This window comes from Talpa europaea (assembly GCF_964194135.1).
Source record: "Talpa europaea genome assembly, chromosome: 8".
Taxonomy (NCBI): domain Eukaryota; kingdom Metazoa; phylum Chordata; class Mammalia; order Eulipotyphla; family Talpidae; genus Talpa; species Talpa europaea.
In genome coordinates this window covers 87,738,765-88,027,122 of record NC_140075.1, presented here as the reverse complement: position 1 = coordinate 88,027,122, position 288,358 = coordinate 87,738,765, and the positions used below count along the sequence as shown (strand labels likewise).

General features: G+C 37.5%; 5 protein-coding genes and 1 pseudogene across 10 annotated transcripts in view; 1 reads left to right on the top strand and 5 right to left on the bottom strand.

Moving 5' to 3' along the window:
- Positions 1-60,872: 60,872 nt before the first annotated feature.
- Positions 60,873-151,075, bottom strand: KIAA0586 (the record flags this gene model as incomplete). 4 transcript variants are annotated; one of them, XM_084241100.1, is made up of 27 exons in its annotated part: positions 150,901-151,075; positions 149,939-150,160; positions 148,053-148,206; positions 146,249-146,416; positions 143,704-143,827; positions 141,964-142,072; positions 140,540-140,757; positions 139,751-139,823; positions 139,003-139,230; positions 137,589-137,763; positions 136,166-136,357; positions 134,361-134,548; positions 133,890-133,997; positions 132,399-132,482; positions 130,625-130,818; positions 129,090-129,208; positions 127,538-127,737; positions 117,074-117,233; positions 116,482-116,701; positions 115,171-115,424; positions 113,655-113,731; positions 111,391-111,525; positions 107,249-107,426; positions 99,640-99,791; positions 96,920-97,028; positions 70,688-70,753; positions 60,873-61,024 (listed from the first exon to the last, which is right to left on the bottom strand). In XM_084241100.1, the coding sequence occupies exons 1-27, from the start codon at positions 151,063-151,065 to the stop codon at positions 60,873-60,875; spliced, it is 4,224 nt and encodes a 1,407-aa protein (XP_084097226.1). In that variant the 5' UTR covers positions 151,066-151,075. The 4 variants fall into 4 exon arrangements, with proteins under 4 accessions (XP_084097226.1, XP_084097227.1, XP_084097228.1 ...); XM_084241101.1 differs by lacking the exon at positions 70,688-70,753; XM_084241102.1 differs by lacking the exon at positions 111,391-111,525.
- Positions 95,720-96,095, bottom strand: LOC311175906 (10 kDa heat shock protein, mitochondrial-like; annotated as a pseudogene). Its single transcript has one exon. The product of its transcript is annotated as a 10 kDa heat shock protein, mitochondrial-like (transcript).
- Positions 151,076-172,612: 21,537 nt separating the features above from the next.
- Positions 172,613-174,587, top strand: TIMM9 (translocase of inner mitochondrial membrane 9). The gene is made up of 3 exons (XM_084240952.1): positions 172,613-172,657; positions 172,986-173,081; positions 174,297-174,587. The coding sequence occupies exons 1-3, from the start codon at positions 172,619-172,621 to the stop codon at positions 174,429-174,431; spliced, it is 270 nt and encodes an 89-aa protein (XP_084097078.1). The 5' UTR covers positions 172,613-172,618; the 3' UTR covers positions 174,432-174,587.
- A 288-nt stretch (positions 174,588-174,875) lies between these two features.
- On the bottom strand, positions 174,876-186,511 carry TOMM20L (translocase of outer mitochondrial membrane 20 like; the record flags this gene model as incomplete). The annotated part of the gene is made up of 5 exons (XM_084239606.1): positions 186,274-186,511; positions 186,071-186,114; positions 180,220-180,301; positions 176,003-176,145; positions 174,876-174,929 (listed from the first exon to the last, which is right to left on the bottom strand). The coding sequence occupies exons 1-5, from the start codon at positions 186,407-186,409 to the stop codon at positions 174,876-174,878; spliced, it is 459 nt and encodes a 152-aa protein (XP_084095732.1). The 5' UTR covers positions 186,410-186,511.
- Positions 186,512-193,967: 7,456 nt separating this feature from the next.
- Positions 193,968-254,735, bottom strand: ARID4A (AT-rich interaction domain 4A; the record flags this gene model as incomplete). The annotated part of the gene is made up of 23 exons (XM_084240279.1): positions 193,968-194,071; positions 199,025-199,171; positions 199,778-199,984; positions 203,721-203,825; positions 204,033-205,169; positions 208,205-208,406; positions 208,846-208,930; positions 212,461-212,658; positions 215,066-215,316; positions 219,319-219,550; positions 220,057-220,154; positions 220,303-220,397; positions 221,275-221,347; positions 232,799-232,965; positions 233,293-233,369; positions 234,919-234,998; positions 239,817-239,949; positions 241,097-241,191; positions 241,293-241,372; positions 250,021-250,111; positions 251,339-251,404; positions 253,357-253,467; positions 254,706-254,735. 23 exons carry the CDS (start codon positions 254,733-254,735, stop codon positions 193,968-193,970), a joined length of 3,864 nt encoding a protein of 1,287 aa, XP_084096405.1.
- Positions 254,736-270,719: 15,984 nt separating this feature from the next.
- The window catches only part of PSMA3 (proteasome 20S subunit alpha 3), a gene marked incomplete at both ends in the record, with an annotated part of 22,469 nt that continues 4,830 nt past the window's right edge, over positions 270,720-288,358 (bottom strand). The window contains 9 exons of one of the 2 annotated variants that reach the window (XM_084240654.1): positions 270,720-270,764; positions 271,159-271,223; positions 272,763-272,830; positions 275,092-275,138; positions 277,978-278,043; positions 279,160-279,232; positions 282,135-282,208; positions 282,293-282,394; positions 285,076-285,199. In XM_084240654.1, coding sequence (XP_084096780.1) covers positions 270,720-270,764; positions 271,159-271,223; positions 272,763-272,830; positions 275,092-275,138; positions 277,978-278,043; positions 279,160-279,232; positions 282,135-282,208; positions 282,293-282,394; positions 285,076-285,199 — 664 coding nt within the window. The remainder of the gene's footprint in view (positions 270,765-271,158; positions 271,224-272,762; positions 272,831-275,091; positions 275,139-277,977; positions 278,044-279,159; positions 279,233-282,134; positions 282,209-282,292; positions 282,395-285,075; positions 285,200-288,358) is intronic. The other variant, XM_084240655.1, reaches the window with a different exon arrangement.

Here is a 288,358-nt window from a genome sequence, read left to right as displayed (position 1 = left end):
CCAACACTCGGCCTTCATGGCCACCCATGGGACTCGCAGACCCCTGCACTCAAGCCAACCCACTGCACAAGCACATGGGTCGGGGATCAAAAATCTACATGCGGCTTGGGCTCCACCCCAAGCCACGTTCCCCACCCGTCCCCCAAGGACAGGTTCCTCAGCTCCTCACCCTCACTCAAGAATGAGCAGGGCATCACCCACAGGTGATTTTACGAGACTCACAGTTCTTCAGCATACTAAGGCTGCTTAACAGCCGCTCAGGGCTTCTCAACTTAGCATCAGTACCAGCTTTTGCCTTCTCAGTTGGCTTTTCTCCTCCACCTGGCTGCTGGGCATGCACAGGCTGCTTTTGGCCATCTACGCCCACTGGCCACCCCCAGATTCTCAAAAAAAAAACATAACCTGCCAAATCCTCCGCCTTCTGGCGGGATTGTCAGTCCAAGTTTATCAGTCCATGTCCATTGGCCTCTCCCTGCGTCAGCAGCGGCCTGCTGTCTCAGGGGTCATTGGCTGGTCCTTTCCGGTGTCGTTGACTGGTCCTTTCCGGTGTCGTTGGCTGGTCCTTTCCGGTGTCGTTGGCTGGTCCTTTCCGGTGTCGTTGGCTGGTCCTCTCGGGTGTCTCCTCCATGCGAGGTCTCATCCCACAGCTCCGGACCGTATCCAACTTCTGTGCCGCCATGGCACCTCCAGCGTCGTCACAGGCAAAGTCTGTTCTCCTTAGTCCCTCCAGGTCTTCGGAGGGCTCCAATACCCGTCTACATGGATCTTGCCGACTTACGCCAATTGTAAGGGCAGGACAGGACACAGTGCAGGTTTTCTGATCCCATGCAGATCGGGTAAGGAGGAGTCAGAGTCCTCAGTAGTTTTGCAGGTTTTTTATTTGGGGTTCACCAGGCATATGGCAGGCAGGGGTGCTGGCTGGGGGGCTGGGAGGCTGGCAGACCTCCCAGCCCCCAGCAAGTCTTCACTCTATCTGGGCTCTCTGGTGTTCTCTGCTGCTGCTGCTGCTGCTGCTGCTGGCGTCGCCCCCGTGACAGCGCCCTTAAAAAGCACAGTCTTAGCTCAGCCGAATCCCATCTACCTATGCCCACACCCTATTCCAGGTGCCCGCCATCAGGCATGCATTCAGGACAAGGATCCATCATCTATCCTGATGGCGGAAGGGCAGAAAAGCCTGACATTTTCTTTACCCTACAGGCAGGTATAGGTTCTTTGTCTGAGAGGAGACTCGTAGGGGGAGGGGGGAGGCTCATTGCCTGAGTCCTCCAGGCAGGTATCCCCATTCCTGCCCCCCAGGTGGGTTTCCTGGTTGGCTCCTGCATTCCTGCCTCCTGCATGGACTTTTCACACTGGGAACTCCAAATCCCAGCCACCTCCCCTTTGGTGGTGATGGGATTTGGAGTACCCAGTGTCTTTGACTTTGACCTAGGGTGGGGGTGGAGTCCACAAAGCCTATATGGAATTATCTTTGGGACATCCTTTTCCCCCTAACAACTACAAACAAATTACACACAAACACACAGAATCTTTACAAAGGCCAAGCCAGTTTTTCAACAGTAAATCGACATATGAAACAAACACACTGGAGAAACCAAAAATCACATTTGTGCTTATGGTAGCCAGTGCCATAGGGAAGCCCAATTTCCCCATGGGGCTGACTAACCACGGATGGCTCTGTCCTAAATCAACCTCAGATGTAAGGATGTTTTCTTTGTAAGGAGAAAGGAATGTTGGGAAAAGAATCAGGAGAAAGGTAGCACAGAAATATATAGAGACAAAGACTTTTGGAGCTCTGAAAACTGGAATAGAACCCCAACATTACAACAAAACTTGGGGTTTCAGGAAAACAAACTACAGTTTCCTAGCACTTAAAATGAGAAGCAATCAGAGAGCCTGGGTTCATATTCCAACTCTGCCACTTACGACCTTTGTAATTTTGAGCAAGTTTCTTATTATCTCTGAGCTTTAGTCTTTTTAGCTGTTTTTCAGAGAGATAATAAAAATGAAACCTTCCTTGAGGATTAAATGAGATCAGATAAGCACTCCACAACTGTTAGCAATCATTATTACTATTATTTTTTACTTCCAAGGAGTATCCTTGAGACGATATTGGGTGGCGAGGAGGGGGGGAAAGGAATCTTTTTTTATTTCGGGGATTGAAAACAGAAAGGAGTTGTTCTGTTTTTACATTCCTGCTTGAAAGGTTCGAAAGGAGAGCCAGGCTACATTTCTCAAAGGGAGGGAAAGTTTATTGCGCCCCGGCGGACCTCAGGCACCCAAGGTGGGGGTCAGTGGAGTCGCGCACGTTGTTAGGGTGAAGCAGGGTTTTACAGGGCGAGGAGAGGTCAGGTGGGTAGTTGGGCTCGTAGGGCGGGAAAAGTTTGTAGGGCAGGTAGAGGTTCTTTGTCTGAGATGAGACTCTTAGGAGGAGTAGGAGGATCATTGTCTGAGTCCTCCAGGCAGGTATCCGCATTCCTGCCCCCAGGTGGGCTTCCTGGTTGGCTTCTGCATTCCGGCCTGCTGCTCTTCTTAAACATTTTTCACACAACTCCAGGAAGTTGAAGTCACCTTGTAAACCAGTCATTGCTTTTTCAGATGATTGCCTTTAAGTGGCTTTCAAATTCTGAAGATTATCATGCATAATGTATTATGCTTATGTCAGGATTAAATTTTTTCCATTGATTTTCCTCTTGCCTCCATCAAGGGATTTGTTGGACAGGATTTGTCTCATGAGGGGGCTGCATTTGCTTTTTCCCAATTGTGAGCACAAAGACTTTCTTTTAGACGTAGTGTCTTTAAACCAACTAATGTGATTTTTGTCTCCAATTACAACCAAGTTAAAACTCTCCAAAGCACACAAGAGCTCCCTTCCCAAGCTAGACACAACAATGTCCCAGTCCACCCAACACCTTCAGTAGGAAACTGGGGACTGCACACTGGGGGCTCCTCTCAGAGCACCTCCTCCTCCCAACTGTTGGTGCCAGGACCGAGGAGAGGAAGTAGATTCAAGACCTTCAAGAATCTTCCTCTCTAGGGCACTGTGACCATGGTTTAATTATAATTAAAACTACCCTTCCAAAGCACAAAAATCAATATGTATTATCTTATACAATGAACTATCTTTTACAATGTATTTGCATACACTATCTTTCCACTACATACCACGGTGGCTCAAGGGGTTAAGACACAGAACTATGAAGCTGTCCGCAGCCACTGAAGCATGAGTTCTTTCGCTGGCCTGGGAGGTGACCCACATGGCTCAGCAGACCTCTCCAGTCTTGCCCGATGCTCACCTCAGCAGTGTATTTCAGTCAGTCTGCCTATTCTGCTCCCCCCTCTGTCTCTGGTGAATCCTCTCCTCCCTCCCAACTCCCCACATCTCTGGCCTGTACCCCAACTCTTGTATGCATAAATAAATAAATTTTTTTAAAAAAGAATAATATCACTTCAAAGTACATGAAAACAAAGCTGGCCTTATTTGAGTGAGAATCTCTAGGACTGCCTTTGTCATCTGTTGTTCCTTATTAAAATGCACTTCAGGGCCTCTCTGGTGGCGCAAGGGGTTAAGACGCAACTTATGAAACTGTCCGTAGCCACTGCAGCATGAGTTTGATCTCCGGCCAGGGAGCAACCCTCATGTCACAGCAGACCTCTCCTATCTCACCCACTACTCCCTTCAGCAGGGTACTTCAATCTGCCTGTTCTGTCCCCCACTCTGTCTCTGGTGAATCCTCTCACCCCCACACCTCTGGCCTGTGCCCCAGCTCTGGCATGCACAAATTAATAAAATCTTTGGGAAAAAAATAAAATGCACTTCAAAAAAAAAATAAATAAGTAAAATAAAATGCACTTCAGAAATCTTCTGGATACTCTCATACAAAGCCACCGTTCCCTTTTGATCCTTTCATCACTACTAAGCACAAAGGCCTTCTTTCCTACTCTAAGTGGAGGGCTGCATTTCAGGTTGCCTAAGACAAACCAAGCCACTACACCCTTCATCCTCTTTGTTAGAAGTAATCAACCACAAGGGCAAAGGCGGTAAACAGTAATTAATATGCAAATTGCAAGTATCCTGCCTCTTGGTGTTGAGGCATTTGTTTGTTTGCACAGTCTTGGACAAACTAGGGTTTGTCTTAGCTGTAATTAGGAGGATAAATATAAAATTATGACATTAATTGTTAGCTGGCTTTTTTAAAATGGTAGTATACCCCTGCTGTGCCTGAGATACTGCAGGTCGGTAGGGGGTCCCTTCAAAAATGAATCTTAAAATGCTGAAATACCCATTTTAATTAAAAGGCAAACACTGAAATGAGTTTGTCACTTCAAAAATCATAGTTACCGGGCAACAAATCATCGATGCATATATTAACAATTAGTATTTGTACATCAGTTGACCTTATCCCAAAGCAGAAAAAAGAGGTTCATTCTTATAACAAACTAGTATTTATTAGATGCTCTGCACCAGACACTGTGCTAAGGATTCTCCTTGCATTATTTCCATGAATCCTCAAAGCAACCCAGACTGGTGGTGCTATTAACATCCACATGCAAATGTAGAAGCCAAAGCTTTACATAATTTTTTTTTAAAGATAGTAATTCTCCTTTCTTTTCTTTTCTGGTTCTCTCTGGTCCCAGAAGTCTACCTTCAAGTGTTTTCAACTACATGCTTCATGCACAAGCTGGTGAGAGCCTAAACTATTTCTCTAGCTTTGACTCCTAAATTCTAGTCTAAAATAGATTCTCACTCCTACTACCAACTAAAGCCCACATTCCTTTGCCTGGTATTGGAAACTCTAGATCATTTTGACCAGTTGCTTTCCAATATTTATTTCCCATTTTACTCTTTCATTATTTAATTTACCTCTCATTATTTAGCTAGTTGGCAAAGGCACCATATTTGTCACTAGAGATGAGGTGACATGGAAAAGAAAACTTCAAGATGACATATTCTCAGGGAGGCTTTCGTGAGAATTCCAAGGAAGCAATGACCAACTTCTAAAGCTCTGAATCCTTTGAGAAAAGATAAGTAGGAATAAGAAACTAGTGTCTCTTAGAAACAAAGTTCAATGTCTTAACTATAGCACGATGCCACAAAGCTTTTAGTAAAGCCCTTGGGAATGGTTTTCTTCCAATGTGAGCTTTGGATCCCTGGAAGCTTTTTCTTTCCTTCCCATCCTCAGCTTTAGGTTGCCTCTCCTGGAAAGGCTTCCCTGCTTCTCCGGGCAGATGAGATATCCTGCTCCACTCCCCTTTCAACCTCCATGAACAATTACAATAAGGTGTCATACTGTGGTGTAACTAACTACGTTTCTGCTGGCTGTCTCTCCACTAAACTGTGGGCACCTTGAGGTTAGAAGAAGGATCCTTTCCACTCTGTCTCTCTTGCCTACATCAGTGCCGCACCTTGTTGGCATTAGTGGCTCTTTGCAAGCCATAAGACAGTGTCAGACCTGCTAACAAAGTTAGACTGCACCTTCAGAGAGGAAATTAACAATTCAAAGCAGAGCCCAGTGAAAAGGAATCTGAGGGGGTCATTGGGGGAAAACTACCTCCAGGCTGGCCTGGCCAAGTGATCTCCAAATCTCAACCGATGGCTGAGGTTGGGAGTAGAAATAGTTGTAAGGGGAAGGCTTAGGGAGAAGACTTCATAAAAGGCTTCACTCCAGGACTTTCTGAAACAAAACACCCAAGAGAACTGCCCTGTGGGCCTACTCTTTGAATAGCAATTTGGGACAGTTTGGGGGAAGAGGAAGATTAGTATTTACTCCACTCTTTTAGGGGATGTTGAGATAATGGCACCACTAAAAAAAGCAAATTCCCCAATACTGCCATAGAAGTCTGTGAGACCTTGACCTCAGCGGATGTTCAAATGGATACACACCACCTGCCTGAGAGCTCGAAACCTCCCCATAGTACAGGGCCAAAGAGGGCCAAGCAGAAGACAGAAGAAAGAAATGTGAGAGGAAGACAAGCATCCCCATGTTTTCAGTATGCCTTTAACTGCCTCTCTGGCCCGCTTAAGTCATCCTCTCCCAGCTTCCACAGAAGACCATCATGGCATCAGTTGTCCTCAAAGGATAGGCAAGTGCCCCCAAAACACACATTCTGGGGGAATAGGCTGAAAAAGTCCTAGGTGATCTAGGAGAATGTGTCCAACCCAGTTCCCTGGGAGCTTAAATGGGTCATCTCCATTGGATTTTTTTTTACAGATTTATTTTTATTTATGAATACAAGAACTGGAGTGTAGGCCAGAGGTGTGGGGGCAGGGTGTGTGTGTGAGAGAGGATTCACCAGAGACAGAGTGGGGAGAAGAACAGGTGGACTTGTTATAGGACAGGGAGAGGGGCAGCCCAAACCCTGCAAACCTGCCTATTTATTCTAAATGGGTTCTGCCATCCGCCGCATCAACACAAAAACATATGAGACTTTAATGGGAAAGAACTTTAATAAAACTAGGAAACAATACAGGAAAGGCAAAGAGTCTAGTTTCTAAATGAAGCACCCAAAGTTACCCGTCCCCTCGTGGGTAAAACTCCATCCATACGGGATCGGCCCAGAGCAAGGCCCCAAAGCCTGCCACAAGTCCAAAGCATCTTCCAGTGGGGACCCACAGAAAAGGGTCAGAAATAGCCAGAAAAGCCCGGAAGGAAAAGAGCAAAATTAACATCAAGATAAAAGCTGCCATTGTCACCTCCCCACGGGTCTCACCCACATCTGTGTCACCCAGTCCACGACCAAAAGGCAAGCGCAGTTTCTTCACACGTCTCTCGGCTCCATGTGCCTCCTCCAGGTCTCCTCCTGGCTCCATCCTGCTTTCTTCCTTCCTCAGTCTCCTCTGCAGTCTCTTCTCTTCCTGCTCAGCTCCACCCTCCATTTGGGTGGGGCAGGGAACCTGGAACCTCCCCCTTTCCTGGGGACCACCCTGTTACAGACTGACTGAAATACACTGCTGAGGGGAGCAGCAGGCGAGACAGGAGAGTCTGTGGGTCAGCTCCCTGGCTGGGGATCGAACTCATGCTACAGTGGCTGCAGATAGCTTGATAGCACTAACTTTAACCCCTGCGCCACCAGGGAGGCGCCCTCATCCCCATTGTGGAATGAGTGAGTCCAGGAACTTTGGCCCCGAGTCCAGCTCCCACCCTGCCCTGCTCCAGTAGCTGCATGTCACCAGTCAGGCTCATAGGCCACAGGGCTGGCCCTGGAGAGACTGAGTCTCCTGCAACCTCCAGGCACTGAGCTGCAGCCTCTAAGAAGAAAGGAGGGTATACCTTGATTGCATCTTTGCCAGGCTTAGATATTTGGTCTTCGGATCCCCATTACCATTTGCTTGGTCACGGAAATGGTAGAGACAGCCGTCTCTAGTTCCTTGTCTAAAAATAAGAGAACGCAATTAAATTGCTTTACACTATGGGAAAAAAGAAAAAGATTCATTATTGTCAGTTCAGTTGAAATTACATGTATTAGCTCTCCCAGATTAGATTGTTTACATAATAACAATGACTGTTAGAGGGGAAACAGGCATTGAAACGTGCCCATGTAGTTGTCATACATGAATAATGGAAATGTCCATACCGCATGATGAGCCTTTCATCTGAATAACCACGAAGATACCAGGAAAAACAAACACTATCATTGGTGGGAGGGCAAACAGTGAATACAACATGGATGGAACTGTTGTTGGACAATTTCATGTTAGTTAGGCCCAGCAAAGAATTCAATCTCCACTCTTCCCTTGTTACAAGCTAGACTCGACCTTGGGAGTAAGGTCATTTACTCCAGGACACTCTCAAATCACTTTTAGAACTCACACAGATGTTCTGAGAGAGATATGGAACTTTCCTCTGTAGGTTGGCATCTTGGCCTTTCCTCTGAGTTATGGTCCCTGTGCCTAGTGGGAATTGAGCCGATTATACACTGGCCAGCTCTTTTTTTTTTTTTTTTTAAGATTTATTTATTTATTTATACAAGCACTGGGTACAGTTAGAAGCACAGAAGGGCGAGAGAATTCACCAGAGCCAGAGCGGGGAGCAGAGCAGTCAGAAGGACCAAAGTACACTGCTGAGGGGAGCAGCGGGCGGCAGGAGAGGTCTGCGCGCCATGTGGGACCCTCCTCTGGTGGCCGGGGAGCAGCCGGGGATCGAACCGGCGCTGCAGAGGCTGCGGGCAGCTTCGCAACCCAGCGCTCAACCGCTGCGCCACCAGGGAGGCCCTGGCCAGCTCTTTTTTTTTTAAAATATATTTTTTTAAGATTTATTTATTTATGCATACAAGAATTGGGCTACAGGCCAGAGGTATGGGGTGAGAGGATTCACCAGAGAGAGTCGGAAACAGAACAGGTGGATTGACTGAAATACACTGCTGAGGGGAGCAGCGGGCAAGTCAGGAGAGGTCTGCTGTGCCATGTGGGTAGCTCTCTGGCTGCAGTGGCTGCAGATAGTTCATAAGTTGCATCTTAACCCCTTGTGCCACCAAGGAGGCCCTATACTAGTTAGCTCTTTATAATATAAAGCTACCTTCTTACTTGGCCTGCCAAGTCCATGGAAGTGGGTGTATTAGTGGCCCAAGGTTTATTCTACAAACTCTTTGAGGTTTGTTTGGCATTTCTGACTGAGGTTTTCTTCCACATTTGTAAATTATCAGTTCTTTCTTTACAGATTACAGTTAGGTGCTCTGGCTTAAGAGGGAGCTACATCATTTTAGCTGTTACTTTCCAATCTCTTTCAGAATCTCTTTCAATCTGCTGTGAATCTGTAGCAGGGTGGTCCCCAGGAAAGGGGGAGGTTCCAGGTTTCCTGCTCCACACAAATGGAGGGTGGAGCTGAGCAGGGAGAGAAGAAGCTGCAGAGGAGACTGAGGAAGGAGGGAAGTAGGATGGAGAGCCAGAAGGAGACCTGGAGGAGGCACATGGCGCCAAGAGACACGTGAAGAAACTGCGCTTGCCTTTTGGTCATGGACTGGTTGACACAGATGTGGGTGAGAGACCAGTGGGGAGGTGACAATGGTGGTTTTTGTCTTGATTTTGATTTTGCTCTTTTCCTTCTGGGCTTGTCTGGTTGTTTCTGATCCTTTTCTGTGGGTCTCCACTGGAAGATGCTTTAGACTTGTGACAGGCTTTGGGGCCTTGTTCTGGGCCAATCCTGCTTGGGTGGACTTTTACCCACGAGGGGACGGGTAACTTTGGGTGCTTGATTTAGAAACTAGACTCTTTGCCTTTCCTGTATTGTTTCCTAATTGTTTTAAAGTTCCTTTCCATTAAAGTCTCATATGTTTTGTGTTGATGTGGCAGACGGCAGAACCTATTTAGAGAAGGCAGGTTTGCAGGGTCTGGGCTGCCCCTCTCCCTGCCCTGTAACAAAACCTATATAGCATGTTTTTTAGAAGTTTATTTTTACTTATTTATACATAGAAGAGCTGGGGTGTAGGCCAGAGGTGTAGGGGTTGAGAACATTCACCAGAGACAGAGTGGGGAGCAGAACAGGCTGATCTACTGCAATACACTGCTGAGGGGAGCAGCGGGTGAGACAGGAGAGGTCTGCTGTGCCATATGGGTCAGCTCCCTGGCTGTGGATTGAATTCATACCACAGTGGCTGTTGATAGCTTGATAGCACTGAGACTTTAACCCCTAGGCCACCAGAGAGGCCCTATATAGGGCCATCTTTTGAACATTTTTTTCTGTTAGTAAATAATCATTTAGTAAATAATCAAATAATCATTGAGTACCTACTGGGGGTCATGTGTTAACGTGACTGAAAAATCTAGCCCTGTGGGTCTGCTACTTCTAAGCGGCCTATTCGGCCACCATTTTGTTACCTACAGTTCTAAATCCTAAGCAAGGTCAAAATGACCTGGTCAGTTAGGTACAGGAGCCCAACCCTGCATGTGCCTTTCAAATCAATCAAGAGCACAAAACTGGATCATGCTGGGAAGGCTATGCATCACGAGTTATGACCAGGAACACCTGGGGGGGCTGATGACCGATGCATAAAATGTACTCCCGATTTATACATCTGAATAAATGGCAGGCCAAGTAAGAAGGTAGCTTTATATTATAAAGAGCTAACTAGTATAGGGCCTCCTTGGTGGCACAAGGGGTTAAGATGCAACTTATGAACTATCTGCAGCCACTGCAGCCAGAGAGCTACCCACATGGCACAGCAGACCTCTCCTGACTTGCCCGCTGCTCCCCTCAGCAGTGTATTTCAGTCAATCCACCTGTTCTGTTTCCGACTCTCTCTGGTGAATCCTCTCACCCCATACCTCTGGCCTGTAGCCCAATTCTTGTATGCATAAATAAATAAATCTTAAAAAAAATATTTTTTAAAAAAAGGAGCTGGCCAGGAATGCCCAGGGGGCCAAGGACTGGCGTATAACAAGGGACCCCAGAAGCTGACCAGTGGAATGTCTTGTTGATAAAATTGAAACTGTGGCTGGGAAACTAGAGCTTTATCTCAATTACAATACCAAGTCAACAAGCAGAGAAGAGCCGGGAGGGCAGACTCACAACCCCTGATGCTATAGATGATGGAGCACCTTTTCTAGTTTCACCCCTCCCTTTTCTCTTTGTCCTTCTTCCTCTCAACTGATGCTGTATAATTCTTCTTCTTTTTTTTTTTGTCTTTTTTTTTTTTTTTTTTAAAGATTTATTTTTCATACAAGCACTGGGTACAGTCAGAAGCTCGGGATGGTAAGAGAATTCACCAGAGCCAGAGCGGGGAACAGAACAGACAGACTGACGAAGTACACTGCTGAGGGGAGCAGCGGGCGGCAGGAGAGGTCTGTTGCACCATGTGGGACCCTTGCCTGCGGCCGGGGATCGAACCAGCGCTGCAGAGGCTGTGGGCAGCTTTGCAGCCCAGCGCTCAACCACTGCGCCACCAGGGGAGGCCCTGTATAAATTTTCTATCAATAAAAAGGCCAGGATCTTGCTCTTAGTGGCATGCTGCATTATGTAGCCTGCTCCATGACTCCCATTTCTTTATCAGTGTGGTGTTGCCCCATGCAACATAGCCCCAATGTCTTTTCGGTAACCACGGTCTCTGCTGCTTCTTCCTCCCTTTCCCCATCAACCTTGACTTTAGTAGTCCAAACTTCACTTTATCTCCTCATTACTTTTATTTTTAAAACGATAATCTTTATTAAAAGGAACATACACAGCAATGCAGAGCTGGAATGTGGTGGGGGTGGAAGATATGGAAAAACTTAATTACTATATGAGTTACGCAAACATGGCTTCCTGCTGTGGAGTAGAGTGGCTTGGCCCTTTCCTCCTCTGCCTTTCCTGATTCAAAAAACCTGTTTTCAGCAGGGCTGGACCCAGGGAGCCCCCTTTTACAATTCATTCTCTTCCCTGTAATCGGCATGTTCAGGGCCTCCCTGGTGGCTCAGGGGTTAAAGACAGCACTATCAAGTTATTGCCAGTCACTGTAGCATGAGTTGGATTCCCAGGCTGGCCAGGAAGGTGACCCACATCGTGCAGCAGACCTTTCCTGTCTCGCCCGCTGCTCTCTTTGGCAGTGTATTTCAGTGGATCTACCTGTTCTGCTCCCTACTCTGTCTCTGGTGAATCCTCTCACACCCGCCCCCCACCACACACACACCTCTGGCCTACACCCCAGCTCTTGTATGCATAAATAAATAATTTTTTTTTTTTAAAAAAAGGTGGCATTTTCATATTGACATTTATCCCAAAAAGTGGACTGCAACACATTCAAGCATGCCCAGATTAAATAAACAGGTGGTTTGATGATGGGTCACTTATTTTTTAATTAGATTATCCTTAGTCTGGCTTAAGGACTGACTATAATACGCCAACTATGATCACGCCAACAATGGACAAAATGTCTCCAAGGATATCTGCCAAGTATTGGAGGATTCATCCTCTCTTGGGAGACAGGGGAAGATTCACTAAAAACAGTGGTTCTGGGGCCTCCCTGGTGGCACAAGGGGTTAAGCTCAGCACTATGAAGCAATCCACAGCCTCTGCAGCACAAGTTTGATCCCTGGCCGGCCAGAGAGCAACCCACATGGCGCAGCAGACCTCTCCTGACTCGCCCACTGCTCCGCTCAGCAGTATATTTCGGCCATTCTGCCTGCTCTGTTCCCCACTCTGTCTCTGGTGGATCCTCCCACCTCCCACACCTCTGGCCTGTACCCCAGTTTTTGTATGCATAAATAAGTAAATCTTTAAAAAAAAAAAAAAAAAACAGTGGTTCTGGTAGTCCCAGAGGACAGCTATATTTTTCACTGTACACTCAGCATAAAGGTTATCAATGATAGTCCTTAGCACTATAAAGAGTTAAAGTATCTTAAACAACCCATAAATCCCAGGCTGCTCAGAGGAGAGAGGGACTTCCCAACCTTCTTCCATGATGCCATCTCGCTGATCCTGTTTCACACAATAAACTGATGCAACAGTTCAAACTGTTGGGTTCTGATGGAGCCACTGAAAGATTTCTATCAGGCTGCACTCCACAGAGATAGTCTTGGCATATTCTGGGACTGATTTGTAATTTCACATAAACCTTTCCAGATTTAGAGCCGCAAGCATAGTGGAAAAAATGTAAATGCTGAAGCTAGATACCATTTCACCATCTATGTTTTCTTGAACACCAGAACTCTTATCTGTAGCATGATAAGAATAATAATAATACCTTATACAAAAGAGAATAATTTGCAGCAGAGAGAATCATTTCTACTTAAAATATGACTTTTCTTATCTCTAGCGTTTAGGAAGGAAACAATTTCTCTTAGGAGTAGTTCAAATACTTTCATGTGCACTTCAAAGTACCCTGGGCATAGGGCATGGTTTGGAAAGATATCAAGAAAAATGAAGATAAGCTATTGGATAAGCTAAATTTCAGAAAATATCAGCAGAAATTTGAATGGACAATTTAATCTGAAATTCTCTGCAATGAGCTATAATCCCTAGACCCATGCCTCCACTGCTATTACTACAGGTACATTAGTGAAAATGTAGGCCATCTGATAGTTTTGTATGAGTGAATTTTGGGAAACTCCAGGACTGGGGACCTCATGGTTGTGTGACCTGACAGGATTCCAAGTTTAGAAAGTCCTCATGCTTGGTTTAATGCTCTCCTATTACTATCTTGGCACCCTTATAATTTTTGACCATGAGGCTTGTTGTTTTCCTCTTGCACTGGAACCTGCAGATGATGTAGAATGCTCCAGGAACAGGACCTGTGTTCTCTGTTGGGGTCATTGGGCCAGATAGGGAAAGAGTGCCAAAGGACCAGCTCAATGAGAATAAGAATTCAGTAGGAACATGAAACCAAAGAAGGCATGGACCACAAGGAATCTATATTAATCTTGGTAGCAGCATTGGATTTCCACATAATATTAGAAGATTCAAACTAACTATGTAAATTTCCGAGTATGGAGTAAGCCCAATGCTATCTGTAGTACATTAGCTCTTTCTTCCTACTCACCTTCAACTTACATACAAAGATTATATCAATATTGTATGCAGCTTGTGTGACAGAAACATAGTTGTGTTCAATAAATGGGCAATATTTTCATGTTAGGATCATGACATGTCATGTTAGATTAGCAAAGGGAAAATGTGCAAAGTGTGCACATGGAGGCATGCATATACACATATGTGCTTTAGGTGTGCCTCTAATTCTTTCTTCCAAATAGTATTTCTCAAGAATTCTGGAATCTCAAGAGCTGCGAGATCTTACTTACACACATCATTTGTTCTGTTAATGATCTTGATTGTTCATCTACTTGTAGCTTTGCCAGGATTTCCAGGGCCTTTTGCTACAATGAAAAGAGTGTTAATGGGAAAATCGAAGGGTACAGGCAATGAAAGCAATATGACTAAAGTGTTTATGGAGAAACATTTTTTTTAAGATTAATCTTTTTTTATTTTTTTAAATTTTATTTTATATATTTTTTACATCATTTTTCATTTTTGCACAATGTAAGCATTTTCATCTTGGTTATATTACCCATACAATTCCCAGCCCCACCTTGTTTTGATCCTACTCCCTTCTTTCCCCATCCCCCACTGTAATGTGTCTCTGTTTTATAGTTGCTTGTTGATTTTGATTTTTGCTTGATTATAATTAGTCCTTTTACTGATCCCTTATTTAGGTTTTCTAAATTCCTGCTATGAATGAGACCATCCGGTATTTTTCTTTTTCTTTCTGTCTTATTTCACTGAGCATGATCCCTTCTAGCTCCATCCATGTTGCTGCAAATTGCATGAGTTTATCGTTTTTGATTGCTGAGTAATATTCCATTGTTTATATGTACCACATTTTCTTGATCCAGACATCTATTTTTGGGCATTTGTGTTGTTTCCATTGCTTATGTATTATAAATGGTGCTGCTATAAACATAAGGGTGCAGGGGCCCTTTTGAATTAATGTTTCTGTGTCCTTTGGGTAAATACCTAGGAGTGGAATTGCTGGATCATATGGAAGCTCCATCTTTAGCAGATTGAGGAACCTCTACACAGCTCTCCATAATGGTTGGACCATTCTGCACTCCCACCAGCAGTGCAAGAGAGTTCCTTTATGGAGAAACACTTTTAACACAAATAATAGAGCTGTCACCCAGCTTTACTGGGTATATGATTGGACCATTTTCCCGCTGAGGACATTAGGAAAAAGGGAAAACTCACTTTATTCCAAACACAGAGGAGACTGAATGCTTCCCTTGGACCTCTGGCCCATGTCAATCTTCCTATACTGAAACACATTTACTTCTCTATCTGAGGTTGAAGAAAAATCCTATAATAGATTTCTCTTTCTCTTCTCTCTAATATACTCTGAAAAGGAACAATTTAATATCCAAAGTGGTAACAGGCATATTTTACCTCCATATGTAAAGTCACACAAATGTCATTTGTGTGTCATTTCTGATATGGGAACACCCTTAAGCACTTAAAATAGGGATCTTTGCTTTAAAATCCGATTCAATGATAAAGGTAAATGAAGCAGGACATATTCTTGGCCATCAGTCTACATTGCATGAGAGAGTGGCAAGTGGGTGCTCAGTAGCCTCATCCAGAAAGAGGATGTGGAATTCTAAGAAGACCCCTAGTAACCCACACCCTCAAGTGTCAGTGGGACCTGTGGTGGTGGGACATCATTCCCATGATTATGTTATATTATACAGTAAAGATGAAAGTGTTTTTATGATGTAATTAAGGTCTATAATCTCTTGATTTTAATCAAAAGAGGCTCTCCTGGTGGGCCTGACTGAATCAGGTGAGTTCTTTAAGGGACAGCAGAGTTTTTAAGTGAGAGATGTTGACCTAAAAAGAAACAAGCTGCAGTGAATTCTACAGCTTCAAGAAAACGAATCCTAGTAACAGTTGCATGAACTTGGAGAGGACCCAGTCCTCAGGTAGGACCCTAGCCCCAGATGACACCTTAATTTCAATCTCAAAGGACTCTGAGCAGAGAAGCCAGCTAAATCAGTGCCCAGCTTCCTGACCAATGGAATTGTGAGATCATAAATTATGCTGTTGTAACTCACTAAGTTTCTGGTAATTTGCTACACATCAATAGAAAGCAATAGATAGGGGTAGAAAATTAGGGGTGAGGAACAAATAGGGAACCCAACCTCCCAAGGAAGTTATGAGCTAGATGATAATTAAAGGTAACTGAAATACTCAGCTGCTAAGAGCCTCAGCATGGAACTGCCACTTGACAGGGAAACAGAAGTGAGAAAGGCAGTATAGATTCGTTTTCAGAGCTGAAATAAAAGTTGCAGTCCATTGGATTATCATCTGAAGCAAATCCATAATCATAGCTAGTTTGCTATTTAAGTTAGATTTTTTTTTGCAGGGATAAGAGAAAACAGAAACATAATCTCAAGTTTATTGATTATCTTTCAATGTGTTTATATGATTTAGTCAGCAACTCTTGGCTCCTTTGCAATGTCTTTTAAAGATAATAGTAGTTAGATGCAACTGCATGCCCATCCAATTTCTCCAATCAACTAGAAAATTTTGAAGATATTCTTTTTAAGTAGTCAAAGAAAACCATGTGTGAGTGTTGGGATCAGAAAAACATTATCCACTCACTGATTTTCTACCAATCTGATACCCATTTAGAAATGGAATGAAAGAGATGAGGGATGGAAGTAGCTCCCCAGTGTATGGAAGCTCTGAAAAGCCTTTAGTCATATTTAGCATTGGCGTTTCCAAGTTACAGAAAATATGAAAGAATTTACTTAAAGCAAGTTGATTTCATTATGCTTTGATTCTTGAAACGCTATGGATCAATTTTGCATCAATTATATCTCATTTTAAATGCATGGAACTCAGTATTTGAAGAAATTCTAGTAAATCAAAGTAAAGTAAATTTGCTTTGTATAGTACTTATAATTAGGCAATCTAAAGACTTATGCTCAGGTGCCTCCCTGGTGGCACACGGGTTAAGTATCAAAGCTATGAAGCTATCCACAGCCACTGAAGCACTAGTTCTATCCCTGGCCAGGCAGCTCACTACACCCCCACCTCTGGCCTGTACCCCAGCTCTTGTATGCATAAATAAATAAATCTTTAAAAAATATATAGACTTATGGTCCATTAATATATCAAGACTTTTTTATGGTAAAGCAACAATGATGGGGGTACTAATTAATTTTTTAAAGATTTATTTATTTATGCATACAAGAGCTGGGGTACAGGCCAGAGGTACAGGGTCTGGGGGTGGGTGAGAGGATTCGGGGGTGGGGAAGAGAACAGGCAGGCTGACTGAAATATACTGCTCAGGGGAGCAGCAGGCGCAACAAGAGAGGTTAGCTCCCTGGCCGGGGATCAGACTTGTGCTGCAGAGGCTGTGGCTAGCTTCATAGTGCTGTGCTTAATCCCTTGCACCACCAGGAAAGTCCCGAATTAATTTTCAATTGAGTAATATTTGGATACTCCCATTAGGTATTACCACCAAAGTGTAATCACCACCAAATCACCCATAGTCAACCACCATAAGCCATTGTGCTTCCTTCCCTCTTTATATAAAGACATTTTTTAAAAAGATTTATTTATTCATGCATGCAAGAGCTTGGGTGCAGGCCAGAGATGTGGGGGGTGAGAGGATTCATAAGAGACAGAATGGGGAGCAGAACAGGCAGATTGACTAAAATACACTGCTGAGGGGAGCAGCGGGCAAGACAGGAGAGGTCTCCTGCACCATGTGGGTCACCTCCCTGGTCGGGGATGGAACTCATGCTGCAGTGACTGTGGATAGCTTCATAGTGCTGAGACTTAATCCCTTGTACCACCAGAGAGGCCCTATATCAAGACTTTTTATAGTAGAGAATTGGTTACTAAAAACTACACTCAATTCATTTTTGTGAAGTGCAGTACCCATAAAAACCTGGGCTGATGTGAGTGATTCCAAATGGGTCTTGTTGGAAGACAGCAAGGTGAAAACCAAAAAAGGGAAGAATCACAGGCCATTTAAAAGCTATGTCCACCAGCAGGGATAGTGACCCAGAGACTTCTCAGTAGGATATGGACAGCCCTTCAAGCCAGGATGTTATGGAGAGAAAAGTCAAGACTTTAGGATATGATGGTTTACATTTTGCAATTTGACTCCATCAGTTCAAGTAGTGGAAGCTCCGCGTCCTAGCAGTGTCACCAGGGGAAGCACCGAGCCATTCTGTGCCATCTTATAAGTATAAAATGGGAATGATAGATAAATTCCTAATTTCATAGAGTGACTGTAAGGATGAAATGCAAGAACACAATAAAGTAACCTGGTGTTTTAATCATTGTCAGCTGATTCGATTTGGCCCACTGGAGTCGCAAAGGCTCCAATTATTGGAATGACAGACAAAACCTAGGAGAAAACAAGATAACAGTGAAGGCAAGAACATGCCACAGGAAAAAAAGTGCTAGTTTCTCCAGCAGGAGAATGCCTCTGGCATTTTCAGTTCAATGACTAGCTCTCATCATTATCTCATTTGGAATCATAATGAACAAGTTGGGAATAATTAACCCTGTTCTACAGTCCCTGGAGCCTGTCATTGCAGGTAGGAAGGATTAGATACCAGCTCTGTCAGTCCTGGCATGTTCCCCCCACTGCCACTATGTCATCTGGCCTCTATTTTTTGGGCAGGAGCAGAAAATTCCCCACCCACTACATCGTGGCAAGGATGATGGCTTGTATTTGTCTCATGCTTGATAACACTTTCGCAGTCATCGAATAGCAATAGCTCCTGAAAACACACAGCCCTTTCAAAAGCTTAAAAACAACAACAGCAATGAGTGAGCATCCCTTTAGAACTCAGTGTGGTAAATCCTCTCTCTGCTGAGCTGCCAACCTTGAAGCTTGCTCCCTCCTTTGTTAGGAATTCTAGTCACAAAAACCTACAATAAAATGCTGCAGGCACATCAATAAAGGATATAATGAAATCAAAAGAGTCTTGTTCCTTACATTTACATGCAAAGTATATCAAAGGAGCATCCAGTTTGTTCCTGAGACCCACACAATGGATCCTTTTGTGTGAGAGGAGAGAAGATATATGAAGCTGAATTAGGAAGCAATTCCAATTAAAAGGGCTGTGTTTAAGGCTCCAAAGACAATGCAGCCTTTGCTAGACAGTTAGCTATTAGAAGTGTCTGGCTGCCAAGGTGGTTTTATGGTAATTGGGCAAGAGCTGGGTGGAAGGGAACATGGCAATTCCAGAGCTGGGCCCCAGGCTCCAGGTCAGATGGCCTCCCTTCCAACGTACTCCTGCATGACCTCGGGACAATAATATCTGCCTAATAGGGTTGTTGTCAGAAGTAAAAGAATTAAGCATATAAACACTTCGGGCAGTGCCAGGCACATGCTAAGCACTCTACAAATATTAGCTATCATTGTTATGATTTCCTCTAACTGGGCTCCACAAGAGAGCTGGCACCAGCCAGAATTACCCAGATGATAAGTGAATGGGACCCTGGAAGAGTCCGCCCTTGGAGGCCACCTGCTATGTGGTGAAGGAAGAGTTGTGCTTTGGCACAAAGGCCTCTTAAAGTCACTACAACTTTCTTTCCTAGAGAAATGGACTTCCTTTTGTCAATATTGGGTACCTGGGACGTGTGCCATTTGAATGCGCTCCCAGTTCCTACACACTTTTCACATTTTGTAGCTTTAGAATCAGAGAGTTGTTCGACAGCCCCTTAGAGAAGGGTTATTTCCTGTGGCAGTTTGCCTGCCTTTTTCCTCCAGATTCTTCGTTTATCTTCAATGGGGCGCACACTCTTGGAAGTGAGCAACAGCTGCCTTGTGCCAGTTTGGATCTGCAACCTCTTTGCCTACGTGGAAATCCTGTTTCTAAGGGAATCAGGATATAGCAGCATTCAGCTCTTTTCCCCTCACTGGTTCAACCAAAGTGCCTCATGCAGAAGTCCCCCAAATTCTTGCTTTTTACATAGCTTAATAAATGGGTAATAATTTTCAGTTGGGAATGTGGGCTGGGGTAATTTGAAGTATAAGCTGAACACTAGTGAAATTATGGAATATGAGAGAAATTCAAAATCAAAAGCCAGCACTGAGGGTTCTGTCAAGCCCGAGGTGCCTGAAGCCCTCCACACACACTAGAAAGAGCAGAGAACAGCACGGTCCCTACCACCTAAAAGCATGGTTTCCCTCCCTCTGGAAGCATGGTTACAGTTGTCAATTTGAACATAGCTTTATTATTGTGAAGCTGTAAATGGGCCTAAATCACAGTGTCTGTGTGTGAGAAAGCCCCAAGGAATAAAGACATGAGGCTGTCACTCTTGCAGTGACATTTTAAAACCGGTCTTGAGGAAGGAAGAGGAAGAGGCCAAGGGGAAGCTAGGCAGGGGCTTCATTTCCATTTCTAATACTGGATTTCCTCAAGAAAAAGGACCTAAAGCAAAGATAGCAAAATATAAATATTTGTGACATCTAAGTGGCGAGTCACAGGTATTTGTTGCCTCTCTCTCCACTTGGTGGTATGTATTAAAGTATCTTAAAACACTTTGGAATAATTGTGCCAATTTCAAAGGAAAAGCATCTGACATTTTGACAACAAAAAGGGTCTTGGCTAAGAAAAGCACAATGAAAAGCAAATAAGAATAAGAGAGGAGGCACTCAGAGCTTTCTTCGAGGTAGGTTTAGAATGACTCTGGAAGGTGCAGCTCTTGTAAAGGAAAAATCGTTCTCTTTGATGCGGCCAGATCTGTTTCAAATTCAAGAAGCCGAAGTGCTGGCTGGTGGCACTGCCCCAGAACTCACACAGCATGTGCTCTCCCCCACCCAGACTTCAGTGAGGCAGTGAAATATAATTTTAAATAATCTAACAAATATGCAACAACAACAAAACAATGACTTGAAGACTAATCAGTTTGGACAAATGGTGATGAAATAGGAAGTAACTTTGAAAACCCACTCTTTCTTAAAACATAGACTCATATAACCAAAAAAAGGTGCAGGCAGAATTGAATTGTTATGTTTCTTCAGAAAAAGAGGGGGAAAAACTCAAAACAAAGAGCAAAGCCTGGCGAGAGTGAATGAATTCAATGTTCAACCTCATGGTGAACATGCCTCCGGAAGCAGGCTGACTTAGCAGAGGTTGTGGGGTTGATTGAGCTCCATCGTCAGGTATGAGGCCAGATGATCAACAGTTCCCGACACGGAAGGCAGCCACGAGAAAAATGAAACCTGAAAAGTCCTGGAGTGTTGATTGTGGGACTGAAAATCTTTGGGGACCTTTATTTTTTTTATTTTATTTTAAAGATTTATTTATTTATACATACAAGAACTGGGATACAGACTAGGGGTGCGGGGGTAAGAGGATTAACCAGAGACAGAGTGGGGAGCAGAACAGGCAGACTGACTGAAGTACACTGCTGAGGGGAGCAGCAGGTGAGACAGGAGAGGTCTGCACCATGTGGGTAGCTCCCTGGCCGGCTAGGGATTGAACTCGTGCTTCAGCGGCTTGGATAGCTTCACAGTGCTGTACTTAACCACTTGTGCCACCAGGGAGGCCCTTTGGGGACCTTTAGTTGACTTCCTTGTGATTAAAAATTTCAGGGTAAGTGGCAAAGTAAAGAATACCGTGAATTGTGGCGCAGCGGTTGAGCGCTGGGTTGCGAAACTGCGCACGGCCTCTGTGGCGCCGGTTCGATCCCCGGCTGCTCCCCGGCCACCGGAGGAGGGTCCCACATGGCGCGCAGACCTCTCCTGCCGCCCACTGCTCCCCTCAGCAGTGTCCTTCGGTCCTTCTACCTGCTCTGCTCCCCGCTCTGGCTCTGGTGAATTCTCTCACCCTCCCGCGCTTCTGACTGTACCCAGTGCATGTATAAACAAAACAAACAAACCAGCAAACAAATAAATAAAGCATGCCTCTATTAAAAAAAAAAAAATTAAAAAAAAAAAAAAAAAAAAGAATACCGTGAATCATCTTTGTTCATGAGAAAGTCCTTTGATGGATATTTCTTGGACCCAGCAGGAGAGACTGTCTCCCAAAGGACTATGGTGGAGAATGACAGGTGCTTTGGTGGTGGGTGTGGTGTGGTAATAGACATCTGAAAAGGTGTGAACCCATTCCCTTAATTCATATACAATTTCGTAAACCAATGTTATTTCATTTAAAACAAAAAACAAAAACAGGGCCTCCCTGGTGGTGCAAGGGGTTAAAACACAGCACAATGAAACTATCCGCAGTTACTGCAGCACAAGTTCGATCCCCAGCCAGGGAGGTGACCCAGATGGTGCAGCAGACCTCTCCTGACTTGCCTGCTGCTCCCCTCAGCAGTGTATTTTAGGTAATCTATCTGTTCTGTTCCCCGCTCTGTCTCTGGTGAATCCTCTCACCCTCCCCCACACACACATCTGGCCTATGCATAAATAAAAGGTCTTGCATGCATAAATAAAAATAAATCTTTCAAAGAAAACAAAACAGGAGACAAAAAGGGACTGTCTGACATCAGACTCTCCCTCTCCCCCAAATTGACCGTATAATAAGAGGACATTGTGCTGTAAATTTTCCTTCGATATGGAATTGCACACTGTGTCAGTTCTTAGAGTCTTTTCCACAGACATGTCCCTAATACGGATTACAAACTGGCAAAAAGGAAAACAGTTGCTACTTGAACCCACGATTATATTTTTACCTAATTTTCTATTTTAAAAATAATACGCCTTTTTATTCACTTACATAATTTTTAGTTTGAGCTTTACAAAAATAGTTGCTCTTTGTTATATTACACAAAGTTAGCTTCGTGTAGTTAGGGAACTTCTCATGATAGCGATAGTTGAGACTGAACACAAACAATATCCTTAAATAGTTCTAGGCTATGGAAAGTCATGACATTTATATCATTGGATACTTGAGTCTAATGCTAGGCAAACAAGGCTGAGAAAAAGAAATGGGGGTGAGCAGTGTGAACTCCCAGTCACCCTCCCCTTCCTGAGGCTCTGTATTCCTTTCCTCTCACGGCCCCACCCAAGTCTCCCATCCAAGCTCTTGCCTGACTTTCACCTTCCCATTCAAACCACCTTTTAATTAATTAATTTGACGTAGCATTGGTTTATGTCACAGTACCAGAGTAACTTTAGGAAAAGAAGACAAATTGCTGGGAGTCAAACCTGATATATATGTTTTCAGAAGTAGATAGAATGAATTTGAGCCTTCTACAATTATGAGACTCCCATAGAAACATTTTATCATTGTTTATTCTTGGGCAGTATCTGATTTCTACCCTCGGGGTAGTCTCCATAGCTCTCCCACTACCATGGTTCCGTGATCCACCTCTCCCATCCCTTATGCTCTTCCCCCCCTTGTTTTGACCCTTGTCTCCTCCTCTCCCCTGCTGTATACTTCGGACCTATGGTCAGTTTGCAAGTTTTGTCCCATAGAAAACATTTTTGCTAATTTGTTCTGATAAGTAATTTAAAAGACGGTATTGAAATAAACGTGAAGGTTGTGTTTGTTCGGATGCTACAAATTGCAAGTAACAGACTTACACCTAAATTAGAGAAAATGCACAAGGAGAAAGTGTTAACACGACACAGAGCATCTTCAGACACAAAGGACAGGAATACATGAGAGCTCAGGAGGAACCGATGTCAGAGAAATGGTTCCCTTCCTCTCTCTGAGAAATGGCTTCATTGGAAGAAAGGCTTTCCTTGTTACTCATTCCTCATGGTGAATAGAAATGAGCTTCAAGACCTTGGAAGTTCACAAGTTTTAAATTCCCAGTCACCCCAATTGCTGGGGTGCACTCTCAAGCGCTCTTTCTTACACACCCATTTTTGTCTTAGGATTTCACTTGATTCCAAATGTGTCGTTTAGGGGCGCTCAGTGGTCCAGTTTGAATCAGGGGTTTATGGCCAGTATAATCACTCAGTTAATGAGAATGAAGCCAGCAGTCTCGAGAGAAGAGGGATGTGGCAGACAACATAGGTATTTCACTACATGTTAGGTATGGGGCAGAATGCTTTCATGGGAAAACATCTATTCAACACCTCCTTTGTGCCTGACACTCTTCTAGGTTGTGGAAAGGTAAGAGTGAAAAAATAGACAGGGCCTCCCTGGTGGCCTAGGGATTAAGTCTCAGAACTATCATGCTATCACCCATCACTACGCCTGCGTTGATCCCCAGCCAGGAAGATGACCCACATATGGCACAGCAGACCATTTCTGTCTCACCCACTGCTCCCTGTATCTCAGTATATCCACCTGTTCTGCTCCCCACTCTGTCTCTGGTGCATCCTCTCACCCCCCGCACCTCTGGCCTACACCCCAGTTCTTCTACATGTGCACACACACACACACACACAGAGAAAAAAAATAGATAAAGCTCCCCGCTTCAGGAAGCGTATCTTCCATGGAGGAGGGGAGGGAGATAGGGGTGGAGATGGGTCAATAAGCAAATCATCAATAAATATCTAATGAATCAGATGGATTTAGGTGTTGCGAACAGCGATAGCAGCATACTGGTAAATTGTCAACAAGCAGCTTCTTGAAAGGCATTTGACAATTTCCATGGTAAAAGTGCTAACACCACGGTCAGTTTCATGGGACATCTCTGAACTTTGGTACACGGTTGCACGTAGCTCTACACCACAGTCACAAGAGGCAGAACAACCCCAAAAGCATAGGTGAGAGTATAATGTAGCAACATAACTATGAAATGATGAGTTTTGAGGATCTATTACCTTTGTTTTTAATGTAATTCACTTAATTGCAAGTTGAATTGTTTAATTTTTAATGATGGCTTTGTTTAATAGCTAACTGAAATATTCCAGAAAATCTACAATCAGCTCTCACAAGCTGGTGTAAGACACAAGTGGTGGTAAAGAAAATAAACAGTTTGAGGGTTACTGTTCCAGTTTTCTATAGGTGTATGACAACTACCAAGACTTAGTGGTTTGCAATAAGAATTGTTCTACCGTATCTCATAATTCTGTGGGCCAAGCCTTCCAGCAGAGCTCAGTTGGGCAATCCTACTCGGTGACATCTACTGATAAGTGGCCCATACTTAGGGTCAAGATGCCTTACTTCACATGTCTGGTTCCTTGGTGGAAGTGACGAGAAGCTTGGCTTCAGCTAGAACTTTTGACTGGAACAGCCACACATGGCCACTTACTTCCATGCAATGGTCTCAAGGAACCAAATCTGTGACCCCCCTGAGAAACTCAGGGCAGGAAGAGGAAGCTGCCAGTATCTTAAGGCCTGGGCCTGGAAAGTGTTCGAGCACCACATCTGCCATATTCTATTGCTCAAGGAACCATAGAACCTTTCAAGATGATTGGACAGAGACCAGCCTCTCAGCAGGAGGAGTTTCAAAGAATTTGTGGCCATCTTTCATCAACCACAGAGAAAGAATAGTGGTGGTGAAGGAACTTTGTTATTTTAAATGTAGTGGTTGGGGAAGACTTTTCCACGAAGGTGATTTTTTTCCCCCTGAAAACTGAAGCCAGTGAGGAGTGAGTTATTTGAATAAACAAAATGTGCATGCCGTTTTTGGCATGAAATTTGTTGCAGAAAATTCATGTGGCAGAAAACGCTGCTTTGCCCTAAGGATAACTCAACGGAAAAGTTTGAGAAGCACTAATTAGACAAAGTTCTTCATTCCCCAAGCGAAGGACACTGAAATCCAAAGAACTGTAGTGCCTGTTCCCAGGTACCAAGTACGGCCACACTAGTTGGTAGCAGATGTGACTTGAACTTTTTTCCTCTACACAGACCTCCTCTTTAAATGCCCAGTGCTTTATTAATATTCCAAGTTCTTCCTTATTTTTACAAAACTCTTTCTAAAGCCAATGTTACCACATGATTTAGCACTGGCAACCTTCTATCACAAACTACACCTATTTTGCATCATCAGAGAGTGTAAATTTCTCAAGGAGAGACTTTTATACTTCTTCAGAGCACCTTGTACTGTAGTGCAGTTTGCACACTGCACAAGCCATCTGGCTGACTTGGGGAGGGCATCGAACGGGAATCTGCACTTAGCCTGCCAGGCTGTCCACGGTTAGGCAGGGCTGCATCGACCCAGAGAAACAGCATCTTTGTCCAGTTCCTGCAAAGAAGAAGTAAGTGGTCGCCCTGTCCTTCTCTTACAGAGTGTGTGTTATGTGATGCAGCGCTGGGCACACAGGTAAGGATATTTGGAGGGGTGGGGATAGGAGGAGAGGGAGTGGGAATGCTAATTAATAGCATTCAGATTCCTCCAAAAATTTCTTTTATGGGCATGTTTTGATTGTCAATTGCTTTCCAACAAACCACCCAAGCTGAGCAGAATGAACCATCATTGTGTTGGGCTCATTGGTTCTGTGGGTCAGGAATTTGAATAGGGGGCTACAGGGGTGAATTGTTCTAGTCCAGGATATCTAAGGCCTCCACTTAAAAAACCCCTCTGTGGCTGGAATCATCTGGAGCCTTCTTTACTCACATATCCTGACTCAAAGATCACCTCTGCTGAGACCGTTAGCAGCAGCAATGTATGTGGTCACTCTGAATGACTCAGGTTGCCCACGGCATGCACGCTGGCTCTGAGAGAGACCACTTTGAGGGGCTGTCCAGAGAGCCTCCTGAGAGCCAGGCAGAAACTGTAATGACTGCTTGGCCTAACCTCAGAAAGCAGCTGGCATCACCTCCACCCCAGGTTATTGACTGCAAAGGAGTCACTGTGACCATCTTATAATCAAGGGCAGGGACGTGAGCTCTGCCTCTTGAAGAGAGCATCCCAGACAAGTATATGCAGATAAGATGTGGTCATCTTTGGAAAATGCAAGATGTCACAGAGCACGTCTCTTCCATTACCAGTACCAGGAAAGAGATGGGGCATTTACTGAAAGATTAAGGCTCCAGGATGTCCCCCTCCATGCTCACGGTGAAGGGTCAATGGGACAGAGTGCAGATGAACTGCTTCTGAAGTCAGCACCTGAGTCATCAAAAGTCCATGTCCTTTAATTCTCCCTCGAGGGAGTGAGCTCAGGGCAGGCCATGTGGCAGCTACACAAATGTACCAGCTGCTTTCCCCTCGGACTTGGTGGTTATGCCACCAGGAAATTCTCCAGACAAGCCTAACAACTTGAGGGTTTGCTTCTTTTTCAATTTTTGGGCCACCAACTGACTGTCAAAGTTACCAGGGCTCACACCACAGCCAGATGTTCTTAACAGATGTGCAAAGAAAGCAGTTCCCTTACTACATCTTTTCAAGTTGTCTGATGCTATAAGATGCCTTTTTTTAGTCTACAACAAGGTTGGACACCCCTGGCAAAGCAATTGTAGTCATTTCCTCTATTTTAGTACACACGAAATAACCAGCTATGATCTCCAAACCCTTTTCTTCTTAACTAATTGGGTGGCCTTTTGCAGCTGGGCTATGGAAACCCAGGGAAGTTTCAAATTGAAGATACACATATAATTTTTTAAAGCTCTGACATGCATTCCTCCCGTCCCACCTCATTCACTTATTCCTCTCCATTAATATGACTTACTTGTTTGGTATAAGTGAAAAAGCAAGTAGGAGAAGAAATCACCACATATCATTGCAAGATCACTATACAGTGACCTCTTTCTATTTCTACCCCATCAGTTCTACCCGGACTTTATACCTGGAGGAATTGGAAGAAGCGTAGTAAAATTATCATTGCACCAAAGAGTATCAGCAAACAATACACACTATGTCCCTCCTTCCCCTCTTTTCCTGGCACCTCATTTTTCTCCAGTTGTGTTGTTTCTGAAGAGACTTGTCAGCACATCAGATGTAAATTGTGGGGAGCTGCAAACATGTCCCAAAGAAACATTCCCAGGGCAGATAGGAGTCCTATCCTCTAGGTGAGTGTTATTTAAGTGCATATCAACAAAACAACCTTTGGTATTCAATTTAAACATGAAATGTTTCTGCTTAAAGTCTGCATTTAGTCATAATGCCCAGCCTACCTCCTACCAAAATAACAGAGCTGAGATTAAAGTCAGGTATGCTTAGAAGAAATGTTTCAGAAAGGACATGATAGAAACAAAATGGTGTAAGGAATGAGATCGTTGCCATATAGCTTTGTAGAGTTCCTGGCCATGTCGATTGCTATACTTGGAAATTCTGTGTGAGACTGATGGAATCCACATGCAGCTCTGTGGGACCCGATGGGGCCTGTATCACTGAAAGTGTGCTCAGGAATTCGGAATCGATAAGAAATAAAAAGTGGGAGTAACTAGGCTTTGTGAGTGACACAGATTTGCTTTCCAGCAATGTGATGGCACACTGTCCCAGCCCCCAGACTCCCTCAGAGTGAAAAGAGGCAAGAGGCAACAAACCAAGGCTCTAGGCCCTTCAAACCTGATGAATTCTCCCAGGGCTGATGAATCCACTGAACGGAATCCATTAGAAACAGAGGCACTAAGTCAAATCAGTTTGTATCTGTCACCACATGGATAAGTTAATTTTATGTGTCAATTTGACTAGGCCATGGTACCCTGTCAAACACTGGTCAAGATGGTGCAGTGAAGGTATTTTTTAGATGTTGATTGACATTTAAATCAGTGGAATTCTGAGTAAGCAGATTTCTTTCTATAATGTGGGTGGGCCTTGTCCAATCAGTTGAAGGCCTTAAGAGGAAAAAAATTGAGGTCCCCTAAGGAAGAATTCTGCCTCCAGACAGCCTTGAGCCTTGAACTGGCACATCCCTGGATTTCCTTCTGCCAACTTTCCTGCAGATTTCAGACTTGCCAGGCCCCGTATCATATTGGCTATTTTCCTAAGATGAACCTCTTTATATTCACCTATAGGTTCTATTGGTTCTACTTCTCTGGAGAAGGCTGACTCTGTACTATGACTGTGAATACTGCATTGCCTACTTGCTGAGTCAGTCACATGGCAGGAACTTCAAGTGGCCGGCCCAACAGTCATCATCTCCTTTCTTGGTTTCAAAATTCTTGTCTTGGGCCTTCCTGGTGGCGCAAGGGGTTAAGCACCGCACTAATAAGCAATCCATAGCCTCTGAAGCACGAGTTCGATCCCCAGCTGGCCAGGGAGAAACACACATGGCAAGGCAGACCTCTCCTGTCTTGCCCGCTGCTCCCCTCAGCAGTGTATTTCAGTAGATCTGCCTGTTCTGTTCCCCACTCTGTCTCTGGTGGATCCTCTCACCTCCCCCCACATCTCTGGTCTGTACCCCAGCTCTTGTATGCACAAATAAATAAATAAAACTTAAAAAAAAATTCTTGTCTTATGTGGGGTGGTAATGTACTAGCTACAAGACTACATTTCGCAGTCTGCCTTACAGTCAAGGATGACACATGGCTCAGCTCTGTTCAAGGACTAGTAAATAAGCATTCCTGACAGAGATTTATAGAAAAGCTACTTAACAGGAAGCAAAATTGCTGGTATGCACCTTCTCCCTTTCTTTGTTTCCTGTCTAGAGCTCTGAAATGGGGTTGGAGCTTTATGTTGATCTTGGACTCTGAAACCATGTGCCAAAAATGGCAGCATAGAAAAATACCAGATCTGGCCTATTTCCCTTTTGCTTGAAAGAAAACCAAAGCTCTATCTTTTAAGTCATTGTAATATCCCATTTCTGTAAACAACAATGTACTATAATTCCTAATTCATCAGACAAAACACAAGAACTACAGTGATTAAAACCAAACCAAGTTTTCATTCCCACCAGTTCTTAAGCCTAGACCAGCAGTTGTGGTCTCACCTAGCCTACTCTACAGAATGCATACTAACTTTTTCCATTTTACGGAATATGAAACCAAGGTACAAAGAAGCTAAGAAACTTGCCAAGGTCATAAAAAAGGGACTGAGCTGAGATTTTTTTACTCAGATATATTCAATGCCAGAATTTGCATTCTTAACTGTAGTGCCTCCCAAGGGCAGAGATAAGGCTAATGAATGGAAGTTATGGGACATAGATTTCAGTTCAATATAAGGAAGACTCTTCTAACCGCGTATGGTTTTTTTTACAGTCTATTTCATGTCACCCAATTCTCTCTCTGTATATATATGTTTGTATATGTATAAAACTAAATATACAGGGCCTCCCCTGGTGGCGCAGCAGTTGAGCACTGGGCTGCAAAGCTGCCCGCAGCCTCTGCAGCACTGGTTCAATCCCCAGCCACTGGCGAGGGCCCCACATGTCGCGCAGACCTCTCCTGTTGCGCCCGCTGCTCCCCTCAGCAGTGTACTTCGTCAGTCTGTCTGTTCTGCTCCCCGCTCTGGCTCTGGTGAATTCTCTCACCCTCCCGTGCTTCTCACTGTACCCAGTGTTTGTATAAATAAATAAATCTTAAAAAAAAATTAATATATATCTCTTAATGTGTATATATATGTGTGTGTGTCTACTGTACATATATGTATATATGTACATAAAGATATATATAAATATATAGTGAATTAAGTAATTCACACAAGGGATGATTTTTAATTTTAATTTTTTTAAATAACGGCATTTATTTTTAATTTTTAAAATTTTTTTGTAGAAGAACTGGGGTGTAGGCCAGAGGTGTGGGGTGGGTGAGAGGATTCACCAGCCACATAGTGGGGAGCAGAACAGATGGATCTACTGAAATACACTGCTGAGGGGAACAGCGGGTGAGACAGGAGAGGTCTACTGCACCATGTGGGTCAGCTTCCTGGCTGGAGATTAAACTCATTGTGTAGTGGCTGCCATTAGCTCCATAGTGCTGCAACTTAACCCCTTGCGCCACCAGGGAGGCCCACCTGGGATTTTTTTTTTTAAAGGATAGGTTTAATGATAGCAGTGTTGTTTAATGATATTATTACTCTAATTCTTGATTTTGGGAGTGGGATTGCCCATGTCCTTTCTATCACTGTGCTTCATCACTTACATGTATGTCTTACAGGTCATTCATTCACTATATATGAAATACTGCACAGTAACTTTTGTGTCAGTGAAATGTTAAGGCAGCACATTTGTTTGGGTGTTGTAAATAGAGAAAGCAGTAGCTAGTGCTCATTTGTTATTCTCCCACCTCTGCGTCCAGGGCAGAGATGTGTGGTCTGGGGCTGCTCCCCCGGGTGGACACAATGGCAGTGTATTCATTCTAACTTGGGACAGAGACCCGCCCAGCTAGGCAGCTGCCACTCACTTGCTTCTGGGAGCAGAGGAGTCCTGGTGGTGGGTCTCAGCGTTACCTGCCTGGGGTGAATGTGGGGATCAAAGAGATAGTTTGGATCTGCATCCAGAGCTCATAATTTTTTTTGTTAAGATTTATTTTATTTATACAAGGACTGGGGTACAGGACAGAGGTGCGAGAGGGTGAGAGAATTCACCAGAGACAGAGCGGGGAACAGAACAGGAAGACTAGCTGAAATACACTGCTGAAGGGAGCAGTGGGCAAGAGAGGAGAGGTCTCTGTGCTATGTGAGTATCTCTCTGGCCGGGAATAAACCTGCATTGCAGAAGCTGCGGACAGCTTCACAGAGCTGCGCTCAACCCACTGTGCCACCGGGGAGGCCCAGATTTCATAATTTTTATAGTGCCCTCAAATTCTCTCCACCCTGTCATGATTCCCTCTTCCAGCTTTTCATTCATTCTTCTCTGAGACTTCATGTTTAAAGCAAGAGACTTATCTCTCATTATGTCTTTAAAATTCAGAGTTGTGAACTGATGTTCAATTCGGTAAGACTGCCTCTTACTCTAAGAACATGAAACAAAATAAGTAAGGAAAGACAATTTCTAGCAGGATGGATTTGAACAAAATGAGGTTATTTGTACACATTCAGCAACAAAATATACCTTCTGCTGGAATACCAAAGACATTGAAGGACTTTTTCTTTTCTAAGGAGAGCAAAACTCAACAATTCTAAATGGAGAATAGAGGCTGTTACCTGGGACGACTAGAAATACAGGCTGTTACCTGGGACGACTTTTGCATTCCAGCCCTTGGATAGATTAGACGAGGAGAAGACTAAGAAAGTGCCTATAAAAAGGCAGATTGCTGAGCTGGGAAGGAAATTGCATATGTGATCTCCCACTGATTTTCCAGGAAGGCTTTTCTGTTGAATTAGTAAGAGTTCCTGCTTACAAATGACAGAAACTGACTTCAGAAAAGGAACTTATCAGAAAGGTATCAGGTGACTCACAGAATAATCTGGAAATCTAGAGAATCAGTCTGGGAAGATGGCCAGAACTCAAGATAGCCAGCAGTAGCCTTAGTCAAAGCCACATATCACTAAGCAGATGGTGAGGACACCCTACTGGCATCCCAGCTTCGGTCACTGCCACCTCTAGACTCTGACATCATCACCATGAACACATTCTAAATGGTTCTTTATGTTTCCATCACCAGCTCAGGGCTCAAATACTTTAAAAGACACATCTGATGGCTAATTTTTAACCAGGTGTCTGCATTAGTCTCCAGGGGTGCTGGTGGAGAGAAATCTGGCCCCTTTTCAACTTTTATAGTAGAAACAGAAATCCACACTGCACAAGGGGGTAATCTGTGGAATGGTAAGGAGTTTTACATGCTGGACAAAAGAATGTCAACTGTTGATTCCTATCTTGATGCTCTGCACCAAAGAACAAAAATTAGAAAAAAGGACCTCCCAACCACTGTGGAAAGCTGTGTGGAGATTTCTGGACCTACTAAACATAGAGCTTCCATATGATCCAGCAATTCCACTCCTAGGTATTTACCCAAAGGACACAGAAACATCAATTCCAAAGAACACCTGCACCCCTATGTTTATAGCAGCACTGTTTACAATAGCTAAGCTTTGGAAACAACCCAAATGCCCAAAAATAGATGACTGGATCAAGAAGATGTGGTACATATATACCATGGAATATTACTCAGCATTCAAAAAAGATAAACACATGCAATTTGCAGCAACATGGATGGCGCTGGAAGGGATCATGCTCAGCGAAATAAGCCAAAAAGAAAAAGAAAAATACCGGATGGTCTCACTCATAGCAGGAATCTAGAAAACTTAAATAAGGGACCAGGAAAATGAATAACTATAAGATAGTGAAAATCAAAATCAACAAAAAACTATGAACCAGAGACACTTTTAGGGGGGCGGGAGGGGAGGGATTGGGGTCAGAATGGGGGGGCTGCAATTGTATGGGGAATATAACAATAAAATTTATTTAAAAAAAATAAAATAAAATAAAATCAATGAATAATTTCCCTCAAAAAAAAAAAAAAAAAAAAAAAAAAGAAAAAGGGGACCTCCCTGATGGCAAAAGGGGTTAAGCATAGCACTATGAAGCAAGCCATAGCCTCTGCATCATGAGTTCAATCCCCCGGCCAGCCAGGGAGCAACCCACATGGTGCAGCAGACCTCTCCTGTTGCGCCCGCCTCCCCCCTCAGCAGTGTGTTTCAGTCAGTCTGCCTGTTCTGTTCCCCCCTCTGTCTCTGGTGAATCCTCTCACCTTACACCCTTGCCTGTACCCCAGCTCTTATATGCATAAATAGTACCCAGCTCTTATATGCATAAATAATTTTTTTTATAAAAAAGGAATTCCTTGGAAGAGAGTCATGCCCAATTCTAGGTTGCTTCCCCACCAAATTCTTTTCTACCATTTAAAAATATTTCCATTTTATATTATCCATAGTCTTGCTACCGTTAGCTTATCTCCATTCCACTTCCCTCTGTGACCGCCCTCAAGCATATACATCTATGAGACATATCTAAATATGACTATGGCAGGGGAATTTGGAGGGTGGAGCATCTAGGTTATAACATCTTCATCAGTATAGTTTCAGGATTTCATTTTGCTCTGCCTAGATTTAAAATTTTAAAGCTGATCACATCCCTCATTTTGCCATATACATCCTCTTCTGTTCCTCAAGAACCGCACCCTCCTGTTACTACTGATAGAACTCCAGGCTCTTCTCAGCCTTGTCAGCCACTCCTTCCTTATCTCTGGGCTGACCTAGTATGAGCCTCTGGATTTGGATTCCTGCTCCTGCCCACTGTTCTTATATCACATCCTCTCTATAAAGAAAGTGTAGCCACATTGTAGCCTGGAGAGAAGGCAGCCAGCAGAAAGAGCCACACATGTGGCTGTCGAGGAAGCAGGCACATTATAAAAAAGGTCTTCTCCTTCATATAAGCCATAGTTTCAGCACTAGCAACCCAAAAGTAAATGTGGTGTTGATGCCTCTAACATCTTTCTATCATTGTCTTCACAAGTGCACTATCAACCCATACAAATATTATTAAAAAACCACCAATTTAGAAAATGTATTCCATTCACCTTTATACTTCCTTTTCATTTTCTGGGTTCCTTCTTTCCTGTCTCCCTGGCCTTTGTCTTTCTCACTCATTCCAAGTTTCTCAAACCTATTGCCCTGGGTGACATGTCCTAGAAATTCTATCTAAATTTTACCTCCCATGACCTAGTATAGTATTGTTTTAGGTAAAATTTTATTGCTACATAACTGAAACACAATGATCTGCACATATTTCAAGTATATAACATGGTCATTTTTTGACATATGCATTGTGTTCATTTTCTGTTGTTGCATAAACAATTTAACACAAACTTAGTGACTTAAAACAGTACACATCGATCATCTCCAGCTTCTGTGAGTCAGGAATTCAGGTACAGCTTGCCTGTGGTCTCTGCTCCATTTCACAGACTGCATTCTCATCCTATGGCTTGCTTGATTGAAGAATACACATCCAAGTTGGCAAGTTGTTGGCAGATTCATTGCCTTATAAATATACGATTGAAGCCCCCCCCATTTCTTGTTGGCTGTTGGTTGGAGGACAACCTTAGGTCCTAGAGGTCCCACAAAGTTCTAAGAGATCATCCTTAGTTCCATGCCACCTGGGTTTCTCCTACATGCCACTTCCTCAAGAACACAAGCAAAGTCTTGCAATTCTGTCTGCTAAATGGAGTTTCAAATAACGTAATGACAGGAGTGATAGCCTATCACTTCTGCCATATTGTATTGATGGATAAGAAGCAAGTTACAGTTGTTGCCCATATTCAAGGGAAGGGTTTTACACAAAGGGGTGAGCAACAGGAGGTACAGTTCATTAGAGTTACCTTAGATTTTTTTTCACCACATGTTTACACAATCATCATAATCAAAACAAAAAATACCTCATTCACCCCCAAAAGATTCCTTGTGCCAACTGGTGATCCTTCTCGCCCTCCTCTCTGTCCTCAAGCAATCACAGACCTATTTTCTATCACTGTAGATTAGTTTGCATTCTCTATAATTATATATAAATAAATTCATACTGTATATATATACTCTTTTGTCTGGTTTCTTTCACTTGGGATAATTATTCTGAGATTCAACCATGCTGTTATGTATATCAATAGTTCATTCCTTTCCATTGCTGAGTGGCACTCCATTGTGTGGATAAACCACAGTTTGTTTATCCATTCATCCGTTGATGGACATTTGTTTTCCCCCCTAGTTTTTGGCTATTACAAATAAAGCTATGGACATCCATGTGCAAGTGTTTGTGTGACATATGTTTTCATTTCTCTTGAATAAACACCTAGGAGTGGAATGGCTATTTCCTATGGTATGTGCATGTTTAACTTTTTAAGAAATTGTCAAAGTGATCATGTTATTTTACATTGCCACTAGTAGGTTATGGGAGTCTTGTCTTCACCAGCATTTGTATAATCACTCTTTACAATTTTAACTGATCAAATGGGTTTGAAGTAGTACATCATTGTAGCTTTAATTTGCTTTTCTCTGATTACTAATGATGTTGAGCAGTTTTAAATGTGTTAATTGGCCATTCATATATATTTTTTTATTCATATATATTTTTATCTGTTCAATTATATCTTACTACTATTAAATTCGCAGACTTTCTTATACATATTGGGCATAAGCATTAAAATTTATGTGGTAGGGCCTCCCCGGTGGCGCAGCAGTTGAGCGCTGGGTTGCGAAGCTGCCCCAGGCCTCTGCAATGCCGGTTCGATCTCCGGCTGCTCCCCGGCCACCGGAGGAGGGTTCCACATGGCGCGCAGACCTCTCCTGCCGCCCGCTGCTCCCCTCAGCAGTGTGCTTCGGTCCTTCTGCCTGCTCTGCTCCCCGCTCTGGCTCTGGTGAATTCTCTCACCCTCCCGCGCTTCTGACTGTACCCAGTGCATGTATAAACAAAACAAACAAACAAACAAACAAATAAATAAAACATGCCTCTATTAAAAAAAATTAAAAATAAAATAAAATTTATGTGGTTATAACATCTGAGATGGTGCTCTGTCATGTCATGACAGCTAAAACTAGAATACCAAAGAAGACTTCTTTATTCATACGACTGGAACCCAAGCTGAAAAGGCTGCATATGTTCGGTCTGGACATCTCTCTGTTCATGCCCTCTCCGCTGTGGCTAACTTAGGCATGGTGATTGCAGAGTCCCTAGTCCTTCCACATGGTGCTTGGATTCATCTCCTTGCTTCATTAGACCAAGACAGAAACCACAAGACTACTAACTTAACCGTAAAAGTCCAAGAACGTTACCTTTGCTGTGTTTTGTTGGTCAAAACACAAAGGGATTAGACATTATGTCTCAATAGGAGATATAGCAAGGAATTTGTAGTCGCTAAATCTCTCACACCTTGTCTAACTTGTCTCTCACACCTTGAAACTTCGACTTAGTGCAATCTGCCACCTTACACTCAATTGCTCAATCAAACTCACTGGATTCATTAAATACCACTAATTCACAACCCTGATAGCTTTCAAGGTACTTGCAGAAATCTGATCTATGGAGGTAGGCAGGTAGATAGTAATATTCCCACTTGAAGAAGTTTCTGAGGTACAGCAACTGTATCTCAGAATCAGAATCAGAACCAGAACCTAAGATCTTTGGCTTTCAGTGCTGTGTTTCCTCTGCTGTGTCACATTGTTTCTGCTTAGGCACACAGTCTTTCTAATTCAATAAGCTCTTTCTTTTCTAGGAATGCCAGGTTTGTAGTAGCGCCTCGTTACCAATGAATTATTTATTAATAAATTTCAGGCAGGAAGAGCTGTCTATTTACATAATTAAGTACTATTCAGTTAAATATTATAAAAACCAGAAGTTCTATATTTGGAAGGAATGAGAATGAATGAGTTGACTTAAAATTGCCCCTCTGTTTAATGGCATTATTAAATAGATGATTAAAAATAAAGAAATCAACATTTTATTTACTGACACAGAAAGAAATGGCAGTTCACTCTAAGTGTGAAAAACAAGGTGCAGAGCAGTGTGTGAATATATAAATTTTTTTTCTTCTTATATATTTCTTAGTATATGCAAAAAAATCAACTGCTAATAATGTTGTATCTTAAAGATTCTGAATTGCTTGGATTTATGTATACATTATTCTTAAAATTATAATTTGAAAAGTTTTTAACTGTTTAACCCTTTCAGAAATACATGATAATTATGACTTGAAGCAAACTTCACAACTTTTCTATTGCTGACTAGTGTGTAAGTATAAATAAATAAGACTTCAAGTGGTATCATATTAAGGGCAGAAATTCTATGCTTATTGATTTATCCCCCCCAACAGAAGTCACTTTGAAAGAGTTATTTCAATACCCAATGCTGGAAAATGTGGTTTTAAATAAAACAAAAATATTCTTTGAACTTAATGTGCCTTCCAGAAACTCACTGTTCTAGAACTCAAAGAAATAGTAATTCTTCCCAAACCAAGAAGTGATCATTATTTTGCAAATCACAAAAGGCAAATAAACAATCAAGTAACAAGGGATCTGGCTTGAACACATATGCATACATGCATATAAATCTCACCTACAAAGAAAGCATTCCAGATTGACATTAAATTACTTAGACATTGCACCTAAAACTTGACCCCACTATATCTCTAACCAGTGAAAGGAGGATCTGGAGGACTGGCAAAGATAAGAGGCTAAAACAGGGTAAAAAGTTATTTCCTAAATGTCTTCAATTTGGAAATAGAGTAGAGGTCAAAGAGCAGAAGGCTAGGGTCTGCATAGGAATGCCATCTGTGGGACAGGTGCTCCCTAGAGGAGCATCCCAGATCAGTCTGGAGGGGAAAGCGAATGGCTGAATTGAAAACTAAGGTTACTGTGGGGCGAAACCTAACAGCCTGGTAAGGAGGACAAAGACGCATGACTTGCCATTTGTTGAGTGACAGCCCTGCTAAATCCTTTCATATATTATCTCCTTGACCATCCAGAGTCTTCTGCATACAGGTTATCGTAACTTCCACAGGTGGTAAGACAGATTTAGATGAGTTACAGGGCAGGCCTAAAGTCACAATGCTCCAAGTGACAGAAACAGAATTCAAGCCCAGATCCTTCTGAACACAAAGTCTATGCTCTTTCCAGCAGACCAAACTGGAAATCTAAAAGATTCAAAAGAAATGTATGCTAATACTAAAGTCAGGGAGCAGGAGACACAAAAAGGGTCAGCCAAGATACCAGGTCAGTGAGATCTACCTGATCTGGACTTCTATCGAGAGAGGCCACTCCTTATGTGTCCCTTTCACACACGATCTGTTACGTGCAGCAAGAGGTAGGGGGTAGGGAGGAGGGTGCAGTCTTCTCAGAGTAATGGGACAGGTAAATTGAAATCAACACTAATGGTGTTCCAAAGGCAGATGGGTCAGCTCTGCCAAATGTCACGATTGATGTGAACAGCAGAGAGAAGTGGAAAGGAGAAGAGATTTCCAGCTAACCTGGAAGGGGAAAGATCTGTGCATCCTGCAAGGAGTGTAAATGTTATGTGCCTGGCTCCCTAGCAACCTTCGGGAGGCACAGGGTCTCAGGAAATAGCTGAAGAGTGGATCCAGGTGGGTTTCTTAGATTTAACTAAATAAATAGTTGCACAAGACCATAATCGATTGTTTCAGAAGCAGCTCCATAAAAGGGGGAGGTACCGTGTTACCTGCCCCCACTTAACTAAGGGCAGAACAGAGTGGCCAGTTGATATTATATAATACAGAAGGCAGGTGGGATCTGGGGAGACACATTGAGAAGGGCTCACTAACTTCTCAGCTTTGAACTTGCATAGGGACTTGAGGGACTTGGAGGCACACATGCAGAGGACAGATGTGTAGAGACACTTGGAAGAGACCTGTGGGGAGGCTGGCAATGATGGCCATTACTCTGATTTGTACTTTGATTTTGTTACTTTCATTCTAGACTTGTCTGGCCCCTTTCAACACCTTTCCTATTAAGGTTCCCCACCAGAAGTTGCCTTAGATTTGTGGCAAGCTTTGGGCCAACCCTGTTTGGTTGAACATTTATCACAATGGGTAACTTTGGATGTTTTATTGGGAAACTATTATCCTTTCTTTTCCTCTCTCTCTCTCTCACTCTCACTCTCTCTCTCTCTCTCTCACTCGCTCTTTCTCGCTCTCTGTTCATTAATCCTATTAAAGTTCTTCTACACCAAGAGTCTGCTTTGTCTTTGTGTGCATGGATGGCCAGAGTCCTTTAGAGCATGCGAGTTTGGGGGTCTGAGAGCTTCCCTCGGTCACAAACCACACTTGGGGTCAGGATAAAAGCTGGGGAATTCTGCATTGGTATTCTTTTTCATAGGGGCAGTCCAAGCCACAGCCCATGCCCATCCACCATCTCTTCTTTTTGGTTTCCCAGGTTGTGGTGCAAGAAAATAAGCCCACAGGAGGTGTGCGCTGCATCCTTCCTGCTCACGAGCCTCCTACCCTGCCAGAGTCAATACCTCTTGTAACAACTCCACAGGCATAGCTGCCAGGTTCCCCTTGAGGGACTCGCCTAGTTTCAGAAGTCACTGTTCTCTGACCAACCCCAATGGCTGTCTCTCAGGCATTTAATTCTCTCAGTCCAGGTACAACTTGCCGGTAAGGAGATAAGATGTTCTAAGTTAGCATACCTGGTAACAGCAGTTGACATCGCACCTTTGTCAGGTTTCCAGGGGAAGCAAAGAGAAAAAGGTGATAGAGGATAAAATTCCCAAGGAGAAGTAGAAAGGGATTTAGATGTAAAAAAAAAAAAAAAAAAAATTGAAAAAAAACAACCCTTTACTCACCACAGGCCTAAGGAAGCGGGACCCCAGACTCAGGTCTCACACCCTCACCAAAGATGGGTGTGCCCTAGTGCTAGTGTGTCCCAGAAGCAGAATTTCCAGACACAAAACATAAAGGGCATCTTATAAGTAATTAAACAGAATTCTTGGCTCCCAGTTCCTGACTATCCCATCGACTGCTAAATCATCCCATACAAAAATTGTAATGAAAAAAAAAAAAAAATCCCCCTAAGCTGTCTATATAACTCAGGTTACAACTGCAGTAAGAATTTATTCCTATATCACTCTGGAGAGCAAACCAGTTAACATTTGCAGAGCAGGCAAAAGATGAAAGGTCTATTACTACAAGTACCAGGCACACCAGGGGCCTCTCAGCCTTGGGGCACTCAGCAATCACAACCATTCACCCACTGTTTGCAAAGTATTATCTGTCCATTCCCAGTGCAAACAACTGCCACATTACAAGGGAATTCTAATCTCAAACTATCTTTGTCATTAAAACATTACTTTTCAAGACATGGCATTATGCTGAGTTCTTCTTTTAAAGGATTAATGAGAACCTCAGAGTTTGAAAATAACTGAATGCAAGAACCACTTTTTTTTTTTTTTTTTTTTTTAAGAAAGGGAGAGGCAGGGTAAGAGGGAGGACATGCAGTTTTTTGTTTTTTGTTTTTTTTTTAAAGATTTATTTATACAAGCACTGGGCACAGTCAGAAGCACGGGAGGGTGAGAGAATTCACCAGAGCCAGAGCAGGGAGCAGAACAGGCAGACTGACGAAGTACACTGCTGAGGGGAGCAGCGGGCTGCAGGAGAGGTCTGTGCACCATGTGGGACCCTCCCCACCACGGCCAGGGAGGGTCAACTGCTGCGCCAACGGGGTGGCCCAATGCAAGAACAACTTTTAAGATGTATTATGCAAAAGATTTTTTTGTTTTAGAAAAAAGTATTTAAGTATAGAAGTAACACATTAGTATAGACTCATCATAAGGAAAAATTCAAACAGTCCATTCAAAGTAAAAGTCTTTCAATGTAGAGAAACTGAACAAAGGCACAGGAAAAAGACAAAACTTGCAAGCTGACTATAGATCTGGGGCACGCTGCCGGGGAGGGTGTGGGAGGGCGTCAGAACAGGGGAGGGAAGAGCACAGGGACAGAGACGGAGGTGGTGGATCACGGGTGCTGTGGTGGTGGGAGAACCATGGGGATGACACCTAAGGGGAGAAATCACATACTGTGCAAAAAATAACAACGATGTAAGGAAAGTGAATGAATGAATGAGTAAACAAAGTCTTCTTGGCCCCTTGTCACTTAGTTTCCCTCTTTGGAGGTGACCAGGGCATGAGTGTGGTACTTTTCAACTAGCCTTTTGTCTAGATTTATAGTGAATGTTTTGAAGTACTTTAAGCTCCCAGTATAATCCTTATGTCAGTGGCGTACATGTTCATCAGTTCGGGCTGCTATAATAGGATACCAAAGACTGGGTGACATAAATGGAGATTTATTTCCCACAGTTCTGGAGGCTGGAAGTCCAAGATCAAGTGCTAGCAGCCTGGGTTCCCTTGAAATCCTCACATGGCCTTCCCTGCTGAGAGCACTCACCGTGCTCCCAGTCCACTCCTCTTTCTATAAAGGCTCTAATCTCACCCCAAGGGCTCCACTCTCTTGTTCTAACCCAATTCTATTGACTCCTCAAAACTCCCGTCTTTTCCAAATACCATCCTCTTGGTATTTTACTTAATGAATTTTGAGGGGACACAGACCTTCCATCCTTAACAATGCAGATCCCATCTTTCCTTGGATATCCAGAAAGACTTCAGGAAGTTAGCAACCCCTTCTACCATGTGAGGGCACAAGGGGAAATCTGCAACCGGAATAGAGTCCCACCCAGTCATGCTGGCACCCTGATTTCGGCCATCCAATCTGAAGAGATACAAGAAATGAATTTCCAGGGCCTCCCTGGTGGCGCAGCGGTTGAGTGCTGGGTTGCGAAGCTGCCCGCAGCCTCTGCAGCACCAGTTCAATCCCCGGCTGCTCGGCTGCTCCCCGGCTACCGGAGGAGGGTCCCACATGGCGCGCAGACCTCTCCTGCCGCCCGCTGCTCCCCTCAGCAGTGTACTTCGGTCCTTCTGCCTGCTCTGCTCCCCACTCTGGCTCTGGTGAATTCTCTCACCCTCCCGCGCTTCTGACTGTGCCCAGTGCTTGTATAAATAAATAAATAAATCTTAAAAAAAAGAAAGAAAGAAATGAATTTCCACTGTTTAAAAAAAAAAAAGGAAGGAAGGAGGAAAAAGGAAAGAAAAGGAGGAAAGAAGGAAAGGGAGTCAGTTTATCATCAGGAAATGTTAATACTTTCAAAACTATCTACACACGTTAGGGGAACCAAGAACTTGTTCGTTTTCCCTTAAGAAATGGGAAATGTCTGCAGCATCGGAGAGGAACACGATCCAGTAGCTTTGCTCTATAAACATTCTTAGAATCCCTGGGCAGTTCCAGCAGCCCCACTACCCTCCTGTGACAACTCTGAAGAGAGTTGGCATTTCAAAGTGGTGCAGTTCCAGCTCCAGAATATACAGAATAATGCATTCAGCTAAGTAGCTGCTGCCGGCACCCTCCCCGGTACCGCCCCTCCCCTCTGAAGTTTCCATTACCCACGGGCTTTGATCTGGTAAACAAATCTGCCTCCAATCTTGTGGCAAAGGTTGCCCTTCTCTCACTCTCTTCTCTGTGCTTGGGAGAATGGAACAATTAACAAATAGAAAGTGTTCTGTGACAGTTCATTATTTTGTACCTGATCTGGGGAGACTGAAAAACAGCCCTTTCAAACAGTCTCTTGCCAATTTCCTCCCTTCCCTTCCCCCAGAACCTAAACCCTGGGATTCCCCCTAGGGATTTTATAGAAACCAACCCATCTGGAATATTCTGCTGACAGAAAGTCAGTAATTGATGCCAGCCGGAGAAAGCACAACTTCTGCAACTGCTTTAATTCCAGAAAAGTCTTGCCTCCCTCCTTTGCAGCCTTCGCTATACAGACCTACCCTCACTCAGTCATGTAGCCTCGGGCTCTTAACAGAGACTCCAGAACCCAGTGCTCAATCCATGTTTGTCAAGCAGAATCACTTGCACTGCAGCCACTTGACTTCTCAGACTCTCATGTAGAATTGGAAATAATCACACATACTTTACAGTGTAGTTGCAAACATTATCCTTTGATCACACTGTTTGGCTTCTCAAAAAAGAAATCTGTGGGTTCCTATTCCCTAAAAGGTAACTGGGGTGCAGTTTTCTTGTAGCTAAGTGTCAGAGAGGCTCTGAAGATTACTGAATTAAGTGCTGTTGAGTGAGTACTTCATCTCTGAACTTCAATTTCTTCTCTGTAAAATTAGGAAAACAGTATGAAGACATTTAAAGCTGATGGCACAGGCATTGTAATTAGTGTCCCACAATTGCTGTTATTATTGTGTGCGTAATTTGTGCATTATCCGTACATGCCCTGCACTCAATAAATGTCCAGTAAGTGGATAAATGAGTAAGTAAAGTCCAGATATAAGCAACCCAGAGCTGACAGGACAGCTCAAGGAAGCCTTCTTAGCCAGTGGTCCTCACCCTCAGTTCTGCAAGATGCTCTACTTCCTGTGTTCCATTCAGGAAGAAGTGGGTAAGACTTCAGATGACTTCTCTGTAAAATGGGAATGTATATGCTCCCTTCCCATTAGTTGGTGATTCTCCAAACAACTCAAAATCAAATACATACTGCTCTAACGGGATAATGTTTCATGTCCCAAGAAGAGCCACCTGGGTCTCAATTCCACACATACTGTTCAAAATGATAATCCTAAAAATATTTGGCAACATGCAGACATGTCTATATAAAAGCTAAGTGGAAAAAAAGGCAGACTGTAACATTTGGTCCAGGTACTGACATGGTAAGTTTTCTCAAAGATACATTACGTGAATAAAAGGAAGTCACAGACAACACATATGGGTGATGTCAGTTTTGAAAAAAATTATGACAAAACAAAAACTGGTTGGGTTGAAGTAATGGACCTTTCACTTTCAGCTCTATAGATTTCTATTGTTTTGAATTTTTATAGCACATGCATATTCATATATTACTTATAATATAACTTAATGATCATACCTATGCAATTATGTAATATAAAATTATGTATTCATTGGGTAAAGCTTAGAGAGGAGTCTAGGCTGGTGAAATTACAGAGAAATTCTTTGCATTATTATTTTAAAGGCATAAATATATTTCCTACGACAAGTTATTCACATGCAGTGAAGGCTGATTTCTAAACTAACATAAGTGATTTCTACATCAATATTTCTAAGCCAACATACTTTTTAAAAAGGTAACCATGGGTTTTGCTGATTGAGAGATCAGCAAAGTGCAGCCTCAGTTGGGACCAAAGTTTGTCAGAGATTGTCTGGGATGTTTGAAACCGAATTATTTTAGCTGAACTTGGTTAAAAAAAAAAAAAGTCTAATTTAACTTTTTTCTTCATCTCTAGCACCAAGAGACCAAGAGCCAAAAACACTAGGATGCTCAGTTCTTCCTCTCTTCCTGAGATCCTGTCCACATGGAGCCATAGGGGGTTCTGTGCTCCACTACACAGCTACACTGGTCATTCCTGGAGGCTGACGTAAAGCTGACAGCCTGGCTGGCCAGCCACTTAGCACTGCCCTGCCATGTGCTTGCAAATGGGAAGGCATTACCTGGATCATTGACCTTGATTCCTATAGTAAACCTAGTCACCCAAAGCAGTTCAAAATAAACAATTATCATGGGCAGATCCCAAGTTAGGCATAGAAATCCTACCCAACTGATGGCAGTCATGAACCGCTTTTTATTTTCTCAAATGTACCAATCAGTCCTGCCACCAAGTCAGGCCATGCCTGTTAAACATTCATACGACCTGTCACTGTCTCATTAGATGCCAAGCACTGGACTATCTACTCCACATACATGACCTTACTTTACATGCAAACCTTTCTGTGACCTTGTAAGGTAAAAATCACATTCCACACACATACATACTATTTTACAGAAAGTCTAACTTGCTTACTTACTTGCTCAAGAATGTATAGCCCATCAAATAAGAAAGCTGAAATTTCAACACCAGTGATTCTAAAATCCACGCTTTTTACCTCTTTCAACATTTTCCACATGCATTTGTAGTTTCATGTAGATGCAGAGTTTTGGTCCATTGGAACAAAAGAACCACATAAATTTGGGGAGAATTTTGTTGGTGTTGGAGGAGGAAACAAGAGTTCTATGAACCCTCTTCAATGCTGCACACAGAGTCCAAGTAGCGGGACCTAATCCTACCCAAGTGTGCATGACATGGACTTTAGGCAATTGGGTGTGCTTCCCCCAGGCAATATATCACCTGAGCCACAGTAGCCTGTAATGTATGACTTCAATATATTACCAAAGGGAAAATGTTCTAATGATTTACTGGGGCACACATCACTGGTGTTATGAGGCAGCATTAATCAAAGCTATGGAGTTGGCTTCTGAAAACCATTAGGTAAATGCCAAGCTCTATAGTTAATGTATTCACACTGGACCACAGTCTGGAAGGAACGAAAATGTCTCATTGCCTTTGCTTTAAACCGCCTTCCTTACAGTAAAATCAATGTGTATGTGTCTGTGTGCACAAGCTACTTGAAACTTTTTAAAAGTGCATTATTAGATAAGCATTTGTTACAAGGCCTCTTCAGCAGGTGTCTCCCAGAAGAGGAAAGGCCTGTGTCCTAATTGTATATCCTGAAGAGAAAGCCTCGCCCTGGGATTCTGGTTTAGCTGCCAATCATGAAAATCAAAATATGAAACCCAAAGTCATTCATGTTTGGGATCACTTATTGGAGAGATGAAAGTCAACTGTGATGAAGGAAGTAGAATGGGACTCTATGGAGGCAGATTAAGACACAGGCCCCAGAGGTACATGCTCTGTTCCTCCCCACGAGTACTGGTTCCTTGTCATCGTCAGTGACAACAAAAACGAGAAAGGACCCAGGACAATGACCAGATGGCAGCAGTCATGAACCACCTTTTATTTTCTCAAATGTACCAACCAGTCCTGCCATCAAGTTAGAACACTTACGTTTCCTTGTCATTTGAAATATGTTCTTCCCAGTTAAAACTGATCAAATAAAAGGTCTGTTCGCTTGAGCTCATTTCTGGATTTGCTCAGGGGACCTACAGTTCCCTGGGCTTGAGACCAGCCAAAGTACCTCCTAAACTCACAGGGCCAGTATTTCCTGACCTTTCAGGCTGCCTCCACGTCTACGCCCTGAGACAGATGTGGTGACAGGGGCATGTGGGTGGCCAAGTGGGGGCAGTTGTGGGTGAGAGAGACAACAGACAATAGACTTCCAGGGAACTGCCTTTGATAATGAAAGAAAAGAAAGTGAAGAAGTCAGATGATTGTAGGCCTGGACAGCATTTTAAATCTGATAGACAGGGGCTCCCTGCTCTCCTAAAGCTAAGCGATGAGCAGGCGTTAGACAAATAGAAGCACAAATAGCGTGTTAATTATCAGACATCCTGCAGCCTTTGTACTGAGGCTTTCCTTTAGTACATTCCTAACAGGAACTCCCTAGACTGCACTGGGAAATGACGCTTCAAGAACTTGTGGAGTTTTGTTAAATCTCCTTCTTCCTCCTGCATGTACAACCTTATCTTTATTGACAATTTATTTCACCAGTTTACATTCTTCAAGAGCAGATGTCCCACCTGACCTCAGATAACTCCACTCTCCCTAGAGTGTCGCTATTCTGAACTGATTACTTTGTCGTGCTCTAAAGAAACCTACTTCAGAAACAGGTTACTAACTGGATATTTTAGAACTTAACACATCATTAAAAAAAAAAAAAACTACAAGTGATCTCAGTGTGTTGGTGGATGTTTAAAATGAGACTTTATATTAAAGTGGCAGTATACCTGCCACATATGACTATACACATATGTCTCTTCTATTGCATCATCGTCTCTTTAGTTTTTCCTTCCAGATTCTTACCCACAGGATGGATGACCACGAAGCAACCTACTTCCATCCTGGACAAAGCAACAATTAACTTAGGGTCTGTGAACCCCAAAGAGCCTGTATATTTTTCCCTTCATTTTCATATACCCTAAATTCTCTAATTACATTTTCAGCTGCTGCAGAAAGAATTTGTTTACTTATCCAAATGCATTCCAGGAGCAGACTATATCTATGTCAGCGGGTGGAAAAAGTGTTAGAGAATGTTAAACTTCTTGAACAAAAGTTTCCCAATTTTCCCTGGTACACTGAGCAGAACTAACTTAAAGAAATCAGAAACTAACTCAAAGTAAACCAGAAAAACACTTTATTCTTAGTCAAGCCCTGGTCACACCCACTGTCTGACACTAATTGTTCCTAGATCCTGGATGAAGTCTCAAGTGAGCCCACAGCCCACAGATTATCCACTTACTCGTAGATGATCAGTAATATCATAATCACATCAGTATTAATTCTTACATAATATCTGCAGGCTCCACAGTATGTCTCATTTCTAGAATGTACTCTGATCACTTATAATTACACACACACACAAAATGATGAAAATCAAAGTGTCGTGTCTTAGGGTGAGATTCTGAGAGGCATTTAGCATTGAACAAATCTCCTCCTGTCTCACAGATCAGGGATCTGAGCAGAAAGACCTACCATGTGGAAGATTCTTTTGTTTCTTTGCCTATTCTTCCTAGGCTCCTGAAGGTTGTAAGGAGGTACCTGGGAGGAAAGGGGCATGAAAGATTTTACTTGACTGACACCAAAATCCTGTGGGGTTGATTTCCTCTGGCTGGATAGCTATTTTAAGCCAGTGGTCCCTTATATTGAGTGAAAGGCTAAAGCTGACCTTTTTTTTTTGTGGTCTGCTTTTGGGTTCTTCATTAGACTATCATTAGACTACATGTACTTCTTTTTTTTTTTTTTTTAAAGATTTAGTTATTTTTATACAAGAATTGGGGTACGGGCCAGAGATGTGGGGGTGAGAGGATTCACCAGAGACAGAGTGGGGAACAGAACAATCAGACTGACTGAAATACACTGCTGAGGGGAGCAGCAGGCGAGACAGGAGAGGTCTGTCCCACCATGTGGGTTTCTCCCTCGCTGGCCAGAATTGAACTTGTGCTGCAGTGGCCGCGAAATGCTTCATAGGTTGCGTCTTAACCCCTGCGCCACCAGGGAGGCCCGACTACATATACTTATATTTTTACATTCTGGTTCTCTTAATTTCATCCCTCAGTCCCAGGGAATTTAGGAGTCCCAGGCCTGGTTGGGTTCATGCCATCCTTTCAGGTAATCCTCCTGGGAAGATTTAAAATGTTTCCAGCAGGGTTGTTACCCTCCTTGCCCACTTCTCGTCCAAGAAGGAAGGAAAGCTCCCCCAGCCTTGTACTTCCTGTCCCTTGGTGGGATGTGTGCCCAATTCCCAACATGCACACTCTCTGCTCTCACCCTCCCCACTGCTGCCTCAGGGTAGCAGTCATGGCTGCGCATCTTTAGATTCCTGAGACAACAGACCAGCAGATTCCCCAGACTCCTGGGGTATGACAGACTGCCCAAGTGTTCTCCTTGCAGCTTCTTCCCTAGGCTCCACCAAATTCACCACCCCCAAAACTATCTCCTTCTAAGAAATTCTCTCCATTATCAAGCCTCAGCCTTTTATATCTTTGAGTGGGTGTTGGGCTTCAGTTTTCCACCACCGCTTTGTAGGTCTTCTGTGAGTGGCTTGGCACCTCACTTAGAATGGAGACATATTTACCACCCATTATCTAGCCTTGGGGACGGGAAAGGAATTCATTATATATACCTGTTAAAGAAGGATTCGCTTCTTCCACAAGTCACTATCAGTGTAGCTGCCTCAAAGCTGAGTCCCAAAATGCCTGCTCACTGCCTGCATCCCTTGGGTTGAAAGTTAGAATCACTTGGACCAAAGGAAACAAGATAAAATTGCAACACAACCCATTTTCTTTGGGAACAAGATTCCCTTTCTTGGACTTCTCTCAGACTCAAAAAGACAATCCTGGAATGTCCCAAGAGACTCACTGGTCATGAGACTCACAAACCCAACATGTCCACAAGCAGACCCCTATCCACAGGGCTTGCTCCAGAAATGGACAAGAGAGGCTCCCCAGTCGCTCCTCTCTGAGGCTCCTCCAAGAGGTTTAATGACTTTTATTTTGGTAGAACTATTCTGTACCAATTAAAAGGTCCAGCCAATAGCCTGGGCCAATCTTGGCCACCAAGTGCTTGGGATTAGAGTTTAACTTTATGGCAAGAAGACCTCTGAGGCCAGGTGAGCTTTAATTGCACCTCCTTTGTTGGTTCAGAGCTTCATGTTATGCCAAGAAAACATTAGCCTCATACCTTGTTTATATTAGAGAAGAATGGATGGAGCAAAATTGCTCCTTTCCCTCATTTCCAAATCACCCCTTTCTTAATAGGTTAAAGCTAACTTCTTATAAAACCTTAACAATGAAACATCATGCTTGAAAGAAAGTCTCAGGTTCTTGGCACTGAGTATTGCCAGCACTTCATGGTTCGATTTTTGCCCCTCAGCTAGCTGTTCTTTTCCTTTCAGCAGGAATGCTTTCTGGTTTTTATAGTCAAATGGGATGAGAGAAGGAAAACAGCAAGAGGTATTCACATAGTCATATTACATTAAATTTTTCTAACATAAGTTCCATTAGTTTTCTTTCTTACTTACAGAATACCATTGTATATACATTAGGATTTCAGTCCTCTAAAGTAGGCCTGCTCACAAGAACTAGGAGATTAAAGAACTGATGTCTCATAGAAAGAGAAATAACACGTCAATTGTGTTTATTTGTTGGGTTACATGATTTATGCACTCTCATGTGAAGATGGAACAGAGAAAAGTGGACACGTGACATTGTTTAGATAATCCCCAAAGAAAGTTGGAGTTCCTCCTTCAGGAAAAGGGTTGTCTTTCATTTAAAATATAAATGGTACTGACAGCTTACGGGGAAGAGAAAGATTTCTTATGTTCTAAGAAATGAATTCAAGATGCACCTAATTTAGTTTCCAGAGGAGGAGGATATTTCACATTCTAAGAGAGAAAGAAATGGGGGATGTGGAGGTTTAAGGAAGAATCTCATTAAAAACTAGGGAATCTAGGGGTTCTGCTCTTTTATGATACTTCATGTTCATAGATGTGAAAGGATCAATGCAATTTTTTTAAAGGGAAGATTTTTTTAAAAAAAGATTTATTTATTTATGCATACAAGAGCTGGGGTACAGGCCAGGTGTGGGGGGCAAGAGGATTCACTAGAGACAGAGTGGGGAGCAGAACAGGCAGATCCACTGAAATACACTGCTGAGGGGAGCAGCAGGTGAGTCAGGAGAGGTCTGATGCACTATGTGGGGTGCTCCCTGGCCAGCCGGGGATGGAACAAGCACTGCAGAGGCTGCAGACAGCTTCATAGGTTGCATCTTAACCCCTTGCGCCACCAGGGAGGCCCAGGATCAATGCAATTTGAGTTTCAAGTGCATACTGAAAATTCTTTAGTTGCCCAAAACCCATTTCAACCCTACTCCACTTCTCCTCTTACATCTCCATTTTAAATGTATGATTAAAACAAATAAAACAATAATGCTGCTTGAAAATTCTAACATGAAAAAGAAAATATGTTGACAAGGTTTCTAAATATTCTTTCACTTAGTTGTTCTATTAAAAAAGTGGGAGACAAGAAATGACATTTTGACTGCTTATATAACCCATGATTTCACAAAGCTCCAAACTGGCACATTATATTATCATTAATAAGTATCAAAAATGTGTATTAAAGGACTATGTTCTTATGCTAGATACTATATTCATTTTTTTTTTAAAGTCATCATCCTTACTTCACAGGAAGTTACATTCAAAAAGAGAAAACCCAGATGTGAATGTATAGTAAGAAAAAGGAAAACCAACTAAAAACAAAACTGATTTATTGATTGTGTTTCAATAGAGAAATATCACCACACACACACACACACACACACAAACACACATTCTCGTTATTGATTAATATTACTGCAATAAACATGCTGTGAAAGTGAATATAAAAAAATAGTTTCTGGAATTCTATTAGGGTCGATCTATGCCATCTTTAACACTTGGAGAATGGGACCCTTATCTTGTCATCCCCATGTAAATCTTTCTGTGTAGAGTTTCCCTGTCCTAAACCAAAGTCCTCTGTTGTGATCAAAGAATGAAGCTATCAATTTATTGAGTATAGGTTCCTTTTCTTAACGGGAAGCCTATAGTCCCTGAAACTTAATGTATGTTCGTCTTACAAGCAAGAGCTTTGTTTACGGCATTTGATAGCAAAGGGACCTAGGTTAATGCCGAGAACCAGATTATTACCTCTTAAAAAATTATCCTCCCAAAGGAGAAAAATTCTTATTAGAAGGGGAGGATTTCAAAGTCACTTTAGAACTGTACCTCTGGGTGTTATTTTTCAGGCATCATAAAGCATTTGTATTCAGCTGCTTTTTGATCCAAGTAAAACACTTCTAAAGATAAGTGAGGTTTTTTCCTGAGTTAAGGATATCTTTAAGTGACAGATGCAAGGCAATAAAAGGTCTTTTCAGAAGCATATAAACTGGAATACGGACAAATAAATTTCAAGACTGTTGAGAGATTGAAAGACCTAACAGGACTCCTCACATTTAACACATTCTCAATGGACTTTAGACTTCCTGGCTGTTGTTGAACTATTTCCCATGAAGCAAGGAATCATATATCAGTGTCAAACGCACTCTGGCTGATAATTTCCACAGCACCCAGATAAGTCCACAATTCAGTGTACAGGAGAACCAGCCTCTGGAAGAGGAGGCGATTTTAACTAGTGTGAATGACCTTACCAATATCTTTTTGCATATGCAATCATTCATTTGTCCATTCAAGAAACATTTGAGGCCTCCATCCTCTAGCTAAGGGTCCCAATCCTGGACAATCATAAGCATCACCTGGGCCCTTCGACCAGCTGTGATTTTGGAGGGTGTGGAGTAGAGTCTAAGTAACTTAGGATTTGAATGATCACAGACAGATTTGGAACCCCTCCTTTAATATTTCAGGATACCACTGATGAGAGGAGGCTTACAAGTAGTGAGCTATCCCTTCATCTCAACATTGTGCTTTGTCCTTTTCTTCTTACTAAGTTCCAGGGCCTTTCTAGGCTATACCAGACAGGAAAGAGGAAGCAAAAGTAAAGGTATGGCTAACTCCCCTCACCACTTTACTGCTGCTCATTTTCCAGCTTCCAGTAACAGTAAAGTATATTAAAACAGATTAACTCTGCAGCAAGTAACAATTATAAACTCTGGACAAAATATAAAAGCCAGCTTATGGAAGGCACTAGAGAGGAACCCACAGCAGACTGGAATCAGAGACTATTCATACCTTGTAAGTAATGGGGGTTGGGTGGAGAGAAGAAGGAAAACACACTTGTTTAGATCCACATTTATCAGGGCACTCCTTTTGCCCATGTCCATGAAGGATACACTCAAGCAAAGAGGGTGGTCTTGCTAAATTTGCTAGTCAGAATCAGAGTTCCATACTCCTAGAAAGTACAGAAATTTAGCAGAGAAATTCCACAAAGAAGGGAGTGACACAAGGGGAGAGAGCCTCAATATATGCCCACAGGAAGACTTCAAGTATCTCCTAAAAATAGCACAAAAGGGACATAAAGTGTCTGTAGAAAAGTTGTAACTGTACATAATTCTGGTCTACATAATTGAAAATATGTGTAATATGAACGTGAAATATTAAAATGATACAAATACAAAATAATTACAAAATTTGAAACTACATGAACTGGCTACAGGCATATATCCTCTGTTCTCCTCCAAAATAAAAACAATTCCAGTATAGTCAAAGCCCCATCTTCGAATCACCCAAAGCTAGATAAAGAAGAAATAGAACACCTAAACAGACCAATTACAAGCAGCGAAATTGAAATGGTAATCAAAAACCTCCCCAAAAACAAAAGCCCAGGACCTGATGGATTTACAAATGAATTCTACCAAACATTCAGAAACAAATTAGAGCCTATCCTTCACAAACTCTTCCAAAAAATTGAGAAGGAAGGGACAATACCAAAAACGTTCTATGAAGCCAACATTACACTATTACCAAAACCGAACAAGGACAACACAAAAAAGGAAAACTACAGGCCAATCTCCCTAATGAACACTAATGCAAAAATCCTCAATAAAATTTTAGCTATCAGAATCCAACAATGTATCCATAAGATAATTCACCACGACCAAGTAGGATTCATTCCAGGGACACAAGGATGGTTAACATCCGAAAATCAATCAACGTTATCCATCATATCAACAAAAAGAAATATAAAAACCATATGATAATATCAATAGATGCTGAGAAAGCTTTCGACAAAGTGCAACTCCCATTCATGATAAAAGCCCTTGACATTCTTGGGATACAAGGAACATACCTCAACATCATAAAGGCCATATATGACAAGCCCACAGCCAGTATCATTCTCAATGGCGAAAAGCTGAAAGCATTTCCATTAAGATCTGGAACAAGCCAAGGATGTCCACTCTCACCATTTCTTTTCAATATAATACTGGAAGTCCTAGCCAGAGCAATAAGACAAGAGAAAGACAGACAAGGAATCCAAATAGGAAAAGAAGAAGTCAAACTATCACTATTTGCAGATGATATAATATACATAGAGAACCCCAAAAACTCCACAGAAAAACTAATTCAACTCATCAATCAATTCAGTAAAGTGGCAGGATACAAAATCAACACGCAAAAGTCAGTAGCCTTCCTATGCACAAACAATAAATCTGAAGAAGAAATCAAAAAAACCATCCCTTTTATTATTGAAACAAAAAAAAAATCAAATACTTGGGAATAAATTTAACAAAAGAGATAAAGGACCTATAGAAAGAAAACTTTAAAACACTGTTAAAAGAAATAGAAGAAGACACAAAGAAATGGAAAGACATTCCCTGCTCATGGATTGGAAGAATAAACATAATTAAAATGGCCATCCTCCCAAAAGCAATCTACAGATTCAATGCTATTCCAATCAAAATTTCAATGACATTCTTCAAAGAAATAGAACAATTATTGATGAAATTCATATGGAATCACCAAAAACCCCGAATAGCCAAAGCTCTCCTGAAAAAAAAAAGGAGGGAATGGAGGCATCACACTCCCAGACTTCAAACTATACTACAAAGCCATAATCATCAAAACTGCATGGTATTGGAACAAGAACAGACACACAGACCAATGGAATCAAATAGAAAATCCAGAAATAAACCCACAGATTTATGGTCAACTAATCTTAGACAAAGGAGCAAAGAATATGCGCTGGAGCAAAGAAAGTTTGTTCAATAAATGGTGCTGGGAAAACTGGGTCGCTACATGCAAAAGAATGAAGCTTGACTACTACCTAACACCATGTACAAAAAACCAACTCAAAATGGATTAAAGAACTAGACATAAGACCTGAAACCATAAAATACTAGAAGAAAATATAGGCGAAACACTACATGACATGCACCTCAAAGACATCTTTACAGATGCATCACCCAAAGCAGTGATAGTGAAGGCAAAGATAAACAGCTGGGACTACATCAAATTAAAGAGCTTCTGCACAGCAAAAGAGACAATAACAAAAACAAAGAGAAACCCCACCGACTGGGAGAACATTTTTGCACACAACACTAATGATAAAGGACTGATCACAAAAATCTGCGAAGAGATTCTGATGAGACTCAATCTGATGAGACTCAACAACAACAAAGAAAATAATCCAGTCAAAAAAAGGGCAGAAGAGCTAAAAAGAAACTTTTCTGAAGAGGAAATGCGAATGGCCAACAGGCATATGAAAAAATGTTCAACATCACTTGCCACTGGAGGATGGTCCCACATGGCGTGCAGACCTCTCCTGCCGCCCGCTGCTCCCCTCAGCAGTGTACTTCGGTCCTTCTGCCTGCTCTGCTCCCCGCTCTGGCTCTGGTGAATTCTCTCACCCTCCCGCGCTTCTGACTGTACCCAGTGCTTGCATAAATAAAAATAAATAAATCTTTAAAAAACAAAGAGTAATATTTCCTTTAAAAAAAAGAATTATATAAAATAAAACATTAAAAATAAATAAATAAATAAAATAAGAAATAAAAAAAAATCACTGGCTCTCCATGATTAGTATTTCTCATTATCATTACATACACTAGCAAAAAGAATTAACAGCACACACAAGACTGTGTGGGTCAAATCTCAGTTAATCTTGGTTTAATATTCTCTGTAGATAGATTTCAAAATTGTCAAAGCCATTTCCAGTATAGGACACACTTCACCACTGAACATGCAGCTACCAATGCTACTCTATAGCCTAATGTTCAAACTGCCCAGCCAGATGAATTCATCAGTCTTGACTCACTCTTGCACACTAGCAAAAGAAGAAATGGCAAACACTAAACATATGGATTTGGAGGAACACAGGGGAATGAAATATGGGATCAGGAAAAAAAATAACAACAACAATAATAATAATAAAACTAGTAGGCAGCCATAAAGAGACATTCTGTGAGGGAGGGAGAGGAAAAGGGATCAAAACAGGGGAGAGAAGTGGTGCAGTGGAAATAGAGGGTGATAACCTCAGTAAATGATAAAGATATTAATGATTCATTAAAAGCCAGTCATGTTAAAAAACATTTTAAAAAAGTGTCTACTCATGGACAGTACATCACCCCAGAAACCAACAAATGCTTGCTAACGCACATGCTTTTAAATAAGCAGCTTTTATAACCCCAACTCTGAGTTCCACCCCGTTGACACCAACCCCACCAAAACCTGGAAGGAAAACAGGTTGAATGTACACTGATTTTAATTGGCTCATAATGATTGTCATTATGAAAAACTACATTGGCAATACAGGGACCTTTTTTTTCCATAAAGATGGCTCCTGAGAATTTCAGACAACTGTTGAGGAGTATCATGATCCATCCAATTCATGTTAATTAAATTGCCCCATAATTTCTTCTGCATTGTAAAAGGATCAAATTATGTTCTACAGTAAGTAAATACTGGGGAAATTTTAAAAATTTAACAAGGAAGCAGTTGAATCATATCTTACCTATAATTATCATAACTCAAGTAAACTTGAGAACACAAGATGAAAAATAGAAGCTTCTTGTCAAGACCCTTTGAACACCGATAAATGGATTTTATACAACTACCCAGGTATTTAGGCAATAAATATATGTTAATCAATACTCTAAAAGATTCCAGGGTTTTTCATTCATGATGAAAAATTACAGATAGAAGGAAAATATTGTTAGACTTTGTGTTTCTAGCACAGGGAATTGCTACTTTCCTATCTAGTGACTATGGAACTCATCTCACCCTAACAGTCAAAGTTACTCTGCAGCATTTCTCTCCTGACACAAAACTTTACTCTCCATTTAGGAAAGGTAGAAAGAACAAATGAGACACTGAAGCTAAGCCTGTTCCAAACAAGGGCTGGCAAACTGTAGCCCATGGGACAAATATGGCCTGCACAGTTTTCATATGACCCATGAGCTAAAAAAGAAAATATGCTTCTAACATATTTTAAGTTTGTAAAAACAAAACCAAACCAAAAAACAAAGAATGTAGACTATGCAATAGAGACTATATAGGCTGCAAAGCCTATATAATATATACTACCTGGCCTTCAAAATTTGCTGACTCCAGTTCTAAACTAAAAAATACTTAGCTTAATCATTTGTCACTAATGTTAATGGCCAAATGATCACTTTCTCAGAACTCGCAGAGATTTTCTCTCTAGGATAGAATGCCCTATTGGTATATGTATTGCCAACCATTTATGGGCAATAAATATACCAATCATTACATTTTATTGCATGCAGAGCTAACTAAATACTGTCAGAAGTTAATCTAGCATACTTTTTTATGCCTAGCATATACAAGACACTTTTCCAAAAGAGCTATCGTCAAACCTTTGCAACTTCTAGCTCAAGTGACCAGATCTACTAAAAGATAAAAGGATGTGCTAAATTCCAAATGGGGCCACAAATCATTCCCATCTTGGAAATGTGACAATAAGGCATTAACAGTACATAAGCAGAGACTTGAAACTGCTTGAACTTTGGAGTTTGCCCTTTCTTGTCACTTTTAGAAGCCCTCAGACCAGTATCATGTGAATAAGCGCAGGTTAACCTGCTAGACAATGGGACACGGGGTCCTCCATTGCCTTTCCTTCAGCAAGCAATCACCAGACATGTAAACCAGGCTGCCAACTATCAACTGACTATAAATGTATGTGTAAAGCCAGACATCACAAGAAGCAGAGCAAAGCTGTCCCAGCTGAACCCCGTCAAATTATTCATCCACAGAAACATGAATATATAGTTTCTTAAAGCCACCTCATTTTGGGTTTTATTTTGCAGAAAATGCACATACAGATGAAAAAATTCTTTCAACATCATTGGTAGGAACCATTTCAGCTCCTCTTGACAACATCTACAACAGTATACCCAGGGTTTAATATTGTCATAAATGAAAGTGAACTTCTAACTCAGACCAACAAGACTTCTACTCCCATCAGTGAATACAAGTTGAAGCCAACCAAAGAAGCCTTTAGAAGCCACTGGCTTCAACAGCTTAACTGAGATCTTCAGATCTAGCAGACAACTTCAGAAGTGTCCACCCAAGACAATGAAACAAAAGCAGAACTTTTATTATGCCCAATCAAACTGAATGACTTCCTTGTAAGATGGTTAATATTTAACTATGGGTTGTTGCTTTCCTTCTCTGGGTTCTCTATGACAATTATTCATTTTTTCCCTTTTCTGAAATAAAACATTTCCTTTACCTTGTTCCTAAGAATGATTCAAACAATGAATCTGCTATCCTGACCTCTTGTTGAACCTGTCACCCATTTCCAATTCTAGGAATTACTCAAATTATGCTTCCTATCTGCACAGTGCTGGTAGACAAATCCATGAAGGATAGATTTGAATATTTCCTCTATACTTTTGAATATACAACAAATATCCAGGCCCAGACACTCCAACTCGTTGTTATAATTATATAGAATAACACGCAGCCAATATTTGACCAGAGATGAAAATCAACCTAATCATCTTCCAAAATAATCATGGGTACCTATGCTAATTTAATAATCTATCCAACTATTGAGGAATAAGACCAAAGGAAATAAAAATATTTACCAAACTTACCAAGAAATCTCATACAACTACTATCCCAAGGACAGAAATATCTCCTATACTACAACTTAAATATTTATTCCTAATGTAACACCTTGTGAAAAACAGAAAAATGTCCTTGTTTTGGAAAAGCAGACTACAAAATATTGGATGAAATAATTATCACTGTCTGTCATTAAAATTCAGGGAAAAAGATGCATGCTCTCTCTACATAGATTCTATTAGCTGTATGGCACACGGCCTGTTCTTTATCTGTGACCTCTGTGTATACCAAGAACAGTTCCTGGGACTCCTTAACAGTTCCTTTGAAGATTTTAAATCCTGTTCAGTCTCTTACCATCTGGGTCTTTTCAGGGTTTTCATGAGAGTAAATTTCCAGAAGTTAGGACTCTATTGATTTGCTTGAAGGTTTTTACCTTGAGTACTTGAATTCAAAAGATGTATCTGTTACTTATCTTTCCCTATGGCTGAAATTATAAATTAGACCATTCACACTACAAAGACCCAGCAAAAAGCTTTGCTTCGCTTACTCTCTTGGTAATTAATGGACCATCACATAGCTTTACAGTATTTATTAGTCTTGCAGGGGGGCATATGCACTCTGGCTATTATTTCCTATTGTTTCTAGGTAAACATTTCTGAACAAGAAGAAAAAATATCAAAAAAAAAATATATATATATAGCCACAGACTGATTACTCTCAAAGATTTGACAATCTGAGAATTACAATCTATTCTCTTGGCAGGGCTAGGTAAAATAAAGTACTGGCTTCCTGAAATGTTGGAATTTCTCACAATAATTCTGCTTGCTTTTCTTAAATGAATTTTACAGTGATTCTTTAAAACTACCGTGCAACTGATGTTTGATGACCAAACAATCATTATATAGGAAAGACAGAATTCCTTGTGGTCAACCCTTGTCCTCCAGGAGAGGCTGTTGACTGAAAACAGGGGAATCACAAATCTTGGTATTGCTGCCCAGTCTGGCCTGTAAGTATCCATACCACACTGTATGCCCGCCATCCTTAATAGTTAATATTTGTTAAATCGAAACATGGATGGACAGTAGAAAAGAATATTTAAGTGGATTTCTTTTTGGTAACATCACAGATATACTAAGGATTTTACTCTCCATTACTATTAAGTTATTCATCTAAGTATAATAGTATACTTATATAATAAGTATAATAGTATGTGTTAAAAGATATAATGTTTCAAACTATAGAATTTTATTCTTGGATTGGGGGTAGAAATCCATCATGAAATGCTATTGTGTTTATTTTATAGAAAATGTTTTGAGTTTTTAATAGTAAAACAATAAAATTGATGTAAATATATGGTTAGCATTTAAAAAGAAAAAATAAGAGACCAGAAATATGCTAGTGGTAAGAAATACACTGAACTAATCATCTTCTGAAAATAAAAAACATTCATTTGAGATTCTATTAGTGTGCACAAAAAACAAATTTACCTTAGGATTTATGCCAACGCAACACTTTATCTTGCTACCCTGGTGTTAAGATATGTAAACCCATCAGTATTAACAGCTTTGTTCTTTACAGAGCCTATTCTTAGCAGCACCTTATAAATACTTCATTTCAGAAGTTAAAATGATAAAACTAAATATGAAATTTTTTAAAGCTCGTAACATCAAAAATGCCATTTAATTTACTTTTACACACAGTTTTATTTCAAAAGGATATAAGGTGGTTGGCAGATTACACACACACACACACACACACACACACACACATAGGAGTAACCTTCACCAGAAATAATCCTATAACACAAAATACTGGAAAATACTGAGCAGACAACAAACCTTTTTTTAAAGAAAAGTTCAAATGCACCAGAAGTAGAATAAATCAAAGATTATACTTCTACTTTAAAATTAGATAATGAACATTTTCCATGGTTAGAGGAAAAAACTGTCCACACCAATAAATAATAAATGCTTTTGCTAAAATTAAGCAACAACACGGTCCTCCCTGGTGGTGCAAGGGGTTAAGCACAACACTGTGAAGCTATCCTTAGTCTCTGCAACACAAATTTGAGCCCTGCCCGGCCAGGGAGGTACCCACATGGTGCAGTAGACCTCTCCTGTCTCACCTACTGCTCCCCTTAGCAGTGTATTTCAGTCAATCTGCCTGTTCTACTCCCCACCCTGTCTCTGGTGAATCCTCTCACCCTCACCCTCCACACATCTCTGGCCTGTATCCCAACTCTTGTATGCATAAATATATCAATCTTTAAAAAAAAGTAAAATTAAACAACATCTTTTCCAAACAGAAGTTGCTTTGAAAACCAGAGAAACCAAAGGATAATGTTTAAAATGAAGCAGCACTTAGAAATCTCCCCTTAGCTTCATCCTACTCAGAGGCTTGTAGATGAACATCAAAAACAATTTACAATCCAGAGAGCAGCATTTTTCATCTACTTGTTGAATAGGAATTATTATAAGCAGAACTGATCAAAAAATCATAGCAAAGAAAAAGATTGTATAGTGGAACCTAAAAAATTTTTATATTTAAAAATTAAAAAAAGTGAAACCTAAAGTATTTCAGCAAATATATGTATATAAGCATTATATGTATGCACACTTCATATATTTGGATTCATCCTTGCCACATTTTAAAAAATGGTAGCATAATTCACATGCCTTTTTTGCACATGCCTTTTTTCATTTCAACAACACATCTCAGAGATAATTCCCTATCAATACACAATTATAAATTCTTTTTCGTACTACATAGTATTCCAAGGCACAGATAGAGCAACACTTTTAAAATCAGTCCCTTATAGATAGGATTTCAATTGCTTTCAATTAATTGCTGTTATAAAATATTGGAATGAATAACCTTGAGCAACATAACTTCATAACCATAAAAAGATAATTATATCTGTGGAATACATTCTTAGATGTCAAAAGACATGCCCTTTCCACTATTCCATGCTGTCTCAGGATTTGAAGAAATAATTCATGGCCAGACTCATGGTGATTTATAGTTAATCATTTTATTTAAAAATCTTACTTAAATACCCAAATTAAACTTTTATTATAATAAAATTCACTTTTCAGAGTATGCTCAAAGACCAGACAGTCTGAGAGATGATTTTACACCAGAGAAATATGACTTCACAGCCTGTGGTACCAATGCTGTGGAGGTTCTCACTTCCCATTCAGAAGGTATCTGCTGCTGAGGACTCCACGTCCCCCTGGACGGTGCTGATGCTCAGAGACTGAGAGCAGTCCTCTAAGTTCGCCGAGGGCAGTGTCACAGACATCTTGGCGGGAGACGTCTGAGAAGTGAACAGTGGTACGGCTTTACCACCTGCGAAAGGAGAAAATCATTCAGCCAAACAAGCACATCCTGAATATCTATGTGCTTTAAACTTTTCTAAATAACGTAGGGGACCAAAACCAAGATTGCATATGAGGTAACTCCCTTTCTCAAGATGTTCAGAACTGGTCTTCCTTTCCATTTCCAACCTCCGGATAATTAAAGACAACATTTTAAAAGAGTATGTTTTGATCTGAATGTTTACACCTCCTCCCCGCCCAAAAAAAAAAAAACAACCCATGTTGAAATTCTAATGCCTGATGTGATGGTTTTAGAAGGGGTGGGGGGGCTTTAGAAGGTAGTTAGGTTATCAGAAGTGCAGCCATCATGAATGGAATAGAGCCTTTATAAACGAGGTCTCAGGGAGCTTGCTAGCCCTTTGTACCACGTAAGGATGCAATGAGAAGGCACTGGCTATGGAACCAGGAAAAGGTGCTCTGACTTTAGACTTCTAAATTCCAGAATTATGAATATATTTCTGTTGTTTATAAGATACCCAGTGTGAAGTATTTTGTTATAGCAGCCTGAATGGACCAAGATAATTTGCAAATCCAAATGATAAATACTAGGTAAGACTGAGTAGAGGTAAGAGCCTAGCCTATGAAATTCACTCTTACCCTCTTCCTACTAGCTCTGTGACTTTGGGCAAGTTATTTTATTACTTCAAATTGCAGCCCTCCTGTATTAATGGGCTAATACTTCTTACCTTGCAGAGTGTAATGAGGATATAATAGTACCAGTACAGAGTTCAACATCAGAACTTAGAATTTTAAATGCTCAAAAAGCTACCATTACCACTAAAAAATCACTACTATTACTATCACCATCAAGTAAATAGCCAAAGTCCAATAAAAAACACACAGGAATAGTCTTAAAACAAATGTTTCCTGTTAAAGTTATAGGAAGAACATGGTTTGTTTTTTATAAGCAGTAAGATATGAGCCAGGTAAAAAACATTTGAAAGCAAAAGTTGTCAAGATACTTCATTCTTCCTCCTACTCCTAAAACATGAGCCTTCAATTCAGATCATGTCACTGATGCTTGTTTACAAGTGTCTAAAGGTGCTGTTAACAGAACTGACATAAAGTAAGCAATGTCAAATGAAAAAATATTGAAGTGGTCATCAAATAATTGATATTTGACTTTGGAAAAGTACTTTTCTCTGTAAAAATAGACTTTTCTTCTAACATTATCTCTAGATTTAACCAAATATGGGGGAGGGAGGAAATTCTATTCCATGGATTGAGAGCAGTGGGAGGTAACTTAGAAGCTGGTTGGTGGCAGAGGGAAGACTTTGGGATGAAGAATTTCTTAGCATGCTAAAAACAAAACAAAACAAAACCCAGAGTTGACAATGTATCTATTTGAATATGCCCTAACTCACTCTGCTAAATTTAAAGCACATGCCTAAGAATATGGGAGGTGTAATCCCATGCCTCCAAATCACATACAGCATTATAAATTAGTTACCTCAATTTAAAATAGAATATAAATTACTACCTTACACCATACACAAAAACCAACTCAAAACGGATAAAAGACCTGAATGTAAAATCTGAAACCATAAAATACATAGAGGAAAACATCGTCATAATACTCCATGACATATTTCTCAGAAACATATTCAAGGACTCACCCCAGAAGCAAAGAAAATGAAAGAAAAGAAACATCTGAGATTATATCAGACTGAAAAGTTTCTGTACAGCAAGAGAGACAATAACCAAAATGAAGAGACAACCCACACAATTTAAAAAAAAACAAAGCAAACAACCCAGTTAAAAAATAGGCAGAAGAACTAAAGACATTTCTCCAAAGAGGAAATGTAAATGGCCAAGAGGTATATGAACAAATGCTCAACATCACTTATAATCCAGAGAAATGAAAATCAAAATCACAATAAGGTACCCCCCCCCACACACTGGTGAGAATAGCCCATATTAATAAAACTGGCAGAAACAAATGCTGGTGAGGATGTGGAGAAAAAGGAACCCTCTTACACTGCTGGTGGGAATGAAAACTAGTCCAACCACTATGAAAAGCTGTGTGGATGTTCCTCAAATTACTAAAAATGGATCTACCATATGACCCAGCAATTCCACTCCTAGAAATCAAACCAAAGAACAGAAAACATTAATTCAAAAGGAAACTTGCACTCCTGTTACTGTAGCACTATTTACAATAGCTTAGATATGGAAACAACCTAAATGCCCCAAAATAGATGAATGGATCAAGATGATGTGGTATATATACACAAAGGAATACTATTCAGCAATCAAAAAGATAAACTTATGCCATTCACAGCAACATGGATGGAGCTACTGATGGAAGGGATTATGCCCAGTTAAGTCAGAAGTAAAAAGAAAAATATTGAATGGTTTCACTTATAGGAAGAATATGGAGAAACCAAACAAAGGGTCAAAAAGCCACAAAACTTTCAGGCAAGCTATAGATCTGAGGAATACTGCAGTGGCAGGGGAGACAGGAGGTCTAAACAGGGGAGGGAAGAGCACAACGGACTATGGTGACAGTTCATGGATGATGTGGTAGTAGGGAGATTTATGGGGACTACACCTGAGGGGAGAAATCAAATATTGTACAAAAATGAACAACAATGTAAGAAAATTAAGTTCAATCAAAAAATTAAACAAAAAAGAATATAATGAATGTCAACTTGGTATCAAGACCACAGAAATGTTCACTTCAAATTTCATGGATTTACCATATATACACAAAGATAATAAGCATCTTAAAAACAAATTATCTTAAAGCTATTTCTTGTCAAGAGTGATTTTTCTGAAATTCCCTTATATTTTTCAAGTTGTTTCCATAGTACTAAGGCAAGATTTTCCATTCAATTTTATGAGGACCACGATAAAAGTAGACAGCTCTGAAGAGTTTAATGATGACTCTATCACAGCTGTCCAAGATGAGCAGAACACTTGGAAAAAGGCAAATTCCTTTCATATCAGGACATTTCAAAAGACTATTTTAGTGTGATAGCGTCTTTAAAAAAAAAAAAAAAGATTTATTTATTTTTGCATAGAAGAATTGGGCATAGGCCAGAGATGGGGGTGGGAGAGAGGCAGTGAGATGACTCACCAGAGACAGAGTGGGGAGCAGAACAGGTGGATCTACTGAAATACACTGCTGAGGGGAGCAGCGGGTGAGACAGGAAAAGTCTGCTGCACCATGTGGGTCAGCTCCCTGGCTGTGGATTGAACTAACACACAGCAGTAATAGTGCTGAGACTTAACTCCTACACCATCAGGAAGGGCTGCTTTTGTAATTTGAATAAACAAACAAAAAAAATTATATTTTCTTATAAAAGAGGGAAAGTAAATATAATTTAGTATCAATATAGCACACAACATACTGTAATACACCAGTATGTTTTACAGAAGAAAGTAATTCTATGTCAATTTAAGTAGAATTAATATTTCAAATAGGAAAACCCTTTGAAATTTAGTTCTATCAGGATGTGATTAAAACCTAAAATTAAGAAACAATAAGAATTACCATTTAAAAAATCTTTACAGGACATAAATATTACTCAAATATCCTCACATTTGACAAAGCCATGATACAGAGCACACAAAATAACCAAGAATATAGCCAAGATTAAAGTTTACTTTGTGAATAAAGTAAAAACTAACATATGGTATAACTAAAGCCAGCAGTAAAATTACTTTTTCAATTCACATAGCAAATTAAATGCTACCTTCCCCCAAGAAGGAAAACAAAGAAAAAAATTCCTTTCTTGAATTATTTGCAAATCTGCCAAATACTACACTGATACTAGCCTTCTTTTCTCAGTTAATTTCACAAAACTGCTTTATATGTGCCTTCATTTTCTATGTGCATTATTGCTTAAATTGCTCAATGATGCAGAAAGAATTATAATTTTTTTTTTTTGGATCTCAAAGTTTTCGAATCTCAAGGAACATTTTAATGCAGTTATTATAGTTACACTTTTATTTTTTTGTTATTGTAAAGTTACATTACATTTATGTTTTAATACAAAATTTCAGAAAAAATTCAGAATTTTGCAAAGACCTTTCCCCCATTATCTTATCCCATTCTAACAATAATTCGTGGAGAAAGTCAAGGCAACTGAAGTACAAACACATGAAGGTGGGCCTATCCAAAAGCAGATGTCCACTAAGTCTGTTCTTTCTTATTTAAAAAAGATTTATTTATTTATTTATTTATACAAGAACCAGGGTACAGGCCAGATTCGCAGGAGGGTGAGAGGATTCACCAGAGATAGAGCGGGGAACAGAACAGGCAGACTGACGAAATACACTGCTGAGGGGAGCAGTGGGTGAGACAGGAGAGGTCTGCCACACCATGTGGGACCCTCGCAGGCCAGCCGGGATTGAACCTTTGCTGCAGAGGCTGCGGACAGCTTCACAGCGCCGCGCTCAACCGCTTGCACCACCAGGAGAGGCCCAAGTCTGCTCTTAATGCATGGATAAGATGGGACCAAGAGGACACACAGATGAAAAACAATTGGTCCTTATCTTCAAGAAGCTCATAACCTAGCAGTGAAGATGGACATGTACAGGAATATTTAAATTATATGGAAGTAGCAGTTAAGCTGGGACTTAAAAATGTGGAAAGCAATGAAGAAAAGAGAAAAACAAAATGAATGAAAAGAGAAAACAAAATAAAGTTAGAATGTTAAGGGAACTCTGAGTATTCTGATACCCAAATATGGAAAGGTAAGAGAGAAGCTGTAAAGGAAGGTCAGATTCTTCTGTAAACAATGATAAGTCCACAAAAGATTTTTTAAAATTTTATTTTCTTACACCATTGTTCATTTTTGTACAATATTTGATTTCTCCCTTCAGGTGTAGATTTTTGAATAGAGGAGTAATACGAGCAAATGTGTTTTGGAAAGGAGAATTCTAATAGCTGTGGGGAAAGTAAGAAGAGACCAGAGGGATATATGGAAAGAGTTCATGCAAGAATGGATAATGCTTGACAGTGGAACTAGAGTCAAAATATTTTTGAAGGAAACAGTACTTTTTTAAAAATTTTATATATTTTTTACATCATTTTTCATTTTTGTACAATGTATGCATTTTCATCTTGGTTACAGTCCCCGTAAAATTCCCACCACCCTTGTTTTGATCCTACTCCCTTCTCCTCTCCCCCCAGCCTTGCCACAGTGTGTCTCTGGTTTATAGTTGCTTGTTGATTTTACTTTATTATAATTAGTCTTTTTCCTGATCCCTTATTTAGATTTTCTAAATTCCCGCTATGAGTGAGACCATCCGGTATTTTCCTTTTTCTTTCTGGCTTATTTCGCTGAGCATGATTCCTTCCAGCTCCATCTATGTTGCTGCAAATTGCATGAGTTTATCTTTTTTGATTGCAGAGTAATATTCCACTGTGTGTATGTACCACATCTTCTTGATCCAGTCATCTATTTTTGGGCATTTTGGGGAAACAGTACTTCCAAAGAATTGTGTGTGGCTCTCATGATAGGTTTTGTAACTGAGTAGGCAGTATAAGAACACAAACAAATTTGAGGTATAGAAAGCAGGGGAGATGCTGGGATCAGTTACATACTTGATAAATTGACTATCTGCAAGGTGGACTTTCCAGCAGGCAACTGGAATCAAAGATGTCAGAGACAGTAAGGCAGTTTTAGAGATACACAGATCTGCACAGATATAATGAGAGCAAGAGAATAGTGATCACCTTCAGAGGGGAAACAGACTAAGAAATAATGACAAAAATGTGGGGAAATACAAATGTAGGGGAAAAAACACTAAGTATCAGAGAAATAAGTAGGAAAAGACCTAAAAGTGAAGTCACAGAAGAAATGGTTTTCAAAATCAGGAAGTCTGTATAATTTGTCATATTCATAATTCATGAACCTAAGACTATAACTTGCTGCTCTTTACACTATACCAATTACCTTAATTACCCAATATTAAGATTTATTAATTTTAAAGATGGTTGAGAGAAAGCAATGGTATGTAATGGTAGGGGCAACTGAAGAACAGAGATGTTTCAAGCTGAAGTCCCTTTATGATAGGTTAAGTCTCGGGTGTCCAAATGAGTCCTACTGTCCAGACCTGTGGGAATGGTCCCATCCAGTCTGCTGGTGTGAGGTTTCTATGTGGGAAATAATATAGTGCTGGGGAGACGGAAAGGGGAGGGGGGTGTCTCATCCATCTGTCCATTCAACAAATACCAACATAGTATGCACCAGGCACTGTATTAGATTCTGGAGATTCTAGCAGTGAAAAAAAAAAAAAAACAAAAACAAAGATTTGATCACTCACAGTCTGGTTGGGTGTAGGGGGCAGATGATAAGGAAATAAATCAGGAGGCAGTAGTGCTATAAAGGAAAATATATAAGGTGTAGAGGGACAGGAGTGGTAAGAGACTTTGGGGAAATTATACTTCTTTAATCGTTATTTTCCTCACAGCTTTGTGAACATTAAATGAGATAGTACATATAAAGAGCCATGTATAGTGATGGCACATAAAAAGCACTCAAACAGATGAGCTCTTACTTTTATGTAACTGGAAAGGAATTATCCCAAGGCAATGGCCCATAGGATGAACTGCAAAAGACAGTTGGCTTTACAGAAGGCTAAGAATGTTTCACTGAAATGCACCAAGAAAAAATGCTCTAGAAGGTCTTCAAATAGTTATGTTACTTCTCTCTTTCACTGTTACTTAAACAGAGTTATATCAATAAAAGATACCATCTTGTGTAAAGGTGGTTGTTAATGTATATTTGGGGGAAACTTTTTGAAGTATTCATTTACACAAGCTAAAGAGTCAGTTTTAGGACTTTAAAATAAAACTTTTTAGACTCGGAACTTTTTTTTAAAAAAAACATCGCTTTAGTTACTGTTAACAGGCAAAGAATGTATACACATTCATACCAGTTATGGTCCTCACAGAGTTTAACTTCTTCTAAAGAAAAAATATAATATCCTAGTAAATCACCATTAAAACAAATACACCTATGTCAAATGCAGTTTGATGCTTTTACAGTTTGACTTTTTAAATTTCCGCAGTCATGTCATTACTCTATGATGTAACTGTTTCAACAGCTGTTTTCAGGTTTGTTTTCAAATAAGAGGTTATTCCTTGTTTCCATGGGTTTGCAGTACGTCATTTAATCTGGCACACATTTAAGCTGGAATGCCAATGAGTAGGAAGAACCACGTGTTTGAATCTTCCAAAGACATAATTTGAGATATTTTTTAAAAATTCAATTTTTTTGTTTTAAAAATATTTAAATTTTATAAATAAATTTTGTTTTCTGTTCTTAGATGTTAGATTTATAAGAATAAGAAAGAGAAAAACTAAATTTATTTTAAATAATACATGGCATAATATTTTCATGTGCCTTTAAGATTTTGTCTGTATATTTACTTATTTTTTTAAATACACATAACTTTCTAAAAGCTTTTCAAGTTTAGAGAATCCATTTCATCAGCAGCTTTAGATTCTGACTCTAATCCTCAAACACTTGGTAACCCACTATTATATCTCTGTTATTTGCAAACTGAGAAGAATCCAAACAAAGCATTCTCTCCTAAACCAACCTGGGACAAGCAGAGAAAAGAAAGAAAAATTTCCTTGGTAGCTCCATTAGAGTAGTACAGCATCTCAAGTTCCTCATTCTGCTTTAACTACACATGCCAGAAGCAATCCATATGAATTTATGGTTTTCTCATAGAAGATGATGAATAGACAGTAAAACAATAATTGCCTGCTTTAGGTTTTCCTACATGCAGATAGATTGGTTTCTCACAGACTGCTATTTAAAAATAAAATTATAAGGAAACAAAAATAATAATCTTGAATCCACGTACAGGAAGGATCTTAACTCAGAATCCATGGAGAGGTGAATATTCTGAGAATCTGTGAATACTCTGAAATGTTATGCAAATTATCGTCAGTTAAGTATAGTTTGGGAGGGAGACAAGTGGCCATTGTTATCAGGGTCTCAAAGGAGTCTGTGGCCCCAAAGACATAATTTGAGATATTTTTTAAAAATTCAATTTTTTTGTTTTAAAAAAATTTAAATTTTATAAACAAATTTTGTTTTCTGTTCTTAGATGTTAGATTTGTAAGAATAAGGAATCCTCATTGACTTAAAGGATACCTCAGTCCCATGGACGAATGACAGACAGTCTCTGAGCTATTTTCCAGCAGTAGTGGTAAAATAAGAGGAGTTTCTCTCTCACTAATGTTAGTTAATACCTTATTCTCCTAAGGAACTCTACTGTGTCACTTACCAAACTGCACTGATTTGTTTATGTGTCTGTCGCTTCCACTAGACAGTATATTCCTTAAGAGATGGACTGGGACTTACAGTCTTTGTAATTATAAGTGACAAGTACTTACAGGTTATCTTATCATCTTGTATCATCATCATTTCCTGTGAGTCTCTTGTTCCTGCTAAGAATGTGCTCCACGAGGCCAGTCATTGTCTAACTTACTCCTACTTTCTACAAAGTTGTAGCATGAGCCTACAAACCTTATATGATTCCACTGAACTTTGAAATGATTGCTGAACCAAAGGATTTGTTTCTACAGAGAGAATCTGTGGTTCCTCATGGCTAACATCTTGCTTAGATTCATGCTGACCAGATCTTGTCTTTAAAACCAGCCCTGAGTTCCAGCAATGCAGTTGCTTCCCAGCTGTCTATGAAAATATTACAGTATTTCAGCTGTGTTTTATTGAGTTCTTGAGGCATTTTTTCCTGCTTACCCTGGATTCATCTACTCAATTCCTTGTTTAAGCAGCTGCTCCACTATCCTTCTGTATTTGATTCTCCCCACGTAATTAACCCAGCCCTGCAGATTTTGCAACATCACAGCTTCAGTGCTTGAGAACAAGTACAACTGTAAGTCTTGATGAAGAAGATATCTGGTCATTTGATGTTAAGTACAGTCTACATTTTACTTGCCTCTGCTTTCCAGAATTAGTCATTATTAAACATTTTCCCTTACTTTCATGTTTAAAAGGGTGATTTAAAATGTTACTACAATCTCTTCTCTAAATATGTTTTAGACATATAACTCCTAGTACACTTTTTAAGTTTACTATTGCTACTATTTTTTAAATGAGCTGACAAATGCTTACTTTAAAATTTATAATTTGAGATAAAAATAAAGCAGTTCCTATAGGAAGAATAAATGTATCGGCACCTGTAAAAACAACTCCAATTCTTTTTCCTCTCAAAAGCAATAGTTAATGTGAAAGATCTGTTTCTTCTTATGCCAGGTTCCAGCTGCTTCACTTTGTTTAAAACTGACTTCAAAGTTTAAACACTGTCCTGTCCCAACAAATAACCTCCCCCAGATGGAATTATCTTGAGTACTATCCTCAGTGCTCTCAATACCACACCTGCAGTCTTTTTATTCAACATTTCATAAACTTTGCAAAGGGAATGATAGACCTTTTTTGTCTCCTAACAAGCCTTTTGGAGAACTGAGTTTAGTGCATGAGGGAATTTTATACCTGGAGTCAGTTTATAGGTATTTTAGAAAAATATAAAATTGGAATTTAGTATCTTTACTGTACTGATTGTTATGAGAGAGAATTCACAAGGAAATGAGAAAGTCAGAACAGCTCCAAGTTCAACAACTTTTAAAGCGAAAAAAAAATCTTACCTGTAAATACAGATGCAAGGTATAGATTGGGCTCTATTTGTGTCCGATCCATATCACCTGGTGAAGCTACGCCAAAAAAATTTTTTGTCATAAGGGAATAAGTTAAGCATAGAAATAATGATTCATTTCTATTCACTAGAAAGAACACAAGCCAAGTGTACTCCCACAGTTAACGCTCATAAAACCGGGTAAACAGAAGCCTGATCCAGTGGCCCTAATATAAAGAAGGAAGTTAAACGGCTAAATTTTAATGACTATCAATAGAAAAATACTTTACCTAATGGATTACTATCTTTATGCATCAAAGATGGCGGGGGGAGGGGTAGCAAGGGATCATGAGAGAGTCTGCAATTTTTATTTAAAAAGAAGAAACTTATGGTCTATGTTTTTCCATGGTTAAAAGTTTTCACAGATTCTTATACTTAAGGATCTCATCATTACAAAAGGAAGCTTAAAATCTCCCTTCTCCCTAGGCTAGCCTGTGGCATCTTGCCCAGTACAGTCTATGTGAAACAACACATAAAGTTGTCACAGAGTACATAAGAGCATTGCACTCTTAAACCAAAGCCAAACTTTAACATGAAAATGAAATTGTATGGAGAGAGAATTAGGAAAAAGAGAAAAATCAACTCAAAGTTAATAACAATTCTCAGGCCAACAAAAAACCTGAACACCAAAGGCATAAGGCCCTGTTGACGGCATGTTGTTAACCTGTGCTCTGAAATAGTGGTTATTGTTTGAACATTCTTAGGACAAAATGTTTGGGAAAAAAATTACAATATAGTACAATCAGTATTTTCTAAGTTTTCTATAAGATAAAAATGAATCATTTCTCAATCTTCCTTCATTTCACAAAAATTTCCTGTAGATTCAGAAGCTATCTAAATGAACATGATTTCACACAGTTCATTAAACTGAGTAATACATTCTCACTAATGACAAACATTCATATTATACTATTGTTACTTCCACTGTAGGAAAAAAAATCTCTGTAATTAAATGCAATACAGATCAATGAAGAAAGAAATTAAGTTTAAAAAGAATAGTTTTAAAAGAAAACGTTTTATAAGAATAAGACAGTTGGTCAAGTACAAATTATTTATAACATTGATAATCTGCAAGTAGACCAAAATGGAACATATGACTTCAATATTATTTTTTAAAAATCTTTTAAATGCTTTAAAAGTGCTTGCTAGTATGAAAAAATATTCACCATCACTCGTAATCAGGGAAATGCAAATCAAAACTACCATGAGATACCATCTTACACCAGTGAGAATGGCACATACTAAAAAAACTAGCAACAACAAATGTTGGCGAGGTTGTGGAGAAAAAGGAACCCTTCTGCACTGTTGGTGGGAGTGCAAACTGGTCCAACCACTATGGAGAGCTGTGTGGAGATTTTTTGACCTACTAAAGATAGAGCTTCCATATGATCCAGCAATTCCACTCCTAGGTATTTACCCAAATGACACAGAAACATCAACTCCAAAGAGCACCTGCACCCCTATGTTTATAGCAGCACTGTTTACAATAGCTAAGCTTTGGAAACAACCCAAATGCCCAAAAATAGATGACTGATCAAGAAGATGTGGTACATATACACCATGGAATATTACTCAGCATTCAAAAAAGATGAACACATGCAATTTGCAGCAACATGGATGGCGCTGGAAGGGATCATGCTCAGCGAAATAAGCCAGAAAGAAAAAGAAAAATATCGGATGGTCTCACTCATAGCAGAAATCTAGAAAACTTAAATAAGGGACCAGGAAAATGAATATATATAAGAAAGTGAAAATCATAATCAACAAACAACTACGAACCAGAGACTCTCTATGAGGGGTGGGGGGTGGGGGGGAAGGGATTGGGGTCAAAATAAGGGGGTTGCAATTGTATGGGGAATATAAAAATAAAATTAAAAAAAAGAGAGAGAAAAAATAAATTAAAAAAAAAAAAAAGAAAAGAAAACAGTCACTCAACTGACCAAAAAAAAAAAAAAAGTGCTTGCTAGGATAATACAGTTTGATGCTATCTATATTCACTTCCCACTCAGCCTCTAAGTTGCTAAGAGTTAGAGAATTTATTGCTCAGCCCTCTAGCTGATTAGAGCTAGCTTTCAGAGTCTACAGAGCATCTATATAGTACAAAGTGTGGAAAGAAAAGGTATCAGCACCACCTCATAGGTCCCGTCCTTGAAAAACCGTCTGTTTGCAGAAGAAAATTTAAGTGGCAGTCTCACTGAAAGCAGCTGGCTTGAAACCCAGAATTCAAACTTATCTACTGTGTTATAGTAAGAAATACACAGCATCATCCCCTTTTGTACTAAACGAAACTGGATAGAAAGAAAACGAAAACCTACCTTAATTTAAGCTAAGGTCATTAAAATTTTTTTTTTTAATATCTTGTATGTGTCCATCACCACTAGGTGCAGTAGTATAGTAGTACAAATAGCAAGCCATTGTCTCAATCTTCTTTAATTGGAAAGGCAAAACTACGCACAGAGACTAGCAGTAGTGTGTAAATCTTCCAATTAGTGCTCCTGCTCCTACCTAAAATATAAGGGATTTCAAAGGCCAATACCTAATCGAACTCTCTTAATATTATATGACTTCCATCTACTAGTGTCTTAATGCTAAATGCAAAGTCTTCTATTCATGGTAATTTTTATTTTCCTCTTCTTGCTGTAATGCCTTTTTTAATTCTCTTTCAGAAGATGCCATGTAGTATACTTGGATGACTTTGGAGAAAGGAGCTGGAAATATTTCCTAAACCAGTGATTTTCAACAGTGAACTGTGGTGGAGATGAGGAAATATTTGGATCACTTTTGGGGCTTTTTTCAAATTAACAAGGGTTCCCTTCTACTCTGATAGGTCCACGCACAAAAGAGGGTGTATTGTTCCTAAGGGAGTTGCTGCTACATGAAACACTCTTCTAAATTCATGCCTAATCCAAGTGTGAACACTATACACTCCATTTTCAGGACAACAACCACCAAAAATAGAGCATATTTCCTAATATTCAGGTTTTTTCCTCAATACAGTTTATTTCTACCTTACAAAAAATTAAATTTAACTTAAAAGTGACAATGGTTTCATTACTCTAAATCAAAGCTTGCTTTAGTCATTTCTTTATACCCATCAGTTACATTATTAGTAAAATAAATTATAAATAGCAATAACACATAAAATCTATTACTATATTAAAGATGTAACTTCAATAAATCACTTCAAGGCTGAAGTAAATGACTGCAATAATGGCTCTTCATAAAGATCAAGAAAATAAACTAAATAAACTAGTTCTTTCTATAAAGTTGCTCAAGAAATGTCCACCTAATCCATTTTTCTAAAACCTGTATATTGGGCCTCCCTGGTGGCGCAAGGGGTTAAGCACTGCGCTATGAAGCAATCCGCAGCCTCTGCAGCACAAGTTTGATCCCCGGCCAGCCAGAGAGAAACCCACTTGGCGAAGCAGACCTCTCCTGTTTTGCCCGCTGCTCCCCTCAGCAGTCTATTTCAGTCCATCTGCCTGTTCTGCTCCCCGCTTTGTCTCTGGTGAATTCTCTTACCCACCCCCCCAAACCCCCTCCCTGCTTCTCTGGCCTGTGCCCCAGCTCTTGTATGCAATAATAAATAAATCTTGAATTTAAAAAAATGTATATCAAATAAATATACTCTGATCTTTCATAATATCTAGAAAAACACTCATTTTTCCTATTCATTCTAACTATTGTAAGATAAAAAAAATTTCAAGTAAATTTTAATTGGACACTATATTAGAGAGGTGGTTGTTAAGTGGCTCAGATACCTGAATGCAAATCACAGAGCCAACAGGAACCAGCTATAAGACCTGGGAGAAATACCGCTACTTTGTGAAATATTACCGCTTGTGACACCACCACTTTGTGCTTCAATTTCCTCTTTTACCTCACAGGTTTCTTACAATTATTGAGATGATATATATATATATATATATATATATATATATATATATATACACACACACATATATATAAATAACTTAGAGCAGTACCTACGGAGTAGTCACGAATATATGGTAGTTTTATTATTGGTTAGCCTGTGATTATTTTCTATCTTTTCCCATTTGGCAAAAATAAATCATTCTCTAATGGAAAACTTTAAGAAAAAAATACCCACTCCATATTACAGCAGTAGAGCTACAAAGGATCTGAGATCACCTTCCCCTTACAAATAAGGAAATCATGATTCTGAGAAGTTAACTGACAAAGAAATCACTGTCAAATTAGCTGTAGGGACTAAAACACATAGCACAGCGTTCTTTACCACCTCCCAACTTTTTTATATTCTTCTACTAGGATGTGTCTTCAGATACCGAGACCTGTAAGGACAACCAGAAATTATCTAGAACAGATAACACTTTTTAAAGAATTAGTAAGGAAATAAAGTATAATATTTAAGACCATAGCCTTTGCTTCTAGAACCAGACTTGGTTTCACTTCCAATACTCATTTATTAATGTGATCCTGGGCAAAATATATGACCTTTATGAGCCTCAGGTTTCTCACATGTAAAATGAGAATCATATTTCTTTGCTAATTGATTTAAGGTCTTAGCAGAATGAGCCACATATAGGAAAAACACACAGATGGAAGTTATTACATGTTGTTTTTGCTGTTATAAACATAAACAAAAGTCTCCTAGACCAAAACTGGGGGAGAATCTTGATTTCTCCTAACAGTGAAAAAATTACTATGTCAGTATCATATGTCATTTATTCCCTTAACAAGCAGCCGCTTCATAAGTCTCACTTGCTGGATGATGGGGTTTACTGGCAGGGTGCATATTGTGCTCTGCAGGTGAGGATTAAAGTAGCAAACACAACCTACAACACCATTTGAAAAGTGCTTATCAAGTTTGATTATTACACTTCCTCATCCGGCTGCTCAAAATTGAAAAGATAATACTCATTGGTATTTCAGTCAAATGATCAGAAGAGAAAGTTTCTAAATAGTTGAACTATAATTTTTTTATGGAAATTCTTAACAATAATGCTAATTAAAAGTTGAATCAAATATTACTTATGGATGTAATTTATCCTTTACCAGAACAAATGTATTACCATCTAGATGTTTTAAAATACCACCAAATAAAAAACAAGTAATCTTAGATTTGGAAGTAGAATCCAAAGTTGGAAAAGCAGGGATACTGCTGAAAGAGCTTTAAATGAGGGCACACAGTGAGTACCGGGATTATACCACTCTATGCTATGCTTCTTCCAAACACAAGGCTTATTTCAAAACTTTTGCTTTGTATTTTAATCACCATTCAAAATCGTTACAGCTGATTAGTGTCAATTTGAAAGTAAGCACGTTGCTGTATCAAAGGTGGTATTTTTTGAAATTTTTATTGAAGAAACATTTGTTTATAACATTATATAGGTTTTAGGTATATAACCTAAATTGTAGAACACTGGTATATAATACATTATGTTTGCTACTAAAAGTCTATTTGCTATCTTGCACCATGTATTTGACCCCTTTCACCAGATTTACCTACCCTCTTCCCCCTTCTTCTGGTAAATAACTGTAAGTTCTGTTCTAAGAGTTTATTTTATTTGTTTGCCAGTATTTTTTCTTTATCTTCCACATATGAATAAATCATAGTGCTTGTCTTTCTTCTTCAGATCTGTTTCACTTAGCATAACACCCTCTAGGTCCACCCATGGTGTTGCAAACGATAGGATTTCATCTTGTTTTATAACTGAATAGGATTTTGTTGTGTGTGTATGTGTGTGTGTGTATATATATATATATATACACACACACACCCACATCTTTATCTAATCAACTAACAATAGGCTTAGGTTCCTTCCAACATTACTGTGAATAATGCTGCCATAAAAATGGGGGAGGAGTGTATTTCTTCAAATTAGTGTTTTCATATTCTTTGGGTAAATGCGCAAAAGTGGGATAACTGGATAGTATGGAATTTCCAATTTTAATTTTTGGAGGACTTGCCATACTATTTTCCATAATGGCTATACCAATTTACATTCTGGGTTTTATAATGATTGTATTTTTAAAAAAATTATTTTTGGTTTGAAAGTTTATCTTCTGTTCTCTAATGCTACCTCTAGTAAGAGTCACTAGTATAGTAATACTTAAATCTTAAATCTTTATATTTCTTTGTGTATTGTTTAAGAAAACTGTTTAGTATGGAGATGCAAACTGCAAAACAAGGCTTATAAAGACAAAGGTCCCCACAACATGAACTTTTCAACCTGCAAAACAAGAATTTTTAAATGGGTGATGTCCAGAATTTTAAACAAAACTGAGTAAGGAGAAATCCAAAATTAATAACTATGATAACACCTGAATCTTTTCAATTAACTTGAATTCACTAGATTGGGGGGAAGAAGAATATTATCAGAATAGTTAAAAAACTAACACTTTTTAGACAAATAATTTGGTCAGATCCTCCAAATTAAGTTACTTGTTAACTGCATATCTAATAGGTACACTAATCTCTAATAATGGCATAACATACAATTAAAGTTCATTAAAAAGCATTTAAGTGCTTGAATGTATAGTTGTGTGGTATTTTGACAAAGAGCATTCCTGCCTTTTAGGGGCAGGAATTCTAGAGGGACAGTTCAATATTAAAATGTGGTTGAGAACTGAGAGACTCAATGTTTTAGTAGACAACTTTATCTACAATGCACTTCCTGTTGAACAGCCTGTGAAACAGCTACCAAAACAAATTCCTCTCAGATAATTCTTCTATTATGACATATGATAATGGCTTGAAAACTAAAAAACCTTTAAAATTATAATAGACTTGCCTTGTGAAAGAAGTCATACATTTTGTATGATTACATTTATTTAAAGTACAAAAGTATAAAAACAAGGAACTACTTCATGCTGTTAGAAGTCATACTAGTGGTTATCCTAGCCAGGTGACAGTCAGACTGAAAGGGAACCTAAGCAGGCTTTAGGGGTCCTGGCAGTATTTTGTTTCTTGAGCTGGATATAGTTAATACAAGTGTGCTCAGTTTTTGAAAATTCTTTCAGCTATATACTTTTGTTATGTGTATTTTTCTTAATGGCTCTTATTCTTCATTAAAAAATTAAAATTGGAAAAAAATCATTAGTTTCGTTTGAACAATTACAAGATCACACCTTTGTAGTTTTGAACTGCTTTCCAATGATCAAAACAGCCAAATTACTAACCTTACTAGGTGGCCTTTAACATAAAGTGAATAGTTCCTGGTAAGACAAAGGCCTTACTGCTGTCTACAAAGACAAATTCCCTTGTATTTCTTTTCTCAAAATCTGAGCTACCAGTAAGCTAAAATTACTTAGAAACAGGAGATGAGTTTTTGTTGTTGCTTTAGTTTGAGTCTCATAGGCCTTAACTGCTTCGAATACTTGATGCTCTGAGACATTTAGCCACTCAATTTAATTGAAAACATAAACTCATCTCATTTTAAGTAATCTTGAAAGTATTTCTAAAATATTAATACATTCTTTAAAAGACATTTACTTATTTATTTTTGGTGCAGAAAAAAGTCTGCTGTTTCAACTATTGTCTATAAAGCAATGACATCATAATATCTACACTTAACCTCAACTACAACACTTAACAATCACACCCATAACTTTCATTACACCGGGTCAGAATGTTAGAGAAGGTCACCATTATAATATTCTTATAAGTGAGGTCTGATAGCTAGTAAAGCTGAAGGCAAAGGTACTCAACCTAAGAACCTCTCTAATTTACACACAGAAGATCTAGTTTCTGAAATGGCAATCCTTCCTAAATATGAGAACTCTCAAATTATGGTTATGACTATCACTAAAACTACACTATATTAGTGCAGCCTTGACAATGGGCTTTTCCATACCTAGCCATTCCTAACTAAATTTAGAAACAAAAATTAAAAGTGACATAGTGACCAGTTCTTTTCCCCCAAGGCCAGTCTTGGTAACTTCTGAAAAAGAGTGAAAGAATGAAAAATGAGCTTTCAAACACAGGAAGCCACTAGAAAATAAGAACAACACTCTTTCATATCCTAAAATTAGACCTCTAAAGATTTTCTGTTGAATAGTATGTTTTGGGGTGAGGGAGCAGGGAGGGGAGGGTGAATTTCTGCTCACTGTATACATGACACCAATGGGAATAAGGGCCAGTCCAAGTTCTACGTTACCATTACTCTGTGTAATAGTTCCAAGCTGTGAGGCACAGCTGTATAGGCCCTGCCAGCAAGGCCATCGCAGCAGTGCTTTGATAGCGTGGGGCCCTGAAGTGTCAGGATATAGAGAAGGCAGCAGTTGTTGGCTGTGAAAACAGTCTGATACAAACCAGATGGGAACTTACTAGATGGGCAACACAAAGGAAAACAATTGGCTCATTCAACAAAGTCAGGCCCCTGCCCCAGAGAATTCACAGAAGACAATAACAGTCACCCAGAGTTGATGCAAACAAGAAACAGCCGTGTGGTTACAGTTTAAAGAATTGTTTTTCCTCAGTCTAAACAAAGTTTTGATTTCTAATTCTGTGTTCATTAATTGTAGTTTGTTGTACAGGCCTTTTTGCCAAGTACAAATATTTCATTTATACAATATATACTTTTGTGACACCAAAAGAAATATATGGGGGCATAGAATCTAATTTTGTGCTGCTTCCTGTAAAATGCTATGAACACAGGCTAAGCTGCTTCAGGAAATTAGCAAATTTATAAAATGATTGATCATGCTGACACAGTAATTAGAAAACATTCAACATAATATTTCCAGGACTTCCTAAGTCTGATTGTTCCAATGTAGAGAATGACATGAGAGGCAGTAATTGTACGACTCTCAGAACTACATTTCTACCTAAGATTTTTTCTGACTATGAGATGGAACAGTATTATTACAATTATATTCACATGAAAAAAGTGCCAGTGTTCTCTATAACCTTCACTGTGTGAGGCTCGTCATACAAAAAAAGTGCCTGTCCTTTCTGAGTTGATGAAATTTAGCATAGATTTTGAGGTACTTTTAAACATTTCACTTGAAGATTCTTGTTGGTATGCATTCCACAATAGAGTAATTTGTTTTAATATTTTAAAGACAGTAAGCAGCATTCTAGCTTAAAATAATTCACAGGTAATTGCATTTCTGGAAACCTGTAATTACTACAAATTTAAAACTATACCCAAGAATATCTTAGGTTTGTAATTGCAATTTTTAGGTGATAGAAAAAGGGCCCATCAAGGAAACTGAAAATAGCTTTTTTTTTTTTTTTAGATTTATTTATTTATTTATACAAGCACTAGGTACAGTCAGAAGCAAGGGAGGGTGAGAGAATTCACCAGAGTCAGAGCAGGGAGCAGAACAGGCAGAAGGACCTACGTACACTGCTGAGGGGAGCAGCAGGCAGCAGGAGAGGTTTGCGCGCCATGTGGGACCCTCGCCCGGCGGCCAGGGATGTAACCGGCGCTGCAGAGGCTGCGGGCAGCTTTGCAACCCAGCGCTCAACTGCTGCGCCACAGGGGAGGCCCCAGTAGCATTTTTCTTGAACATATTTTATAACCAAGTGATTCAATTTTATTTCATGCTGTATAATAATAAAAACTAATAATTAGGTTTCATTAAAAAGATGTGTATCTGTAGAATTGTGAAAATTATTGTGGCACATGAAACACAAAATTTAAGTTTCCTAATTTGCATTTGCTACATGACTCTATTCAACAGAAACAGAACAACTTGGTGGGTTGGCTGAGGCAGTCATAAGCATTTTCAGTCACAGGCATTTTCCTGCTGCGCTCTGTTGCACGTGTGTCCATGCAAGTGTAAACATGTGTGCATACACCCATTTTTAAAAAGTCAAAATTAGTTTACAGTAACAGTGCTAAATAACTGAACATTTTGACTAAACTTAATCATTAAATCTGAGAAAAAGTTTGTACTTATATTATAAACTGAATTCCCATGTAATAAGGTAAGAAAAGTTTTTCAAAGTGTTACTGAAATCTTAATTAAGAAAAATTAAGAATGATCACTTATCAATGAATCAATTCTATTAAAAGTTTCTTAGACATTTTTCTTAATATATGGAATGAATTCTTTTACAAAGGGTCATAAAAATATTTTGTCTTGAATTTTTTAGTAAGTTTATTTCCTACACCTTGGGCTAATGCATCACAAAAAGATGGAGTTAGTATTATTTCTATTATTAAGTGCATCAAAAATTATTTATACATTTATTCAGAAATTACCCGTTTCTACTTTCCTGGGGTGCTTACATAGAAACCTAATAGACTAGTATAAATTTTAAAAGAAAAAAAGTACTTGCATTTAACAAGATTTACCTCATAAATAGATCTTGATTTAATTTCAGAGAAGGTGGTAAGGGTCAGATCAAGCAAAACCTCTTAGGTCATAGTCAGGAGGTTGGAGTTTATTACAGTACAAAAAAAAAAGTCTCTGGAGGGTTTTGGGTAGGGAGTCATATGATCTGATGCATATTTTAAAAAGACATTTGCTGTGGGTGAATAACAGACAACATGGGAGCAAAAATGAATACAGGATGAGGAGTTGAGGAACTTAAATCAACTGCCTCACTACAGAAGATAAAAAACTTAGCTTGATATTAAGTTGTTGAAAAAAAATTTTAGTTTTACAAGAACACTGAAACCAGAGCATTAAGCAGTAGTTTTTAATAACTTCTGGAAACACTAATGAGTAGTGGTTACTTCGTCTCTCTGAGCCTTGATTTTCTTATCTGTTCAGTAAAACAACAAACATATCCTTACATACTCACAAGTTTGCTGTGAGAGTGAAAGCTACACTAGTTAAAAGTTGGCAGCTGAATGCCCGCAGCCTCTGCAGCGCAGGTTCGATCCCCGGCCTCCAGGTGAGGGTCCCACATGGTGCGCAGACCTTTCCTGCCGTGTCCACTGCTCCCCTCAGCAGTGTATTTCGTCAGTCTGCCTGTTCTGTTCCCCACTTTGACTCTGGTGAATTCTCTCACCCTCCCGCACTTCTGACTGTACCCAGTGCTTGTATAAATAAAAAAATAAATCTTTAAAAAAAAAAAGTTGGCAGCTGAAGAGCATTTAACAAATGTCACTTTTGCCATTTTAGGTTTGAGGGAAGAAACAGATCTACCATGTAAATACATTGTACTATGTAAATAGTTCTGACCAGAGTATGACCAAACCAGTAAAGTTCTTGGACACAACATCATGTAAGGAATGGTAATAAATAAAAGTAACATTTTTGGGTTATGATTGCTGTCATCAAATATTTGAAAGTTGTCCCATTGGAAGACCTGTTTCTATACCAATAACTGAGAAGTTACGGAGAGGCACGTTAACCTAGAAAGGATAATTAGTGCTTTCTATCCATAAAATGTACAGCAAACTGGTGAGTTCCTTAATATTATAAGATTATCATTTGTTAGATCTAATGTCCCTCTCCTCTTTCATCTTGGAGGTGTCTAAGTTCTTAAACCTAGGATGCTTCTCTTTCCCATCTGTACCCAACACTTAGGAGATCTCATTCATCCCCACAGCTTTATATAGCATCTATACTGTCAACTCTCCTGTTTATATCTCCACTTCCAATTTCTTCCCTGAGCCCCAATAACAAACTGCCTATTTGGTTTCTTCACTTGGACATGTATTAGGCTTCTCAAATTTACATGCCTTATACAGAATAACTAAATTTCTCCCCAGTCCTCCTCTTAACTCCTGATGGCACCATCATTCACCCAGTGACTTTCAGACTAGAAACTCTGAAGTACTTTGTCTTTGACTGTTTTCTTTACACTCTACTTAACAAGAAACTTAATCAGATGCATCATCAATATGGAGCCTGAACCTGACCATTATGACACCTACATCAGGACCCAAGCTTCATAATCTCTCACCGTGGAATCCTACAAGTCTTCTAACCATCTACTTGCTTCCACCATTGTGTTCTTATAGTCTATCTTCACCTAGCAGTCAGTGGGAGCTTTCAAAAAATGTAAATCAGAGCTCATCATTCCGCTGCTCATACCCTCTCTAGGATTTTCAACATACTCAGAGTAAAATCCAAATTCTTTCCCAGAACCTGTAGGGTTCTATGTGATCTGGCTGCTGCCTACATCTCATATCACACTTTCTACCACCACCTTCTCTGCACACTCTCCTGCAGCCTCTTTGGCCTTTTTGCTGTCCCCTGGGCACAGCCAAGTTCATTCCCAACTTACAATCTTCATTCTCCCTACTTCCTTTTAAATGAAACACTTTTCCCCAGATGTGTACAAGATTTCCTCCTCCATTTCCTTCTCTGTACAAATGCCACCTCTTCAGAGAAGACTTTCTAACCACAAGTTCTAAAGTAGCAAACCATTCACCTACCTTCCTTCACTACTCACCACACTACTTTATGTTTTTTAATTGCATGACCAGAAATTCAAGCCGATATAGACACTATTTTTGAAATAAATAAAATACCTTTAAAAATATTTTGCTTTTTATTTGGAAATAATTTCAAAGGTGGAGAAAAGTTGCAAGAATAAAGAACCCCCATGTACTACTTACTCAGTTTACAAATAATAACATTTTCCCCAAGTTTTAGGTTTGTGTGACATTTCCTCATGACCACACTCAGGTTATACATTCTTTAGTATATATAGGAGATGTTGTATCCTGCTCAGAAATCTGGGGATACACAATATTCATCTGCTTCTCTAAGATAACAGTAATTTTCATCACCTGAGCAAGGTACACTGTCTTGTTTTCCTTTTTTAAATGGTGAACCAATCTGTAAGGTAATACTTTAAGACCAAATCAAAATTTCCCTTTTCAGCATTCACTGATGATTCTTGCCTGATTTAGTCTTTTCTAGATTATTGCAATACTGACTTTCCAACATTACTCCACATTTGCTGCTGACACCTGGCATTCTCTGTAAACCCTTTATTTTTTTTTGCAGAGCATTCATTATCTTAAGTTGTTGCAAATTCATTTTTTTTAATTTAATATACCCACACAGCAGATTTCACATAGTATGTTTTTAAGCAAAGATTTCTCTTGTTATATTGAGCACAGTATATCCGAGATTTTGAGCAGTGCCTGCCATGTAGCAATGACAAGTGTGAATCAGTGAATGCATGAATGAATGAAGGAACAGAATGAAAAAACTGTCAGCAAGATCCTGGCAATAAATAGGTGGGAGAACAGTGCTACCTAATTCATTTGATCCAATAAACATTTATGAGAACCCACTATTTAAGATGTTGTGCTAGAGAGCAGATGGTATAGTCATGAATGAAACCAGGCCAATATCTTAAAGAAATTTTCTTTCCAGAGAGCAAGAAAGGCTCTAAGAAAATAATCATACAAGATATGCTACAAGGGCTAATAGTGAAGTATATACCAAATGGTATGGACCCTTTGATAACAGAATTGACCAAGAATGTTTGTTTCTGGATTGGGAAGGGGAGTAGAGCCTGAACCCAGGGAAGGGGACAGTTCCAAGTGGGCTGAGAAAGGTATGGTGGGGGGTGGGACAGGAGCTTAGAGGAAACTGGCAAGTGTAGTGTACACAGAATTTAAGCTGTGTAGGGAAATCCCTGGTAGCGCAAGGGGTTGAGCGCAGCGCTGTGAAGCTGTCTGCAGCCTCTGCCGCGCGAGTTCAATCCCCAGTCAGTGAGCAACCCACATTGTGCAGTGGACCTCTCCTGACTCACCCGCTGCTCCCCTCAGCAGTGTATTTCAGGGGATCTGCCTGTTCTGTTCCCCACTCTCTCTCTGTTGAATCCTCTCACCTCCCACACCTCTGGCCTGTACCCCAGTTCTTGTATGCATAAATAAATAAATCTTAAAAAAAAAAAAGAATTTAAACTGTGTACGGTTACAAGTGACTTTAAGTCCCATCCCCCATTCTGTAGATGAGATTAAGTGATCTGTTTTTAACATACTCACTCCCTTGCCGGTCTTCACCTTTTCCCATCTGAGCGCCATCCCTAATTTTCTGTCTTTCCTCTCCTTCCCTTTTCTCTTTCATTTTTACAGTCCCATTTACCCCCACTTTTCCCCTCTTTCTATTTCTTTCCTTTCTCTGAACTCTTTTCTTCTGTCAGGACATTCTCTCTCTTTCCCATTGTCAAGAATAGAAATGAGATGGGGTCCAAAGTATAGGTAGAAGAGTTACCTTTATAAAGAAAAAGCACAACTTTTACTTTGACCCAAAAGGAAAAAAAGTGAAGATTAATGTAGAACTACAAAAAGTTGAGGCAAGTATAGCTATAAATGTCCACATTTGAAAAAGCAGACCTTACAAAAGCAAAAGCAGAATTAAAGGGATAAAGCTGGGATCAGGAGTTTGAGGAGAAAGGTTAAAATAGGTACTTTCTGGGAGCTAACTAGGACCAATATGAAATTTAATTACTGGGGTTTGGCAAAAGTCCAGTTTAAGTTCTACACTACAGTTTGCTGGCAGGCTATAATTGCACCATCTTCCAGCAGGACTTCGTGACCAGGGAACAAAATCAGGGACCCTTGAAAATAGGAGTAATTTAGAATGTGGATTAGTGTAGATCAAAGAGACACGGAAGGCTTGGATGGTAATAAGTTGGTATGTGAGTGGGTAACCATACGTGTCAGGCCCCAGGAAAAGCTAGTCAAGAGAAGAATTGAATAAAGGGATGTCCCAGTAGAGGTGAAAGAAAGAATATGTGATGTAAGTGTCTCCAGCTAACTGATGTACTAGCCACCTCACATATATGCTCCCCTGTCTTACTACCCCTGGCAGGACATGTCTTCTAAGAGCTGGTATCAGGCCTGAAATATGAATGAATCACATGGGAAAAAATAAAGCATTTACTTTACCAATGTTGTTTTCTGTAGCAAAAGACAATCTTGAGAAATTTTCCCACTTAAAAAATTTTTTGAATGATTTTTATAAAGCTGCCAGTTTGTTAAGTCTACCTACATGATATTGGGTCTTTGTTTAGAGTAAAGATGGTAGAAAAAGCTGGACCCAAAGTCAAAAATTTGGGGACATCTTACATAAATAAAATTTTATTTATATAACGTGAACAATGGTAATGATAATGGTGGGGGAAAGCAAAAGTGTTAGTGATTAAAAAATTAAATATTAACTTTTCTACATAATAAAATTTATAAGTACAATGAAAAAATGAAAATAATGTTTGCCAACAAGATATGGAGACAGGTACTAGGGATGATAGTGGAACTGTGTAGCCTTTTGCCACTAAAGTTAAATTTAATTAAGTTTAAAACCTTCATGGGTACCCATACTACTCATCTAAATCCTTACCTTGAGTGAGGACGACACAGTTCATATATGATTGTTGAACTCTTGAACTATCAATTTCTCTCTTGAATTTAAACATCACCTAACACAGCTTACTAAAACTCACTTATAGATAGGATTATAGTTTGAGCACCCTGAATAACATTTACTGTATTTAGTGCTCAAATCAATGGAAATTTTTGAAGAATCATCCAAGGTTTTAAAATAAATGTTTTATATACGTACTACACACACACAGACACTGAATGTCAATTTATCCCCTAACACTTTATAGAATATATACCCTCTAGTGCTTTCTCATCAATATCTTCAAGCTCAGAACAATACAGGTCCAATTTCTATCTGTTATAGAACTGACTGGGACATGAGTATTCAAAAAGGAGAGGTTTTGTAGAGACAGTCATGCAATAATAGGTATTTTCATATGAATAAATATTCATATTTATTATGTGTCAGGCCCTATTTTAATGATATGCCCTTAGTCACTCTATCAACTGTATAGAATGGGCACATTACAGTTGACAAAAGCACAAAGAGGGTAAGTATCTTGCACCTGTTCACCAGCTAGTGAACAGCAGAGCTAGGATTTGAACCCAGGTAGACTGACTCTAGAGTTCAGTCTATGATGTAGTGTTTCTAATTCTACACTAGAATGGAAGTTACCAAGGAATATCTGGAGTCTTTAACCAAAGCCTCACAAAGAGTAGTCCTCTCCTCCTGCATTGTATACTAATTTAACATTTAGATTCCCTGCTTCTACCTCAGGCAGACAAACAAAATGTTAGGGTGCAGCCCAAGACATGTATTAAAAATTAGTATTCTAAGAGATTCTTTTGTCTGTCATAGTTTGAGTTACACTTTATTAAAAACTAATTAACAGTCCACCAGGAGTTTATCCACAAGTGTAAGTCTACATTACATCTTGGTTCTAATTCATTTTGAATTGAAATAATTATTTTTTATTTCTAGTATAAGAATAAAATGGCGAGAACTGGGTTAGTTATTTTTCTTTTATCTATGTGAATTTTATCTTATATTCAATAAGAATCACTAAAATTTTAAATGAGTTTTATATTGATTAGAAGAACAGTACTTGTAATACATTAGCTTATAATTGTAGTTAAATTTTATTTGGAGGGAATGCAGAGTTACTGTAGAAATATCAGTAGAAATATTATTGAACTAGGTAAGACCAGATGCTACCATTAATCAGAATGATGACATTTGGTTCTAATGAACTGGGAATGGTTCCTCCACTCCCAAGACTTAAGTACCTATCTCATTGATATTAAGATACAAAGACATTATCAAAGAAAATGTATACTTATACATATATATGTATATAAATGTGTGTGATGTACAGTACGGTGACTGTAGTTAATAATATATTTTGTATGGTATACTTGAAAATTGTTAGGAGTGATTTTTTAAAAGTTCTTTTGAAAGTTCACAAGAAAAAAAATTTTACCTATGTATGGCAATGAATGTTAACTAGACTTATTGAGGTAATGTGATTCACAACATATATAAATATCAAATCATTATGTTGTAAACCTGAAGTAAACATGTTATATGTCAGTTATGTATCAATAAAAAATGAAAAGATACTATCAAATCTACATTTAACTGTGATTATTTTGGAAATTATTTTTTAATGAATGTTGATAAAAACTACATTTATTTAAGAGCTTAAATTCTATTTTACATCAATTTAGTTTCTATAAAAAAAATCATAAAAGTTTTAAAGCCAGGTTTCAGGAAATCTGGCTAAGAACAATGAAAGGATTGCAGAAGTTTTCAGAATGTTGGCAATTTTTCAAAAAAACAATTCTGGTATGTACACTTTTGGTAAGATGTGTTTAATGTCAAATAGACTTGAGAAAATTCTAAGCCCTCCATACATAATATATAATTAATTCTATAGCAATAAGAAAATTAAACAGTCTCCCCAATTAAAATACTACTCTATAGAAAAGGAAATTACTTATAGTGCCAACAAATTAAAATGTTATGAAAATCCTTGAATAATTTTCAGTGTCTTTATAGAGTTTCATATCAATCCTTAATATATTTTGCTCATTCTTAAGGAATATCCTTATTTATGCACAATTAAGTCCTTCATTATATATATACATATATATATGTATATATCTATCCCCTTAATTCAAAGGTGTAAATTCTTTCATGTAGGAAAAAATGCTTGATACAATTATGTTAAAAATTCATTCACAAGCCAGGAGAATATTTTTTCTTACATGGATTATGTCTACACTTTCAAGCAAACATCCTCACACACAAAAATAAATACATAAGAAATGTATATATACAAAGAAAATCAGCAAGTTGACCTAACACTTGCTGCCACGTGATCATTTTTCAGCATTGAAAAAAAAAGCAACAACTTGACAATATGATTAAAGATGTTTATATTTTTGCATTTAATAGTACACTAACAAATTATTTCTGAGATAGAATGTTTCAAAGAAATTATACTTCTCAACTACCCTTTTCTTCTTTTTATCCCTTAAGAGCTGATGTTTAATCTTACTACTCCTTCTCTAGGTTTTAATTACTTTCTACAGTCATTTATACTAAATGAATACTAAGAAAGGCTGACCTGAAGAGGAATGAAGTGAAGATATTTCTTACATAAATGAAACTTTAAAACATGTTAAGTTTAAGAATCCATAGGTCAATTTTGGGAGAAATGACTTCAAAGAAAAAAAGTCATGATTTTTCCGACAATCCAATATTATCATTGATCTATCTGTTCAAGTCTTCACTTTCTCTCATCAGGTATTTTTAATAGCTTAAAACACATACATCTTGTATTTTATAAGATTTATACCTAAGTATAAATTCCTGGATTTTTTTGTTGCTATGATAAACTATAGTTTTTAATATGCATTTACAATTTTTCATTGTTTGAACAGAGAAATACCAATTTTTGCACACTGACATTATGGACTGTGAACCAATTTATATATTAGTTCTTTCATGTTTTTTGTAGGCTTTGAGATTTTCTACAATTGTGATTCCATAAGTAGAAAAAAAAATATTTCTTCTTTCTATCTGTATGTACTTTATTTTTCTCGCATTATTGTCTTGGCTAGGACTGTCAGTATGATTTTGTATAGGAATGGAAGGTGGGGGCCAGGCTTTATTACTTTGTTTCCAATTTTATGGGGAAAGCACTTAGTCTTTCAACATTAAGTATAACTTTGATTGTAGATTTAAGTCATTTTCCTTGTATCATTTTTCATGTTGAAAGATTTCTTTCATTCCTAGTTTTGTGGAAATTCTAACTATGAATAGATTTATATTTTGTTGAATGCTGAATACTGTCAGAATCTTTTCTCCATTTATTGACATGACTTGTGGTGTTTTCTTCCTTTTGGTCTCTTCACCTGGTGCATTAGATGTTAAATACTAAATAGATGAATTGGTATTGTATACTGTCAAAATTTTTTCTGCAGTTATTGAGATGATACATGGTGGTTTCTTTCCTCTTTATTCATATGGTGAATTACACTGATCTTTCAATGTTAAAGCAACCTTGCTTTCCAGGGATAAACTTATTTCGTCACTTGTCTTTTTATATATTATTGGATTCAATTTGCTAATGTTTTGTAAAGAAATTATGTTCATGAGGGATACTGGTCCATAATTTACTTTTCCAGCAAATTCCTGTCCGGAATTTGAGAGCTTCTGTTATAATAAAGTTTTCAATGTCATTCATTTTGTTCTTTATAATTTCTATCCCTCTGCTTATTAGAGGCTTGATTTGCTTTTCTTTTTCTGATTCTTCAAGGTAGAGGGGTAGGGTACTTATTTCAGATTTTTCTACTCCATTCTAAGCATCTAATGCCATAATTTCCCTTTACTGCTTTATCTATATCCCACAAGTTTTGATATGTAGTATTTACATTTTAATTCATTTCAAATATTTTCTGATTTCCTTTGTAATTTCCTCTTTGACCCAATGTTTACTTAAAAGTGTGCCTCCCTGGTGGCGCAAGAGGTTGAGCACCTTTAGGGCCTCCCTGGTGGCGCAAGAGTTGAGCACCGCACTATGAAGCAATCCGCAGCCTCTGCAGCACAATTGGATCCCCGGCCTCCCAGGGATCAAACAGCCCACATGGTGCAGCAGACCTCTCCTGTCTGGTCTGCTGCTCCCCTCAGCAGTGTGTTTCAGTCATTCTGCCTATTCTGTTCCCCACTCTGTCTCTGGTGAATCCTGTCACCCCCCGCATCTCTGGCCTGTACCCCAGCTCTTGTATGCATAAACAAATAAATCTTTTTTTTTAAAGTATGCACTTTAATTTCCAAATATTTAAAAATGTTCCAGGAATCTTTCTATTATTCACATTCATTTAAATCCCACGGAGATAGAGAGTAGTATATTTTGTACGATTTCAATTCTTAAATTTATTAACAAGTTTGCTTCATGGCACAAGATACAGTCTAGTTTGGTGACTATTCCATGTGCATTTATTAAGAAAGTATAATCAATTTTTTTAATCTATTAGTTCAAGTTGGCTCATATTGTTGCTTAGCTGTTCTATACTCTAATTTTCTATATTTTTCTAGTGATTACTGAGGAATGTTCAAGTCTCCAATTATAAGTGTCAATTTCTTCATGTATTTCTATTTTTTCCTTGTATTTTAAAGAGTTAAGTACATACATATTTAAGACTTACATCTTCTTACTGAATTAATTCCTTAAATGTTATTTAAAGTCCCCCCATATCTTTGGTAATATCCACTGCTTTGAAGTCTACTTTGTCTGATATTCATATTCTCAGATTTCTTTTGCATTGTTTATCTCCTATCCCTTTACATTTTATCATCTTTAGTTTTCTTCAATATTTTCTCTTTCTTTTTGGTTTTTAGCAGTTTAAATGTATATAGCACTTTTTTTAAATCTTATTTAGAGCTTTCTAAGAATCTTGGATCTGTGGTTTGATGCTCTTCATTGTTCTTATAAAATTATTGATCATTAGCTCTCCAAGCATTCTTTCTGTCCTGTTTGCTTTTTCTTCCTGATGGGATTCCAATTACATGTGTTAGGATATTTGACATTGCTTTTTGATGCTGAGATTTTTTTTCACTTTTTCTATTTGTGTTTCAATTTTATTGACTGTCATCATGTTTACTGATTACTTGGCCTTGTTTTCCACTGATGTGATTAGCTACTAAAGACTTTCTTCCTCTTTTCTACTGTTCTGCCCCCTTAACATTTCTATTTGACTCTCACAATTCTCATCTCTCTGCTCTAATTCTCATCTGTTCATGCATGTTTTGTGTATGCATTCTACTAGGGTCTTTAACACATTAATCACAGTTATTTTAAATTTTCTGTCTGACAGTTCCAACACCTGAGTCATCTGTGAGCTTTGTTTTCTTGATTGCTTTATCTCATAAGAGCGGATTGATGTTTTCTTCCCTTTTTTGTGTCTTTAAATTTGACTAAATGCCAGATGTGTGTAACACAATAGAAAATAAGCTAAGTACTATTTAACCTTGGAAATGGGAACATCTCTTTCTCAGCTGTGCTATTAATGTGAGGAGTTGAGTCAATCAAGTCAGAAATTAAACTGGATTTGAGTTTTGTTGCTGCAGTTAACTTTGGCGTACCACCAGCTTCAAAACCCTATTGTGTTACTTTGTGTTTAGGGTGGGTCCTGGGATGGTGGAAGGTGTATCTCAATGTTTCTGGTTCACCTTCAGCTTTCAGTCTCTAATGTATACCTACTGAACATAGGGGGTTCTTTTACACCCTTGTGTCTTGCTCATTAGTAGAGTGCATCAGCTTAATATTCAGTACTTGTTTATTTCAAAGACTTAAGGAGTAGTTCTCTTTTATCATGGATCAATCTCAGTACCAGACAAATCCTATATGCCAAGGCCTTGTGGTGGGGCTTTCTCAGTGACCCTGTCTTTCCTCCCTGTGGCAGCCAAACCCTGCCTTGTTCCTTTAGCAAGTTTTATGCAGCAGAGCTGCCTATCCTCCTGCCATCACGAAGAGACTGCCACTGTTATCAGCATAAGATTGTGGCCCCAAAACTATTTCCTTCCTCTCCCCTAAGTGTAGATGGTTTCTTTTCTTTACTCCAGCCACAATGTACTTTCACCTATACTCTGTGGTGATGGATGTGTTCTCACTAACCCAGCACTCAAGGTTTTTATTCCTATAGGACAAGGGCCAAATGGGGCACCCAGCCTTTTGGAAGGGGAAGCCACTCTCTTCTTCAGGCATGTAGCATGGAGATTCTTTCCATTCCCCTGCCCTACCTCCCAATCTTTCTTTTTCTAAAAGTCTGTGGAAAAGAGCTTGCAAGCTGGCATGAACTCCACTTTTACGAGTAGAATTGTTCTGTTTGGCCTTTAACAACCCATTAAAAACCTTATGTATTTAAATTAGCATTTATCATTTTACTATAATAATTACTTAAATATAATTCACTAATTTAAATTAAGCAAACTCTTTAATATTCAGAATACAAATTAATGACTGAGGGCAAAAAAGTATTGATTTTTGTTGATGACTTGAATTACATGAATTAAATGAAAATTCTAAACTGAAAAAAAAAAGAACTTAACCAAATACATCTTATGTGCATATACTATTCCTGGTGCTTCTTCCTTTGACTGTTCTGGCACAATGAGATGATGCTTGTGTCCCATCTCTTTGAAAGAGTGTTTTTTTTCTTAAATCTTAGGCTATTTAGTTGTTCTGCATCAAAAAGCTCTCTAATGAGTTCAAGAAATGTTATGATTTTGTAGTTTATGTTATTTTGTTATAGCTAGGGTGGAAGTGACATTCTCCCCTTCTTCACATTTCACTTCCCTCATAGATAGAAATAGAATTCCCAAATTCAAATACATTTTAAGATACATCACTACCGTGAAATTACTAAGATCAATTAAAATTCTGACAGCTGTTGTAATCTAGTTATATTTAAAACACATGGACAAAAAACTACCATTTCATTAAATAATGAAAATTATTTTATTTGCATGTCATCAGAAATAGCTTCTAAACAGTCATAAGATTTGAACTTCCTAAATCTAACATATTTAAAGTCACAATCACTGTGTGTGAGGTATAAAAGGTCTTAAGATGACTAGAAATGAAATGTAGGACACAAATGTCAAAAACCAAATCTGTGATTCTGTTTGGTCTCCACAAAAATGTATAATGTTTTTAATAAATTGTTTTATTTACATCCATTATTTTTAGCACTTTGAAGCTTATTTCTTGGGCAACATATATATCCTACAAATAAGAAAACCAACGAAGACTGATTTTCAAGTGACTCTGACAACTAATCTGTTCTATCATTGAACTTTTATAAAGCATGATCTAATATTCCCCCCGCGATTATAGTCTAGTATATATGACTTGCCAATTAATATTTATTATGATGATGTTAAAATTTTTAAGAGATAAGCTAAAGAAGGAAAATTTTCTTAAAGTGAGCCATTTTAATATATCACTTTAGAATTTAATTGTTCCTGGATTCATAACAAATAAATTAATTTAAAACTAGCCCTCATTTTTATTAGAGAAAGTTAACTTGCATAGTAAAAGTGAACTTGCACTGTAAAAGGGGAAAAATTATTAAATGATTCATTAAAATTGCTTTAAAAAGTACTTTCAACTATAAAACTGTTAGATATATTAATTAGGACACAGAAATCAGATAAAGATACCATGTGACTAAAAATATACCCAATGAAATCATTAACACACAAAATTGTTTTATTCTTAGACATTCCAGGTTCTTTTTTAAAATATTAATTTTGAAAATAATAATCAAAGGAAGATGGGGGACAGGAATTTTTAGATTTCCCAGAAGCCTACACTGGAACCTATGTTCTATCATATGCTCAGTAAATTTTTAATAGTTGATCATTGAAAGAGCTCCTACTGCTAGTAAATTAATTTGGCTTAATACACCTATAAACTACTATACATTTCAAAATGAAGTGCATGATACGTCTCCCTATAATAGCATAATTTGGGGTTCAAGTATCCCTAGAAGCATTTATCTGCCAGAATAGATATGGTTTTGATTCCCTTGTGATAAGGTGAATTTCCTTCATTATCTTCAAGGTCCTCTGTATGTGATAGGATTACATTCCTTTAAGGTCACCCAAAGTCCTGAGAGCCCTAGAGGACTATTTTGGCATTCTGACTTTCCTATTCTTTGAAATATTTGGCAGTGTCTCAGAGTTTCACTAGAGAAAAAATAAAACCCACAAAATTTATGGGAAAAAATTATAACTGACTTACTTAATAAGGCAGTCATTTTCATTCAAGAAATATTCAGCATGAAGATGGATATCAATTACAGAGTCAAACACTTGGCTTCCATTTAAATTCTCTATTTATAGCTCACTGGATATTTATTTGTCTTAGACAAAGCTCTCCTAACTTAGTTCTGCTCTCCAAACATCTGTATTATATGTAAAATTGGGTGAAAAAAAATTTTACACATATTAAGTCCAACTGTTCTGTACTTTCTAAATAAAACTTCCTCTTACTAGCTAACACCTTCATTCTCTTATTCCTATGATTTTATTAGATTGCTAAATTTTAATTGGATATTATTTAATGACAATATTGTAAGTCAACAAAAATTTAACTATTGCCATCTTGTGGTCAGACATTCATATAGGTGAAACTGAAAACAATGTTACTTTCCTAGAGAGCGAGCTACCCTTAAAATCTTACCAGAGGTATTTTCCCATCAGCTGGAGAAAAAAATGATCATTTTATCATACAGCATTCCTCTCAAGAAAACAAAATTCATTTACAATTTTAAGAAATTATGATTTTTTTTTTTTAAAAACACAATATATGGCATTGAGAGCAAATGGTTACAGTGCTCAACTGGACATCACATTAGCCCTAATATCTTAAGAACTTCATAGCTATACAATATATGGACTTTTTTAAAAACAACATGAGTTTTACAGGTGATTTTCCATAGAATTCTAAAATACTAGCACTGTTGTATCATAGGAAGGTTACAAAAAGGGATTGGCAGGTCAACGTCCTGAAGAATTTAAACAAAAGATGAGAAAACATATAGAAAAGTGAAAATCAAAAGCACATATATAGCACAGTCTTAATATTGTAAGCACTTCCTCATTTAGGTCTTTCCCAAAATGCCAAATGCATACTATATACAAAAATGAAGTAAAAATAACAAGCAAAGAAAAACATCTCACTATGTAAAACATTCCTAACACTTTTTCAGAAAATTTTTAAATAGAAGACATCTTAATTTCCATTGTCAAATTTCAGTTATATAAAAAGTTAAATAAGAAACAAGAAGGTAGGGCTTGGCCTCCTTGGTGGTGCAAGGGGTCAAGCACAGAACTGTAAAGCTATCAGCAGCCTCTACAGCAGGAGTTTGATCCCCTGCCAGCCAGGAAGCTACCCACATGGCACAGCAGACCTCTCCTGTCTCACCTGCTACTCCCCTCAGCAGTGTATTAGTCAGTCTGCCTGTTCTGCTCCCCACTTTGTCTCTGGTGAATCCTCTCACCCCTCATACCTCTGGCCTGTACCCCAGCTCTGGTATGCATAAAAAATATTAATAAAAGAAACAAGAAGGTAAACAAAGCACAAGGCCAACAACCTTGAAGAACCAAAAGGATATCAAAAACTGTGGTGCTGACTGCGGAATTAAAGTTCAACCATACATTTTTTTTTTTTTGGATAGTATTAGTTTATTAAAAAAGATACAAAAATTACGTACATTATGAAAGATTTCAGAACTTCAATGATGCCATTTCAATCTACACTTTTCAAGAATGTCACCATCTCTAAATAAGAAATAATTCTTGTTGTCTAGAACTACTTTGATGCCTCTGTATTCTGGAAGAAGAAATTTATCTATAACTTTCACACTAATTGGTTGATTCTTCCCACCTTTTCCTTTAGAACTCCATCAAAGAGTCAGTACTGTTGCTTGCAATACTTTTCCTTGAGATTTTTCTAGAAACATAATGCTTCCTTTGGTTATAGCTTCAGCTGCACTCCTTTCAACTAATACTCAGTCAAAAAGGAGAAGCTTTCTAAATACCTTTCCTGCCATGATTCTGGCTGCCATCAGTTACCACACAATTCTGATAAACAACACCAAAAAATTTATTCATAGAGTACACTTAACATGAGAATCACTTGTTCTTTAGATTGTACTTGATTATCCTCACTACACAACACTAAATTGCCTTTACAAAGCACCTTAATAGCCACATCAAACGCTTTATAACTGTCATCATGTGCCTTACAACTATGTTATTTAGACCTATTTAGAAATACAAAGACCTTGACATTCAACTGTACCAGAACCAAAAGATATTATTAAAGTAAAAAAACCTCAGATTTTCAAAATCCATTAGAAATAGGGTTTATTGACAAAAATAACTAACAAATACACAAATATGATATCAGATTCTGTATCCTAATGAACTAAATGAGAGAATATAAACAACAACAAAAAAAAACCTACACAAAAGCAAAACATATATAAAAGTCAAGAATTCAGAAAATTGGGCCTCCCTCATGGTGCAAGGGGTTAAGAGGCAACTTATGAAGCTATCCACAGCCACTGCAGCACCAGTTCAACCCCTGGCCAGGAGCACTTCTAACCACATGGTGCAGCAGACCTCTCCTGACTCACCTGCTGCTCCCCTCAGCAGTGTACTTCAGTCAACAGAACTGCCTGTTCTGTTCCTCACTCCGTCTCTGGTGAATCCTCTCACCCCCCCCACACCTCTGGTCTGTACCCCAGTACTTGTATGCATAAATAAATATATCTTTAAAAAAAAAAAGAATTCACAAAAATGAATTCTCATCATATATTTGTTCAATATCAGGTCACGTATCAAACTAGTATTACAAGGAAACTTATCTTACCTTGTGACTGTGTCAGTGAAATATCAGATTTACTTCTTACACGTATTAGATGACTTTGTACAGGCTTGTGTTCTACTTGTTTAACATCTTGATCTTGCTTTTGTTGGTACTAAAGAATTTAAGCATGACATCATAATATTTTTTTATTATTTTAAAAATGTGAGAAGTTCAATTATTTAGGTGCTTATTTTATATAAAATTCAATATAATGCATGCCTTCTAATTACCTTTTTATCATTTAGTTATTTATGAGCACTCATAACAGTAAATGGGCAATGAAGTATGTATTATTAAGGAAAAACATATTGCAAATAAAATATTTTAAAAGATTTAGATACTACACACAGATTTCAAATATTCAAATAATTTCTATTTTTACTAAAGAATTCAGTACTACTTATAAATCAAATACATGATGGATTGAGACAGGATAAAGACTTAATTTGTCTGTAAGGTTTCCCATATAACCATTTTTGCATAAAATAAAAATTTGCATAATGCACTGCAATTTTCTAAGGGCTTTTATATATAGTAACATCATTTAATTCTCATAAGTGTGAATAGGTATTGTAAACCTTGCTTTTGTCATTCAAGAAACATATACTCTACTATAAGCCTCATCAACTGTCTCCCTTTTCTATAACATAACCAAATTTGAAACTTACAGAAGTCACAAATTCCTTCAAATTCACACATCACAAACTGGGATAACTTTAGCCATTTTCTCTTTCCTTTTCATTTTTTTTCTCATTTTTATTTTATTATTTTTTTAATTTTATTTTAATTATATAATTCTTACATATAATTCTTACATCATTTATATAATTCTTACATCATTTTTCATTTTTGCACAATGTATGCATTTTCATTTTGGTTATATTCCCTGTACAATACCCACCCCCCTTATTTTGCCCCTAATCCCTTCTCTTCCCCCCACTCCCCATTAGTGTGTCTCTGGTTTATGGCTGCTAGTTGATTTTGATTTTTTCTTTATTATAATATGTGCTATTATTATTAGCCATACTTCTGTTACCTAAAAAAAATCTAACAAAATTGTTGCGGCCCATTCTTTGGGCAATCTTTTCTTCATTTCTTAAACAGTTTTAAAAGGTACAACTGATAAACAATAATCTATACATAGTTAATATGTACAATATGCTTTTGACATATGTAAGTCCTCATGAAACCATCACCGCAATTAAGAAAACATAATGTTGTTTTCTCATACTCTTTCGCATTTCCTCCTGTTACTAGTTTGCATTTCTCGAATTTCATATAATCATAGATTATACACTTTCTAAAAAAATCTGGTTTCTTTTCCTCAACGTATTTGTGAGAATCACCCAAGTTACTTCATGAATCAGAAATCCATGGATTTTTTTTTTTTTATTGTTCAATAGTATTCCCTTATATAACTATACCACAATTTGCACATTTGATGGACATTTGTATTGTTTCCAGTTTGGGGCCACTACTAAAAAGCTACCATGTATAATCACGTACAAGTGTTTGTATAGACCAATGTTTTGGTTTCTCTTGGGTAAATACTTAGGAGTGAAATTCCTGGGTCATATGGTAATGTATGTTTTACTTTTTAAATAAATTGCCAGACTGTTTTCCAAAGTGGTTAAATCATTTTACATTCCCAACCAGCAGCACTTGAGACTTCAGTGGCTCCACATCCTTGCCAACACTTGGCTGTCTTTTTAATTTTAGATATGCTAACGGGTGTGTAGTGATTTTAATTTGCATTTTCCTAAGGACTAACAACGCTGAAAATCTCTATTTGCTTACTTGTCACAGGGTATCTTCCTTGGGTAAGGTATCAGTTCAAAATCTATTTTTTAATTGGATTGTTTTCTTAATATTGAAGTTTGTGACTTCTTTATATTTTATTGAACCAAGACTTCTATCAGATATGTAATTTGCAACCTTTTCTCCCAGTCTTCACTTGTCTTTTCATTTTTTTAACAGTGTGTCTTAACAGCAGTTTTTGTTTTTGGTAAGACCAATTCATTAACTTTTTCTTTTATGAATAGTGCTTTGGATATCATAGCTAAGAAATTTTTGCCTGACAAGGGCCACAAATAAATTTCCTTTTATACATACATTATTAAAAGATATTCTTCGCTAACTAGTTTTTCCTGATCTATGCTGGGTCATACTTACTGGGTAAACTTGGACCCTGCATATTGGTGTGTATCATAAACAATCTTATTTTTATACTTTTGCTCTCATTGTCAACAGTATGCAATAACTGCACAACACTTTGCAATATTTATTGAATAAATTCACATTAAAAATGCACTGCTGTTACATGATACAAAACTAATAACCTGAGCATTGTTTAGATTACATCTTAGAGAGCAATCACCCTATTTTTCTAATACCCACTATGTGCAAAGTACTGAGTTAGATATTGCATGGGGATAGAGAGGTATGACAATAGCTACCAAGCTAGATAATAGGCATTTCATAGATATTTTTTTCATCTTTTAAGAATGAAGAAATCAAGCCTTAGAAAAAGACTAAGTAATATGTTCAAGGTCACAGCTAAAAACTGGAGAAGATAAGATTTGTATCCAGGCCTGAATTACTAAGAGAAAGAGGCATGAGTTGAGACTGTCTGATTCCAAAGACTATATTCTTGATAGCTTACCATACACTAAGGCAATATTGTTACTACTCTCATTTTAAATAAAGTGCTATTAACTTAGTACCTGAGGAAAATCTTCAGCAGCTACTGATTTCTTATCATTTTCTTGTGCCACTGGAAATGTTGTAGGGAGGGCAGAGTTAGCATTCGGCTGCAACTCCAATTCTCCCAAACTCATTGGACCATGACTAGTACATGAATCTTCATAACCACCACCTGTTATCAAATATGTAAACAGCAAGTTAAAATAAATTGCTTATTTATCTTAGAAAGTAAATAATTGCCTAAAACTATCAATATTTCTCACCTGCTAAATTATAAGCAGCAGTATATTTTAGTCAGTAACACCTGGTACCAAGTGTTCATTGCAATTAAAATCAAAAACCCTGTTTTTTCTAATTAATGGCTACCTTTTAAATATAGCACAACATAGTATCTCTTACCTTAATCAGCACAGACATGAAGCATTAAATATAAATCAAATTTTCCTAACTGAACTAATAGTTTAAAGATTCCATAGACCTTCCCATTTAAGAAGAGTCTACTGCTGACAATTAGGTATGGTAAATAATAACTCTTTTGTCTTTCATGTTAATTTATATTTTTAAGTGGATTTTGCATAAACCAAAATAGTTTTAACTTTTATCTTCCTAGTATTAAATCCATACAAAATAATTTGTCAAAATTATTACCCACTTTATCCTCATTTAATTATCCAGCATCATATGATTAATTCAAATATTGACAATAATATCCATCACTTAGAGTAACAATTGCTCCAATCTGATATAAACTTCTGCTCTATAATCCCTTCCCAAACATTTTATGACTGGCAAATAAATTGAGATAAAAGAATTACCATTTATAATGTTAGAGATTAAAACTCATTATGCTAATTATATAGCTATATAACTAAAAGATCCAAGATACTACTGAGGAAACAGAAATCTATTAAAGTTAATGAAAGAATTTGGTAAAAGACTAGATACTAGATAAGCATATAAAAATCATTCATGTTTCTCTGTATTATAGCAGTATACACCTAAAAGTAGAAAAATAATCCTTTACTATAATGACCAATACTAAAAAATAACTAAGGATAAAATTAAAAATCCATATCAAGAAAGTTGTGAAACCTTACTGATGAACACAAAACAAGATCTGAATAAACAGTAGATATAAAAATGCCTAGTCTTTAAATATTAATAAAGAAAATCAGTATAAATAGGGAGATTTTTAATAAAAAATGATTTTAGAATTTATATTTAAGAATAACTGCTTGAGAATTAACCAAGAAGCCATCAAAACCTTTTTTCTATTTTATTTTTTAAAGGATTTTATAATTTTTGCATAGAAGAAATGAGGTATAGGCCAGAGGTTGGGGTGGTGGGAGAGGTGGTGAAAGGATTCACCAGAGACAGAGTGGGGAGCAGAATAGGCAGATTTTACTGAAATACACAACTAAAGGGAGCAGGGGGCAAGACAGAAGAGGTCTGCTGCACCATATGTGGGTTAGCAACCTGGCCAGGGATTGAACTCAAGCCATCAAAGTAGTAGTGCTGAGACTTAACCACTATGCCACCAGGAAGGCCCAAAACCCTTTTTTTAAAAGAACAACTTGCCCTATGAGATAACACATTTTACCATAAAGACATAATAATCTACTAACTTTTAGATCATAAAGAATACAATAATCCCAAAAGAGATTTTCCCACCTCTCTAAGAATTTAATATATATATTGGTTGTTATAACAATTTAGTAGAGAAAAGAAAGCTACATAAAAATTGAGGCTGGCACCTCTGACTATTTATCTGGAAGAAAATCAAATTGGATTTCTACTTTATACCATTTGCAAAAAAAAAATTCCAGGTAGGTTTGAATATAGATATATTAAACAATGAACTTTACCAAAAAATCTCCTTGGTAAGGAGAACCCTAACCACACCATAAAAACAGAGCAAATAAAAAAGATAAAAATAATTACATAAAATTTTTTAATTGTATAAGCAAAGGGAGGTCATAAATAATGTCAATAAACAAAGTACAAATTTGGAAAAAGACATTTGCAATACAGATGATAGAAAACATCTAAAATATAGAAATAGCTCTTGCAAAATTACAAGAAAAACTCTTCTAACAGATGGGGAACCTAACACATGGGAAAGAACTTTAATAAGCAATTCACAAAGAGTAAATCCAAATGTCTAACAAACATGAGAAGGCATGTAATCTCACCCGAGATATATTTTTATATTTAACTGACAAAAATCAAAACAGTAATAAACACAATTTCTGCAGGGGGAGTAGGGAAGAGTTTCTGATTACTGATAAAAACAAATTGTCTTTAACTTAAAAAAAAAACAACTTGGCATGTTTATTTTAAAATTAAAAATACAGGGAGAAGAGCACAGTGGACTATGGTGAAGGCCGATGGGAGGCCTATAGCAGGAAAACTATGGTGACCAACATGAGGGGAGAAATCCTATACTGTGAGAAAACAAACAAGGATGCAAAATAATGATACATCATCAATAATTAATTAAAAATATATTGCTTTGCACTCCCCAAAAACAAAAGCCCAGGCCCAGACGGCTTCACAAATGAATTCTACCAAACGTTCAGCAGTGAATTAGTGCTTATCTTACACAAACTCTTTCAAAAAATTGAAAAAGAAGGAATACTACTAAATACATTCTATGAAGCCAACATTACACTAATACCGAAACCAAACAAAGACTGCACAAAAAAAAGAAAATTACAGGCCAATCTCCCTAATGAACACTAATGCAAAAATCCTCAACAAAATCCTTGCCAACAGAATCTAACAATGCATCAAAGGGATAGTACACCACGATCAAGTGGGATTCATCCCAGGGGCACAAGGATGGTTCAACATACGAAAATCGGTAAGTGTAATCCAACACACACATCAACAACAACAAAAAATAAAAACCATATGATCATATCAATAGTTGCTGAGAAAGCATTCGACAAAGTCCAACATCCATTTATGATGAAAGTCCTTGAAATTCTCAGGATAGAAGGAATATACCTTAACATGATAAAAGCCATATACGACAAACCCACTGCCAACATTATTCTCAATGGTGAAAAGCTGAAGGCCTTTCCTTTAAGATCAGGAACATGACAAGGATGTCCTCTCTTACCACGGCTTTTCAATATAATACTGGAGGTCCTAGCCAGAGCAATAAGACAAGAGAAAGACATATAAGGAATCCAAATAGGGAAAGAAGAAGTAAAACTATCACTATTTGCAGATGATAAGATAATATACATAGAGAACCCTAAAAACTCCACAGAAAAACTGCTCAAAATAATCAACCAGTTCAATAAAGTAGCAAGACACAAAATCAACACACAAAAATCAATAGCCTTCCTATACACAATCAATCGGAAGAAGAAATCAAGAAAACCACCCCTTTTATAATTGAAATAAAAAAAAATCAAATACTTGGGAATAAACCTAACAAAAGAGGTGAAAGACCTATACAAAGAAAATTATAAAACACTGTTAAAAGAAAATGAAGAAGACACAAAGAAATGGAAAGACATCCTCTGCTCAGGGATTGGAAGAATCAACATTATTAAAATGGCCATCCTCCCAAAAGCAATATACAGATTCAATGCTATTCCAATAAAAATCCCAATGACATTCTTCAAAGAAATACTGATGAGGGCCTCCTCTGGTGGCGCAGCGGTTGAGCGCTGGGCTGCAAAGCTCCCTACAGCCTCTGCAGCACCGGTTCAATCCCCGGCCACTGGCAAGGGTCCCACATGGCACGACAGACCTCTCCTGCTGCGCCCGTGCTCCCCTCAGCAGTGTACTTCCGTCAGTCTGTCTGTTCTGCTCCCTGCTCTGGCTCTGGTGAATTCTCTCACCCTCCTGTGCTTCTGACTGTACCCAGTGCTTGTATAAATAAATAAATGTTTTTTAAAAAAAGTGCCTAACAGGTTTCATCTTATATACCACCCAATCATTTAACACAAATTTGTTGACTGTGCACTAGATACATACTCTTACACTACACACTTAAATAACAGGGATGTGACACTGAAATAAATTCCTACAAATTAGTGTGTTAAGATTGACATTACACAGGTGATATTAAAGGACTATACAAAGAGCACATATGATGGGTATCTAACCCAGTGACAAGAGGTCAGGAAAGGTAAAGGTTACAAAGTGAATACTATTTTTGGTAAACCAGCCCTAATGACTCCTGTCTTCTGTAGTTCCCTGCTATATTATTCCAAGAGTGGTCTGTATTATCAATAGAATGTGGCGGAAACAATGAAATGCCATTTCTAAAATTAGGTTATAAAAGACACTGTGGTTTCCATTTTTGTTGCTCACTTTCTTTTAGATCATCTGCTCTGGATGAAGTAAACTACTTTGTGATAAGCAGTTCTATGGAAAAGTACATGGAGTGAGAATGAAGACTCTTGCCAACAGCCTCGTGAGCGAGCTTAGAAAGTGATCCTTCAACTTCAGTTGAAATCTTTTTTTTTTTTTTAAAGATTTATTTATACAAGTGCTGGGTACAGTCAGAAGCACGGGAGGGTGAGAGTATTCACCAGAGCCAGAGCGGGGAGCAGAACAGGCAGAAGGACCGAAGTACACTGCTGAGGGGAGCAGTGGGCGTGGCAGGAGAGGTCTGCATGCCATGTGGGACCCTCGCTTGCGGGCGGGGATCGAACCGGCGCTGCAGAGGCTGCGGGGAGCTTCAAAGCCCAGCGTTCAACAGCTGCGCCACCAGGGAGGCCCTTTAGTTGAAATCTTCAGATGACTTAAGCCCCAGACAACAGCTTGACTTCAGTCTTATAAAGAGTTCTTGGAACCCCCCATTTAAGCTACTCCCATATTCCTGATCTTCAGGAATTAGATAATAGATATTTGCTGTTTTCAGTCACTAAACTGGAAGCAATTTGCAATAGGTACCTAAGATATATTATCCCTACTTGATAGATGAAGAAACTTGGATTCAGAGAGATTATTTCTTGCCCCAAAATATACATAGCTGCGATTCAAACTGATTTCTGAAAATTTCAAAAACCGGAACGTTGCTACATTGCATCATCTATATGTTCCAACTTACCTTGTACCACATTACTTGTTTTTTTTCGATAAAACAAGTATCTACATTATACCTACTATAAAAGATGCACTTTACTGTAGGTAATGTGCTAGTGTTACCAGAGGTAGAAGGAGGGGCTAAGTAGGATTATATCCCCATGAAATTTATACTATAATATTTAACAAGTACCTACTGAATAGTTGTTCTCAAGTACCTAGCAGCTCTCACGTTATCTGCGAGAGCCATCTAGTGTCAGTTCTGTTTAACTGCAACGTGCAGTTAGCTGGATGTGAATACAAAAGTCACATTTTATGCCATTTAAAACATTTAGTACTTGCACTATGCACAAAATGATAAATAATTCCGATCTTACTTTACATTTCTTCCCATAAAAATTAGGGCTTGAATTTCTCTCAATTCTGAATGATAGAAGGTGCTCACTCAATATAAAACTGACTCTAAATAACCTACACCAATGTTTTTCTAAGTTCAGGTATTTTCTTTTCTGATTTCCAGTAAATATGCAGACTTCCAGAAGTTCTTTTGACTTAACAGAATGAAACAATAGTAATGGAAAAATTAGTAAATGAGAATATAATTGATATTCATCAATTTGCAGATTCCATATTTGCAAATTCACCTCCTTGATAAATTTATGTATAACTCCCTAATCAATCCTCAGCAGCACTTTGGCACTCGTTTGCAGCTGTGTAGAAGGGTAGACAATCTAAATCACTCTACATACACCTCATCAGGTGAGGCTGAACAAGGTGACACTCAGCTTTCTTATTTGAGTTCTTCATCTATGAACAAGTATCCCTTTTGTTGTCCAATTCCATATTTTCACATTTTTGTGCTTTTTTTGGTGATTTTGCTAGTTAAAATGCCCCCTAAATATACTTCAGAAGTGCTATGTTGTCTTCCTAAGTACAAGAAGGCTGTGATGGGCCTCAGAGAAGACGTGTGTTAGATAGGATTCTTTCAGTCATGAGTTACAGTGCTATTGCCTGTGAACTCAATGTTAATGAATCAAAAATATTTATTAAAATAGAGGTCTTTTAACAAAAACAAAAATAGATGAAAGGTTATGTACTGATCAGTTGACAAAAATGTTATGATCGGAGGCTTTCATGTACACAGCCTGGTATTTCTCCTAGAAGCAAAAAGTTCAGTTTTTGCTAATTCAGTATCCTAGTGACTCTGTAGAACATTATTACCACAGATAATGGGAATCAACTGCATAAGCTAGTGAATGATATTCTCTATTCTATTTTTATTTACAAAGTGGTACAGCAGAAAATTTAGTTACGAAGTTCTAAAGTAGTTATGAGTGCACTGAATACTGTCGGAAATTCACACAGTATAGAGTAAATTTATATAGTAATGTCTAATAACTTTGTTTTAAAAGATATGTTATACCATAGTGGTTTTTTTTTTTAAGATTTGTTTTTATTTATTTATACAAGCACTGGGGTACAGTCAGAAGCCCAGGAGGGTGAGAGAATTCACCAGAACCAGAGCGGGGAGCAGAGCAGGCAGAAGGACCAAAGTACACTGCTGAGGGGAGCAGCGGGCGGCAGGAGAGGTCTGCGCGCCATGTGGGACCCTCACCCAGTGGCCGGGGATCGAACCAGTGCTGCAGAGGCTGCGGGCAGCTTCGCAACCCAGCACTCAACCACTGCGCCACCGGGGAGGCCCTGTTATGCCATAGTTTTGATATTCTAGTTGTATTTTTCTAGTATACATTGAAATAAAAACATCACTATTAAAAATTTTAAGTGTCTGCAGAAACATTAATTCCAAAGAGCACCTGCACCCCTATGTTTATAGCAGCACTATTTACAATAGCTAAGCTTTGGAAACAACCCAAATGCCCAAAAATAGATGACTGGATCAAGAAGATGTGGTACATATACACCATGGAATACTACTCAGCATTCAAAAAAGATAAACACATGCAATTTGCAGCAACATGGATGGAGCTGGAAGGGATCATGCTCAGCGAAATAAGCCAGAAAGAAAAAGAAAAATACCAGATGGTCTCACTCATGGCAGGAATCTAGAAAACCTAAATAAGGGACCAGGAAAAAGAATAACCATAGGAAAGAAAAAATCAAAATCAACAAACAACTATGAACCAGAGACACACTATGGGGGGGGAGGGGAAGGAGGGCTAGGGGTCAAAATAAGGGGGTTGCAATTGTATGGGGAATATAAAAATAAAATTAAAAAAAAATTTTAAGTGTCTGCATATTACCAAAACTATCTCATGCACAACCCTATGGTCCATGTACCAATACTGACACATGAATCACATTTGGGGAGACGCTGCTATGCATACCACAGAAAAAGTCATTATTAAATTTTCAATAACGAAGACCCTTTTGTAATAAATAAATGTTGCAAGTTCCCACCTGGAAACAGTTATGCTATTCTCAATTCAGATTAGGAACAGTACTATAGATTATAAAATAAAATACAGCATTCAGCATTGAGCTAGTACAAGCAAAATATGTTGGGATTCAGAGTGAATATTCTAATAAATGACATACCACAAGCAATATTTTGGTGTATACCTGTAACTGTGTCAAACTGCTGAGCTAATGGCTTAGGAGCACTGTTTTGATTCAAAGACTCTGTCTTAGTGACAGGCTGCTGTATATAAACAGAATCTTCCATTAAAACGTTCTCTGTTACTGCTGTCAGCCTGGGCCTTTGTCCTTCACTAAGTTCACCCATGCTATTTTCAAAATCCTGCAAAAAATAGACAACTGTTAAAACCATTACATTAAAATCAAGTCAAAACAGGAAATATTTATCAAATACTATTATCCAGCTCACTCGACTACTTGAAAGATTATTTAGAAAGTACTTATGCCATGTGTACACTACCTGAAAGACAACCTTAAAAGATACTTTAACAAGGCATCTAAGAAATAGAGTTTGCTTTTAATATCTTATTTTTCATGAAGTAACCAGTTTTTTAGCCTACAAATTAGATAGCAATAAAACATGAAAGAAAAATTTTATTATTTAAAACACTAAATATGAGACACATTGTGCATTGTTCATGGAGCTTAAAGTTAGAATAACATTATCTCATTCTTCTTGAATAAAACTGGCTAGTTGTTAGTGTGAACTTTATAATCAAATTATAAATAAAACAATTTTAAATAAATGAGAATATGACTTAAATGACAAAATTAACTATACCAAGTTACTTTTTTTTTTTTTTTTTTTTAATTTATACACGCACTGGGTACAGTCAGAAGTGCGGGAGGGTGCGAGAATTCACCAGAGCCAGAGCAGGGAACAGAACAGGCAGACTAATGAAGTACACTGCTGAGGGGAGCAGCGGGCGGCAGGAGAGGTCTGAGCACCATGTGGGACCCTCGCCGGCAGCCAGGGATCGAAACGGCGCTGCAGAGGCCGTGGGCAGCTTCACAGCCCAGCGCTCAACTACTGCGCCACCGGGGAGGCCCTATACCAAGTTACTTTTTTTTTCTTTTTTTTTTTTTAAACAATTTTTATTTATTTATTTATTTTTAAGGAGAGAAAGCACATTGAACTTTATTTATTTATTTATTTTTACAAGCACTGGGTATAGTCAGAAGCGCAGGGGGGTGAGAGAATTCACCAGAGCCAGAGCGGGGAGCAGAGCAGGCAGAAGGACCGAAGCACACTGCTGAGGGGAGCAGCGGGCGCCAGAAGAGGTCTGCGTGCCATGTGGGACCCTCCTCCAGTGGCTGGGGAGCAGCCGGGGATCGAACCGGCGCTGCAGAGGCTGCGGGCAGCTTCGCAACCCAGCGCTCAACCGCTGCGCCACCGGGGAGGCCCACATACCAAGTTACTTTTATTATAGATACATACATCAAATAAGTCTACTTTAGCCATATTTACTAAAGTTCTTTTCCCTAGGAAAATGCAAAAGTATAAATATGTTTATCAAATATACCAGAGAAATAAAAAACTAGAAACAATTATAACTTGTTTTCTTTCTGTATTAAACATTATGTATCATAAAAGCTAGCACATTTCTAATTAGTTAGCTTACGAATCAAGAACTGAATAAAAATTGTAATATCTGAAAAGTGCTCATGTCTTTTAAAATTTTAAATTCAGTCAATTGAATGCTTTTTTTACTAGAATATATAAAGAGATCACTGCTGAAACATCTTTGATTACTCTATTGACTACAAAATAAAATCTTCTTAGCTAAGCATTCAAGATCTTCTATAATTTGCAGCGATTCTTCTCCATACATTTCCTAATCTGACTTCTTTTAAAGAATACCAATCACTGGACATTCTTTAAATAGAAAAGTATTCCTTTACAATTAATATAAAACCCTTACAGACTAGGCAAAGTTTATAATAATGGCAGATTTCCCTAGAAATTAATTAGAAGTGGGCCTCCCCGGTGGCGCAGCGGTTGAGCGCTGGGTTGCGAAACTGCCCACGGCCTCTGCAGCGCCGGTTCGATCCGCGGCTGCTCCCCGGCCACCAGAGGAGGGTCCCACATGGCACGCAGACCTCTCCTGCCGCCCGCTGCTCCCCTCAGCAGTGTCCTTCGGTCCTTCTGCCTGCTCTGCTCCCCGCTCTGGCTCTGGTGAATTCTCTCACCCTCCCGTGCTTCTGACTGTACCCAGTGCATGTATAAACAAAACAAACAAACAAACAAACAAATAAATAAATAGATAGATAAAAAAACAAAAAAAGAAATTAATTAGAAGTATTTTACTGTATTATTGTGTCATACCACATAAAATATTGTATAATATATAGTATCTTCTTTATTGTGAATCAATACGTGTTTATAACTGCTAAAATATTTAATATCTTAATGCTCTATGATCCTAATGAAGACTTAACTTGCCTACTCACAAAATGATCTCATACTCATAATATCATTTTTGCATTATACTCGAAGCTCAGAATTATGTCAATTCTAAGTTTGGCTATCTATAATCTATAATAATACACCTATTGCATCCACATAAATGTACATATTGCAGTTTGCCTTCAGACTACGCTCACTGACCTAAAGTCTCCTCTGGGCACAAAGTTTTAAGCACAAAGTAAAACTGCTACTTTTTTTTTTTTTTTAAAGATTTATTTATGCATACAAGAGCTGGGGTACAGGCCAGACATGCGGGAGTGTGAGAGGTTTCACCAGAGACAGAGCGGGGAACAGAACAGACCAACTGACAGAAATACACTGCTGAGAGGAGCAGCAGAAGAGACAGGAGAGGTCTGCCTCGCCATGTGGGTTGCTCCCTGGCCGGCTGGGGATTGAACTTGTGCTACAGAGGCTGCGGATTGCTTCAGAGTGCGGTGCTTAACCCCTTGTGCCATGGGAGAGGCCCAGCTGCTACTTTCTTAACAAACTAATACTCTAACTTATAAGCGTATCATTATTACTAGTTCTTACTATAAACAAAATGTAATCGTCTTATAAATTATGCAAATATGCTAAATGCAATTGTTAATCAGACTAGCAAAAATTTAAGATTAAAAGTGTTATCTGTGTCATGGGAAAGGAGTCTCATGTAAAGAGCAATTTATTACCATCTATTTAAATTATAAATGTTTGGTGTCTTTTGAGCCAGTAATTCCACCCCGCATTATATAATCTAGAGAAATAATTCCTTATAAATTCAAAAGAGGATTTTATCTTACTCTTGTATGAATAGAGAAAAATTAGAACTAATTTAAAAATCCTTCAACAGGAGAACAAGTAAACTATGGTGTATGCAAGTAAGTATGTATAGGTATATATATAAGTACAAAAGGCTACATCCTGGGAAGGAAAGTGTGGACAGGGGGAGTTGAGGGGAGTAATTGGAACAAAATGTTTGCCTCTTTTCCTCATTAACTTACTATCACTGCTTGCCCTTTACTCATAACGATCTTGATGAAAAGCTGGGCTGTAGATACAGGTACCCAGAGTAACAGCCAGAGAATGGAGGCCCAAGTTAGGGTAAAAAGTTGCAGGTGAAATCTGACCAGGAATCCATGCATACTTGTTCCTTCGAAAAACATCTTAATGGGGGTCAGATTGCCCAAGACTTATCATGGCCTAAAAGATTCTCTATGATCATCCAGTTCAACCAACTTCTCCAGACTTATTTCTTTATCTAAAGCTCTAGACACATGGAGATTTTCAACCCATTAAATAAAGTGTCTAAAGTGTCCTCTCCCTACATTGTTATCTGGCAAAATCCTAGTAGGTCTTTAAAGATTCACATCAACATCATATCATACCAATATGAAGTATCAATCTTCTAGTAGTTTCCCCTCTTCCTCTGCACTCATATATACTTATAGACGTGCAGATTTGATCAGTTATCCCACTATGAGTAACTGTTTAATTCCTTTGTCCCTACATGACTGTTAGCTGCTTAAAGGCAGGCCCTTTTAAGCAGCTTTGTAACTTTTCCAAGGTTTTATCTGGCATACAGTAGATACTCTGTAAATGGTTGTAGATAAAAAGCATGAATAAGTAAGGCGCTTCAGTTTTTTTTAACTGTAAAGCAAGAGGGCTGGAACAGGTAACCTAAATTTCCTAAGTAAAGGATACTTAGGTCCAGACCAAAGTCATTACAAAGCTGACCCCTGAATAAGCTAAAGTATTAGTACACTTTAACTATAAGTAGGAATATTCCTATTATTTTTTCTTATATTTAAATCTAATAAAAATCATTAAAGTTAAAAAGTACCTCTGAATGACAGACTGATTGCTGTGAAACTAATGATTCCTGGTTTTGTTTAGCAAGAAAAGAAAGAACTGCATCTGCAGGAAATTTTTTACTGGGCATCCTAATCACTTCGCCTTCACTGGGAGGATCATCTTCCTAAATAAAATATAAAGACAATTTACAAAAAATTCAATCAAACAATTTTCTCAGTTTATAATCATTATTAGCAGAAAGCATGAAAATGGTCATATTGGTACTTTATAGACTCTTTACAGTTAATTCTTATTCCCATTTGATTGTACTAAAAGCCTCAAATATAAACATTATAAAATAGTATCGCTATGTTTAAACTGGGGATAAATGCTATAAAAACATTTAATAATCTGCCCCATGTGATTGAGTTTCAATGATTCATAAATGTTTTATATAGTGTCATCATGTTTCTGGTTCACATGCTTCATATTTATGCAGTTAAAGTGATGTCACAGTGTGGCAGTGAGAGGAAAACACTGTAGTAATACTGTGATCTGGAGTGCAGGCAGGGAATGAAAAACTGCAGGAATATGTTAAGGCATGTGCAGACTCCCTCTGCCTTTGTGCTAACCTCTGGCACTTTTCTGGGGAGCAGGTAAAGAAAGCTGTCACCAGAGTGACCAGTGTAGGCTTCTTGATGTCTCAAAACAGACCTGTCCCCAAAATGAGGGACAAAAGTGATCCCTGGAGTCAGAGAAACTGAATCCCCTTATAAATATAAGTATCAACATGATTTTAAATTCTATTAATAGTATTTTTCACTTACATATTTTATTTTTAATGAAATAAATTAACTTCAGATAACAAGTTCTTATCAAACCTCATTATATATAGATAAATGCCTAGTGGTAGATGACTTCAAGTTATTCTTAATCTCTCAAGACTGTGCTTCTGCATTTGACTTTACTATGAAATTGTAGCATATCTAATCTAGGCTCAATAAAAACATCAAAGCCAGAATTTATTTTCAAATGGTAAAGGATACTATCAGTTAGTCCAGTCAGCTTAGCCATTTATTTTATTTTTAAAATTTTTTTACATCATTATTCATTTTTAAACAATATTTGCTTCCCTCCACCACCTCAGGCGTAGTCCCCATAGAGTTTCCTTCACCAGTGCACGCATACACCATCACTTCAGTCCCCTGTGCTCCTCCCTCCTTCCCTCTGATCCCTCTCCCACCTCCTCCCTTGCAGTATGGCGCTGATTTATAATTGTTAGTTTTTGCTTTGTTGTGTTTTGTACTGTTATTATTTTTTTACACTGATGTCTTACTTGGTTCCCGTATATTCCTGCTATAAGTGAAACCATCCCATATTTTTCTTTTTCCTTCTGTTACCCATTTATTTTAAACAAACTTAAATATTTTCTCTGATATTAAAGACCTCTCCATTATGTCTCCCCCCTTTTTATTTCATTAATGTGATTTCATTTTCTTTATAATGAATGAAATTAACTACTTGTAATAAATAATTGCTGTTAGAAAATTATTCCATTGTTATATAAACATCCTTAGTGAATTATTTCATGCTTCTGTATGTAGTAAAGCAAATTGTTTTAAATCTTATTATTTCGACATATGTATTTTCAGATTCATCAATTTCATACTACTAAGAGCCTTTAAGTATAAAGGCTATTTGCTGGACTAAAGAAATGCTCTGCCACACACATTCAGCCCCTTGCCAACTTAATCTTTAGGATTCAGACAGCCCCTAACAGAACTCAAAATAAAAAGTTAATGCCTCATAATGAAAGAGGTATTGTGGATTCATACAAAGAGTTGAGAATCTGTCACTTGATAACTATGTGACACAGAGAAGTCATTTAGCCTTATTCAACTTCATCTAGAAAATAAGTAGTCACATATTTTTAAAAAAGAGATACACATCAGAATGCCTGGGAGATTTTTCCAAATATACAGTCTAGGCTTCTAACCACCTACACACATGCATACCACACAATCCCAGTCACCTACAGAATCAGTCTATTAGAGGGTGGAGCCAGCATGCATATATATTTTAAAATGCTCCACTGGTAAATTTAATATACAGTCCTCTTTTTTTTTTAAAAAATGCTATTTTTTTTAGATTTATTTATTTATTTATACAAGCACTGGGTACAGTCAGAAGCGCTGGAGGGTGAGAGAATTCACCAGAGCCAGAGCAGGGAGCAGAACAGGCAGATGGATGAAGTACACTGCTGAGGGGAGCAGCGGGCGAGACAGGAGAGGTCTGCAGTCAATCATTTCTTACCATTTCAATGGCATCATGCAGGGTACTAGATAAGCTATCATTTAAGTATGTCAGATATTGTCCTCCATCTCCTAAAACTAGAAATTAAAATATAAAAATTTACAAAAAGGAAGAAACATAAATTGAATAAATAATGTGACTATAAAGCCATAGGACATTACATTTAAATTTATACAATAAAAATACTGGCAACATTCATAAACATTAATTCACAAGCTATTCGATCTCATCGGTATTTTAAAAAATACATTTTATGACAAAGATGATTTCTGTTCCTCCAACCAGCCGCTCAGAAATTAAAAAGAACTATAAATATCAACTGTAACTATGAAATTGATAGAGAAGCAACCTATACTCTATTCATGTAATTAAAAATTAATTATCTTTCTGAGGGGCATGTTTTAAAATGGATCAATATTTTATTTTTTCAAAGATTTATTTATTTATGCATATAAGAACTGGGGTACAGGCCAGAGGTGTGGGGGGGGGGGGAGTTGGAGTTTGAGAGAATTCACCAGAGACAGAGTGGGAAACAAAACAGAGAGACTGACTGAAATACACTGCTGAGGGGAACAGCAGGTGAAGTTAGGAGAGGTCTGCTGCACCACATGGGTAGCTCCCTGGCTGGGTTTTGAACCCATGCTGCAGTGGCTGCAGATAGCTTCACAGGTTGCGACTTAACCCCTTGCACCACCAGGGGAGCCCCCTGTATCAATATTTTGAAGGTGCAAACTTTGATTCAACAATTCCATTTCTAAGCATGTATTTTAAGGAAGTTACATAAGTTCCCAAAGATAAAAAAAAGATAGTCACTGGAGTTATATACAGTATAGAAACATTGAAAATGATTAAATGCCTACCAGTATGGCATTTAGTAGTCTAAGAGACTACACAGCACTAAAAATGAAGTAGCGCTGTATGTATTGATAGTGAAAGATATTCACATTATATTATTAGGTAAAAAAGTTCAGATTTCAAAACAATATGTTATGGTATGATCTGATTTTAAAGGCAAACACACACATACCTATATCCATATATGCACAGAAAATAAGAAAAGATTCAAAGGGTATACCCCAAACTATTAAGAATAGTATTATTTTTCCTTTCTGATGTTAAATCTTAAAAATTAGGTAAAGGGACCTTCCTGGTGGCACAAAGGTTAAAGACACTGCTATCAAACAACAGCCACTGCAGCACAAGTTCCATTCCCAGGCTGGCCAGGGAGCAATCCACATGGCACAGCAGACCTCTCCTGTCTCACCTGCTGCTCCCTTCAGCAATGTATTTCAGTAGATCTGCCTGTTCTGATCCCCACTCTTTCTGGTCAGTCCTCTCACCCCCTGCACCCCTGGCTTGCATCCCAGTTCTATTTATAAATAAATCAATCTTTAAAAAAGAAATTAAGTAAAAACACTTCAAACAGATATATAACTTACAAATTATCCTATCTAAGTATTACTTAGCAATTATCATAAATCTAACTAGTGAAATTAAGTAATACAAGATAACTTACTCTTAGTAGTCACTTTTAGACCATAGTTTAGCAAAATCTCTCCTTCAGAGATGGGTCTATCTAAAGTTTCAGTTTCAGTGACGGTAATGCTCAAGGTGCTCTCCATAGTTGATGAATCAGAACTTGGCATCCGTATGGGGGAAGGGGCTGTGGCATCAGCAGGAAGTGGAGCAAACAGAACTGGCTTTGGAGGTACAGGATGACTAGGGAGATCCATGCTGTTAGGTTCTTCATCCTTAGCCACAGACATTACACTAAGAAGAAAAAGATATATTTTGAACTTTCTATGTCACTGAATGTTTATATTAATTTTGATATAAGTTTTGAAGGTAATATATATCCTTTAGCAAATACTTCTATAATCTGAACTACTATAATTATTTTTCCAAAATGGTTTTCATGTTTTAATCATAGGCCATCTTGAAAGTTCTACCATCTATAAATCTACATGGGGATATGTAGTAATATAAAAGTTAATTGATCATAGTAAATTAAAATTCACAGTGGGGAAAAGTCATTTTCAATTGCATCAACAATATGTTAGATATCTTTCTTTTAATATTTTTTTCCCCAAAAAAATAATTCAAAAAAAAAAACAGCCTAAGCACTGCGGGATCCTTTCTGCTGGCCCCAGGCCCTCACCCCAGGGTGTCTGGAGTGTCCCCACTGCTGAAATGGATGCTGTCCCTTCAAGGAAGTTTTACGTCCGGCCCAGAGACTTTGTTTTCTGACTAGCCCAGCCAGCCCTGCACCAGCTCTTCAAATGCACTATGCTGACCGCGAATCGTGTGTTCGTTTTTTCTTTCCCTGTTTTTATTTTGGTATCAAGTCGTTGCCTTTATTTGTAAAGCTGTTATAAAATATATATTATATAAATATATTAAAAAGGAAAATGTTTCAGATGTTTATTTGTATAATTATTTGATCTACAAAGTGAGAAAAAAAGAATGTATTCCTGCTTTTGAAGAGAAGATTTTTTTCTCTAGGGAGAGGTACAGTGTTTATATTTTGGAGCCTTCCTAAAGGTGTGAAATTGTAAATATTTTTATCTATGAGTCAATGTTAAGTAGTTGTTTTAAAATACTTAATAAAATAATCCTTTTCCTGTGGAAGAGAAAAAAAAAAAAAACAGCCTAAGGTAAATCTGGTAAAGATTTTTAAAAATGTAAAATTCATAAAATTTCTTTCTAAAGTATTAAATAGCTTGTGATTTGGAAAACTTCATTTACAATTTCTGATGTCTTCAATGGGTCACATAAACCAACTAAGATGATAGCACAAATAAAAGTGAATGAATATATTATCATTTACATAGCCCTTGGGTGAAGTTCTTCTTGAAGAGAGTTAGGATTCTCTTCTTCCAGTGGCAGGTCTCCATCACTCCATGGCTTGGGAAGCTCTGGGCTTGATCTCTTCAATTTTTCAATGGATATCTCTGACAAAGTTGGGGTAATAGCTGCTGCGGGAGGAGGTGTAGTAGCAGGCGTAATTGTTGGAGTATTAACAAGTGTGATGGCAGGCATATCAATTCCTAGAGATACTTTTTAGAGGGAAAAAAAAGATAAAAATTAACAATGCCATCAGAAGGCAAGATAAATTATTTTAGTAATCCCTTAACATTTTGGAATACAAATAACGGCAATAATAATTTATGGTAGCCATTAATAGGAAAATTCCCAAAATGTAAAAAAGTAACCTTAAAAAAATTAACCACTTTTAATGCCCTCCTACCCTATACTTAAGGTAGTCTTAAGTATCCTTCATTTTATTGCAATAAAAAATTACCAAAACCTAGTGGCAACAGGTATGTGTATACTAATCTATAAAGTACCTTAAAAATAATCTATAGGACTTCATTTAATAGTTGCTAAAATTAAAACAGTTATAGAAATAAGGTTTCTACCTTTTTCAGCAAGTATTTCTCCCACAGGAACAGCTATATCATGATCTGAATCACAGGGGGAAGAATCTGGAGTTTTCACCAATATATACTCCTTAGGAAGTGATGAAGGGGAGCGAGGAGGGGTTGGCTGTGGGGTAGCCACTGGGGTACACACTCTTTCCTAAAACAAATAAGTAAAACAAAATAAGTGGTACTTATAATCACCTAAATAAAGGTAATCTTGAACAAAACTGAGTTCATTCAGAGATTACAGAGAACTTAGATGGGGGAAAAATGGAGGCCTAAATACCCCAATTCTTGAACAGAATTCTAGCTGTTATTTTTGAGTCTGGCCTAGCAAAAGTCTCAGGCAATTGAACAGCATTGCCTATGAAGTAGGCTCCAAAGCAATCTAAGGATCCCTGTGCCAATATAGAGAGGATGATTAAACAGTTAGAGCTAAAGATCAAGCCCACACACAGATTGGATGGGTCAGCCATGTGACAGAAAGGAAAACATTTTGACTGGCTGACAAGATAACAAAAAGCAACTTTTCAGCAAAAAAAACAACATAGCCTGTATAAAGCGATGAAGACAATATGGAGATGGAAATCACTGGGGAAGAAAAAAATTAAATACTTTAACATTATTTTGTTAAATAGGCAATCATTCAAATGACTCAAAATTCAAAAGGTATAAAAGGAAGATAGTGAATATTAGTCTCCTTTCCTACCCATCTGTCATCTACCTAGTCCCTTCCATGGAATTACCAAATATTATCTTGGATTTAGGTCATTTCATATATATATATATATATATATATATATATATATATACACACACACACACACACATACATATATGAAATATTCATATTCATATATATATGGAATAAATTCCTAGAAGTGGGACTATTCCACTAAAGAGCTAAATGAACTTTAAATTTGAATGCATACTGTTAAATTTCCCTTCCTCTACAGGGTTGTATTATTTTATACTGCCACCAGAAGATATGAGAGCTCCAGTTTCTCTAAAGTTTGCAAAACAAAGGCATTATCATACACTGAGTTTTACCAATCTGATTAGTTAAAACGGAATTTCAGCTAATTTTTTCCTTATTATCAGTAAGAGTGACCATCTTTTTATGTTTATGTATGCCAACTGTATTTTGTGTGTGTGTGTGTGTGTGTGTGTGTAAACTGTCTGGAGAGTCCTTTGTCAATTTTTCAAATACAGCATTTTTTTCCCTTTCATTCTAAAAAGTTTTTATATAGTGAGGTGTTTAGTTAACCTTTATTCTGTATTATGAGTTACAAGTTAATATATGCATTTCTAAGTCCATGAAATATCAGAAGTTTATCGTATTGCTTATTACCATATTCTTTTTTTTTTTTAGAGGCATGCTTTTTTTTTATTTATTTGTTTGCTGGTTTGTTTGTTTGTTTTGTTTATACAAGCACTGGGCACAGTCAGAAGCGCGGGAGGGTGAGAGAATTCACCAGAGCCAGAGCGGGGAGCAGAGCAGGCAGAAGGACCGAAGTACACTGCTGAGGGGAGCAGCGGGCGGCAGGAGAGGTCTGCGCGCCATGTGGGACCCTCCTCCGGTGGCCGGGGAGCAGCCAGGGATCGAACCGGCGCCGCAGAGGCCGCGGGCACCTTCGCAACCCAGCACTCAACCGCTGCGCCACCGGGGAGGCCCTTATTACCATATTCTTAATGTTGACTTGTAAATGAAAGAAATGTACTACACACATGCTTTTCTTTACTGCATAAACCTATAGCTTAAGAACACTGTCTTCAAATATAACTCATTATGAGAGGATCTGAAAGTGTTCTACTGGTACTGGTAATGGGTAATCATGACAAAAACCTACTATTTACTGGGTGTATTCACACTAAGTACCAGGCACTAGATTAAGATCTCCTGACATAGCATATCATTAAATCTTCTATAAAACCATATAATGGCTAAGAATATACAGTATCATTCAATTCTACCCAAATCAGAAGAATCAAAATTGGATTAATTTCATGAAAATTTCAATAAATCTTTTATGGAACTTAAAATTGGAGGATCAGAAAGCCAAGAAAAGTCGTGACAATTCTGAACATGACAAACAAAATAGCAGTGGGGAAGGGAGCGTGGATTAAATATTCAATAAGCAGATTTTGGTAATGTCATGGTCATTTAAGCTCTAAGAATTTATCTCCTTTACGCAGATGAGGCTAAAGTAACAGAGTTAAGAGCTCAAATTCAGATATTCCCAACTACAGAGTCCATGCTCTTAAAAATTATACACACTGCCTATTTATACTGATTTTTCTACATTTTCTCACTCAATCACCACCATGAAATTATATTCTGTTATATGAGCAGAAAACAAATCAAAGTTAATTGGCACAGAGAAAACCATAATCCTGCCAATACCTGCACTGCATATATTACCAATGAACTAAAAAAGCACAGAAAGAAACTATGTACCAAGTCTGGCACACTAACCATATCACAACCAATTACATTACACCAAGTTCCACAAAATTTAAGTATGCAATTTTATGTTTACACCTTAAATGACTTAGCTTAAATATTTCACCAATGTAATGATGCCTTTTTGATCTACAGGATCAGAAGTGACTAAGAAGTATTAAACAAACATGGCGGCAAGGAGAAGCTGCGAGTAAGATCTCCCATTAAAAAAAGTTAATAGGGAGGAAAAGCGGCAGGTCCCAGTGAGAACTGGGACACGGAAGATAAACGGGTGACTCCAGCAAACTACCCGAAGAAGAAAGTGGCCATAAAAGAGGACTAGAAGGGAGGGAAGCGCAGAACCCTGCTCCCCTCCCCCGTCCACAGAGGCGGCACTCTCCGACCGGCAGAGAGGAGGGAAACAACAAACCAAAACGGCCAACAAGAACAAAGGACGCAGCAAGCGGGACTGTGAGTGGAAAGGAACTATTGCAGCCACCACACCCCGTGAACGGGAGCTGAGGCGAACCCTGCAGGATTCGCCGCAGCGGTGAGCGAACGGCTCCCGGCGCCATTAGAGAAGAACAAAGACCCCGGGAGACGCGCACACAGCTTGGGCTGCCGGTAAGCTTGCGCGGAAAGTGGCGCGCTCGGCGCGCTTGAAAAGCAAGTGCAGACCAGGATTGTGGCTGCCCAGGTCCCCGCGCCTGCGACCTAGGCTTGGGAGACGACCTAGGTTTGCGGGGAGCCGCGCGGAGGTCCTCACTGAGGTGAAGGTCCCTCCCTGAGTAAGCAGGAACCAGGCGCCCAGGCACGGGAGCGGTGCAAAAGGCGCCATTCCCGCGCCACTGAACTGGGCTACAGCCCGCGTCCTGGAACTGAGGGCTTTGGAACTGAGACCCAGGGCACGAAATTAGGGGCGTGGGTTCCCCACGACGGTGGGGCATAAGGCAGACACAGCACCCCAAAGCCATTGAGGTGTACCCTACCATCCCCGCTCTGCTCCCTGTCCCACGGGGTGGAAAATCAGCTCCCCAAGGGCTCTAGGAGAGATCTCTGGCGCCACCTAGCGACTTGAAGCCAGCAGAGGCTCCTGAAGGAGCTAGAGGCCAGCTGGGGAGTTAGCCCACACCCGGCCCCTTCCGAACAAGTAGTCTGAGCCCACAGGGAGAGCGAGCACCCACAGCCAGGGCAGACCAGGCACGCAGAAGAGTGTGCCTGAAACCGGACGCGCAGGGAGTGTGTCCCACATCACCATCTTGGAACAGGGACATTTCTTCAGTAAAGACTACCTGCAGAAGGCTTCCTCAGGAGCCAGAGGTGAGCGGGGGAAGTTCGCCCACGCCAGACCCCCTCTGGCCTGCAGTCCAAGCCCAGAGGGGGAGCAGGAACCCACCGCCGGGGCAGACCAGGCGCACGGGGGAGTGTGTCCCCACATCGACATTTTAGGACAGGGACCTTTCTCCAATAAAGACTGCTTGAAACTGACAGATGACTCCTGGAGGAACCAGAGGGGAGCAGAGAAGCTCACCCAAGATGCCGGCCAGTCCCAACTACACAGTGTCCCAACGCATACGGCAAATTAGAAAACAGACAGTAGGGAGGAGAAGAACCACACGCAACCTAGCAACTCTCCAGAGAAAAAGCACACCACAAAAAGAAAACCAGCCCCCAGATTGCAACGACAGTACCTTGGAAGAACTTCTGAGCCTTCCAGAAAGAGAATTTAAAATTGCCGTGATTAAAAAACTGACAGAAGTCATAAAGGAAAACAATGATAAGGGAAAAATAATCAACGATCAGAAGAATGAAATTGAGTCCCTAAAGAGGGAAGTAAAAGAAATGCAGGAGATCAAAGAATTAGTGGAAGAACTAAAGAATTCTGGGAAAAGCAATGAAAGCAGAATAGATGAAATGGAAGAACGAATAAGTAATCTTGAAGACACAGAAATAAAAAGAACCAAAACAGAAAAGGAAAGAGAAGTACGAAGGAAAAAGAACGAGGAAAGACTTCGGGAACTATCTGACTCCATGAGGAAAGGAAATATAAGAGTTATAGGAATACCAGAAGGAGAGGAGAGAGATGTAGGAACAGAGAAAATATTCAGAGATAATTGAAGAGAACTTCCCAAATGTGAAGAAGGAGCTGAAAATTGATATACAAGAAGCAAGAAGAACACCAAACTTCCACGACGAAAGAAAAAATACAGCAAGACACATAATAGTAAAGCTCCCAAGAATCCAGGACAAGGAAAAAATAATGAAGCTGGCAAGAGGGAAGAAACAGATAACATTCAAAGGAAAGCCAATCAGGCTGACATCAGACTTCTCCGAAGAAACACTACGGGCAAGGAGAGAGTGGAGGGACATAGTCAACAGACTCCAAGAAAACAGATGCCAACCAAGAATACTCTATCCCGCAAAGCTCTCCTTCCTCTTTGAAGAAAGAATATGGACCTTCCCAGACAAACAGAAACTCCGGAATTTCATTGCAACTAAACCCCCACTCCAAAAAATACTACAAGGAGTCCTAAAGCCAGAACCTCAAAGCAACGAATAACAATGAAAGAAGGCCAGAAAAAAAAAAAGTTATTAAAAGAATAAATAAATAAAATCAAAGGAAAGACAAACTCAATGGCAAATACAGATGTTAACATATCAATATTAACTCTAAATGTAAATGGACTAAACTCTTCAATAAAAAGACACAGAGTTGCAGCCTGGATTAAGAAACAAAACCCAACCTTTTGCTGTCTCCAGGAAACACATTTAGCTACAAAAGATAAAAATAGGCTCAAAGTTAAAGGATGGAAAACAATCCTACAAGCAAATGGACCATAAAAGAAAGCAGGAACAGCTATACTTATATCAGATAAAACAGATTTCAAACTCAAAAAGATAAAAAGAGACCCCAATGGTCACTACATTATGATCAAGGGGACAATACTTCAAGAAGAAATAACACTCATTAACATATACTCACCAAACGAAGGAGCACCAAAATATATCAGACAACTGTTGTCCTCTCTGAAAACAGACATCAGAGAAAACACGTACGTAGTGGGAGACTTCAACACACCACTATCAACAATGGATAGATCAACAAGACAAAAAATAAGTAAAGAAACCAAAGCTCTAAATAAGGACCTAGAGCAATTGGGCTTAACAGACATCTATAGAACACTAAACCCCAAAAAAACGGAGTACACATTTTTCTCAAGCGCACACGGATCATTCTCCAGGATCGATCACATACTGGGGCACAAGACAAACATCAACAGATACACCAAGATTGAAATCATATCAACCATCTTTTCTGACCATGAAGGCATCAAACTAGAAATAAACCATAAAAAGAAGGCAAGGAACTTTCCTACCTCATGGAGATTAAAAACCACACTACTGGAAGACCACTGGACTAATGAGGAGATCAAAGAAGAAATTAAAAAATTTTTTGAACTGAACGACAAGGAGGACACCAATATCCTAAATGTATGGGATGCAGCAAAAGCAGTAATAAGAGGAAAATATATAGCAATAGAAGCTCACATCAAGAAACAAGAAAGAACTCAAAGAAACAACCTAATCTCGAAGCTCAAAGATCTAGAAAAAGAACAACAAAAAAACCCCAAAACCAGTAGAAGAAAAGAAATAATAAAAACCAAAGCAGAAATAAATGAAATTGAAACTAAAAAAACAATCCAAAAGATCAATGAAACCAAGAGCTGGTTCTTTGAAAAAATCAATAAAATAGACAAACCCCTAGCCAGGCTCACAAAGGAAAAAAGGGAGAAAGCACAAATAAACAGGATCATCAATGAAAGAGGAGAAATCACAACGGACACAGCAGAAATCAAAAGAATAATCAGTAACTACTATGAACAGTTATATGGAAACAAGTTTAACAATCTAGAGGAGATGGACAAATTCCTACAACGCTACAATCACCCAAAGCTAGATAAAGAAGAAATAGAACACCTAAACAGACCAATTACAATTAGCGAAATTGAAATGGTAATCAAAAACCTCCCCAAAAACAAAAGCCCAGGACCTGATGGATTTACAAATGAATTCTACCAAACATTCAGAGACGAATTAGTGCCTATCCTTCACAAACTCTTCCAAAAAATTGAGAAGGAAGGGACAATACCAAACACGTTCTATGAAGCCAACATTACACTAATACCAAAACCGAACAAGGACAACACAAAAAAGGAAAACTACAGGCCAATCTCCCTAATGAACACTGATGCAAAAATCCTCAATAAAATTTTAGCCATCAGAATCCAACAATGTATCCATAAGATAATCCACCACGACCAAGTAGGATTCATTCCAGGGGCACAAGGATGGTTTAACATCCGAAAATCAATCAATGTTATCCAACACATCAACAAAAAGAAATATAAAAACCATATGATAATATCAATAGATGCTGAGAAAGCTTTCGACAAAGTGCAACACCCATTCATGATAAAAGCCCTTGAAATTCTTGGGATACAAGGAACATACCTCAACATCATAAAGGCCATCTATGACAAGCCAACAGCCAGTATCATTCTCAATGGTGAAAAGCTGAAAGCAATTCCATTAAGATCTGGAACAAGACAAGGATGTCCACTCTCACCACTGCTTTTCAATATAATACTGGAAGTCCTAGCCAGGGCAATAAGACAAGAGAAAGACATCCAAGGAATCCAAATAGGAAAAGAAGAAGTCAAACTATCACTATTTGCAGATGATATGATATTATACATAGAGAACCCCAAAAACTCCACAGAAAAGCTAATTCAACTCATCAATCAGTTCAGTAAAGTGGCAGGATACAAAATCAACACGCAAAAGTCAGTAGCCTTCCTATACACAAACAATAAATCTGAAGAAGAAGAAATCAAAAAAACCATCCCTTTTGTTATTGAAACAAAAAAAATCAAATATTTGGGAATAAATCTAACAAAAGAGGTAAAGGACCTATACAAAGAAAACTATAAAACACTGTTAAAAGAAATAGAAGAAGACACAAAGAAATGGAGAGACATCCCCTGCTCGTGGATTGGAAGAATAAACATTATTAAAATGGCCATCCTTCCAAAAGCAATATACAGATTCAATGCTATTCCAATCAAAATTTCAATGTCATTCTTCAAAGAAATAGAACAATTATTGATGAAATTCATATGGAATCACAAAAAACCCCGAATAGCCAAAGCTCTCCTGAAAAAAAAAGAAGGGAATGGAGGCATTACACTCCCAGACTTCAAACTATACTACAAAGCCATAATCATCAAAACTGCATGGTATTGGAACAAGAACAGACATACAGACCAATGGAATCGAATAGAAAATCCAGAAATAAACCCACAGATTTATGGTCAACTAATCTTTGACAAAGGAGCAAAGACTATGCATTGGAGCAAAGAAAGTTTGTTCAATAAATGGTGCTGGGAAAACTGGGTCGCTACATGCAAAAGAATGAAGCTTGACCACTACCTCACACCATACACAAAAATCAACTCAAAATGGATTAAAGAACTAGACATAAGACCTGAAACCATAAAATATATAGAAGGAAATATAGGCGAAACACTATGTGATTTGCACATCAAAGACATCTTTACAAACACATCACCCAAAGCAGTGATAGTGAAGGCAAAGATAAACAGCTGGGACTACATCAAATTAAAGAGCTTCTGCACAGCAAAAGAGACAATAACAAAAACAAAGAGAAACCCCACCAACTGGGAGAACATTTTTGCACCCAACACTAATGATAAAGGACTGATCACAAAAATCTGCAAAGAGCTGATGAGACTCAACAACAATAAAGAAAAGAATCCAGTCAAAAAATGGGCAGAAGAGCTAAAAAGAGACTTCTCTGAAGAGGAAATGCAAATGGCCAACAGGCATATGAAAAAATGTTCAACATCACTTGCCATCAGGGAAATGCAAATCAAAACTACCATGAGATACCATCTTTTTTTTTTTTTTTAAATTTTTTTTTTTTTTTAGAGGCATGTTTTATTTATTTATTTATTTACTTGTTCATTTGTTTTGTTTATACATGCACTGGGTACAGTCAGAAGCGCAGGAGGGTGAGAGAATTCACCAGAGCCAGAGCGGGGAGCTGAGCAGGCAGAAGGACCGAAGGACACTGCTGAGGGGAGCAGCGGGCGGCAGGAGAGGTCTGCGCGCCATGTGGGACCCTCCTCCGGTGGCCTGGGAGCAGCCAGGGATCAAACTGGCGCCACAGAGGTCGCGGGCAGCTTCGCAACCCAGCGCTCAACCGCTGCGCCACCAGGGAGGCCTGAGATACCATCTTACACCAGTGAGAATGGCACATATTAAAAAAACTAGCAACAACAAATGCTGGCGAGGGTGTGGAGAAAAAGGAACTCTTCTGCACTGTTGGTGGGAGTGCAAACTGGTCCAACCAGTGTGGAAAGCTGTGTGGAGATTTCTGGACCTACTAAACATAGAGCTTCCATATGATCCAGCAATTCCACTCCTAGGTATTTACCCAAAGGACACAGAAACATCAATTCCAAAGAACACCTGCACCCCTATGTTTATAGCAGCACTGTTTACAATAGCTAAGCTTTGGAAACAGCCCAAATGCCCAAAAATAGATGACTGGATCAAGAAGATGTGGTACATATACACCATGGAATATTACTCAGCATTCAAAAAAGATAAACACATGCAATTTGCAGCAACATGGATGGCACTGGAAGGGATCATGCTCAGTGAAATAAGCCAAAAAGAAAAAGAAAAATACCGGATGGTCTCACTCATAGCAGGAATCTAGAAAACTTAAATAAGGGACCAGGAAAATGAATAACTATAAGAAAGTGAAAATCAAAATCAACAAAAAACTATGAACCAGAGACACTTTTAGGGGGGCGGGGGCGGGAGGGGAGGGATTGGGGTCAGAATGGGGGGGCTGCAATTGTATGGGGAATATAACAATAAAATTTATTATAAAAAAAATAAATAAATAAAAAGGAATTAACTTTAAAAAAAAATAAGTATTAAACAACTGACAATATAGAATATATATCAGTTATCAATATAATATGTTGCTGTAATAGATTAGAAACTCTAACATAGTCAGGGTGATTAGACAAACAGTAACAAAAGTGAAAAAAAAACTGCCTGAAACATTATCTTTTAGAGATTAAAAATATCAGTTTAATGGTGGAAGACTATGGGTGCTTTTTTTGGTGGTGGGAGAGCTACCATGAGAGGAGAAATCCCATACTCCCAAAAAATTAACAAGAATGTAAAACAGTGCACTTCATTGAAATAATTATTAAAAGTAACAATAAAAATAAAATACATATATTATTTTACATAATAACCAAAAGCAATGTGTGGTCATGGGCTAGATGATGAACTAAAAGAAAAATAGCCATTAAGAATTTTTAGAAGAGGGGCCTCCCCTGGTGGCGCAGCGGTTGAGCGCTGGGTTGTGAGGCTGCCCGCAGCCTCTGCAGCGCCAGTTCAATCCCCAGCCACCAGAGAGGGTCCCACCAAAAAAAAAAAAGAATTTTTAGAAGAACTGGAGAAATTCAAATATGGACTCTACATTACATAATTTTAGCATTCCAGTGTTAATTTTAGGGGTATGATAATGCATGTTGGTTATGTAAAAAAGTATCCTGTTCTTAAAGAGATAATGCTGATTAGAGGTAAAGTATCATGCTATCCAGCTTTTGTATTACTTTTAAAGGTTTATATATTATATATATCTACACACAAAAAACAAAAATATAAACGTATCAAAATGTTATTATCTGGTAATTACAGGTAAAGGGTATAGAGATGTTCATTTTATCATACTTTCAATTTTTTTATAAATTTAAAAGTTTTAAAAATAAAATGTTACTTTAATTATAGCAACAAGAAATCAATTCCACTACAAATTATGATCTTATAAAATCTTTCCATTTTAATATACTTTAATAGATGTATCAAAAATTCCCCAGTATGCCAAGTTATGAAAGGAAAGTCATGCCTACCGACACATGTGCTTGAATTGCTGAAACATCCCTAGAAACACTTGTAGTAACAGGACCTTGTTTCTGTGCTTCTCCATCACCCAGCATGACAGCAATAGTCTCAGCCAGAGCTTCATTTACAAAATGGGTGATCATGTCTGAATTTACAGGAATCCCAGCATCAACAAAAAGCTGGAGGGCACCACAGCTTGTTCCTTCCACTAAAAAATGAAAGAATTTCAGAATAAGTGTGTGTTCAACATACATGTCACCAAATCTTAATACTATAATTTTCGAGATGCAAATATATGTGTGTGAGGGCTTGGGAGGAGGAATTAAAAGTGAAAATGCAAACTTATCGACTAATTATGAAAATGAAAAAAAATGGTAACTTACATAATGAACAGCTTCACTGAACAAACCAAACAATTGGAGGAAAAGGCCCCCCAGATGAAAATTTGCTTATATGGCCTCATCCCTATCACAAGAGAATTCAGTGATAAAAAGGTTTTTCATCTACATTAAATGCTCTCATCTAAAAAGAATCTACATATCCAAGAATAAGGCAACAAAAAACTCTGTGATAGATATAAATGAAACACAAGGACACAATGTGGAGGGTTTTAGAGAAAAGGCAGCTCTTCATAAAGAGCTATGAAGGCAAACCTTCCTTTCTTCTTTTTTTAGACACATCAGTTACTAACATTATAGGCTAATCCACCATTTATTATATTAGTTCAGGTACTTGTTATTAAAAGCTATAGGAATATTAATTTACTAAATGGGCTGAACTTTTCATTTATATGAATGTATATAAAAACCAAGAAAACTTTTTTATAGATTTTACTAGATTAAAGTGGCAACATTTCTAAGCTCTATATGGGAAATATGTGGACAGTGGTCTACAGGAACTTTGACAGATGTGAGCTCTCCAAAGAAGATTCGTTAAGTGGTACAACTATGGCAGCAATATCCAGAATTCCCTAAAAATTGAGTATAGGTATCTTGGGCTCACCTGCTGAAGGACAAGTAATTTACCCTCGAGTTACCATCATGAAGACTACCACAATCTCAAATTTATAATTGACAGGATATGCTGATACATCTTTTTAGTTTCTATGTTCACCTATTTAGCATGGCCAAAAAATCAGAACATCTCTCTGATAAAATACAAAAGTCCTACCCAGACACAGGTAAAACAAAGAAAATACACATGCTTTTAAAGAGAAAAGAACAGGATCTAGATTAAATAATCTGAATTAATTTATCATCAGTAGCTCTCATACAATCTGAGAGCTACTACAATAATGATATAAACAAAGTGCTATGGGAAATAGAGAAATTTGGAGTAGGGAGAGGATGGAGAATGGTATATGTCTGAATGCTTCAGTATGAAATAAGGGAGTGAGGAAGAATTAACTTCCACTACAGAAAACTGGGAAGTGATATTAGAAATAAGGGTTTATCTTTTGTCAGCTGAGGACTACTTTATCTACAGAATACATATATTCACAAAGACCTAAAGGTTTTGTTTTTAAGTAACAAAAAGGTTAGAAGATTTCAATTCACTTACCAATGTCAGAAGTCAATGGTTCACTTGTCTCACTGACTGAAACACTGACATTAGCTATGGCCTGTTGTTGGATTGGAAAGAGCCCAGAGATAATTCTCGACATTATTTCTTGTTCTACCCTGGAGGATCAAAGTTAAAAATTTCTGAATTTGATTGACATGTATAAGGTATTAGAGAGTTCATTAAATCAAACTAAAATCTTTTAGATTAGTCTAATGAAGTATTTTGAATTTAGGAGTAATGTAAAACAAGGCTTAGGTCAATGATATCCAGCATATGATGCACCTAAAATGTTGGATTCCCTATCTGAGAGCACACACATAAAACTACGCAAAATCAGAGCTAGCCCAAAAAAAGTCCAGTCCAAGGAAATAAATATAGACTGTACTACAGGTAGCTTTCCTCTCAAAGAGAAAATTTATTTCCAAGGTCTTTTTTGGGAAGGGGAAGAGGAGAGGAAACACAAGGAAACTCTTTCTGTACATTTCTTTAAAGCAGCTAACAGACTGCTTAAATTTATTATGCAAGTGACAGATGTTCATTGTAGAATAACTAGAAAATGTATAAAAAATTATAAAAATTATTAAGGCTCACTCATTATTTTAGATTCAGGGGTAGACACAGTTAATTTGGGAAATGTTTTCAATTTTTTCCCCTATGCACCTATGAGTGATGTTTTATAAACTGGTTATATTAATATCCTACTTCATTTATGTACTAGCATATTATTAACATCTTTCAACATCATTAAATATTCTTCTACCCAATTCTTGACAACTTTACTAATATTTAGCTGTTTATTCCATAACTTCCTTAAGATTTCTCTCAGGCAAAAAAAGGACTAAGAGTTTATAAGTTATATAAGGAGCAAAAAGGATAGAGCCTTATTTATTTTTTTTTAAAGATTTATTTTTATTTATTTATATAAGCACTGGGTACAGTCAGAAGCGCGGGAGGGTGAGAGAATTCACCAGAGCCAGAGCAGGGAGCAGAGCAGGCAGAAGGACCAAAGCACATTGCTGAGGGGAGCAGCGGGCGGCAGGAGAGGTCTGCGCGCCATGTGGGACCCTCCTCCGGTGGCCGGGGAGCAACTGGGGATCGAACCGGTGCTGCAGAGGCTGCAGGTAGCTTCGCAACCCAACGCTCAACCGCTGCGCCACCAGGGAGGCCCAATAGAGCCTTATTTTTAAGTGCTTTTTGTGCTAAGTATTCTAGGTTCTACTAGCAGAACCATAACTATTTCCTTAGGATAAATTTCTAGCAGTGAATCAATGGATCAATGAACAAGTAGTATTTCTGAGGCTTCTGTTACTTAGTAAGTCTCTTGTCATATTAGATAGCCTAAATATAAGTATTTAAGGACAGAAACAATGCCTCCAACAATATGTTAAACCCTTAGTATTGCATCAATAGTTTCCAGTGACCATTGCAAATAGAAAAGTTAATGAACAAAAGGAGATAAGGAAGATTTTCTACGAAAATACTACTACTTTCCATTTATTACAATTGTTTACACTAACACTACTGTAACTCACCACTGAATTAAATTATTTTCCAATGTCTCTTTCCTCTGAATCACTTTATCCAGAACATCAGAAGTGGGCTGAAGAACAGAAGCAACTGGTGGAAATGGGGGACCATTATATTTTGTAGAAACAGCTTTCACACCTCTATTAAACTCCAGAATTGGTTCAGAGTATTCTGGAATTTCATCACGATTTTCCTCTTCCTGGTAATAATAAAAACAAAATTAATATATTCATGTATGTGTTCAACATTTATTGAATTAGAAGTATAGGCAAAGTGAATCAACACATCTTAATTAATCAGCAGCATTTCTAGGTAGTATCACATCATTTACAATAAACACATTTGTCATACAAATCCACTGAACAATTATTTTGTCTTTTCAAAACTCAGTATCATTTTAAAAAGCCAAAAAACAAATTAGAAAATTACTACATAAAATTCGTATTTTCCTGAGCCTCCCTGGTGGCACAAGGGGTTAAGACACAAACTACAAAGCTATCCACAACCACTGCAGCACAAGTTCCATCCGCGGCCAGCCAGGGAACAACCCACATGGAGCAGCAGACCTCTCCTGACTCGCCCGCTGCTCCCCTCAGCAGTGTACTTCAGTTAGTCTGCCTGTTCTGTTCCCCATTCTGTCTCTGGTGAATCCTCTCACCCCACCATGCCTCTGGCCTGTGCCCCAGTTCTTGTATGCATAAATAAATAAATAAATCTTAAAAAAAATTCATATTTTCCTCCAGAAGTTTACTAACTCATTATAATAAAACTGGTGCTTCCTAGTATCTCTTTCATCTTGCAGAACCTATAATTTACATTTAAATACACAGTTAAGTCATCTTGCAAATTATTTTTACCCTAATATCATGACTAAGAGTTATTTCTAGAACTTTTAAGCACTTTATTATGAAAAAATATCATACATGTTTAGAAGTAAACAAAACAGTCCTCATGCACTAAATCTGTTACATGAAAATAACATGAATTCCATTTGCACTTAAACATTATCAAGCCATGGCCAAACTCTGTCATCTATACTAACTCTAACCAGTTTCCCCTTTTCACATCATTTTGAAATAAATCAGATAACATGTATCATTTTTACCTGCAAATAATTCAATATGTATCTCAAAAAAAAGTTAAGACACTTTAAATATTGTAACTCAATACTATTCTCCCATTGAAAAATAAATCCCATGGTGCACTCTATGGAAAATGGTACAGTGTTTCCTCAAAACAAATAAAATGGAAATGCCACGTAAAACAACAATATCATAGCACGCTATTTACCCAAAGGATATGAAAACGCTAATGAAAAGATTACGTATACGCTTTCATACTCTTTCACAGCAGCATTATTTTTTACAGTCAAAGTCACAGTACCAGCCTAAATGCCCACCAACAGAAGACTGGATAAAGAAATTATGGAATATTACTCAATGGCCTACTTCTCGGGTATTTAAAAAGATGAAATAGCACATTTACAGACAAAACGGATGGATCCTGAGATAATTATGCTAAGTCAGAAAGTGAAAGAATTATCAGATGGTTTCACTTGTTTGCAGAATATAGATAACCAAAGACAACAAACTAGCAAACAAGAAGACTAATTCTTAAATTCTGTGGAAAATATTGTTACCAGAGAGGTGGGGGAGGGAAGAGGTGAGTGAGGCATGTGAATTGCTGTGAAACTATTCTTAAAAAAACTAATCCTAAAAGATAATCACATGGAAAAATACCGGTAAAAAATATTTTCTCATAGTTTTTAAGGTTTCTTACTTGTATAACATCAATTACTTCATCAAAGTTTGTTCCTGGAAACTTCACCTCCTCTTCTTCTTCTAATTTCATAAATTCTGGGGTCTAGGAAAGCATTTTCAGAAAGTTTTTATTGTGCTTAATGCACATATTTCTACCTATAGCATAAACTTGTAATTATACAGCCATATCTTATAAATTTACTATCCTGTTCAGAATTAATAAATAAGACAAATCTATTCTAGTCCTCAAGCATTGGATCATCATTTTGAGAGCTAAAAAAAATTAAATAACACTTTTTCTGTAAAAGACACCATCAATAATTAACAATTGACCCAAGTCAATTAAGTTGACATAATTATAATTTCCCTCAGTTAATATTAAAAAACTGTTTATATTTGTAGATATATAACTATAGATATACTGAAAGTCATAAAAATACAGATAGTGAATTATTTTAGAAAGATATATAAAGTAGCTAATTTACAAATTCAGCAAATAGACCTCACAATTATAAGCTAGTCACCAAAATCCACAAAACCACTTCTTGAGAATAGAATAATAACCTCCAAAAAATATTATTTGTAATCATGTTTTAACAGACTTCTGGTGAAAAAAAGTATTGATGAAAAAATTAAACTAGGCACAAAGACCATTATATATTAGTATTACTTTACTAATTCTGATTGTGAAAAATTGTTAGTGTTCTGCCTCTTCTTAAAATCTATCTTGATGGCCAAATTTGCTTACAATAGATGAAATGTGGGAAAATTTACAGTTCTATCTTATTTTGTAGTAAAGTCATAACATCATTATTCAGTAGCAAATAAATACTAAGAGGAAATTCATATTTTTGCAACATGTCAATAGTATGATAAAGTAATACCCAAAATCATGAACTCTAATCATCCTTATAAAATTCACATTCAAGGACCTCCCTGGTGGCACAAGCAGTTAAAGTCAGCGCTATCAAGCTATCATCAGCCACTGTGGCATGAGTTCAACCCCAGCGAGGGAGCTAACCCACATGGCACAGCAGATCGCTCCTGTTGCTCACTGCTCCCCTCAGCAGTATATTTCAGTAGATCCACCAGTTCTCCTCTCCACTGTCTCTGGTGAATCCTCTTATACCCCATACCTCTGGCCTATACCCCGGTTCTTGTATGAATAAAAAAAAAAAAAATCTTTAAAAAAATAAAATTCACGTTCAAAAAAACTGTAATTCTCATTTAAATCAAGATTCTTCTCCAAAGAGAAAGTCTTCACATATGAAAATTACCAAAGTTACCAAAAGACACCATAAGGATTATCACTTTCAGAATGTTTATAAATGACAAGCTTAAACACATCTTGTTTTTCAAGTTGATAAACAAATCCAGATTCATATTGAATATCTTTTACTTAAAACCTAAATTATCACAATAGATTATGATGGAAGTCTTTTCATGTAGTAACTGTTAAAGTCTACAGTCAGATTTACTCAAAACCAAATGATAAAATTCTGAACAATACCTGTATCCAGGTTTTCAGAGGAGGAGATGCTTCTTTGGGACTAGACAGGGAAGGACTGGCAATAGCACTACCATTCGAAATGCTGTCAATATCTACGTTGGGTAATATCTGAAACAAACACAGCCCAGCCTTCTGTTCATCATTTTGAGTCAAATATTTGTCAATCTATATATTAAATATATAGATTTAACTTTGAAGTCGATGGTCAACACATTTTTGTAATTATGAAGGCATATTTTACAAAATTTGGGAAATAAAGAGGAAAGACACAAAGCTCATTATCTTAAGATAATTTCATTTTCCCTATTTCCTCTATCTTTTTACTGTCCACTTACATTACTAAAATATGATCAGTTTTAAAGAACAAAAGATGGAAGAAAAATTATCATAAAGCATTATAATTAGATTTTAAGTACTAAAGTAAGTCAAAGATTTTTCCTCAAAACTTTCAGCTCATGTACCCTGTCGTACCTGTACAGTAAGCTGAGGAGGATCCTTTTTCTCAGACTTCATTTCTACAACTGCTATGTTAGGTTTCTTTACTCCAATTTCTGTTTTCTGAGTTGATGGAGGAATAGAAGTAGTCACTGTTATAGGGTGTGGCTTGTTTATAATTACTCCTCCAGGTGGCATGGAATCACTATTACTTTGGGTTTGTCCTAAAAAGTTTGGGGGAGAAAATGAGCCAACCATTTCAAAAATATAGAAAATAATGTCTAATATACTACCTAGATCTTTATGACTAAATTCTCACATGAAAGCAAAGTATTATCTGCAACCATCTTTCCTTCTTATCATTACCACTGTCAACACATCACCATGCCATCCTTTGAGCGACAATTCATATTTATTTGGCTTTGAGAAGTACTATCTAACGTAATCCTTAGTCAAAGCCTATGAGGTATTAATATTATCTCCATTTTATACTTAAGTGAACAGATGTGTAGCATAATTTGCCAAAGTATAATAGTTTGTAAGTAGCAAAGCAAGGCCTAAAGTATATTGTATTTTTAATCCTCAGATTGTCACAGAGCAACAACAGAATAAATTTCATTACAGAAGTAAAACCAACGAGACGACACTGGTGTTTGACTTATCAACAAACAGCATATAGACCAGTAACTATCACAGCTGCCAAAAACATGCTTTCACTTCAAAAGTTGCACTTGTTTCCTATGTTTCAAAGTTGAGGGACAATGTATTTGAAGAAAGCACAGACTGTAAGGCCAGACTGCCTAGGTTTGAACCTTGAATCCACTAGCTATGTGGCCTTTGACAAATTACTTAACTCCTCCATGTCTTGGTTTCTTCATCTATAAAACTCATACATTAACATGGGCTTTATAGGGTAAATTAAATAATTTTTTAAATTTTATATATTTTTTAATCATTCTTCATTTTTGTACAATGTGTGCTTTCTCCTCTCAGGTGTAGTCCCTGGGAAATTCCCATCACCAATTCACCTGTGCATCATCACCATAGTCCCTTGTGCTCTTCCCACCCGTTTTGATCTCTCTCCCTCCTCCTCCCCTGTAGAATGTCTCTGATTTATAGTTCCCTGTTGATTTTGATTTTTAATTTATTTTAATTACTTTTTTTCCCCCCCTGATCCCCTAGCATGCACAGGTCTGTACCTGGCACACAGTAAGGACTTTGTGTTAGCTGTTATATTACTAGAAGGCATATTTGAGCAGACATTAGCTACTAAATTAACAGGCCATGAACTTTAAAATCAATAATAAAATATTCTCTCACTCTGAAAATTATTCAAATTTAAATCAAAATTCAAAAAATGGCACTAAAAGAAAAAAATAGATAACTAGATTTGAAGAGGCAGTTTTTACAACCATGAGTCTAAGAGACCCCAAATACGTAAATGATCAACTATTGGTGTAAAATGCATAACTATGCAATTTTTACTTCTCACAACCTAGTTTAAAAGTAGCCAGTAGCTAAAGTACTGCCCTAAGACATGATGACTCTAACAAATCAATCAAAATGATTCAGTTCTTTTATTATTATGAATGTCTACAACATGTCTAAATATTTATTTTATCTACACAAGTACTATAAACAACAAAAGAATGTTAGCTGTGAATGAAACTGTAGCAGGAACCCACCACTTTATATTGTCATTATACAAAGACACATTCTTGCACAAATATAAATAACATATGAAGAAAAAGGTAGGTGACTAGTATGTCAGGACTATTTTGTAAGTTCTGCTACAGCTAATAAGAATTTAAAATTTACCAAAAACATTTTGTGTGTCTTACCTAAAAGAATTGCCATAGGAATCAGATGACCTTCCAGTGTACCTGAAAGAGTAGGTATTTCTCTACTAGGGCTGAACAAGTACTGCTGATCACCAGAAGGCATAGTAACAGAATGTTGACGTTTAGAATCTATCTTCTTAGGTTTTATTGCGTAAGAGTCAGTTTGTGTTCTTATTGACTTGACTTTAGTTCCTGTTGTAATCATCAATGGCAGATATTTTAAAATATTGTTTGAACATCTATTCTCCAGTAATCTAGAAATATAGCAACACAGAAAGACCTCATTCTATATAACAAGATTATAAGGTTTCAAGCTACAAGTAACGTAAACCAAGAGTTGTCACTTTTTCTTAACTGGCCAAATAGTAAATATTTCAGCCTTGTGAGCCACATGATTTCACTTGTAACATCTCAATTCTCCCAGCATGAAAGGAGTCATAAATAACATAACAATGAGTAAACCTATGTTCCAATAAAACTTGATTTTTGAAAATAGGCAGCTGACCTGCAGGCCATGGTCTTCAACCCCTGAATAGCTAGTGTCAAAGTGTTTTACTGACTGCACAAGTTGAAAACTTCAAAAATAATAACCAAAGTCAATATAGTCAATATTTAACTAAGAGTTACATTTAAATATATGAGGGAAATGGTAGAGAGGAGTCAAAAGATACAGTGACAAATGAAGATACTTTTAGAGCCTATAAGACAAACAAAAATTTTTTTCATCTTTGCTACTTAAGGCTCTCTGAGAACAAATAAAAGTGCAAAAGCACACATAAGTACCTTTATGATACATAGAAAGGCTGATCTTTTGCGTCAGAAAGAACACTACTAAGAACTTCAAAGAAATGGCTACTTTTCCTAGATTATAATTTAGATTGCTAAAGACTCATCAGTCCACAAATATAAATTTTATCATATGTTATCTGAAGATACTATTTAAACCTGTATTTTTCCCACTTTTCTATCTTTTTTTTTTTAAAGATTTATTTATTTATGCATAAAAGAACTGGGCTTCAGGCCAAAGGTGTGGGGAAGAGAGGATTCACCAGAGACAGAGTGGAGAGCAGAACAGGTGGATTGACTAAAATACACTGCTGAGGGGAGTAGCGGGCAAGTCAGGAGAGGTCTGCTGCACGATGTGGGTAGCTCCCTGGCCAGGGATTGAACTCATGCTGCAGTGGCTGCAGCATAGGTTGTGTCTTAACACCCTGAGCCACCATGGAGGCCCCACTTATTTCTATCTTGTGGCTTATATCTATTCTATTTTTCTTCTACTCTCCAAAGGAATTGTATTTCCATTCCTAAGTATTATATTTTTTGGAGTATATTTATAATAAATAAAAAGCAAATGTTAAACTTTACCTATTAAACTGATATAAAAAATTATATTTACCACAAAAAAAAAAAAGAGGTTCCTTACCTTTAACACATTCTATTACTTTTGGTCTCTGTGGTTTGGACTTGGGAGATGGAGAATTAAATCTGAGATATGGTCCTTTTTTAAGAGTGCTGCGATGGCCCTGATAAACTGGTTTTCCATAAATTTGTATCATATAATCCTCATCTTGTGTAACCGGAGCTCCTTTCCAAAATCCCTATGTATACACAAAGTTACTCAATTCCCCAGCAAAAATGTCACCAAAAACTTACCTCATTTATCTAAAAGCTTTTGCCAGCTTAAGTATTATAATAAGAATGATCAGGTCAGAACAGTGCTTTACTTTAAATGGTTCTTAAATTCTAGACATAGTTTTTAAAAGCATGAAAATTAAATATAAAAACCATCCACACAAGAAACATGAAGGTTCTTACATTACTAAGCATATTTTCAGTAACAAAAAATAAGATTTAAAGACATTTTACATATATATTACATTCAAATACAATAAAATAATACAAATCAAGTCTTAAATGATTTTCTAAATTCCTGATCCCACTTTCAACCACAGTCCAAATGGCACAAAAAGGTAGCATTTGTTGAGCATCTACTAAGTGTTAAGTATTGAATTAGATAATTTATTAATCTGCCCAACAACCCATGTTTGGCATTAAGAAAGTTACAGATTACTTAGAGCAGCCAAAAAAATTCCTTCCAGGGCCTCCCCGGTGGCACAGCAGTTGAGCGCTAGGTTGCGAAGCTGCCCGTGGCCTCTGCAGCGCCGGTTCGATCCCCGGCTGCTCCCTGGCCACTGGAGGAGGGTCCCACATGGCGTGCAGACCTCTCCTGCCGCCCGCTGCTCCCCTCAGCAGTGTACTTCGGTCCTTCTGCCTGCTCTGCTCCCTGCTCTGGCTCTGGTGAATTCTCTCACCCTCCTGCACTTATGACTGTACCCAGTGCATGTATAGACAAACAAACAAACAAACAAACAAACAAATAAATAAAAAACATGCCTCTATAAAAAAAATAATAATAAAAAAAAAATTCCATAGCATGTAGTATCGTGCCTTCCAATTACTATGCACTATAATAAATATGTTAAATTGAAAAATAAACAAAAACATATGTTTATACACACACATACACACACATGGGGTGAAATAAAATCTTTAGTATCATGAACCAGAGAACTTAATTTTTGGAATAGCTCTAGCTATACCTGCTATAACTAAAATACTGTGATTCTAAGTGAGAGACCTCAGAAAGAAGGAATATGTATTTTGTATAGTGATTTTCTACATTGTGCATATCCCAAATCCTAAACTCCAGTAGTTTACATTTAAATAGTTCTTCGTATTTCTAAAATATTTTCACACTTACATCATTATTTGCATCTTAAAGGAAATGACCGATTATAATGAAACATTTATATTACCAAGCCATGGTGGAATCTTACTTCTTTTCTGTCTTTCTGTAAGCTTGAAGCTGGCATGTTCCTTATATATGGATTTCTAAAATGCTCCTCTGTTTGTCTTTGAGAATATTTTCTTGGATTTACAGTACTTTTTATGGTTTTTTCTTGTGTGTAAGGTTTAATATCTTTATTCATATTCTGAGCTTTCTTGGCTCTTTGATTCTTCTGATCAAATCTCTTTTGTTCATAATCTTTTCTTTCCAGTTCATCCTTAACATAACAAAAATGAAAATGACTTAAAATCTATCCAAGAAGCAAGCTTAAATATCAAAAGCAATAGAGTTTATTTTCAACCATTAGAGAAATGGAGTTTAACAGTTTTAAATGCAGTAGAAATAACATTAGAAATCTTGTAGGATATTTTCCTTTTAAATAACTGGTGTTTTTACTTTGGCAAGCTAATGGTTTTAAATCTGCTGTCTTGAAACATTTTGTAAGTAGTACATTTCTTTCTTTTCTAAGTACCTTAGATAAATTTTCCTTTAAATTGCTGATATTTCAGTTATTTAACAGTTTGTCAGATAAGAGCCATATATAATTTATGAGATGAAGAAATTGTTTAAGTAAATGAAATTTATTATTAAGTAAATATAAAATTGAATGACTGAAATTAAGAGCTATAAAGTGGACTCATATATAAAGTATATATTGAGAGTTAAATGTGATAATTATAAATTGGAATAATTATTTTCTCCAGAGAATTCACTAATCAGTTTTTTTCAATACCTACCTGAATTTCTGCAGAAATAGTTTTAATCCACTCATCCACAGTCTTTCTGATTCGAATCTTCTCCGACATCTCTCTATAAAAGAAAAAAATAATTTTCTGAAGTCAGCATTTAACATACTGGGGACAGAATCTAGATCAGATCAGATCACTTATGTATCAATAGTTATGAATTTACCATATAGCCCAATATGCTTCATCCAAAAAGAAAAAAAAAATGCTATTAGTTTTTATCAAATGTTGGAAGAAAACAGCGCCTCTCTGGTAGTGCAGGGGTTAAAGTCTCAGAGCTTTCAAGATGGTCAGCCTCTGTGCATGAGTTAGATCCCCTGCCAGGGAGCTAACCCACATGGTGCAGCAGACCTCTCCTGTCTCACTGGCTGCTCCTCTCAGCTGTGTATTTCAGTAGATCCACCTGTTCTGCTCTGTACTCCGTCTCTGGTGAATCCTTTCAATCCCCTGTACCTCTGGCCTACACCCCAGTTCTTGTATGCATAAATAAATAAATCTTTAAAAAAAAAGTTAGAAGAATGTTTGAAAGGCATATGTAGACCCCAGAATATATCTACCAAAGAATGGAAGAACAAAAGGAAAATTTACACTTGTAAAAAAGAATACCAACATGTATATACACAAATTCCAACTTTGTAAGTCTACATCTTCAAAAGCACCGAAGAAACTTTACTAAACATTAAAATACATTGAGCAAAATTAAATATTTAGAAAAAATTAAGAATGGCAAGAACTGGAAGTTTCATAAAAAAATCTTGGGATGCCAATATCTTGTCTTACTTGTTGGTAGATAAAGCATTAATAAAAGAATACATGGCAGCTCCATCCTTTGCACGAATAATAGCTTCCAGATTTTCTTCAAGTAATTTTTTATTGTTTTGTACTCCTCTCAGAATCTTCTCAGCATCTTTCAAAACTGATCCCTTACTGGTTGTTTGAAGCTTAATGGAATTCTGTGGAAAATCAGCAAGCTGCGACATAATCAAAGAATCTTTTGGCTTTGAAAGAAAAAAAGAGGCAAAAATGTTACCATGTAAAATGCATGAGTTTACCCTTGAACAATGTGAGGATTACAGGTGTTGACCTCAACCCAGTCAAAGATCTGTTTATAACATTTGACTCCCCAAAAACTTAATAGCCTGCTGTTGACCAGAAGCCTTACCAACAACATAAGTAGTACCATATACTTTGTATATTACACTTTATTCTTGCAATAAACTAAGCTGGAGAAAAGAAAGTGTAATTAAGAAAAATATAAGGTGGCCTCCCTGGTGGCACAGACGGTTGAGTGCCACACTGTGAAGCTGTCTGCAGCCTCTGCAGTGTGGGTTCGATCCTGGCTGGCCAGCGAGAATCCCACATGGCGCAGCAGACCTCTCCTGTCATGCCCGCTGCTCCCCTCAGCAGTGTATTTCGTCAGTCTGCCTGTTCTGTTCCCCGCGCTGTCTCTGGTGAATCCCCTCACCCTCCCGTGCATCTGGCCTGTACCCCAGTTCTTATATAAAAATAAATAAATCTTTAAAAAATAAAAAGGAAGAAAAGATACATATAGTACTGTATTTGCTGATACCATAAGTTTACATCATGTTTATAAGAAAATCTGCATATTACTAGACCCTCCCCCATTCCTGAACCCCACACAGTTCTAACTGGTATTGTTCGAGTCAACTGTAAATAATTTCATCCAAACAAGAACTAGTACTATTGTTGAGGTTATAACCTATGCTAATATACTCTAAGGACTCAATTCATCAAACTGAAGAGTCATGAAAGAATAATTGGCCTTTAAGGCTTTTTTCTATTGAGAAGTAGTAATGTGAATATTAAAAAAATAGGACCAGGAAATCCACAGCAATGCTTAGCAGTCCAGTTGCCAATGAAAGCTATAGTTGGTGAAGAAAACTAAAACAAAATAAGAGCAAGTTGGCTCTAGGTAAGCATGGCAGACACAGTACTTTTCCCCTTTCTTTCTCTCCAAAAGAAGCTGGAAATCTAGAGGTGGTCATGTGGTTCAGTCCAAGCCAAGGAATAATAAGTAAAAATCACTTCATGAGGACTTCTAGAAAAGTTTTATGGAGAGAACAGACTTGGTTGACAAAATATTTTCAGTGATTTGTCTTTGCTCTTTTTCTATCTTGATAACTTTTATTTAATAATTTTTACCTTTACTAATCAATAATTTTAATATTTTCTTTCCCATTTACCTGGAGTATTCCATTTGTTTCTTTCTCCTTTTGGCCAAGATCATGAAGAACATCATCAGACTTCTGCAAAGCCACCTTAGCTATTCCCAGCTCTTCATAGGAAGGAAATCTTTGAGACGATAGAGTGTCAATGCTGTAAAAGATTTTGTAAAAATAGTTTCCTGAATTTTTATAAACTCTGTAGAAATATCTGATCACACACAAAAGTCTTTGATATACTTAGCTACAAAAGGTTTTTCTCTGAAGAAGCTAATATGCAGAAGCAATTCCAGAATAGTGGAATAAAAACCTCTAAAAATCTACTCCTCCATAAGAACACAGAGAATATAAAAAAAAAAAAAAATTGTCAAAATCAATTTTCCAAAACCAACCACCCAATACTATTTATTCAAGAAAAATGGCTGACTCTGACAAAGAACAGCAAGCTTTATGACATTTAAGGTTGTCTCATTACCAAAACATCTTAACCAATTCTGTGGTACCCTTGAGAGTCAATAGTTTTACAACCAGTGTAGCTGTGAAAACCAACAGACTCACACTACTACAAAGGGAAAAATGGGGCCTCCCACGTGGCACAAGGGTTTGAGTCTCAGCACTATGAAGCTATCAGCAGCCACTGCAGCATGAGTGGATACCTGGCCAGGGAGCTAACCCACATGGCACAGCAGACCTCTCCTGTTTCACCTGCTACTCCCCTCAGCAGTGTATTTCAGTCAATCTGCCTGTTCTGCTCCCCAATCTGTCTTCCCCCACCACCTCTGGCCTACACTCCAGCTCTTTTTTTTTTTTTTATTTTTAAAAAGATTTATTTATTTATTTATACAAGCACTGGGTACAGTCAGAAGTGCGGGAGGGTGAGAGAATTCACCAGAGCCAGAGCCGGGAGCAGAACAGGCAGAAGGACTGAGGTACACTGCTGAGGGGAGCAGCAGGTGCAGCAGGAGAGGTCTGAGCGCCATGTGGGACCCTCGCCTGGCGGCTGGGGATCGAACAGGCACTGCAGAGGCTGCAGGCAGCTTTGCAGCCCAGCGCTCAACCGCTGTGCCACCGGGGAGGCCCCTATCTCTACTTCTAATCCAGTTTCCCCACTCTGCACTAGATTATTTTGGACGGACAGTGCAGATATCAATTTCTCAGAAACAGATAATCTGCATTATTAAAAATCAATAATACATATTTTAAGATAGATAAATTCATTTTACAATTGTATTATAGAGGAGGAAAATACATATTATCAGCAGAAAACTAACTACATCTAAGATAATTTTTTTAAAGAATTTTTTTTAAATATATTTTTTATATCATTGTTCATTTTTATTTTTACTTTTTTATAGAGGCATTTTATTTATTTATTTATTTGTTTGTTTGTTTTGTTTATACATGCACTGGGTACAGTCAGAAGCGCGGGAGGGTGAGAGAATTCACCATAGCCAGAGCAGGGAGCAGAGCAGGCAGAAGGACCGAAGTACACTGCTGAGGGGAGCAGCGGGCGGCAGGAGAGGTCTGCGCACCATGCGGGACCCTCCTCCGGTGGCTGGGGAGCAGCCGGGGAACGAACCGGCGCTGCAGAGACCGTGGGCAGCTTTGCAACCCAGCGCTCAACCACTGCGCCACCGGGGAGGCCCCATCAAAGATAATTTTTAAAAGAAATGCTATAAATGTTAAAATTCATAGAGAAATTTCAGAAACATGAACAAAGCTCTTTTCAATATAGCTTTTATTCTAATCTCTTGTTTTTACCTGTTTCTCCTCTCAGGATTCCATCCTATTTTTGACCTAGGTAGTGAGGATTTGTCAGAAGATTCACCTTTTCTTGTCAAAGAATCATGATTATTCAAAATTTGTTCCAACAGTCTTACATTTCCTGTAACAGAAATCAATATTATTTTTCAAATATAATTGATTTATATAATCATAATTAATTAATTTTTTAAAAAGATTTATTTTTTTATTTTATACAAGAACTGGAGTACAGGTCAGAAGTGCAGAAGGGTGAGAGAATTCACCAGAGCCAGAGCGGGGAACAGAACTGGCAGATGGAGAGAAGACACTGCTGAGGGGAGCAGCAGGCGAGGCAGGAGAGATCTGCTGCGCCATGTGGGGTTCTCCCCCACCAGCAGGGAATTGAACCAGCGCTGCAGAGGCTGCAGACAGCTTCGCAGTGTAGCGCTCAATCACTGTGCGATCAGGGAGGCCCAAAATAAATAAATCTTAAGGGCCTCCCCGGTGGCGCAGCGGTTGAGCGCTGGGTTGCGAAGCTGCTCCGCGGCCTCTGCGGCGCCAGTTCAATCCCCGGCTGCTCCCCGGCCACAGGAGGAGGGTCCCACACGGCGCGCAGACCTCTCCTGCCGCCCGCTGCTCCCCTCAGCAGTGTACTTCGGTCCTTCTGCCTGCTCTGCTCCCCGCTCTGGCTCTGGTGAATTCTCTCACCCTCCCGCGCTTCTGACTGTACCCAGTGCATGCATAAACAAAACAAACAAACAAACCAGCAAACAAATAAATAAAGCATGCCTCTATTAAAAAAAAAAAAGATTTATTTTTTTATACAAGAACTGGGGTACAGAGCAGGAAGCAGAAAGTCCGTTCTAAAAAAAAATCTAAGGATACATGCTCTAAAATGATCAATCTTGGGCCTCACAGGTGGCGCAACTGGTTGAGTGCAGCGCTGTGAAACTGTCTGTAGCCTCCGAGGCGCCGGTTTGATTCCCGACCGGCCAGGGAAATTCCCACATGGCGCAGCAGACCTCTCCTGTCTCACCCACTGCTCCCCTCAGCAGTGTATTTTGGTCCTTCTGCCTGTTCTGCTCCCTGCTCTGTCTCTGGTGGATTCTCTCACCCTCATGCACCTCTGGCCTATACCCCAGTGCTTGTATAAATAAATAAAATCTTAAAAAAAATAAATAAAATGATGAACCTTACCTTTAGCAAAGCATTTTTTATTAATAACAAGACTTATTCTTTAAAGTTTTAAGGAACAACCTACAGAAGATAGATTATAAATTTCTTTTTTTTAAAAAAGATTTATTTTATTTATGCATAAGAACGGGGGTACAGGCCAGAGGTGTGGGGGGGTGAGAGGGTTCACCAGACACAGAGTGGGGAACAGAACAGGCAGACTGACTGAAGTACACTGCTTAGGGGAGCAGCAGGCAAGACAGGAGAGGTCTGCTGCGCCATGTGGGTTGCTCCCTGGCCAGGAATCAAACTCGTGCTGTAGAGGCTGCCAATAGCTTCACAGGTTGCGTCTTAACCCCCTGTGCCACTAGGGAGGCCACCAGATGATAAATTTCTATCTCTAACTCCTTCTACAAAGAATGTAAAGAACCTGCATTACCTAGTAAGTATCATCTAAAGAAAAGTATTAAAAATAGAGATCCCATTTTATTTACTACTAGGCATATGGGAGAATTATAAATCATGAGTGCAGAAATCTACAAATCAAAACCATATGAGATAGCTCATCACACTTGTAAGAATGGCCCATATCCAAAAGACCAGAAAAAAAATTGTTGGTAAGGATATGAAGAAAAAGGAACTCATATATAATGCCGGTAGGAATGTAGTATAGTCCAGGCCTTATGGAAAATAATATGGAGGTGTCTCAAAATATTAAAAACAGATCTAGCATATGACCCAGCAATTCTAATTCTAGGTATTTACCCAAAGAAAACAAAAACACTAATTTGAAGGAAATATGTACTCCTAGCATCACTGCAGCACTATTTACAAAGCCAAGCTATGGAAACAACTTAAATGCCCCCCAAAAAGATGATTAGAAAGATGTGATATATACACAAAATGGAATACTACTCAGCTATTAAAAAGATAAGCTTTTGCCATTTGCCACAGCATGGGTGGAACTGGAAGGAATTAAGATAAGTGAAATAAGTCAGAAGGAAAAAAGATACCAGATGGGGTCACTTATATGTGGAATGTAAAGAAACAAAATCAAGCGTTAGTCAGATAAAGCCAAACCTATAACCCAAACCCTAGGAATTTGACAGCAGAACTGAGGCTACCAGAGATGGAAGGGGAGGGGAAACAACCAAGTACGGAAGGAACACAATGGACTATGGTTGAGGACTATCGGTGTTTTGGTGGTGAGTATAGTGTGGTACCACCACCTGAAGGGGGAGATCTTAGATCTCTAAATCACGATGTTGCAAACCAAAAGGTGCCTCAGTTAAAAAAAAAAAAATCTGTTCTTATTTGAGATAGGTCTAATAAAAAAATGGGTATTAATTGTGCTTTTTACTTTTTTTTTTTTTTGTAAGTGCTTTTTTACCTGTATTACCAGACATCTCCACATTTTCTTTTTCTTCCATTGGATTTTCCCTCTTTGATATTTTATCATCCTTTGAAAGAGGTATAGGAGCAAACCTGCGAGGTGCTGGTGTCTCCAGAGGAGATTTCTGTTTATCAAAACCCTTTTCTTCAACCTCTCTGGAAGGTGCTTTAACAGAAAACAATAAATTTAACTTACTCTTAAAAAACTTTAAGTTGTAAAGTATTGCTTTCTCCCCACATTTTAAAAATAACAGAAAACTTCATAATATATGCAAATTATAACAAGATACAAAAATAATTCCATGCTTACCAGAAATCAAAAGAAATAAACTACATGCACTTTACCAATAAATTATGATTAAAGTGATAATATTCAGTGCTATTTAAGCTGTGGTGTAAACGGTACAGCCAGACACTCACAGCTAATGGCAATGAAAACTATTAAGACTATCTGGCACTAAGTACAGAAAGTTTTATAATTTTTATATTCTTTGCCCTAGCAATCTTATTCTTAGGAATTTATCTGAAGGAAATAACCTAAAGAAGAAAAAGCATTAAATACAAGACAATTATAATTACAGTATTATTAATAAAGAAAAACCCTTAAAACTGCCTAACTGTCCAAAAATAGGGTAATTGTCAAGTGTGAAAGTTATTCAACAGACTATCCTTTAGTCATTAAAAATAAAAATTGAGGTAACTGTATAAAACATGGGAATTACTTTTGCTATACCAGTAAAAAAAGTACAAAATTATATTTATGCTACATTACATAAATATGATATATGCCCAAGGAAAAGAATAGAAAAATAAAATTTTACTTTGCTGATTTTTAATTTACTCTTTTTTTCCTTCTTGTTACTGTCACTAAAGTACACAGATACAAATTAAGTATAGAATCAATAAAACAGACATCTTTTTCTTTTAAAATTCAAGTCTAAAAAAACAAAATTATAAACAAGTAATTCTCTGAAGTTAAGTATGAAGCAAATATCCACCTCTGTAGAAGATATATGGCTGGTTACACTGAAACCTGAGTTCTGGCCACTATAATATTCTCACTCTTGAGCAAACAAATCTTTAAAACTTCTATCTATATCCTTCATCCTCCTCCCTTCAGAACTGAAAATGGACTCATATCATTTCACAACAGTTTTACAAGGACAGCTCATTTGTTGTAAAACATAAGACATCTTACAAATGTAAGGCATCTTTACTATGTAATACTACACAAATTAAAAATGAGCAGTATTGTACTACTGTAAACCATTGAAGGGATAGATTCTTAATGTTCATTCATTATTCAAATATCAATAATGGAGATATTTATTCACTTATTTTAAATTCCAAAGGTTTAATACAAGTAAGCTCTATATTATTTGTTGTTATAAACAGAGGTTTTTAAAATTCTATTAAAATAAAAAGACATACTACAAACTCTGAAAATATTTATAATTATATTCAGGTGGTTTCTCAGCTAGCAGAATAAAGAAAAATGGAAAACATGCAGTTAGCCAATGAACCAGAGTGTCGACCACATTTTTTGACCCTAGGTAAGTAAAACTTTTCTAAATTTTTAAGTGCTTTTGACAATTTATGAAGGTTACTAAAACCACAAAGTAGGACATGATCCATAACTTAATGAACAAAAAATTATTGTAAAAATGTTACCTAATCTAAAAAAAGAAAAATTTTATAAAACAAATACTCTACAATCTAGCAAGTTAAGTTTTCAGTTTATATGCCACAATGAAATTCACAGCTAACATTTTTTATTCACAGACTCAACTATGTATTTTTACCTTGTTTGGAAGAAAATGTGTTGTATGAAGATTGATTATAGCTACTAAAATTAGAAAGGTCTGGTTTTACAGAATACTTTTCCACTGCTCCAGTAGGAGGCATGGTAACAGGCTGAAAACTACTAGTCTTGAGTGCGGCACCAATGAAATGAGTCTAGAAGACACAAAATTATTTATTAATTCAAGTATCATTTGAAAGAGTTAGATAACAAAAGACAATGAAATTTAACACAGGACTTGAAAACAATGCAATTTAACAATGAAAATACAGGTGGCCTCATCGTCTACTGCTGTGCTGGTCCGCGGCAACTCTCCATTGCATAGAGATCGGATTGGAAGGCTATAGTAGCACAAAGATGTATATTAAAGTGTGGCTCTGCACTGTGATCTTGATTTTATTTAAACATTCTACACTGTACTTTCTTCCTTTCTATCTCAGGGACCAACAAAGCAAGCTATGAGAGGATCAGGAGAAAGGGGCCCTAGTCCTAAACCTCTACCTCAACAAGAAAATTTTAAACCAAAACATCTCATCTTTAATATCCTGGATGGTAAGATTTCATTTCAAGCAATGGCTTAAAAACCATGCAGTTTTCCTGCAAGTGTGTACATCAGAATCATTAGAGAGTGCTAAGCTATTCAAGGTCCCATCTCAGACACTCTCACAATCTGAGAGGTGCAAGCATAAGTACAGTAGCCCTCCTTATCAATGGAGAATACACCCCCAGTGCATGACTGAAATTGTACTGTTTCTAACTATGCATACATTATCTATGATGAAGTTTAATTTATAAATTAGGCACATTAACAATAATAATAAAAGAGATTAACAATAATAAAACAGAGCAATTATAACAATATACTATAGCAATATACTATACTATAACAATATACTATACAATATACTATAACAATATACTATAAAATATACAATATAACAATATACTATAATAAAAGTTATGTGAATATGGTATCTCTGTCAAATTATCTTACATAATATTTTGGATTGAGGTTGACCACAGTAACCAAAACTATGAATAAATGAGGTGATTGCTGTATTTTTATAAAGCTTTCTAAGTAAATAAATGATTGCCATATAAGTACCTATAAACAGAAATATCACAAAAGAAGGAAAACTGGATGAATGCAGGCCACTTCCAGCATTGCCACAGTTGCTAACGATACCACTAGCCCATTGTAGTTGTTTCCTCTAGAGTTTATAGACAAACATATGGGATCAAGAACTCACATTGTGCTTTAGCGTGATAAAAAAATTGCTGACAAACTTCTAGAATTTGATGATTTTGTAAATATGGTACTGGAAAATGTCACTGAGTTTGAAATCATGCCAGAAGGAAGAATTACTAGATTAGATTTTGCTAAATGGACATAATACAACAATGCTGGTTCCTGAAGGATAAATGCATTTCCTTGACTTATGATAGATTCTTCTTTGTCTTATAAACAAAATAGAAATTTTTAAAAAATATTTTAATTTTGGATTTCGTGAAGCTAAGCTTCCCATTAAAAGGGAAATGCTTTGAAAACACATTGTAAATACCTTTATTTGTAAGTTAATCAAGGTTATCCTGGAAAAAAAGAACAGCTTGTTCTTTATGTTTTTGGTAAAGGAAGGGAAGGGGAAGGGGGAGGGAGAGGTTAGGGAGAAGAAAGGCCAACTATAAGGAGAGTTCTCACAGAACTACTGACATTTGAACTACAACATGCAACTTTCCAAATAGAGAGGAAGAATGAAGAACAAACAAATCACTATTTAAGAATCAAAACGGTTTTAATCTAATGAGCTATTCCAATAATCAAGAATAGGGTTTAGAGATTCAGGTGGTAATAGATCAGGGCATGTGTGCTAGTTTTATTATAGATACCTGAATATCTATTTGCTGCTGTTGTAATTTTTCAAGATGCCTAATGTGCTGCTCCATAAACACATTCATTTGCTTTTCATGATCATGACAATGTAGTTTCTCCTGTGTCTGCTGAATGCTTGTTTGCTGTTCTGTAACACGCTGTAACTGCTTATCAGTTTCCTGTAACTTTTTGAGCAATTCTGTAACAGAATTCACTTTTGCTTCCAACTCACTCTGCACCTAAAATATCAAAAGATATTTAAAAAAAATAATCAATTCCTAAAAAGATTATTTATTGCAATTTATATTGAAATGATAAAACAAGAGCTTTTACCCTCTAAATTACTGATGTTTTAATGCCTTTGTTTTCAGAATCACAGAAACAAAAGGCAGAAGATAGCCATCCTTAGGTAGATACTGCCTCATAAAAAAAGTTTGCCACATTGGATCTTTATAATGCCAAAAATAAAAGACTTAATTGGAAATGTAAAAAAAGGGAAATAGCAAAACAAAGTAGCTTTTGATACATCACTAATGCAAAACTGAGTTAGGTCACCAACCTTGAGTTCTAATCTTGACTCTGCCACCTATTAGCTCTAGGACCTGTGCCCACTCTTACCTGTTTTTCAGTTTCTTCATTTACAAATGAGGAGGTTGGCACAGATTATCTCTAAGGTGCCTTAGAACTCTTAAATAAGGATGATCAATCATCTTGGGTTGGACTGGAGTGTTTTCTCAGGATGAGAGATTTTCAGTGCTAAAACTGGAAGAGCCCTGAATAATCTGGTATTATCACAGTGAAGAGGCGGAAAGTCTCACAACTCCTGAGAGGAGATACATTACAGATAGACTCTTTCAAACTGAGAGCAACTAGAATGTCCTTCATCAGCAACTGGACTCAACTATTTACAGAATCAGTTACTAACAAATATTTTAACATTTTACAAAGCAGTTATGAATATCTGGGGAGAAAAATATACTTTTATAAGTGGAGCTGCTGTTGCAATGGCGGCGGCAGTTGCTGCAGCCACAGTTGTAGCTGAATCAATTCCACAGGGTGAAGTTCTAGTCTCTGGAGTAACAGAGTCCTTTTCTGTGCCTGCATCATCTAAAAGCTGTACCTTTACCTCCTTAAAAACAGGCATAGTTTGAGTTCTGTAAATAAAAAACGGATAAAAATATATTTAGTAAGCTACTCTGAACCATCCCAAGAAATATCTGCTAAACGTGGGTTTTGATTTTTTTTAATTGAAATACCTGTTTTTCCCTACCAAAATCTCTATCAAACAGTATTTGGTTAATGAAATCTATTAAGGTTCAGGTCACTAAACACTGAAGAAATAACAATAATTCCTTGAAGGCAGTGATATTTCAGAAAATAATATTCATGTTTATAAAAGGGTGTGAATATTAATTGCGAAGTTAAAAAATTAAAAACTAAAAATTTAAAAAGTGTTTAAAAGGTTCTAAGAATTCAAGTTTTATTCCCAAAGGTAGGCAACCTAAAAGGGATTGTTAAAACTGCTGAAAAGAATTTTCTGGATTCTAGTTCAATTAGATTTAACTAGTGTCACCTGGTTTGTTAAAATGGGTACAAAACACAATGTTAAGCAGCCTGCATTAAAAATGAATCCGGCAAATTGATACATATCTGTAACAAGGCATTTAACAAAATACTAAAAAGACTCATGAATTTTGCTCTATATTTGACTTAAAAGAAAATAATGAACGGAACTGACAAAACTGGAATTCTTAAGTAAGTCTAAGTAAAAACTGCAAAAGTGTATTCCATCTCCAGCTCTGGGATTTCCCCTTTCATTTTTAAAGAAACAGAGCTCTTAAACTTACTAGTCCTTTCTGATATTTCTTCATTTCTACTGAAAGCATCATTTTTCTCAGTCTCAAAATTTTGAAATTGTCCTGACTTCTGCCTAGGTAGGTATACTCTTGCCTACCTTCTCACGAACTCAAGTGAATCACCAATTTTTCCAATTATTTCATCACAATTGCAGGAACAAGTCACAGAATTACAGAGGCAAGGGGACTCCAATAAGCCATCTATTTCAATTCCCTACTTTTACAGATGAAGAAAACTGAGAACCAAGAGGTAAACTGAGAACCAAGAGGATTTACTTGATCAAAGTCCCAAAATAGAAAGTGGCAGATTTAGGGCCTGATTCCTAGACATCTTCCCCCAACCTTGGTTTTCTCTCTTAGACACTCTCCCCCTCTGTACTTCTTCCTCTTTAGTAAGAAACTTCATCACCTATTGCCAACTGTTTCATTATTCCAGTTTTACTTCCTTAAAAACTTTCCACAGATAACGTTCCACCATTCAAAAATCTAAAATTATTCCTTATAGACAACTGAATAGGCTTATTTCTTCTGCTGGCTTTCCAAAAACACTACACACACACATACATAAATACATATATATGGTATATACACTTTGTTACTTCACAAAACAATCTCTCCTAGGAATCATGCCATTCCTCACTGACAACAAGACACCTCTCCCACAGCTGGCTCCATGATTTTCCTCACTGTTCTCTCAACTTTCATCTAACTAACTTACTATTTTCCTTCTTCTTTAAGATCCTACCCAAAGTCTTAACTTTTTCAATAAGTTTATCCTTATAACACTTCCACTTGATCTCTATCTTCATTCATTCGTTTTGGCATTTACTGTGTATACCGTACAACTGAAACTTGATAATTAGCTATCCTATCTAGGTTTAGAACAGTTTAACATGTTGAATGCAGAGCTCCATCCTAAGAATTCTAACCTCTTATTCCTTCATATATATACATACTCTCACCCTTACTTAGCACTAAGCAACCTTTGGAGGGTGGTTTGAGAGACATCTTTACACCAAATAGCAACTAACAAAAAAGAACTAAGCAGATAGCAGGTGCTCAGTACATTTTTAACTGACTTGAGTAGTACACTAAGAAAATATAATTTAATTACTTCCTATCTTTCAGTATTCCTGTCCGAAGTCTCAATGTGACTCATCCTTTAAGATTTCTCATTCAACATTAATTCAACACCCACCCATCTTCTTTATAGCATTTTAAATTTTAGTTTTTCTAATTATCAAATTAATAAATGCCTAATATAGCAAATATAATTTCTAAATATTAAAAAAATGGAAAAATACACATACTTTTCCCATTCGGAGGAGATAATTTCCATCTAGCCATTTTTAGAATCTTTTTCTTTATTTCTAAATCCTCTGATTCTGATATCCCTATAATATGCTAAAATTGTTCTCACCAAGGCCACTAATAATAATTCTTGCTCAATTCAAAGGACTATTCTCATTCTTTATTTTTCTTTACCCCTAAACAGTACATCGAAAACCTCATTTCCACATTTCTCTGGACTTTATTAACACCATACTCCCCTACACTTTGGATAAACTTTCTTGGTAGCATTTAGAAGTTAGCTTGCTTTCTTTATAGGCTTGGTTTAAAGGCTTGGTTTTCTCAGAGTCCTAGCCTCCTCTGTCTCTTCACTCTCACATTCTCACTCATCACTTCAACGACTTTCAGAAGTTTAGACTACCATCTACACACTGATAACTTCTACATCTGGATTTCTAACTTAGACCTCATTAGTGAATTTGACCTTTATATTCAATGTCTTATATTCAATGTCCTTTAGGCACCTAAAGCCCCTGACATGTCCAAAGTGAAATTTATTCCCACAAGGATCCTGTTTCAAGGATTCCCTTTCTCAAGGAATACTACTAATGTCTATGCATTTATACAAGACAAAAATCTGGAACGAACCCTCAGCTCTTTCCTACTCTCACATATAATCATTCACTTTTGTCAATTCTATCTCAAAATCATCTTCCCAATCTGTCTAAGTCCTCTCCAGTTCAGCATAATTCCCATTCTCTCTCTGCCAATACCCAGTAATCAGGCCTAATCTAATTCATCTCAAAGAGATCTAAGAAAAAACTGTAGCCAATTAGTTTCCTGGATCATAGTCCAACTTTCTTCCAATACATTTTTTGATACTGCTACCTAAGTGAACTTCCTAAGAAATATACATCATTTTTTAAAACTTTTAAATGATTTGCCATTTCTCTTAAATTTCAAAACACCTATAAAGGAGTTCATAACTCAGCCAACTGCTTACCACTCCAGCCACATATTAAGACATTTTTCCTCTGTTCTAGACATTCTGGTCTGATTCTTCATTCCTCAAAAACTCCAGTCTATTATTTTTATTACTATAGCTTTAGACAACATTATACTATCAAATAGAGCAGATTCTTCCTTATTTCATTTTTGTTTTCCCAAAGTTAGCTTTCTCAACTGCATAACAGCAGGTACATATATTCTCAACTGTTGTCCTTTTGGATAAATTTTAGAATCCCTTTGCCAACTGTCACCCACCATTCTCACTAAAAAAAAAAAAAAAAAAAAAAATACAAGTAACACAGCATTAAAATCTACCCTTGATGTATACTTACAAATTCCAAGACACAATTTGCCATCCAAATGCCTCTCTTAAGCAGTATATAACATATTAGAAATTGTAGGTTGAACAAATGTTAAAAGGAAAAAAAAACCATAACAGAGTCAATCAACCACCTGTGAAACTCTGGTTGGCTGAGATCACACCTTTGTTGTTTAGTGATAGTATTTGTTTTCTTTAGTCCAGAGCATAATATTATACAATGGATAACTGCAGGTTATATTTTTATCTTAATCATATTACTTAAAATACTGGTTTTACATCCACAAAAGTAATATAAAATTTCCTCTTTGAATGAAATGAGACATCAAAAGCAAGTGAAAATGTCTTGCTATATTCTAAGGAGCCTTCCAGGAGGATCTGGCTCAGGAGTAGAATAAATTCAGCCTAAGAATATATATTTCATTCTATCCCCACAAATGGTAAAAATTGTTTCTCAAGCAAAAGATGTATTCTTGCATGTTTATCATGGTGCTGCTGTCAGGACTGGTTTTGGATTTTATTGGTATTCAAGATAAAGTTAGGAGGAAGCATCTGAGTGGAGCAGTAGCCTTCACTCTGTCCAGGGCTAAGCTTATCCTTTTCACAAACATTAAGCAGGAAAAAGTCTGTCATTTCACAGTAAATAATAAGTATTATGTATTTGTAACTATTTGACCATTGCTGTTAGTAGAGAGAACTGATTAAGAAAAATGACTCTAAAGGCAACTGTCTAGGTTTGAATCCCAATCAGTGACTATCAACTAAATGACTACTGAAAAAACAATCTATCACTCTCTCTATGCCTCAAATTCCTCATCTATAAAATGGGGACTCTGGAATAATGGAATCTTCTTTAATGGACTTTGTATTAAATGAGTTAATGCACATAAACTGCTTAGAACAGGATCTCTTCTATTATAATAGTTAACAGCTATTGAATATTTTAATATGTATCTAGCACCATACAAAATGGTTTATTGATATCATCACACTATATTTCACACATTGAAAAATAAGTTTCTCCTATGTCCAAAGTAAAAATGAAACTGATTTTAGAGAACCATATAGAAACACATCTATTTTCTATAAATGAAACTTACTTTTGCTTCAAAACTGCTCTGAGAGGATCTTTCTGTCCCATGGTATACTGAGAAATAAATATGTCATTTGCTGCAAAATCAAGACAAAACAATATATTTCAAATTCCTGAAAATGTACTAAATTTTAATAAGCTACTCAAAAAAACATTTTAAACTAAAAGAATGTTTTAGGAATTCAGCAATAGGATTTCCCAATAAAAAAGGCAACAAATTATAGACTAATAAAGAACTGTAACTCTAGACCCAAGGGGGAAAATTATATCAAAAACAGCTGGGACCAAACTGGAGCCTTTTTCTCAAACTTAAAAAATAACTTCTTAGGTTAAATAAAACCAACTACTTAAAGATGTCATTAACTGGACCTCCGCTGGTGGTGCAGCAGTTGAGCACTGGGCTGTGAAGCTGCCCACAGCCTCTGCAGCACTGGTTCGATCCCCGGGCACTGGCAAGGGTACCACATGGCACGCAGACTTCTCCTGCCAAACCTGCTGCTCCCCTCAGCAGTGTGTTTCATCGGTCTGCCTATTCTGTTCCCCGCTCTGGCTCTGGTGAATTCTCTTACCCTCCCATGCTTCTGAATGTACCCAGTGCTTGTATAAATAAATAAATCCTTAAAAAAAAAAAGATGTCATTAACTAAAATTTTTCAAAGCATATTTTTATCTATTATTTTGCCAAAGAGTATTCAAAATTAATAAATTGATATCTAATAGCAAATCTGTACAATAGATTGGTAAAATAAAATTACCTTTACCATTTCTTAACTTTGGAGATTCCATTAACAATTAGTGTTAATAGAAGGAATATTAGTTTGGAAGGAAGAACTAATTAAAAATTAAAATAAGAAGGGAAGGGGAGGCCTCCCTGGTGGCGCAGGGGGTTAAGATGCACCCTATGAAGCTGTCTGCAGCCTTTGCAGCATGAGCTCGATTCCGGCCAGGGAGCAATCCACATGGCGCAGCAGACCTCTCCTGACTCGCCCACTGCTCCCCTCAGCAGTGTACTTTGGTTAATCTGCCTGTTCTGTTCCCTACTCTGTCTCTGGTGAATCCTCTCACCCCCCACACTTCTGGCCTGTACCCCAGCTCTTGTATGCATAAATAAATAAATCTTAAAAAAAAAAAAAAAGGGGGAAGGGAACCCAATGGACTATCATAGCAAAGGATTATTGGTGATGGGCATGGTGTGATAACATACATAGGTGTGAAACTATACCCTTAAAACATAAACAGCGTTGTCAACCAATAAACATAATTAAAAAAAAAAAACTGAAGCTATTTTAAGAATGTCTAAAATTAATGAATGTAACAAAAATTTTAAATTCTACCCTTACAAAGAAAATTCTAATAAGTTACAAGACAGATGAATCATGAAAACATGCTAAGTGAAATAACTCAATAAAAAAGGACAAGTATTTGTATGATATACAGAGAAATTCATCGATGCAGAAAGCAGAATGGAGGTTGCCAGGGGCTAGAGGGAGAGGGGGATGGAGAGTTAATGTTTAATGAGCACAGAGGTTTCAGCTGGAAAAGACAGAAAAGTTCTGAAGATGGACGGTGGTGATGGCTGCACAATATAAATGTACCTAATGTGGAACTAAACACTTAAAGATGATAAATTCTTATGTATAGTTTAGATTTTATGTGTAGTTAGATTAGAATAAAATGTAATATATATTTTAACACAATAAAAAAACCCTCAAGTATATCCTTTCACCTTTATGTCTGTTGCTCTCTTCCATTTTATCCAAAGGCAACCTTTGCACTGCAACATCTTTGGAAAAATCCTTTGGGATATGAAAGAAATGAAAGGCTTAATAAATTTTTTTAATTTAATTTTATATATTTTTTACATCACTTTTCATTTTTGCACAATGTATGCATTTTCATCTTGGCTATATTCCCCACACAATTCCCACCCCCCTTATTTTGACTCAACTCCCTCCTTCCCTCCTCACCTCCCCGCGTGTTTCTGGTTTATAGTTGCTTGTTGATTTTGATTTTTACTTTATTATAATTAGTCTTTTTCCTGGTCCCTTATCGGCTTAATAAATTTCATGATTTATTACTGATTAAGTACCATTTACTAGCTATGTGACTACTATGTTCCAGTAGGGCAGGATTACATGCTTTATAGACTTAATTTCTGGGACCACCAAAAAGCTTAGGTACCCTGAGGCTACTCAAGAATTTGAGTGAGAAATGAGCTAACAGACAAGTGAATGAATGAGTACATGAATAAACAAGCAATTGTAGCCCTGAAATTCAGACTCAAATCCAGATTTGCCACTTCTAGCAGAGCAAGTCATGAAACATCTCAAATGCTACAGCTAAATGTGAAAATATGACTGAGTCAAATGGAGTACAAGAGGATTGTCAAATGGCACAATAGCAGAAATTAATCACAGTACTCTTTGTCACCGAACTCATAACATGGTCTCAGAAGGCTTCTCTAAATAGGTGACACCTCTTGGCAAATAGCTTTCTGCTCACATGTATAATCCTAGACTTCAGCTCTAAGATTCTATTCAGTGCTGACACCCTAACTTTCTAAATACTAGATTTATTCAACAATGTTCTTCACCTGCTTGAGACATACCTTTTCTCTTTTTCTGCTAAATTAGAAAAGGGAAAAGAAAAAATCATAAAAGAAAACTGATCCGAAGTGCTGGCTGACAACAGGCATTAAGTTCCAAAAAATAGCTAATGAGATTACCAATACTATAGAATGCATTTGGGAAAGTAATATGAAGAAATCAGCAAGAATCAATACAAATCACTAAGGAAAAAAACATCGCACATAAATATGTCACTTGCAGGGCCTCCCTGGTGGCACAAGGGGTTAAGAGGCAAACTATGAAGCTAGCCACAGCCACTGCAGCATGAGTTCGATCCCCGCCCAGGGAGCTACCCACATAGCATAGCAGACCTCTCCTAAATCGCACGCTGCTCCCCTCAGCAGTGTATTTCAGCCATTCTGCCTGTTCTGTTCCCCACTCTGTCTCTGGTGAATGCTCTCACCCCCCCCCCACACTTTTGGCCTATACCCCAGTTCTTCTATGCATAAATAAATCTTTAAAAAATAAATAAATATGTCACTTGCAAAAGAACACACATTTATAACCATATACATGAAAAAAGTTTCTGCTTCACTAGTAGTAAAATGAAAAGTAGGGCCTCCCCGGTGGCGCAGCGGTTGAGCGCTGGGTTGCGAAGCTGCCCGCAGCCTCTGCGGCGCCGGTTCGATCCCTGGCTGCTCCCCGGCCACCGGCGGAGGGTCCCACATGGCGCGCAGACCTCTCCTGCCGCCCGCTGCTCCCCTCAGCAGTGTACTTCGGTCCTTCTGCCTGCTCTGCTCCCCGCTCTGGCTCTGGTGAATTCTCTCACCCTCCCGCGCTTCTGACTGTACCCAGTGCATGTATAAACAAAAACAAACAAACAAATAAATAAATAAACAAACATGCCTCTATTAAAAAAAAAAAAAAATAAAATAAAATGAAAAGTAAAACAACCTGTTGAATCTGCAAAGATTTCTTGTTTAATATTTCAATAGTGACAGGGCCTCCCCAGTGGCACAGCGGTTGAGCGCTGGGTTGCAAAGCTGCCCGCAGCCTCTGCAGCACCGGTTCAATCCCCGGCTGCTCCCCAGCCACCGGAGGAGGGTCCCACATGGTGCCAGACCTCTCCTGTGGCCCGCTGCTCCCCTCAGCAGTGTACTTTAGTCTGCCTGTTCTGCTCCCTGCTCTGGCTCTGGTGAATTCTCTCACCCTCCCGTGCTTCTGACTGTACCCAGTGCTTGTATAAATAAATAAAAATAAATCTTAAAAAAAAAAAGCAAACATTGTACAAAAATGAACAAGGATGTAAAATATATATAAATAAATAATTTTAAAAAAATACCTCAATAGTGATAAAGATGGGGGGGGTGGAATTCCACTAATTCCACTTTTAGTTAAACTGAAAGTCTTAAACCTTGTTAAACTGAAAGTCTTATTGTATGACCAAAACATATATTTTTAATCATATATTTTCAGCATTATAAATAAAATGGTTAATTGACAATTTCATTTTGCTTCTTAGAGACCCTGCCAAAATAAAGTCAGACATACAAAAACTTTATAATAGTTTGAATGATATAAAATCACGCCTCACTTTTTTTTATTATGTTTTTATAGTTCCTTTTCCACTTACTTAACATGTTAAGTCTCTAGAAAACTCTTTATAACAAAGCTCTTTTCAAGTACAGTGTTTCTCTCAGCGGTCATTAACTTACTGATGGGCTTTTTCCCCACTATTGAAATCTTTAAATATTTCAAACACTGTTCAAAACATGTATCTTGGTTAAGTGAAATTCAAATAAAAACAAGTCCTGTTGTTAAATGAACGATTTCGGACATATTATTTGAAAGTACTGAAAATTTTAACATGAGCATAATTAAGAATCCCTTTGCTTACACTTTCTGGTACAGTGGAATTTTCTAATGGAGGCTGATAATTCCTCGCAGAAGTTAAGTCTGATGAACCTAACAAAACAAAGGAGTTAATTTAAGTGATTTTTAAATCAGAAATTGTACAGGCATTGCATGATTCAAGAATTACAAATTCCATATTAATATGAGACATACACTGGAAGCCACTTTTCATAGAAAAATCTTAAAATGTAGCTAAATATGTCCCACTGAAGGTTTTTACAGTTAATAAGGGTCAGTACTCAAAATCAAGTGAGATGATTAAAAATGTTTTAAAATATTTCAATACACTGCTGGATTTGTTTCGAAAGGTCTTACAACACTAATTTACCTATTTCCGCGCCCCTAACAGTCTCCAGGAGCTACACTGAAAACAGTCCCTAATAAATACAAAGGGTACTTTAAGTCAAGTCATGAGCTCTGGGTAGAACTATTTGCCAACAATAAAATACGTATATGATATTAAAAAGTAACAACAGCAGGACTAAGTTGTGCTGTACCTCTCTAAAAGCAGCACTGTAAAGCATTTTGTTGTTGTTGTTTTGGCATATATGTTCATTAATTTGATCCTCACAACTTACCAGTGAAGTGGGTAAAGCATATGCTATCTTCATTTTCACTATGTTCCAGACAGGTTAAGTGAACTGGAACACAGAAGTGTTTTTCTACTATGCCAAACTGGACAGCACTACGCAAACAGAAGGTAGAGCATTTCGTTAAAAGCCCCTACTAGTGGGGAAAAATTAGTGCATAATACAAGTTAACTGTGTTTATCACACATATGAACAAGAACAAAGCAAATCTAAATGTTTCATTCATTACACTTGTTTGCTATTATTCGATGCAGACTGTCCGTGCGTGGCCATTTTTCCAGAGAAATGAGCCAGTTTTCAAATTCCTGCATAAATTAGACATCTCTTACGTTTGGGAATGTAAACAGTGAATGTCCTCTAAAGTTTGAAACACAAAAGGAAATTATAATTTACAAAAATGAGAACTGGTTGAAAAACTATTTGTAAGCACATACCACGTAACGTTCCATTCAAGTTAGTCCCCTTTCTAACAGGAAGACGTTTATTTGCAGACAACGCTGGAGGAACACAGGACAACTCATCTTTCAGCAAAGCCAAATTAGCTCCCCGATTTGGAGTCACTACCTCACGAAGTCTCCTCGCTGGTATTTTAACCTTTTTTGTCTTTCCCGGGCTAAATCCAGAGTCTTTCATAGTACTGGTAACAAAACTAGTCCCACAGTTCTGAACAGAACTTTCTTCGGGGTCCATAAAACTTCAGAACATCATTTTCACCGCTTTGAAAACTTGTGGGGGTGGGGAGAGGTGCGGAGAAGCGGAGCCGCGAAGAAGGATGAGAAAGACAATGTGAATTTCAAGTGATTTTGAAACGCGCAGTCACCTACTTTTAAATAAAAACAATGTCTAAAGTGATCCACAAAGTTAGACTTTTCCACTTGGTATTAAATCTTTAACCTAGGACTAGAGACCTCTAAACCATCATATTTACCGATTTATCCCATTCGCTCTATTAATGTAACTTGCCAGGGAATCTGAAAATGAGGCTGACAAGAGAATAGCCGCCAAACAATGATGAACCACAACACCGACTTCTCAACCCAGGGGCCGGCAGCACAAAATCAAACGGGTGTGGGAGCGGATTTGAGGAGAAGAGGGAGTCAAGCAGGTAAAACCAAGATACTAATTTCTTTAAATCACCCCATAACAAGCGTAATAGCTTTCCTAGGGCACAGAGGCTCACACACCCCTCCTGTTGCAACCACACGAAACCTAGAGTCACCTCTCCGCGCCTCCACGACGCTCGGCAACCTCCCGGCACAGGTCTCACCTGACGCCAGCTTCAGCGGCCCGCGGGGCGACGTCCGCTTCCTTTCAGCCCGCCCTTGAGAAGCAACACGCATGCGCGCCAAGGAACGCGTCCAAAGCGTCCAACCAAAGAGCGAAGCGCTCCCCGGTCCTCTTCCATTTCCCTCCGGGTGGAAACTAACTCCGAACACGAAATGTTCCTAACAGCTGTAAATTTTTTTAAAGGAGTACCTTGCCACAAAAAAAAAAAAAAAAAAAAAGAATTGACTAAATCCAGAAAGAGTCATCGAAGACCTGCGGCGCTCCTGACCTGACTCAAAGTACCCCTTGCGTTTCTTAGGGACTGTTTTCAGCGTCGCTCCTGGAGACCGTTAGGGACGCGGGAATAGGTAAATTAGTGTTATAAGTCCTCTCGACAGATTCCGCGTGATACAGGAGAAAAATTCAGAAATAGAGAACTTTGTTTAAGCATACGATCCAGCATTTAATTCCCAGGATATTTTAGACTTCGTTGAGGATGACTGCTCTTCTCCTAGAAGCCACAGCTCCGTAACGAATCGGCGTCAAGGGTCTACCGGCTATTTGATATCGCCGCTCCCACGTGTTCTTTCCCATCCAGCGGCTGCGGCGCCCGCCCTGACCCCAGCCCTCCGCCCCTAGACTCGACTGGCAGCCTAGCCCCCCCAGCCTCGTACTGGTGTCGGATGCGAGAGCCTGTGCTGAAGTATGGTCTCTTTTTCTCTCCCTCAGAACCCCGGGTTCCCGGGCGGTGGGCGACAGGCGACTCTCCGGAGAGCTGGCTCTTGTCTCTCAAGGAGGCCGCCGCGTGCTTGGGGCTGTGGGGGTCTGTGGAGCCCGACTGCGCGGCCCCAGAGCGGGTTTAGAACCTGCCGGGGGAACGTGTGACTAGGGCGAAGGAGTTTGAGCCACCCTCATCCCGGGTTGGGTGAGTCGGGGTCTTGTTTTCGGACAGTGACACAGTTAGACTGTAAATCATCCACGCCATGACCTTGAGCAGACAGGCAAGAGACCCTCTCTCGACTGAATACCAGGACCAGCACCCCTTACTGGCTGGCGAGGGTCCCAGCCAGTACTACTTAGGCGTTTCTTTTTACGTTTACTAGAGGCTTTGAAACAGTTTAATCAACGTTAAAAAAAAAAAGTAAGCTGATGTAAAAACAAAATTAAAAAATTCGTTTTTACATCTCAGCTGTCTACTTTCATAGGAGATATCTAGAATTGAAAGGGAATTTAAGGACTCAACTTTGGAGAAGCTTTTAATTCTTTGCACCTTTATAAGTTTCTGTAATCATTTTTTATTTCAGTTCCATATCCCTCTTTACTAGACTTAGGTAGTAACTGTCCACAATTTGTTTCACAATGTAGGTGAATTAAAAGAATGACTGTCAGAGAATTAGGAATTGTAGATTATTTAACTCCCTTGTTTTCTAAGTAAACTTAGATGCCAAAGAAAAAGTGACCTTTCCCCTATAGTCTCTTAAGATGTTAATGTAGCACACATTAATATGACTCAAATAAAAGCATTGATTTGAGGATCTTACAACACTGTTAATATCAGAGCTGGTGATAAAATCCAATAGACTTGCTCCCTTCCAGTCAGTGCTCAGAAGCTTATCTTTAAGCTGGCAAGTCATTACAACTGAAAGCAGTTTGCGATAACCTTTCAAAAATATTTTTTGCTGATTAATAATGAGTTAGGGCTGTCAGTTAATCAGCCATAACCTCCTAAATCTGCTACAAATAATTTAAAGTAACGAACATATGGCAAAGACACAGATAGCTCCTGAACAAAAATCATGGCTCACAGATTTTTCTTTATTTCTTTCATTTCTTCTTTGTTGGCAACACTTTTACTTACTTGCTTTCTCTTTCCCACTCTCATATCTATATATCCATATAGACTTTTTATTTTTTGCTCAACTATTTGCAAGTAACTTGCTGGTGTCATGAACTTTAACCCTAATTTCTTCATTATGATTCTCCTTGAAAACAATCTATTACATGGCTGCAGTAAAATTATCCCACCTACAAAGATAACATTCACATTTCTCCAATTATCAAAAAAAAAATAAATCCAAAAAATTTTTTTCAATAAAAGATCCAAATTTCACGTTGTGTTTAGTTGTCACAATTCTTGAGACTTTTAATCAGAATATCCCTCCACCACTTTGACTTTAGCACTCTGGAAGGACTAATCAGTCATCTTACAAATTATCTCACAGTGTGAATTTTCCTAATTATTCCATGATTAGAATCAGATCAAACAATTTTGGCAAGAAATCCACATGGGTAATGCTCTGTTTTTGTTGTATTTGTGATGCTAGGTTTAATCATTTGGATAAGATGGTGACAGATCTTTCCAATATAAAGTGACAGGTGTTTTTTTGTGATAAATAACTTTTGAGGCCCTGAATATACCTTCTTCCCCAACAATCTGTCACCTAGTGAGTTATCATATACTCCTGCTCCTTATCTGAATCACAAGAGTACCAATTACCAGTACCAATCATGCAGGAACCAGGAGCAATTATGTGAAGGTGGTCAAATTGGAAGAATTAAAAATTGGGTTCCAGTCCTAATACAAATTGGCATAATTCTAAAAAAGAAATGGCGCCATCTCTCTGTAACTTATTGTTTGTTTTTGTGGGACCCTGCAGGTGGCCCGGGAATGAATGGAGCTGCAGAAGCTGCGGGCAGCCTTGCAGCCCAGAGCTCAACCGCTGTGCCACCAGGGGAGGCCCTGTTTGTTTTTTTAATATCCAGAAATTTCTGGTAATTGGTTGTCTTTGTGATAGTCAACTGAATATACCTAATACCTGGAATGAAATTCATATAACATATGCTTAAGAATTGTAACATCACAATAGATTGACAAATGAATTTAACTTACTGGAAAGGAAGAGGCTATTCAAAATAGTAATTTAGCCAAAAAAAGCTTAAATTTCCTTAAATAGACTATTAGAACTTGAAGGGGTCTCAGCAGTCATTATAATCCCCTCATTTTTCAGATAAGAAATCAGGCCTTACTGGAGACATTCAAGCAAAGGTTGGACAACTACTTTTCCAGAACAGAAAAGAAACTCATGCATCAGAAAAGGTTTGAGCTTGATGATAAGATCTCCCTTTACTCAAGTTCCCTGGTTTTATGTGATATTTTGTTTGGCACAGAAATAACTAAGTATTGCTATAATTTGCAATAAACCAGGGGTTATTGAATTCCTTATCCCTTCCCTCCCTTTTCAGGTTTTAGGGATATAACCAGAAGGCGATTCCTCATTGGCTATTTGCCTTTACAATAATAAACATCTTCTGTAATATCTGGGAATTAGTACCAAATAAAAGGGCAACCGTTGCTGCTACCTATTCTTACTATCAGGTAGTTTGTTTGGATGTTACTGTTAGTCAGCATAACCTGGGATGAAATAACTGCAAAATAAGAACCCCAACTAGCCAGTATTTGAAAACCATTTATTGACTTAATTGTCTCCATTGTTTTCCAGGAGCAGCTACATAAAAGTATACCAAAATCTTGATATTTGATTACTGGGAAGCACTTTAGAGATTTAGGGCAGGTTTAAGAAATTGCTGTTAGTGAGTTCAGTTGTAGTTCTTGGAAGATATTTGAAATATATTATTGAATTATTCTAGAGAAAAGGTAGTTACAGTGTTAACATAGTGGTCTGTACAAGAACTATTTCTCTTTTACTTTCCATATTCTCAAGAGATAGATTATATTACTCGTAATTATGAACTTCAACTTTGTTTAATTAAATATAATTGTGTTAAGAGTAGTTAAAAGACAATACCAAGATGATAATTTTCAAGATGATAGTTTTTAAGAAAATTCATGCCATTGCAAGTGGGGAGTTCGTCATCTGTTTCTTGTCAGACTTCCCATTTACCATCATTTGTCACTCAGTTATATACCAAAGGGGAGTGGGGTAGTGTTGTTACAAGCCTCTGAAATTTACAGAACATATAAAGATTTCCAACTTTCTGCCTTTCTGACCTCATCTTGAAAAAGTCATGTGAATTGTAACCTGAAGATATACAAGGATGGGAATAGGAAAAAGAATCAGATTTTAGCATTACAGTCAGCAAACACGTCAGTTTCTAATGTGTTGTAAGGAAATCAAATTTTTTTTTTTTTTGGTGCAAGCTGTAGAAAATTTAGTTTGCTCCATGTGCTTGGAGAATACGCATATTTCAAAATTCAAGAGGCTAGAGTCTTACAGATGATCTTTCGTGCTTTTATAGAGAAGACTGTTGGTAAACCACATGCCTTATGCATGTTTTATTACCCTTTTTTTAAAACTTAGTATCTATTTCCACAAAAGCTGACTTACCAGTTCTTTGATCTTTCCAGGCTGTTCTCTGAATGGGAAGCCAAAAGAATTCTAGTTATGATAAACTCAACATTTACCACATTGAGTTATTTTTGGCAAGAATTACAAAACCAGACAACTTCATTTCTTTCCTTTTTTACTCAACTTTTTATTTTGAGGTTACTGTGGATTCACATGCAGTTGTAAGAAAAATTACAGAAATCCCAGTTTTCAACAATGGTAACATCTTACAAAAGAATAGTAAAGTATCAAAACCAGATACTAGTATTGATACAGTTAAGATTCAGAACTCATCCATTACAAAAGTCTCTTATGTTGTCTCTACAGCAACATCTATCTTTCCTCTTTTTCTCCCAGACTCTGTAACTCTTGCCAATCATTAATAATGTTTTCTTTCTGTAAGTTTTCATTTCAAGAATGTTATATAAATGGAATCATATAGTATGTACCCTTTGGGATTGGCTATTTTTCACTAAGCATAATTCTCTAAAGATTTGTCTAAGCTGTTGCATGTATCAGTATTTCATTCCTTTTAATTGCTACGTAGTATTCCATGGTGGGCCAATTTGTTTAACCAGTTACTCATAAAAGAACATCTAAGTTTCTAGTTTTTTACTGTTAAGAATAAAGTTTCTGTAAAATTCATGTACAGATTTTTGTGTGACATGTTTTCATTTCTCTGTGATAAATGTCCAGGAATGCAATTGCTGGATCATATTAAATTAATACCAAACTACCAGAGTGTTTATACAGTTTTACATTAATTCAGCCATTCTGATAGGTGTAAATATTTTATCATTGCAGTTTCATTTTGTGTTTCCCTAATGGGTGATTCTGTACATCTTTATATGTGGTTATTTGCTATCTTTCTCTTTTTTGGTAAAATATCTTTTCATGTTTCTTGCCCATTTTCTAATTAGTTTGTATTTCTGTTGAGTTTCCAAATGCATTTGTATTTGCTAGGTATTATTCTTTGTCAGATTTGTAGTTTGCTTTTGATGTTAAGGTCTATATTGCTTATCTCCCAAAGATTTTTTTCCTATTTTTCTTTTTTGATTTTTATTTATTTTTGCATAGAAGAACTGGGGTGTAGGTTAGAGATATGGGGTATGAGAGGATTCACCAGAGACAGAGTAGGGAGCAGAATAGGCAGATTTAGTTAAGGGGAACAATAGGCAAGACTGTAGAGGTCTGCTGCTCTATGTGGGTTAGCTCCCTGGCCAGGAATCGAACTTAGGCCGTCGTGGTGGGCATTATCAGTGGTAGTGCTGAGACTTAACCCCTAGGCCACCAGGGAGGCCCATATTTTTGCTTTATTTATATACTGTCTTTGGTTTTGATATCAGGTTAATATTAAATTCATGGATAAATTGTTGGATTTACATATATAAAATTGTAGTTCTGTTATCCTTCTGATCCCTGAGAGTTTAATTATAGTTTTGATCTTGATAATTTATGACCTTGCAGAGGTTTGTCTGTTAAGATCCTTTCAAAGAACAGTTCTTTGTTTCATTGATTTTTGTCGGTTACTTTCCAGTTTTTATTTTCATTGATTTCAACTCTTTATTAAAGTTCTTTCTGCATGTTTTGCATTTAATTTGCTCTTTTCCTCAACATGAGACTTAACTATTTTCTAATATATGTATTTATTGCTGTAAATTTCCCTCTTGGTACTAATTTAGCTGTGTCACCAGACCATTTGATACTGTATTTTCCATTTCATACAGTTCAGTATTTCTCCCTAAGACTTCCTCTTTGATTCAGGGATTATTTAGAAGTGTATTGTTTATTTTCCAAATGTTTTAGAGATTTTCCTGATTGTTCCATTGCTGGTTTCAAGTTTGAGTCCATTGTGGTTGGAGAACACTCTATGTTATCAATTCTTTTACATTTGTTGAGGTTAGTTTGTGACCCAGGGTATGGTTTATATTGGTATGTGTTCCAAAACACTTGATAAAATTTTGTATTCTGTGGTGATAGGTTAAATTGTCTATAACTATAGATTATATCCTGTTGGCTGATAGTTTTTTAATATCCTTTTCAATTTTCTATCTAGTTGTATTATCAGTTGTTGAGAAAGGGATATGGATTTGTCCTTTTTTCCTTTCAGTTCTCAGTTTTCACTATACACATTTTGTAGTTCTCTTTTTTGGTACTTATGCATTCAGAGTTGCAATGTCTTCTTGGTAGGTTGATATTTTAATGTCCCTTTGTGTTTCTGGTAATTCTTTTGCTGTGAAGTCTACTTTGTCAAATATTAATATAGCCACTATTTTCTTTTGATTAATGTTTGCATGATATCTTTTTGCATCCTTTTTCCAACCTGCTCATATTGTTATATTTGAAGTGTTTTTCTTATAGACTGTGTGTGTATATACACTTTGTCAGGTTTTTTATTCCACTAGACCAATTTCCATCTTTTGGTTAATTAGACCATTTATATTTAATATAATTCTTATCAGTGGTTAAATTTGCTGTTTCAGTTTTCTTTTTCCTCTGGTTTTGTTCTTTTATTGCATTCTTGTGAATTATTTGAATATTTTTAGAATTCTATTTTATCTATATTCTTTTTTTAGTATATCTCCTTATGTATCTTTTTTAGTGATTCCTCTTACATGATATAGACATAGCTTACCACAGTCTAATGATGTCAGCATACTACCAGTTTCAGTGAATTATAGAAACGTTACCATCCTTTACCTTGCCCATTTATAACTTACGTTCAGAACCACTTTATTCACTTTTTATTGTTTTATCTTTCCTTTCCTTTGTATTGATGTCCCAAGACTCTTTTCAGTTTAGAACTTTTACCCTTCATTTAAGGTAGATTTGCTGGCCAACAACTCGATTTTTTTTTTCCCCCCATTTGAAAATGTCTTGATTTCTCCTTCATTCCTGAAGTATATTTTTGCTAGATGTGGATGACTGGGTTAACTAATGAGAAAGTTTTCAGCCTTTAGTTTTTCAGATGTTTGAGTATGATTTATCTTGACAGGGATTTGTGTTTGTGCTCTTTGGAAATCATTCAGCTTCTTATATCTGTAAGTTTGTATCTTTTGCTGAACTTGGGAAGTTTTCAGCCTTTGTTTCTTCTAGTGCTTTTATAGCCCTGCCCTTTTCTCTCCTTCCAAGACTCGATTGACAGAAATGTTGAATGTTTTGTTACAGTCTACAGGTTCTGGTACAGTCTTCATTGTTTTCATTCTCTTTTTCTCAGTTACATTGGATAATTTTTTTTATCTTCCAGTTCACTAATTCCTTCCTCTATTCTATCAAATCTGCTGCTGATTCTTTCCATTTAGTTTATTTAGGGTTTTGTATTTTTCAATTAGAATTTTCATCTGGTTCTTCTGGATTTTATTTTTCTGAAATTTTATTTTCTCATTTGTTTCAAGCATATTCATAATTGAAACATTTTCTGTAATGGTTGTTCTAAAATCTTTGTCAGATAATTCTAATAATTTTCATCTCAATATTTAACATCTATTGCCTTTTTTCAGTCAGTTTGATATCTTAGTATGATCAGTGGGTCTTTTTTTTTTTTGTAAAAAAAAAGTATTCATGTTGTATTATGAAATGCTAGATCTTATTTAAACCTTCTCTTCTATCTGACTCCTTTGACATTGCTCCAGGAAGTAGGCGGTGGGCCAACTCATTACTGCCAGGTAGGGGTAGAAGTCTAGATTTCTCACTCAAGCTAGTACAGAGAGAAGGGGTAGATAGATGAGAAGAGTTCTGGTTCTCCTCAGCCTCACTGATATTCTCTGGCTGAGACAACTAGAATACTTCGTTATTGCTTCTCACTAGAAGGGTGAGGGAAGGGTAACCTCATTATTGCCAACTGAGGTGGAAGTTCAAGCTCCCCATATAGTTTCCACTGACACTTAGATTGGGGTGGGGTGTGCCTCATTAATACCCAGCAAAGATGAAAATTCCTGCTTCTTAATCAGTTTTGTCTGGGAGTTGGAGTACCTCATTACAGCCCAATGAGAGTAGAAGTTTGGGCCCATAACCTGGCTTATGCTGTTGGTAGGGATGAGGGCCATAGTCTTTTCCATTACCTCAAGTTTTATAAAGTTTTTTCTAAAAACTTTGTTTCATTTCTTCAGCTCTAAATCTATAATATATGAGACATAAAAAAGAGAGAATTCACCACTATGTTGTTTCTTGGGTTTCAAGCCTTAGCCAGTATGTTTGCTTCTCCCCATGTTTCATAGTCTTACATTTATTTTTTTATATAATATCTAAGGTTTGTAGTTGTACTTTATAATGGGAATAGAGAGGGAAAAGCACATCTCCATCTTCTCAAAAGCATAAATCCTAAACAGTCTGTGTGATACACTTAAATAGAATGTTGTTTCCTCTAGTGGTAAGCTTGGCTAGTGTCATAACTAGCATAACCCTTGGTACATTCAATAAATTTTTTGAAGGAATATTTAAAAATTAATTAAAATAATAACTACTGAGATCCAAAGTATAAAGTTCTGAAGTTAATATTAGAAGATAATATAACAATGAGGATTGAATTTCTAGCAGTTCAATAGTTGAGGGTATGGAATCAGTGGTTCATGACTTTAATGAGCCACAGGTGGAACTACAATAGTATCTTACCTGAATTTATATAAATGATAATAGTGATGCCAGTATAAGAAAAATTGTAACTTTCAGTTAATTCTTGGTATTTTTCAGCTAGTTTTGTGATTTAAAATAGGAATAAAAAGCATTCTTGCTGACTTTTTAGGTGTTTTGGAACACTGAATGGTAAACTAACTTAAAACCTGTACTGCATGGTAGCAGATATGGAGCGTTTTTGGGGTTTTTTGTTTGTTTGGTTTTGTAGAAAAGATACTTATATCCTGCTACTTCTAAACCAAGGGTTTGCTGAAGTATAGACAGTTAATTATCCTTTCTGTTAATCATTACTTCAAAGAAAACTATGGGCTATAATATCTGGATTCATACCAGCATAGCAAACAGGAAAGAACTGATGCTTTTCCTTACATGTGGAGAAAATTTTAAAATGTCAGCAATATTCATGAAATTATAGGATAAGGAAAAAAGAGGAAGGAAGAAAAAGTGTGAAAGAAGGGAAGGGTGTATACATGGTTGGGAATGCTATGTGCAATTTATTATATTTGTTAATCCATTGAGGATAATATGTTTTTTTCTGTGATGGGATATAATATGCTTTGCCTTAAACTTCCCATTTAGTTTCATCTCCATATAAGCTTCTTAAAACTTTCATGCTTTTCAGAGTCACTTTAAATAACAATTGATGAGCTAATAAGAATGATACCCAGTTTATCTTTGTATTGGTTGTCAATATGCTCAACTAAATAAAATGTATAGAAATTGTTAGTCTATAGTGTACATGATTAGTATTGCTTATTCTTTTACACGCTGTTTAATTTCTATTTAAACAGCTTTATTTTATACAAATCTTTTGTATATGATATCCATCTATTTTAGAACTAGCCAGTATAGAATAATAAATAATATATATTCTTATATCTGGGTTAACTGAGCCTGGCCTCCATTTAGGATATCTGACAATCCCAGAAATTCAGAAAGACTTTTTGACTTCCTTTTAGAGTCTTTACAACCCTGGATGCCTTTTATGAGGGTTGTTGCTTTATAAGTGGATTGTGTTTGTTAACAATTAATTGAACCTTTGCATATAGTAAAAGAATCATTAATAGCATAGGTCAGTTTACATTAGCAAACAATGGAATAATGAAGTACTTAAAGTAAGACTAGATAACCCCTGGTTTCCCTCAAAACCTTACTAGGAATAGGGCTTTTAAAAATGATTTTGCAGGCCTCCCTGGTGCCATAAGGGGTTAAGTCTCAGCACTATGAGACAGGGAGCTAACCCACATGGCTGGCGCAGCTGACCTCTCCTGTCTCACTTGCTGCTCCCCTCAGCAGTGTATTTCAGTCAATCTGCCTGTTCTGCCCCCTACTCTGTCTCTGGTGAATCCTCTCATCTCCACCACCACCCCTCCCCACCACCTCTGGCTTACATCCCAGCTCTTGTATGCATAAATAAATCTTCTAAAAAATAAATAAAAATGACTTCATGTGAAAGCTTAATAAAAGCCTGAGAAATCCCCCCCCCCAAAAAAAAAATGACTTCAAGGTAGCAGAGCAAACTCTTAGAACTAGAAATTTATATAGGGCCTTTGATTCCCATAGCTAGTATTAGAAAATCTAATTCTAAACTAAACCTAAATCTAAAAAGCTCTTTGTTGTCATTAATGACCTAGGAAATTGGGGGTTAAAATTTTATAAAATATGAACAATAATTTCAGGTAGACTTGTTTGAGATCTATCTCATAAGCTATTCTTGTTTTGAATACCTAACTCTGCAGCATGCTCAGAAACATTTGTTTTTCAAATTGATGGATTTTTTTTTTTAATCAGGTGACTAATAAACATACCAAAAGAATATGGCTGCACAAGTACCAGAATCTGATCAGATAAAACAGGTAAGGGGTTATAATTAGGGAAAAGGCATTTTGCAAAAAAAATTTTAATTTAGATATGACCATATTGGTCAGTGACCTCACAAAATAACTATTTCATTTCCAAAAATGAATATTAGATTATATTAAGCATATTTATTTTCCAGATAATCCAGGAAAGAATAAATATTCAACAAGAAAATTAGTCTGTATTTTGTAGACCATATTTAAGTTAATAAAATAACCTTTGATTTCAATTATTACTGGATATTTTATCAATACAAAACAGTAATTAAAAGTTTAAAACATCTTTAAAAATAAAATATTAAATAATCTTCTGATTTATTTGTAGTTTAGGGAATTTCTTGGAACCTACAATAAACTTACAGAAACCTGCTTTTTGGACTGTGTGAAGGACTTCACAACAAGAGAAGTAAAACCTGAAGAGGTATGAAAAGTTTTGCCTTCTAAACATCCTCCAGACTTCCCATAATGATATAAATGGGACCCCCAAAGTACTTCATTTGTTCCTAGTTATTACAGAAGCTTGGATCACATTCTGTGTTCCATTGCTCAGAGGAACTGAATCAGCCAAGAACTGAGTTTAATGGTGCCAAATTTAAGAGAGTCACATTATAACAATGTAGGCTTTTTTTTTAAATACACCATACCTAGGGCTTGCTGGGTTATTCTTTCCTTGTGAAGATTTTTACATAAGTAACTTCCAGACAAGATGACCTAGGTAGAGAAAGGTGACATGGTATTTCCATCTGATCCTGAGAACTTGAGTTAATTTTGAAAACGGCTTGAATTTGGTGGTTCATAATGAATAGGTGGACTCTGAAAACCCAATCTTATTAAAAGTCTTAACTTTTTAATGTCCTCATCAAAACACATTCATACACACACGTTTATGTCACATTGAGCCCATATTTAAATGGAAGATGCTGATAAACATTTATACCAAGGGGGACTCCCTGGTGGCACAGGGGGTTAAGCACCGCACTATGAAGCAGTCCATGGCCTCTGCAGCATGAGTTTGATCCCCTGCCAGCCAGGCAGCTAACCCACATGGCACAGCAGACCTCTCCTGACTCACCTGCTGCTCCCCTCAGCAGTGTATTTCAGTCAGTCTTCCTGTTCTGTTCCCCACTCTGTCTCTGGTGAATCCTCTCACCCCCCGCGCATCTCTAGCCAATACCCCAGTTCTTGTATGCATAAATAAATAAATCTTTTTTTAAAAAAACAAAACATGTATACCAAGGCTAAGCAATCAATAAATGTTAAATAAGTGGCAAAGTTTGAGAATTAAGAATGTTAAAAAAGGAATTACTCATAAAGAATAAACTTCTACATACTTTAAAGTTAGAAGAAGGGGGTGGGAGTGTGGATTTTCAGTTAATATTGAAATATACTGGCAGAAAATCTTATCCAGAGGCAGGGACTTAACACCATTGTTTTAATGCCTACAAATTTGTTTGCATTCAATATATATGTTAATTCTTATAAAAGAATGAAAGTGTTAACCATTGAAAGCTGTAGTTACTTGGTACTCATTAATACTGTTTAATTTTGGATATATTCAAAGAATAGGGAAGGTTTTGCCTTTTTTTTTTTTTTAATTAATACTTTTGTTTTGCCTCTTGAATCTTTTTTATTTTAGACCACCTGTTCGGAACACTGCTTACAGAAATATTTAAAAATGACGCAAAGAATATCTATGAGATTTCAGGAATATCATATTCAGCAGAATGAAGCTTTGGCAGCCAAAGCAGGACTCCTTGGCCAACCACGATAGAGAAGTCCTGATCAATGGACTTTAAAGGAGAGATTGCCAACAGCTATTGCACTGGAAATGAGGATTCACCTGACAGAATCCCCTGAAAGCAGTAGCCACCATGTTAAACCATCTGTCATGACTGTCACATGGAAACCAGTGGAGAAACAAAATAGCTATGTACCAGGAATAATCAAAATAGAAGGTCTTGTTCATTGAAAATAATATGCAACATTTGTTGAGGCCTTAAGATTCAGCAGCTTGGTCACTTGATTCGAAAAATAAACCATTGTTTCTTCAATTGTGACTGTTAATTTTAAAGCAAAATATGTGTTCAATCATGTATGAGATAGAAACAAATTTTTTATTACTAAAAGTAAAATAAATGGAAATATCGCTGAACAGTTGTTTATAATATATAGTACCATAGTATTTTCACTGGACTGTGGATATGATGAAATATTTTCAATCACGATCATCCTTCAAGTATTCCTGTTCATTCATGTCTGCCTCAAATTGCTGTTAAATACATAAAACAATTACTTGCTAATCATTTCAATGCACGATCCTTTTCTTGCCTCTTTTTTTTTTTTTAAACTATAGTTTTATTGAGGTTATAATGGTTTACAACACTGTTTATAATTTGGGGCATAGGTTCATACCTCTTCAAATACGTTACAACACCACACCCATCATCTTCCATCATAATCCATTGGGCTTGCCTCCCTTCTTTTGTCTTTAATTCTAACTATATTTTTACTTATCTTCAGGAAATAACCCATCTGGGCTAGTAAGCCTTTGATGCTTTGTGTTTTGCAGTCCAACATGAATGATTCCAAGTCAGACCAACATATAAAGTGTATTCTCATCCTTGATATATGATCAGTGTAATAAATGAACCAAAATTAAGTGTCTTATGGCTAAATGAATTCTAAAATCCAAGCATTTATAGGAAATACTACCTGATGCATAAAAATACTAAGCGGTATTATAAGGATAAGTAGATTTAATACCTGTTAAATTGGCTTAGAGATTAATTTCATTTGATACCAATTGAAACTTTTACTTAGAGAACATTAATTTGCCTATGTATTTAAATTTACCTTGATGTCTATGCTTTGTCATAATGTTGGAAAACAGAACTATTCTGCTTTGATAATTTACTATTTTTATTACATCTAATTTTTGAGCTATTAGGTTGTTTACCTAACAATACCATTTAACTTAAAGGCCTGTTACCATTACAGTCAAAAATTACAATGTCTTTAAAAGTACAAAGACAATATTAACTTTTTAAAATTGAAATGTTGAAACAATATTAAATAATATGCAATTTATTATAGTCAAAGAACATGAAAGAATAAACTTATTTCATCATTAGGCAAGAAAAGTAACCAAAAATTAAGGGATTTTTGGTTGATAGACTATCAACCAAAGACTATACTGTTACTCTTCTGGTGATCTGTAACAATTAAAATTTTGTCAGACTATACTCTGACCTTGGGTCGTTCACACACATACTTAAGTTATTTCTGTGTAATCAAGCCCAATATGGTTATTGTGTTTATTCAGGAAGATAAACATGTACTCACCTGGCAAATAAGGGGAATTTTGTGCAACAGCATCTCAAATACCTTGGGAGGAAGTGTGTGTCTGAAAACATTCAGAAGTTCACGTGGCTGCCCACATGCTAAAAGGGCATTGCTGAGATGTTCAACCCCGATTCTATGCTCTCCTGAAACAGATTAATAAGTTTAAAGCAAAGTTAAAATTTTTCCCAAATGTACATTCTACAAATTTCCAAGGAAGTACCAAGCATTAAAACTTAAAAAATATTTAAACAGGGCCTCCCCTGGTGGCGCAGGTGGTTGAGCACCGCACTATGAAGCTGTCCGCAGCCTCTGCAGCACTGGTTCTATCCCCCGGCCGGCCAGTGAGGGTCCCACATGACACGGCAGACCTCTCCTGTCTTGCCCACTGCTCCCCTCAGCAGTGTATTTCGTCACTCTGCCTGTTCTGTTCCCTGCTCCGTCTCTGGTGAATTCTCTCACCCTCCCGCGGATCTGGCCTGTACCCAGATTCTTGTATAAATAAATAAATAAATCTTAAAAAATAAAAATAAAAATACATTTACTGTCATATAAAAAAAAAATAAACAAGTCTCAAAGAGTAGAGTGTCAATGTGAGGTGAAATGCTGAGCCGTCAGATTCACTGTGATCATGTGCATGTGAATAACTGAATGGCCCAAATCAGAGTGAGTGTACTCTGTTTAAAAGGTACTTCTGCATTGGAAATATTCTACAATTTAGATGTGCAGGAGATGGAATGTTGAAGTTTTTTTCTAACTGAATTTTTAAAAATTTCGCTTATTGATGTAAAATAGGTTTATTTTTAACTCGTGTGATTGATGAAATACTATAGAGGAAACACCAGATGTTCTAGGAAAGGAAAAATTTATTTTTAAAGTTCTATTATCAAAGACTTGAAACAAGATTTAGTGTAACACGAATTACATATCCAGAATAAGAAAACAGATTTATGAATTTTGATTTGTAAAATTTTAAAATGAGTTTTAAGTGAAATAACAATAAAATTTGTAAAGAGTAGCAATTATAGGATTTCTGTCCAATTTAGAACATGGAGTCACTTAGTTTTACTCTCTTGTTTTAGGAAACTAAGGTAAAGATCAATAAAATGATTTAAGGTTTCAGAGCTAATTAATGCCAAAATTAGTAACAACCTAGTTTTCTGAACCTTGAGACCACAATGTGCTGCTTCTCTTATGTAATAACAGAAGTTGAAATTCTGATATTTAAAACAACAATGTAAGAAATAAAATATAATTTCCCTACTGTTAAGTATAACATTAAATTCTTATGGAACCTAATTTTCCACTTGTTGGCTGCAACACACCTGAAGAGAAAAGGACATAATAGATAGGAAAAAATGTTTCTCAAAGGTCTGTACTAAGCTTAATCTGAGAAACAAAGAGAAGGCCATGATCTAAGATACATAGACAAAGCAAGCCTTGTCGATACTTCGCAGGTTTTAAGATAAAAGTTTTGTGTCTAGATATCTAATTTTATATTTTCAAAGTAAGAAAGTTTCATTGCTGAGTTTTTAGTCTTAGACACTACTTAAAGATGCTATTTCCTAAGTCTTGATAGTTCTCTAATTTGTCTTAAATGAATAAAAATAGTTATGGAATCATATAGAGTGTATTGAGCTTTTTTTGTTTATTTGTTTGTTTTTAAAAGATTTATTTATTTATTTATACAGGCACTGGGTATAGTCAGAAGCGTGGGAGGGTGAGAGAATTCACCAGAGCCAGAGCGGGGAGCAGAGCAGGCAGAAGGACCGAAGTACACTGCTGAGGGGAGCAGCGGGCGACAGGAGAGGTCTGCGCGCCATGTGGGACCCTCCTCCAGTGGCCGTGGAGCAGCCGGGGATCGAACAGGCACCACGGAGGCTGCGGGCAGCTTCACAACCCAGCGCTCAACCGCTGTGCCACCAGGGAGGCCCTGTATTGAGCTTTTTAAAGAAATAAAGATATAATAATGTCTGCTCTCAAGTTGATGGACCTAATGTGACCAAAAAAAATGTTTGGCCTATAAAATCAACCAACCAATAAATCAGTCAAATCAAGCTAATCACAAAATTCAGTCAAAAGTACTGGTTCTCTGGTACCAAATAACAATTGAGATATGTTTAGAACTCTACTACCTGCTAGAAAAGTAATTAAAATTGATGATTTTAATTCGAGAGGAGAATGGAGAAAATTGAGATTACAGAAAACTGGTGAGAAATTACTGCATTGGAATGTTTGTTCTCAATGCTGCATTTAGGTTGTAATAACCTAGGGAGATTTTAAAAATACTGACATCTAAGTCTCAGCTCCAGAGATTCTGATTTAACTGGATTGGGTTTTGGTTGTGAGTTTAAAAAAATAAACCACCAAGACAAAAACTGCAATTGGAAGTATGATATAGAAGTACATAACCCTTAAGGAGCTTATAAATCATTTTAGAGGTTCAAAGAAATGATGTACCACCTTTAAGAGGGGAAAAATTTTTAAGTCCAAGTTTGCAATTTTGTTTTAATCACCTTCATGACATCTCTAAGTCTCACTAAACTATTACATGGCAGCTATTAAACATGGAGAATTAAAAATAAAATAATAATGTTATTGTTTTCTTTTGACTAGTAATTCAGAATTCTCTTTTCCATATTTGTACTATACTGGTTCAAATAATGTTAAAGCCCAAAGCTATTTGTTTCAATATATACCTACATATCTGTTTCAATATATCCCTACATAACTGTTTCAATATATCCCTACATATCTGTTCCATATGAAGGGATTAAGCTAGATTTTGCGAGGCCCTCAATTTATATAATTTTAGGTCTCCTGGAGTCGTCTTTGGTGGCACAGGGGTTAAAGTCTCAGTGCTATCAAGCTATTGCAACCTCTACAGCATGAGTTTGATCCCCAGCCAGGGAGTTAACACACATGGCACAGCAGACCTCTCCTATCTCGCCAGCTTCTCCCCTCAACAGTGTAATTCAGTAAATCTGCCTGTTCTGCTCCCCATCCTGTCACTGGTGAATCCTCTCACTCCCCACACCTCTGGCATAAATAAATATAAATCTTTACAAAAAAATGGAAGAATATAGTCCTGAAAGCAAAACTGGATTCCTCCTGGCACCTTTAAAGAGACCTCTGCAAATGAAGAATCTTAAACCTTATGTTTCATAACCTTGTATAAAATCAGTCCTGTTTATATCATTTAATTCAGTTTAATTTTGTCATTAGGATTTAGATATTTTTAGTGCATTTATAGAACCACCTGAAAAATTAGTACTAAATACTAAATTTTCAAATTTTAAAGATTAGTGTGCAATAACTTTGAATTGTTTTTTCATTTCTCAAAACCTCTATCATGTTTTTGAGCTGCTACACTAAATGTCTTGGAGGATACTACCCTCTTAAATGAAAACAACAACAAAATCTTTCTCAAAAAGACAAAAAAGAAGCAACAACCGATGTAAGTACTATGATTTACAAGGGGATTTGTAATGCCTGTATAAAAAATAAAAAATGGGCATAATGTTCATTTATCCAGCAGTATAACTTATCCCTTATAAGAAGTCTCAAATTCTTTTCTTTCCAGGGTTTAATGCCAGAATAAAAGCATGATTATTATATAAGATATTTATACAATACATTTATATTTACTACCATCATTTTATCTGACAACATTATGAAGTTTTTCTCAAATCTATCTTGAATTAGATACGGATAAATTATAAATTCAAATACAGTTATGACCCTAAGTGCAAAGTAGCCCCTACAAACACCACTACATTAGACACCATACAAGAATTATTCATACTAATTTTATCATCAAAATAAGCAATTGTTTTATTAAGAATACTCAAAGGTGGCAAGAAAATTTTTATAAAGCTGTTGAAACTTTTTAGAGTTTTGATTTATACAATATTCAGTCATTTGGAAAATTTTGTTTACTTAGAATTTTACCTGACAGTAAATGAGGTGTTCTTGTATTTGGCTTTCCTTCTCCATCTGCCCACTTCCAAGACTGCAACATAAACTTGAATACTAACCATAACATAATAAAGCAGGACAGTGTGATGAAGTAAAAATGCTGGAACAGTTTCTGTTTAAAGCAAATTGGTTAACATAGCTAGCCAATTAAATTATTTGATTTCCAAATACTAATTAACAAATGTTCCTTGAACATAAATTATCAAAAATAACTGCTTATAAAAGAATATTTACATTCTTACCTCTAGATAACCAAAGTTCTCCCATTCGTAACTCTTGCAGAATAAGGTCTTGCAAATTTTTATTCTTTGCTGGATCCCACAACTAAAAGATTCACAAAATATTTAATAGTGAGTAAAGAATGTAAGATATGTAGTTACTGATCAAAATTCTTTTCTTAAAAGAACAACTTGAGGGCCTCCCCGGTGGCGCAGCGGTTGAGTGCTGGGTTGCAAAGCTGCCAGCAGCTTCTGCAGTGCCGGTTCGATCCCCTGCTGCTCCCCAGCCACCGCAGGAGGGTCCCACATGGAGGGTCCCACATGGCGTGCGGACCTCTCCTGCTGCCTGCTGCTCCCCTCAGCAGTGTACTTCGGTCCTTCTGCCTGCTCTGCTCCCTGCTCTGGCTTTGGTGAATTCTTTCACCCTCCCGCACTTCTGACTGTACCCAGTGCTTGAATAAATAAATAAATCTTAAAAAAAAAATTAAACAAACAAATAAATAAATAAATCCAAAGTATGGGGCCTCCCTGGTGGTGCAAGGGGTTACGCACCGCACTATGAAGCAATCTGCAGCCTCTGCAGCATGAGTTCGATCCCTGCCAGCCAGGGAGCAATCCACAAGGCGAGGCAGACCTCTCCTATCTTGCCTGCTGCTCCCCTCAGCAGTGTATTTCAGTCAGTCTACCTGTTTTGTTCCCCGCTCTGTCTCTGGTGAATCCTCTCACCCCCAGCATCTCTGGCCTGTACCCCAGCTCTTGTATGCATAAATAAATAAATCTTTAATAAATAAATAAATCCAAAGTATGCAGTTTATCTTTATGATATTTAAGCCAATTTCTTAAAACAGTTAAGAAATTTCAGGCGATAAAAACACATGGATATTCCAAGTTAGGTTGAGATGCTTACAATAAATCATCCATATTTTATCCAGCTTTCTAAGTTCACATAGAAGAAATCCTATTGTTATTAACTATAACAAAGGTAATTTTGGTAGGTTGCTTTCCCCCCCCCCCTTGCCTTGGGTATTAACAGTGCTTAGTGATTTGGTTGCAATCACTTCTCTGGTCTACAGGGTCGTTTTAGTCATCTGGTTGTGATCCTTGTTCAAACAGTAGTTAACCCTCTAGGAGGAGAGGCAAGAAGCTATACTAAGTCTTCTGTATTCACACCCTCATCAGGGGAGGTCAATGGGCATGTTGGAGAGTTGTCACGGAGCTGGTGGTATTCAGAGAATGCTGGGTTTGCTGCAGCCTGGTTTATGAAGATGAGCGTCATCATTACTACCATGTCCAGAACTGGTCTGTAAAGATAGAAAAACCCCTAACCCAAAATATCTATTTCACTACCAAGCTTCAGTCTTTCATAACCATGGGATTTTGTGCTTGTTTTCCCCTCAAATTCTCTTTTTAAAATGGAATGAGCTGCGGGTATGGATCCCATTTTTACTTTTTATCAGCAAACATGCTAGTGACTAGTTATAACCACAGGTTTCATTCAACAGATATTTAGTGAATACTGGCAAGGGCAGGTCACTCTAGGAAGAGCTGGAAGAAGGAGATCAAGTCACCAGTACTCATATCCAAGGAGCCCATAGTCAAGCCAAGTAAGGACTGTACACTTATGATCAGTATCACGTATAAAGTCCACTGTCCTCTGGGTTCCAAAGTACAGAAAGATTGTATCCGGAAGGAGAACCAGGGCCCATCTGTCAGAAAAGATAGCATTTGAAATGTAGAAGAAATAAAAGTTTGATGAGCAAAGAAATAGAGGTGTAAAATGGCAGGGAAAGTATTCAGTGACCTTATATAGCAGAATTATGATAGGGTGAATGTAGTAACAATAATTGCCAATTATTGAAGGCCAGCTACAAACCAGGAACTTTACAAGTTATTTCTAAGCCTTGGGAAAATAAACCTGTCTATATATAAGGCATCCCTAGAAGGCCATTGTGCAAAGGTCAGGAGACTGATCTTTATCTTCAGAATAGGGAAAGATATGCACTGAATGACATATTTAGAGCTGCAGTTTAGGAGAAATTTTCTCCAATAGCATGAGAAGAGAGGCAGGAATGCAAGCTAGAAAATTATTATAATATACTGGGGAAAAGATACTGACAGATTCAAGATGTATGAAAGATGTGGAAACAGAAAGCGTATAGGCTATCCGATACAGCATAAGAACTGGAGATTGATTTTGGATGCAGTGATATTTAAGCAAGACACATTGGATCATGGAGGTTACTGATAATAGCAGCATCATGAGGTAACAGAGGAGGAACAGTGGCAAGGGATGAGATGATGGTTTAATTTTTGAACTTTTGAGGTGCCAAAAGAGGTCAAGTGGACAGAGTCTGACTGGCAGACAAAGTCTGGGACACTGGATCTAGAGCAGCATCTCTGAGATCATTTGGAAAAAGGAAGAAGCTTCCTGGGAGGAGAAGGAAGAGTACAGAATTAGAGAGCAGTGTTTCACAGTCACCCAAATGGGCTGTTACAACTGCAGTTTCTTGGGTTCTACTCAGACCTGCTGAATCAGTCTCTGGGAGTAGGGGCTCTGGAATCTGTACTTTTAACAAACTCCTCAGTGACTCATAAATTCTGAGGTCTACTGCCCCCATAACTTCTTGGCTACCCTTGATCTCCAAAATCAGACTTGACCGGACTTGGGTCAGATAATCTGTATTTTAACAAATGGTCCATGGCTCATACTTTGGGAGACAAAGCGGGCCTAGGATGAGGAGGAAGGAAGACTCCAGAAGACATGGGAAGAACGATTCCCTGTGCTTTCGTTTATTTGTCTAAAGAATTAGAGTATGTTGGGTCGGGAACGTGCCAGCACGTCCCTGTGGACACGATGAGGGATGAGACAAGGAGCAGGTTTGCAAGGCAAGACTCTGCTGCTCAGTAAGCAGCCCTCTTACTGTGTATTAGCAGTAATAGGTGACAACGGCAAGAGGAGCAGGGTCCAGGAGAGACAAAGGGTTAATCAACTTTCTGGGGAACAAGAGGGGACATGTCAGCCACATATACAGGGAGGATTTCCCGTGCAGGTACTTGGTGTAATTTCTGAACTACTCCCATACACCTCAGACCATGGCTACACAATCAGTCAACGGCTACCTAGGCATCCCTGGATGCCTCGCCACTGTCTTAAGGCAGTCATGCAGGAGTGCCTTATCCAATTCTTTCACACACACGGGTGCACAGAGAGGCCATACACACACAGGTGCAGAGGCCCCAAGTGGTAGAGAGGCCACAAGAATAAAGTTATTACAGAAAATATATAAAAGAACATTTATAAATCTTGCTTCTGCCTCTTCCTCATTTGAAATAATATAGATCTTGATTATTTTCCATCTGGATTGCTACTGTCTGATTTTCTTGTCTTCAGCTTCCCTCCTCACCCCATCCTCCATACTGGCATTGGGGTTATCTTCCTCAAAAATAAAAAAATACCGAAATAATAACTGTATCTGCTCTTTGAAATAAAGTCACCTTCACTGGTTATCCATCACAACAGAAAAACATTTAAACTTCCAATTTGGCATTCAAAGTCCTCCACAATAAGTTACCAAACTACCACTCTCTCTCCCTGGCCACAACACTCCTTGAATATTGCAAGTTCATGGTCTGTGTCTGCACAAGCTATTTCCCTCTGTCTACAATGAACAATATTCAATGAAAATTTGCTGGGAACGTACAGTGTACTAGGTGTACACTGTATGAGGCACTGGAGAGACCATGGACGGTAAAAAAAGACAAGATCAGTTCATGGACCCTAGTCTGATGAACAGAGAGCATTACTCAGAAGAAGCGCACAATCAGGCATACAACTATAACTGTGGATAAGGGGAATTAAGAGGACATGGAGGTGAAGCAGGCTCTGCCCCAGTCAGAGATATCAGGGTAAACAATGCCACACTCATGTGCTCTTCTTGGATACTCCCTATTCTTCCTCTTAATTGTGTTAATTGTATCTTCATTCTCGAAGCCACTCCACCAAATGTCTTTGACTCCTGCCTCTCTAGGACCTTTTAATCAATCAGCAAAAAATATACTTTCTGGATAATTTCTCTCAAATTTTTCATCACCAGTTAATACCAACACCACTGTAATCCAGGACTTTTATTACTTCTCACCCACACTGATCCAATACCATGTCCTTTCCTCCAATCCATTTAGCAAATTCTAAGTTTTTTTCTTTCCTTCTTTTTAAGAATTCCTGCTCAAAAATCTTCAGCAATTCCCCAATGACTCTAAAATCCTTAGCCTAGTCTTCATTGTCCTCCCTAATTCCACTCTTACGTACCTTCCACTAGTCCTTACTGAGATTCCTTTGTCAAACTGCTATACTGATTAAGTCCAGCAGATCCTCCACCTTCACCATTATGCATAAACAAAGTCACTCTATCCTGAATATTGTCTCCCTGGAAACAGGACTCATACTTAACACATCCTTCCAGGTTCAGTGCCACCACCTACAAAGGACTACACCTCTGAAGGACTGCAAGTTCCAAGGACAGCCACGGCAATATTCCAAATCCCAAATACACTTCTGGAATCTTGCCTACCCTATCAAGAAGTAGCCTATTTCTTCTCCTCTTGAAACAGAGGAGACCTCAATGCTGCAGAAGTGCACCACTTGGTATGTTCTCCCACATATTCTCTCTCAAGTGAATATGCATGTGCATATGCACACACCTTGCACATACTTCCTGCCCCTTGGGAGCCTGCCACCATATAGTGAGGGAAACCACGACACCTGGAGATGACATATAGGTGTTCTGGTCAACAGTCCCAATCAAGTGGGCAGTTGGCATCAACTGCTCAACATGTAAGGGAAGGAGCCTTCAGATGGTCCAGAACTCAGCCCTGGAGTCACACGGAATGAATTTGAGTGGAGCAGAAAGTTGTTACCCCACACAACCCTGCCCAAATTCAGCTGCAGAAACAAGACAGATACTGTTTTAAGCCACTAAGTTTAAAGCAGCAATAAACAGGTAAACAGAACACCGTCCATGACATTCAGGCCTGGAAACGAATCTCCACCGTCTTTGAGCTATTGGCCTCATCCACTGCCTTGTGGAGGTGGTTCTTTTCTAATTGCTAACCTCGGCAACCCCAGCCTCCTCACACATACTTCTCAAATAGGTGTTGACTGAGTGGATGAATGAATAAATGAGTGAAAGAAGGTTAAGACTTAATTCCTCCTTATAATTAATGGAAAAACCAAAGAAATTTCTGAGCTGATACAAATTAACTTGGGCCAATCACTAAGATGACCGTAACTGTTCTTTTTTAAAAGACTAACCCGATTCCAATTTGGAGATAAAGAAGATGCCTTCTGCTTCTGGGCTAGAAAACAGCCCGGCAGGAGAGAAACGGGCGGTGCAGGAGTACCACCATGTGGCCCACCCGGGGTATCTAAGTGTCTGGTGCTCTTCTGAAAGGGCATTGGCTCCTCTTCTTTCCCCAGGTACAGTAAGTGCCTGCTGCCTACCGAAAATGCTGACATTATGACTACCTTTTCATAACCCCAAATGGTTCTTCCTACTTGGTTCTTTCTAATTGCTAACCTCGGCAACCCCAGTCTCCTCACACATAGTTCTCAAACAGGTGTTGACTGAGTGGGTGAATGAATAAATGAGTGAAAGAAGGTTAAGGCTTAATTTCGCCTTAAAATTCATGGAAAAACCTAAGAAGGCCATAAACACTACATCTAGGCAGAACGAAAGGGGCGAGGGCTCAGAAACGCCTCATCAGGAACTAGGCCGCGCCGCGCAGGCCGCGCCAGGAGAGCCAGGGCCCGAGCCAGGGCCCGCGTGGCGGGGGTTAGGCCCGCCAAGGCCCCCTCGGCGTCGCTACGGCACTTCACCTGGGCGCCCCGTCCCTCAGCCGTTTGCTGCTGGGCTCTTCTTTCTGCAAACACAACGCGGCACGTGCAGGTTGAGAGCCCGCCCGAGGCCTGCGTGTTCGTGGGGGGCCCCTCGGTGGCGGCTGCACCGGCCGCCAGGCCTCACCGGGTGGGCCCCAACGTCCGCCCCGGCCCGTCCGCGCCTCCGTCGCTGTCGCACTCACTGTCCCGCTGGCGGCGTTTGAACGCGGGGTCGCCTCGCCGCTTTCGGTCAAGATAAACGCAATAGCCCAGGAAGACGACGGCGCCACCGACCACCAGGGCCGCCAAGAGGCCGAGAAGGGGGCGATCTCTGGGCATCCGGCCGGGGACTGTCCGCGAGCCGAGCGTTGGGCGCGGACCGCCGAGCGCGGGAGCCGACCGGAGGCCGCCAGGGGGCGTGGGCGCGGCGCCCTTCCAGGCCTCGGGCTGCCGGTGCGCCTGGCCCGAGGCCTGCCGAGCCGAGCCGCGCGTCGACGCCCTGCAGGAGGCTGAGGAGCCGGAGTCCAAGCGGACGCGTCTGGAGGGCTCCGCCACCGAGTAGCGATCTTTTCGAACCCAGGTCTGTCGTACTCCACATTCTGAACCCCTTAACCCAAACACCCCTGTGTCCCCAACCCCTACCAATACGCCCTTTCACGGAATCTGGTAGCCTGGCGAAATGGGCCCTCCTTAGGCCTCTGCTCCCTCAGCTACAAAGTTAAGTTGACCGTAAGGTCAGCTTTGATGGTCTCCTAGTTCACAGCACTGCCTGAACAGGAACCGTGCCCCCCAATCTGGGCTCCTGTTTCCCCCCCTCCACACTCCTCCTCACCTCCGCCCCATAACCCAGCAGTCCATACACCCCAACCCCTTGGTACAATAGCTCAGGAAGGAGGAATTTTGAAACAAAAATACTTAGCCTGGAAGAAACGTTTACTTGCTGGACTAGGTCCGCCAGCCAGAGGTCCTAAAGCAAAAAGAACTCAGAGATAACCCCTGATAATTGGCCTACATGCTTTTCTTTCTAATAGTTTTGTTAGTCAGCAAAAACGACACCAAGAATGGAGGTAAGATTTTTTGTTGTTGTTTAAGATTTATTTATTTATACATACAGGAACTGGGGTGCAGGCCAGAGTTGTGGGGGTTGAGAGGATTCACCAGAGACAGAGTCGGGATCAGAACAGGCGGATCGACAGAAATACACTGCTGAAGGGAGCAGTGGGCGAGTCAGGAGAGGTCTGCTGCGCCATGTGGGTTGCTCCCTGGCCGGCTGAGGGATCGAACTCACGCTGCAGTGGCTGCGGTGAGCTTCATAGGTTGCATCTTAACCCCTTGCACCACCAGGGAGGCCCCGAATGGACGTAAGACTTTACCCCAAATGCCAGAGTTTTCACGTTTATACTTAGCCAAAGAGAAGGCATCATCTAGGCAAGAAATTTTAAAAATTAACTTTTTTTTTTTTTAGGTCATTCAGTTGTTACATGTGTATAAGTACTTCTCTGCCTTTTGGCCTTAGAAGTAACCCCTGCACTCACAATTTATTTTTTTTTATTTTTTTAAAGATTTATTTTATTTTATTTATTTATTCATACAAGCATTGGGTACAGTCAGAAGCGCGAGAGGGTGAGAGAATTCACCAGAGCCAGAGCGGGGAGCAGAGCAGGCAGAAGGACCGAAGTACACTGCTGAGGGGAGCAGCGGGCGGCAGGAGAGGTCTGCGTGCCATGTGGGACCCTCCTCCTGTGGCCGGGGAGCAGCCGGGGATCAAACCGGCGCTGCAGAGGCTGCGGGCAGCTTCGCAACCCAGCACTCAACTGCTGCGCCACCGGGGAGGCCCTGCACTCACAATTTAAAAAGCTAGCATAAGTAAGTTGCGGATAATTGTTTTCTTGAGTATTGTATATTTCTTCCAGTGATAAATCAGCCGTCTCTATGGGAATTTTGGTTGTTGTCAAAACAGATTGTGAACACAAACAGAAGGGAGGATGGTGTTAGTATCCAGTGTTACCGGTGATTTAAGAGTGATTTTGGGTTCAGAATCTTGGTGGTGAGTTTAGCCCAGCTCCAAATGATTTTTTTAGGTCCTCTGCGCTCATCTTCTAACAAAACCACTCTGCTGCCCCTACTTTCCATCCTTCATTTTTCCTGCGCTCATAGTTAATTCCTGTGGTGGGAGAAGGTTGAGGCCAGGGAAAACTGTAGATTAAGTGGGTGTTCAGAGACACAGTAAACCGTGATATGATAAAGGTAGGAGAATTATTTTAGCAATTAGAAATAAACACATGACTGAAGTTGAAATGGCCACATAAACCAGGAGAGAAAGCCATTGAAAAAATTTCAAGCAAGTTTTTATGGTAAAGGTAGATTTTTTTTCCCTCAAAAATAGATACCACTCTTGCTAATTTGCTGAACAGGATTTCTATAAAACTTTGATCATTACCCAAATTGAAGTAAACATTAATAATTTTCACAAAAACATAGTTCTATGCTGAATGGTAGCTCTTTCTTGTTAACAGCTTTATTGAGGTATAAATGATCATTAAATTGCATATTTCAAAGTGTACGATTTGATATGTTTCACATACGTGAAACCATCACCAAAATCAAGATAGTAATCATATCTGTCAACCCCTAAAGTTTCTTCAGGCCTCTTTTTAATCCCTTTTCCTTCCCTTTCTATTGCACCATCCTCTGACTTCTATTACTATAAATTAGTTTGTATTTTCCAAAATATTATATAAATGTAATCATATAATATATACATCCTTGGAAAACAAGAGAGAACTTCAGAAATTTGTTATCCTTCATCAGAGACCAAGAAATAGTACTTTGGAACATGATACCTATGTCTTGGACTACAGATGAAAAAATCAGTTACAGGATTTGCAGATAAAATACAGGTTTGCCCAGTTAAATTTGAATTTCAGGAGTTATTTTTGAATGGGACATATTTGTAATAAAAAATTATCTGTTTATTATTTATAATAAAAAATTATCTGAAATTCAAATTTAAGTGGGTGTCCTGTATTTTTATTTGCTAAATCTGGCAACTCTACACTAGTGAGGTGCTTGAGTCTGATAGTCTTATTTAATGCAGTTTAGCCTTACAAAGAAATCCAGTTACTTCTGCAGAATAATCATTTATTATATTTACATGGAATTTCCTTAAGCTTTCACAGTAGAGCTTTTCAAAATAAATTTTGCATGATGCACATTACAAAGTGAAGAAAGCTTCATAATTATATTAATTATAATTCCAAAATTATAAACACTGCCCTTCTTATAACATTTAAAAATATATAAGTAGTTTATGTGAATAAAAAGTTAGTTTGTGCTTCTCAACAAGGAAAACATTATTTTATAAAATATGAAAAACTAAGAAAATATTTTTACTCAGAAAACATTAAGCAAGTATTTGTTGGAAATTCCCCACTAGTGCAAACTCCATTGTAACGAGTCTAATTCACTAATGATGAATACCATCACATATTGTGGTCTTTGTGTACTGGAGTAAAAATCTGTGTGTAACTACATGAAAGTAATGTAGGAAAGGAGAAACGAGAAGGAATAGTAATTCATCAGTTTAAGAATATTTGAAGTTTGGGATTAGACTTTTAAGTGAGTCTGCTTTACATTTTTCAAAAGATATTCAACGACTTCTTTTAAATGTCTGGCTTTGTATGTAAGGCTCACAAATAACAGAAACAACAGTAATTCAATGGTTATTTTTCTCAATTTAGGTAAGCATTGTTTTTGACCATTCTTATTATGTGGACCAGGCACTTTGTGGGATACACACATAACTAAAGAACTAAACATACCTAGTAGGGCAGAAAAACATATGTATAAGTTAACATGATACAAGGTAAGTTATTAAATGAAGTAATTTTCAATCTTATCTTTGATAAGAAAAGAGTATCAAAGATTACCAAAGCATGAAAGGAGGGTGATATTCTGTTGGTGGCTCATGTACCATAAGCTTCATGGAAAAGTGGCTTTTGACATAGTTCTGGACAAGTAGGGATGAAGGTGGTAAGGGGAACAGGTATAGGAAGGTCAGAGGCAGGTGGAAGATTTGGGCAATGCCTGAATAGCTCTGCTTGATCTGGCTCTTGTTTCTCCTCCCTCAGGTCTGGCTCGTTACCACTGTTCCCTCCTCCCCCATGTGCTTGGAGCACTTAATTCTCCATGGCTCTCCTCTCATTTGCTAACCAGTTCATTTTATTTTAAAGATTTATTTTTTTATTTATGCATACAAGAGCTGGGGTATAGGCCAGAGGTGCGGGAGGTGAGAGGATTGGTGAGTAGAACAGATAGACTGACTGAAATACACTGCTGAGGGGACCAGTGGGTGAGACAGGAGAGGTCTGCTGCACCATGTTGGTCACCTCCCTGGCTAGGGATTGAACTCATGCTGCAGTGGCTGCAGATAGCTTGAGAATGCTGAGATTTAACCCCTTGCACCATCAGGGAGGCCCTTGCCTAACCAATTCATAATCCTCACTGGGATGGCTTTACTGTTGATTTCTGTTGAAAACATTCACAGACCACCTATGCTTATTACACCTGCAGTTAAGAATTTATATGGGCTGTTTAATATCTACCACATTAGGTTATACAAATTCCATGGTCTTGCCACTGCTGTGCCTCCTGGGCCTTTGTGCATAGAAGATAATAAATCACTAATGAATGACTTCTGGTAATAGTTTTTATACATGGTGGAATACAACTTCAAATGTTTTCACAATGTTAATAGCTATGTTAAATTATGGGGCTAAAAAGGTACATTGTAGGTCTTTGAAGAAAGGAATATATAAGCAAACAAATAGCTTAATCCATATAGATTTCCATAATGGAAAGCAGTTTTACAGAATACATACTATGTTATGTGCTTAAGTACAAACATTTTTCTTAGTGAAGGACAGAAAAGCTAGAAATTTAACACAAACAAATGCATACAATGGAGTGTTAAAACAAAAATCTCCATAATCTTCAAATTAACTTGATTTTATAGATAGCACCTTCCATTTTAGATATTAGATTTAGATTTTAGATATTATCTTCAGCTTTCTTAGGCAATGCAAGAGCTATCTATTCAAAGCTTAGCTAAACTCAAAATACACCCAACATTTGAATTTAAAACCTAATCAGTATTCACTTATTTTTATAATTCTGTCCAGTCCCCACATAAAAGTGTCCATTTTGGGTCTCCCTGGTGCACAGGGGTTAAGACACAACCTCATATGAAGCTGTCCGCAGCCACTGCAGCAGCCACTGCAGCAGCAGTTCGATCTCCGGCCAGGGAACAACCCACATGGCACAGCAGACCTCTCCTGACTTGCCCACTGCTCCCCTCAGCAGTGTACTTTCAGTCAATCTGCCTGTTCTGTTCCCCACTCTGTTTCTGGTGAATCCTCTCACCCACCCCGCCACATCTCTGGCCTGTACCCCAGCTCTCATATGCATAAATAAATAAATCTTTAAAAAAAAAGTGTCTATTTTAACAGTGTCCATGTATCCAATTCAGTGTAGCAAGGTCCATAACCAGATTTATATCAATTAGATGGGACAGTATTTATTTATGTATTTATTTTTTAAGATTTATTTATTTATGCATACAAGGGGCATAGGCCAGAGGTGTGACGGGTGAGAGGATTCACCAGAGACAGAGTGGGGAACAGAACAGATTGACTGAAATACACCGCTGAGAGGAGCAGCAGGTGAGTCAGGAGAGGTCTGCTGCGCCATGTGGGCTGCTCCCTGGCCGGGGATCCAACTTGTGCTGCAGTGGCTGCGGTAAACTTCATAGGTGGTGTCTTAACCCCTTGCACCACCAGGGAGGCCCTAGATGGGACAGTATTTAAGCTGATAAGTATTTATCTTTGTTATTCAGTTGCAACTAAAGTAAATTATTAAATATCTGATGTGTGAATCTCAAGTTGCCTCCTAGCTTCAAACGGATTAGAATGACACACTTTTCATTTTAATAGTTAGTATTAGAAATATTTTATTGTGAATATATTGAATATGCTTTGTTTTGTGAAGTCTTATTTTCCAACTGTAAGTTACTGGCACTTAAGGAAAAAAAAACAATCATTTAAATGAAAACTAAAAATAAAAAGCCTATGTTTAAAACATGGCCTTTATTAATACTGCCCACTGAGCGCCATTTTTATTTTACAATGAAATACTTCTGTTTTGCAAAGAAAAGACAGGAAAGTGCATTTTACAAGAGTACTTTTTTTGTTTTTAATTCTCTGCGAAAATGGAAGGAATCTGAGTCACAAGTTCACAATGTAGTAAAATGAAATTAAGAAACAATGATTTCAGTAATGCTATGCCATCACTAGTGTTTAGCTCTGACTTTGTTCTTGTAAATCAGATCCTGAAATACAGTCTAGAGCATCTAGGTTTTTACTCTACAGCATATTAAACACAGAAAAGGAGGTTAAAAAAAAAAACCCCTTTCAATGTACAAACATGAATTTAAAAACTGATTTTAAAAAATCACTTTTTTACATAATGTATATGGCAAAATTACTTTAAATACATGATTTTGGAATTATTTACAAAATGTATCAGTCTGTGGAACAATTCACAGACAAAGCATACATAGCTTTACTTAGTTGTTGCATCTCAACTTTGGGAGATATAAATTTATTCGGCAGTACAGCAAACATAAAAACTGTGACAAAGTATCTTAAGGGCAACCAAAAATTTCATCCTCAAAACAGTTTAAATACTAGGACTGCCAAAGTTTCTAAATGAGGACATACTTTAATGATCCAGATGCCCATTTATAGATCTATACTGTTTGAAGGACTGAGATAGAACTCCCTTCAATACAGGTAGAGCTGCTGGATGCAACCTCCTGTAAAAGGGACAGCTGAGAGCTATTGTCATCCAAAGAGTGAATTAACCTAGAATTTCTTTTTTTCAATTTTATTAATATTTTAAAAAATACATAAAAATACAACATCCAATGTCTGAATAAATATATTTAACAAGTTGCAAGATAATACCTTATTTTACACAAAATTTTCAGCTTTAGAAATCTTGTTAAATAACTTCATTGTTGTTATATATTTCATTTTTGTCTTTTTGTAACAAAATAAAAACTCTGAAATTACATAGAAAAAAGACAAAATATTTTTGTCAAGGGTAAGATAGTCCACTGAAAACTTATTCACAATTCCACTGTAAACATTAATAAACATTAAAATATTTGCATAATTGTGTGCTCAAAAATCCTATAAAAAGTGGAAGACTTATTACAACTGTAGTTTTCAGTCAACTACACTTCCTTTCACAATTTATTTTGTCCCATTTACACCTTTAAACCTGGGCACACTGCTGAACATATACTTTGGCAGTTCTAAATAGCAAGTGCTTCCACAAGAAAAAAATACAAAACACCCAACCTAACAATAATAATAATAATAAAAAAAAAAACCACAACATAAACCCCCTACTCACCAAGTGTTCAAATACATCTTAGTGAAAGTGCAGCAGTAACTATTCAGCTGGATAATATTTTGATGTTTATCATGTGCACTTGCTTGTCTATGATTTCTATAATACCTGAAAGCTTTATTATACAAATACAGATCTGCTAAGTGCCCTTTTTCTATCTTCACAAAAATGGAAAAAAAAAAAAAATAAAGAGGAAAAATTATGACAAATATGGCAGGTTACCTAACCTTCAATTATTAATCAGCTTATTTTTTGCAACAGAAAAAAAGAAATAAAAGGGAATAGATACAATCCAGCTTGGAAAAGTATACAGGATATACTTAGCAATGTCAAACCAGTTGAGTGCTTTTCTGTGGTTGTATTTCAGGGTTTGGGGATTTATGTCCATGGCAGCAAACTGCTGGGGAGGCAGAAAAAACATTTATCACCTGCATTCTACAGCAAGTACATTTTGTGGTGGAGATGAGGATGAGGGACTCATTCCAGTGTCTGATGAAGCAGATGACATGGAGGCTCCTGCATGAGACACTGTAATCAAAACAATTACATTAAATTCAAAAATGATCACACAAATAATCACATAAAGGTATTAGCCACTGGCAAACTGGAAATTAAACTTAACATTATTCACTTCAATTATAGTCCTCTTAAATGGTGCATGAAGTAATAATGAATTGTTAGCAAAAATTTTGTTTGATTCAACTGAGCCGAATCAGTCTTGGTCAGTTAAGTAACATGACAAAAACAGGCACCATAAAATATAAGACTAGGGCCTCCCCTGGTGGCGCAGAGGTTGAGCTCTTGGCTGGGAAGCTGCCCGTAGCCTCTGCAGCGCCGGTTCGATCCCCAGCCACAGGGTGAGGGTCCCTTATGGCGCGCAGACCTGCAGACCTCTCCTGCCTCCCGCTGCTCCCCTCAGCAGTGTATTTCGTCGGTCTGCCTGTTCTGTTTCCTGCTCTGGTGAATTCTCTCACTCTCCCGTGCTTCTGACTATACCCAGTGCTTGTATAAATAAATAAATCTTTAAAAAAAAAAATATGACTAAAGATATATAAAATATAAACTCTTTTTTTGAAAAAAGATTTATTTTTATTTATACAAGAGCTGGAGTACAGGCCAGAGCTGTGGGTGAGAGGATTCACCAGGGACAGAGTGGGGAGCAGAACAGGCAGATGGACCAAAGCAGTGGGCGAGACAGGAGAGGTCTGCCTCGCCATGTGGGATTCTCCCTGGCCGGCCGGAAATTGAACTGACGCTGTGGAGGCTACGGACAGTTTCACAGCGCTGCACTCAACGTGCTGCACCACTGGGGAGGCCCAAGATATATAAACTCTTAAGCTCCTATTTGAAAGAGCTCAGAGGGAACTCATTTTGCCCCAAATCAGAAACAAGATCAACCAAAGATAAATTCTCACTATAGGGAATTCCTGTTTTATCTCTAGATCATGAACTACAGAGAATTCATTTATCCCAGAGACTTTCCTGTAACCAGTTAACAATTGGTTTCCTATCTTTATGGGGTTTCCTACCCCAACACACCGGATGGACATATCATATCCATAAAGTTCTCAGTCACATACCAGAATCTTGGAGGATCAACATAGAAGTTTGGGTATATGATTAAAAAAAAATAGTCCTTAAATGGCCTTACCATAACTCTTCAGAAGATTTTGATCACTATGCAGTAGGTGATTTGCCACTTTTACTTTTTCTTTGCAAATCCCTCATATTTCCCATTATCTTTTCCCATTTTTTCCTATTTTGAAGTTTTAAATTTTAAGTATTTCTGTGTGAATGTATACTACCAATATGGCATGTTGTAACTCATTGCCATAAATCTAATATATATGCCAGAAGTTATTCAGTGCCTCACTTTAATTACTCACGTCATACCACAAAAAATTTTTAAAAAACAAAAAAGTAAAGAAAATGGTAATAAAGGAATCTCAGTATTATCAAAAACTTCTATCACCTTTAGGAAATGCAAAGCAGTTGAGGTTCTCAGAAAACATTTCAATTTGTTAATTTCCTCCCTTCATGTTTACACATGTTTACAAGTAAAGACTTCTTGCATTTCACAATTTTTAAGAACAAACATGGAAAGCCTACTCTACTCTCTTTCCATCAAATTTCCAGGAATTAAAATTGCTAGATTTGGAGTAGAATGATTCAAGAGCACATATGACTAGGTCATTGAAGCAGCAGTTCATCTCTTAACTCTCTGCCATAGGTAGAAAACAACTCTTCAGATGGGCAAGTCAATCAGGTAATTTACTTTTGTTTTTTAAAAAGACATCCCTCCTGGTAGCCTCTTCTCCTATCCCTTTCCTCCTCTTCCTGAAATAGTTTCTCTCTAGGCCTGCCAGGTTGTTGTCATCCTAGAGCTTCCAGTCACTGTCATCATGAGATTTTCATTGACTTTTTCCTCTTATGGGATTGCTTGTTTGCTGGATCTCATGGTGTCTTCTTAGTTTTTAGAGAAATTTCAGTAAAAGGTCACCGAGACCCATTTCTTTTTTTTTTTTTTCATTTTTTTTTTTTATAGAGGCATGTTTATTTATTTATTTGTTTGTTTGTTTTGTTTATACATGCACTGGGTACAGTCAGAAGCGCGGGAGGGTGAGAGAATTCACCAGAGCGGGGAGCAGAGCAGGCAGAAGGACCGAGGTACACTGCTGAGGGGAGCAGTGGGTGGCAGGAGAGGTCTGCGCACCATGTGGGACCCTCCTCCGGTGGCCGGGGCGCAGCCGGGAATCGAACCGGCGCAGCAGAGGCCGCAGGCAGCTTCGCAACCCAGCGCTCAACCGCTGCGCCACCGGGGAGGCCCAAGACCCATTTCTTTTTGTATGTACTTATATGTGGTAAACTTTCAGAATCTTTATCAATAGTTTCTATAATTTCATGATGTGCTTTGCTGTGACTTTTCTATTTTTCAGTGAGTCCAATCAATCTTATAACTCATTTTTCAGTTCAGGAAATTTTTCTTACAATATTTTTTTTGATGACAGCTTCTGCCTATGTTTATTCAGTGCTCTTTAGATTTGTAATCCAGAAGTTGGATCTCCTGACCAGGCACTATTATTTGTTGTAGTACTTCTTTCTATTGCCTTTGTGACCTTTTACTGAAATTTCTCTAACTTTGCTGTCTATGACTTAATTAAATTTTTATCCCTATTACCATACTTTTAAGAGATTCTTCTTGATTTCTAAATTTTATTTATTTATTTATTTTTAAAGATTTATTTATTTATACAAGCACTGGCTATAGTCAGACGCGCGGGAGGGTGAGAGAATTCACCAGAGCCAGAGCGGGGAGCCGAGCAGGCAGAAGGACCAAAGTACACTGCTGAGGGGAGCAGCGGGCAGCAGGAGAGGTCTGCGCACCATGTGGGACCCTCCTCCGGTGGCCAGGGAGCAGCCGGGGATCGAACCGGTGCTGCAGAGGCTGCGGGCAGCTTCACAACCCAGCACTCAACCGCTGCGCCACTGGGAAGGCCCGATTTCTAAATTTTTTTTAAAAAAGATTTATTTATTTATTTGTTTGTTTATTTATACATACAAGCACTGGGTACAGTCAGAAGCACGGGAGGGTGAGAGAATTCGCCAGAGCCAGGGTGGGGAGCAGAACAGGCAGAAGGACCAAAGTACACTGCTGAGGGGATATGCGCCATGTGGGACCCTCACCTGGTGGCCAGGGATCGAACCGGTGCTGCAGAGGCTGCGGGCAGCCTCGCAACCCAGCGCTCAACTGCTGCGCCACCAGGGAGGCCCCCAATTTCTAAATTTTAATAACAGTATTTTCTTGTTGCAAGGTTGCAGTCTTTCCTGTATCTCTGGATATTAATTTTAGTTTTGTGCTTTTATATAATATATTGTTTTTTCCAAGTTCTTTTTTATTCTTTTTCTAGTTTGGTTTCTGTCTTTGTATAGAGGCTTTCATCAGATATCTGGTCTTATGGCTTTCATATTTAAGAGACTTTAAAAAATTTAAAAGGACATTCAAAGACTATGCATGATTTGGCAGGGCACTGCCAAATGATGGACAGTGTTTCAATGATGGACAATGCACATGGAACAATTGGCAAGGATGTTGCTTTTGGGTTCAGGTCAGGAACCCCTCTAAGAGACAGTATCTACATTAGAACATTTCTCTTGGGTTGGCCAGTTTCTCTAGAGGAATCCTTTGATTTCCTCCCAGGAATGAGCATAAGTTTGGTTGCCAGCTTTCAAAGAGGCAAGAGGGTAAGTTCTTCAGTTGGAAAAGGGATAGACATCTTATTCAGTATTGTAAACTTTTGCTCAAGATCATTTTTGCTTTAGCACTTAACCTTCATCTTCAACTATGCTGGTGTTCCTCAGTCAACAAACTTATTGAACTCTCTCACCCTCTAATAAATTAACCTATTTATTTGCTAGAGTTAACAGGTGGGTAAGAAGATCAAATTTCTTTCATTTGCAGCATTCTCCATTTTCAGCATAATTCCAGATCCCTGCCTTTAGAGCTTTTCCTGTAGTTTTTCTTGGAGAAAAGAGATTCTTTCTGTACTGTTCATATTTTCTAATCCATCTAAAAGGGGGGAAAAAGTTAATTTGGATTTTAAGATAATTCTGAGGGAAAAAATGGCAGTTTTATAGGAAATGATTTGCTGCTTATTGTTTTACCCCTCTGCAAATATAACAGCACTTTGGTTTTAGCATTCTCTCATCTGCTAGGACAGTACAATCGTCTACCTTTCAGTTTCTAAAAGATAGGCTGTTGACATTTCTTGTCTGCCAAAGTCTGTTCCCTTGTCTTTGTGGGGATACTTTTAACTTCCTTTACTGTTATTTTGGTGGGGGAGAGGTAGATATCAACATGCCCATGTTTACCTAGAAGTCAGTCCTACACATTCATAAGGTCTAGGCCAGACACAACTCTCTTTCTATGATTATTTCAAAGTAATTACTCTTTCTACCAATTCCTATACTTGTTAATTTCATTTCTTATGGCCCTCATTACACACTGTCCGGTAGACACATGTTAAGATCTTGTGATCGAGATCAGTGTCTCACACAACTCTGTACTTCCACTACCTGCCTGAAGGCCTAGCATATGGTATATATGCTTAAATTGTTGTTGAGCTGAACTCCTGCAACAATATTAGCTTAGAAAATGACGTAGGATAATCTCCTTGAGGATAAGCCAAACGCCTATTCATTTTAGTGACCTCCATAAAGTTTAGTACACTGCCTGTTTTTTTTTTTTAGTATACTGCCTGTTACATTTAGTAAAATCATAGTCTGTAAAACAGCTCATAGTACTTTTCAAGCAACTTATTTTATCAAATTCAATTATTGATTCACTGCAATACCAATAAAGAAGAAAACACTAGGAATCTGAAAACAAGTGTATACTATTTTCAAGTAGTGACAAACCTTTATCTTCTAAAATGACAGGATATAGATTTCAAAAATAAGGGAAGAAAAATTATATTAAATTACCTTCTCTATCTTTCTTTTTTAATCTTTTTCGCCTCCTGTCGATGGTTGCAACTTCAGACTTCAAAGACATGTAATATTTCCTGATTTCCTGTAGTTTTTCTTGGAGAAAAGAGATTCTTTCTGTACTGTTCATATTTTCTAATTCATCTAAAAGGGGGGAAAAAGTTAATTTGGATTTTAAGATAATTCTGAGGGAAAAAATGGCAGTTTTATCCAAAGTCCAACTCATAAATTAAGAAAACCTTTAATTTATTGAAACCGACTATATTAAGCTAACCTACTATATTAAGCTAACCTACTGTATCAAGCTAGTTAGCTTAATAACATTCATAAGATTTTATATATGTACTACTTAAAGATGTTTAAATGAAAAGAAACACACACACAGAAAATCAGTACACATCAATGCTGCTCTGTAGTTGTAATTATTTACCTAGTTTCTGTGTCTTGATTTTTCCTCTCATTTATTAGTTATTTGCGGTTATCATTACTAGTTTCGTACACAAACACACACATGCACACACGACATATCTTACTTCATAATCAGAGACCCCAATCCAGTCAATATTTTATCTTGTATTATGAAAAGGCATGGATTTGTATTTAAGATAACAAGTAATGGTTACCAATAAGACAATATTTGGAGTATCTATATATAAATAAATTAGTTTGCTAATCATTATTCCTCATTTTTTTATTTTAAGGTATATACCACTTTACAATATGCATTCAAGTTTTTTATAAGCTTCTTACTGAGTTGAAAGCTCCACTTATATGTCCGAGGGGATGAATTCGGATGTTTTTCTCTGTGTTTTTCTTTTTCTCCATCTTTGATGTGAGGAGATATTCTTGCAGGAGATCGTACAATTTTCTGTGGCTTAGATACAGTAAGATGCTTTACTGGCGTACATTTACTTGAATTATCTAGGACAGGAAGATCTTCACTATCACTGCTTTGTCCTATAATAAGAAAAAAGTGACTCAAATTACAATGATAATCTCAAATATTAAATGCAATAGATCCAGTAATCACACTTTGCTACTATCCTATAGAAATAAATACACAAAGTTTATAATAGTTAAAAAAAAAAAAAGGAGATCTTAATGTCCACCAGAGGGACATAGTTAAAACTTAAATACTACTAAATATTTTGCTAAAGTTAAAAAAATAAGGTAATATTTGTAAGATCAAAAATGGCAAAATAATCCAATTTGTAAATGAAAAAGCAAAGTTATAAAACACTATGTATAGTATTGCCCCATTTATGTTTAAAACCAAACACAAAGGCAAATGCCAAAATGACCGAACTATAAACTACATAAGATGCACTCAAAAATACATATCTGGCTTTTTACATATGTAGAATAGAATGTGAGCAGATACAAGTAGCTCTACATCACTCATCAAATTTGAACTAAAGATGTTTTTGGTTTTCATTTCACAAATTAGAATTCTCTATAAATTTTATTTTCATTTTTTGAAGCACTTTGCCCTATTGCCATTCTATTCACTCTCAATAGCCAACCTCACTTTCTACTGAAAAGACAAAATTGAGGATTATTCACTCAGTTTCTCAGCTTCTTCCCTCCTCCATTTGTCCTTTCTGACATTTTTTTTCTTTTGGCTTCAAAAAGAGGAGTCTGTTTCTGGGTAAACCAATCTCTTCAACTAAACTCTTGAAACCATCCAATCCCAATTACACTGCAATTTCCCAGTATCTATTATCCATGTTCTTTTATCTTAAAAATCACCTCTTTCCCCAGAGCCTAACAACATGCTTATCTTTCCCACCCTTAGAGAGAGGCGAGAAGAGGAATCTTCCTATTTTAGCAGGTACTGCTTTTCTTCTCTTTAGGGTCCAATTTCTTGAAAAAGAAATTCTTTGTTTTCCTGATTTCTACATCTTTGATAACCACACATCTGCTTTCTTATTAAGAGCCCAAATACTACTCATCATATTCAATAAATGTATCTTAATACTACTTGAATATTCTACAGCATTTGGAACTTCTTTCTTATACACAATCACTTGCAATACTTCTAAAAACAGACTTTGTTCTCAGTTCCAGAACCCTATTTTCCTAATACTGGATACCACTAATTCAACATTCCCTAAATGACTCTTCCAAAACCTGCTACTACTCCAGTGTTCCACCTATCAGTTAACCAATTCCTTATATATGATTGATAATAACTAAGTCCTAGTTATTTTATTTCCCCATTCTCTAATACTTATTCTGCCACACAAAAATACTTTTATTTCTTATAAACAAGAACATTCTCCTTGTATTATCAACAAATTATCCTAAAACCTAGCAGTCTGAAACTACAACATTTAATATTTCACACAATTCCTAAGTACAGAATCTGGGAGCAGCTTGATAAATTGGTGTGGCTCAGGGCATCTGGTGAGATTGCAGTGATGCTACTGGCCAGAGCTATGAGCTCTATAGACCCGACCGAAGCTAGAGGACATACTCCCAAAATGATGCACTTACTTGCATGCGTGATGGCAGGAGACCTCAGTTCCTTGCCACTTGGGCCTCTCCATAGACTGTTTAAATGTCCTCACAACATGGCAGCTAACTTCCCTCAGAGCAGGTGATCCGAGAGAGTAAGTAGGAACCTGCAGTGCCTTTTATGTACTCTCTCAAGTGGCAAACCATTACTTCCACTTTGTTACTATGAGTCACTAAATTCAGCCCGTACTCAAGAGGAGGGCTTTGCCTCTTGAAGGGAAGAATATTAACAAATTTTGGCTCTGTTTTTAATATTACCACACTCCTACAGAACCATAACACGACCACCAAAATAAGTAAATGCAGACATATTAATATCATTTAATCCTTAGATTCTGTACAAGTTTCTCCAATTGACCCAATAATATTCTTTTTTAAAATTTATTTATTTTTATTTTTTTAGACCTATGAATTTTAATATAACAAGAGTACAAAAAGTTCAGATACAATTTCAGATCCCACATAAATTTTTAGAAGCTAAACATTTTCCAACGCTAGTGCAGTATCAGGAAGAAAATGCACTATCGTCAGAAAATACTATTTTTTTTAATTATTTTTTATTTTTTTACATCATTGTTCATTTTTAAACAATATTTGCTTCCCCCCACCCTCTCAAGTGTAGTCCCGTGCTCCTCCCTCCCTCCCTCTGATCCTTCTCCCTCCTTCTCCCCTGGAGTATGTGTCTGATTTATAATTGTCTATTTTTGCTTTGTTGTGTTTTGTACTGTTATTTTTTTACACTGATGTCTTATTTGGTTCCCCTATATTCCTGCTCTAAGTGAAACCATGCGATATTTTTTTTCCTTCTGGCTTATTTCACTAAGCATAATTCCTTTTAGCTCCATCCACATTGCTGCAAATGGCATGAGTTTATCTTTTTTGATTGTTGAATAGTATTCTATTGTGTATATGTACCACATCTTCTTGATCCAGTCATCTATTTTTGGGCACTTGGGTTGTTTCCAGGTTTTACCTATTGTAAATAGTGCTGCAATAAACATAGGGGTAAAGGGTTTTGTGTATGTTTTGTATATGTAATGTTTTTGTGTCCTTTGGGTAGATTCCTAGGAGTGGAATTGCCGTGACCCAATAATATTCTTTATAGCAGTAGGATCCAAGTGTAAATTATATACTGCCCTTAATTGCTACATCTCATATGTCTTCTTGAAAAGGAGCATGTTCTCTTTTCTTGACTTTCACAACTATTCTTTAACTTACCTTGGCAATATTTTAAGTTACAGGCCAGTTATTTCATAGCATATCCGTCACTCTAAATTTGTTGGTGATTCATCATGATTACTTTCAAGTTGTACATCTGACAGAAACAGGACAGCTCTGCTGCTATGTTACGTCTTTTGAGGTAGTACATGATTTCAATTTATGCTATTACTTTGATCATTTGATAATTATCAGGCTTATCCACTGCAAAGTTACTCATTTTCCCTTTGTAGCTTCTGCTACCTTTCCTGTCTGATCTCCCCTCACTCTTCCTCTACATTCTAGACCTGTCTTGCCCAGCCATTAGCTGCATGTGACCCAGACCTTAATGCGGCTCAAAGGTTTTCATTTGAAATACCTTTTATATAAATTATGTGTTCCTTCCTTGGAATATGTATCCTAACTTAAAATTTCCCTTTCAGACTTGTATGATGGCATGTTTAGAAGTAAAAATTTTGGTCAAAACCACCCATATTTGTTTCTATTATAGCCTACAACTTAATTTTACTCTTTGTTACAGAAGTCTGTTTTCCATGTAAAATATTCATTAATTTACTAATTTCCTTGTTTGTTTTATATTTTCTTTATTTACCTGTACTTTAAAATTACCACGATACAATTTAGAAATCAGCTTTTCTAGATTAAAGGGAACCATCCCATTCAGAAATATAAACTTAATATGCTTTTAACATTACAACAAATGTATTTTTCTTTTTAAGATTACCAAATATGTTCTTCTAATGTTGAACTGATTTATATAAGTACAAATAATCACAGCTGACCAGCTTTTAATAAAACTGACAAGTACCTTCAGATTAAACATTAATGGAAAAAACATTAATGGAAAATTCCTCTTTTTAGAACAAAATAAATCTATTTTAAACACACAAATAATCATGATAACAAACTGGTGAAAATTTTAACCTTATGTTAAAAGCTAGAATTGAAAAGCACCAACCTGTCCCATTTTTTTCACTTTTGGCTACAGCACTTGTTCGCTTTGGGGTACGCTTTGGCTTTTTTGCCAGTAATCCACCATTTCCATCACTTGGCCTTTTCTGACCTGAAATAAGGGGAGAGAACTTGAAAAAAGAGTATGTGTATTTATTCACCTATCTACATTAACTTAGCTACAAAAATGAAACACCGTTTTTTAAAAGGAGGAATGAGAAAGAAGGAAAAATACTTAGAAATCAACAGTTCCTAAAACTCAACATATTGATTTTTGGCTTTAATACAAAGGTTAATTTTCTCCCATGAAAGTCCTTACCCTTTTCTCTGTTCTCTCTTTCTTGAACAATTATGCTACAGGTACCAGAGGCAACACTGGCTTCAAATCCGTTTGCTGATTCCCTCTCACAGAGACCTTCTTGCGATTCTTCAGCAATACTATCAACTTCAATGGTTATGTCACTCTCGCTTTTTATACTTCGAGACTCATCTTGACTGAGAGTAAGTGGTGAAGCCACTGAAAAGTTATGCTGTACTGCAGAAGGTAGCACAGGTGGAATAGAAACAAGAGAATTGGACTCAGAGCCTTCAACCACTACATCTTCAATACTGGTTTTATCCTTTTCATCTAAATCATCCAAATCTACTTCATGGCAAACCAAGGTTTCAGGTCCAATCAGAGGCATTGTATCCTCTTCCTCTTTTAGTGGAGTATTTATTGTTTCTTCCACTGGACTATCATATTTTTCACTAGTCAACTCTTGAGTGCATTGGTTTGACTCTGCTGTTAATGACGGCATTCCTTCATTTTCTATTTCAAAGTGTTGTTCAAAATTTAAGTTTTTCATTCCCTCAGATGCAACACAATCACCAGTCCTTTCTTGAGATACACTATTTGTCATTTCCATTCCATTCTCAATTCTTATTTTTTTCTCTGGTGATGACTGTCCTAGTATTTTCCGTTTCATCTTTTTTTCTTTTGCACATTGGTCAATTTCATCTTCAGTAGTAGAAGAAAAACTTTTACTGTCTAGTGAAGACAATTCTAGACTCTGAGCTTCTGTATGAGGTTCATTTCCTGCTTCATCCTGGTTAAATGATGAAATCTTTATAATTTCTAAAGGGAGATCTTTTGTCTTGCTTCGTCTTCCCTTTCCTTTAGGAGATTTTTCTGCCTCTTTCTTAACTTCTTCTACTTGTTCCACTTTATTCCCCAAAATTTGTATTATTTGTTCATTCTCTCCAACTTCTAACTTTAAGGTTTCTAAAGGCTGCATTTGAGTCCTATCATTTTCTTTTAATATATGTGCAGCAATCTTTGGATTTTCTTCATCTAGTTTATCATCATTTAAATTTTCATTTTTTTCTAGTTCTTCTTTAACCTCAGGAGAAAGTTCTTCATTCATCAAATTCTTTTCCAAAAGGTCTTCTGTCTCACTATCAGATGAACAAGAGTCTGTAAGAGGAAACATTATGTTACAAAGGTTTTAATTTTAAATACCAATGTAATTTTATAATAAAAATCCCAGTAGAGATAAAACTTTTATCATGTTCTCCTTAATACCTCACCGTATAAATTTCTAATATAAAATAAACCATACATTTGTGCCAAAATGTGTAAGATATTTAAAATTCAACTGCAGGGCCTCCCCGGTGGCGCAGCAGTTGAGCGCTGGGTTGCGAAGCTGCCCGCGGCCTCTGCGGCGCCGGTTCGATCCCCGGCTGCTCCCCGGCCACCGGAGGAGGGTCCCACATGGCGTGCAGACCTCTCCTGCAGCCCGCTGCTCCCCTCAGCAGTGTACTTCGGTCCTTCTGCCTGCTCTGCTCCCCGCTCTGGCTCTGGTGAATTCTCTCACCCTCCCGCGCTTCTGACTGTACCCAGTGCATGTATAAACAAAACAAACAAACCAGCAAACAAATAAATAAAAGCATGCCTCTATAAAAAAAAAAAAAATTCAACTGCAAAAGATAAACTCATGCCATTCACAGCAACAAGGATGGAGCTAGAAGGGATTATGCTCAGCAAAATAAGCCACAAGGAAAAAGAAAAATAATGGATGGTTTCACTTATAGGAGGAATATAGGGGAACCAAATAAAGGATCAGGAAATAATAATAATAATATATTTAAAAAATTAGCAGGCAGCTATAAATCAGAGACATTCAGCAAGGGAAGGAAAGGCAGAGGAATCAAAACAGAGGAGGGAAGAACACAAGGGACTACAGTGATGGTTGAAGGGTGAATTGGTGGGTAGAATTTCGTTGGAACTACACCCGAGAGGAAAAAGTATACATTGTTCAAAACTGAACAATGATGTGAAATATATATACATAATAAACAAATTTTGAAAATTGAAAACAAAAAACAATTAAACTGCATTTAAAAATACATTACATAGAAAATATTAGTATTTCAATTCTGTAAAATACCTGTTTTACAGGTATTTTCATTAGTATCATACTTAGATTACAATAGCCCTTATAAAATCAAAGGACTGGCACTGAGATGAAGTTAATATATTAAGTGGTTTGATCACAGACCTAGTAGATGTTGATTAATAAGTGTGATGGCCATTTTTGCGTCCTCAGAGAACAGTGAAATGTTCTGTTTAAAATGATTCTGGAATTCCACTCCTAGGAATGTACCCAAAGGACACAAAAACACTAATTCAAAAATAAACCTGCATTCCTATGTTTATTGCAGCACTATTTATAGTAGCTAAGATACGGAAACAACCTAAAGGTCCCAAAATATATGAATGGATCAAAAAATTGTGGTATACAAACACACACAGGAATATTACTCAGCAATCAAAAAAGACAAACTCATGCTGCCTGGATGGAGCTAGAAGGAATGATAATAGCCAAAATTAGTCAGAAGGAAAAAAGATAAATACCAGATGGTCTCACATATGTGGAATATAGAGAAGCCCAAGAAAAGGTCAAGAAAAAGTCAAAACTAGCAGCTGACCATAAAACTGAGGCATATAGCAAAGGACGGGGCAGAAGTAGGAGGCAAAACAGAGAAGGGATGAACACAAGGGAATATGGTGATGGTTCATGGGTGATAAGGTAACAGAAGAACTATGGGCACTACAATGATGTAAGGAAAAATAATAAAATAAAAATGATTCTGGAAAGAAGAGATGGACAAAATGAACTATTGAAAAAGAATGAGTTAGGGCCTCCCCGGTGGCGCAGCGGTTGAGCGCTGGGTTGCGAAACTGCGCGCGGCCTCTGCGGCGCCGGTTCGATCCCCGGCTGCTCCCCGGCCACCAGGGGAGGGTCCCACATGGCGCGCAGACCTCTCCTGCCGCCCGCTGCTCCCCTCAGCGGTGTGCTTCGGTCCTTCTGCCTGCTCTGCTCCCCGCTCTGGCTCTGGTGAATTCTCTCACCCTCCCGTGCTTCTGACTGTACCCAGTGCATGTATAAACAAAACAAACAAACAAACCAGCAAACAAATAAATAAAGCATGCCTCTATAAAAAAAAAAAAAAAAAAAAAAAAGAAAAAGAATGAGTTATAGGCAAGCCACCTTCTTGGAAAAGAAATCGTTCTATTTAAGTCAAGAAATTTTAATAAAGTGTGGTCATAGGACTGTGTGTGAGCTTTAAAATACAAAACTTCTTCCTACATGGTGCTCATATTCTAAAGTTCAAAAAAGCAAAATTAAATGGATTTTATTAGTGAAAAGCTGTACAGTTTTATTTCACCCTATACACAATTTAAAATTCATTTGTTCTCATGTTAAAAAAAAAAGAACTTTTATGTGATAGTTTAGCAACACTACTATGCATAGTTTTATAGCGTGTGCACTGCACAAGAGCATGCAATCTTAAAGGTATCATTCAACTTCTGGACATCTTGCATTTGTGTATTATGACAACCTTCCAGCAGATGTCAGTAAAGAGGAGAAAGGATGCCCTTATAATAATTTGCAAGCAAGCATATGCGTTAATGGCAATTCTGTATTTCAAAATAGTTTTTCTCTTGGAGAAAAACTTTTCTATAAGACAACTATTTAACATTTTTTAAATTCATAGAAAATATACACATAGAAAAGTGGTGGAATGAGATTAAAATATGTTCATCTATAATCAGCACAAAACGTTCCTGTACCCATTTAGTTTGTGCTCTTTGAACAAGAGTCTCAGCTTTGTTTAAAGATCCCAGATGAACAACACTGCGTTAACAAGAGACACTTGTGTATGCTTTGAAGGACAGTGCATTACCCAGTGGATGCTTGGATTGTCAACCCACCCTATATTAAAACAATATTCCTACCACATTGACAAGAAAAGGTATTCCTCGATCAAAGCAAAACATTACTAAATATTAAAACAAAATGGTAAAGCAAAATAAACATTTTCTTCAAATCAAATTTTGTAGTTTAAATATAAGATTAAATACTAAGATGATTTTCTGACTCTCACACTAATGAGGTTTTATTATTTATATTATTGATTTTTTAAATGATCCTCAAAATTGAGCACCTTCCATTCCATTTGACAAAGGTGAGCTGTCAGGAATATTGCTGCGAGCACTTCTGGTACCTGATTTTCCTTCACTGTTTGGAGTCTTAGACAAACCATATAGCATGTTTGATGAAAGGGTAGATTTTAAAGGAGGTCGTCCCCGTTTTGACTTCTGCCTCTCCTCATCTCTCTTTTCATCCTTTTCACTGTCTTCTTTATTCTGGATAACAACAACAAAATTTATGAGAAAAGCCAATACCTAATGAAAAAAGAACATTTGTACTTAAGCAAGGAAAATTTTAGCTCAAAAGGTTAGATATTTTATAAACTCCTAATCTCTGCTTATAGAAAAATTAAAAATAGCTTACTATGTATAAATATGACAGTCTTTGATTTGCAATACTACAATTATATTGAGACATTTGGGTACATTAGAAACCTGTACAACTACCCAGTACTTTCCTTTGATTCCTACTATTCCCTAAGGAAAAGAAAGACACCTACCAGGAAATAAAACATTAGGCAAATCTCTACAACAAAGGTTGAAAATTGAGGGTGTGGATGAGAGTTCAAGTTTCCAGCAAATTATGTTTCAAAATTTTAATTTAGTATTAGCTTCCAACATTTAAAATAGTCAGATTATAAATTTGTGTACATACTTTAGCTTTTTTCTTCTGTTTTTTCTTTGGTCCACCTTTGTCCAAAGGCCATATTATCCTGTCAGCCTTCACCCATTCATCATACCTTAAAATAAATAAATTATAATTTCATAAAAATAACCTGTTTAAAATGTATTCACCAAACAAAAATAATAGTTAGACAGACTAAAAAGTTTTAGAGTTGGCAGAACTGTGAAGGGCAAAGGGGCTGGTTTGCTGGTAATGGCCAGCCACTATATTAGGCGCTCTGTATACCTGCCACCAACAGAACAAGGCAAGAGAATTTCTTAGAGTAAACCAGCTCAGAGAGAGCTCCATAAACTATAAATAGATCCAAGATGGCTGAACTGCTTGTTTTCCACTATTCCCACAGACCTCAGTTTAATAAAATAAGCTGATTTTGTACTGGAGACCAAACTGTGCAAAAGTAAGGTAAATTCAGATTTGTAAAATGATCGTTCCAGTATTTTTTTTAAATATTTATTTATTCATATAAGAACTGGGGTACAGGCTAGAGGGGTGTGTGTGTGTATGGGGGGGGGCGTGTGTGTGAGAGGATTCACCAGAGACAGAGGGGAACAGAACAAGCAGATTGACTGAAATACACTGCTGAGGGGAGCAGCGGGCAAGACAGGAGAGGTCTGCTGCGCCATGTGGGTAGTACCCTGGCCAGAGATCAAACTCATACTGCAGTGGCTGTGGATGGCTTCAGAGGTTGCATCTAATCCCACCAGGGAGGCCTCATCATTCCAGTATTTTATGAGGTCTTTTTCAGCTATATTTTCTTCCCAGAATTCTCTCTAGCCTCTAAGTTAATTCAGTTTAGTTCAAATTCCAAACTTACTTCCCCTATACTTTTTTTTTAAGTTTTTTTTTTAAATTTTTATACAAGAACTGGAGTACAGGCCAGATGTGCAGGAGGTTGAGAGGATTCACCCAAGACAGAGTGGGGAACAGAACAGGCAGACCAACCGAAATACACTGCTGAGGGGAGCAGCGGTCAAGACAGGAGAGGTCTGCCCCACCATGTGGATATCTCTGCGGCCAGCAGGGATCGAACTGGCACTGCAGAGGCTGTGGACAGCTTCACAGCGCTGCGCCCAACCGCCTACACCACCAGGGAGGCCCTTTCCCCTATACTTTTTAAGAAGATATTGACGTTACTTTTGAATTTCAATAATCAAAGAAATTGAACTTTCTAGAACTAAGTAACAATTTTTACATTATGAAAAAATATATATAGGTGTTTGTCGAGCTCAATCAAAATCTAAACATTTAATTAAGCAAGAAAACTTTAGATAGTCCTTGCTTTAAACTGTACCAGGTTAATGTAAATCATATCCATGCTTTGTAACCTAGTTACCATGAAGTCATGCAAAGTAAGGACCTGATTTCAGGATGTACAATTTTTGGTTGACATGGTTCCATGACTACCTAAACCATGGTTTGAACTCTTATTTCCTCTTGGATTAACCCAATATCTAAAACTGTTAAAACAGGACAAGCTATGCACATTTTACTGCATTTTGAACATTAACTGAGGGCCTACAAGCATGCCAGGCACTGCATGAGGAAGTATAGACAAAGGAAGGCTCTTAAGTAACTCACAGTTTGATATATAAAAGACCAACATACAGTAAAATCAAGTATAGTCTGATGCAGTGAGAGACTTATGTATCTGGTCCAGGCTAACAAAGGAGTAAATAACTCTGTACAATTCCCAAATGCCACAGGAGATATGAGACAACCAAGATGCACAGGCCTGATTTGGAGTGCACTGGTCCAGTCTACCCTAGCCTGGACACCACGGTTTGTGGTACAGGTACTTCCAGCATAAGTAGCGCCAAGTAAGAGTGGTTCTAGGATTCTCCTCACAGTTACACATGCTACCATGTTTCAGAAGTCCAACTAGGTTTTCTGGGAACTCTAGTGACTCTCTTAATGAGCAGGCCAGAATTAAGCCAGCTTTTAGGAATATGGAAAGGTAGTGGAAAACCCATGTGCCATTGGGTAACCAGTTAGAAAGAATGTGGAGATATAATAAAACAAATGTTGAAAAAGAGTTATACAATAAAACATGAAAAATGAGCAAAGGAGATAGAACGGGGAAATTCTAGAAAGCAGAAAAGATACACACAAATGGAAGAATAGAGGGTTGTGAACTGAATAGAGGCTAAGGGGAGAAAAAGGCTAATATGTGCTTTAACTGCAAATATAATGACTCAAAGTTGGTGAACATAATTCTTTCTTCCTGAATTCAACAATACATAATTCAAAGCAGTAGTAAATAGACTAAAAGGTTTGTTTCTAGTGTTGGCAGAAATATGAATGACACAGGGGTTGTTATGAGAAAGAAAATTTTAGTTTCCCATACTATTCATCCAACCCCCATGCTTTTAAGAAGATGGAAGAAACCAAATCCTCCCTCACTCAAGAAAATGGTTCATGTTTATTGAACACTAAGTGTCAGGCAGTGTTCTAACCACACTGCATGTTAATATAGGTTTTGCCACTATTTCCCTATAAAGTAAGTACCTTTTCTCCCCCAAGCATAGAGATGATGGAATTGAGATATAATATTGTGCACATCTAGTATGGTAAAAAAAAAAAATCCTCGCTTACTCTACTTCCAAGCAAATGCAAGGCAAGCAGAGATATTAAACACATAAGACTTTGTGAAAGAGAAAAAAAAATTCAGTCTCTTATATTCAGGAATTGGCCTGGCACTCTCAGCTGGATCCTGGTATGGTTACTGAGCTGAGCTGGCATACACGGCTATATTGTGTTATTCTCCTGTTGAACTTGAACACCTTCACAGAACAACATTACACAAGCTCACTGAGTGACCATGATGGGTTAAGAAAAAAACCACTCCCTAATCATGGATTTAAACAGAAAAAATAAGAACATTGTCTAAGACACAAAAATAACAAACATCATTTTTCCCCCGATCAAGTGACTACTGCTTATTCATTAATTATAGCACTAACCTTTGTCTAGTCCTCTCTTTCTAGATAAGTCACTAAGATAAACAATCAGAATATCCACATTTCTTGATAGCATCTAATCTAGAGCAAAGCCCCATTTCTTTAAATCCTCCCCAAAATCACCTTACAGAAACTCAAATCTAAGTCCTTTTAAACACTCTTTTAATATTAGTTAGCCAAGTTAGAATTTCTACAGTGCTTGACACAAGCTTCATTTCTAATAAATGTAATAGATGCTTGCACAGTTGAGAACTGCCTGTGCATGTTCTACAGGATGTTCCCACAGAATCCTGAGCTACTACTGTTGCCAAAGGTAATCTGTTGGCTCTCACTGATCTGTCTAGCATACTTTTACTGAGGGAGGTTCCTCATGCTCTGTGTTTTCCCTCACTGCAAATGAATAGTAAATCCAACTTCTTCAGGTACAGGTATGATCCTGGAGACCTTTAGCTAAAACAAGAACATAGCTAGTAAAACTGGGAATGTCGCGAGTCCTGGAAAAATCAGGTTGCAAGATGTACTTTGTAAAATACACATACACTATTTGCTTTAGTTCTTCACATATTAAATTGACCTTTTGAACCAGTGAAAGAAATTTCAATAGTACAAGGATAAATTTCTTGCTTACCTGACATTCCATCCATAGTAATGTACCAAATATAAAACTTCTCCATCATCGATTTCAGTGCTTTTAATACTGGCTTCATAGATTTTCTGCGTTTTCCCTCGTCCATATTTTACTTTCACTTTGGTTCCTGTTAGGCAAGGTTCCATGTCTTCCTCATCTTCTTCCCCTTCGGAGTCACATTTGCTTTCAGTTTCTTCCCTGCAGTAAGTTATAACATTGATAATGCTACTGATAACTTAATGGCGAACAAAATAATATATGCTAAAAGAGTCCAACAAGTAGAATACAACCTAAGTAATACCTTTATAGCATGTCAGTGGAGGAGGAGAAGAAGGAGGAGAAGGAGAAGATTTTTATGGGCTACTTACTAAGGAATTTATTATATAAAGGTACACTGTATCAAAAATCAATCCATATTTCTTAAAAACCAATCAATAATCACAGTTTATGATAATGTGGAGTTAAATCACTTTTGAGAAAATGAAATAAGAACAATATGCTCTGAAAGAGTCTTCAGGATTCATACTCAAGTGCCATCTTATATGTGAAAATGATCTAAAAATAGTCTGTAACTTCCTGTAACTAAATTGCCTTAAAACTTCATTGCGACTTTCTGCTCAATTTGGAATGGTTCTAAGCAAGACTGATTTTTGTGGTGGGCAGAATTAAGGGCTACTATCAGAGTAACCATAAATTTTAAACTAGCTTATATTTTAAATATTTCTCTACCCTAACAAAGCAAGATATTTGAATATTAGGTCACATGTTGAAACTGTGGAATAGCACCAGAAGAACAAAGCTTTGCATGTCTTGTATTTGATTGCTATTTGTTTTTACTCTTCTTTATTTTGATAACCAGGTATAAAGGAGATTACATCGTGAGGTCAAACAATATTTTTAACATTTTACAAATATTACATTCTGTATTAATCCTGCAAGGATTCGGGAAAGATTTTCATCAAAGACTTAGTGTCTTAAGAGTTTTAAAAGCTTAAAAGGTGGCATTGTGCTTTATTATAAATATAGGGAATTACTTTGGGACTACTAAGGGCCCCAATACAAAAAAGCTTTGACAACCCATTTGCAGTAAGAATGTTTTCTTTTGAAGGGCACCTTCCAATTCTAGCCTGAGAAGGTAATTCCAAATCACTATGAGAGAAACTACTGAAAACAGAAATCTCTATAAAGAAGTCTTATAGAGACTTGTATGTATATATACATAATTCCTGCTATAGAATAAGAATAGAGACTATGTTTGTCATTATATTTAATTTTTAGTTCATAAAAGGGACTGTTTTATTCATATTCTGTTTGTGCAATTTTGTTTAGTTCCATCTGCATGTCAGTTATAAAGGCTGTTAAAACCATATATTACCTTCATCCATTTACCATGTTTTGCTTATTTTTAACAAACCTTCAAAATACAATTAAGCTTTATTTTTCAATTGGTTCACCTTTCCTTTAAATTTATTCTCCCAATATTTTAAATGCTATACTCACATCATTCTGTTCAACTCCAGTTATTTCAGCCCACTTTCTCTAATCCTAATCATATTTTACTACAGAATTTTATTTATTCACTAGTCTAATTCACATGCAATTGTGACAGCTCACATACCTATGGGTATTATACCATAAGATTACTTTCTCACTCACCAATCATTTATATTTTTCCAAATATTTTCTCCATGTTTAATTTTCAGATGGATGCAGTCACTAGTTAGATGCAGCAGGTCATTTTTCCCAAATTTTGCTTAACCACTCAAACTTCTAGAATATTTAGCATCAGATAGTATTAAAAAAAAAAAAAAACTATGGAGGTAAGCTTAAGAGTGCGTTATGCTGTTGTTGTTGAAATAAAATTTATTTTTAATAGTATATAAAAATTAGTAAATCCATTTGGTAATATAGAAATGGCTGACTAAAAACAAAGTAATGTTGGATTTTACTTTGCTGTAGATGGACTGCCTAATCTTTGGTTATTTTTAAGTCCATTCAGTTCAATATGTACAATACACATGGGAAAAAAAATACAGTTTTCACTCAACAGCAAACAGGATGGACATTAAAAATCTAATATTTATTGGTGTGATGTGGGGCAAGAATGTATTTTCCAAACTAGAATCAGGGGTGCATGCCACTTATTCTAATACAATAACTTGAAAAAGAAAAAGGTCTTAGATGAAGCTAACACACAGAAACAATGGCTAGTACTGTGCACCCATGTGTTTGTTAGCTTTCCCACATTGTACCTTTTTTAAAATGGAATTTTTGCTGTCGCTGTTTCCTCTTGTCCACTTCCTCCATTTTTCTCCAGCTCCCTTCCCTGCTGTCAACTGCAGGACCTTTCTTTTGACTGGGTGACGCAGCCTTCTTTGAGGCCACTGTTTAGGGCACAAGTGCTATTAAAATGGTGCGACCAGTATATTCTCCAATTCCGAAAGGCGATACACATCATCTTCACAATGTGTCTCACCTTCATTAGACAAGAGGAATGGAAGTCCCAATAAGAAAACATTCCCTCAAACCTGAATCTCTAAGCAGGAACAGAGAGTGGCTGTACCCCAGACAGGTGCTTCTGGAGAACCAATATAAGATAATGTACCTCTCTTGGCTTTTCTCTTCCTCTTCATCTGAGTCTTTGTCAGAATCCTCCTGCTTTTTCATTTTCTTCTCCTTTTGCTTTGGTGTATTTTTTCTTCCCAGTAGCAGCTCATTTTCTTTTTTCTCTGCACTTTCATAGTCATCATCTACATCCTTATTTTCTGTATCATTATCTTTTAATCTGTCTTCTGTTTTCTCTTCTTCAATTTCCTTTTTAATAGAATTTGCATCTCGAGCAATTCTCCTTCTTCCCTAATAGAAGGGATAAAAGTCATTTAAAAAGCTATTACTACCAAGGGGGAAAATAGCAGAAAAATGTGTCTTTTTTTAAACCTTCATGGGAGTGACTAGTCTTCTCTCTCTGGCATGACACATGGCACTGACACTCCATTAACTGCTGTGTACTTTCCTTGTGAAAGTAAAAGAATCACCCGTGTAATTTATGTCTAGGTCTATATAATCCTTGCCTATATAGGACATAAAAATTTCCTCCTTTGCTTTCACTATACTGTCACCTCAATTTTAATATTTCTTGACTATGATAAAACCTGTCAAAAGAATCATCTAATTTTCAGTAATGCAAGTTAACAACAATAAATCAACCCTCTAAATTGTAGAGTCTTTAAAAGCTCTGTGGTCTCTAATTCTGTGACAACTCACATAAAGTTTACATTATCATTATATTACTCTGTGACTAAATTTTGAAAGGTTTGAATTGCATCAATGGCCAAAAAATGAGCAGATTTCTTTGAATGACTATCTGGTGGGGAGCTCAGTGGGCTTGCAGTAACTTATCCTACCAGATTTTATCCAGCCTCTTGTTGAATGCTCAACTAGCCGTGAAACTGGTGAGCTTTATATTATCTCATAAATTCTCCTTAAAGTCAACCTTTATACTGGCAGAATTCCCTTCTACTTGGAATAAAGTAAAAGCAAAAAAAGAGCCTACAGTTTAGGGAGCACTAGAATACTAAACAATTAATAATCTCAGTATGACAAATGTTTTCCTTACTTCTTGTGTGCTATTTAAACTTCAAAGGCAGAAAAAGAAATTGTTTTTATATTATATATATGTATATACATATATCACAAAGAATTAGAATTAAAGTTCTATGAAGGAAAGGACTTTGTCTTATTTACTTCTGTATACTAAAACTAAATAATGGCAGGCACACAGAAGAGGTTCTTTAAATAATTGTACATAAATAATACAAGCAACTGTAACATCAAAATTTAGGTCTATCTTTGTTGTGGAAATCTCATTTTTAGAAATCTGGCTCTATATGTAGATAAATGAGGATATTTTTACAAACATTTGTTGTGGCACTTTTTATGATAGTAAAAAATTAGAGAAAATCATGAAGAAGGTAAATTTTTGGTACATATTGTGCAGTACTCTGCATATATTTTGCATTCAATGAGGAAAGCTTTTATGTAATGACATGGAAATACATTGCAATATATACTATGGAGATATTATTTAGTCTTAAAAAGAAAAGAAAATCTAACACATATATGAATGAACCTTGAATACATTATACTCAGTGAAATAAGCCAGTCACAAAAGAATAAATATTATATAATTTCACTTATATGAGGTACATAGAATGATCAAATTCATAGTGACACAAGTAGAATAGTGGTGGCCAGAAGCTGGGGAAGACAGGAATGGGGAGTTTGTTTTGCAAGATGAGAAAAGTTCTGGAGACAAATGCTAATAATGGCTACATGTGCCACTGAACTGTATACTTACAAAAAGTGAAGATGGCGTAATTTATATGTATTTTAGCATAATTTTTAAAAATTAAAAATAAAAATTTTAAACTGAAAAGAAACCAATTTGGATATTTCATGAAAATCACTAGAAGATTTCATTCACTAGATGCAACTCAGAATGGATAGTTTTAAAACATGGTTTCTGAGCATTTAAAAGAGAAGGTGACTTCACTTTTCAGTAAATATGATTTCACTGAAAACTAAGACATATCAGGTCCTCCTCGGTGGTGCAAGGGGTTAAGCACCGCACTATGAAGCTAACCGCAGCCTCTGCAGCACAAGTTCGATCCCCGGCAGGCCAGGGAGCAACCCACATGGCGAAGCAGACCTCTCCTGTCTTGCCCACTGTTCCCCTCAGCAGTGTACTTCAGTCAGACTGCCTGTTCTGTTCCCCACTCTGTCTCTGGTGAGTCCTCTCACCCCCATGCATCTCTGGCCTGTACCCCAGCTCTTGTATGCATAAATAAATAAATCTTAAAAAAAAAACAACAAAACTAAGACATATCATATCACTTCTTTGATAGCATGATAAATTTCGTTTCTCCTAAAAGTTGATAACTGCTACACACAGGAATCATTTCAAAAACACCAAATTAGTGGATGACAATTCCTGCACAGAACTATATCATAATGAAAAGGAAGAGCAGTTATAAGATAAAACCATTGTGTAGGTAACAAGAAAAAAAAAGCAGAGCATGAAAAAACTGCCACAAGTCTGGAGTAGAGAAAGAAAAGATTTTATCTGATTGGAAGCATGGGTGTGATAAAGAGAAGATTCATTCATTCAACAATTATTTAATAATTCTTTATTATGCACCAGATGCTATATTAGATGCCTGCAGTATATCCCTATCCTCATGCAGTATGATTCTAGACAAAGTGGGATTAAAAAAGTAATAATTAGGGGGTCTCCCTGGTGGCACAGGCAGTTGAGCGCAGCGCTGCGAGGCTGTCCGCAGCCTCTACAGTGCTGGTTTGATCCCCTTCGGCCTCGGAGTAACCCACGTGGCAAGCAGACCTCTCCTGTCTCACCCGCTGCACCCCTCAGCAGTGTATTTCGTCAGTCTACCTGTTCTGTTCCCCACTCTTTCTCTGGTGAATCCTCTCACCCTCCTGCACCTCTGGCCTGTACCCCAGTTCTTGTACAAATAAAAGGAATCTTTAAAAATAAATAAATAAATAAATAAATAAATAAATAAATAAATAAATAAGGCCTCCCTGGTGGCGCAAGGGGTTAAGCACAGCCCTGTGAAGCTATCCGCAGCCTCTGCAGCACAAGTTCAATCCCTGGCCAGCCAGGGAGCTACCCACATGGCACAACAGACCTCTCCTGTCTTGCCCGCTTCTCCCCTCAGCAGTGTATTTCAGTCTGCCCGTTCTGTTCCCCACTCTGTCTTTGGTGAATGCTCTCACCCCTCGCACCTCTGGCCTGTACCCCAGTGCTTGAATGCATAAATAAATCTTTAAAAGATATAATAATAAGGGCCTCCCCGGTGGCGCAGCGGTTGAGTGCTGGGTTGCGAAGCTGCCGGCGACCTCTGCAGCGCCGGTTCGATCCCTGGCTGCTCCCCGGCCACCGGAGGAGGGTCCCACATGGCACGCAGACCTCTCCTGCCGCCCACTGCTCCCCTCAGCAGTGTACTTTGGTCCTTCTGCCTGCTCTGCTCCCCGCTCTGGCTCTGGTGAATTCTCTCGCCCTCCCGCGCTTCTGACTGTACCCAGTGCATGTATAAAACAAAACAAACAAACAAACAAACAAATAAATAAATAAAAACATGCCTCTATAAAAAAAAAAAGATATAATAATAATAATTTAAAAACAGAACAAATTACAGATAAAAAAGATAAGGGAATTTTGTGTGCCAATGAGATGAAGCAGGTTACAATTTTAGATAAGTTAACCAGGAGGATAAGCTTCAGTGAAGTGGCATTTTAACAGAAGACTGAAGAAAGGGAGTATCTGAGATGGAACTGATTGAGAATGACAGACAGAAACAGAAAACAAAAGGAGGAATGGTTTGGGTAGAAGAAGTACTAATTTATATAGAAAAAGGTAGCTAAGTTACTTTGGCTAAATCCAATCCAGTAACAAAATACTGGAAAATAGATTAAGTTCACTGGCATACCTTTGTTTATATAAGAAAATGTCCACGGGCCTCCCCGGTGGTGCAGAGGTTGAGCACTGGGTTGCGAGACTGCCCATAGCCTCTGCAGCGCTGGTTCGATCCCCGGCCACCGGTGAGGGTCCCACATGGCGCGCAGACCTCTCCTGCTGCCCTCTGCTCCCCTCAGCAGTATACCTCGTCAATCTGCCTGCTCTACTCTCCCCTCTGGCTCTGGTGAATTCTCTCACCCTCCCCCGCTTCTGACTGTACCCAGTGCTTGTATAAATAAATAAATAAATCTTTAAAAAAAAGAAAATGTCTATAATAAAACTTTTAAATAATGCCTAAAATAAACCAGATAAAAACTACTTACCCTTGGTGATTTTAATTCTATTTCTTCTCTGTCACTTTCACTGTTTGAATCAATATTTTCCTCAGGTTCACTCTTAACTTCTACTAAAGGCATTTCTTGATCTACTTTTAGAGTCTCTTCCATTGATTCTTCTAAATCTTTTTGTTCTTCTTTTACTTTTGGTTCATGGTGATGAATAGTTCTGAATTGAATATTTGCAGAACGGCAATACTCCTCAAAACCATAGAGATACCTAAACAAACAATATTTCATTTTAAGAAATCTGAGAGTCTGCGCTTGGCTTGAATGCTATACTCTTAAACACATGCTTTGTAAATGTGAAATTCAAGCATTTTTTTGAAGATACTTTTTCTGTTACTAATTTCTCGGTGTTTTAGGTAAGATTATAAAATCCCTGAAAAAGTCTGAGCTTCTGAAACCTGAACATAGCTATCACAGTTTTGATATGAAGGCTGTTCATCAAAAAAGGTATAGTTCTATAGCATCTATTATCATTTCAGACTGTAAACAGTGCATCTTGCTTCTCTAATTTTGAAAATGAAATCAGGACAGCATGAAAAATGGAGTAAAGCAGACTTGGTGCAGTGAGATAAATAATTTTCAATCACATGTATCTATTAGCCTAAAGCTTTTTATATACTTTTTCCTTGATTGATATACTTATTTCATTGTTAAAAATTAAATGGAATATGTTCCCTATAAATATGTAGTCTTGGACGAATAAACTATACTACTTACTTTCTATAAGCAGTTTTTACATTGTAGGAAGCAGCTGAATTCAAAATAGGAATGCCAAGGTCCATATAAATTTGCTTCCATACAGCACCACTATCAATCTGGAAAATTAAGTTTTTATTTATTAACATTTACAAAGGGAAATAATCTTTACACTAAAATGTTCATTAAGAAAATCTATTCAATACCTAGAGTGCATACAGCAATGCAATATTAGATGATTTAACTTTTCATTGCATCCTTACTTACATTGTCACATCCACCTTGATGATAAACCAGTCTAAAGAGTTTGAAGAGATTGAGATCTTTATAGCCCAAAACAGGTGGTTTGTTGATTGGAGTACCTTTTTAATATCAGAGGGTAGAAATAAAATGTTTATTCAAATGAAAAATACTAAACTGAAAATAAGCTACCAATTCTGAATTTCCAAAATTTCAACAACCAAAAGCATTACTTAAAGAACTTTAAATTATGTAAGCCAACACAAATTTTATATATACAGCTTTGGTGGTGATCTTTAGATTTACTTCCATAGCTAATAAAATCAACCTTCCTGCCACTAAATTGGTAAAACTAAACTTGGAACTGCAAACTGTGTCTAAAAATGTTAGTGGTTCAAAAAGCCTAGGCAAGAACAAACACAATGGAAAGAGCTATGGTTCCATTTTCACTGCATCAACACAAATGTTAAAGACTGTGACGGTAACTTGAAGGATGATGTCTCAAGGCTACAGAATGTCTAGGATCAATTTATGTGAGAATTTTCTGGGACTAATTCAATGTCAAGAACAATGATGACTTATAAAGGTTCTATTTCTTCAAACTCTACTAGAAACGCTATTCCGTTTACATAGTGACTGATGTCCTGCTGCATTTAATTTGTTGAGACTAGAAATAGGCTAGTTTACTTGCTGCAAATACAGTTTGAGTAATGAGCGAGTATGGAGAGTAACATGATGACCATTCACTTTCTATTCTGAAATACTTTAAGTCCCAAGGAAACTAAATCTAAATAATACCAAAACTATGTTCTCATGTATTCTCTTCAAAATCAATAAGTTTGTCTTATTCCAAAGATTTAATTATGCCAGCTGTAACTGTTTCTTAGACTTTACCTGAAATCCAAATCCATATACCCCATAATCCTATCAAAAATAATACATAACATAGAATGTAAAACTGTAAAGGAAGTAACTACTTAATCATGAGAATGAAATTACCTCTGTCTTCCATAAACTTATAGAGCTGTTGGAGGAAGTTGTCCCTCTCTTCAGGATCAAGTTCTTCCTCAGGCTGTAAAAGTAAAATATATAAATGTATAGAACAATGAATAGGAATAGATATATTGTCATTTTCATTTTTTAATTTTAGGGTGGAGAGCCAACCCAGTTCCCAATACTACAAATTATGCAGGCAAGTTTTCCACATTTAAGAAAATAACAGGGGTCAGGATCTGAAGTGCAACAGATAATGCTCGCCCTGGAAAGACCACCTTTGTGATCATGGTATCCCCGCAATAGTAAGTATACAGTGTCTTCTTGTTTTTTTGTTTTCACCTCATTTGGTATCTTAAAAAAAAAAAAAAAATCATTAAAATACCACATGGCCCGGGCCTCCCTGGTGGCGCAAGGGGTTAAGCAGAGCACTATGACGCAATCCGCAGCCTCTACAGCACAAGTTCGATCCCCAGCCAGCTAGGGAGAAACCCACATGGCAAGGCAGACCTCTCCTGTCTGGCCCGCTGCTCCCCTCAGCAGTGTATTTCAGTCAGCCTGCCTGTTCTGTTCTCCACTCTCTCTCGTGGATCCTCAAACCCCCCGCATCTCTGGCCTGTACCACAGCTCTTGTATACATAAAAAAAAAAATCTTAAAAAAAAAAATACCACATGGCCCACACAAATAGATTGATAGATGAACACAATAATGACAAATACTTTGTCTCAAGCCCCATGCTAGTCTTCTTTTCTCATTTGTTTTTCCTGTATGATGGTTGACTTTGCAACCCAAGAAAATAAGACAATGAGATTATTTCTTAGGGAAGGAAATTAGATACACTAACTTAGTTTCTGTGGAGGAGAAAAATGACAAACTTTCCTATAAAAATTATAAATATCTACTTGTTAATTTTTATCAATTATATAAATAATGAGTTCTTTACTGCCAAGATTTTAGCTCTAGACAAATGGATTATGGGTTTTAACAAAATTTTTCCTTTTCTAATAGATGACTTATAAATTAATATTTAGGAAATGTTTAAAGTTTAGCAATTCTGTTTATAAACAAATAAAATGCTGATAGATTTCTTTCATATAAATTATTATAATTTCAGAGTACTATTCTTCTGTATTCTAAAAGACTTTAGATTTTTGTCTTTCAAAGCCATATCCAAAGCAAAGGCAACCTGTCAGACAATATATATTAAGTATTCCAAGTCCAGAGTACACTAGGCCCTTTAAAATTGTTTCCTTTAAGAATTGTAATCTCGGGCCACCCCGGTGGCACAGCGGTTGAGCACTGGGTTGCGAAGCTGCCCGCAGCCTCTGCAGCGCCAGTTCGATCCCTGGCTGCTCCCCAGGCACCGGAGGACGGTCCCACATGGCGCGCAGACCTCTCCTGCCGCCCGCTGCTCCCCTCAGCAGTGTACTTCGGTCCTTCTGCCTGCTCTGCTCCCTGCTCTGGCTCTGGGGAATTCTCTCACCCTCCCACACTTCTGACTGTACCCAGTGCTTATATAAATAAATAAATAAACAAGTAAATAAATAAATCTTAAAAAAAAAAAAAAAAAACCAAACTCCCAGACATTTAAAAAAAAAAAAGAACTGTAATCTCTCTGGGCCTCCCTGATGGTGCAAGGAGTTAAGATGCAACCTATGAAGCTGTCTGCAGCCACTGCAGCACGAGTTCAATCCCCAGCCAGGGAACTATCCACATGGTGCAGCAAACCTCTCTTGATTTACCTGCTGCTCCCCTCAGCAGTGTATTTCAGTCAGTCCACCTGTTCTGTTCCCCACTGTCTTTGGTGAATCCTCTCACCCCCCACACCTCTGGCCTGTACCCCAGTTCTTGTATGCATAAAGAAATCTTAAAAAAAAAAAAAAAAAGAATTGTAATCTCTGATAATATAGCCAGGGTCAAGAAACATGAATCAACTAAAAGGTCTAACAAAAAAATAAGACAATCAAAGGAAAAGGAGTAGGATCATTTAGTCATTCTTTAAGTACATTCATTCAGAATTATTTATAACATTGGAGTACTTTCAGTCTTACCAAATATAAAAAATTTAAGTCAGAGTTTTAGTTAGCTTCAAAAATTAGCAATTTAGTTACTAATCACTGCAAAATTAAGAGATAATTACTAAATGTTCAAATCAAGAGATGACAGCTTTTCTCCTACATAAATTTTAAAAATACTACTTTTGCAAATAGGAAAGAAAAGCAATCCAGTAGCCCAAAAGTCATTTCAGACAGTAATTTTAAGGACTTCAGATATGAGGGGAAAAAAACCACTTATGTCAAATTGCCCTATGCTCTGCCACTGCCATACTCTCAATATTCTCTCCTTAGACTGAGACCTCATTTCCAGTATTTATGATCATATAGAATTCAAGTAACACTGTTGTATCCATTTGTTGTATCCATATGTAAAAGCAATTCTTTAAAAAGACACTGATTTGAAATAAAAATTTCTTCCCAAAACAAGTAAACAAAATGAACCCATCAGTTGCAAATAAGTATTTATTAAGGTTGTACCAAAACAAAATTTTTTTTAAGATTTATTTATTTTTATACAAGAGCTGGGGTACAGGCCAGAGGCGCAGGAGGGTGAGAGGATTCACTAGAGACAGAGTGGGGAGCAGGACAGGCAGATGACTGAAATACACTGCTGAGGGGAGCAGCGGGCGTGACAGGAGAGGTCTGCCACACCACGTGGGAATCTCCCTGGCTGGCTGGGAATCGAACCTGAGCTGCAGAGGCTGCAGACAGCTTCACAGCGCTGCGCTCAACCCACTGTGCCACCAGGGAGGCCCCAAAACCAATTCTTAATGATTAAGAATGTAGTTTTATAGATAAAAATTGGTTGTGATGTATTCTTAACAGTGGATGTCCAAGACAGCTTTTAAGTTCCATGAGAACTAAAAAGTTACAACTTACAACAAAGACTTATAAGTTTAGATGCATTTATCAAGTGTAAAGACAAGATAAAAATGAAAAAAAGCAAATGCAAATGCTTGCTTGAGAGGAAATTTTTTTTCTACACACACAGAAAAAGAAAGATGAGGCTTTAAATAAAAGTTTTAAATTTGTGATGGTCTTTACAAGAACTTAAATTGTGTAATCTCTTACAATAAGAAATTCTTTCCAATTTTTTAATAGCCAGTTTGCTAGTCACCTTGGAGTAAAATTGCTTAAGCAAAATAATGCCTCCAGGTTGAAGAATCTACCTTTTATAGCTTTTATATGGGAGTTTTATTTACTATCACAGTGCACTTCCTTTGTTCATGATATTTTCATAACTATAACATCTCTTGTCAATAGTCAGAGGATGCTACATCCCTCGAGGCTGTAAAATGAGAGAGGTTTGCAATTATGGGAGGTAGAATCTACTAGACTGCTATTGTGTCTTCTTTCCTACATTTAGTCAAGCATGTGAAGGGTAATTATGCACCCAATAAAATGTCAGGGCAAAGTAGAGCATAAAGGATATAGAAGAGGCATAAGCATGATCATAATTTCAAGAAATCTTTACAATTTTAGTTAGATCACTATATATTACCTAGCATTATAGGAAGCTGTGTATCTACTTATACTATAAGACTGAATTTTCAGACTTCGGACACTGTCTTCAAATTCAGCTCAAACATATGTTGATGGTTACTATACTACAAGGACTATGCACATACTGTGATTAAAATGACAAGACATAATCCCTTCTACTTTTGGCTGTATTTGGCCAAGGGCATAGAAATGCAAAACTAGCCAATCTAATATAATGTGCAAGTGGAAAATAGGAGCAAGGTAGGATAAGAATAGTAATTCTAGTGGCAATAGAGTGATGGTGGTAATATTAGAAAAAGTCTTAAATTATGAAGAGTGGACAGGATAGCCCAGGAGTTAGAGCAAAGAGCATAAACATGAGCCTGGCAAAGGCAGGCTGTGATTACGAAAGGACTTCGTAATGATATGCTGGAGAAACTGGAACTGAATACTGTGGCTAGATGTGAAGTTTGAGAGTCTAAAGAGTAATTAAATCAGATTTGTTTTTCAAAGTTCTCTGCCAAGAATGCCTTTCACCGACTGCAAGGGAGAGGAAAGTGGTTACAACAGTCCACAAGCAACAGGATGAATGCTTGAACTGGTCTTGCTACCTGCTGATGGAAAGATGACCCCTCCCCCTGAAGAAGAGGGAGGAAGGGAGGCCAGGGCAGGTTAATGCACAGATTTTTATTTAGTCTAAGTAAAGTTACTCATGTTTGTATTTCTCAAAGTTCTAACACACTGTAGGCAACCAGTAAATTCTATGAGTTTAAAAACATGCCTGTTTTACTCACAATTTCATCACCACTGACTGGCATTTAGTTTAGACACACTATTATTAGGTCAATAAAAATATTTCTGAAAATGAATTGGGGAGAGGAGTCAGTTGTTTCATAGTCAGAGTTTCAGGGATAACATTAATATTAATATAAATGCAATAGGAGTCAGACAAAAAAATTAAGAATGTCTGAGGAGATTATTAAGTCACAGGTGGTTGTGGCAAAAGCATTTGCAGGCATTCCCCTCATTCCTTTCCCAAATCCATTTATATTCACTTTCTACATTTTACATCTATATCTATAGATCGATTCATCTGGGAGATGAATATATTTTGTTATTTTAAGATTTTTTTTTTTATTTACACAAGAACCGGGGTACAGGCCAGATTCGCTGGAGGGTGAGAGGATTCACCAGAGATAGAGCAGGGAACAGAACAGGCAGACCGACCAAAGACACTGCTGAGGGGAGCAGCCTCACCGGCTGGCTGGAATCAAACCTGCGCTGCAGAGGCTGCAGACAGCTTCACAGCGCCATGCTCAACTGCCTGAGCCACCAGGGGAGGCCCCATTTTGTTATTTTTTTTTAAACAAGATTATTCTTTGTTTTTGCTGAGGTATTTGCTTAGCTAGCAAATTACTTCACAGAAAACAACTTAGAAAGATGAACACAAAGTATCCAAATTGTCAATATATAATAAAAGATAACATTCTTAATACAGAGCCCCTCAGGTCCATATAACTTATACACAGCTATAATGAGTAGGTCATAACAGATCAAAGTAAAAAAAGCAGTATTTTGAGAGTGAGAAAGAGTAGGTAACCGGATCTGATCTTTGTCGTTTCCCTGCTTTGTGTGTCTTACATGAAGGTACACTCTTTTGCTAAAGGGCATGAATAGCTCAGCTCTGACAAACCCCTGCAGATATACTTAAATTATTAGTGGGCCTCCCCTAGTGGTGCAGCGGTTGAGTGTTGGGCTGTGGGGCTGCCCACAGCCTCTGCAGCGCCGGTTCATTCCCGGGCTGCCGGCGAGGGTCCCACCAAAAAAAAAAAAAAAAAAGAAGAAGAAGAAATTATTAGTAATTATACATCTTCCACCTTTTCCCCCTTATCAAGCATCATTTTCCTTTTTTTTTAAAAAGATTTTTTTTTTTTAATTTATAGAAGAGCTGGGGTACAGGCCAGATGTGCAGGAGGGTGGGAGAATTCACCAGAGACAGAGCGGGGAACAGAACAGGCAGATTGACTGAAATACACTGCTGAGGGGAGCAGCGGATGAGTCAGGAGAGGTCTGCTGCGTCATGTGCGTTGCTCCACAGCCAGCGGGGATTGAACCAGCACTGCAGAGGCTGTGGACAGCTTAACAGCGCTGCCCTCAACCGCCTGTGCCACCAGAGAGGCCCCACCATTTTTTGTATTTCCTTATTTTTCAATACCAAGATACTATTCTGTGACTGAACGATATTTTAGACAAAAGCAGCTTCATCTACCCCTCATGCTGCTGTGTACAACCCCTCCACTGGTCCTCTTAACTGGCTCTGCTCACATTGGATGACCATCAAGCAGCCTCTCAATTCCTCAGTTCTTAGAATCCCGTCATCACCTGTCACTCACCCTTTCCCCTCCCAAAAAAGAAAGAAAGAAAGAAAAGCTGAGCTCAGAGTCCTCTGAAGTGGAGAGACCCCTTCTGTTGGAAAAAAGGGAGAGGTATTAAGATAGTACTCTGAAAGCTTCATTCTGGGGAGAAAGCACTGTGATAAGTACAACAGATGTGGCCACTCTGGTTACAGTCTTACACATACTAAGTGCTTAAAAAAGAACATGGACTCCTCACTGGCAGTTTAGTGTAAATGTGTGGAGCTAAGAAGAGGCATCTTTGATGCACATATAGATTTGGAGTCGTGACATTATATAGTTAGGAAGTAAACCAGAAAAAAGTATTACCATGGACGTCAAAAGATTTAAGAAAGTAGGTATGTCTAAGATGTTGGATACTACAGCAGTTCTCAAATGAGATCTAGACAAAAATTTGTTGGATGTAGCACAGAAGTTTATTGGAGGTCTCTGGTAACCTCAATAAAGTTGTCTTAGCAGTGGTGGAAGTACAAAACACACTGCAGTGAATTAAGTGCAAATGGGACATCAGGAAACAAACCAGCGTATTTAAATTGAATATCCTCATCCATAAGGATGAGGAAAAAGGGCAGTATCCAGAAAAGGTTGTCAGAGTTTGGTGGGGAGAATCTACACAGGTCTCCAGAAGGCTGGGAGAGACGTAAATATGCTTTTAAAAGAGGATGAAAGGGCCTCCCTGGTGGCACAAGGGGTTAAGACATAGCACTATGAAGAAGCTATCCTCAGCCACTGCAGCGTAAGTTCGATCCCTGGCCAGGAAACTGACCCACATGGCACAGCAGACCTCTCCTGTCTCACCCTCTGCTCCCCTCAGCAGTGTATTTCAGTCAGTCTGCCTGTTCTGCTCCCCACTCTTGTCTCTGGTGAATCCTCTCACCGCCTGCATCTCTGGCCTGCACCCCAGCTCTTGTATGCATAAATAAAAAAATAAATAAAAGAGGATGAGAGGGATACAACATAAAGGAATAGATTAAAGATGCTGGAGAGAAATGAGGTAGGAAGAATGGAATGAGATCCATGGCATAAACTGAGGGACTCCTCTTATAGAAGACAACATATTATCTATCAATTGTACCTTCATGGAGAGAGAACAGGAAGGAGGGGTTTCTGAAGCTCCTTCCTTGTTTCTTTCTGTATTTGGAGTGGAAAGGTGGTAGAGTTGTTGGTTTAATGAGATAATAATTTGACTATATGAACTTGGAATTTACCAATATTATAAAAGGCCCAGCAATGCTTGGTGATCATATAAGTTAGAGTGGTACCATTCTTCCCTACTGTGTATAAACAGAAAATTTCAGGGATCAAATAAGATGTCAATATGTGGTGAGATACTATAATTTAGAAAATCATTTTAACAATAACCTGCCTAAAAAAATTATTGTATTACATGGGTAAACTGAGACTAGTAATTTTTCCCCCATTTTAAAAGGTGTAGGCTTTAATATACAGCTCTGGTATGAATGTTACCAAATCTAAGGTTTTAAAAATTAGTCAATCTACTTATACTTCCATAAATATAAAATATTTTAATTACGAGAAGTGTTTTTCATAAATATATGAAAATGTACCTCTATTTGTATTTACAAATGCACAATCCTCATTAATCTGATTAGGTGACCCCCAACTTGGTTAGAATCTTACACTATACAGAAAAGTTTTCTTAAATACATTAGGACATCTTTGTTTACTGAATAGACTAAAATTTAAGACGTTAGTAAATAAATTATATTTGAATGCAAGCTAAAGCCTCAATTACTCATTGAAGATTGTCATTCTAGGGCCTGTTTACAAATATGATTGGCAGCTGGAGCTGTATCTACAATACTGGAGATATATCTACAATACTAACATTACTTTTAAGGGTTTCTTTAAATTTTATCATTTTAGCATGATTTTCTTGAGTTTTATCAAGCATTTACTTCATTTCATGCCCAAGTGATTTTAAACATCACTAACAAGTGTTTATAGCTGATGTACAGAAAGCATAAATACACACAGATATCACTTGATTTAAATGTCAAAAATATATATTCATATTTTTATGAATAATGAACACTGATTTTTTTTTCACAATAGTGGAATATAATCCCAGGCATTAAATGTTACATTGATCCTAGAAAAATGTGAAGATTGGAGAAATGGGTGTCCAATACTTCTAAACTAAAAAGAGCATACAGTATTGTAAACCAGTGTTACCTCAATAAAAAATAAATAAGAGCATTTTTATAGTTCACTAAACTCTAATTTTCATTAGTAAATATGAAATTAGTAGAATGTTGAAAGGGTCCAACACATTAGCTTACATGTAGCAAACAAAAAGGAGGAAAAAAAGCAAAGACTACACAAATTCCCCTCTGATATTCTATCTTCTAAACAGTTATCTCCTACACTCATCCAAAGTGAGTGTCAGCAGTACGTGAATAATTGATATCATTATTTATGTTTACATGGACTTTTCAATCAATTTCAAAACTCAAAAGGAAATACTGTAATATCTTTTCTTAAGTAAAATTTTCTTAACAAAAGACATTTAAGTAATACAAAAATATTCTTCAGGGCTTTTTTTCAATATAATTACCAATGAGTTAAAATTTAAAGTCACCCATATAGACAAAACCTATTTCTTGTCAAACTTAAGTCTTTTTGCACCCAGTAACAGTGCAAAATATATTTTCTGTAGCTGAATCCTGAACTAAACAATGCTTAGGAATTAAAAATAATAGTAAATAAAAAAGATGCTCCTCCTTGGTAAAGTCATGCACCCAAATCTCCTTGTGAAGGCTACATTAGGACAGTCAAAGCATCAAACATCCACTGCCCATTAATACTGCAGAAGTATCTAACACTTGTATGATTCTGCAGCATACAGTTTGCTTCCTATATTACAAACACCAAATGACAGGCTACAGTGTTGTCATGATGGTTACAGAATTCTATAAAAATCTTTTTGATCATTGTAGAGCAACACTAAATCTTCAAGGAATGCATGGTATCATTATTACATTGGGGGAAGAATATGATCTGTATTGTAATACTACAGCTTAGCCTCACTTATGTAGTAACGGCCTGTAATGACTAAGCCCGGTAGGCCCTGGCTTATCAGGTTTTAATTAATTTTATACCATGCTCATTTTTCCCCTTTCCTATATATAAAGTGCTTTTCAGTTTATCAATATATTTAAGTTTTTGAAATTTCTACTTCAGACAGATTAGAATGATTCAGCAACTAAACCTTGAACCCAAGAGCAAGAATGCAGCTGATTTTTTTTTTCTAAAGCAATCAAAATTTTATTCAAGAAAATCTACCTGTATGGCTAGAGGAAAAAAGATATCAATTCAGCGAAGTATATGCTATGAAATAAATTATCTGAAAAATAATCTAAAATAATAATCATATAAATCAGTACCAAAATTTTGTAATTTTGCTTTTATTTTTGAACATTTTTTTTCAGTTCACTTTAACAGGTTCATAATTTAAGTAATAGATTTTAAGAAGATTTTTCTCCTTACAAAGATTAACCTTTTAAAATTTCTTTACTTATTACCTGCAAACAATAGGTATCATTTCTTTACTCTTTAACTAACATTTACTCAAAGCTTGATTAAAACATTGTCATTTTTATGAAATTAGTAGCTGTGATAAGCACTACTTAATATTTACTATTTTATAATCATCCTCTCCAACCTTACTATAAAGCTGTTTTACCCTCTTTGTTTAAAATTTCAGGTTTTTTTTTTTGGAGAGGGGGGTGGGGAGTAGGTAACTGCATTCTGAAAGGGATACCAATTAAAAGTATTGGCAAAAAATAGAAACTAATATTTTTTCAATATTTGGCAATATAAGAGCCTAAATAATTTAAAAGGAAAAAAAGCAAAACTAGACTGCAACAGTTCACACCCTGAATATGTGGCCTATTTACTGTGAAAACACATAATCTATAAGTAAATACAGATGAAGTACAAAAATCACATTTAATATTTAGACCTTAAATCCTGAATTTTGCTAAACTGTCTCATCATTTTCATTTCAAAATCTATCTTATTTTTCAGAAAAATAGCCTTCATCTACTGATAATCTAAAAATAGATCCTACTGTCTCTTTTACAAGAAACAATTACGCTTGGTTACAAGTCCTACCATATCAGCCACATCATCAATACCTAAAATTCTTATTTAACCCCAATTTTGGCATTCAAAATGGTAACTAAGTATACAAAAAAAAAATCTTACCTATATGCTGCATTCTCTTTCAAATGCAAAATGGTTAGATTCCCCTTCTACTTAATCAGTACAGTGTCTGAACATTTTTCAGCCTGACTTGCAAATATTTGCTTTCCCTCTTAGGGCATAGCATCCGCAGGGTTATACAGCACTACTTACATTCTCTTCCACATAAAAATCAGACATTACATGAAAGGAAAAGAAAGACAGCCCATTTCAAAGCATCTGGCAAACCTCCATTGGCAACCTGCCAAGCCTCTGCTAAACCTTCCTGTCTTTCCGAGCATGCTCACTTAAAACCAACAGCATGTTACCATGGCAACTCTGTAGGCAGCCTGTAAGCATGAACCGCCATTCTGATTTCAGAGTGCAAAAAACCAAATACTGCAGGGGAAGTAAAGGGAAAGAAATATCATATGGCCTTCATCACATACAAGTATACTCATTTTATTTCATAAATTCCTATGTGTATATATATGTAGAATAGAAACATTCACTCTGCATTTTCCAAGCCAGTATTTTTCATGCTCAAATAGGTCTTCTTTTTCAGTAACTCATTCATTCTCTTTGTCTTGCCCTTAAGCCCCTTTACCTCATAACAACCAAAAATATACCGAACAATTTATCCGAATTCACAAAACAGTGCTGAGTACGTAGACTACAACATGCATGTAAACATTATGTGGAACTCCATGAAAGAGTCCCTAAAATTATATATAAATTTTAAATGAGAGTAATATTATATGGAAAATCATTAGTATTTATAAAATACAATTAATTCTATGATTTATCAAACCTCAAACTAAAATAGTCTTTGGGTTTGGGTAGGAATTTTTTTTTTTTAATTCCTTTACCCTTGGGATACTGTGAAATGTCTGAAAGAAGTGAGGTTTTGAAGTTCTGACAGACCACCCTGGGTTCAAATCCCTGTACTGCACATTTGAGCCATGCCATCTTAGGAAAGTTACCTAACCTTTTTGACCCTCACTTTCCTTATCTTTAAGTAGGATAATACCAGTTACTTCATATGGTAGTGATTTAAATTAATTAACACATGTAAGATATCTAAAAATTTCTTTCCTCCTTGGTTGTTTAGAAAAAACTAAAATGCTAAAAACGAGTTTACACTTGTTGATTATTTAACTTTGCAAAGTACTTCTTTGTAACCTCTCACCTGCTAAAAATTAGTTCTGATTTACCCACTAATCTAGACATCAAAAAACTCCCTATCTCCCAAATCAAGTTGAGCTAAAAATGAAACATATAATAGAGAATCTATGCAGATTTCTATCCAGATTTTCAGCAGAGGGAAATTATACAAAGGTATTATTTTTACAAACATGAATTTCACTTACCACTTCTTCTTCTTCCTTTTTGGCCTCCTTTTCCTTCTCTTCATCATTTTCTTCAGCTGGGCCATCTTCGTCATCACTACTGGATGACTCAAGGATTTCACTTATATCCATTTTCCAATTATCAGGAACAACTCTAGTTTTTAAGAAAATGCTTGCTTTCTGTAGCCCTAAAAGTAAAAATATACTTTATCAGTTAAGGAATTAGCAGCATAAGAGAGCATGACATTCAGGGTCAAAAGATTTGGATTCAAAATCAGCTGTCACTGCTAAAATGATAGAGTAAACTTAGACATAGTTTATAAGTTATAATTTTATATTAAGGTTCATTATTACACTAGGAACACTATTATAACTCTTATTAACTTAAAACATAAGTTAAATTTATCTAAAAATTTCAAATCAAAATTTTATATAGACATTAAAAAATAACCATAAAATAAGAGTGGATATTAGAGCCATATTATGAAATAATGAATTGATTCATCCCTTATTACCTGGTTTATCAGAGAGTTCAGATTCTGGTAGATTGAGAATGTCTACTTCCTTGATGTCCTTTCTTGCTATAGAGTAACTAATTAGAGAAGAATAAAGGGGAGGGGAGCCATTATTAAATAAAAATTATCACTTAGAAATATATAAAGCTCAAAATCAAAGTTATTTTACCAGCAAGATGTTTTAAAATGACCATGTATACCCTAATCCTTAACAAAGAGTAAAAGGTGATATAGACAGAGCTAGTATCTTAATTCTAAAGATTCACATACTCAGTATACTACTTTGACAGGCTTGCTCACATGTATATTTCAATCTATGCAAATCCTACACATGGAATGGATAGTTTATAGCAACACAATGTTTTCCTAATAGCAGACAATAATACTGATTTTGATGTTAAATTTCTCAATTGTATGAGTTTAGTAAAAATTTAATGCAAGATAATGTTAAAATATTTTTATCATTAGAAGATATATTATGGTATTAAATTTTTCAGAGGATTATAACTCAGTATGTATTTTAATTTTCCATCTTTTTGGAAGCAAGGCAAAGTTGAACTAGGGAGAGTCTATAACTTGTAATCAGAAAAAAGTCAAAGTAATTATTCTAGTAATATAAATGCTATTAATGCACTATGATGTCAATACCTGCTGGGCATAACCAAATATTATTACAATTAAAAGTAAATACATTTAAAAATAATAATAAAACTGAAGTTGGATGATGGAGCATGATGGTGGAGAAGAAAAGGGGCTGGGGACATAATGGACTATAGTGGAGGACTAGGGGTCCCTGGTGTGGTAACTGTGGTATAGTCAAATGGACAAATATAGTTGGAGTTATCAGCACTACTCATCAATAACTACACAAAAAACATAATTGCATAGACTGGTTTGGAAACTACTGTCATCCAACTTGAACTAATTGAAATGTATACAGTGTCTCACTTGAGAGTAGAGAATATACTTTTGTTTTTACAAAAGTACTTATAGTATTCACCAAAACAGATCATATAATGAGCCACCAAAAAAATTTAATAAAATCCTCAATAAATCCTGAAGACAGAAATAATGCACAGCAGTTATCTGACCATAACATAGATTATAAATGAGTAACATAAAAAAATACTCAACTGGAAATTAAGCATAATGCTTTCCCAAAATTCTGTGGCTTAAAGGATAATGCACAATAAATTGTGTATAAAGACAAAACAATCAAAACTTTCATAATTAAAAAAATGCATATTGTGAAACACATAACCTCAAGAACCTGAAGTTAATGATATAAAAAATAAAAATATATAAAAAATAAAAATAAATTCCATTAATAATATAAAAAATAAAAGGAATAAAAGGAATTTTTACAATTAAGGAGAAAGTTAATACCATGCTCTATTAAAAACTTTGTAATATTGTTTTCACATATTATTTAGTTTTTATATAAAAATTATCAAAAAATTACCAATATTATGAAATAAAAGAAAAGTTAAAACATGTTAGGTAATGGCTTCTCAGTTTATGAAATTAGACTTTTTAAAATAAAATCTTAGCATAAGGAGGAGTCTATCATTGTGATTCCATTTGTTTTCCATCTAATGTAATGCTATTAAGTGATTCGTTACTCACAATTTCGAATCAACAAATGATCGAACTAGACACTGGTCTTTTTTCACTGTGACATCATCATTACAGCTGGGAGATATAACCTGAAATATAAAATAAGAATAGATTGATTCCTATTTTCCTTGTTCAAGTAATGACTATATTTTTATTTTTATTTTATTATTATTTTTTTAAATAGAGGCATGTTTTATTTATTTGTTTGTTTGTTTGTTTTGTTTATACATGCACTGGGTACAGTCAGAAGTGCGGGAGGGTGAGAGAATTCACCAGAGCCAGAGCGGGGAGCAGAGCAGGCAGAAGGACCAAAGTACACTGCTGAGGGGAGCAGCGGGCGGCAGGAGAGGTCTGCGCGCCATGTGGGACCCTCCTCCGGTGGCCGGGGAGCAGCCGGGGATCGAACCAGTGCCTCAGAGGCCGCAGGCAGCTTCACAACCCAGCGCTCAACCGCTGCGCCACCGGGGAGGCCCATGACTATATTTTTAAAAAGAACAATTCTGGATCCCTTAACTTCTTAAGTGGATTATATTTTACAAAAAATTGCTTTCATTGTCAATACATTTTACTATTAATACATTACAAAAGACTGCCTTTTAATTTCAATTTAGCAATATTGTTTTACTAGATATTTAATTTATCCACTCTTTAGATAACAAAGTAATTAACGAAATACAAATAACAATGTGACCACCATTTAAAAAGTATTAAAACTTATTCTAAGCTAAAAATTCATTTCCCAAAAAATAAAATGTATAACCTGTGATGAAAACTTGCCATATTATAATTTAAGTACATGTGAATCACGATCTATTTTAAAATTGGCTATTTGTTTAAAATAAACATCCATCTGGGCTTTCCTGGTGGCCTAGGGGTAAAGTCTCAGTGCTATCACCGCTATGACTTGAGTTCAATCTCCGGCTAGGGAGCTAACCCACAGATGGCGCAGCAGACCTCTCCTATCTCACCTGCTGCTCCCCTTAATAAGGAATTTCAGACAATCTACCTGTCTCTGGTGAATCCTCTCAACCCACACACCTCTGGCCTATACCCCAGTTCTTCTACACAAAAATAAGTTAAAAAATAAATAAATAAAAAAAATAGATCTAAGATCACTTTTTTTATGAGGACATACATAATTTTTAATCATTAGAAATCTGATGAAGAATTTTTAATTTCTTAAATTTTTTTAAAAATTGCTTAACAGTAAATAACATCTTTGATATATTCTTTATAGAAGTTAAAGTCTACTACCTGCTTGGGGCCTCCCCGGTGGCGCAGCGGTTGGGCGCTGGGCTGGGAAGCTGCCCGCAGCCTCTGCAGCGCTGTTTCGATCCCCAGCCACCGGCGAGGGTCCCACATGGCGCACAGACCTCTCCTGCTGCCCACTACTCCCCTCAGCAGTGTATTTCATCAGTCTGCCTGTTCTGTTCCCCGCTCTAGCTCTGGTGAATCCTCTCACCCTCCTGCGCTTCTGACTGTACCCAGTGCTTGTATAAATAAATAAATAAATAAATCTTTTAAAAAAAAAGTCTACCACCGGCTTGTTACCACCTCTAACACTAGCCTCTCTGCCACTATCTATCAATAGCACCATACACAGAACTTTATGTAATAATAGAAATTTTCTGTATCTCCATGACCAGTACAAAAGCAGTTTAAACACATGGGACTGAGCAGTACAAGAGGAGATTGAATTTTTAATTCTATTTCATTTTAATAAAATTACATTTAAATAGCCACAAAGGATTCATTAAACAGCATATATGCAGATAATTTAAAATTCTTAGCATACATATCAATCTTAACACCAGATGGAAGTAAATGTTTGTTAGGTGCTAGTATTTACTAGACTAATAATATAGCTGTATCTGCAATAGAAGGGTAAACACGAAAAGATACTTAAAAAGAATACAATGGAGGGTAAGTACAGTGATACCAGTGGATATAAAATAACACAAAAACACCTAAGAGAAAGATTTAACCCATTCTGTAGAAGAAAAAGTAAGGCTTAAGGTAGATCTTAAAGGATAACTCAAGGCTTCGTTAACTCACTTATGAACCACTCCAATGGCCTCCAAATTGATTTCTGCCACCTCCAGTCTTTTTAACAATACATCCAGCATACCACTACCTCATTAATAATCCTAAATATGCAACCCAAATGATGTCACTCTTCTGCAATATTCTATGCAGAATGTTCAAATTCCTTATATGGACTTTTAAAAACCCTTCCACCCAAGATTCAAATTATTTTCCCAGTCTTATGTCCTATCCCCCTAGTCAAGTCCAACATTTAGTCAAAAAGGATTCCCAGAACAAACAGTTACACGAACAGTTCCTTGTTTTTCTACTCTTACTTGTCTCCTCTAAGAAAGTTCTCTATAAAAGCTCTACTTATTAACTTCAAGCCTCAGTTCAAAAGCACCTGCTTCATGAATACTTTTGGGATTTACTTCAAATAAATGTAATCCCTCAGGACAAGAAATCCTAATATTGAACAAGTTCTATGTTATTTTATAGTTACTTGTGTTATTCTCTACATTAGATTTTCAAATCATTTAATGTAAGGCTGGTATATTATTTTTTATATTGCCTGCAAATGATAAATCTGTTGAATAAATCAAGGAATTTATGGGGGGAAATTTCTTGGAAAATTATGATCTGAGTATTTGGAATCTGAACCCATTTACTTGTGCACTGTAGAAATGAAGATTCAAAGAAAGGATCAGGTTTTTCCTGTGTAAAGCTATTATATAGAAATTGAATAATATATTTACAAACACAGAGAATATATTTACAAACACAGAGAAACCTAAAGGAATGGTCTCAGCTCTTTAAAGAATTATAATTTGGGACACTTTTTGTGACAAAATTTCCATTAGAGATATATGTGATATCAAAACTCAGAAAAGTTTAGATTGTTTAGATTGGTTATGGGAGAGATGACATAAAAGAATTGAGATGAACCTTAAGAGAAAAGCAGGAAGAAGGCAAAGAAGAGACAGATATTACCAAGTATTATTTATTCCTCCCATGAAATGTCTCTTGTCCATCTTTATTTTCTCATTCTTTTTCCAGCAATCCATGTAAGATCTGCCACTTCCAAAGTCTAAGTACACCCTTTTTGTCCCTAAGACTCCCTATCCTTCTCCAGTGTCTACATGAAAGAGTTTTTAAATTACTATATAATCTTACTTGTAATCTCTTAGATGTATATAGTAACTCCTTAAAGGCAATATGTTACTTTGCCCTCATACTTCTTTCTCTTCAAAGGAACTTAGAACAAAGGTGAACTCACTGTAGATCCTCAGTAAATATTAATTGATTTAAGGCAGGGTAATGGCTTGGAGGAGCAAAGTTATCTTACATTGGGGGCAGTTAAGAAAGAACCTGATTGAAGTAGAAAGCTTACAGTAAAAACAGGAAGCAAAGAAGTAGTTATGACTTCAAACATCCATCTAAAGAACACAGAATTGATACATGATGAACAAATACTAATGAAATTTATAAGAAACCACAAAAAACCATGAATAGCCAAAGCCCTACTGATGAAAACAAAGGAGAAAGGAGGTATCATACTTCCAAACTTCAAGCTATACTACAAAGCCATAATAATTAAAACAGTTTGGTATTGGAACAAAAACAACACACAGACCAATGGAACTGAATAGAGAGCCCAGAAATAAAAACCACACTTATATGGACAACTGATCTTTGACAAAGGAGCAAAGAACATGCAAGGAACATGGACAGTTTGTTCAATAAATGGTTCTGGGAAAACTGGACCACCACATGCAAAAAAATGAAGCCAGACCACTGCCTTTCACCATGCACAAAAATCAACTCAAAATGGTTAAAAGAACTGGACATTAAGATCTGAAACCATTAAATATATGGAAGAAAATATAGGTAAAACACTACAAGACATACATTGTAATAACATCTTTAAAGACTCATCACCCAAAGCAAAGAAAGTCAAGGAAAACATGATTACAGCAAACTGAAAAGCTTCTGCACAGCAAAAGAGACAACCAAAACAGATAGACACCCCACTGATTGGGGAAAAAAATCTTTGCACCCCAGTCAACTGATAAGGGACTGATCACAAAGATATACAAAGAACTCAAGCGACGCAACAAAAACAAAATAAACAATCCAGTCAAGAAATGGGCAGAAGAACTTAAAAGACATTTCTCCAAAGAGGAAATGCAAATGGCCAACAGGCATATGAAAAAATGTTCAACATCCCTTATAATTAGGGAAATGCAAATCAAAACTACATTGAGATACCATCTTACACCAGTAAGAATGACACATATCAAAAAAACAAGCAATAACAAATGTTGGCGAGGATGTGGTGAAAAAGGAACTCTCCAGCATTGCTGGTGGGAGTGCAAACTGGTCCAACCACTATGGAAAGTTGTCTGGAGGTTCCTCAGTCTACTAAAAATGGAGCTACCATACGACCCAGCAATTCCACTACTAGGGGTTTGTTTTGTTTTGAGAATGGAATGACTGTAATTAAACCAATATTTTCAAATGATCTCTCATAAAAGTTGCTTCTAGTATATTAGCCTGAATTTAGTAAAAAAAGATTTAAGGAATCAAGGGAACTTGAAAGTGGTTACTGTAGATCAGGTATAAAATGGTAATGGGAATAAGGCAAAAAGACATCACTAGACATTTTAAAGGAAGAAGTGACTGATCCCAAAAAATGGTTATAGAGAATTAAATAAAGGAAATAAAAAGAGAGTGAACCATGTGGGACCTGGGTAGCAGTACTCAATTTTGAAACAAAGTCCAAATTAAATTTTTAATACATTCAAAATATTTTAAGTGCTTTTAAAATAGCCACGTTTAGCAAATATTTTAAGTGATTCGCTCTACAAAGAAACCTTACTTACCAAAGCAGGATACCATTCAGTCTTCTCAGGTGTAGATACCACACTCACAACTTTTCCTAATAATTCATCATTGAGACGTCGCTTATCTTCATCTTCCTCTTCACTACTTTCTTCTTCTTTTTCATCTTCAGTACTAAAATTAGAAAAATTTCATCATGATCTTCACATAAATCATTTTTGATATAGAGTAGTTTGAATTTAATATGTACAACTCAGTTTCTAATCTGGATTATCCCAGAGTACTAGAGCCTCAAAATGAAGTTAAGATACTTCCCTAGGCCCACAAAAGTAGTCCTGAGCTGTCCATGGTAACTCTGAATCCACTTTACTAGATCATTGAAGACTTGGACTTAGACTCTCATGCCAACTACCAGATGGGACAGAAAACCAAATTATGTCACCATCAGATACTTTAATATACCAAATATATTTTTTAAAGACTGCCCTTCTACTATTTATGTAATGTCAGATGCCAGATAATGTATCTCTAATTTTCTAACAGGTTATGAAAGAGCCCACTAAAACACATTTGAGGGTTTATTTAGGTAATCTATCTGGATAACTAAAACAATCAGACAAATCCAAACTGAGACAAATCCAAAACGAGTCACCTGCACTCTTCAAATATGTCCCTGTCAGGAAAAGATTTAAAAGAAAAAACAAAACAAAACTGAGGAACCTTTCCAGATTAATGAAGACTTTAAAACCATATACACAAAATGTAATGCTAGATCTTAGTTGAGACTTAGAAATCAGGGGATTCTATAAAGACAATTTTGGGGACAATCAGCAAAATATAAATGAAATATTGGCTATATATTTTTAGGTAACAGTATTCTTTCAGTGTTTTTATTTATAAAAATTATTTTTTTTTAAATTATAATAAGTATATATAAAGAGAGGGAATGATAAAGCAAATGTATTTAAAATGTTAATTAATGAATCTAAATGAGTATAGGTATTCACTATATTTTTTTTCATAATTTTAAGCCTGAAATTTTTTATTGAAAAGTTTGAAAATACATACTTTTCCCTAAATAGGAAAATAATCATATCCTTTGGCAAAGTAACTTAAAACAAAAGCAGCCACTTTGAAAAAAGAGTTGTGAGAATTCTTGGACAAAGTAGTGGATATAATTAAGAAAAAGGTCTAGTCAGTGTAAAATGTCTAATATAAGAAGATGCTAAGTAAAGGTAACCCAAACAAATTTAGTCACCCTTGGAAAACCACTGTTTAATACTGTAATAACTGCAATGTTACCGTATATGAAGAAACTCACATAGGAAGAGAGGACCTCCTTCCTCTGTTTGTCTTCTTTGCAATTACTGGCGTTCCAAAGTGCTCCGGATTTGTTAATGGAAGCTGATCAAGTGTCTGGATGAGAACCACATGAGTTAAATCACATTTGCCTCTAGATTAGAAGCTAATGGTAAGATTAGTAGTTGTTTAACCCATAAAGTTCACCCTTATCCTACCTCACTCTCAGCAAAATGCCTCTCTCCTTTTAGGCAAAGCGAGGTGCGCCTCAATGTTCTCTCATCACCATCATCAAATACTGCAAGAAGCAAAAGATATCAGAAATTTATGCACACTAAAAGTACAAATTTAACTGCACAGAATGGCTATTACTACTATTCATCTAGGGCTTAATATTTGAAGAGCCATTACTTATGAGAGTTTTTCAAAACCTTTAAAATGTACATATCATATTTTTCATTCTTTTTATACCAAGCAAACAAAGGTTAAATGGCTGTTCCCAATGCTGATGTGTCTCCACTCACTTTTCCAATTTCTCTAACCACAGAACCAACTTCTTAACCCATTATCAACCTCATGAAAGCATAAATATTAAATTATCCAACTGGTTCTACATATTTGCACGTTAACTCAAAATAAATGTACTAGATGCCAAATTTTAAAGTTTGACTCAATATTTTCTTTTGCTAGAAGAGGATGTTAGTTTAAAACTAAAGGTTGAAACAAGGACAGACCTGAAAGATGAATAAAATTTAAAAAATAAGATATCAGAAGCTTTTTTGAGATTTTACTTATACTTTTTTTTTAAAAAAAGTCATACTACTTGGAAGTTTAAACATTAAGGAAATAGGGTCAGAAATTTAACTTAAATTTATCATTGTGTTCTCCCATTACCAAACTATATTATTTTATTATTTTGATAATTGTATATGGGTTTAATTTTTCAGAAATGTACTGATTTTAAAATCCACTATTACAAAGTTTATCTTTTAAAATAAACTTTTACCAACATAATAGCAGTTCATAGCATTATGTAAGTTTTAGGTGCACAAAGTTATAGTTCAACATATGAATTCAGGGCCTCCCCGGTGGCGCAGCAGTTGAGCGCTGGGTTGCGAAGCTGCCCACAGCCTCTGCAGCGCCAGTTCAATCCCCGGCTGCTCCCCGGCCACCGGAGGAGGGTCCCACATGGCGCGCAGACCTCTCCTGCCGCCCACTGCTCCCCTCAGTAATGTACTTCGGTTCTTCTGCCTGCTCTGCTCCCTGCGCTGGCTCTGGTGAATTCTCTCACCCTCCTGCACTTCTGACTGTACCCAGTGCTTGTATAAATAAATAAATAAATAAATCTTAAAAAAACAAAAACAAAAAACCGTGACCATTATATAATTAAAAAAAAAAATATATGAATTCAGACCACATTATGACCACTACCAAAAGTCTAGTTTTCAACTATCACCCTACAACTGACCCTGTTATTCCCATCCTACAAGCTTCCCAGGCCCTTTCTCTACTGTTAACCACCAATCTATTCTCTGTGTCTACGAACTTGTTTTTGTTTTGTTTTCTTTATATTCCACATATGAGTAAACTGTACCATATTTGTCTTCTCTGACTTACTTCACTTAGCTTTATCTCTCAGGGTACATCCATGTTGACATAAACACAAAATTAAAAATGAAATGCTCAGGGCCTCCCTGGTGGCACAGGGGTTAAAGACACAGCACTATCAAGCTATCACCAGCCATTGCAGCATGAGTTCAATCTCTGGCCAGGAAGCTAATGCACACGGCACAGCAGACCTCTCCTGTCTCGCCCGCTGCTCCCCTCAGCAGTATATTTCAGCCAGGTTGCCTGTTCTGCTCCCCACTCTGTCTCTGGTGAATCCTCTCACCCCCTCACTTCTGGCCTATACTCCAGTTCTTGCATGAACAAATAAATCATTCTTTAAAAAAAAATGAAATGCTCTCAGAAGATACCAGCATTATAAAGAAATAAAATATAAGATAAAATTCTTACCTCATTTAATATTCAATAAATATTTATTATTTGTTAATATTAAACATTATATTTAATAAATTAAATCCATTTACTAATGTATCTTATAAAAATAACATAAATGAAAGCATATATACAAAAAATTATTTTAAGATTTAATCCTAATTTTCATAATTCCAGATGCTTTTCCATTCTAATAGAGTAAACTTAATGCAAATAAGGGAAAATTCTATATTACACTGATATATATTAGAATCTTCTACTGTGTTAACTATATAATGACAAGCATGCATTTTTAAAGATTTTTTTTTAGCATTCTGCCTTAAATCAGAAACATTTTTTTAATGCTAGAAAATTATATAAGAGCATTCAACTTCTTCAATTTTTACCTCAGTCAGTTAACATAGGCTAAAGACATCTAGTTTAGATTCTCTACTGTGCAGGAGACAATACACAGAAAAATTAAAGTTCCTGAAGTATACATCAAAGGACAGTAATGACTCCAACAAAAGTAGTTGTATATATCACGATCAGTGATGCGGAAATTAATGGTCATCCTTAGACTCAATGACAGAATAAAACACAACATCTTCCCACAATAACAGCACTAATTTATATTTAATTAACATAGTGTTTTAAACATCTGAATCAAAGTTAAGATTCATATGGTATAAAGTCTAATAAATGACTATTCTTTTTTTTTTTTTTTAAAGATTTATTTATTTATACAAGCACTGGGTACAGTGAGAAGCGCAGGAGGGTGAGAGAATTCACCAGTGGGGAGCAGAGCAGGCAGAAGGACCTAAGTACACTGCTGAGGGGAGCAGCGGGCGGCAGGAGAGGTCTGTGCGCCATGTGGGACCCTCCTCCGGTGGCCGGGGAGCAGCTGGAGATCAAACCGGCGCTGCAGAGGCCGCGGGCAGCTTCACAACCCAGCGCTCAAGCGCTGCACCACTGGGGAGGCCCTAAATGACTATTCTTTCAAAATTCAAAAATCATCAAATGATCGTACCAAACTTAATTCATCATGATAGTGTTAATACTCATAAGTACACTAAAGAATAAAACCTTAAAGTTTCAATTTTCCTTAATATCTACAATATCAAAGATGGTAATATTGGACACACACATATAAGTGGAGTTATGAGGAATGAGAATCTAAAGCCAATCAATAATATCAAATTTGTGCAACAAAATCTTTTCCTCAGTGTTTTATCAGTAAATAATTTTAACCTCAAACCATAATATCCTAATAAGCAATTTCAACAATTTTAAAATCCTTATTTCTTATTTTTTTTGAATAATCATTTTGAAATAGATTAGATTTGTGAAGGGAAAAATTCATTTAAAAATACTGTGTCATGGGTAGAAAAGAGTATTTCTCAAAAGGGGTTGTGGTTCAGAAAACTACAAATTTATATATAAACCCTTCTAACTGCAAGTGAACAGAGACACAGTTTTTTTTTTAATTTATAAAAATATACAGAATGTATGTAGTTGCTACTTTATACAATTTTGTTAAGCTATCTCAAGATTTCCTGAAAGACAAATAGAAAATCCAACATAGTGGACTTATAAATCATCAAAATCATGAAGAAATTTAATCTATAAGAAGTTTCTTCTACAATTTCCATGTAGAATATCTTCTAAACACCAATTTACAGGATCTGAAAAGTGACTGTCATTTTGATAAGAGTGAAATAATTAAACAATGTATATAGTTCAAGATTTATACTACAGCATGCCAGGGTTACAAAAAGAGGGGGAAAAGAGACTTTACGGAATTAGTGATTCTATGAAATGCTTTGTGCTTGCCAAAAAGAGCATTTGAATAGATTATTTATTGAGTACAAGAGAACAGATAGTATAAAAGTATTATTTCTATTATCATAGTACATATAAATACTAAAAGCTAATTTGAGGAAAATGACAAAGCTGAAGCTCTCTGAGTAACATTAGTCATACCACACAATGCTAATGCAACAAATACACAAAGCCTATCTCTAAACTGTTAGAGTTCAAAGAAGCAAAACCAACAATAATACAACTAAACTACTAAATACAAAAGGCAAAAGATCTACCAATTGTCATAGCACTGTTAGTATTGGATGACAGTAAGATAATAGTAATAGCAAATCAATTTTATCCAAAATATAATTAGCGGGGCCTCCCTGGTGGTGCAAGGGGTTAAGCACCGCTGAAGCAATCTGCAGCCTCTGCAGCAAGAGTTCGATCCCTGGCCAGCCAGGGAGCAACCCACATGGCACAGCAGACCTCCTGACTCGCTCACTGCTCCCCTCAGCAGTGTATTTCACTCAGTCTGCCTGTTCTGTTCCCCACTCTGTTTCTGGTGAATCCTCTCACCCTTTGCATCTCTGGCTTGTACCCCAACTCTTGTATGCATAAATAAATAAATCTCTAAAAAAATATATAATTAGCTGCCACTTATTAAGCTTCTACCACGTTCTAATCCTCACAGCAGCCTCAGCAATGTAGGAATCACTATCTTCCTATTATAGACAAAGAAACTGAGAATTAGAAGCTGAACCAATAAACTGCAATTTAGTTAAGAGGGTCAATCAAAATGCATAATAAACAGGAATGAAGCAGAAACTTTACAAAATGAACTCTAAGAAGGAATTAAAGAATACTGACTTTGGAAGAGTAAGTATTGTTAGTTAAATCTGTGTATGGTGGTTAAAATTAACAAAAAAATTCACATAATGGAGTAAAAACTTTAAAAATATCTGCGTACTCCAGGTAAATTCATTAGTTTTGTTATTCATAAAATCATTTGAGATAACTAGAGAATTTCCTCAGCAACTAAGGTCAAAACTTTATAAATTTGAAAATTTAAGACACTAACATTCAAATATATATAATAATAACAAAACAACATGGGCATGATAAATTGGTTAAATGTCTATCACTATTAAATAGGTTTCTTTGTTGCTTAATACTTTTTTCCTCAATGATTTTCTAGTCAGTGGAATAAACTACCTGGTTTTGAAAACATTTTGAGGTTCATTTTGTTTATAACAACATTTGTCACAAAAACCTTTGATAACTAAAGACCAAAAGCCATATAAGCATGTATCACGTTGTACAGAAATCAGTCTATTTACCAGTTTAATCTAAAACCTCCCCTACCACACTAACTAGGAACATCCATGAAATGATATAATTGATATGTAAAATAGTATATAAGGCACAAAATTCTGAACCTTAAAAAGTATTATAAAATATGCTAACATAAATGATCAAATAGGCTTAATAGACAATGTATGTATATATACTTTACATATACATTTCTAAAATTACTGGCCATTTCTTCCTTTACATTTTCCTTATTTTTCAAATACAGTGTTATTTCTATGTTCCAAAAAGGCAGAATAGTTTTAGGATGTCTTATTGATAGGTACATTTACTAGAAGTTAATGGCAATTTCAAGTGGACATAAGAATTCTAATCCCAATTTTGATATCTAGTAATGACTAGACATCACATTTCCATATGTTACAGATTTCTTATCTTAAAAGCAGGTATAAAAACTGCCAATGACTAACTATGCTAAGAAGCACTGTTTTATGACAGAAAGAAGAAATATGCCCCAAAACATGCAAAATCCCCATGAGTTGGAATTATTTATTGTTCAGCATTAGAGGGCAATTATTAGTTTTTAGATAGTTATATTAGATCCATAATCTCTTTCCAAACTGGTTATTCAACTAAGAAAAATTAATCCCTGAATTACATAAGAAGGAGTTAATATTACTGATTCATTAGATAACTTCTGGTTATAAATGACCGTAACTCCTATTTGATGCAAACCAGAACAGTGATAGTCTCTTTCACTTCATTTTTAATAGTCTGACATAATTTCAAGATTTTCTTAAAAATCAAAATAGGTAATGGAGTCATTAATACTTTGTGTAACTTTCCAATTCTACCATATAACACTTTGCTAGGAATTAGAAATCAACACAAAATCTAGAAAAGAACAATGAAACCAAAAGGTAGTAGGCATTCAATGCAAGAGAAGTATAGAAAGTTCATGACCTGTGAAAAGATTACAGCCTTTGTCGTATTTTTAAAAGAGTATTTCGGCTCACAGTATTCTGATCATTTTCTATATGGTCTAACAATCAATACCTAACATTCAATACCTACACATTCTTTATAGAAGAATGATATGGTGAGTATACTTAATTAAGTGAATGGTGTCTCTTAATATCTTACATATTTCAGGTCACTCTCATTACAAGGATTAAAAAAATCGTAAATGTTTTTAATTTTTCTCTTAGATAAATTTGTGTCTCAAAAGGTGGTATCTTTTTTTTCCCTAATTTTGCAGTAACTATAGATTCACCCAATGTGCTTTCAAAAAGAAAGATTCTTTCCATCCCCATATCTCCCACATCTACTAAATTAGAGAGATGAAGGGTCCTCAAATCCTCATCTTTTAAACAAGCAGTGTTTCTTGCATATACTAACACTTGATGCATGTGTTATATGCAATTAATTCATATAGTTCATATTTTTCAATATTTTTCATATATTAATTCATAATTCATATACATAATATGCAATTAATTTGAGAACAAAATTATATACTTTCTGCTTTTAATTGCTTATTTTAAAAAGAAAATGATCAGTAGTGAGTGACTAGTTTTCAGAAATGCTAAAATCCCATTCATATAAAGGATAAGGACCACTACTCATAACTGAAGGGGTATTCTGGGGTGAAAAAACCCAGAATATGAAAAGCTTCCAAGTACTGCTCTTATAGAAGTATGAGCATTATGTCAGTAAAACTTCACAAGTAATGTGAATACAGCCTTGATATTAAATACAAAATAGGATACAATTTTAGTATTTGAATATACATCATATACTTTCCTATGATTCTATATACATCAACTCCTGTAATTTTCACCAGTGCTTTGTGTAAATAATAAAAAATATTTACTTAAATCTCTAGAAGTTAACATTAAGCTTAGTGTTTAAATCTTAAATTGTTACAACTAAAGCTTCCTAAAAATGTCAATTCTAAATAATAGCACCACTATGAACCAACATCAATTTCTAGGAAATCCTGGAAGAATAAAAATAATTAGAAATAAGTAATTACAGGGCCTCCCTGGCGGCACAGAGGGTTTAGCACAGAACTGTGAAAGCTCGGGTTCGATACCCAGCCAGCCAGGGAGAAACCCACATGGCATGGCAGACCTCTCCTGTCTGGCCTGCTGCTCCCCTCAGCAGTGTATTTCGTCAGTCTGCTTGTTCTGCTTCCCGATATGTCTCTGGTGGATTCTCTCACCCTCCCCTGCCTCTGGCCTGTGCCCCAGTTCTTGTATAAATAAAAATAAATCTTTAAAAAAAAAGAAAAAAGTAATTACATACAGCAAATCCTACTACTAATAGAAGTCACATAGTAAGACACAAAACGTACACTTTTTAACCAGAATATCTTTACAGCTTTGAACATCAATTGGAGATGAATAATTTTTTACCCAAATCAACAAATCAAGTACACCAAAAGTAAACCGAAGGGTTATTTCTTTTCTTTTGTACCTAGAAAACTACATAATAATTACAACACTTTTTTGGGTAACTTTTTGGTCAGTTATCTACCTTATTCCACTTTTTTAACTTAATAATCTCATATAATTATTAATTTTTGGAAAAAAAATTTTATGTTAAAGAATATGATATCTTTACATAATCATATTGACATTATGGTATTAATATCCATGAGCAGCTGTGGTTTAGTATTTATTCAGATACTTCTCCTAACCCATTCATTAATTATTTTTCTATATCACGCATTTTTCTGTAATAATTTTTCTTTCTCTTTTTTCTTTTACCCTTCACCAAGCCACCTATGTCCATACACTGCCTTTCTCCCTGCCAAATCTCCTCATTCCTACTACCCCGTTCCCTCTAGTAATCACTATATTCTTTTTGCCTAATTCAAGTTGGACCTTGAGGTAATTATGTTGAGTGAAATAAGTCAAAAAGCGAAAGACATCAGATGGTTTCACTCATCTGTGGAATACAACTACACACAAAAAAAATTCATATGCAAAGATCAGTAGGAATAAATAATTATACTGCTTATAACATGATAAAACGTAAAAACAAAGCAATGCTATAGATATCCAATGTAATACAAAGGATTAGATGTTAACCATGCAATTGTGTAGTTTGAAAATACTGAGAAGAGATTTAGAAAAAGTAATCATTGTTATTCTCATCACTATAATAACAATAATATATAAGTACTACTTACAGGTTTAAATTTATTTTATTATGACACTTGTTGCTACTCACTACAGTAAAGTTTTTAAAAGCCGGTATAAACTTATGCATGCAATTGTTAAGAACACATTCACATTAGTAGCATATCTATCTTTGTTGAAAGGTATTACTAAGAATGCACTGACTGGATTAAAAATAAAAAAATTAACATGCGAGCACCTAGGCTTAAGTCAATCCTCCCAGAATATTTTTAGTCTGTAAATTTGTAACATCTATATTTTATCCTTACATAAAACTGACAGCAGTACAATAAAGACACAGTTACTGTGCAAGCCTAATTGTAATTACAGAAACAGTAAAAAAAGTTTGATTATAATACTAAGTTTTATTATTTTTCTTATGCAATAAGAACAGCTATAAGAAATAACTTTCTTAGAGAGAAATATCAAGGCAATCTACAAAAGAACTACATTCTTAAATGAAATAGCCACAAGTGACCAAGATACTAAGAAAATATTTTTGTAATCAACAGGGCATCACTAAAATCCTAGTCAACTATATCAAGCAAATTCACAGAAAAGAATACATTATTTCTCCGTGAAAATAATGATTCAATGCATTTACAAAATAGAGATATAGTATATTCTACCCCCAAATCAAATCATTGCATTAAATTACTTAATTACTTACCTACAGTATACCAACTTGCATCTGTCAACTTGCTGATAATAGCTTCTTGAAAGGATCCATCAGATGCCCTTGTTTCAACAATAGCTCCAACCTAAAACACAAATCAAATTTTTATTACCTAGGGGCCTCCCTGGTGGCACAAAGGGTTAAGCACCACACTACGAAGCAATCCACAGCCTCTGCACCACTAGTTCAATCCCTGGCCAGCCAGGGAGCAACCCACACGGTGCAGCAGACCTCTCCTGGCTCGCCCACTGCTCCCCTCAGCAGTGTACTTCAGTATATCTGCCTGTTCTGTTCTCCATTCTGTCTCTGATGAGTCCTCTCACCCCTTGCATCTCTGGCCTGTAACCCAGCTCTTGCATGCATAAATAAATAAATCTTCAAAAAAAAAATTCCATTACCTAATTTAAACAAGCCAAATCACTCCCACGAACTACATGACCTGGGTAAAAGCGTAATGATAATATTTATAACTACACCTTACTTTGGCTTAAATCTTTATCACTTCATATACTTATCATGCAATTTGAACCCCTTTCACATAATGTAGTCACCATTACCTCTTTTACACATTGAAACTTGCAGCTCAAAAGAGAATATAATTTGCAAAGGGTACAGTATGAGAACCCAGTCTGTAATTTTTACTTGAGAATTTTTTTAACTACTTCATATTGCCATCAAAAAACCTGTGGAATATAAGAACTGAAAACCATCTAAGACAGCAAAAATAACTTCAATTTTCTTTCACAGAAATAATGAATATAATGGATTCAGCATTCATATTTAAGGGACCTTTTCGATAAAGGTGTACCTGAAGAGAGAAGGATGGACCAGCTGACCTTTCAGCTTCCAGAACTTTGTATATCAGATATTAACTGAAGAGATACTCCAACATAACAAAGACTATTATATAAATGAATGGTAACAAATTGATGGAAAACACAGTTATGAAGTCAATCTACTGAAGTATGAAGTCAACATAGCTAACTTGGCAAATGAGAAAAACAGATGATTGAGACTTTTGATACTAGTATACAACTTAGCAGACTAACGCATCTATTGCAACAATGTAAAACCAGTGAGGTATTCAAGAGCTGAAACATAAGTTGTATATATTAAATTACCTTTCAGTAACATTCTTAAACAAAAGATGCAATCATTATGTCATAATTTATGCTAATTATACCACATTTGCATTTTTCTGATTAACATTCTTTAAAAAATTTTAAAGTATATCTACAAATGTAAAATTCAATAAATTGCTGTATGAATTTATGACTCATCATTCAGATTTAAAGACATAGAACATACGTACTCTTAAAGGACCTTTCACTTGGTCATCTTGGACCAACTGTGTAGTATTATCCTGTTTCAGGAGGACCTGAAAAACATTTTGACAACAGTTCTCACATAACTTTTAAAACAAAACATTTATGGTAACACTGTTACAACATCTTTAATCTATGATTTCCTAGCATCTTGTGATTATCTCTGTTATAATACTTATTACCCTGTCTTATATTTATGTTTATTATCTCTCTTACTGCGACCTCCTTGAAGGCTACCTAGTCCATCATCACTATATCCCCAGCAGTTAGGAAGTGTCAATGTATATTTACAAGCACTTAAGGGGTTTGCTGAATGAATAGCTATAGAAGATTTATTATCTGTAGTGATTATAGTAAAAGTTTAATACTACTTTCATTGCTTTTTATCAAGTCATAAAAGGTTCTGTCACCAAGTATATTAAAATAAAAGTATGTCCTTCATGCAAGGTAAAAAATTAAAACCAGATCTCTTTTGGTCCTTTATTAAGTTAATTTTAATAATAATCACAATAGGCAATTCAATTACAAATAAGTGCTCCTTTCCACCACAGATCCTCCCAAATGTATAAGGTAATTGTGCAAATAGAGCAAATAAGAAAATTCACATTCTAGGTAATGTATATCTGTTAAGACTTCCCTCCAAACAAATGGTATTGATATTTAAGTTAAATACATGCACAAGTGTGCGTATATATATATAGCCATAATACTAACAACAATTAAGTTTCCTCAAATAGGTCTAAACATTTCATATTCATATTCTGCATAGCTGACATTAAAAAAACCTAAACGAAACAAAGAAATGTCAAGTGCCATCCTAATAATACTTGAAAAGTTTCTGACATCCTAGTAATACTTGAAGGAAAGTTTCACAGCAGACCATAATTTAAATAGGAACTTACAATAACCACAGATCAATCAATTTTCCAAAAAAATTACATGTCTCTAGTTCACTGGTTTTCAAATTTCAACATGCATCAGAAATACTTGGAGAGCTTGTTAAAAAATAATCAGTGGACGGTATCCCCAGAGTTTCTGATTCAGTAGATTTAGGGTGGGGGCCTAAGAATTAGCATTTTAAACAAGTTCCCAGGCAAGGCTGATGCTTTTGGTCCCAGCCATATCTTGAGAATCACAGCTCTAATTCATTTATTCATTCAGCATATTTTGGGTGCCTACTCTGTATCAGACACTACTCTCAGTGGTGGGTATAGAACAAGACAGACATTTCCTCCTTTCATGTGTTTAATTCATGTAGAAAAACATCAGATATGTTAGTGAAAACCAAAAATAACAATATTATGAAAGGCACAGCATAAAATCTAATAGACCACATCAAATATCTTAGTAGTATCAAAGAGGACTTTCATAAACTTTATTATAGTTCTATAATCTTAAAAATGTTTATAAATAAGCATGAACTGCTTCAATAATGTAAGATTTAAACATTTATATAGGAGGTTTACTAGAAGTAAACCCAAAAATGTTAACTATAGTATTTCTGATATATAAGCTATGGGTGGGTGTTAATCCTTTGGTACTTTTCTATATTTCCAAATATCGTGAAGGAATAATGGTTAACATCTTTAAAATAAAATTCTTAAATCATTTTTTAAGATTGTCTTGAAAACATAATTTCCACGGTGTTATTTTTCCTCATCAACTGAAATCGTCTCTACCTAAATATTATAAAAGGGGAGAAAACAGATTATAGCTTAAGTAAGTATGTTACTACAAATAGGAAGATCCAAATGATATGAAATATCATAAGGATAGTATATTTTTTCATGAGCATGGTATTTTGAAGAAGCATTTTAGAATAATTTCTCATTTTCGCTTTTCAATTGTAATGTGGTTTCCTTATAGTTATGTACATAACTACTTTCACATAGTAATGGTTCAATCACTAAAGATTCAATAAATACAATGATTTACAGTCTCACCATCCCCAGCTTTCTTCAGTACAGAATGAATAAAGCTGTTGCATTAACAAAAAAAAAATTACCTTTACTTTTACCAGCCTTTTTACAGTCTTAATTTTTGCCTCACAGAAGGCACCTCGGTACTTGGCACTGACATCAGTTCCCACTGTCAGGTAGGCAGGCTCATCAGCCGCCTGAGGAAAGGAACAAAAAATGTGAATGTCACTACGATTTTACAGTAACCTTAAGTGTCATTAAAAGATTCCATATTTAAAGTAATAAGGACATTAAAATTATTTGCTTAATGATATACTGACAAGTTGAAAATTACCCTAAAGAAAACATTAACAATCATTAATATACTGATACCCTCAAAACATATTTTAAGTTACAACTAGAAAATACCAGTAAGAGTAATGTTTTTTTCTACAGCTACAAAATGCTTCATCAATTCTACAATTTAAGAAATGAAAAATTAGGAAAAACAAGAAAAGCAGATTCATACTAAGTAGCTCATAAAACTTCATTATACATTCATGGCCTCCTGAAAACTGCTTTTCACTTTAAAGTATTGTTATTAAAATTAACATTGGTAATGAATAGGTATTTATTTATATAGCTAATTAAAAGCTATGTGTTTTGGATACAGGACAGTTGTAGAAATAAGAAATGAAGTGAGTATTATTAGGAAAAATAATAGGCCCAAAGTTGCATTTTTAAGTTATAAGCCTAAATTTAGCCAATGAATGCAGAGATACAAACTGATGTTAAGACCTTTAGCTATACCTAGTTTACCAAACTAATCTTGAATTAAAAAATGCAAGCTTTAACAATTTACTTCTTAGTAAAAATGGCCATGCTTAGAAAGATACATTGAGATGTGAGAAATTTCATTCTACAATTTACTTTAATGAATGATTGCTGCCTCAATCTGTCACTTTGTTATTTTTCAAAAGTTAAGTGTATTCTTACAAGCTCAGTTCAACAATGCTAAATGCACTTAGAGATATATTTTTTAAATATAAAATGATTTTTTATTTTTCAATAGATTTTATCAAGTAACATTAAAGGTTAGATGTGTCACCTGAAGAAGATAGGAAAGCAAGAGAAAATTTGGGAAAATCCAATATTTGAAAGCTTACTACACTGAAACAGTAAGTAAATCAGGAACAAAGTACTTTTTAAAACTAGTGCAATTACAAATAATGCAAATTGAAAATAGATACTTTTGGTAAATATGTATCTATCTTGAAACACTCATTTTCACAGCACTCCAGACTGCTATACTGTATCTCCCTTGCCTTTTAAACATTACATATGATGTTTGCAGTATGAGTTGTCTTCAGAAGAACACATTTTAAATATTACTATAACAATTGAACCGTAAGTTTTAGTTCTTCAGATATTTTAGTCCCACAATTTCAATTTTTACCTTTAGAGGAAATTCTATCTCCCTTAACATTCCACATACTCATTAGAAAATCGTGTTGACCCAGGGGAAGAAAACAAATTTCAAAAAATCCCCTAAGAACCAAAGCAGGACAAAAGGTTTACTTCTGCAAAGGTTACTGCCAACACAGGAAGTGTTTAAAAATACTAACCCAATGGACAACAATGGAAAGGCTGTAGCAGCCTCTCCAAAGTGCGAGCAGCTTCAGAGAAGAGCCAAACTGACTGTGTTTAGATATAATAATCATTTCTCACCCATTCAACACGTTCTTATTTTCAGAAAGTGCTGGTTAACACAGGAACCAATTTTGAGAAGAAAAAAAAATGACATTCCACAGCAGCAGCCTCATGACAAGCAGTGTGTCCAGGGCATGAGGTTCGAAGCAGAGTTGACTCCACTTACCTTCATTTTCCCCGGTGATCTGTGGGGTTCCAGCTCAGCGAGCTCTCTCCTCTGCGTTGGAAGCACCGGGAGGAAGAGACAAGCAGAGAATCAGCCAGCGGAGGGGAGCGACCCGGGCAAAGAAAGTAAACAAACGCCGGCCGGGAGGGGCAGAACCCTCGCCCGCCGAGGGACGGGACCCCTCGGAAGGCGGCCCAGGGCCCGGCCGGGGCGGCGCGAGAACCCCGCGGGCGCCAAAGGGCAGCCCTCCGCGCCCCGCCGCGCCCCCGCCGCGCCCGCCCCTCGGACCCGGAACGCTCCAGTCGGAGCCCGGGACCCACGGCCCCGGGCAGGCGCGGGGCGCCGTTGGCGATCCCGGGTCCCCCGCCGGCGCGGCCGCCCCCCGGCACCCCGACTCCGGCCCGCGCCCCGCCTCCGCCGCTCGGCCCCCTCGGCCCGCCCCGGCCCGCGGTGGCGGCAGCGGAGTGTCACGGCGCCATTGCTCTCCTTCCTCCGCTCCGCCGCGTCAGGAGGCGGCGAGCGGCGGCGCCCGCAGGGGCAGGGGCCGCGGCCTTCAGCCGGGAGGCGCGCCGGGGACCGGGGAGGGGGCCGCGGCGGGAGGAGGGGAGGCGGCCCGCCGGGGGTGGGAGGGCGGGAGGGAGCCGCCGCCGCAGCCGCCGCCTCCTCCCCGCGCCCGCCTCAACTTTTTGTACAGCGCGGAGGGGCGCGGGCGCCGGCCCCCCGCACCGCCGCGGGCTCGGGGACGCGCCGCGGAGTTGGGGCGACTCCCTCGCGCAGCCCGCGCCTCTCCGCGCGGAAGCAAACTTAGCGGCGCGGCCGCCCCACAGCCATTTTCCCGGGGAGCCCGGGGACGCGACCGGGGCGGCGCGGCGGTTCCCGCAGTTGCCGCGCTGCCCCGGGACCGGCCCCTGCCCCGCGCCCGCCGCCGCGCGTCCCGCACCCCGTCCCCACCTCCACGGCGCCCCACTGCACCGGGACCCCGGGCGGCGGCAGCAGCTGCTACCGCCGCCGCGTTCATTCACGATCCCCCGCGCCCCTCCTCCCGCCTACCAACTGCGGGAGAAGTGCGCGCTGTCAGCCCCGCGTCCTCCGCCCGCTGACCCCCGCGGGCCCCCGTCCGGGCAGCACCACTCCCGGCCGCGGCGGCAGTTCCTGCGCCCGCTTCCCCACTCGCCCGATTTACTGCCACAATCCACCAAATAACAAGCTGTTGAGCAGACTCGCTCCTACACGAACTCCCATTGGCTGCTCATGACGCCGAAGAGCTTCGGATTGGAGTTCGCGGCCTGCCGTCCTCATTGGATGTAGCGCTGAAACTTCACCGATTGGTGCGGAGAACAGCAGGTAGGACAGCTGCCACTTGTGATTGGCCGGCCCCGGAGGCCAACGTTACTGGAGAACGAGGAATTGAGTAAGCATGTCCTGAGGCATGATTGGTACAGACGACTCCGGATGTGCTTGACTGAGCACTGATTGGTAAATTGAAGGGTCAGGAAGAGCTGCTCCGCCCGAGGATTGGCGGCGGAGTGTCCCATGGAAACCGAACAGGGAGCTGCGGCCAGAGCTTACACGGGGGCGGGGCAGGGTCTTTCCAAGGCGCCTGCGCTAAGCCGGCTTCCCGGCGCCATTTTGTCTGGGCAGCGGCGGCCGCAGCTCTATCGCATTTTAGGCTTCTGGCTGGGCAGGAGCGGACTGCTCATCCCCTGAATTCATTTCGGGGCGGCGGCCATCCCCAGTTCCTTCCGGGACAGCACCTGGTGAAGGTCGGGAGGATCGCGGACCTGTCAGAAAGGTCAGTGGGAAGTTATGGGGGTCCGAGGGACTGGGGGTGGCGCAGCTCTAGCGGCGCCGACACCGGAAGTGCAGGGGCCGCCGGCAGCCATGGCGCGGCGAGCGCTCCCCGCCGCGGGGTGGGGCGAGAGGGGGCGGGCAGGCGGGGGGAGGCGTCCTCTCCCGCCGAGGAGGAGAGAAAGAGGCGGAGGAGACGCGCAGGTCTCCCGCAGTGCGTCTTCGGGCGCCTCTCTAGGGCTTGGGATTTCCTGGACCCGCTCGTGGCCCAGCAGGTCTGCCTCTCTTTGCAAGGGTGTTTCGGGACCTTGTCATGTTCTCCAGCGCCGCCGACGCGGGCGCCCCCTCAATCGAGGCGGGAGGCCCGGCTTCGGGGACGTCCTGCGCGGAGAGCAGGTTTCCGCAGGCTCTGCCGGGACCGCGCCGGCTGCGGGGCGCGGGGGAGCTCAGCTGCCGGCGCCGACGCGGCGCGGGATGCTCTGTCCTCGGCCGACTGCGCGGCGCGGCCCGAGGCTTGTGCTACTTTTGAAAGGACTGAAGGTAGTTTAAAGGACCTCTCCCGCAGGACTTCGTTCAGGGCCACGTTTGAAATGGGGTGAACGAAGTAGTAATTAATACGGGCAAGTTGTTTTGAATATTGAGCTAAATGTAAAATATCGTCTATAATCCACTTTGATTAAATTGACTCAACAACAAAGACACTTGAAAGCCAAATCAAGTCTTCATTCACAAATGATTTTTCACAAAATTACTTTTTAAGGAAATAAAATATAGGGGGTGTTTCTGTTAGGTACTTAATCTGGGTAGATAATTAAAATTGACCTCATGTTATGTCTGTTTTAAACCCATTTGCTGTATTGAGATTCAAGACTAGAAAATGGTTGAATGGAGTGATTTAATAACTTACTGTGTGGGTTTGTTTTTCTTTCTTTTTTTTTTTTTTAAACAGCTGTGCTGAAGAAAACAGGACATACCAGTGCCGGATACCTGAAAACAATCCTGGGGTGAGTTCTAGTATTTGTAACTATTTTCAGAATTAAGGTGAACACCTGGAAAAGATTCTTATTAACCTGTAAAGTAAGTAGAACAATAAATAGGGGAAAGAGAGAATGGTAGTGAAAAGATGTTTTATTGGATCAAGTGTTTTAAGTGAGTGTATAGTTAGCTTCTTTATGTGATATTTTAGAGTGAAATCTGGAAATTAGGACAGCCTTATGAATTTGTCCATTCATGTGTTTTCCTCCCTGTAAAAATTTGACACATAGAAAAGATACTGGTAATAAGAGTTCAGAAGCTTTTTTTTTTTTTTTTTAAGAAAATTGTAAAACAATACAATATTGCTGAACTTTCCAGGAGGAATCACCCAAAGTCCACTACCTGACTTCAAGATGTTTTTATCTGATTCAAATAATGCATGCAGTGGGCATTTGGAAATTAATAAGAAGCCAAAAGAAAAATCTCGTGTATTCTTTCCATCAGAAGATAGAAGTTATATTGTACTTACATTTTATACAGAGGATTTTCTCTCTCTCATTGGCTTTGTTTTACCAAAAAAACCCAAAAAACATTCTAGTTGTGTTCATTTTGTCATTCATTTTTTTCTTTATGGAAAACATTGGAAATATGGGATATAATTTTGTTCATTAAGCATTTTTCATGGCTTATGACTGCATAATGTCCATGATACATGAGTATGTGTTATATTCGGATCTTTTAATTTTCCTACACTAGTGATAACGTATCAATACATTCCTTTGTTTTGCAAAAGATTTTGTGTGAGAACTGACATCAGTGGCTAAAATTTCTAGGCATCTAGATCTCCGTTCACATCCCCTGATCATTATTTATTTTAGAGTAAATTCCCAGAAGTGGAAACACAAGGGCAAAAGGATTGTGCACAGAAGGTTCCAGTCCTCTATAATTGTCCATCAGAAAGCTTTTCTGTTTTTTTTTGTTGGCTTTATTTTCACTTTCTCTCCCAAGTTTGTTTATTGAAGTAGAATTACCACCATCTTTAAGTCACAAAGTAACCTAATTTGAGGATTTTTCTTGAATCTCCAGAGTGAATCTGTTACTGATTTACTTTTTCTTCTAGAAGAGCTAGACATTTGTATGTGAAACATTTTGCTACATGAAAAGTGACATTTAGAGGGTAAGAATAAATAAGTGGCTTCCCTGTCAGAGCTAATAGAGTTTAGCTACTTTGTTCCCCTGTTAGTCTTCCTTAAAGGTTTTTGTCCACATGTACATTCTCTTGGTGGTTATGGTGCCCTCAAAGGAGCCTGGATATGCCTCTCTTCATCACAAATACTTTGCAGTTGTTTGACTCTCCTGCGTGTGGTTTTTGAGACTACTCCAGATAGCTGCAACAAGGTTTTATTACTGTTAATGTCTCCCTAATAGATAATAGATGCTCTGTAAATATTTCTTATGAATCTCTTTGCACATTTGTATATGAAGTGTGAAATAAGCTGACTTATGTTTTCTTTAACAATAATTCTCTTCTACAAAATTCATATTTCACAGATGCTATCTGAACATTCAAACTTTAATGTTCCAAATACTTTGTTTCTTAGGTATATATGAAAGAAAATTGTGATAGAAATGTTTTTTGTAACCTATTTCAGTGAACCTAAATTAATAGAACGCAAACCAGATTATCAAGTGTTTAATGTTTCTGTGAGGAAAAACTGTTTTGAAAGCAGAATGTTTTAGTCAAGAGATCATGAGTTTACCTAAGTAGCGTCCCCACATGGTATTTTAATCTGAAATCTCAAAACAACCCGTTTTGTTTACCCATTCTTTTGGTTCCATTTTCTAAATTTTTGATCAAAACGCTGTGAACATTTACATATTTTTTTTTTTTTTTTAGCCATGGTAAAATACCTGACATCATAAGGATCATATCAGTGTTTAGAAACCTTTTTTTTTTTTTTTTTAAGTAAATAATAAAAGAGTCTGTTTTGAGTGTATGGGCTATAGCATACTCAAAACTAAAAGAAGTCTCTGTCTTCTAGAGTAAACTTCATTTTGGTAAAATTTAGTAGAGTGCTACAGTTTTTAAAGACCTGGATATTATCTGCTAAAAATTCTGTTTCTGGCATACAGTTCTGTTTAACTTTAATCTTTTAGTAGTTGAGATTGTCCATCTCACTATTATATAGTAGGTAGATAGATACAGGTAATTTTTTGGAATATGTCAGAATTTGGCCCATTATACAGCCACCTCTTGTTTGTGGAGATTAGAACAGATTGCTGTGCTGAATGCAGTTGCTTTCCTGATAATTTTGTTGGCTTTTGGAACTTCCATAATATGGTTATTTGTAACTAAAGCAACCTTTGTGATCTTTTCATGGTCTTTTTGCCCTGTTAGATGTCAGTACTGATTTTATTTCCACGTGGTGTCATAGATAGTGTTTTTCTCTCATAGCCTATTTAAACTAGAATGGCAGCATATTTTAAGATTTGAATTCAAACTGTTCCAGGTTACCTACTGGTGTTCCTACATGGCAGGAATGTATGCTCAAGGAACTTACTGTCAATAAAAGAGAAAGCATAATTAAATGTGTGGGAAATCAACACAGTTATTTCAAAAGATGCAGTTTAGATAAGTTTGAAGAACTTAAATCATTACTCACGAGAACAGATTTGTCAGTGTTCAGTATACAATTGGATCTAATTGATTTCTAAAAGATAATTTGTTTTCTAATACAGAACAGAATTTATTTAGTTGTCATTGAAAGCTTTTCAAGGAAAGTGAGATAGAATACATAAAATTAGAAGAAAAGATTCTAGTTGGATGGAAGGTTACAAGAATGCATTTAGATGAAGAAAGCTGTGTTTAGGACAGTGGATAAATAAAACAGTTGGGAGAGGATGACTGACTAAAGATTGCATTGGGAAAATTATGTGGGACCAACTTGTCCTTGGTTCTAGGATTAGCTGCATATTAGAACTTATGAGGTATTTTACCACTATGCCTGCTTAGAATAAATGGCCAAATATTTAGGAAAAGCTCAATACTAGATAGTGGTGTTAGTTTGTAGATAGTGGTGTATGTTAGAGAACTTTAAAATATATTATGTAGATACAGAAGTAAAGCATCTAGACTCTTTGCCACCCATTCAAAACTCTCCTGAAGGTCGTATTAACCTCTTTCCAAAGTTAACTTTTTCCTTCCTTGCATCTGCTGCAGTCATACTAAACTATCATAGCTGCCCTATAGAAGCTATGTGCTTTCTCATTTTTGTATTTTCAGTAATACTTCAACCAACATCTGCAGTGTTACCCTCCTGCCACCCATGTTCAGATACTACTTTATTTATGTAAAGCTTTCCTTTGTATTTATATAACTATAGGTAATTTGTCCATATGAATTTTATCTATTTTCTCTTTCATGATTACTACCCCTTTATATATTGTATTTTGGTTTTTTATCCTATTACATCCTTTAATAGGGAATGTGATCATTAATAGACTGAGACTGTACCTTATTCACCTGTGTAAGTTGGAACCTGTCACAGACCTTGGCACGTATTAGCATCTCGTTTGTGGAGTGAAAGTTACAGCAAACTAAAAGGTGACAGTTAATGGCCAGTAAAAATGTGCTTTGTCAGTGTTTGTACGCAAAGAACATCTTGCCTGATCATTTACTGAAAATAAGGTCACTTGAGGTTTTAGGGCTGGGGTTATAGTCAAGAATATGTAGTGAGTAGAGCACTATGGCACTATCTACAGGTCAAAATTTTTCACTAGAATGTTTTCTTGTTTTTGTTTTTGTTTTTTTTAAAGACCAATTACCCTCTGGAAGGATTGATCATTTTTCTGGCAGTTACTGATTTTTCATAATTTACCTGATGGCAAATCTTCCTCATAACCACTAGTCCAAATTTATGAAAAGTTTGACCAGGACTAAAAGACATATCTGCTGCCTATAACAGAATATACAGTCAGCTGGTTCTGTTATTGAATTCATAATCTCATTCTGTAGGTACATTTTTTTTTCTTATCACAATACCAAAAGGCCTCTTGTAGTCTGAGAATAGGAACTGAGTGGAATTTCTTGAGGAAGACATTTATTTGATCTTTGACTATAATATTTATTGATAGAGTCTTGGCTTCTATTCTAGAGTTAGAAGGAAAGGGTGCGGGCCTCCCCGGTGGCGCAGCGGTTGAGCGCTGGGTTGCGAAGCTGCCTGCGGCCTCTGCGGCGCCGGTTCGATCCCCGGCTGCTCCCCGGCCACCGGAGGAGGATCCCACATGGTGCGCAGACCTCTCCTGCCACCCGCTGCTCCCCTCAGCAGTGTACTTCAGTCCCTCTGCCTGCTCTGCTCCCCACTCTGGCTCTGGTGAATTCTCTCACCCTCCCGCGCTTCTGACTGTGCCCAGTGCATGTATAAACAAAACAAACAAACAAATATAATAAATAAATAAAAACATGCCTCTATAAAAAAAAAAAAAGGAAAGGGTGGGAAATAGTTAAAATACCATACTCGTAGTAGGTATTCATAGATCTAAAGCAGTAATATTTGTACTCTTAGCTCAGAAGTTCTCAGGATTATTAAAATAGTTCAGTAAGATACTGAATTATGTAAATATTCTAATATACAAACTGAAATTAAAAACCAACTATTCTGTGTTGTAATTTTAAGCCTGTTCTCTTTGGTCATGATCTGGGATCTAGCACTCTTTGTGCATGTTTGCTTTTAGAATTTAAGGACCTTGGCACTGGTTTTTTACAGCTCTTGATATTTAGAATTCCAGTCCTGGACCATATATTTTAAAACAAGAATTCCTGTTCATACTTCTGATATCTCTCCCTGCCTGAAAGGTTAACTAATAATTAGCAACTCCTCAGAATCAGAATTATCAAATGTTGACTTATTTTAGCACTGGAGGAAGTTGCCGTTATTCCTGATGCATAGGATCAAACTCTGACAGAAGCTTTAATGTCCTTTCTTTTTCACTTTACCTTATTTTACTTAGCAAGTATTCTTTTTTTTTTTTTTAAAGATTTATTTATTTATTTATTTATACAAGCACTGGGTACAGTCAGAATCGAGGGAGGGTGAGTGAATTCACCAGTGCCAGAGCTGAGAGCAGAGCAGGCAAACTGACGAAGTACACTGCTGAGGGGAGCAGCAGGTGGCAGGAGAGGTCTGCGTGTCATGTGGGACCCTCGCTGGTGGCTGGGGATCGAACCGGCACTGCAGAGGCTGCGGGCAGCTTCCCAACCCAGCGCACAACCACTGTGCCTTGGGGGAGGCTGCAAGTATTCTAATTGCTTTCATTGACTGCCTCAAGATTTGAAACAGTAACTTGAACAAGGTACCTGTTAATTTCATTGTGGTGAAACTTTGTATATGTTGCCCACACAAATGAAAGGACAGTGTATTCTGGTATTTTCCCCTGTAATTCATTTAAAAAAAAAAAAAAAACCTCTTGACACCAAAATTGACTTCATGATTTTCTTTGGGTCTCAACCCGCTTTTAGGGAGGTGGGAGGAATAGACTAGATAATACTATTTTATGTTTATTTGGTAGTTTGTGTATGTTAGGCACTTTGATATACCATTATACCCTTAAGTATAATATGTTAAAAGTTAAGATATAGGGCCTCCCTGGTGGCACAAGGGGTTAAGAAACAACCTGTGAAGCTATCCGCAGCCACTACAGCGCAAGTTCGATCCCCAGCCAGGCAGCTACCTACATGGATGGCACAGCAGACCTCTCCTGACTCGCCTGCTGCTCCCCTCAACTGCATATTTCAGTCAGTCTGCCTGTTCTGTTACCTGCTTTGTCTCTGGTGAATCCTCTCACCCCCACACCTCTGGCCTATACCCCAGTTCTTGTATGCAAAAATAACTTTTTTTTTTTTTTTTTTTTTTTTTAATAGAGGCATGCTTTATTTATTTGTTTGCTGGTTTTGTTTGTTTGTTTTGTTTATACATGCACTGGGTACAGTCAGAAGTGCGGGAGGGTGAGAGAATTCACCAGAGCCAGAGCGGGGAGCAGAGCAGGCAGAAGGACCGAAGTACACTGCTGAGGGGAGCAGCGGGCGGCAGGAGAGGTCTGCGCGCCATGTGGGACCCTCCTCCGGTGGCCGGGGAGCAGCCGGGGATTGAACCGGCGCCGCAGAGGCCGCGCGGTTTCGCAACCCAGCGCTCAACCGCTGCGCCACCGGGGAGGCCCAAAAATAACTTTTTTTTTTTTAAGATTGATTTAAGATATAAATTGTTACCTGAAAATACTCTAGTTGTTATACCAACAATGTAATTGGGGTAGTGGGGGGAATGTGAGGAGACTTATGGTATGTTTGGTACTATGTTTTTCAGTCTGCTAATCCTGATGGCCTATTTAGGGGGGTATATTTACATTTGAGTTTAGGGTTCCCTCAAATCCCTTGGCAAGCATAAACAAAAAAAAAAAAAAAACTTTTCCAAATAGGTCCCCTCAAACCAAACCAGAATATTTTATTTTTAAATCTTTGTGTTTCTTAATCTTTGTGTGCAGTCAAGCTACTTTCAATGTTTGTATGATTTTGGAGACTTAGATCTTGGTCAGACAAGACGAAAAAGGGGGATTTTATATGAAGAAGCATTACACTTTAAAAAAGCCATCTTCCTGTTTCTAATTTCTCCATGTATCATGTGATACTGTCGTTAAAGTCTTTAAATTTGCAAGGGAACCTTGGTAACAAAGGCAAATTTTTGTTTTTTCTCTCAAGTTTGAAGTTCTGTATTTTATTACAGCCATGAAGAACTAGTCTGTTAACTAGTAATTATTTAAGCCACAAAACTTGCTTCTCTGTGCCGCCAAGTACTTCCTGTTTTGTCAGATTTCCTTTTAGGGAAGAGAATAGCTTTAGAGTAGATGAGCCGAGTTTCATGTTTAAAGCTTCTCTCCTGAAATTGTTTGGAAGCTGTCCAGATATCTAGATGGGGAGAAAACTAAATGCTTGTCATGTCTATGCATGAAGTCATTTGTCAGAAAGCTTCAATTTGGCTTTGTATCACCAAAGAGGACTGCCAGCCAGGAAGGAAGAGAAACTTTCCTTGTCAGAAATGTAGGACTTGCCAACTTTGTGGCCTGCCTTTAGGCTTTCCATGTCAAACATACTCAGTTGGTGAATGAATCATTATAGTGTCTTGGAAGTAAGAGTATGTGCTCATTTCTAATATTTTCTCTAGAAATGTGCAACAACTGCATTTAGGCACATTTGCTCCATTTTTCAGTGGACACGGGTAAAAGGTGATTAGAAAAATATCTGGGGCACAAAAGTAACAGTAAAATGATTTTAAGAAGCTTTTGCAATGAAAATAGTAAATATAACAGTTATATATTAAGTCACATGTTTTATCCTATGAAATAAACTTATAATAAAACATATCAGTGTAAAACATACGTTCAAAATAAACCCTGAATCCCTTCATCTTCCTGGTAAGGGATCTTGTGTTGAAGTTCTCTTGCAGTAGCATATCTTAGCCCTTCTGTAAAATTTTCTTTTACCAAATTAACTTGGCCTGCCATAAGACAGACCATTTTCTCTTTCTTGACTTGTCAATAAAATATGAAAGATGTCATTTAATCCATGAATAATTAGGCCATTTGTTTTCCTTATAGGCTCCCTGACTCTGTCCCTTCATGTTGGAAATGTTGATGCTGAACAGTTAAGATATTTGAAACCATCTACTGGAAAGTTTTTGCCAGATGTTTCATCTTTTAGGTATGTATAACTACTTCTGATGCATATACTTCCTAAAAATCAAAGGAAATAAAATTTCCTTGACATCATCCCCTGTAAGTGTCATCTCCACTTGGCTTTGTAATAGAAACTTCCATATCTTGAAACACCTTTAAGTAATCCATTTCTGTTGCCATGTTGTCCTTTCAATAATCTGAGTACAAATGATTCTCAAACTTTAGTGTAGTATTTATACTGTCATATACTTGTTAAAATTGCAGAAATTTGGTCTTTTCACATCCAACCTAGTGAATTCAAATCTATGGTGAATACTTATGCAGGTGGTCTGTGCTTTTGTTTTTTTTTTAAAAGATTCATTCTACTTATGCCTACAAGAGCTGGAGTATAGGCCAGAGATGCAGGGTGGGGGTGGGCTGAGAGGATTCATCAGAGAAAGATAAGGAGCAGAACTGGCAGATCCACTGAAACACATTGCTGAGGGGAGCGGCAGGTGAGACAGGAGAGGTCTCCTTCACAATATGGGTTAGCTCCCTGGCCAGGGATGGAACTCCTGCTGAAGTGACTGTAGATAGCTTCATAGTGCTGAGACTTAACCCATTGCGCCACAGGTGGCTTTTGAACTAATTTGAGAATTTATGTACCATGTGCATAAAATCTATCCTTCATATTCTTACATAGTCTTTTTTTTTGTTTTGAATATTGTCAGCTAAGTTTTTTCCTTCTATTTGGTATCTTGAGGTTTTCTCCTAAATTCACTGATCAGAGTTCATGCACCAGATCTCCAGAAAACTGTCCCAAATTCCCTTCCTTATTTGGAAGGATTTATCACCCCTACCCCATCTCCAAGGCATATTTGTTGTTCAGTATATACAGTGTATTTCTATACTGGTTGCCTGTATATGTACTTTTAGGTACCTTGCTTGTGATTTTTAATTTTTAATGTGCTGGGGTTTTTTTTGACAGGAAAGAATTCTTTCTTACACATTTTTGTTTTAAAATTTTCCTGGCAAAATGACACATCATGGCACATCCAGATGTTTGCCTTGAATCTTTACAGCTATCACTTGGTTGCTGCGGACTGTGAAAACAGTCTACCAAGCATTATCATTGGACCTCCAATTTTTTATATCATACCCCTTCTCTTGATGCTGTCTTAAGAGTAATTCTCCCATACTGTATTGGGCTTCAAGTTTGGTGGCTTTTCCTGGAAAAAAAATTTTTTTTAATTCCCATTCCTATATGGATCATTATAATAGTTCAACTCTTAAAGTGAATTTTCCTAAATATCCACTTTGTGATTTCATGTGGTAACAAAGTCCAAACAAAAACTGGGGTGTAGGATCTGCTGAATACATGGCTAAGGGAAGCTGAGAGCTAGACAGGAGAGATCTGCTGTGCCATGTGGGTCAGCTCCCTGGCTGGTGATAGACAGCTTGATAGCACTATGTCTTTAACCCCTGCACCACCAGGGAGGCCCTCCAGTATTTACTTTTTAATAGGAGTTACATTATGAACTGGAAGGATACATATAACTTCTTGAAGGGGATGGTTTGGTCAAAGTAGAAACATTAGTTTTATAGTTTGTATTGTCTGCTCAAATCTTTTACCCACTTTAAAATTTTGGGATGTTACTGAATTTTTAGTGTATTCTGGACACTTGCCCTTTGTCGTATATGTAATTTATAGAGTTGCTTTTGTCTTTTCATTCTTCTATTTTTTGGGAAGCACTTAATTTTGGAGAAATTCAGTTTCTGGATTTTTTTTATTGTGTGTCATGCTTTAGATATAGTCACAGTCAGAGCTGATCTGTTTTCTTCTAGGAGTCTGAGGTATATTTTGGCTTATGATCACTTTCACTTTCTGTATATGGTAAATAGTATGTTTTGGGGTTATTTTTTTTTCAGTGTTGGTTTTTTGGTACACAGCTATATATCATTGTTTCCATTTGTTGAAAAGCATTGCCTTTTCACATCAGTCAATTGACCGTGTTTGTGAATCATTTTTGGACTGTTTCATTAGTATCTACTACATTAATAGTGGGTTAAATTGGGCCTCCCCGGTTGGCGCAGAGGTTGAGCGCTGGGTTGCGAAGCTGCCCGCAGCCTCTGCAGTGCTGGGGCCGGCGAGGGTTCCACATGGCTCATAGACCTCTCCTGCCACCCACTGCTCCCCTCAGCAGTGTACTTTCTCAGTCTGCCTGCTCTGCCCTGTGCTCTGACTATGGTGAATTCGCTCACCCTCCCACGCTTCTGACTGTACCCAGTGCTTGTATAAATAAATAAATAAATCTTTGAAAAAAAAAAAAAAAAAACAGTAAGTTAAATCAAGTAGTATGGCTCCTTTTCTCAAAACTATTTTTTGGCTATTCTAGTTCCTTATATAAATTTTTAACAGCTTGTTTCTTTATATGCTGGTTACTAAGTCTCTTAGGCATTTGATTGGGCTTATGTGAAATTAAGAGAGTTCTGATAGCAATTGTCAACTGAACTGTTTTATTTCATCAACATTTTATTAATCTTTATCATAAAACCTGGCACAAATTTAAATTTATACTTAAGTATTCCTGGTTTTGATGGTATTTTAAAAGGTTTATAATCTTTACTTTATAGATGAGGAAATTAACTTGCTCAAGGTGACACAATTATTAAATTACAAAGGCAGTTTGAAATCTGCCTAAGCTTATAAAACACTATCCTGGGTTTTAATTACAATACTAGTTTTCTGTTTTGAAGTTGTGGTTGCAGGGGTGGCAGAGAGGCACTCCTAACTTCTTCTAATAAGAAAAATCCCATTACCATGCTTCTACAAAAAATTTTGGTTTCCTAAAAGTTTAGATCTCATATTTTTAATTGAGCTTGCTTTTCCAAATGTTTACTTAGCAAACCAGCTTATCTCAATTTGTCTCTGATCAATACAGTTGTAAGATGAAGTTTTTAAATAGTATACCTTATCCTGCATTTAACTAGCATCTGACTGTCTGTGTGGTCACTAGTATAGAGTTACAAAGACAGGATGCAATCCAAGGGCATGGAGGGGAGAAAGAAGGAATAACGTATTTATTTTATTATAGTAACTTCCCTCATAGATGCATACACATAGTGTTAGAACAAAAGCTTTACTTCGCCAGGATTAAGAGTTGCAGTAGTATTACTCATTTTATGTTCAGAGTTCCTTTAAGAAAAAAATTGATAACTATTAAGTGGGAAATATGATCTCAAGAGGGAGAAATCTGAATTTTGAAAGAATTTCTTTGGCAGTTGATACAGGAGTCCTTAGGAAAGAGCAGTTAGAAAATAGCCAGGCACGGTGAATACAATATGGGTATGTACAGAAAAGTGAAATAGAAGTCTTGTCTAGATTACATTTTGGAATTCGAAAGACATTAGTTTGAGTGTTCTACATTGACATTTTTCATTTGTGGATTTATTCTATTTTTTTAATGGTGTTTTGTAAGTAGATATTTTTACATAATGACCAAAAAAAATTTTTTAATCTTAATTTGCTGTTGGATTAATTTGTCATTGTAATTTTCTCTTTAAATCTTAAGAGTAATGTTAGTTAAAAATATTGATGACGTAAAACAATTTTTTCTTATTTTTCAGGTATCTTTATGAATGGCAGAAACAAAAGCAAATGGAGTCTTGTCAGATAAGTGGTTTTATAATCTAAATTATTTTTACTCTCTAAACTAAATGTTTATTCTTTGAAACATTTTTTATTTTTATTTTTTTTTAGGTACCAATAGCAAGAAGATTTACAGTAATAAGGTACTGAATCTTTTCTGGAAATAAAATTGTAATCTTGTCAAAGTAAAATGTAGCAGTCTTATTTCTCCCCTACCCCACAGAAGTAATCATATCTCATTACTAGTAAGTTACAAAGTGCCTTTATAGGGGCCTCTGTGGTGGCCCAGAGCTTAAAGTCTCAGCACTACACTGCTCAAGACCCACCACAATGGCTTGAGTTTGATCCCCTACCAGGGAGCTAACCCACATATGGCACAGCAGACCTTTCCTATCTCACCTGCTGCTCTCCTTAGCAGTGTGTTTCAGATTTGCCTGTTCTGCTCCAGTTCTGCCTTGTTCAAGAGTAGAAGGTCCATGTGCTACTTATACTTTGGAAAAGTATACAATAACCCGATACTCTTTTCCAGGATAATCATCTTATGAAGTTAAATCTCTCTGTAGGTAGGTTTAATGTTGTTTAAGTTTTTACCCACCACCAGCATCATTCTGAGGTAAATGAGTAGCTAAGTAATTGTATTAATACAAGACAGTAGCCATACTAATTTGATACTGATTTGAGTTGCATGTATAATATAAACTACACACGTGCTCAGAGTCCAGCAATACCCCACTGCTAAGTTCAATGACTAGATTACTTTCTTAGAAAGCATGACAGTTTTAAGGGAACGATACTGGCATGAACCCAATAAAAAGGGTGTGTCTACCTGGCCTCAGTTCAAATTGTTTCTTCCTGCTTGGAGTGTTAGTTGAGGTTGTTAACAGTCGTTCTTCCTAGTTACAAGACTGATTATTCCATTTAGTAACATATCTGCTTACAGAGCACTTCCACATACATTCTGGGTTTTTTGGCAGAAAATATGGCTATTTCTATTTAAGTGACAGGATAGGGACTTTGGATCCTTAAGTCCACTCCTCACCACAATGAAGAAAAATAGTATTTTTGACCTTTCAACCTGTTAAACATCTGTCTTGTGTATCACTTCCAGAAGGTTAACAGTGACTAATAACCAACAATAATTTTGGTAAATAAAAAACTGGGCTATGGCATCATTTGCCTTTAGGTACTTTTTATATACTGTATCTTAGCTAGATACAATCTTTAGATTCTAGTTGAGTGATGAGCTCTGAATTAATCTGATTCCAAAGCCTGTTTTTTTTTTTTTTGCAGTATTTTAATGCTGAGTAAATATGTGCTGAATTATCCCCACAAATTTTGTCAAGCAGATATTAACCAGACTTCAGTCATTACAAGACAAAAGTTTAATGAAAACTGGTTAATGGGTATGTAATAATCCAGTAAGCGAAATAGTTACATGGAACCATATTAGAAATTTAAAACAGATGCTGAAGTAAATGTTACATATTATCATCATCTGATTCATCTTCTTCCTTCAAAGATTCCTATTAAGAGAAAAATAGTATTTAAAATCAACTTTTAATATTGCTTTAACAACTGGAATCAATTCATTAAGCACCTGTCATTAAAAATTCTTTGTAACTGAAAAATGAACACTTTTAGAATAAGACACACAAGTAAAGGATAATAAGTGTATCTTGCTCTAACAATAACTATGTTCTTGGTAAAATACAGTATGAATGCAGTAAATGTCCCCCCCCAAATTCTTGTCATTTGCACACAAAAACTTTTTGGAATCAGATCAACTTTATCCCCTTGAAAATTCCATTCGTGGTTTAGCTCAACTCGTGTTATTTAGCAATAGAATCAACCAAGTTCTTTTATTCACTTATTTCCATGATACCTTCAGCAAGGTAAGTTTTCAGTGCTGTGGCTTACCTTAGCATATTTCTCTGCCTCTTCCCTTATATCTTTTGGAACAATTTCATGTCTTCCTTTAGTTACTGAAAATTAAGGCAAACATTCAAATGAATTAAAAATGAGGACTAGATTATTTGCTAATACCATACAACCTGCACAGATATACAAACCCATTTAATATGTAAAACTGTACTTCGTAGTACCAGACACGTTGAACACATCTTTGTTTTTTCTCCAGATGAGATTAAATTTGTAAAAACGTTAGCTTAGAACAAAGATTAAATTACACTGTGATTTATCCTGATGATATGATAAATCCTGAGTACTTGTTAATACACAGTATGTGTTTTTTTTTAAGGCTAGCCTTAAAGTCCTGTGCTACAAAGAAAAAATTGGTGATTCCTTAGTAATAACTGAAAAATATGAAAAGGATGTTTAAAAAAAGGTACACTGTTCAGAACTTTCTTCAAAAAGAGACTACCTGGTAAATCTAATCTGGCTTTCTTTTGTATTCGACACCCAGTGATTGGGATAAATTTATGCAATACCCACTGCAGCCGAACATGTTTATATTTCATCATCCACTAAAATTCCACTTTTATGTATAATACCAACAGAAATGCTACATTTGTGTACCAAAATAACCATATAAAATGTTGCAGAAACATTATAGTTTTAAAAAAAAGCTACCAGGGCCTCCCTGGTGAGGCAAGGGATTAAGCACAGCACTATGAAGCAATCTGCAGCCTCTGCAGCACAAGTTCGATCCCTGGCCTACCAGGGAGCAACCCACATGGAGCAGCAGATCTTTCCTGACTCGCCCCCTGCTCCCCTCAGCAGGGTATTTCAGTCAGTCTGCCTGTTCTTTTCCCCACTCTGGTGAATCCTGTCACTCCCCACGCCCTGCATCTCTGGCCTGTACCCCAGCTGTTGTATGCATAAATAAACCAATCTTTAATATAAAAAAAAAAACTACCAAATTGTCCAACAGAGAAAATGTATAAACCGGTACATAAAACAACACACACCATACAGCAAGTCAAACAAGTACTACTATATAAGACATGATTTGTACAAATACAACACTAAAGTTAGGGACAAGAGAGTTTATAGTGTAATTCCATACAAGCAAAACAATTCATGGTGTTAGAATTAAGGATACTGGTTACTCTGGGAAGACAGTGGACAGGGATTTCAAGGACACTCAAAGCCTTGGGAGGCTAGTCAATTTTTAACTGTGACTTTTCTATATATAAATAAATTATTTTAAAAATTAAAGGCAATTGGGCCTCCCCTGGTGGCGCAGCGGTTGAGCGCTGGGCTGCGAAGCTGCTCGCAGCCTCTGCAGCGCCGGTTCAATCCCCGGCCACCGGTGAGGGTCCCACATGGTGCGACAGACCTCTCCTGCGCCCGCTGTTCCCCTCAGCAGTGTACTTTGGTCCTTCTGCCTGTTCTGCTCCCCGCTCTTGCTCTGTCTCACCCTCCCGCGCTTCCGACTGTACCCAGTGCTTGTATAAATAAATAAATGAATAAATCTTTTAAAAAAATTAAAGGCAATTGGTGGCAAATTAGATTAACTATAGATGACTCCAAGAATGAATAAATGTACAAAAATAACTTACATTCACCAACCCAGCTGAGCTCTAATTCAAAAGCTTTATCCTTAACTTCATCATGTACTATATAAATTCTAGAACAGAAAAGAAAGATCATTTGGTCATCTACACACATACTTCATGCACCCAGTCACTACAAATTATTGAATATCTAACCCTAATATTAATATTTATAAAATTATACACAGATAGACTTATTACAAACACTAGAAAAGACAAAATATACAAGGGTTGATATAAAATTAAACACTACACATGATTCAATATAAACGTACAACAAACCTGGCTGTGTTTTTAATACTGTTTTAAAAGACATAAACCTCGTAAGGAACACAGATTCAAACGGGAAAAAAGCCATCATTTACCTCTTGTTTCAGGTTTTTTTCATTTATTAACTACTTAATTTTAAGACATACTGATTAATGTGCTTGCAATTTTTAGTGGTGTCTCTAATCTGCAGCTATTTGACAAGAATCTTTTTAAACATCTTGTCAATTTTATAAGAATTATATTCTACTCAACCTGGTCTTCAAACATGAACAAGCAATGACAAGCACTACATTGTAGTAAACAGGGAACATCAAACAATATATTAAAAGTATCAAAAAATTATCAGGAAATCTTTCTTATTTTATAGTTTTCATCCTTACAGTTACTGTGGAGGTCTTCCTGAAGCCTTGCTGTAATACAAGATAGCATTCCTAGTGCTCCTTTTTAGAAAATGATAAAAGGGATGGCTCTGTACATGGATATAACCTGGTCATAAAAGGAGTGGGACGGGCTGATTTCTAGAAGCAATTTTGGTCAAGGAAATTGAGTTTACCATTTTAAACTGTTGGTCAGTTCAGTAAGGACTATTTAATTTCTTTAAGTGGCTCTATCATATGCTAGTTCCCAGTTTTCCTAAGTTACTAACTAATCACAATGAATTCTTCACAATGAACTGGAAGGGTTCTAATAGTAAAGGGGGTGGTGCAGTAGCAAAACTGGTAAAAATAATTAGAAAATTACAAAGCACATATGAAATTTTGATACACTCAGGATTACCAAAATAGAACGTATTTTCAGCATAGAAGAGCCCTCTAGGATTTCTATCATTATCATAAAACCGGAGACACACAAAGAGCTAACTAATCTGTGTTCATGTAATTCTAATGTGCAATAGTTTCAGGTGCTGTGAATCTGTGGAGTGCTGTTATTTCAAAATTTTAAATGCTGGCTGCAAAAATCAGCATTTCATTGCACTTTTTTGTTTGTTTACCAAATGCTTGCATTCTTTGATCTGGAAGAATCATGAATTCTGAACCACTGCCACTCAGGTTTACTGACTTTTGTTGCTCACTATCCTGTGTTATGTAGCATTCTACTGTCATAAATCACTTACAGCTCTTTCAGGCTGTTTTTAAATGTTTTTGAAATACTGCTCACCTCATCTTATTACAAAAACTTTCATGATTGGGGCCTCCCTGGTGGCCCAAGGGGTTAGATCTCAGCACAATGAAGCTATCCACAGCCACTGCACAAGTTCTATCCCTGGCCAGGTAGCTATCCACATGGCAACAGCAAAACACTATCTTGCCCTCTGCTCCCCTTAGCAGTGTATTTCAGTAGATCTGCCTGTTCTGCTCCCCACTCAGTCTCTGGTGAATCATCTACCCCCATTCCTGCATCTCTGTCCTACACCCTAGTTTTTGTATGCATAAATAAATATTTTTTAAAAAAAAACTAAACTTCCGGGCCTCCCCGGTGGGGTGGTGCAGCGTATTGAGCGTGGCCTCTGCAGCGCCAGTTTGGTTCATCTCCTGGCTGGCCAGGGGGATTCCCCCAAGGTGGGGCAGACCTCTCCTGCTTCATCCCCTGCTCCCCTCAGCAGTGTACTTCGGTCCTTCTGCCTGTTCTGCTCCCTGCTCTGTGTCTGGTGAATTCTCTCACCCTCTTGCGCCTCTGGCCTATTCCCCAGCTCTTGTATAAATAAAATCTTTTAAAGAAAAATAACTTTCATGATTAAGATACATCTTTCCCAGAGAAACAGATTATAAAAATAAGCAGGCTTTGTGGACCATGTATAAACATAATTGAGTATAAACTTAGAGGTTCACCACATCTATTTAGATGAATTCTGTCACCTACACAGTCCATTGTCAAAAGCTATTTTTTTCATCTCATTATCTCTTGAAATACAGAAAATATCATTTATGTGACTTCTGAGAATGTTAAATTCACCTTCTAATAATCATGCACTGAACTATTTTTTAGCAAAACAGTCTCTTAGAATTATGTATAAGTAATGGCAAGAAAATATTTTTGTCAATGGTTTAGGAAAATTTCAACTTACATTTTTGCAACTTCTTTAACAACATCACGGCAGGTCATTTCTTTCATCTACAGAAAATATATTAAATTATGTGTCAAAAGGAAAACATACCACTTTGGTAATAACTATTTTTCAGATTCTTTTCAGGAGTTCTATCAACCGCTAATGCTCCTGATAGCTGCATACATAAAACTTAGCAAAATCACCTAAAATGATTTTAAATTACTACACTGAAATAGAGAGTCTTGGCAACCCCTGGCTGGGAACTAATTCTGTGGTATTAAAATTTATAAGAATGCAGATCCTCTAAAACTATTCATAGGCACCCCTTATGTTTCAAAGACTGAAAAAATCTTTTTATAGCCAATTTAGAAGAATGAAATGCAAACAAACTGTGACTACCTACTATACAAAAGATAAAGAGAGATGAAGGCATAAGATAAATTGTCCCTCATGGAAACTACTCAAGACAAAAATATAAAATGTCAAAGCTTTGACAGAATCAAGATTTGACTGGGTCCTTAGAACATACATTGGACTTACTTTGATTTCAAGGAAGATACACAAAGCAGAAGTGGAAAACCAAAATATTTTTTCATATCATAGGTTATGTAGTATTCTTACAATGAACTTTTCAAAGTAGGATAGAAAATAGCACTTAAATGCCTGGCTGAGGAGTTTATACAGTGCAGGTACAGGAAAGAACCAGCACGTGCAGGATCTATTAGGCATATGTGTTTCTGAATACACAAGATTTCTTAAAAAGTCTGAGCAAACTGGCATATGCTGAGAATGGAAAATGGTTAAAGATAAGCAGTTCAGGCTTAGATGACTCAATTACTGCATCTCTAGAAACCCTGATGCTTCTAGCTGCCTGTACAGGAGACAGAAAAAAATAGAAAATTATAATGGAAAGAGAGAACTCAAGATATAAGAAACAAATGCAATGTATGAACTTTAAAGATTTTTTTTTTAATTTTATTTTTATACAAGAACCAGGGTGAATGAGAGGATTCACCAGAGACAGAGCAGGGAAAAGAACAGGCAGACTGACGAAATACACTGCTGAGAGGAGCAGCAGGCGAGACAGGAGAATCTGCTCGCCATGTGGGATTCTCTCTGGCCAGCAGGGATTGAATCCGCGCTACAGAGGCTGCGGACAGCTTCACAGTACAGCGCTCAACCACCTGCGCCACCAGGGAGGCCCCTCAACGTATGAACTTTATACTGTGATTTGAAAAAAATTATGACACTGTTGAGATTACTGAGGCACTTATACTGAAGACTGTATATTAGATGATATATTTGATAATGTTATTTTAAGGAGATGAATGCTGAAGTATTTACGGATCAATGTCATGGTATCTGTAATTTTTGTTTAAAGTATTTCAGAAAAAATATTGGAAAATAGTAACTGTTCAATCTACATGGAAAGGTTTATTATACTATTCTGTTGTTTAAATTTTTTTATATTGGGAGTGAAGAGAAGGAAAAGAATACCCACCCTATGCTTTTGCCTTTTATAGGTTAAGTTCTGTATTTAGAAAAACATTGTATTATACAAAGGCACATTTTAAATGATAAAGTTTTATATAAGTTCATGAAATTTTTATAAAATAATGTTTTTGATAAATAACATCAGAAAAAGACAATGATGTTGAGGAGGAATCAGGAAACTCAGTAAAGGGCCAAAGAGTAAATATTTTAGACCTTATGATCCATTTGATCTGTGATACCTGTTCCAACTATTAAATTCTACTGTTTTAAATCAGCCAATTCTGAATGTGATTGTGTTTCAATAAAACTTTAAAAAGCAAGCTGTAGGGCATCATTTTCTGACTTTTGATTTAGAGCCTGTGTATCATTTAAGTATACATGTAATTCTACTGACACAATTTTTCTAAATTCTTAGCTAGGACTTTTGGTTTTCCCATTCTTGCTAGAATTTAACTACAGAGAGACAAAGAGATAGCTGACTGCCCTAAATACTCATTTAAAAATTTCCAAATAATACTAAGAGGAGACTGAAAGCAAAAGGAAAAAAAAGAAGACAATAACTTAGCACTATAGTAAGACATGTGTAATGGGAAAGAACACTGATCATGAGGTCTGGGTAGTGTGTTTAACCCAGGGCTGGGCTTAGGCTAAGGAATCTCAAAGATCCTTTTGTTGGTTTTGCTAAAATTTTAATTGTGAGTTAGGCTTTACAAGTCTAAGACTTATCAAATACCAAGCACAAAAGAGATGTTTTCTCTAACCTGACCTTAAAAGAGAAGTTTAATGAGTAATTAGTTGGGTAAGGTTTTAATACAGCATTAATATCAAAGATATGTGAACTTTTCCTATGCCTGCCTTTCAAGAAAGTCTCAAAAGCAATTAAGTTTGAGATATATTGTTTCAATATTAAGTTCACCGGTTTATGCCTAAAAGGAAAATGAGCAAATGTTAAAGAAAAGTGACACTATAGATGAATTTATGACTCTTAGAAAGAGAAATGGGTGGTTGGAGTAAAATGGGATTTTATGTTTCAGACTCTTAGTCCAAGACTTCATAGACAAAAGACATGCTCCAGAGAAGAAATGATGTAGTAAAATACCACAGTCCACAATCTAAAGCCCACAGAACAATATGAATGGGTTTCAAGTGCTTTTTGAAATTTTATTGAAACGTATTTTTCTGGATTAAGGATTTATGGTAAGTTGTAGTCATAATCATTGGGATCCATGCATGACACAACTTACATATTTGCTACCAGTTTGCATCTCCAGCTACTTAGCAGTTTCAGAAAGCTCTGCCCAAAACAAATCAAAATATGTCCTTGAACTAATAGGTTTACTTTGTGATGAGATAAAACTTCACTACATGAGGATGTTATAGCAGAAATCAAATCATTAAAGTATATATTACCTGTAGTTTTTCTATTTCTGTCTTTGCTGCTTGCCTTGCTTTGCCAATCGCACAGCCCCAGTAGCCCTATTTAAAAAGAACATACAACAAAATACATACAATTAAACATATTATCATCATCAATGGCTACTATTGTTTTTATTTTAAAGTTAAAGAAAGGATATTGAATGATTTTCAAAATTAAGTAGGTAGGAATATAGTCAAACATTCTTATGAACAAGGGGCTTAAAAATTAAAATGCGGGCCTCCCTGGTGGCAGCGCTGTGAAGCTGTCCCCAGCCTCTGCAGTGCAGGTGCAATCCCAGCCAGCCGGCGAGATACCCACATGGCATGGCAGACCTCTTTGGTCTTGCCTGCTGCTTCCCTAGCAGTGTATTTCTGTCAGTCTGCCTGTTCTGTTCCCCACTCTGTCTCCGGTGAATCCTCTCACCACCCCCCACAACTCTGGCCTGTACCCTGGTTTTTATATGCATGAATAAATAAATCTTTAAAAAATTAAAATGCCAATTTAATTCAACACTAATCTGGATTATATCGCATAGACATATATCCAAAGAAAAGCAGGTTTTGTCATTATACATATTTGAGGGTAAGAATGAAAAAAATTTAACATTAGAGTAAAATATAATTATTCCTGAAAGAAAACAAGGTAGTTCTGAGTTCAATACTCTAAACCCTCCTTCATTACTAATGAATGTTATCACCTTTTATAGATAAGAATATCCATTTATAATGTGTATCATGACAATAGACAATAAAAAAAAAAATCTAAAAAACCCTTAAAATGTGTGAAGCTGGGCCTCTTTGGTGGCACAGGTGTTCAAGTCTCAGCACTATCAAGCTATCGTCAGCCTATTTATCAGTTCTACGCAAAAATAAAAATAAATCAATCTTTAAGAAAAAGTTGAGAAAAGGTAGAAGAAGGCCCATGTAAGCCCATTTAAAATCCTTTCAAAAAGGGAATATATTTACATTTAAGACTGCTAATGTAGAGTAGTAAAAGAAATGGTATATTTTTAAAAAATTTTATATATACTATGCAGTTTGTATAGACAACATACTGAAAGCCACAAATCGTTCCTCCCCCGCCCGGCCTCATATCCGTAAGTTATCTTTATTAATTGTACTAAAGATAAACAATTAAGCTAAAAATAGAACTTAAGATAATCCAGAATTACTCACGTATGAAACACCTGATGGGTCAATCATGTAAAGTTGTGCACCGTCATTCACACTGTAAGATCCTAACATGAAACTACATAAAAGTATATTAAACCATTGTTCTGATTAGCATGAAAGTACTAAAAAAACCAATAAAAATGCAGTTATACTTTCTAATATAAACCATTACTCATAGTAAGTACTTAAGCAAGGTAGTTTTAATATAATCTAGTACATACTTGAAATTGCTCAAAATTCACGTGGCTGTGTTTATTATTAAACTTCTGATGAAACATTCCTGAGGAGATAGCAGTAAAGACAAAAGAATACTAACAGATGAATATCAAACTCTCTACCCTTCAACAGCTATTGTGAATTACTGATTTTCTGAAATTGCAAATTTATTTGCCTTAGAAATGGAAACAAGGGCCTCACTGGTGGTGCAAGGGGTGAAGATGCAACCTATGAAGCTGTCCACAGCCACTGCGGCATGAGTTCAATCCCCAGCCAGGGAGCTGCCCACATGGCACAGCAGACCTTTCCTGACTCGCCTGCTGCTCCCCTCAGCAGTGTATTTCAGTCAACCTGCCTGTTCTGTTCCCCACTCTGTCTCTGGTGAATCCTCTCCCCACCCCCCACCTCTGGCCTATACCTCAGTTCTTATATGCATAAATAAATAAATCTTAAAAAAAAAAAGTCTCATCTTACACATCATTTCCTGTGCAGAATATCCAGTTTTGACCGCTACCATTATTCCTTTCCATCTGCTTTGAGACTTATCTTTCAACATATGTAACTGATTACTTTAAACATGTCTGTAGCATGGAGCACAGACAACTTCTTTATGACCTGATCGCATCCTAATCTTTAATGTCATCTAACCTTATACAGTACATATTACTTGAAATGCTCATGTAATTTTTCATACCATTTCCTATGCCTGGAAAATCCTCATCATTCTGCCTAATCTCACATCCTTTATTTTGCCATCTTTCCAAAAGAATCCATTCCCTAAATACATACTATACTCAGTATGTATCTTTATTACCACCTCTAAATTTATATCACAATCATCTCTATATCCTTCACAACATCTAAGACTGACCGGTAGTAAACACTCAATAAATACTGAAAAAAGTTCTGTCCACTATTCTTACTTCCTTAAAAACAACTGATGATGGGCCTCCCTGGTGGCGCAAGGGGTTAAGCACTGCACTACGAAGCTATCTGCAGCCTCTGCAGCACGAGTTTGATTCCCAGCCGGCCAGGGAGCAACCACATAGCGCAGCAGACCTCTCCTGTCTCGCCTGCTGCTCCCCTCAGCAGTGTACTTAGGTCAATCTGCCTGTTCTGTTCCCCACTCTGTTTCTGGTGAATCCTCTCACCCCCGCCCCCCACATCTCTGGCCTGTACCCCAGCTCTTGTATGTATAAATAAATCTTAAAAAAAAAAAACAAAAACAGAACTGATGAATTCAGAACTCAGTTGAGAGCCTTAAGATAAGCAGGAAGTGGACAGCAGAGGCCCCAGGTCAGGCTTGGGTTGGCCAAACCTGTGGCTTCTACAATGGCAACTTTGTCTTTTTTTGATTATTGAGTACTAGTCCATCCTGTGTATATACCATGTCCTCTTGATCCGCTCACCCATTTTGGAGTACTTAAAGTTTCCTTTCAAATTAGTGTTTTTGTATTCGTGGGTAGATCCCTAGGAGTGGAACTGCTGAGTCATATGGCAGATCCTTTTTTATTCTAAGATTTATGTATTTATTTATACAAGCACTGGGTACAGTCAGAAGCATGGGAGGGTGAGAAAATTCGCCAGAGACAGAGTGGGGAACAGAACAGGCAGAATGATGAAGAAATACACAGCTGAGGGGAGCAGTGGGCGCGGCAGGAGAGGTCTGTCGCGCCATGTGGCACCCTCGCCAGTGGCCAGGGATCGAACCAGTGCTACAGAGGCTGTGGGCAGCTTCACAGCTCGGTGCTCAACCGCTGCACCACCAGGGGAGGACCGACAGATCCATTCTTAATCTTAAAAGCTGACTACAGGGCCTCCCTGGTGGTGCAAGGGGTTAAGCACTATGAAGCAATCCGCATCCTCTGCAGCACGAATTCGATCCCTGGCTGGCCAGGAAGCAACCCACATGGCAGAGCAGACCTCTCCTGTCTCCCCCACTGCTCCCCTCAGCAGTGTGTTTCAGTCAGTCTGCCTGTTCTGTTCCCCACTCTGTCTCTGGTGGATCCTCTCACCCCCCCCCATCTCTGGTTTATACTCTAATTCTTGTATGCATAAATAAACTAATCTTTAAAAAAAAAAAAAAAAGCTGACTACAGAACTGAGGAATCCAGAGGAGGTGGGGGAAGGGGCAAAAGCAAAGTTATAATTTAAACAGGATTTACAAATGTAAAGTAATGACAGAGCTCCTCTGGGAAGCTGTATTTGAGTATTTACAGTATTCCAGGTCTTGATGCAACTAAATCCTAGCTTTTCCCCAAAAGAAAAATACTAGCTCTTCACCTTGACAACAGAAAGAAGAAACTGTAACAAAAGTATGAAGTGAAATTTTGTATAGATTCATTATGACTACTAAAACAGCCTCCCATTTAAGAACATTTTGCCTAACTGCTCCAAATTATTTAAAATGGAAACTAATGAGAACACTGATGTACCAGTACAGTTGGTCACCAAATAATGAAAACACAGAATATAATTAAAATCATTTTGCAGTTTCCTGAGAATGTCTTAATCTAATATAACAGAATTTACTGTCATCAAAGTTATTACTATGAGTTCTGTGTTTTATCATTACTTCAAATCTGTGTAGTATTTTTCAGTATTTAAAAAATTTTTTTTTTATGTACACTGTTTTATTTTTATGTACACCACCATAATACTTCTTGGTAATAGTTCACATTATTAAGGAAGTAAGATGCTCAAGTGCTGGGGAAAATAGATTCTACAGCACAGACCTGAATGAATATCTCAAAATTTCATACCTGCAGCCAAAAGGTCTAACAGCACTGTAGAGTGTATATGCGTGTACATACATGGCCACTCTGTCCGCAAGATGCTATGGGGAGCAGAAGAAATAGAAGAGCTTATTAATAAGCTTCTATTACTACTTAAAAGGCTTCTTAACAAATTATTAACTTACTTTCAGTGGAATGTTATAGCCAAAGTTAGATCTAAAGTTGGAAGCTTCTTCTCTTGCAATGTCTGCTAAAGAACGAGCATCTGCCAACAAGCCTGCTACTGCCTGGAGGGGAGGAAATTTAATAAACACAAATCAGAGAAAAGTATGTAATTACTGGAGGCTTATTTTCTTTCAAACAAGCATCGCCAACAGAAGTAAATTTTTTGGCTTAACGATCTTTATCAGGCATTCAGGTTATTTTGATGCTTGAGTATGAGAACTGGAAATTTACCAAGTATGACTTCATTGTTTTGTCCAACCATTGTGCTCAGAAGAAATACATCCATAATAAATTTCCATGTCTCCCCATCTAAAACTTCATTATAAAGAATAAAACCCTGGGTCTTGGTAAGGACTGATCTTTTATTTAAACCATTCTATGTTCAAAAAGCTACTAAAAGTTTTGGTATAAAAGGCACAACTCAGGTTCCCTTTTCAGACTATTGACTTACTAATAAGCTACTATGACAAACATAAATGTTCCAAGATTGGTGGTTTAGGACTGCAGTTCCAAACCATATGCTGCGATACTAGAGCAATGTAGTGAACTGAGTTGTAAAACATTGGAGGAAATGTTATCAAAGTAGTTGCCAGTTTCACAGATCATAATGCATTCCTTTCAATACCATCATAAAATTGAGCTGAATTACTATGATAAAAAAAAAATAATTGCTCTGCAAAAATCAATGTGGATCAGTAAATAAGGGGCAGCATCCAATCTGATTCCAAAGATTAAGAAGTTATGCAGTACATACTAGTAACCGCAGCTTGAAAATCAAATTTATTTTTTTCTTGTATTGTATGTGGTTTATTCCCCCCCCAAATAGCTACTTAAGATATAAACACTATTGTTTAGACCAAATATTTAGCAATGTATTTAAAACCTAAATACATATCAGAACCTTTGGATATTTCTTTTGGCCTAGAGAATCCTTGGGAGGAAAGAAAGAAGAAAACAATCACTGAAGCACAGGTCTTGGGGATCAAGGTCTGTTTGTAGAATTTAAAGGTAATATCAGAATTTTTAGTAGCACTTTTTTCCCACTGCTACCTAGCAACAGTAATAATGAAAATTCCTAAATACACATTGATACTGACTACATGCTATACACATTTTTAACCTTGCCACCTCTCCAGAGGTCATTATTTTTAAACAACTGTAAGGGAAGGTACTATTTATCACCCAGTTTTGCAGTAAAGAAATTGGTATTTAGAATAACTTACCTAAGGTTTATCTAGCCTAAGTTGCACCATTTAAAGAATTTTCTAAAGGCTTTGAGTAAAGCTTACTGAGAAGTCTAAATTCTCAAATCATTTTTTTTATATTTTATTTTATATAATTCTTACATCTTTTTTCATTTTTGCACAATATGCATTTTCATTTTAGTTATTTCCCCATACAATTGCACCTCCCCTTATTTTGACCCTAATCCTTCCTTTCCCTGACCCTTCTCAAATCATTTAAAAAATGACAACATCAATCCTTCATTTCTCCCTCTTCAATATCTAATGTCTTTCCAATTTCCAGCTCTACAGAATGCCATTGATTTCCTGACTTTAAATGACAAATTTGAAATTTTTAGGACAATAAATCTGTTTCCATCACTGAAGTAACTGTAGTATTAGCATTTTTTTCTTTTAAATACACCCGAAGTTTTTCTACTAAAAGAAAGCATGCCACTCTAGTTCCCTCTCACCAGCTACTTTCATCATTGGCAATAAACTTTTCAGTAGACAAAACAGGTTCAGGAAAAAAATCAAGGAAGCAGCAAAACATTTTAATTCATGTAGTTTCACAGTTTATAGGTTGTTTTACCAGTCTTTTCTGTGTGTATTATACTTTTCATTTTGAAGTACTAAAGCTATCAACAGAATTAGTGGGGTTAGAGTTTCACCCTGCAGAATGGGCTCTGGACTTAACATGTGAACCACGTAGACCTCAATTTTAATCCCAGTGTCTTTCTTTGCCACTAGAGAGTCTGTTTTCTCAGCTGAAAATAAATGGGATTAAAATTACTTTCACTGGGTTGTCAGGATTACAGAGAGATTTTATATAATGAGTCTCTAGCATCGTACCTAGAATTCATCATTTTTTCTTTCTTGCCTTTACAGTAGGTACGGTTAGAATATTTTTTTTTTTGTGGTGGTTTTCACTGAAGAAGTCTGACATCTATGAAGGATGACTTCAGTAAGCACCAGTAATGGAATTGAGTTGGGCTGCAATTGTGCAAAGTAGTCACTCAAGATACCAACTGCATGAAATAATTTAAATGCAATGATACCTAATAAGCTACTAAAAAGGATGTGTTCACTTTTCCTTTCATTAAACATCATTTCCTAGTGTTCCATCTTACAATACAGGCATTTTCTATCTGATAATAACTTAAGTATGACAGTGATTCTCAAAAGTGATAACAAAAAAGCTAAACATTCTTTGTTTGCCACTCAAAGAGGCCTTCATTTGTGATCTATGCTGCCAGGATCTCTTTTTTTCTACATCGCGCTCCCCTCTTATGACAATTTGATTTTTCTGTCTTCAATCACTATGAGAATAGTACCTTTCTTTTAGATAGTGAACTGTCCACAAACCAGTAACCGATTACTTCCGTGGTTGCTCTCTGATCTGTGTGTCTCAATGCTAAAGAAATAAATGGGTTCTTATAATCACATTTTTAAAATATAGATCACTTATTTCACAAGAAATTGGACAAGGCAAAAAAGAACATTTTTAAATGTGACCTTACCATGCCAACATGCCGATCGACATTAAAAAGTCGTTTGTTGGAACCTTCTTCATAAAGTTTAGAAAGGACTAATTTTTCTACCCCAAAGACGACACCATCTTTACATCTGATTCCAATAGCTGTACTGAAACAAGTAGAAGGAAATCAATTTTTAACTGAAAATAAAACACCTTTTTATTAAAAGCACAAAAATAGGTAATATTTAGAACTGTAAAACATATCAAGTACTTTAAAAGAAACAGGATTGAAAACTAGCAATGGTAAACAATGTACAGTAAAGTGAGGCCCATATAAATTATTTATGTAACCAAAAAAAATAAACCAACAACATAGCATATGATATAAACTTTATATAATAATTGAAAATATTGAACAGAATGAAACAGATGCCAACAAAATATGTACAAAATGGTGCAGTATCTGGCATATGATAGCCATGTTATAAACAGCTGTTCATTAAATTCATGTCTATTAAAATACATAGCCATAGAAAAGATAGGCTAAACATAAACTAAAAAGTTAACAGTGACTAATCTTCATGGAAGGATTATAACATTTTCTTTAGCTCATGTGCTTCTGCAATAATCAAGAATTGTTTATAAGTATACAAAATGTTTTGTACAACTATACAACTTTTAGGGCCTCCCCTGGTGGCGCAGCAGTTCAGTGCTGGGCTGCGAAGCTGCCCGCAGCCTCTGCAGCGCTGGTTCAATCCCCAGCTGCTGGCAAGGGTCCCACATGGCGTGCAGACCTCTCCAGCCACGCCCGCTGCTCCCCTCAGCAGTGTACCTCATCAGTCTGCCTGTTCTGTTCCCTGCTCTGGCTCTGGTGAATTCTCTTACCCTCCTGCGCTTCTGACTGTACCCAGTGCTTGTATAAATAAATAAATAAATATTTCAAAAAACAAAAAAACTACAACTTTTAAACGAAAGAGATGCTAAAATAATCCCTTAAAATGTGGAGGAATATGTTGCCATTTCAAAATTAAAATGCATTACTTTGTTCTTCTAATACTTTTAATAAAGTAATTCTAATCAAAAGCAATCAGAAAAATGAAAAGGCACACACACAAAGGCACACATGCATAAATAAATAAATCTTTAAAAAAACAGTTGAGAGTGTTGCAGTGCAGAATATACTATCCATTTACTTGTACTATTGCTATTTCTCATCACTGCCTTGATTTGTGTTAAAGTCCTTTAGTTTCACCACCACTCTTCTGAACCCTTAGTATAAATGTCCACCTATAGTAGAAAAGGCAGTGTCTTTGTAGTCTCATGAAAATATTCCTTTTTTTTTTTTTAAGACCAAAGTACACTGCTTGAGGGGAGCAGCAGGCGAGACAAGAGAGGTCTGTCTTGAAATGTGGGTTTTTCCCTGGCCGGCCCCAGGAATCGAACTCAGTGCTGCTGCAGATTGCTTCATAGGTTGCGTCCTAACCCCTGTGCTACCAGGGAGGTCCCAGATTCTTCAGATTTTTTGAAAGCTGGGCCAAGGAGTTTAAACTTGAAAGGGTTGCCATTGACAATACCTGAAGTGTGGGGAAAGTAGTTTATTTATTTATGCAGAGCTTGGGTACAGGCCAGAGAGGACTCACCAGAGACAGAGTGGGGAACAGAACAGGCAGACTCACTGAAACACACTGCTGAGGGGAACAGCAGGGGAGACAGGAGAGGTCTGCTCTGCCATGTGGGTTGCTTCCTGGCCAGCCAGGGATCGAACTCGTGCTGCAGAGGATGCAGACTGCTTCATAGTGCTTAACCCCTTGCACCACCAGGGAGGCCCTCAACTGTTTATTTTTAAGCTACTTTAAGAATATCATTTTTATTAAATGACAGTCCTTGAGTATCTCTTATTAACATATGAAATATAAAGTATTCAAAGTACTTCTGCTATACATCAAAATATTATGGTTGCCTAAAGGAAAAAACAAGTAAAAATTTTGTCAATTCTCTCATGGAGTACCTTTTTTTACCTTTAAAGAATGTCAAACTGCTATTTACATTTAAGATTTATTTATTTATTTATACAAGCACTGGGTACAGTCAGAAGCGCGGGAGGGTGAGAGGATTCACCAGAGCCAGAGCAGGGAACAGAACAGGCAGACTGACAAAATACACTGCTGAGGGGAGCAGTGGGCGGCAGGAGAGGTCTGCGCGCCATGTGGGATCCTCGCCAGCGGCCGGGGATCGAACCGGCGCTGCAGAGGCTGTGGGCAGCTTCACAACACAGCGCTCAACCGTTGTGCCACCGGGGAGGCCCTACATTTAAACCTTTTTTTTTCCTATAACATGAACAAAGTAAAACTATCACTTCAAGGAAAGTAACTAAAGTGACAAGTTTTCAAGCCTGAGTTGGAATTTTAGGAACATAATCACCACTGTGCCCCAATTTGTACAAACTTATGATCACATCAGTAGCAGATATTAACAAATGTGATGTTTCTGACAGTTTACAATATATCAAATACAGAAAATCTGGGTTGTGCTAGCCTATTTTCCAAATGACCAGCCTCCAATGAAATTATGCATGGGTATTGATCCAAAATGCAAGACAATATCTAATAGACTTTACTGTGAAAATACAAAAGGTTCAACATTATATTTCAGACTCAACATTGCAACAAAACTTTAAGAAACTACAATTTTTCCATTTTTGGTGTATCAAAGAACATCCATAATTACTTGAAACAAGTATTAAATCTCTCCCCATTTTTTCAAACATATGCCTAATTTGCTTCATATGTCTGTCTTCTATTAACAAATGAGATTTACAAAAATGTAAAACAATGCCACTCTTTACAGTATTAAAATATTTTGGGAAAATTATTTTTATTAAATATCTTACTATAGTAATTAAATTTCTTTAACATTAAATCCTTAATATATAACTATTTAAATATTATTTAAGTTTTTATTTATCAGTTTTAATTTTTAATAGTAAATATTGATAGAACCATCATCTGCTCAAGTAAAAGCTCTTTGGGGTCATAGTTTATATTGACAGAATCTACAGCCTTCATAAATAAATGCTCTGAGAGGTCCTCAATGAATATCTTTAAATAAGTATAAAGGGGCCTTAAAACCCAAAATTTTATGTACATTTTTGTTCTAAGTTACTTTGCACAATCTTCCTATCCTATTTTGGCTCCTTGCTGGACTAAACGGTAAGGTAATAATTCAATTTCCCCCTTTTTTCTTTTGTATATTACCTTCTAGGGGGATGCTTTTGTAAAATGGTTATTATCATTGTCTACATATTCTAATAAAAGTGCTTTTAGGTA

Bases quoted from the DNA above. Each gene is read 5' to 3' on its own strand.
- TIMM9 (XM_084240952.1), top strand. From the start codon at position 172,619: ATGGCTGCACAAGTACCAGAATCTGATCAGATAAAACAG. The intron at 172,658-172,985 runs GTAAGGGGTTAT...ATTTATTTGTAG, and splicing joins AATCTGATCAGATAAAACAG to TTTAGGGAATTTCTTGGAAC. The intron at 173,082-174,296 runs GTATGAAAAGTT...TTTTTATTTTAG, and splicing joins GAGAAGTAAAACCTGAAGAG to ACCACCTGTTCGGAACACTG.